This window comes from Gambusia affinis, linkage group LG08, assembly GCF_019740435.1.
Source record: "Gambusia affinis linkage group LG08, SWU_Gaff_1.0, whole genome shotgun sequence".
NCBI lineage: Eukaryota > Metazoa > Chordata > Actinopteri > Cyprinodontiformes > Poeciliidae > Gambusia > Gambusia affinis.
The window spans coordinates 24,861,150-25,142,380 of record NC_057875.1 but is presented as its reverse complement, the minus strand read 5'-3'; the positions used below and the strand labels follow the sequence as shown (position 1 = coordinate 25,142,380).

The 281,231-nt window shown below is 40.5% G+C and overlaps 12 protein-coding genes and 1 long non-coding RNA gene across 43 annotated transcripts; 8 read left to right on the top strand and 5 right to left on the bottom strand.

Moving 5' to 3' along the window:
• The first annotated feature begins 896 nt into the window (after positions 1–896).
• On the top strand, positions 897–25,097 carry mfge8b (milk fat globule EGF and factor V/VIII domain containing b). The gene is made up of 9 exons (XM_044124755.1): positions 897–1,097; positions 11,130–11,252; positions 11,412–11,543; positions 18,131–18,332; positions 19,268–19,415; positions 19,627–19,791; positions 22,456–22,623; positions 22,712–22,867; positions 24,177–25,097. The coding sequence occupies exons 1-9, from the start codon at positions 1,028–1,030 to the stop codon at positions 24,318–24,320; spliced, it is 1,308 nt and encodes a 435-aa protein (XP_043980690.1). The 5' UTR covers positions 897–1,027; the 3' UTR covers positions 24,321–25,097.
• A 10,988-nt stretch (positions 25,098–36,085) lies between these two features.
• hapln3 (hyaluronan and proteoglycan link protein 3) lies at positions 36,086–41,483 on the top strand. Of its 4 annotated transcripts, none has more exons than XM_044125523.1 (5): positions 36,086–36,214; positions 36,962–37,107; positions 38,755–39,144; positions 40,284–40,586; positions 40,662–41,483. In XM_044125523.1, the coding sequence occupies exons 2-5, from the start codon at positions 36,975–36,977 to the stop codon at positions 40,937–40,939; spliced, it is 1,104 nt and encodes a 367-aa protein (XP_043981458.1). In that variant the 5' UTR covers positions 36,086–36,214; positions 36,962–36,974; the 3' UTR covers positions 40,940–41,483. The 4 variants fall into 4 exon arrangements, with proteins under 4 accessions (XP_043981458.1, XP_043981459.1, XP_043981460.1 ...); XM_044125524.1 differs by having other exon boundaries at positions 36,967–37,107; positions 40,662–41,470; XM_044125525.1 differs by having other exon boundaries at positions 40,284–40,623; positions 40,707–41,470.
• Positions 41,484–43,059: 1,576 nt separating this feature from the next.
• acanb (aggrecan b) lies at positions 43,060–63,210 on the bottom strand. Of its 3 annotated transcripts, XM_044125522.1 has the most exons (19): positions 62,907–63,210; positions 57,321–57,399; positions 55,916–56,299; positions 55,536–55,710; positions 55,243–55,370; positions 54,857–55,150; positions 54,515–54,700; positions 52,900–53,074; positions 52,626–52,753; positions 51,398–51,691; positions 51,107–51,235; positions 50,898–50,996; positions 49,655–50,251; positions 49,172–49,606; positions 48,914–49,072; positions 47,777–47,859; positions 47,509–47,653; positions 46,418–46,600; positions 43,060–45,302 (listed from the first exon to the last, which is right to left on the bottom strand). In XM_044125522.1, exons 2-19 carry the CDS (start codon positions 57,391–57,393, stop codon positions 45,211–45,213), a joined length of 3,759 nt encoding a protein of 1,252 aa, XP_043981457.1. In that variant the 5' UTR covers positions 57,394–57,399; positions 62,907–63,210; the 3' UTR covers positions 43,060–45,210. The 3 variants fall into 3 exon arrangements, with proteins under 3 accessions (XP_043981457.1, XP_043981454.1, XP_043981456.1); XM_044125519.1 differs by having other exon boundaries at positions 49,172–50,251; XM_044125521.1 differs by lacking the exon at positions 62,907–63,210 and adding an exon at positions 59,630–59,754 and having other exon boundaries at positions 49,172–50,251.
• Positions 63,211–69,776: 6,566 nt separating this feature from the next.
• ppip5k1b (diphosphoinositol pentakisphosphate kinase 1b) lies at positions 69,777–123,035 on the top strand. Of its 17 annotated transcripts, none has more exons than XM_044125501.1 (32): positions 69,777–70,001; positions 77,354–77,741; positions 79,240–79,435; positions 80,033–80,123; positions 80,720–80,805; positions 81,750–81,904; positions 82,789–82,890; positions 84,184–84,345; positions 84,816–84,937; positions 85,757–85,858; positions 86,512–86,598; positions 86,959–87,034; positions 88,149–88,258; positions 88,588–88,611; positions 90,180–90,265; positions 90,655–90,780; positions 95,080–95,201; positions 95,962–96,144; positions 96,243–96,384; positions 97,596–97,819; positions 97,949–98,076; positions 98,862–98,976; positions 99,911–100,018; positions 100,106–100,222; positions 101,561–101,701; positions 101,790–101,898; positions 107,331–107,483; positions 109,666–109,728; positions 112,573–112,728; positions 115,725–115,862; positions 118,555–118,668; positions 119,613–123,035. In XM_044125501.1, exons 2-32 carry the CDS (start codon positions 77,565–77,567, stop codon positions 119,708–119,710), a joined length of 3,813 nt encoding a protein of 1,270 aa, XP_043981436.1. In that variant the 5' UTR covers positions 69,777–70,001; positions 77,354–77,564; the 3' UTR covers positions 119,711–123,035. The 17 variants fall into 17 exon arrangements, with proteins under 17 accessions (XP_043981436.1, XP_043981437.1, XP_043981440.1 ...); XM_044125502.1 differs by having other exon boundaries at positions 77,272–77,741; XM_044125504.1 differs by lacking the exon at positions 69,777–70,001 and adding an exon at positions 74,365–74,544.
• A 4,640-nt stretch (positions 123,036–127,675) lies between these two features.
• map1ab (microtubule-associated protein 1Ab) lies at positions 127,676–193,140 on the bottom strand. 4 transcript variants are annotated; one of them, XM_044125496.1, is made up of 7 exons: positions 192,844–193,140; positions 188,804–188,905; positions 147,891–147,973; positions 147,610–147,747; positions 134,733–146,061; positions 133,086–133,318; positions 127,676–132,134 (listed from the first exon to the last, which is right to left on the bottom strand). In XM_044125496.1, the coding sequence occupies exons 1-7, from the start codon at positions 193,100–193,102 to the stop codon at positions 131,979–131,981; spliced, it is 12,300 nt and encodes a 4,099-aa protein (XP_043981431.1). In that variant the 5' UTR covers positions 193,103–193,140; the 3' UTR covers positions 127,676–131,978. The 4 variants fall into 4 exon arrangements, with proteins under 4 accessions (XP_043981431.1, XP_043981432.1, XP_043981433.1 ...); XM_044125497.1 differs by lacking the exons at positions 188,804–188,905; positions 192,844–193,140 and adding exons at positions 159,340–159,499; positions 169,785–169,877; XM_044125498.1 differs by lacking the exons at positions 188,804–188,905; positions 192,844–193,140 and adding an exon at positions 169,785–170,060.
• On the bottom strand, positions 177,561–179,172 carry LOC122835977. Its single transcript, XR_006371380.1, has 3 exons — positions 178,974–179,172; positions 177,791–177,939; positions 177,561–177,665 (listed from the first exon to the last, which is right to left on the bottom strand). It is a non-coding gene; the product is annotated as an uncharacterized LOC122835977 (long non-coding RNA).
• Positions 193,141–197,138: 3,998 nt separating the features above from the next.
• scamp2 (secretory carrier membrane protein 2) lies at positions 197,139–212,283 on the bottom strand. Its single transcript, XM_044125495.1, has 9 exons — positions 212,049–212,283; positions 207,358–207,432; positions 206,654–206,725; positions 203,987–204,098; positions 203,068–203,196; positions 202,122–202,281; positions 201,516–201,617; positions 199,487–199,607; positions 197,139–198,474 (listed from the first exon to the last, which is right to left on the bottom strand). Exons 1-9 carry the CDS (start codon positions 212,103–212,105, stop codon positions 198,325–198,327), a joined length of 978 nt encoding a protein of 325 aa, XP_043981430.1. The 5' UTR covers positions 212,106–212,283; the 3' UTR covers positions 197,139–198,324.
• A 4,145-nt stretch (positions 212,284–216,428) lies between these two features.
• On the top strand, positions 216,429–225,098 carry mpi (mannose phosphate isomerase). 3 transcript variants are annotated; one of them, XR_006371379.1, is made up of 9 exons: positions 216,430–216,482; positions 217,637–217,764; positions 218,871–219,071; positions 219,395–219,536; positions 219,627–219,806; positions 220,376–220,549; positions 221,295–221,503; positions 222,298–222,604; positions 222,696–225,098. XR_006371379.1 is itself a non-coding variant. In XM_044125490.1 (8 exons), exons 1-8 carry the CDS (start codon positions 216,467–216,469, stop codon positions 222,514–222,516), a joined length of 1,269 nt encoding a protein of 422 aa, XP_043981425.1. In that variant the 5' UTR covers positions 216,429–216,466; the 3' UTR covers positions 222,517–225,098. The 3 variants fall into 3 exon arrangements, 2 of the variants coding, with proteins under 2 accessions (XP_043981425.1, XP_043981427.1); XM_044125490.1 differs by having other exon boundaries at positions 216,429–216,482; positions 222,298–225,098; XM_044125492.1 differs by lacking the exon at positions 216,430–216,482 and adding an exon at positions 216,717–216,738 and having other exon boundaries at positions 222,298–225,098.
• A 495-nt stretch (positions 225,099–225,593) lies between these two features.
• On the bottom strand, positions 225,594–228,298 carry LOC122835973. Of its 2 annotated transcripts, none has more exons than XM_044125493.1 (2): positions 228,076–228,298; positions 225,594–226,518 (listed from the first exon to the last, which is right to left on the bottom strand). In XM_044125493.1, the coding sequence occupies exons 1-2, from the start codon at positions 228,152–228,154 to the stop codon at positions 225,851–225,853; spliced, it is 747 nt and encodes a 248-aa protein (XP_043981428.1). In that variant the 5' UTR covers positions 228,155–228,298; the 3' UTR covers positions 225,594–225,850. The 2 variants fall into 2 exon arrangements, with proteins under 2 accessions (XP_043981428.1, XP_043981429.1); XM_044125494.1 differs by having other exon boundaries at positions 227,993–228,128.
• Positions 228,299–240,051: 11,753 nt separating this feature from the next.
• On the top strand, positions 240,052–246,921 carry LOC122835971 (zinc finger protein 271-like). Of its 3 annotated transcripts, XM_044125489.1 has the most exons (7): positions 240,613–240,662; positions 241,214–241,494; positions 241,608–241,677; positions 241,942–242,222; positions 242,336–242,405; positions 245,927–246,247; positions 246,332–246,921. In XM_044125489.1, exons 1-7 carry the CDS (start codon positions 240,645–240,647, stop codon positions 246,869–246,871), a joined length of 1,581 nt encoding a protein of 526 aa, XP_043981424.1. In that variant the 5' UTR covers positions 240,613–240,644; the 3' UTR covers positions 246,872–246,921. The 3 variants fall into 3 exon arrangements, with proteins under 3 accessions (XP_043981423.1, XP_043981424.1, XP_043981422.1); XM_044125488.1 differs by lacking the exon at positions 240,613–240,662 and adding an exon at positions 240,052–240,113 and having other exon boundaries at positions 245,927–246,921; XM_044125487.1 differs by having other exon boundaries at positions 240,630–240,662; positions 245,927–246,921.
• A 5,651-nt stretch (positions 246,922–252,572) lies between these two features.
• Positions 252,573–260,695, top strand: snx22 (sorting nexin 22). Its single transcript, XM_044125486.1, has 7 exons — positions 252,573–252,927; positions 255,667–255,750; positions 255,959–256,063; positions 256,697–256,791; positions 257,061–257,093; positions 259,389–259,456; positions 259,529–260,695. Exons 1-7 carry the CDS (start codon positions 252,841–252,843, stop codon positions 259,627–259,629), a joined length of 573 nt encoding a protein of 190 aa, XP_043981421.1. The 5' UTR covers positions 252,573–252,840; the 3' UTR covers positions 259,630–260,695.
• Positions 260,696–261,490: 795 nt separating this feature from the next.
• On the top strand, positions 261,491–269,464 carry adpgk (ADP-dependent glucokinase). Of its 2 annotated transcripts, none has more exons than XM_044125483.1 (8): positions 261,491–261,756; positions 263,336–263,571; positions 264,644–264,869; positions 264,952–265,014; positions 265,208–265,328; positions 266,317–266,513; positions 266,854–266,952; positions 267,051–269,464. In XM_044125483.1, the coding sequence occupies exons 2-8, from the start codon at positions 263,354–263,356 to the stop codon at positions 267,609–267,611; spliced, it is 1,485 nt and encodes a 494-aa protein (XP_043981418.1). In that variant the 5' UTR covers positions 261,491–261,756; positions 263,336–263,353; the 3' UTR covers positions 267,612–269,464. The 2 variants fall into 2 exon arrangements, with proteins under 2 accessions (XP_043981418.1, XP_043981417.1); XM_044125482.1 differs by having other exon boundaries at positions 261,506–261,756; positions 267,048–269,464.
• Positions 269,465–270,476: 1,012 nt separating this feature from the next.
• ppib (peptidylprolyl isomerase B (cyclophilin B)) lies at positions 270,477–273,515 on the top strand. The gene is made up of 5 exons (XM_044125485.1): positions 270,477–270,744; positions 272,240–272,353; positions 272,540–272,633; positions 272,768–272,952; positions 273,063–273,515. Exons 1-5 carry the CDS (start codon positions 270,610–270,612, stop codon positions 273,183–273,185), a joined length of 651 nt encoding a protein of 216 aa, XP_043981420.1. The 5' UTR covers positions 270,477–270,609; the 3' UTR covers positions 273,186–273,515.
• Positions 273,516–281,231: the final 7,716 nt, after the last annotated feature.

Below are 281,231 nucleotides of genomic sequence, written 5' to 3'. Positions count from 1 at the left end.
TAACATCATAGCGGTGTTTTTGTTTTGTTTTTTTATCAAAAAGCGAGTTTTGTTTTTTGTTTTAAATTGGTGCGTTTCCATAGAGAAAATTTATTTTCAACATGCCAAATATTGCAATGATATGGTTAATGGAAACTCAGTTAGTGTCTTGTTTGTTTCTTTTGGTCTTCTACATCTAAATTATATATGTTTTTGTTGTTGTTCATTCTTTGATGCAAGATGGTTCAAGTTTAGAGGGAAGCATCGTCCAATTTCAAGCCCCTCCACATAATAACGATGGGGTTCAAGGCAGCTAAGAACAAAACATAAGAGCTGCAGTTCAGACAAACTAACTGAAATTACAGAAAAGATTTAAAAAATATTCACTGTTCTCCAATGACCTCCACAGTTACCAGATCTCAATCCAATTGAGCACTTTTGACATGTGTTGCAAAGGGAGTTTCGCATCCTGGATGCGCAACCGAGTGAATATTAACATGACCACCCGGACTGAAATCCAGTTGATAGGTAAAAGATGGAGTCCAGAACAGTCAAAGTGTACCAAATAAAGTGGCCGTTGAGTCCATACTGAGATTAAATTACACACAGATGGATTCTATTTAATTTTGTAAAAATAAAACAGTTATAAAGCAAATGTCCTTCTCACTACACCTCAGTTATGGAGTACGTCGTGTTGTCCAGTCACATAAAATCCCAGTAAATACTCTGACATGGCAGTACTTACACTAATACAGCTCCTTCACCCTAAATGCCCTAGTTTCAAGGTTAATTCGGTTTTTATTGATTTCTGGTTTTCCAGACCCGAAGAAGTGGGTGGAGCTAAAATTAAATAACAGGCCGCTATTGGCTAGGAGCTGGTGCGCACGTGCTCCTTCTCTCCGCCTGTTGACTGGGAGTTTATAGCGCTCGAGCCACCGCAGCAGCAGCGTCCAAACCAAACCGCCGCGGAGCTCCAACTGAGCCGTTGTCCCGCAGACTGACAAACTGCAGCTTCTTATTTGTTTTTCGACCGACGGAAACAGCGGCCATGGAGGAGCAGGCGCGTTACTTCTTTTGGGCGCAACTTCTCGCAGCTTGCCTGGTGTTTGGAGTGAAAGGTAAGCGGCTGGCGCTGTCACAGTTTTCGTGTTTGTTTACAGTTCAAACGAGCTCATTAACGCCCAGGACGGCCGTGGTTCTGCTCGAGTGATGGACGCGGTTCTCTAAAGTTGTTCCAGGTGCCTGTCTTCTCGAATTAAGTTAACGAACTCACTATAAAACCCCAGGAGACCGTGTTTTACTTATTTCTTTGATAGTGGAGACTCAGTTTCAGGTCGCCAAATCATTAAATCAGTGGGGGGGAAATGAACTGAAAAATGAGCTGCAAAGGGACACTGATAAGTAGAAGGCGCAAATGTACAATACATGTGAGATATTCAACACATACCCGCAATTTGTCCACCATATTTTATGAAGGCTATAACTTACCATCGCGTATTTTGAGAATAGTTTTAATAACAACTAAATAATTCAGTAATTGAAACACTTTAGCAACATAGATTACAGAATAATAAAAGCCTTTTGGTACTTTTTTTTGCGCATTGACCCCTTTATTAAGTGGCAGTAGACACGCAGGCTGTCTATTATTCTTCTCCACTTTTAACCTCCTGCCTTTGGCATCTTGGTTTTGTTTGTATTTCCATGCTTTGAAAACATTTAGGCCAATGAACAAAAGGTAAAACGGTCTTTCCGTAGCCCCCTCTCCTCCATTTGTGCTCACCAACATACCAAAGAACAGGAAGTGCTTTCTTAGGATGATGGATTTTCCAAATGTCATGCTGTCAAAGCGAGGCATACACAACTTGGTTGTATATTTCTCACCAGATGTCAGCCTCTGGGTTTTCCTCGCTCAGCGACCCAAGCTCCTAGAGTCTCCTTGTTTGACATGAAGCGTGCTGTAAAAACCCCTTATCACCAAATCCCACATTTGATCAAGTTTTGTTGTGGAGTGAGCCTTTTATGGCTTGTTTTCTTGATCTCAACACTTTTTTTTTTTTTTTACTGAACTGTTGATTAGCTCTAAGTTGTCGTTTCAGAAGAAACCCCATTTAATTTCCTCAACTGACGACTCAGTGTTTTAGGTATGTGAGTTACCTGTTTGTTTTCTTTTCCTTTGAAACGATGGCATGAAAACCAGAGGACTCCAGAGGCACGGGATGTCTCTGCTGGACATGTTTTCTTTTCTTTCTCTGCGGTTCATGGGTGACAGTTATTGAAAAATAGGTGTGGTGATAAAAGATTAGTCATATTTCCTGGATTCTGTTGTTGGATCCTCCACTGCTAACAAAGTTGACATTTTAGCCCGGAGGATGACAGATGGGAGCGATGCGTCGCTATCTTGTCCTGTAAAATGCATACCAGGCAATTCTATAGAAGAAAGGGCTGATTGCATGGTTTAACGTGATTGGTTGTGTTCAGCAGGTTGTAGGTTGCTTGTCTGTTGCTTTAGCTGCTGAGTGGAGAGAAGTGGAAAGCTGTGTTCTGTGTCAGGGCTGAGACAGTTCTTTTTTCTTTTTTCTTTTCTCTCACAACTGAAGCACTTTTGTTGGCTAAGTGAACCAGGGCTAAAAATAGCCTAACATTGGACCAATGGGAAAGCTTCACCATGCGTTTGTAAATAATCTTTGCTTGTATGCAGGTATATATGAATCATTCTGTATTAAATTTTGTTCAAATTCACTTGAAGATCAATAAAGACATGTTTTAATTGGCAATATATCACCCAAGTAATGCTGACCTCAGTGTCTCAAGCAGTGGAAAGCACATAGGAGTTTAATTTCCTGCTAATATAATAATGTCTGTGCTTCACCGTTACTAAGAACATCGTGCATTGACTAGTATGTGGGTTTAATTTAGGGTTTATAAAGCATAACTCCTGAAATGAGGGGGTTGTTTTTTGCGGCACAAGTTGTTCCTTAAGCTGCCACTAGCTACACTGCTCATGATGCTGTGAATGTTGGTGTATCTGTATCTGGAGATGAATGAGATGTGGGTGTAAAAGTGAAAACCTCAATCCACATCTTATTCAAACGTTGGAGCAACAAACCCCGTAGACTTAGGAGCCTCTACGTACGCAGCATTTTGGGGAAATTACAGTGGGCAGTTTTTTTTTTTTTTTACAGAAGAGTTATGGATTCAACTTATAGGACTAACACAGCTTCTTATGAACTCTGTGATGCTGTCGGTGGAGGTAGCTGCACATTGTCCGAACAAAAAAAAAAAAAACAATCCATCATCATCCTATTTCCCGTCGTCGTTTTCGACAATAGTAACATTTTGTTGTTGATCATGCGACTCGTGACGTGGAGAAAAAAAAGCGTTTCAATAGGGCTGAACAAAACACCTCATCCCACTGCAAAAACTTAATAAAAAAAAAATTGTTTTTTTTTCTTCAAGGCCTCAGTGTTTCCATTAAGATTTATTTTTATAGTTTCATTTATATGTAGCTTGTGAGACCAATTAAAAAAAAAAAAAAAAAAGATGAAACAAAATCGTATTGTATGATTGTTAAATAATTGAGTTTTATTGTATGGAATAAGTATTTGATACTATGGGATAAAATTTATTTGGTTATTAGAGGCTTGATCTCATCTGACCTCCTGACCTTCTCCTGGCCTTTTCTTCTGCATCCTCCATTGGCTCATTGGAAAACTTTAAACGGACCTGGAGCTGGACTGGATTGAGCAGTGGGACTTGGGTCTCACTACAACATTCTAATCCATGACTGTGTAACGTGTTACTAATGGTACCCGGAGACTGTGGGGGAAAAACTGTGGAAAATAATATTCACAATTGACTTAATCAACTCAATTTTCAGCAATAACATCACAATTAAATGTCTTCCAGATCTTGTGCCGCCCTTGGTGCGTCTTGCGGTTGTGTGAATCAAATCTGAATATTCCAACAACAGTTCTGACTCATCCCATCTGCCTCTGATGGGATTTCCCTCCAGGCCTTTGCCTTTTTCAGCACTGCTCACGTTTTCCCCCCCCCATGTTTCTCGATACAAGATTTTCTTGTGTTTTCTTTCGCCCTTCATCTCATTTCAATATTGAACAGCTTCCTCGATCAATATTTTATCACAGTGTGGAATATCTTCTAATTTTGGACGCTGTATTAGTTTACGCCCCACTTTCCAATCTGCTGTGTTCAATATTTCACATGAAGCCATGTGTTTTTTTTTTTTTTTTTTTTTTTTTTTTTTCAGAGCCAGGCAGCACTTGAATCAGAGATCACAAATTGTTCATTCAAACTAGTTCAGTTTAGAAATAACAAGAAAGAGGAAATCAGCATTTTCTTTTATGGTTTGAAAAAAAAAAAAGAAAAAGCAAGGTAGTTTTTGAAATGTTTTCATTCCCGGATCTTATTCAGTTCCACCTCTTCAGAGGAAAGTGTGTTGTGGCGTTGCTGGTGCGTGACTCCGCTGTGTGTATTTATAGACTTTTAGAGCAGGAGCAGATGGCTGTGCTCTGGAGTTGCAATCACAGATTACAGAAAGCTCACCTGCAGCTGGAGTCCTGCTGATCTCAGAATATGTACAAAATAATAAATGAAAAGCTTAACTCTTCATTTTAGTTAATCCTCAGTAAATTCATTTCCTGCTGCTCTTCAGGTTTGACTCCCTTCCCCTGAAGCTCCCTGCTATTGTCTAGCTGGTTGTTGGACTAAACGAGCGCCAACACGCTCGTTTAGACAGGCACGTCAACGCGTCTTTAACGGCTTCCACTATGAGTTAGGGTTACGAAGGCAGGCGACACGACACTCGCTCCATGGCTTTCCGGAACACTGAGTCCTGCGCTGTCCTGTTGGTTTGTGTGGCCCAGCGTGACGGTGCAGAGAGCAGAGCGCGATGCTGCGTAATGCGAAGACTGACTTACCGGTACTACTGCGTATTATTCCCACTGTAGTAATAATGCAGCTTCCGTTCTTCACATGTTTTCCTTTCTTTTACTTTTGTTCTGTCTCCAGCTGACATATCAGATATCACCAGAGAAGCATCATGCGTTTCAGATACTCGGATTCAGTTCAAAAATACTTTATTAATCACATAGGAAAATCAAATAAAATACTCATATATTTTGTATATCACATGATGGGAATCAGAAGGCAGGTACTAGCTTTGATAGGCTCTTAACAAAAAAGTTTACAGGTACAGCTTGGTATGAATTTATTTTTTCTTTTGTTGAACCACTGATTATTTTTATTCTTAAAGGGGCATTATTATGTATGACAGAGTTTTTAGCTTTACTCCGTGTTATGTTGTTCCATTTTCTTAAAAATATCTGGAATAATGCTTTGATTCTTTTATGCATGTTTAAGAAATCCTTGAATCTCCCATGGCAACCATTCAGCTGTGCAAAACGCCTGGTTGGACCTAGCTCCGCCTTCGAGGCACAGCTCCTCCTCAAAGCTGCAGTTTCTAAGCTCCCGCCTCTCAGAGCAGTCTTCCCCTGTTACTAGTCCACTCAGCTCTTTCAGACTAGCCAGGAGCAATTAGCAAACACCTGGTGAAACTACCTGGGCTCATAACAGTTACTTGATTCTTCTATAAAGTTTTTATTTTAAATAAATTAGCCTATTTGCTTATTTTTCCCATAGAACCTAGCTAAAATGTATTTTAAAAAAGTGATATTTTCAAATTTCTTGTCAACTTTAAACATTTTTAACTCAAAAACATGACATAAATGACTGCCCTAGCATCCAACCACCAGGATTAGCAAGTTTTCTGGGGGAAACCTTGAAGCACAAATAACGGTCCTTCAGACTCAGTACAATTAAATAACCATAAAATCAGTGGACACAACAAAAAACTAAATGAGTCAAAGCTGGCAAAAGTTCTGACTTTTGACAGTTCCCAATTTAAAGGGACATTCAGTGTAAACATACTGAGCGGGATGAGGTCGTTGGGTCGCTGTGTTGAGTCACTCATAATAACATCCTCTGCAATCTCGCACAGAAAACATGCTCCGTGCCGGGCATCATTCAGAAAACATTTATCTTGATTACTGCAGCCAAGAATAACGCCCCCCGTAAAATAAACTGCCAGCATAATAGCCTGGCTGCTTTTCTCAAGCTTAGATCTGAATGTTTTTAAACCATTATGCTCAAATGCTCCTTTTGCAACTTAGCATCTGGTTTTGGGGAGTCGCATAACATCCCTACCCCGTGTTTGGTTTGTGTCTCTGGGGACTGTGTTGTCACTTGCAGCTAACTCTCTTTTTTTGTTCTGGTATTTTCTTGGGTTGAGGCTAACTGGAAACGGCTCAGACTATGACTCATAATATGGACAGAGAATAACACAATGCCCTCTGGAAATGGCTTTTCCTGCCAACTATAACTCCGCATACCTTCCTAATGGTGGTCAGGACTGAGCTGGCACAACACTGGGTACCTTCTTAACTATTTTGACAAATGTTTGTTTTTTTCTTTAGTATTAGGTCATGCCCATATTTAGCAGAAAAACGAATTACATGATGGCTTGTTTTTCTTATTGTGCAACTATGTTCCCTATGTGGAACTAAATCGGATATGTATCCGATTGCTTTCAAAGCTTCTGGATTCTGAAAGGTCGTGTTCCATGTTATACGACTTTTGTGTCATTGACACGAGACCTGCGTCATAATTCTGTGCCAGAAGAAACAAGACACAATAAATCCAGATATGAACAATTGCTGAAGCAGCTACAATTATTACAAAAGCAAATCATGAAAGGTTGGTTTTGACTACGCATCCAAACGGGCTTCTCTATAAAAATTGCAGTCAACTCTCCACAAAAAACCCTTTGCTATTTGTGGTGCTTACATTTTCTTGTGACAACGCTGTCATCTCCCATTAGTAACCAACTTAAAAATCGATCCGTAGACGGCAGCATGCATTATTACTTCCATAAACATTACAATCTATGGCGCCTACCTTCTTCTTCTGCGAATATGGGTTGTTTTGGGGTGACAAACCGTTCACACACAAGTCTGACTGCGCTCACATTTAATGAGTAGTATTGGAATTCAGCATAAAATTGGAATTTAACATCAAGACTTGCTGTGTGAACGTAGCCTAATTAGGCTAATTGATCCACAAATAGGACTTTTTTTGCATTGACAAAAATATAGAATATCTCTATTTACATGCATCTATGTATTTAATATATATTTTAAGCAACCAAGACTTAAACCTTTTGTGCATTTCATTTGTGGTAAATGAAGAAATCCCCTGAAATGTAAACTAGCCTCCACCTTAAACTGAATCACCTTTATTGTGAGACGAGCTTCTCGTTTCCCGTGAAAAGCCATCAACAACCCAGGCAACTGTGTAACACGACGGCTCATATTTTAAACTGAGAATCTTACTTCATCATTTGTGTGGCTTTATGCAGTTTTTTTTCTCTATTCCTCATTTTATTGGTGTGCGGCTTTTACAGATGGTCTCATCATTTTGGGAAAATTCAAAGATGCTTTTGGTGGTTTTGTTCTTGGCAGACAACTTTTTACTGTTTCATCATTAATTTAATTTCCTGTCTGGGAGCTGACTTTACCCCCTCAGTTTGTGCAGACCACAAACATTTACAGAGACTGTTAAATAAGCTGAGCAATCTGTCTGTTGTTTTTTTAATTATCTTTTTTAAATACAACAACCTGGATCAGATTGTTCCAGAAATCTGTTTCAGTTTCCTGAAGGGAGCTGGCATAGGAAGGGAGGTTTCATTCCTCTCCTAAGATAAACAAGCAGCGACTTTTCAGATAAAGATGAGTTGTTGGGCCAATGGTGGGAGAATCCCATGAGATGTGAACGTAGTGGACAGGCCTTGACATTGGATACGTCTCTCATATCTCGCATATCCACAGGAAGTGCTTGTCTTGGATAAACCCAGAGGGGATCTCTTCTCTCTCTTACTCCGTCAGCAGCGTAGAGCTGTACACCAGGCATCTCCACAATTCTTGCTAAAATATTACTTAGGTCGTGCGTATTGCTCGACATGGGTATAGACAGAAAAGTGTAACAAAACACATATACTTATTTGTAACATTTATTGTTTTTTTAATTGACCTTTCTTTGAAAATGTATTCATTCATCTGTACTAATAGATTTTGACTTACTGCCACTCTCACTGTTTAGAAGGAAGAGTTATTTAAATGAATTGGTATTTATTTTTTTGTTTCGATATCAATATCTCTACTGGTGCTGATATTTAAAAAAGTTCTAGATCAGGTATCGGTGACAATGCGCCCGAACCATAAGGTCAGATCTATTCAGCCTACTTCTATGCTTTTGTTGTCTGAGGGACATCAAATGTACTCTCTGTTCCATTTGAAAGAAAGTTTGTTGCAGTTTTCTTTTACATGTTTGACCAACATAGGCAACCTGTTTTAGTCAGTTTACATTGGCTGTTGTGCTCCTAGTTGCACTGACTGAACAAATTAAAGTTGTTACGTGTTTTTCCAAACTTGTGAAACTATTGGAGTATTTAAGTGCTGTACTGGTGCAGAGTTACCAAATAAACTTGTAATTCAGGCTGTTTGCAAAAAGAAATATTCAATTCAGTGCTGTTTTTCAGTATCGGAAGTGAAAATATTGGATTGTTGGTCCCCTACTGATAACTAGAATCAATTGGAATGTGTGCATGATTGAACTGAAATGACTTGCCTTGAGAGGAAAGGTGTTATGAATTGGTGCTGTACTGTATAAATGAAACTTAATTGTCTTCTTCTGAAAGCGAAAGCAGAGAGCTTCCTTCTAGAACGAACAGCTATGTGAAAACGTTTTGCAAAGTTGCATTTCAATAAACCACACGGTTTCTGTCCTGTCTATTATATATATTTTTTGCAAAACTCTGTGGCGGTGTATGAATGTGAACCAGAGATTCTTAAAGATGATCAGGCAAGTAGCCCAACCTTCTTTTCTTAAAAATAAAAAAAGCATTAATAATAGTGAAGCCATTTTTATATTTTCTTCCCAAATCTCCATTTCTTTGTCTGGACTGTTTTCTACTGAGCTTTAAATGTAAGCTGATGAGCTGCTGTATGACGGGGAGCAGAAGGTAAACGCAGGCCATGCTCAGAATCATCTTCTAAATGTTGATGACCACACAGCATGGGAAAAACTAATTCATAACAGATGTCAGACTTTTTTCCTTTTTTTTTGTCTTATTCTCATCCTGGCCAACTGACAGATGCCCGATAGCTTGAAACTTTTTTGAATTTCATTCGTAGTAAACGCCAGCAGGGCCATCTGTTTAACTGCTCAGGCTTGACAGAGTTATGCAACCGAACTGAGATCCCAACTGGGTCATCAAATCTACAATAGAATAACTAAAAGACCCATATAATTTGTGGTTGGCACGAATCCAGTCAAAGGCCAAACAATGAGCTGAAATTCTGTCATTTACACATTGAGAGCTATACATAAAGTAATGCCTATAAGCCTTCATGAAAATTAGTGTTAAAGGGGCAAAAATACAAAATTTTTTTTAGCTTTACATCATTTTATGATGTTGTTTCCTCATCAAAAAACATACTTGATGTATTTTCTATTTGATTCCTTCATGCATGTTTGAGAATTCCTTAAATTTCCATGGCAACCATTTTACTGTGTAGAACACCTGAGTGGACCTAGCCCCGCCTTCGAGGACGAAGCTCCTCCTTGGGAGGTTTGAATTTTCTGAGCCTCCGCCTCACAGAGCAAGCCCTCCCTGTGACTCCTTCACTCAGCTCCTTCAGACTAGCCAGCAGCAATTTGGAAACGCCTGGTGGAACTGAGCATCTGCTGAACTCATTATAGGAGCTACTTTCCAGGGCAATTTTGGTAAAAACATTGCTAAAAGGTTAATAGAGGAGCCATGTTGTGATGACTTCCTGAAGGTGGAGTTCCTGAAAGAGCAGGAGTTTTTAAAGAGACAGAGGCCCAATTTCAAGGTGTTAAATTATGAAGTCAAATTTCTTTTATGTCATATTAGATATATGCAGCGTTTTTAGAACTAAAGGCAACAGTTACTTGATTGTGCTATCAGTAGCACAATGTGCATGGAAAACACATAATACCGCCCCTTTAAAAAGAGAGAGCCACAGTGCTTGCTGTGCTGTAAATTCTTTATTTTTCTCATTGTTTGGTAAGATTGTAAAGACCAGAAATCTGAAATTGATTCAGTTTGTAATGTTTTCAAATGGAACCTCAGAGCCTTTTCTTTTCTATTTTTTCTCCACTCAGCTCTATGTGAGCTGATTTTCCTTATCAGAGAGAGCTGCCAGATTGTCAGCTTCATGTCATGCAGCAGCTGCCTGCTAGTGGAAGTATCCAGTGTTTGTTGTTTACAGGGTGGCGATGGCTTACTCAGCTGTTCACACTGTTGCACTCAACCTGTACCAGGCCGGTTGTCATTTAGCCCAACAATGCAGAAGCATGGAATACAACAGAACAGAAAGAGGGTGGATTTTTATGTTATTGTTTGCTCCTTAATGTGATCTCAAAACTTAAAATTAAATGCATATACAGTATATTTTAGTTTATGCCTAAGCTATAGAAATGCACTCTACATACAAGTCTGAAAGCTCCAATAAATATAATTTTCTGTAGATATCGCATTAGGAGTGGGCATTTATCGTATTGCTTATCATTTATTGTAAAAAAAAAAAAAAAAAGTCTTGTGATAAGAATGTGCTTTGTTTATGCTAAGTAAGAAATCTAAACTGACAGCATTATTGGAAAAGTTATTCTTACTATTTTCTCCACTTGTTTGTTACACGAGATCACCAATAAATATCCTATGCTGCTACCATTTGAGGTTTTGGTGACATAAAGGACTTTTCTTTTTTTATTAGTCCTGTAGAAGTCTGTTTCAAATAGGATTTTTTTTTCCCCTAGAGCATTATTTGTGGCGCTATGAATGCTGTGCCAGGCAGTCATGGCCGTACGTTTACCTTAAAAAAGAAGTCATAATTTTTTTATCATTTTTATTGCAATAGCACCGCAAAATATTCCAATAAAATTCTAAATCCATATCGCCCACCCCGATATAGTATATGGATATATGTAAAGTGTTATTATAGTTGTAACATAAGTTTTTTTTTTTTTTGGTGTCGCTCTCGCTCTGCTTGCAGGTGACCTCTGTGAAGTGAACGTTTGTAAACATGGGGGAACCTGTGTGACCGGCACAGGGACTCCGTTCATTTGCATCTGCCCCGACGGCTTTTCAGGTGAAACCTGCAATGAGACTGAGACAGGTACGTTGATTCCTCTCATTCACTCACCAGATGTTTGAGAGAATGCATCAAATAATGACATTATTTTATGCTATGAGGAGCTCCTAACACTTTTAAAGAGAGGTCGCATGATGACTTGCTTTGCTTTCACGTTCTTTTTGCTTTGTTCTCGTCCCAAAGGGCCTTGTAGCCCCAACCCCTGTCAGAACGACGGCGTCTGCGAGGCGACTGGCCAGAGCCGCCGCGGTGACGTCTTCACCGAGTACATCTGCAAATGTCAGCCCGGCTATGAAGGAGTCCACTGCCAAACCAGTAAGACTGTGCTCCATTTGAAATAGCTTTAGCATTAACGTAATGTTTATTCCGAAGTTTTTGGGTAATAAAAAGTAGACGTTTTGGTTGGCAACACAATTTTTGTGTTCCTGTTGTCTGATTTAAAAAAAAAATAAAAATGAAAAATTAAATTAGTCTTTCAGCAGTGTGCCACTGTACCTTTGTTAAATTGGTTGTGAACGTTTTGGATAATGGTGTAGAATTACAGTGGACCCCCCTGCTTATTCACAGTGCAGGATTCGCAGAGTTTTAAACTCTAAATTAAAATCGTCCAATTCACAGATTTATTTTTTGTTTTGTAGAGCTCATCTAAAGTATTTGACAGAAAAAGCAGCTTGGGAAGCTGAAATACATGAGCCTAATTCTACTTGATAAGTTATTGGTTGCTGTTCGGAAGCAGGCCATCAGTTTTCTTGCTGTTGTTGAAGGGTGTTACAGTGCCTTTAGTGAGTGGGAGAGGAACAGGAAGGCTGTGTAGTCAGTACTATTTCTCTGTTATTGGTCATATTTAGAGACACAAACAGCTGTTAAATACAGAAAATGCTGACTAGAAATTATTTTTCTGCCACTGCTCTGGCGCCCCATTTAGTACAGCGCCCACATTTTGGGACACTGGGAGGACTGTGGATGTTGGTAACAGCTATTTAGGGATAGTTGTATTCTCTAATCCCCATGAATATCAGAGGTCCACTGTACTATATTTTTTTTAAATGATTGTTTATTAATCCTTTTTTTAATGCAAACTGCACCATTTTGACAAATTTCAACTTTCCTATAAGCAAAGGCAGTCTTATTTTGGCTGAAAAGCAAGTTTAAAAATGTGAATATGATCTCTTCACAATTGTGACAGGTCCTGGTTTATTTGTTACTTTACACAGTAATTGTGCATTTCATTTTGTAGATTAAAGTTGGAGGTTTTCAATTCATAATGAACAAAAATAGAATGTAGAGATTCCTGCTCTGAACATCAGCTTCTGCACCAACTCCACTTCAAAAATCCAACATAGCTGTCCATACCTATTAAAACTTGCAGTAAATTTTGAGTTACTTGTACTTACAAACATTTGCTGCGCACGCAGACAGATGGCTGCCGTTTACTTGAAAAACATCAACCAAATGTGCACTAAGAATAAAATTTGTCAATCACTATATCAGACAAGCTCAAGTTTGTTCTGTTTGAACATCAATTTCTTTCCCTCCCAGGTGTCCAGGGAGCAAATTTAAACTCTACAAAAGGTAACTCTACAAATGCAGCTTGAGAAGCAATCGCCATGTTTGTGTTTGTGTGTGTGTGTGTGTGTGGGCGTGTGCGTGCGTGTGTGTGTGTCTACCTTGCTGTCTGTCTTTCCTTCTTCAGATCTAGATGTTCTTTTGTTTTCTTGGCTGCATGGAGAGGTGGTGGAATACCAAGAACACGCACATAAACACAGATGGGATAATCACCAAGTACAGCTTTAAGGAATTGTTCGCGAGCCAAGGCAAGGAGTTAAAATATGACGGTTATTTCTGCGTTGGATGCCCCACACGCGTCTTATCTTACCATTCTCGCCTCATACTGGCGCCTCAGCCAGTTAAGTCCCTTCCTGTTATCATCTATTTTAAACCAGAATCCTTAGAGCACAACTTGGATTACTCTCATTTAACTTTTTAAATACAACCCAACTATTTGTTTGCCCTTTTGCTCAACCGCAAAAGCCACAAATCACAGCTCATTAAAATCTGTTCATCCACAAGTCAAATTTATGGCTGGATTAACAGGCCTCTGCAGAGAAGTCATTTCCACTAACTGGTTGAAACCTTCCCCTTTGATAATGTGAAGACTTAATACGGCAGTGGTGAGTCAGGGGAAACTGTCATGTGGACAACGAGGTCGGGGAGGGCTCAGCATTTGTTGGTTGGGGTCACAGGTTGGCATCAGACTCTCAGGATATAATAGGTAGAAAAGTCACTGAGGCAAAAAACTTTAAACAAATATATATATATATATATTTAACCAGGGGTGCAAGGAGATGTCATACAAGATCTTGCAATATTAATACATTACAATATTTCTTGTTGAGGTAAAGGCTGTAATGTGAACTACAGTCGCATCATTTGTATGGCTCAATGTCGGGCTTCTAGTTGGAACTATAAATGCAACAGAGAGACAAGGCATGAAAACTGTCAAAGTGCTCCAAGTTGTTTAGATGTAAGAAGAGGCAAAAAGCATTGCTATGACAACCACTGGATGGATGTCTAATGGTACGTTAAGCTACATAACAATCACAACTCACCTTCAGTAGCAACTGGGAAATAAAGTACGGCAGGTTGTGCGTATGAAACAACTTAAGTCTGATGAGATGAAAACGAATCAGAAATGAATCATTGGTTTGTTGAATTTGTGACTGCAATCTATAAACATGCAGCATAAAAGCCTTTTTAAGCTTAAATTTGATCTTTGAGGTTTTCTCGAAAGACTCGTTCTCACCAAATAAGTGTTGTGTCTTGTGAGTTTTAAGTATTGCGACCCCGCCCACCATTTATAACAGAAAATAATTTTATTACTCGTACATCTGCTAAAATAACTGTTATTGTAGTTATAATAATATGTGGAACGCTTAAATATTTTTGCTATATGAAAGACACAAAGTGCTGTCAGGAGTTTAGTGGTTTTCAACTTCTTATTGTATCAAATTGTATCCTTTTCCCACAGTGCAAGAGATTAATTGCTCTTTAGTCGACCAATTCCAGAAAGAAGAACAGTTTGTTTCTGTGGGCTCTGTTCCTTCAGTTTGAACAATTTGTTCAGTTTCTTTAGCTATATTTTACAAGACACTTAAGAAGACAAAATTTGAGGGAAAAAAAAAAGAAATGTCAGGAATTCAAAATGGACTGGAATAGAGGGTGAGAAGTGACCGTGTTTGGTCTATTAGGATTTGGTGTCAACTGTGAAAAATATGTTCAAAACCATTTTAGATCAAATGTTTTTGGTTTTTTTCCCTTCATTTTTTTTCATCCCTTTTTAGAAACGGATCAAGGGAAAGCAAATCTGAGAGAAAAAGCTTAATCACGTGCGCGCTGCACATCCCACAAGAATAAACCACACACTGCTCATGATCTCATGTGCAGACTGTTTTATCATACACACACACACACACACACACGGTTCATCCCTCACGCAAACGCAGCCAACAGAAAGTGGCGGTCCACAATGAATGTCGGGAACGTCAGCTCTGCTGCTGTTGCCGGGCGAAAAAAGTGAACATGGAGGCGGAAAGGTGAATGAAGTCTGCTCTCTTTCCAGTTTCACACTCGCTACTCGGGTCTGACTGCGGCTTTTCTGACCGCCCTGGATGGCAGAGGGAAGGAAGTGCGTTCAAGAGCGTGTTGAGAGAGTGATGCCACTAGCGGCTCACTTCAAGCCAAAGCAGATGGATGGAAACAGTGAGGGAAGGATCCTTCTTCCTGTTTATCATCTTCTGAAGCCAAAGGTTTCAGAGCAACTTCGGGTGCATATTTTTACTTTTTGGAAATCGCCAGATAGCGTGTATGAGTGTACTAATCTCTCAGTAGATTTGGGGAGAGTTTTCACTCCTCCCAGGATGTGGTTGTGTGTGTGTGTGTGTGTGTCTGTGTGTGTTTGGGCAGACTGGGCTCCGTGGTCCCTGATGAATACATACAGGGTGTTGGCATGCGTTCTCGCCCCGTCATGGTCCGGATGGAGAGGGGATGAGAGTTTCCTGGTTTATTTTGTCTGAGTTAAATACCCTCTTAACATGGAGGACGCGAAACTACATCAGCTGGACTTTAATAAGTTGTTGCCCTTTAAGTAGCCAGCAACTAGAACTGCAATATTTCTTATTTTTACCTCAAAAAGGTTTCACTTTTACACCATTTCAAACAAACAAAAAAAAAAAAATGCATCCACATTTTTACAAATCACAAAATTATAAAAAAAATTATTGCTGAACAATAAATTGTCCCAGAAGTTATTGCGACAAACGATAATGTTGTTTTGTGACTGTTTTCAAGTAATATAATGGTAACGGCATAATAATGCAAGAACTCATTCTCAAAGATCAATGAACTTTTTAAATTCTAATTAACATTTAACACTGCAACTGGAAGACACTAAGTATTTGAAGTAAACATAACAGAAATGATGGATAACTTCAGCTTCTAATCATCAACCTCACAGAGCAGCCCTGCCTCTCTCAGCTCCTTCAGACTAGCCAGCAGCAATTGGCAAACACCTGATGGAACTGCAAATCTGCTGAGCTGTGGCAGCCACTTCTGTTAAAAATATTGTTAAAGGCTTAATGGAGGAGCCATGTTGTGATGACTTCCTGAAGGCAGCGTTTCTGAGAGAACAGGCGTCTTTAAAGAAACAAAGGAACAATTTCAAGAGATGAAATTACTAAGTTGAATTTCTTTTGTTATATCTGGTGTGTACAGCTTTTTTTATAGCAACTGAAAGTAACATAGTTTCATAATTGTGCTTAAAAATGGCACTATGTGCCTGGAAAATACATCATATGGCACTCGTTAAAAATTAGATACAGTGTTTTGTGTTGTTTTCTTGTTAGTCTTGCTCTTCACAAACACTATGCAGGATCAGGTTTCAAGCAAAGCCCTGAGAATACCACTGGTTTTTCACTTTATACAGAGAAAAAAAAAAAGTAGGGTAGTGGATTAAATTTAGGAGCTTATGAAATGAAGTTGTAGCTCAATCCTATTGGAGCCTAGAGGGACGCAGCTTCACCTGAGGCTCATGGGATATCTTTTTTTTGTTTGTTTTCCATTTTATTAAATCACATGCCATTTGATAGGTATTTCTCAAACCTATATAAAAAGAGAACCACAGACGTTTATGAGTTTTCAACCAAGCTTCTGTCTGCAGAAGAAGACGCAGCAAACCACTTCTCCAAGGTGTTTACCACGCGATCTGACTCTCTGCATCAGAACTGGTCTTTTATTACAAAACAGAGCAGGAATGGAATGTGGCGTGAGGATTATTCTGAATAGAGAAAGAAAGAAAAGAATACAGAAACTGACATTCTACACACAGGCCATTTAGAAAGTATCCCAAGATGAGAAGCAGCTGCAGCTTCAAGGTTTAGGGAAAAAACAAGTTTTGCCTTTCACACGGTTTAACAAATTCCTCCTCACTGGGATGTGAATACTAAACCTATGAATGAGAAGCAAACTGGTAACGACTTATGTGAGAATGATAACAAAACATAATTGTTCTAACACCATTCATAGTGGGCAACAAACATTTTGACAAATTTTTCACAATGTTTGCCTTGCAATCAAAACGATGGTGCACTGTTAGGTTTTTAAAATTCTTCAGTCACCACTTAGCATTTCTGCAGGTAGTTAATCAACCTCTACAAGTGGAGTCTTTCTGTCTGACGTTCTGAAATTTGACTTCAACAATCCAGTTCTTTTGTTTTGTGCATTGGTGGAAATTAATTTGATCAATAAAGTATTGCTGTAAACAAATATTCCCTCTGTGTCTTAGTTAAAGGAAGCTGGATTCTCCATATCTGAAAAACCAGTGTGCCTAATTATCCAGAGCGTGCGGCTGCACAGTTCAAAATTATTATATCCCTCCTATGATGGGTGAAAATAACTGTTTGGACACAGAGCTATTTATAGAGGCAGTGTGTGGGCAGTAAGATGAAACTGTGCGTGTGTTTTTGCTGGTTAGAAACATTACATCTGTCTCTCTGGTTGGCTTGTGCGTTTTACGCTACAATGACGGTAACCAATGGGGACTGAAGCTGGAAGATGTGTGTCGAAATCTTCTCTAAAGTCTAAAGTAAAAAAAAAAAGTGTTAAAAGTATTTGGAGCAGTTTGTCAAAGGCTGCATGGGTGAGAAATTATTTTTTTACTTGTCCTAATCTGAATATTATTTTGGGGGAAAAGAACTACTGGTGCTTACGGGCGCCACCAGGGGTCAATGGAAGGAATTGCAGGGGAAAAATTAGCACATTGTACATTGCACTAAGATTTTCCCTTAATACATTCTGTTTTTAGTTCTCCTTTATATAATCATCTGCTTAACCACATAATCTCTTGGTGCAGCTGGATTTTTCAGACTGCAACAGTTTTACAAGATTACACGAAGTCACTAGAGAAGAAATAATCTTGCTTCACTAACCCTCTTTTCTCTGCAGCTGTGGTCTTCCTGGTTTGGTTTCGGCTACTGTGCCTTCCCAAATTATTCGTGCACAGTGAGCGTTTTCACATTTAGCCATTTAACAGCCACAAACTTCAATAGATTCATTCTATTTTTGTTTGTTTGTACATCCTTTATAATGATGCTTTTTTTTAAAAAATTCTCGTCCCTTGATCTTGTATCCCTAAATGAAACCCAGTATAGATTCCGTGGACAAGATAATGAGTCGTGCATTCTACAAATCCGTGATTTGATACAAATTAGAGGGCACTGTAGGCTTTGCTGAAAGCATGACGTTGACTTCCTCTAACATTTCTAACGCTTGAGTTTTATACAAAACGCACCGAGGCTGGCCGTCCTACCCGACCGCCGTAAATGATGCAGTGATTCATCTCTCCGCAGACGTAAACGACTGTGTCGGCCAGCCGTGTGAGAACGGCGGCACCTGCCGGGACTTGGACGGAGACTTCAAATGCCACTGCCCCTCTCCATATGTGGGCAAACATTGCCAACTGCGTGAGTGTAACCGACTCGCACCGTCATCGTCTTACAGAATGGCGGCAGAAGTGCTCGGGCGAGTGATCGATGACTTAATGGAAGGAGTGTAATAGAGAAGTGAAGGACTCAACCGAATATGATTGAGTTGGGAAGATGGCCAAGTGCAGAGCTTCAGGATGATCGATATGTAGAATAGAAATGGCTTTCTCTAAATGAAAGATCAATACTTTTTATTCAGCTCCACTGCTGTGTGTCCTGAATGAGTTTTTGGTTCTTTAAAGAGCTGCAACTGTACAGCCATGCATTAAACCATCCTTGCATTAGTTTTCTTTTAGTGCAGCCCCCAGAGAAAATGCTTCAGATTATATGATTTGATTATTTTGTGGTTTAGGAGAAATTTGAATGTTTGAGTCAGGGCAGCAAAAGTAAAAGTTTTTTTTTTTTTTTTCATGACATTTCCAATTTTATTTTAATTATCTTTTCTTTTGTTTTCCTCAATTTTTCTAAAAAAGAAATTACAAATGACAAATCTTTTCAAATGTGGCTTTTATTTAAATCATCCCTACTGTGAGTTGTCTGAAAAAGCCTTTCTGTTTATGAGGATATGGTTGTCATATTAGCAGAATAAAATCACTGTCTTAACAGAAAATGTCTTAAAATTAAGAGAAAGTGGATTTAATAAGTGTAAAGATTTGATTAATTACTTCTGCGACAGAGACTTGGTTGTTTTAAAGTCCCGCTAGTGGTAATAATTTGATGCTGATGCGTTATAAGACTAAGTATTTCTGTAAAACTTTTATCAAAATGTAAATTCACAAAATGTTCCTCACAACTAATTATTTTTTTGTTTTGGAGTTCTCATAAAGTTACTGCTTCACTCTCCTAATATTACAGCTTTATTCTTGTAATACTATGACGTTAATCTGGTAACGACAACAAAAACCATTTGTAGCCTCGTCCTAACAATCAAAGTCCAGATAAACAGAATCTCTGGTCAAGCAAGATGGCTGACATCACTAAATCTAAATTTTTCAAAAATTGAATCAAAGAGTCCCAGATCACGGCCTCGTCGATCCGCTACACCATGCTGGGTCTGCAGCGCTGGGGCACGGAGCTGGCCCGCCTCCACAACAAGGGACTGGTCAACGCGTGGAGCGCTGCTCCTCATGACAAGAACCCCTGGATACAGGTCAGCACAGTCATGTATTTCAGTGTAACATAAGCAGCTTGGATCCATACTGACGAAAGACGAACTACAGGAGCGGGATCATTTCAACATTTCTATTTACGTCTTGTGGAAAGACGGTTTCTTGAATTCCATTTTGTCTTGCCTTTTCAAGCGCTAATTATCAACCTGACTCGACTTGTATGAAAATAAAAATCTTGTCATCTGTTGGTAGATCAACATGCAGAGGACGATGCGTTTCACGGGCATCGTGACGCAGGGTGCCAGTTGCATCGGCACAGCAGAATTCATCAAGGCCTTCAAAGTGGCTTCCAGTCTGGACGGCAGGACGTACACCATGTACAGGACCGAAGGACAGAGAAGGGACCAGGTGAGGATGTGAGGAAGGAGACATTAAGGAGGTTTCAAACTGATCAGATTAAAGGAAAGATTTTAGGATACAGGCAGTCTGATTTATTTACAACTTTTTTGCAATTTATAAATTGGAATCATCTTTGAATAAGAAAAGTTGAAAACGTATAAATGGTAATAAATGGTAATATACTTCCACAAACATTATTTTGTTTTATTGCATTTTTATGTCCTAAATTTAAAAATCCTTGCATTATTTTCTTTTTAAATCAGCCCACTTTGGATCAAAGTAATTTTGAATTTGAATTGGAAGGTTTTTACTAATAAAGATCTAAAAAGTGTTGCATGAATTTGTAATCAGACCCTTTTTTGTTTGATACCCCAAAATAAAATTCACCTGAACACTTTATTCTGACTGGGAGATGTTAGGGCCGCCATCTCATTTATCATGTATCTAAATCTACAGCCTTAAAATGTCTTAAATTCATGTATCTAAATCTACAGCCTTAAAATGTCTTAATCATTTTAAAACATGTAAGTTGGCCTTGTAAAACGTTAATAACACATCTAAAATTTAATCTCTATTTTATTCTCTGTAGATTTTCTCGCGTAACATTTCTGTCAAGCGAAAGTTTGACATCATAATTGCTCTCTGAATAAAGGCGGTTCAGGCTACTGCTAAGTAGCTGTTAATATACCTGTTCTAGCTAGCTAGCTTTTTTTGGGTTCCTCATAGGAAGGTGCAAATTTATTACCAGTTAGCTGGATAACGTTCGTCTTCACCACTGTACGATGCCAGACGCATTCTGTGCAAAAAGCTTAGTGTTACTGCTCCATAAAACATACAGGTTTCTTTGGTACATTTCTGTCGCATTATGACTTAAATTGTCATAATGGTCTGACAACAGTCTAAGAAACCCCAAAAGGAAATGGTTAACTTTCAGGCCTACTGTAAATTTAGAAAATAAATCTTTCAAACCTTCCTCAGGCTCATTTCTCTCAACATGGATGTTGCAATCCGCAGTGACGGGTATCCTGCCCTGTCAGGCTGTCTGTCTGCTGGGGGACACACACACACACACACAGTGTCCACGTTCTCGGGTCACTAACCATTGAAACTGTTCTTCAGTTGGCAAGAGATCTTTAGCGTCTACTCAACAGAAACTGAGCTTTCAATTTCTCCTGTGTCTAAAGATGAGCAACAAATGTGGAAAAAGTCTGAATATTTTCAACACAGACTATTGTGCTCTGTTTATTTTGGTTTTTTCAAGTCTTTCAAGTCAAATGTCTTTTCGCCACACGCTTCCTTTGAACTCACTGGGCTTTTGCACTGCTCCATGTTTTTATTTTCACAGTCGTCCTACTGGTCACATAATCGTCTCTTCCCTCTTACGCTTCCACCAGCATTAACTCACATAGTTCCATAACCGTAGCATTATTTGAGGGGTTTCTGTTTTTATTTTAAACAGTCATTTGAATGTCTGTCTTTCATTGTTAAAAATCATTTTGTTTCAAAGCAGTTTCACGTTTCCTTGATGTCATTTAGATTTACGCTTTAATTTGTTTAATACAATGAAGGACAAGTTGAACAGCTAAATAATTGTGAAACAGCCTAATTTCAGGGTTTGTACAGGTGCTTGAAAACGTTTGGAATTCATTTAGTTGTTTTCAAGGTTTGGAAAGTGCTTGATTTCTGTACAAAGTCTTTCAAAGTGCTTTATATTGAAACTGCGCAATTTTATAATAAATTTAGAAAGTGTTATTGTACCAGATACCCTCGTAAACCTGATTTAAAAATAGACACATTTTTTTCATCGCTGTCTGAAGTTACATCAGAATAAAATTTTCTTATTTTAGGTCAGTTATAATCACCAAAATTATTACTATTTGCTGAATGCAAGAACAATTTTTAGAGATTAGACGCATCTTTAAAAATGCATTTTGTTTAAGTTAAGTTTACCTCGTTCTTGGTGTAAAATGTAAAATACCATCAAGACATTATTAACAGTAATAAATATATAATAGTGAACTAAAACTGTCTATTTTTAAGTTCATTTGTGTTGTTTTGATTTCTGCAACGTAATGCTGGAAAAGCTTTAAAACTTAGCTTGAGAAGTTCTTGAGTTTGACTGAGGGAAATGGAAACAAACCCTGTTATTAGCTGTGTGACAAACCCGCAGTCATTAAAAATGTGCTCTAGAAAGCCTTGAGTTTCGTTCTACTTGGAGACGCATCAAGAAGTTGGTGACTGGAATCTCAAAAATCAGATTTTTTTTTTTTTTTTGTCTTTTCAGTGAACGCACCGCATCTTTTAAGAAGTGAATTGAACTGTTATGCTGGTTCAGTCAGTCCTTTATGAAACTACATATTTAACCAGTAGATGGCAGCAGAGATGAATAACTACACTTTTTCCACTGGAAACGGTTTGATCTTTAAGGCCCTAAGTGTTAAAATGGGGGAATTGAAAGGAGTTGAATCAATAAAACTCAGTTTTACAGCAGCTTCTCTCGCATAAGGATGGATGGAAAGAAATATTTTGGAACTCAAAAGATTTTGGTACAGGCAGATCAAACCTTGACAAATGTTACTAACTGTGCACTAAACTCTGATTGCCTCCTCACCTCTTCCTGATGGAGCTAGTGGGCTGTGAACTCAACGGTAAACACACACACACACACACACACACACACACACACCTGTGTCTCGCCTGGTGTTGGACCGCCAGATCACGGCTTCCAGCACCTTCCGCACCTGGGGCATGGACGCCTTCACCTGGCTGCCGCAGTACGCCCGGCTGGACAAGCAGGGCAAGACCAACGCCTGGATTCCCGCCACTAACAGCCGGTCTGAGTGGCTGCAGGTGGGAGGCGATGGAGACACATTTTGGGTTTGTTTGATCTGACATTCTGGTTTGTAAAGTAGTCTTTTGTGTGTGTGTGTGAGTTTAGGTGGACCTGTCGTCTCCCAAGAGGATAACAGGAATCGTCACTCAGGGAGCAAAAGACTTCGGCTCTATCCAGTTTGTTTCATCGTTCAAAATAGCCCACAGTAATGATGGAAGGTCCTGGACTGTCCTGCAGGACGAAACCACGCGCAAAGACAAGGTTGGTCCAACAGCATGGATTGAGCCCAACTTACATAAAAAAGTTAAAGAAAAAAAAAAAGTAGATGTGCTGATTGAAAATTAAGTGAACCTAAAATGCTTCTGCAAGAGTTATTTTTCTTTTTTTTTTTTCCATTACACGGAAAAAACTAATAAAACCGACTAATACAAATACGTTGCACAGAATATATTAGGAATATGATCGGGAGGGATGTTAAAAAGATGAGACAAAGAAATCGGGTCAAGTCAATATCACAGGAAAAGGTTGTACATTTTCATCTTTACTCTTACTTCAAACCCTTATTATACTTTCCTTAGGAAACAAACACTGCCGTATATATGAAAGAGTTTATTTTGTACTTTGCTGGTTGCTAGACCGTTTACAATTAGATGAGGCTGTCCAAGAAATAAAAAAAAAATTCCTGCTACATTGCTTTTTACCATTACTTTTTTGAAAATTCTGCATGGAAACATTTTAATACGATGTCTGTGGTTCAGTATCAGCCCATACCGATCCGATACAGAAAAACTGCGCTGAAGTGACTTAAAATGTTTCTTTTTCATCTAGACACAGACATAATTGCACTGAATTCAAAATGTATTTGATAACTCTGCACCAGTACAGCACATTTAAATACACTGATGGCTTCACAAGTTTGTTCAAACAAATAAAAACAACTTTAATTTGTTCAGTCAGTGCGATTAGGAGAAGCCGATGTAAATGAAATAACAAAGAAGCTGACAAAAGCAATTGGTTGACTACTTTTGGTCTAACCAGTATTTTTATTTATTTATTTTTTTACATGTATTGTTCAAGCATGTAAAAATTAAACTGCAACAAACCTCCTTTCATATGGTACAGAAAGTGCAATTAGAAATTCTAAATCTAAAGTATAATAAAGCAATAGATCACAAAATATGGAATTTGACTGAATAGATCTGCACGTATGGATTGGGCACATTGTCACCAACATGCAATGCAGAAATGTTTTCAACATGCAGATAGTAATATCAGATCAGTGCTTCAGTAAGTTTAGAGAGGAATAAACAACATTTCAGTCTCTAGAGGTGCAAAACTTTGAGGCGTCATCTAAAGGACCAGGAGGCTGAATCCAAATTATGTGGATGAAGTTGAACACTTTTCATCAGTCTGTCACATAAAAGAAATCCTCCTAAGATTCAATTGTTTGGTCGTGACGTGGCATTCTGCATATGCCAGCTGTAAACGTAGCTCTCCCAGTAAAATTCCAGTCCTGCTTCACAACTAAAACCACTTTAAAACTTTGCTGAAGCTGCTTTTGTCTGCCCAGATCTTTACTGGCAACAGCGACAACAACGTTCACAAGAAGAACATCTTCGAGCCGCCGTTCTACAGCCGCTACGTCCGCGTCCTGCCCTGGGAGTGGCACGAGCGCATCACCCTTCGGATGGAGCTGCTGGGCTGTGACGAGTAGCAAGGTCTCTGCTCTACGTTCACATCACACCTCCCCCACCCTGCCCCAATCCTCTGTTCTTTCCTCCTGAGCCGTACCTGCACTGCCTTGCTCTCAGCCCTAGGGGGCAGCAAACGATAGCGTAGCACTCCACCAAAAGCATGGCTGCTCCGAGGTGGGAGTCGTTACCCCCTAACCACTGTGAGCAGAATCTCGATTCAGCTAAACTTGCCTGTTCTTTTTTTTTTTTTTGGTTGTTTTTGTTTTTCCTGTTTTGAATCAAATCGCTTCAAGAAGCAGAGCAAGGTCCGCTCTTATCCCCCCATGTTTTATGAAATAAAAGTGTTAACTTCCTCCTCCTCCTCGTGTCGGAAGTCAGGGCGACTCAGTTAGTGCTGCTTGAACTCTGATCCTGGATCAGCTCTACCTGGAACAGCGAACCTCAGAGACCCACAGCTGGTGATGTACATAACCCAACCTTCAGTCCAACACTTACTGTCCCTTCAAATCCGTATGTAGATTATCTCTAGACAACTCTTTGAGGTGTACATATATGGTAGTTTTATCCTAAAAAAAAGTATTTTATCTAGAAACCTAAAAGTTTTATGAACATGTTTGCTGTGATTCTGTTAAGTAAACTAAATAGTGTTTATAAGAGTTTTATATTGGTGAAAAATCTAAAGTAAGACCAGTTTATGTTCCTTTTTCCTCCTTTGTTTTGTGAGGTTCGACATCCAGAGAGTAAACTCTGTATTTATTAATTCCTCAGGAAGCATAAATTTTTTATTTTTTTTTAAATCCAAAAGTCTGCTAAACATATGTCTGAAAGTATTTGTAAAATCAGGCTGCTTGACTCCTCCCACTGTAGTTTATTCTCAAGATGCCATATTTGTGAAACCTAAAGTGATGTTGACGCTCGTAACAGAAGAGGAATGTTGAGTCCTCGTCGCTGTTGGCTGTGATTGGTTACTCAAGCGTCACGGTCAGTTCCAGTGACGAAACGAACACCCACACTGATCAGCTATTGGAAACAAAGAGAGGATGATGACTGCAGGTCCATAAACTTAGTAAAATGCACGACAGCTTTCAATCAGAGCATCAGCCATGCTATTTCTGACCAATGTCTTTTTCTGTTGTTCCCAAGTCTGCTCTGCCTAAATACATAAGATATTTGGTGTATGTACAAATCAGGGCCACTAAGGAAAACAACAAGATATTAAAGTAAAACAAGATAAGTGTAAAATGACGCGGTAAGTTGTAGCACAAGACGTCCAAACATCACAGTCGTAATCATGAGTCGAAATATTCCAAGAAGCCATAACATCTCGAGAATAAAGTTGTAATACTGCGACTTTGTTACTTTAACTTTTTCCTTGCATGACGTCTTGTAATTTTACAACTTTGTTCCCATATTTTCATTTTTTTTCATTTTCTTGCCGGGTCCCTGACACTCTGTCCTGCTGATGCAGTTTTTAAAGCATCATCATTTTCTCCACTCCATTTCGGTCTCGTTGAACACCGTCAGATTCCCTTTTTTTTTTCCTTCATTTCAAGAGCTACTTAGTCATTTCTCATCAAAACAGTATCAAATTCAGAAACTAAAGACTGTGGGCGAGGAAAAAAAAACAACTGATGGATGTAATTTCAGGTTAAAGCCACTTCCCTCCACATGGACCCTAAATGCTACTTCTCCTCACTCTCTCCACCGTTTCCTGGTTGTTTCACTTTTTGTGGCACTTTGTTCGTGTTTCTTTTTGTACTATTGGCAACTAACGAAATAATCTTGTGTGTCGAGTGTTAAAATGTGGACCGTCAATCGTTTAGGAAGACTGAGAGAGGCCTTTACGTTTTATCATCATTCGGCTTGCCAGCGATGGATGTTAATGTTTGCTGCCTTGATTTACTGTTTATTTTGGGTCCAGCATTATTCCTTCTAGTTCAACTATAAAAGAAACCAAATTAGAGCCGATTGTTACGCTTTCGCCGGACCCGACGCGACCTGCCAAGTCATCAGCATCGGCGGCCCCTCCCGCCGCCGCTGCCGCCGCATCCAGACCCTTTCTCATCCCATGAATTATGAATTTTGGGCTCGTGCAATATTATACAGTGTTGGTTTTGATAACAATGAATATAAATTCAAGGCGTTTAAAAATGCATGAGGAGACGGCCGCGCCTCTGAGATGCTGATGTCAGACACTGTACAATATTTATTACAGCCACCCTGTTCGCGTCTGCATGCGTTTCTATCGACAACGGCGACATGATCTCTTTTCCTCTGTTTAGGACACCGTTTCTAGTTTTCTATGAACGATCAGTTAAAAAAAAAAAGAAGAAAAAAAAAAGGCATTCCTGTGTTTAAAAATTCAAAATTTATTTCTTGACTTTTGAGTGGATTTGATGTTTGTTTTTAATCCAATGTCTAAAAGAAAGAGACCTTTGTATATCCAAAGTTTAAATAAAGAATTTAAAAACACAATATTAATTGTGCGAGTTTCTTGAATGTTGCTGCTTCGATGTGCCTGCATTGAATATTTGGATCATATGTCTAATAATAATGTGTAACCTCTGAACCGCACAGTCGAAATGGATTCAGACGAGACTGTGAAGGTTGATTTCAGTCTGTTAAGACAAGAACAGAACAGAACTAGAAAATTCCTGAAGAAATTTAACTGGGGCCTGCCAAAGTGTGCCCGTCGGTTTGGACCCAGCGTTCTGATGCTAACAATTTGCATCAATGCTAAAGAAAGCTGCAATGTAATCAATAGCATGTGGAGAATCACAAGTAAGCTGGACATGCAACATTCAGTATGATAAAGCAAGTGCATTAGCTAAATGAGCAAATATGCTAATATAAGCATAAATACTTTCATGTGGGGTATCATTATATTACTGTCATTTACTTACTCCATTAAGTATACTAAACATGGCTAATAAGTCTGAAAATAGAAAATAGCTCTAATGAACTGCCTTGCTGCAAGGCAGTTCTTCGGATAAACAGATAATGCAGAATAGTGCACTGTCCAGAGGGGCATTTGAGGCTTTTATTTTGAAATTTGCAGTAAGCTTCATATTAAATGCCCACACTAATCCAATGTGTAAGAGTGCTTTGGATAAACCAGTCACATAAAGCCAAAAGAGCAATTACATGATGTAAAAATTCCCAAGGCTTTTATTTTGAAATTTTTGTTAAGCTTCATTTGAAAGGGTCAAAGTCATCCCATGTGTAACAGTCATTGGATTAAATCAGTCATCAAATTCAGAAAGCAATGACCTGATGTAAAATTTTCAAGGGCTTTTATTTTGAAATTTTCAGTAAGCTTCATTTCAAAGGGCTAGACTCATCCCATGTGTAACAGTGACAGGGTTAAATTAGTTATATACAGCCCATAGCAGCAAGTTTTTCTAAAGGCCATCTCAGTCCTCCTCTGTTTTAACTGAACTAGTAGTTCGAACTACAGTGATGCGATTTGAAGTCCTCAGCAGCTCTCCTGCTCTGGGTTCCGTTGCCATGGTAAATAATCCTCTCTGCCAGCTGTGAGTGAGACATCCAGAGACAATTCTCTGTTTGAGCCAGCCAGTTTGACTAAAAAAGCATGGAAAAAACTGTTTCCCGCTCGGGAACCGTAATACATATTCGAAAACCGTTTGAAGCATATGAGAGGGCTATTTGTCGCCTCACATAGTCCCGCCATTCATATCTCTACCTCACTCACAGTATTAACAGCGATGAGATAAAAAAGTGTGTGCCAAGGTCTGAAATTTATCAGAAATACATGGAAGTGAATCAGTGAGATCTGTCTGCTACCCTGGCGATGACTTTGCTCTGAAGCACCTGGAGAGAAACTGTAAGCGCTAGATAATTTTTGAAAACATTTGACCGGAGCAGGCACGCGTATCAATGTCATGACCAAGTTTGATACCAATCATGCAATATTTGTGAGCGTGAGGGCGAGTTAAAAATGATTTGGGGTCGAAATTTCACTCTGACTCTCACTCTAGCGGAGCTGACCTTCACACTCTGATTTTTCCAAAAATCAAAAACTTTGGGTCGCTTAGAAAGAAGTTGTGGACAAACCATAATACATATTGACGTGCTGTCTTCACTTTAAAAGAGGACGTATCTACAAAATGAAGTTTGAATGGCGTCTCTACATAAGGTTATGCGACACAGAAAATCCTCAAAATAGGGTATTTTCAGGATTTAGAGACTTGCACCTGGTGAGCTCGTTAGTGATTTTGGGGTCGTTTTTTGCTTTTTACGTCGCCATGGTAACTCCAAATCCCACCAAAAGTAATAGCTCCCTTCCGGAACGAGCCGCACGCTTTTGATACCACTTTTGTGGGTCTAGCTCACGAAATGCATTAACGGTAACGGAAGAATAAGTGTAACCGTCTGAACGACAGTCGAAACGGATTCAGACGAGACTGTGAAGGTTGATTTCAGTCTGTTAAGACAAGAACAGAACAGAAATACCATTTATCGTTCCACAGTGGAGAAATTCAGGTGGACCAGCAGCAAGTTAATCTGAAATGGAACCAAGGATGCAGCCGTCTGAACACAAAATCAAAGCATTTCCGAACAAATTATCCCCAGTTCTAGCTGATCTCTGCTTGTAAAATTGATGCAGATTTGTTAGAAATGTCCTCATAGTTGGAAACTGACTATAAAGCAGCAGTTTTTTTTTTCTCTCGTCTGAAACTCAACCCGATGAGTTTTTATCTTTTCCTTCACTTTTAATCGGAACTTTGAATCTTTGTCTTCTTTGTACAATGGATGGTTTTCATTCTTTCTTTTTTTTTGGGCTACATGCTCACTTTTGGTTCAATTCCTGATTGGTTTTTACAACCTTTGCATCTTTTTCTAAAGTGAACAAAGCAACATCTACGAAAACAGTTAACAAACTTTAAGATGGATCTTGCTGAAAGAAAATGTAGCAGAAATCTGTGAAATCAAGGCAACCCAAAGATGCAGACAACACAATCCATGATATGGTTTAAAGATCCTGGTAGAATCACCAGATGTGAGGTAAACATTTCCTGCTTCAGTTTTCAGTTTTCTGAGACAATACTTCAAAGATTAAAACATGGTTAAGGTAGAAGTTATTGGTAAATGGTCTTGAGTGACGCCCCAAAAACGAGGGTCAAAGTTAACCTCAGGGCTTTTAACTCTTGCTGGAATTCCTGAGTGAAAAGACGATGGACATAATGTAGCATATTTAAGTAAATATGGACGGAGTGAATTAAAAATCTTTATTTCCCAATCTAGAGTAAACTTGGAACCAAAAATACTCAGAAAATAAGAGATCGCCAAACCAAACAGAAAAAGACTCCCTCCTTCTCAGCGGAGTAACCATCATTAGGTTACTAATGATGTACACAAAGGAGCAGAAGAGTCCATCCTCCTTCTAAAAGGAATAAACAAACACAAAACACACTCCTTTCTGGTCCCAACTACCCTCCCCACCAAGGAGTAACCTACCAGAATAGGCGGGTGTTGTTTGGTCAGAAGTAGCACAGAATATCTCCACGCCTGACGAGCTCTGCAGTTCTAGTGAATATTAAATAGCTGAAGAGGAAATTGCTGCACCCACCTGCACAGCCTAGACACATCAGCAGGAGAGTGAGATGTCTGGATGCAGCGACCTCCATGTTGGTTGATTACATATTGGAAGTGGTGCTCCAGAACCCATTGTATTGTTGCTGTTGCTTCTTCCGATCATTGTTGGGTTGAAAGATGAACACTCGCCTTAGTCCAGCTTCCAGACAAATTTGGAACAGTTTTAATTTAGGCTACATTTAGGTACTGTCATGTTAGCCATTATGTGAACTGATTGACGATTAAAAAGTTAAAAAGTTCTTCACAGCCTGATGGGTACACTGCTGTAATTTGCAAGGATAGTTTTAAGCACATGATGAACCAGTGCCATTTTGATTTCATTAGATCACATGATTAAGTTTTTCTGAGTGTATTAATGTAAAATTCAAATGGGCGGCCATCTCCGCTTGGACTCTCTACCATAAAGTCCTGATTGGTGTAATGCATTATCAATGGTTGACTTTCTTGTATGTCCCATGGCATAGTGGGTAAAGCTGCAGATGCTATAGTTCTTGTCAAATCATCAAAGGTTATTTCCCTACCTGGTACCTTTGTCTTTATCTTCTCTCTACCCCATTTCCTGTATACCTGCTGTTGGAAAATGGAAAAAGGCCACGCCCCCAAACAACAATGGTTGACCTTCTGGATGGGTCTCAAATCTATCCAGATGTGATTGAGTTCAATGCCAAGTGGATGTGAATGTATACTCACTTGTTCTGTTTATAGTTCTCGAGATGGTTTCCTACATGTTGGTTCAGACCACACCAGCCCCGTTTTCTCTGCATTATTCAAACTCTGCCTAGAAAGTCAGGTTGGTTTGGGGAGGTGTGAACAAGTCATCAAACTCTGATGCAGACCAAAGAAAGCAAACTCTTGTCTGCCCACAAACGCAAGTCTCGGTTCAGTTGAAGTGAACTCTGGTGCCATTCGAATACACCAGAGTGCACCAGAGCTGAAAGTACACTATAGCCCTGGGCATTCTGGGTAAATACAACCAAAACAATCACGTCCAGCGCTAGTGGGAGAAATGTCTCGTGATCGTTTGCAAAAGAGAGATCCTACAACCACTAAGATCTGATGCTACTCCATTTGTGTTCACGTTTTCTGAAGGAGGAATTTGCGCTCAGCGTCTTCTTCGGAGGTCTTAGTGTTTTCTCCATTAGCTCTTGGTGAAGCACCGCCACAGGCGAATGGGGGAGCAGGTTTTTCTGTTAGTTTGGATTGTTTGACACAGTGCAGTGTGAAAGCGAACCGCACCAATTAGAAAAATGGGCGAAGTTGCAACAGAAAACGTAACAAATGTTGCAACTTTGATCCCGAGTCGAACCGAGCCTACTGGATTATCGGGTGTGAAAACATCCTAAAATGTGCAAAACATTTCCACGTATTCAAATTTGAGGGAACAATAAACTGAATCCACTTTGGAATAAGGTAGAACATAGAAATACCTTTCAAATAAGAAAAGTCAATATTTTTAGACTGCAGTAATTAATGGGACAATCTGCTTCTGCTGTTTTGCTCTTTCTTTTAATTTCCTGGATTGGGGCATCAGCTGGAAGTGGACAGGTATTCTTGTCTGTTTGGAACAGGAAGGATCTATTCCTGGATAAGAGCTGCTATTTTAGACCCGATGTAAACATCTCCTCCAGGAACGTCACCTTAAAACCTGTGCTATTTCTGCTCAGATGAACGTTTGAAGGCTGGTTTACTTGGTACGTGATGAGAGACGTTTTTGTTTTTTTGTTTTTTTTTGTCACAGTGGTGATCAAACCTGTACCTCCTAGTTTGGCATTTTTTGTGTTTTTAGTTGGTTCCAAAGGAACATTTGAGAGTTGGGGACAGAGGAGAAATTGCAGTGGTTAGCGACTATTATAGTTCATTTCACCTTCCGTCTTTTTAATCAGGCTGGAAACTGTCTCTCCTGGTTCCTGATGGCCTTTGATTGAAACCTTCCTCTCTAATCACTACAGTGACACCAAAACCGCACCATCTCTCACACTCTCTCTCCCTTTTTGTGATTAACAGTCCTTTTCTGAGAGAAGTCTCTGCTAATGACAGCGTGCCATTGCTCATACCGACACAATCAGCTCCTTGTCTCCTCGATCAAACACACACATGCAGACTCATTCTCTTTCGTGTTGTCTCTCAGGGCTCCAGGTCGCGGCTTGTCTAACCTCTCGGGGGCGCTGAATGCGACTTGGCTGTCGCTGAAATTACACCCCTCCGAAGCCTCAGCCGCCCGGCAATTCACATGGGCTGCTGGTATTTAGGGCCCCAGGCTAAGAGTCTTTTTATCTGGGGGTTTTTGGGGAAGAGGGCTGGGTCCTGTCTCTTCAAACACACAGAGACAGAATGGCTTTAGGGACACACAGGGAGGGGAGGGGGGCCGTCACAGCGGCTGAGCGTGGGGAGGCTGCAGTCAATAACAAACAGGGAGGGGTCTGGAAATGCAAGGAGTTTTTTGTTGGCCATTGACTGCGCCGCCTTAAATGATGTGAGATTTGATTTGAAAATAAAATAACTATGCAAATTGAATGCTCGAAGTGAACCTGAAGTCGGGAGCATTTAGTTCACACACTCCAAGCTGCTTTAGGAAATGTACTTTGCTTAAGATTCAGAAAAGGAAAATAATTTTTTTTTGCAACGTTTAAAGGGGCAGTGCTATGGAAAATTGAGATTTTTGAGCTTTACATCATGTTATAATGTTGTTTGTTAAACAGAAACATACCTGGAGTGTTACGTTGATTCTTTCATTCATGTTTGAGGAATCCTTGATTCTCCCATGGCAACCATTCAGCTGTGGAGAACGCTTGGTGGGACGTAGCCCCGCCTTCGAGGACGAGGCTCCTCCTCGGAGCTGCAGTTTTCAATCTTCTGAGCTTCTGCCTTACAGAGCATCCCTCTCCCACAACTCCTCCACTCAGCTCCTTCAGACTAGCCAGCAGCAATCAGCACACATGTAGTGGAACTGTTGAGCTCATTATAGGAGCTGCTTTTCAGTGCAACCCGGGTAAAGAACTTTTTTAAGGGCTCTATGGAGGAGTTCTGTTGTGATACCTTCCTGAAGACAGATGCCAATTTGAAGACAAAGTTCTTTTAAGTCGTATTTTATATGTAGTATTTTTTTTTTTCACATCTGATGTTAACATGGTAAATTGGTTATGCTATAAAATGGCGCTCTGTGAAAGCGTATAATACTGCCCCCTACAGGGCATTGTTGAAAGAAAGCCAAATTCCTGTTAACAGTTTGTCGAAAGCCATGTAACTGAATGAAGATTCTCTGGTTAATGCGTGCAGAACGCTATGATTGATTCCCAGTGGACATCAGTCTGAGCGCATCATCCCTAAAATGAAACACGGCAGTGGGAGTATCATGCTGTGTGGATGGGCCTAGTTAAAGTCCAGACTGAAGTTCAATGTGAAAATCTTAAATGATTTCTCTTTCACTTCACAATCATGCCATAGTTTTATGATGGACATGTAATGTGATGCTGTGTACATTGTCATCTAATGAGGTGATAACATGGCGGACCGGTAGTAAAACTAGTGACTGTTGGGTAAAGACAAATAAAGGAAAGTGATCAGATGGGATTCCTGCCATTAGCTGGTTGTGCTCTTTAAACCGTGGTTGTGATGCAACAGAACTGGGCATGCTCAGGGATCCTAAAACTCAGGTTCAGCTTCCTCTGAGCTTCCAGAGAATGTCAAGAATGCTTGTTTGTGGAGAGGATGAGTGTTTCTTTGCTGTGGGAGGCAATTCAGAGCATATGACCTTTCAACTACGAACATGTCAGCTCCTCGTTTTGGGCTGTAAATAAAACAATTTATGAATTACTAAATGGTTTGTGATAAGAATTGGTGTTTAAAAAAAATTTTCCCAGAACATTTTGAGTTTTAATTTCCTATAAAATCACAGAGCCGAGATGTTTTTCTTCAAAGTTTATGGTTTCTGACCAGATAAACGGCAGTTGTGAATGTGTATATAGCTGCAGAGCTTAGAGCGTCGTTTATTTTTTGTTTTCTTAAAAAAAATATCAGAATGTGGCTTGTAACTATTTCTCTCTGGCTATTTTTTCTCTTTTGATCAAGATCAAAAAGAGAGCATCATCTAAGGTGTTTGTCAGACCTTTTGTAGGGTGAGCCAAAGGTCAAGAAAGAGGTTAGCTGGGCAAACCAGACGACCATAAATTTGACACAAATGTGAACAGCAGCGTCCAACTGCATGATGAGAAAACGGGACAGGAAACGGTGTAAGTGCTCAAGTTTTCGTACAGATCTTACTGTACTTACCATTTGGACTTCTTGTATGTTTTGGAGAAAGACAAATAGGCTTTAAGGATCTTCTCAGTCTTTGCATTGTCTTTCATGTGAGATCTGGTAGACAGAGGAAGCAGTTCCAGGGCGACGTCTAGTCAGTTGTAGGGGCATCCAAGTGTCCCACTGCAGAAAGAGAAGTTTAGCCCCTCAGGTCAGTTCTGGGTTTGCCGTGGTGCCTGCTCGTTGTGGGATATGCTACGAAAACCTTCAAAGGACTATCGTCCAGGAGGAATCCCAATCAAAGGGCTGAACCACCTGAAGAGGCGCCATTTGATGCAGAGGAGCAGCTGCTCTTCTTTGAGGTTCTCCTGGATGATGGAGCTCCTCAGTTTATTAGGCTGAGTCCATCTTAGACTTTTGAGTCATGATCCATACTTTATGACCATACATAAGGCCAAGAATGTAGACGAGCTGGTAAATTAAGAGTCACGGCTATTGCTTCAAATGAGACTCCAATACATCTAAAAGTCTCCTATTCCTCCCTATCAGCACTTGAGAACAATGGCCAAAGAAATTTTAACTTTTCATTTTGAGGTAAAGATCGACCCTTAACCTCAAGGAGCAATTTACATTCTTCCAGTTGAGCTGGCTCCCATCCTGCCCACTTGACTCTCAACTCTGAACCGCTCCAGTACACATTTAAGGTTATGCCTTGAAGACACCAGGAGAAACTCATCATGTTCAAAAAATGGCCCTAATATTCCCAAACCAGTCACTGTTCCATATATCACCATGCCTTGAGATCTTGCTCATGAACACCCCGAACAGGATCTGGGATGATAGCTCATCAACCAACACAGGGTCCAGGAATGAGATGTTCAGCTGAAAATGTAGACACAACTCTTGCTTTGGTTACTCAAGGTGTGGAAAGCTCATACTTCTGTAGCAACCCCCACAAAATGCCTTAGGGAAGATTGTTGTAAGCCCGTTCCAAATCCACAAAAGACATTCAGGAGGATTAAAGAGGTCCTGAAAGTGCTTCTTTCACCTCTCGACAACATTGCCTGTCTTTGTCAGCAGACTAAACTGAACACACCTTTGTGTGGTCTCGCTTCACCTTTCCTGAGGTGTGGAATAGGTTTCTAGAATTCCCTTGCATCCAACCCAAAAATCCACCTTACAAATGAAAAGCAGCCATCAGGACATGAGGGAAACTCTGCAGGAGGAATGACTTCAGAAGGGGGGCCTCTGTCAGACTTTCCCAGTTCATCACATTTCCTTTTCCCTGGTCTCTCAGGATCTGGATGTCCAAGAAATGCCATGCCAGGTCCAATATCATAATTGGAAAATTTTATTCTCACCTTTGGATCAAAGTGGTTTTGTGTCAATTACTAAAGATCTTATGCTCATATGGTTCGGACATGTTTTTTTTTTTTATTTTTATGAACAGTGCAGGACCAAAATAAAACAGAAATGGCATTAATTCTTGTTGTAGCTGCCCCAGACCATCACACTTCTGCCACCATGTTTGAGTTGTCGGTATGATATTGTTTTTCTAAGAGTCTGTTAGTTTCATACCACATTTAGCTTGACAAACTTTTCAGAACACACAATTTTTGTCATATAAATTTAGTAATTTTGGAAACTTGGTCACTCTTTGCAAATACCAACCAATGAATTTTATCTTATTTGCGTGCACTTCTTGGACTTTGGGATATAAATAGCTTGAAATTTGACTTTTGCCGATGTTTGTTGATTTTACTAGCCTCTTTGTCAAAAACTGGATTTATGCTGTAAAACCTTTTTTTGAACAAGTCGCCCCTTCGGGTCGTCAGTGCAGTTTGTGTTCAAAGGTATGAGTTGGTGAACGTGCAGGGGCGCGTGAAAGGTAAGTAAGGTCACGCTTTAAACATCTCTCACCACTTCAAAGGGGATGCCTGGGCTCGTGACGTCAGCGCGCGCTCGTGCGGATGGCAGGACTGTCCGGGCAGCGGAGACGCAGCAGAAGATGAAGAGGACATGAACTGAGCAGAAGTCGTTCGGGACGGACAGCTTCTTATCTGTGAGTGACATTTCCACACCGACGGACTTCATTTTTATTTTATTTTATTTTATTTTTTTACGTTCTTCACCTATTTGGCACGTTTTGTACTTTAAACCAATGTTTAATGGGGTTTACTATTTGGTGGACTAGGGTAAAAGCCGAGGCTACTTTATAACGCAACATAATTGTTTTCAAAAAATACATTTTATGGGTGGTAATGACATGTTTATAGCAGTTCTAGCTACATTTGCGATGTATTTCTCGTCCAAGTGACCTGCGACAAGAAATGCGTCCAGCTTAAAAACACCTAATCTACCTGCTGCGTCTATAAAGCCTCGTTTATTGTCTAATTGAACTGGCTGTATCCTTTTTATTTATTTACTATTCCTGATTTTGTCATTTGTAAAACGGTAAGAATCTAAAATATATATTAGGTTTTATAAATACAAAATTTAAGTATAATTTTATACACCAATAAGGTTATGTGTTTGTTTGTTTCACTATACTCACATTACTCACTGCTGATAGAATAACAACAGGAGATAAATTATAAGCAAATGCATGTATTTTTTTCATGTTGGTTCATTGTTTTCAGTTTAACAAGCAGAACCTACCCCTTTAACCAAGCATTGATGCTAATTTTTATTTTACTTCTCATATTTATTTTATCTCTTTCTGTTGCATTAAATTAATGGGTATGCCATAAAATGATGTAAAAATGAGTTGAGTAAAGAGGAGTGTTATTTTCGCCCATCCTCCCCTCAGTGTAGACGGCGTCATGCTGCACCTTTCGCGCCCCCTACTGGCCGCCTGCTTGTACCTGCTGCTGCCCTGGGGCCAGGGCAGGACCTTCGGCTACAACAACGGGTTTCACTACCAGGACATCAGCAACGGGGATGGAAACGGGGAGAGTAGGTGCTTTTTGAGGCTCTTTGATTAAATGAAATAACAAGGCGTTGCACATTTTTGTCTGAGAGTCAGGTGAGCTACAGGCAACCTTTGATCAGATCATAAGACGGCAGGCTGGAAAGGACCTGGAGGTGGGAAGACAAAGTACTCTATAATTAATGGTGCTCAGGCAGTCATTCAGTGTAATCAAAACAATTTTCCAGTGAGTGATGTTGTTCTCCTGCATGTTAGTTATGTGTTTGGGATGTGGTTTTATCCACATTTCCCCCTAAATACCCCCTCAGTTTATGTTTCTGAAACTTTTCTAGAGACACAAAGCAATTATATTATGGCTTTATGAAGCACAAAAGAGTTGAGCACATCTTGAAAATGTCAGACCATTCTACCAATTTCTAAATCACTGGAAATATGTTTTAACTCTCTGTCAGTCTGTGTCAAAAGTATATGTCTGTCTGCACAGCAGGAAGTCAAAACCAAGAGAAACCTTATTGTCGTCGATTTGTCTCACAGACTAATGCAAAGAAGAAAAACAATTCAGTTAACAACTGCAAATTAAAAATGAATCAACTTTTTTGTTTACAAAATGAAAAAGGAAAACAAACAACTATTGTTCAATACATATTAGTTCTGCTAGATGCAAGAGTTATAACAGATTCAAATACACTAGTGGATGGTAATTTACTCCTTTTTAAAAGCTAACTAAACACCTCACCATTCTGTTCTTCTAACATGCTTATCAAAAGTAATCAACGTTTGGATATTTTATTCTTTTTATTGCTTTTCCAAATTGAATTAAGTAAAATTAAACAGAATTTTACATTTTTGACCTCCCCCCCCCCAAAAAAAAAAAATTAAATTAAAAATAAAACCTTTTATTTTCAAAGTGGAAACTGATTTCTACAGACAAACCAAAGCAAAGATTCAGTGAAAATATTGTGATTGCATAATTTTTAATAGTCTCCATAAAACTGTCAAAATGAGTGTAATGGAGCCTGAAGGCCTCATGCCTTTACACTTGAGAAATCCTTTAATCTCATGTGGCAACCATTCAGCTGTGTAAAATGCTTGGGTGGACCTAGCTCCGCCTTCGAGACACAGTTTCAGAGAACTGCAGTTCTACAGCTTCTGCCTCACAGCAGACGTACGCCAGGACTCCCCCAAGAAACTCCTTCAGACTAGCCAGCACGAATTAGCAAACCCCAGGTGGAGCTGTGCATCTGCTGAGCTCATTATAGGAGCTGCTCTCAATGACGCTGGTAAAAATGTTGCTGAATGGTTAATTGAGGAGCGATGATGTGATGACTTCCTGAAGGCGGAGTTTCATGAAGAGCAGAAAAGTTTCAAAGAGACAGAGGCCAAATTTCAAGGCTTTAAATTCCAAAGTAAATTTTGTTTTTAGTCATGTTTGATATGATTAGCATTTTTAAAAACAACTTAAGTTAGCTCAGTTACTTGATTATGCTATAAAGTTGTACTATGTGCCTAGAAAACACATAATAGGCTACTGCCTCTTTAATACTAACTAATTAAAAAGCAGCCAATGTAGTTTAAAGTTACTGGATTTTGAAAGCCGTCCATGTACATAAAAATGCTTCATAATGAGCTCTGAACACACCCTGGTGTTTTGATCCGCCCCCCCATCTTAACAGTTTATTTCAGTGGGATTCGCCTCCATGTGGAATCGCCCCAGCATTTGGTTTCGGCCACCGGGGGGAGCAGCGTCACCCTTCCCTGTCACTACCGCTATGAACCCGAACTGACCGCACCGCGCAGGACCCGGGTCAAATGGTCCTGGTTACCCGCCAACGCCATCACCACGAACGAGGCCTTCGCCCTGGAAACTGAAGTTATGGTCGCCATGGGCAACCGCCATCGCAGCTACGGCAGCTTCAAAGGCCGAGTGCGCCTGCGTCGCTCGGCTCCAGGGGACATGTCTCTCGTGATAAATGAGCTGCAGCTGAACGACACCGGGCGGTACCGCTGCGAAGTGATCGATGGCCTAGAGGATGAAAGCGTGACGGTGGAGCTGGAGCTGAGGGGTGAGACACACTTGAGTTTAATGTACTTTATTGAGGTAAACACAAAGCAGAGACTGTTTGTCTGTAATAGGCTAGCAGACAGAGCCACGGCTCATCTGTACGGCGCTCAATTGGGGCCGTAGTATCTTTAATTGGAACCGAAAAATAGTTTTTGAAACTTAAAGAAAAAGATTTGTAACTGCAAAACATGTTCAAAGCTCCTTTATTAGATTTTTTTTTTCAATTTCAGTGTTTGTTTTCAGTGTTAATGTTTTTTTTCAAGAAAGTGTAGATGAAGTAGATGAGTAACGTTAGATTTTTAATCATAATCTGATCATGTATGTAAATATGATTACTAATTATTAAGAGCAACTCTGTATCTGATATTCTTTCTGTTGGCTTATAATGAGCCAACACTGTATCTCTTCCCAGTTGGAAATCCCACTGTGTTACATGTTGTGTCTGTGACTCTAAACTAAAGAAATTTAAAGTGGCGTTTGCTTATGGGACGGAAAGCTTAAAATGGTGTTTGTAACAGCATTTGCAAACATTGCTTATGTGCGACGCCATGTTGAAATCCTGACATCTTAACTAGAACGCCATCACCTGGGGTCTGATGTCAAACAACTCCAAATTCCTACTTTTTAGGTAACTGGAACGCAGCATAATCTTCTGTTGGGGGATAAAAATTTTGTGGCAAAATTGTGATTACGATAAAAGTGATAATAAGAACTATTTACTTCTTATTTGGTAAAACTGTGATTGAATGGCACAGCATTTTAGGACACTAGTCACATAAAGAAGTGTGGTTTAAATCACTAATATGCGCACAATACTTGCATTTAATCATATTTTCACATTTATGGCAAAGTAACAATCCCAACAATACTGATGGCTTTGGAGTTTTTAAACATCATAATGTTGAATTTATCGTGACGATATATGAAAATGACCAGAATAAGAAATTTATCACGATAAACGATGCATGATAACCACCTGTTAATATAGTCTCTTTGAGGTCTATCAACCTGAGGAATTCAGGCAGTCTGCAGACTGCATCAGCAAATTCTAGATTTGATGATAAAAGGATTGTTTGTGAGATTCATTTAGGCTCTTTTTACCTGTGAGGATTTGAGTTGTAAACTGCTTTTCCTTCGTAGGCGTTGTGTTCCCCTATCACTCTCCGAAGGGACGCTACCATCTGAACTTCTTTGGTGCCCAGCAAGCGTGCCTGGACCAAGATGCAACTCTGGCTACGTTTGAGCAGCTCCTCTCGGCCTGGGAGGACGGGCTGGACTGGTGCAACGCCGGCTGGCTGGCCGACGGCACCGTGCAGTACCCCATCACCGCCCCACGGCACGGCTGCGGAGGTGAAAGTTCGGCTCCTGGACTCCGCAGCTACGGACCAAAACACCGCCTCTTCCACCGATTTGACGCTTTCTGCTTCTCGGCCTCCATGAAGGGTCGGTATGGAAACCCGCCGGGTTTCTGCAACTACAGATGATCCTCTTTGCTTATCACGCTTCTCTCTGCTCTAGGGATGGTTTATCACTTAAACTACCCAAGACGGCTGAATTTCACAGAAGCAGCCCGTGCTTGTGCCAGAGACGGGGGCCGGGTCGCCAAAGTGGGCCAGCTGTACGCCGCCTGGAAGCTGAAGGGACTGGACCGCTGCGACGCGGGCTGGTTGGCCGACGGGAGCGTGCGTTACCCCATCACAAACGCCAGGCCTAACTGTGGCCCGTCACAGCCAGGGGTGCGTAGCTTTGGGTTCCCGGCTCCACACATGAAATTTGCCGTGTACTGCTACCGATAGATGATTTACAACGAACCTACATCCAAATAGGCAAGTCGACAGTTCCTGTATCGCTTTACTTTTTAAAACAGACAATGTGACCTTTGAAAGATTTTTATTTCAATGACTGGTGAAACACCTCTGGGACAATTCAGAAAATCATCCGACCCCTCCCCCCCAAAAAACTAGAAATGTTTACATCTTCTTTGTGGAAAATTTCCACCTCAGCTTTCGGAGCAGCACTACAAATACTTGCTTTTATCATTCACATTAACACCAGTCAGTGGCAGCTGCTTGACAGGATGTTGTTACAGTTTTACCTTTGGTCCACAGATTTCCACACTGTGATTGTTGGGGACTATATGGGCGCTGTCTTTTAAAGAATTAATTTAGCACATGTCATTAATGAACGATGCTCTACGAATGACAAAACCCCTCTGTTCATGTAATATAGAAAATCACCTTGTAAAAGAAGAATCCGAGTTTTTGTCAAACGCATGCCCTGTTTTTGTATTGTCTATGCATTTGTGATATTTTCTATGAATAAAAACACTTCTGTAAATATGTACTTGCAAATATATTTAATCAAGATTCTACTAAACTCATTTATCCCCTTTGTTTTAGCTCTAGATCAGGGGTGGGCGGTCCTGGTCCTGGAGGGCCGGTGTCCTGCAACTCTTATATGCCTCCCTGGTCCAACACACCTGAATCCAACAGCTGAATCACCTCCTAAGTGCAGTCAAGTTCTCCAGAGTTCTGCTAATGACCTCATTATTTGACTCAGGTGTGTTGAAGTAGCGATATATCTAAAAGTTGCAGGACACCGGCCCTCGAGGCCTGGAGTTGCCCAACTCCATGCTAATCATATTGACTGTTTTTGCTTGAAAAATGAAAACAAGATGACAAAATTGTGGCACACATTTAATTTGATTGATGCTCCTAATTTCCAGCGCTCTCCGAGTTCCCCCTTCACAAAACTCACAGAACCAGGAACTAGGAATGGAACACAAAACAGGCCACAACTCACCGTCAAAGTACGGAAGAAGAATGAGGCCAATTAAAAAAAAAAAACAAAAACAAAAAAAACTGGTCCGACGTTTTCCTCAGGATTCTGTGTAGGTGTATCAGGGTGGAAAAAGGAACACTAAATTTATACCTACAAACTCATAATTTTTTAGATCAATCTCAGAAATTTTCTAGAAAAAAAAACTTGAAAATTTCTGACTTTTGGAAATGCTGTATATTCAAGTTTTTGCTAGATAACTTCCGAGATTCTCAAATTGAGATTTTTTTCTGGCAATTTGTTTCACTCAAATTTTCAAGTTTTTTTTCTACAAAATTTCTCAGAATTGTTTTGTTTTGTTTTTTTCTCTAGCAAATTTCAACTAGAAGCTCAGAAATGTCCTTGTTTTTCCTAGAACATTTTCTCCATTTTTTTCCCCTTCTTTCTGCAGTGGCTCAAACACACAATATTCTGACTTTAATTTCAGAATTCTGACTTTAATTTTCAAAGATTAAAAGTTACAATTGTGAGGGGGGGAAACAAGTCATTTTGTTAATCCAGTGGATTAGAATATCCAATCATCATCTGTATGAAAGAAAGACAAAACAGGAGCTCAGAGACGGGAGCGAGAGAAAACAGAAAGTAAAGAGGACACGGCGCTTCCAAAATAAAACAGGACGAGGAACGTTATACCTACCTGTACTGAACACACCTTTATATTTCAATCTACAGCATTTTCCTCAGTGACTAGAACGATGAATAAACAACCTAAATCGGTGTAAACATGCTGCTACGCATGACCTCACATCTCGGCACGCCTCTCCCCAAAGACGCAGCGCCGCGTCCACACAGAGTGGCTCTGTTCACGGGCGGCGCCGCCATGAAGGTAGTCACTGTGGCAGCCGATGAAGGAGCCATTTATTACCTGTTTTACTTATTTATTTTTTCGTGGTTAAGTTGCACAGGAAGGCAAAAGGAAACGACAAACAAACAAGTAAGAGTCCGGTTTGTGCTTCAGTCTAACCTGAAGTGTCGCAACTTCAAGGAAAACCGTTTCTAGGAAAAGACGAGAACCGCACGATCTGGTGAGGTTAAAACGTCACGGTGACTAATTAGAAATAAAACCACTGAGACAAAATAAGGCCAATGTTTTATTGGGTGATCTGGTCCAGGATTCAGAGTCTGGACCAGATCCCAGCAGTAGTTACCTATGTTTAGTTAGTTTGTTGAGGTGTTTCTTAACCAGCAACAGACAAAAACACTGATAACACTTTTATTTATTTATTTATTTATTTTTTACCTCCAGTATCTTGAGGCACCCTGATAAAACTGCACCACCCTCCAAACAGACTCTCGCCAACCCCGGTTACGTCCAAATAGACTCGTCTCTTTTATCGGTTCTCTTCTCTGATGGCTGACGCAAACGTTGACCTTAAATGCCTCAGCCTCACAAAAAAAATTGAAAAAATGCATCCTTAAAAATGAAGATACGACGATATCAGCAACACCCGCTCTCCAGCTACAGGCTTTAATGAAAACATGAAATCCTCCTCTCTCTCCGTACAGCTGGCTCTAACAACTCAACCGCCCTGCAAACCTCATCAATGTAATCAAAATTTAAACAAACAAACAAACAAAAAGTTAAAACTGCCTGCAACTGCGCAGGTTATGGACAGATCCTGCTGTTCAGAAAAAAAATAAAATAACATGGTGGATATTTACAGTGAGCAACTCGTCCCAGAGCAAATGCTGGTGTTCTCACCACAGGAACAAAGGCACCGGTTCGCAGCTGAGGAACCATAAATAAGGAGTGTGTGAAACATTTCCAAGAGACCCGACAGATGTTCACTGAGTAGTTCACATTTTTGTCATCACAAACCTCGATGTATCTCAAAGTAGTGATTAAAAAAGTGTCCAGGCTCCTTTAGAAGAATTCTCTATGTTTAAAAAAAAAAAAAAATCTATTAGGAATGCAAATCTGAAAAGTGTGGCGTGCATTTGTTTTCAGTCTGCTCGGAGCAGGCTATCCGTTCAGTGAGACGTGGCGGTGGCAGCATTATGGTGAGGGGATGCCTTTGTTAGCGACAGTGAGGCTTGGTGGGAAGACGGACGGAAAGCCTTTTATTTTGAAAAATAATAACAATTGTATCATAATCCTTCTTTTTTTTGTTGTTGTTGCTGTTGTGCACCACCTTGTGTTGTCGCAAATTATACATTGGAGTTTGTTGTTAAATTATAAAAATGCAGTTTTCCTGCCATTTCTAAAAAAGAAAAAGAAAAAAAAAACCCAGAATTTAATTTTTTTTTTTTTAAATACAGTTTTAAGGGTACAACCGAGTACTAGGGCTACGCTAACGAAACGCACAAAAACAATGTTTATTATGAAGATAAAGTAGTAGCATTACAAGAATAAAGTCAAAATGATACCAGCGTGAAATCATAATGTTTCAGGAAAAAATCGGAATATTAACAGAAACACTTTTACCAGAATTTTTAACAGAAGTCGTAATGTTCCGACTACTTTCATACCAAGACTTTATTCTTGTAATTTTTCTTTTTCTCTTGTTGTTCTGTGCGAGGCCCTAACACTCCGTCGGATAAGGTGCGCTGGATTCAAATGATTAGCACAGACATGGGTGGAAGATTCGAAAGTGCATTCGTGCCGATTATTTCAATCCAGGGTGGCTGCGTCTGAGTCGCGTTTTCACAGCGAGTTGGTCCGGCGGCACCGTGGACGTCGAGCTTACAGCTGTGGCGAGACCAAAAGAGGCTCCATTTTACTCCAGATGAAACGACGACACAGAAACCAAATCGCCTGCGACGCAACCGAAAGTCGACGTCCACCGCGTCGCCCCTAAATAAATCTAACACCTACAACCAAATCTAAGAGACGCAGATCTAGAAAAATATGGTAAAATATAATAAGAGTGTGAACTGAAAACACTTTCTACTCTCTTTGCATGTTACTCTTCAGCCTCTTGAAAGGAGTTTTTTTTCCCCCTACTTTGTGCCGACAGAAAGGGAAGTGATTCAGCTCCAGGATGCTGAGTCATAAACTGGAGAGAAATGAGCCTTCAGAGGTTGCAGGGTGACATTCAAAGACATCAGGGGTTTTTTTTTTGTTTGTTTGTTTGACTTTTTTTTTTTTTAAATCATCGTCTAAATGTGCTTTTAGTTGAGTGTATGTACAGGGGTAGGGCGTGCTATCTTTTTGGTCTGGCATTTGTATTAGTGTCCATGCTTCTTTAGAAGAAGGCTCTTTTGTGGCTCTCTGTCCTTTCAGTCCCGCTCAGAGCAGTTCCCTCTGCTCCTGTTGGCTGCTGACACCTTTACTTCTTCTCCTCAGGGACCTTTTGTGTAGCCTGTTACTGTTGGCTCCGGCTGGGGGAAGAAAAGGTACGCATACTGATGACATCACAAAAAAAAAAAAAAAGCAAGACAACACACAAAAAAGCAAACAAACAAAGAAAGAAAACAACAGCAACAAAAAACGAGGCACTAAAAAGACCTGAAGGCTGATTCTGCAGCGAGTGGCGGTTGTGGAGAGTGTAGCTCACAAGCTGCAGGATCAGAGGTGAATATTTCTGCACAGATTTCTAATGTATGTACAGTTTGCCTGCTGTTGGTTTGTTTCTGTCTGTTCAGATGCTCAGCCCAACACACTATCCTCAACGTTACCAGAAGGAAATCAAAATACAGGGGACTATTTTTCCATTATAATACATTGAAAGACAACAAATAGTATTCAAGTTGAATCATTAGGAACCTTTTAAAGGTATTTGAAAGGAAACCTGGACAATTTGTTTCAGCTAAAAATCGTCGATATTCCACTAATGTTGAAAAACCCCCACAATTTCGCAATTGCAGTGTTTCCATTAAAAAAGAAACGCAATTGAGATTACACACAAGTTTTTTTTTCCGCGTCGTAAGTCATTAAAAAAAAAACAACATGATCCTCTGACTACTTCCTCTCGTCGTCTTCTTTGTGGTTTGCGCCAGTGGCAACTTCCAGTTGTTGATCACGAGACTCGTGTGATTGGAAAAAAAGTGTTTCCACTGCAGATTGGCCCCCCCAAGGAAAAAAAAAGAAAAGAAGTGACACCTTACATAGCGGCAAAGCCTTGGCTGTTTTTGAAACTGGCGCTTTTCCATTAAGCAAATATATTTTCGAAATGTCAAACTTATATGGTGAATGGAAACGTAGCTATTGACTGTCGACAGGAAAAGCGTGCAGACAAAATCTCCCATAAGCCAGCGTCTGTCTGGCTCCTCCAGGTGGAGCTATATACTTTTAGAAGCGTTTGACTTTGTTCCTTTTTCAAATACAGCAGTGAACTTCCGTCTTGTGAACCCTGAACTTTAGTGAACTGGATGAGAGAAACCCAGGCATTATTTTCATTGAACAGTATACACGATTCTTATTTTGACTCACTTTAAAAAGCCCAAGTCACGCCGTCCCCCTTAAAGTTCAAACACAGCTTTCCTTTGAAACTCACCTTCTATGCACTGGACTTGTGGCTTTTCCCACTCTCCGTTTTCCATACAGTGTATGACAGGCAGATGGCGCTGTGTGAAGCCCGGGTCGCACTGGTAGCGGATTACAGATTCGACAGGATAGCGCCCTCTGCTGCTGCCCATCGGAGCGCCGTGTTTCACCTCCGGGGGTGCTCCACACGTCACTGATGTAAAATAGAAACAAGTTTGATATATTACTGTACAAATGCAACACATATGTGGTTAACGGCACTCCTGGTAAAGATTCGCAACAACAACAAAAAAGCCAGAAATATTTGATCCTTTAAATTTAATTTGAAGCATTTAGCAAACTTTGCTAGTTTATGGCTGGAAAAAAAAAAAAAAAAATTCCTCCATTTGAAAAATCAAACAAAAAAACAGTGGCCTGTTGGATACCGATTTTGCTGCACTATTCAAACAGTTTCTTTCTTTTTTCTTTTTTATTTGTCTACCTGTACAGATGGACAAGTTTAGTATTTTCCCGACAAACACACATCTGCCTTATTTGATTAAATTTCAAGCTTTCTTGTGTGTCCTACTTTAAATAGGAGTAAACTATACATTCCTATAATACATTGCTTAAATGTTTCAGCTACTTTTACCTTAAATTAAAATTTTTGGAGTGCAAGTAAGTGCACCAACAGGGATTTGGTGGAAATCTTTTAAAATCAGATTTTTTTTTGTGTGTGCTCAAAATAAAGATGTTTTATTTTTGTACAGTATGGGAGTATATTAGTGCAGTTTCATCCGCATTTACCAAAAGGCCATTTACCATTTAAGGGCCCCTTTACACTTAAAGGGGCCCTTAAATGTAACAACAAAATTTTCCTTAAAAAGATGGGATTTTTTTCAGAACTCTGTAAAAAAAAAAAATAATAATAATAAAAAGAAAGAAAATTGACAAACATTGTAAAAAACAACAACAAAAAAACAAAAAAAAAAAATAAAGGGAAGATAATCCTAATCACTAAAGGTTTAGCCATTGCCAAAAGGAAATGTATTAAATGTTTAATTAACTATTAATGCAATATGTTTGGATGTGGGTGGGTGATTTTGTGACCAGTCGGCGTACCGGGTGCCAGCTTGCAGGTGAAAGGAAGGTGGTAGTTGCAGGGCACGTCGTTCCACTCGCCGCCCTCGTGCCAGATCATCACCACGCAGTCTTCACCAGAACCAAAGTAGTTATCCGGCTGGTTGGGCCTCCAGTTCTCGAAAGACTGACCACAGCGTCAGATTAAGACCTGCGGTCGCTGCCGTTTCATCGGCGTTTCCAAAAGCTACGCTAACAAGCTAGCTAACGGTTTCACTGCGACTCAGCGCAGCGGTTCAGTCAAACTCACCATTGGACTGCCGTCTGTCCAGCGGAACTCATTCTGCACATCTTTGTCGTTAAGTCCAATCCACTGATAACTGTCGCCGTTGGCTGTGAATAAACAAGTTGGCAAAATTTAGGGCAATTAGACAGCTGTAAGTGGACAAGGTAGGGCTGGAGCTAACACCGATTAGTGATTATTTTGACGATTAGTCGGATAAAAAAAACTTTCAAAATTTTTTTTTTCCCATCTAAGCTTCTTTTTGCAATAGAAATACATTAAAGATGCAAATAAACAAATAACTCAATTCATTTTTTAAATTGGAAAACAAACATTTTCCAATGTTTAAAAATCCAATTTAAAAATGTATTGCCTGATAGACAATAGCAGCATTCCTTTAGTGTAGCAAATGATGCATCTGCAGCTAAAATTACATCGATCAACATGTGAAAAACTCAAATTGCACATTTTTATTAGTGCTGCCAATCGATTAAAAAAAATTAATCACAATAAACACTCTATCTCTGTGATTAATCAAGGTTGATCACCATGCTCAACTTTGTAAGCTTATACGCTGTAAAAAAATATACGTTGTCCTAAAAATGTTAAAGAAAATCGTTTCTCGTCTAAAAGCAAACATCTCAGTTTTCCAGTTTTTTTTTTGTTTGTTTTTTTACATTCAGGACAGTCTAAAAACAAGTCGTTGTGTTTCAAATATAATTTAGAAATGTTAACTACAAATTGGTTGTGCTTAGTTGGAAGGACATTTCATCATTGCAATAAGCGGGCTACTGGCTACACTGGTTTTATGCAAGCGTCCATCGTTGTGTTTTTTTTTTAAAAGCAAAATATGCCAGTGTGCATTCCAGTGACTCTCCTCGCTCATCTTTTCACTCACATTAGCGACTCTGCATTACAAAACCGCTCTGGTGAGAACGGGTAGCCCTCTGCAGGCAGGAGAGAGGCTTTTAGGTCAAAATAGGTAATGCAATTAAACTACTTTATGTAACATGAATACCTTAAACTTTATGCATTAATCACACTGGGAGTTCTAATTTTAACACTCACTGTTGCCTTTTTAGCTTCGTTCAGTCTTCTGAAACCAGATTGCTTCTCCGTCAGATATGACATGAAGGCTAACTTGGCTGTCAGACGGCTACTCACAGTTGACAAACTGCTGCTCCTGTGGCGAGCCGATGCTGACCAGGTGGCCGCTGAGCTCCTGACAGCGCTGCTCTGCCTCAGACCAAGTGAGTCTATCGTCAAAGTGTCTGTAACATCTGCCGCCAGACTCCATCCAGTCCTCAGGACAGCCCTTCATAGCTAAACGTGTTTTGGAAAAGAATTGTTTAGCGTAAACGGTTTACTCCTGCTGCTCAGTTTAGTGTGAGCATGTAGACTGTATTGGTCCTAAGTTCATACCTCCATCCACATCAGGACGCTCCACAACAGCCGGAGTAACTACGGACACTGACGGAGCCGTCGTTGGCCAGGCGTAGACTGCTTCTGGTGCGACTGAATGAACTGCAGACCCGGTGCTACTCTCCTCAGCTGTGTCCCTGGACCCGGATTGGTCAAGAGTCGGTACAAACTCTACGTAAACCGTCGTAGGAGTCGCTCCGCTTCCCGACGTTTGAGGTGAAGTGCCGCTGAGTTCAGGGTGGAGTCCTGACGCACTGCCTTCCCCGCTTATCTCCACCACACCGCGCCCCTCTTCAGTAATGTCTGTGATTACTTCAATCATGTCATCCTTGGTCAGGTAGACGACTTTGTCGTGCTTTGGAGATGGGTCTCCGGAGGCAGAGCCACTGCCTGAAATGCCAGATGGAAAACCACTGGGAAAACCACTGGGAAAACCACTGGGAAAACCACTGGGAAAACCACTGGAAACACCACAGAGAACACCACTGGGGTACCCCGATTCAGACGGCTGATATCCAGACACTTCTTGCTCCCCAGATTGCTGGGGTGTCAGGTCAATCCCACTGCTATCGACTAACAAAATGCCAGAAAACCCGCCCGAGCCGGAGGCAGACACATCGTCTGATCCAGAAACACTTGATCCCCCGCTGGTGTCGATCCCTCCCTGGCCAAGCTCTTGCATCGTTGTGCCATTCTTGAGGGTTTTTGACAAATCCACCAGCTCTTCATCCACCCAGGTTACCACTGTGTCATCACCACTGCCACTGATGTCCCCACTTCCACTTCTGTAGACTGATCCATCTATAACGGTGCCAGATCCGGATCCAGATTCGGATCCAGATCCAGATGCGCTCCCCATATCTCTAGATGTGATGAACACCGTACTGTCCTTCTTCAGTTCCTTGTGGCTTCCAGAGGTCGACTGCTCGCCGGAAAGCACATCGGGTGTTCCGCTGAACGTGACGCTTTGTCCTGATCCGGATGTGTCACCGCTGCTGGTGGAGGTAGAAGGTTCTCCAGAGGTTTCCCCACTGGGTGAGTGGTCAGCGGAACCAGAACCAGGAGGGAGAACGGTTGTCACTGTAAAACAGGATGGAGACACAAAAATGAGATTAGAAGACTTGATTCTTAGATTTCTATTCTTCGTCGATTCAATAAATCAATAACAGTAGATATATCGCGACAATCAGGATAATGCGTCACATTGAATATCCAATCATTTTCACTGAGCTCTGATCCAGAACCGCACAGCATTCTGGGAGATGTAGGGAGAGGAAAGGCTTTAGGCATCGATCTCTCAATGCCAGCTGAGCTAGCTGGGTGGCACCGACTAACTTGTTCACTCTTTGGTTGCCTAGCAACAACGTGCTGAGTAACTACCAGCAGCAGCAGTTTAAGGTTTTGCCACCGTGCCTCAAAGCTGCTTGAAAATAAAAATCAACAGCGTTGAGAAAGTGGGCAGAAAATGAGAACAATAACTCAAGAGGAAATTGCGAATAAAACAGGACACCAGTTTGGTTTCCTGTCAGCAGTTTGGCAATATTTCAGACGTTTAAAGCAAAAAAACTAATCAACAATTATCAATACCGACCGACGCAAAACATTTACGTCGTGATACGTTTTTCAGCCCTGACGTCTTTGTCTTTACTTTGAACGTAATTTCAGAAATATTCAAGCTTTTACCATAATGAGACGTTTATGGTTTTGTCATTCTGAGCCGCGTTACCTGTTGGAGCAACTTGTACAGAAGTAACAACAGTTTCTTTGACAACCTCAACGTCGGTCATATTCACCGCAGTTTCATTGTAGACAACTGCAGTTTTATCTAGAAGACAAAAAGACAATGCAAAGAGATGATATAAACATTTCCAACACAAATATCCGTGTTCAAAAAGCTCAGTTTCACTTTATTAAAATGCACCAAAAAGGCCTTGCCTTTCTCGCTTTTTGGCTCACTGGTATGAGCAATGTCAACCGGTCTGACGGTTGTAGTCTCGCTGACATCTTTAGGCTTTGTCGTCTGGGAGACAGTGATGGGAGTTTGGGAATCGACTGGAATTTGAGCTGAACATAAGAAGAAAAGGAGGAAAACAGACTTTATTCTTGAGATGAATTACAATTTTGAATCACACCTTTCTTCATCGGACTTCTATTTTCATCATATTTTCACCTTTTAAATAAAAAAATAAATAAAATACGTTTAAACCACACCCAGCCAAGTCCAACCTCTATAGCAGTAGGCGTCGTAGCGTGAATGCTCGTCGGGAAATCCCGTCTGGTTGGGGAAGGCGTAGATGGTGCGCACCCCGACCTCTCCGCCCCCACAGTAAGATTTGGGGGTTGTGACGGGGAAGCGGACGCTGCGGTCCATGAGCCAGCCTGGCCGGCATTTGTCGAGTCCTTGTCTCCAGGCGGCGTGCAGCTGCCCGGGCGTGGCCAGGGTGCTGTTGAGCTTCTGGCAGTGCTGCACGGCCTCGTCGTAGGAGAAGCTGTCGTAGTCGGTGGTGAAGAAGACCTCACCTGGCAGACAAAGGGACGCATGTAGGGATTTAGGAATGACTGGGTAGATCAGTTTATGGACAATTCATTCCTACTAATTTAAACATCAGTGGTGTGGACGGTTGGCTAGTGTGAGGTTTATTACAACCAGCCTTGTTGGGCAACTTACAAAACTGTGTAACATCCGTAACATCGGCTTTTAAATGTAGCAGAAAATGCTACAGTTGGACACACACGGTCAATGTAAAAAGAAACACAACGAAACAAAAACTAAAGATCTCAGAAGGGATCTGTAGCACCACCTAGCATCCATCTGTACAAGTCCCTGACTAGCATGTTGGATTTCTAACTTTTTATAACAAGTACTGCCTCAGTAAATTCAAACTATCGAGCGACGGAAAGACTAATTGCAGTACAACAGGACTGAGTGTTTCTGTGTTAAGTCTTAAAGCTATTTTTCATTGGCGCAGACTGTGCATAACACCTTATCTTAGAAGAAAACATTTCCAAGTTTTAGCTTTACATAAATAACCCACTGATGCCCCTGAAGTTAGGATTCTAAATGGCAAAGTCTGAGGTCTCACCAGCCTCAATATCAAAATCTTCCTGTATATGGCTGCCTTGTGTTAAAAAAATGCAATAAAAAATTTTTCTACGGAGCTACAAACGTGCAAAATCCAGAGAAATACAGTTTTAGCTTTCAATGCTAACATAACAGAGTAACTAAACCATGTGCAGTTCTGGAGAAATAGAGCACAGTGTATCTGCTAGGTTTTTCCTATTGAGAGGTTTCAAAGGAGTTAGTTTATTATCTCTACTTTAGCTTAAACTCCTTCATATTTACCTCACAGATAACTGATACCAAGATTTTGGCAGCATACCACTACTTGAACTTGTCTTAGAAGTATGGTATTAGAGCATTAATTTATACCAATATTTGATATTTGATTTTTACCTCTTAAGCCGTCCACGTAACAGAAGACATCGTAGCGCTCGCTGGCTGGTCTCAGGCCGTACGACCTCACTCCTGGGAGGTTTAGCAGGTTACCAGCACAGTTGCTTCTGGGTGACACAATCGGATACCTGGGCAAGAAAAGCAAAATAAATGCGAACGTTTTCATTGATTCGTTGATTAAGTTGAAGTTAGTCTAACGACGTCGGAGTCGTATGAAGGGGAAATGGGCTTTGTGGAGACTTTGTCAAGCTGACGTCCTGGTTGTCTTGCTCACCGCACAGACTGGTCGCGCAGCCAGCCGGCGTCACATTGGTGCAGGCCTTTCTCAAAGGCTGCGTACAGCTGCTGGGGGCTGGCGATGACCGCTCCGATGGTCCGGCAAGCCAGTTCGGCCTCCAAAAAGGTCAGAGTGTAACGACCAGTGATGGGTCGGTAGTGGAACACCACACCTAGGACAGAAGGAGGAATGAAGAAAATGGCGTCTGAGAGGACTGTTTTATCCATACGAACATTCAAGTCAGGTGAATTGATTTGTTACAAACCTCAGTAATCTAGCTTCAGGATGGAATATAGTTTACAAAAAAAATCTTTGAAATAACCAATAGCCAGTCGATTGAAAGATATAAATAAAAAAAATATCTTAAAATCAATTATGAAGGCAGTAGATTTGCAGCTAATGCAAAGAAGCCAGAAGCAGAGAAATGTGGTCTGGCTTGTGTGTGTCAGTTAAATGTTGAGCTGCAGCCTTTTGGACCAACTGCAGTTTTGACAATCTGTGTCACTCCGTTGCCAACATAAAGACAACCGCAATAGCCAAGGTGGGATGTAATGAACGCATATGGAGCTGAAAGCATGGAGGTTTTTTTATTTTTTTATTTCCAAGGTCACCAAATGACAGAAACTCTTTTGCCGCCATTTTTGACAAAAAAAAAATCCTAGTCTCTGGACAAAATTGATCTGTTCGTTAAAGCTTAAGCTGTTATCTAGAGTTACTCCCAGTAGAGGATGTTATGTCATTTCTAATTTCTAAAATTCTTGAAATGTAATTTATTTATACGATGATAAATAGTAAAATTGATCCAAACTACTCTGGTGCAATCAAAGTCAGTTGATCCTATAATTCCAGTTGATAGAAAAATAATTTAAGGTTGAGGCCACTGCGTTGTCTTTGACCATCCCAAGCAAGTGCTGCCAAAAATGTAAAGGAGCCACTCTCTTTTAACAGGAAAAAAATCTCCAACAGAACCAGGCTCAGTAGGACCAACCAGTTAGCGACTGAGACAGAGGAAAGACACAGAACCACTGGTTTTACGGTACTAGGCAAAAAGTTTAGAAAAATATTACTTGCAGCAACACTCTTAGTGGTTTCAGCTGGGAGAAATGTGGTCAGACCGAGAATTTCTACAGTTGCTAATGTCATTTTTAGTGTATTACTCCCCATTATCAAAACAGTTTTGATCTAATCTAATAACTTCTTATCATCAAGGACATTGACCAAAGCAGAGAAAGCTGCCATATTCCCAGTACTTCTATTACAAATTTAAGTATGACAGCAGTTGCGAATGGAAGCCAGGTGTCCTATTCTCAGAATCATAAATTATGCTTTTGGTTATATGGCCTACATACACTGTAGAACATTAGAAGCACAGAAGTCATTAGACTACAGCTGCTGATCTACATTGAGGATGTCCCTGTTCTCTCTTGGGACACTTCTCTCTCTTTGCGGTACTATGGCCTTCATTAGAGTCAACCCAATGAAGCTTTTCTATAAAACTTCCTTAGATCAGCATGTGCCCTGTTTTTGCACAGTTATGTTTCTTTCTTCTAGAAAATGTCTTAAAAAACAAAGATGTTCCAAACATTGTTTTCATTCATTATAGAAAGTTTACCTGTGGGACCCATGGTCACATCTTCACTGGACAGATGTGGCAATGGGGAGAGAGTTACTACTCCTCCAGACTTGCTTTCTTCAGTCCCTTGTGGAGGCGGTGGGGTCGGGAGGGGCACAGCGCTAGATGCAAACTGGATGACTGGGAAGGGTGTGGTCCTACCAGGCACTTCACCTTCATCGTCATCTGAGGAGTCAGGACAGTGAGATATTTACACTTTTAGAACAGAAGACCCACTACTCATTTGCATAGATATCAAACACTTCAGAAATGAGATATTATTTATATTTAAGCCTCTTGACTCCTTTGAAAATCCAGAGTTGCTCACAGAGAATCACCAACCTTGGAAGCAGACTGCATCGTAACGAGAGTCTGGGTAGGGGTATCCCGTTTGGTTGGGGAACAAGTAGACTGTTCTTACTCCAACAAGCCCCCCTCCACATTGAGGCCTGGGGATGTTGATTGGGTAGCGTACACTCCTGTCTGCCAGCCAGCCAGCATTACAGACATTCATGCCGTTCTTCCAGGCTAGGTATAGCTCTCCAGTGGTGGCCAGCCTCGCTCCCAGTTTGACACACTGGTCTTGTGCTTCATAGAAGCTAAATTTGTCAACGGACATGGAGTAGAAGACCTTGCCTGGTTGGAGAGAGAGTTGAGAAATAAGATGAAAATATGCCTTTGTTTTTAGATTGGAAAGGTCAAAGATTGCCCTTGTTTGTTAAGAATACCTGACATCTTCTCAGCAAAGCAGTACACATCATAAGTTTCATTGACATCTCTAACACCATAGGTCCTCACTCCAGGAAAGTTTTCCTTATCTCCAAAGCAAGGTTCCCGGGGCTCATGAATAGGATACCTGGAGAGAACAGAAATTTTGGTCACCCTGATGGTTTGAGATAACGTTCTAAATATTTTTTTAACTAATCATTAATGCACCGAATAGAGACAAATATGACTTTGTGGCCATTCTGAAAGCGGATTGTTGTACAAGTCTCTTAAACTCTGGTAATAGTTAGTGTACCTCACAGTTTGATCTGAAAGCCACCCAGCATCACACTGGTGGTATCCGTCATCGTAAGCGGCTTGGAGTTGTGCAGGAGTTGCGATGGTGGCACTGTTCTGTACACAGGCCTCTTTGGCTCTTTCAAATGTTAGGGTGTAGCGGGTGGAGATGGCACGATAGTGGAATACAATACCTGTAAAGAAATAGAGAGTCAATGTCATAATTTCTGGTAAACCCTCCCATGACAAGCGTTTTCTCCAACTAATTGTTTCACTCGTCCTCATCAACCACCAACCAAACACGGGTGCTGTTTCTAGAAGCATTGTGTCAAAGTATGTAGGGGTGATCGATGAAACTTTATGCTCTACTGAACAAAGTTGTATAAATCTGAAGCATACCTTGAACCTGGATGTCTACAACGTCAGAGCTGTCCTCAATACCATGGGTCACTTCGCAGCGATAGGTACCAGAGTCTTTGGACCTCAGTTCAGTTATCTCAATGGTAGCATCAGTAGGAACCAGCGGGTAGCCAACCAATGTCACCCTGTCCAGAAACTCTGTCTCCACATAGACCTTCCCCTCCGACGCTACCAGGATTGGGCTAACTTTCTCCTTGCTGATGTAGGTCCACTTGATTCTGTGAGGTAGCGGGGCGATGGTGGGCGCTCCTGGGTCATTCACAGTGCTTCCTCGGAAGTAGCATGGCACAGCTACCTTCCCTCCCAGCAGTGGACGGAGAGGCAACTCAACGGGGATGCTGACATGCAATGAGCCAACTATAGCTGCGGTAAAAAATAAATAGATGATGCATTTTGTGCAGTGATCAGGAGTGCAGTCAGATGTACTATAGAAAGTTTGTGTTAGGGAAGAATAGGGAGAAAAATGTCAATGATGCTAGTGGCCATGTGAAGTTATATTTCTTTAAATAGAAAGAGGCGATTTAAAAAAAAATCTTAGCAATTCAACACAGCCGTGTTTAGATATGAGTAAAAAGTTAACAGTTACAAAAACCATCTTGAGAGTTGGCTGCACAGCCTCAGTCTTAGAATATGTAAAACCTTTCCAAATAATTTTGATAGACTAATACATACTGCTACTTTATGTGCTAACCACTATTAAAGAGTAGCAGAAAGTTGACCACCAGAAATCAAGGAAATGAGAACTATAAAAAAATATTTTCACTAAGAAATTAAAATCGTCCAAAACAAGGAAATTTAAATACGACACAAAGTATTCATTCATTAATAATGTTAGTTTCATTTCCATTTGATAGTAATGCTCTCAAACCATTAGCAACGTTTGGAAAAAATATATACTTGGGCACACCCATACATGATACAGCTACTTTTGGAAAAGGACTGTGAGGCCATTTGTGGCTCACAGGACGACGATCAATGATTCACTAGTACGTTTTCTACAAGAGTCAGACTACGTTGCTCCTTTCATCGAAATTTTGCATGGTTATTTTATTATTGAACGTATAGATATTGAAGCAAACATTTTACAAAGCAATTACTTGTTCACGTTTAATTCAAAAAGAGATTATTGTTTGTGTCCTGCGAGTCTATTCAACTGATTTTGTGTGACAAAATCATACATGGCGAAACACCACCGAACTAGGTTGTGCTTCTATTTGTTAGAGAAACTGTTGTCTTTACAAAAATGCCAGCTAATTGTATCTTAATCGAATTTGAATTTTGGTTTGTATATTGGTGAAAAGGCTGATCTCACAAAGCACCTTTGAATCAAGACATTGATTCAATGACATGCAATATCTACAGGCAGAACATTGTGTTTCCTCACCATTAGGGTCTTTCAGTACCGTTGTTGCCAAGATTATGGGCAAAGACGCACACAGCAGGAGGAGGGTTGTCATTTTCACCTGACAAATACAAAAATACACAACAGTGATTATCTGCATGATTATCAAAATGGACAAAAAAAGAGATTCAACACGTATAAGGTGTTGGGTCTATTTTGGTTCCCAAGGAATCAACCAGAGACACAAGTTACTCTTTGCAGAAGAGGGGAGAGAAGCCAGACATGGAGAACAACTGTCAACTCCACCGGCTCTCACCTCTCAGCTGCTTTTTATTATCATAACAAGGAAAAGAGGGTTGTCTTTCTTCACATAGTCACACAGACAGTTTCGCCAGAGAACTCTGCCACAGGATGCTCTAGGATGCTCTTACAAGGCACAAAGCTGACTCGTGTAAGGCAGGCAGTTTGATAAAACCAGAAGAGTGAATGAGCGTTTCTACTCTCCAAGCGAACATTCAAAGGACAGTTAATAATGTACCATAAAAGAAAAGGGGCCAAAGAGAAAAACACAAAGGAATAATAATATGAAAACATTTAAATGAACTTGGATAATAGGTTTTTCAACATAAGGTTTCTGTATACTACCTGTTATTTTCTCCTCTAAGTTATTGTGGTAAATATTTATGTTAAATTAATGCGCAAACATTAAGGTTGGTTTTTTTCCCAGCTCCTGTGCTCATATGTTAAATTCCTTTTGATCCAGAATACCGTACAGTGTGTTTGGATATTGCTTCAGGCTAATTAGGCAAAATGGAAATAAAATGTCAAGTGGTGTTTGGTATGGAATGAATGTCCCGTTTTGTGTTTCTGGACAGAGGAAAATACATACACTGTATAAAAGGACACATAGCCTTTATTTCCTCAGGCTGACATGAAATCAGACTAAACTTTTCCTGCTTTGGGTCAGTTATAATAACCACAACTACTTCAACTTGCTGATAATCAAAATGACAAGAGAGATATTTTAATACTTTCTTCAAAGTCAGACGTCATACATTTTCTCACAAATTTGGTAGTATTGCTTTTTAAACTGAATGACTTTTGGGATAGAGAATGATCTCTGCTTTTTGCAGATGATGTGGTCCTATTAACTTCATCAGGTCGTGATCTGCAGCTCTCGCTGGAGCAGTTCACAGCCGAGTGTGAAGCGGCCGGGATGAGGATCAGTGCCTCCAAATCCGAGGCCATGGTCTGGAGCTGGAAAAGGTAGAGTGCCTTCTCCGGGTCAGGGGGGGATGTCCTGCCCCAAGTGGAGGAGTTCAAGTATCTCGGGATCTTTTTCACGAATGGGGGAAGAAGGAAGCGGGAGATTGACAGGCGGATTGGCGTCAAGCGGAGCGCTTTAACGCTCCATCGTGGTGAAGAGAGAGCTGAGTCAAAAAGCAAAGCTCTTGATTTACCGGTCGATCTACGTTCCCACCCTCATCTATGGTCATGAGCTTTGGGTCATGACCATAGATGAAAGAACGAGATCGCGGATACAAAACGGTTTTCTCCGTAGGGTGTCTGGGCTCTCCCTTAGAGAGAGAAGCTCAGTCATCCGGGAGGGACTCAGAGTAGAGCCGCTGCTCCTTCACGTCAAGAGGGGCCAGTTGAGGTGGCTCTGGGATCTGGTCAGGATGCCTCCTGGACGCCTCCCTGGTGAGGAGTTCTGGGCACGTCCCACCGGGAGGAGACCCCGGGGAAGACCCAGGACACACTGGAGGGACCATGTCTCTCTGCTGGCCTGGGAACGCCTTGGGATTCCCCCGGAGGAGCTGGTGGAAGTGGCTGGGGAGAGGGAAGTCTGGGCCTCCCTTCTGAAGCTGCGACCCCCGTGACCCGACCCCGGATAAGCGGAAGAAGATGGATGGATGGACGGATGGACGGACGGACTTTTGGGATCATCCTTCTAGAACCTTCTCACAATAGTTTGCTGGAATTTCGAGCGGTTCCTCCTGACAGAACTGGCCTATTTGAGTCATGTTTGTGACTCCCCTTGCTCTCACACACCCTTTAACTTTGCTTGTTAATTTCTACAGGAAATCAGAACTTCATGGTCCTGGAGCCACGATGCTCCCGCCCCTGTACTTCAAAGCTCACCTGATATTTTCAGGCTTGCAGCTATCCCACTTCTTCTTTCAAAGATGATGTAAAAGGTTATCATAGCCAAACACGTACATTTTTTGTTTTATCATACAGGAAGTGTCTTTTGAAGTTCCGGGCTCGTCCTTGAGTGCTTTTGCCAGCTGTAATCTGTATTTTGGAATGCTAAATTCTTTCTTTTCGGTCCATATCGGTAAAGGACTTACTTTCACTATGGATATGAGGCTTCCTGCCAACCAGCCTTTTCACAAGTTTTTTTCCAAGGTTGATTCCCACATTTCACACCAAAACATGGTCATCTCTGTAACACAGAACATGTCTCCTTACTGAAGAGTACAGTGGCTGGATACGTATGGTGATTGTTTCCTGGAGACTGCGAGCTACAATTGGAGGATTGAGGATGATTTATGTGGCTGTTCTGAAACTCTTGGGTCTAAGTGATTTTCGTTTTGCACTTTTGTTTATTTTCAAAAAATACAAGACAAACACAGAGCTGTGTAGTTATGGTACAAGCTAAATTGTGAATAGCTTGAAGAACTTTTTTTTTTTTAAATCAAATGCACTTCATTTGCTGAAAATTGTAAAACCAATAAAAAATGGTTTTTAGATTGATTTGTTTTTTCTTTTGTTTGCTGGCTAAGTAGCTAAATAAGCCAGCATGTTATAAAGAATTAGTGCATTAGCGTGTTACTCTACAAAGGCTATGCTAATGTCATCAATTGAAGGGATTGGGAAGTTTCTGATCTCTTGCTTTTGTGTACCTTTTCACTTAAAACTCAGCAGTCTGTTTAAAATTGACACTGGAAAAGACTCCTGGTCCTTTTGAGCGGCAATGCACTCTGAATTTGTCATTCTCTTCGTCAGCTTTTATTGGAGGTGTTACAAAAATCCGACAACCCGGCCGCCAGCTGACGCCTCAGTGAACCTCTGCATCACAGCCTTACGCCTGCAAGTGCCTGCTTAGCACACGGCTCATTTCTCACAACCTTCCACAGCTCTGACGCGCAGCACACTCAGACATATTAAAACCGCAGAAGGTCTCAACTGAACCATCATTATGCCCCATTCACAGAGACGGAGACGGCCTGCAGAAGGCTCCCCAGCTCATTCACAGGCTCAGAGAGACGTGTAAAAACCAATGAACCTGAAGCTAGCATTCAAATAGCTTAAATAATACTTATGCCTATTAACAGACTTTAAAATCAACAGAGTTCAATTTTGAAAGAATTTGAAATTCTTTACATCACCAATAAAAGCTACTGTAATGTCAATACTTTTAATGCCTAATAATTTTAGCAAATTCATGTGAGTAAAATGCAGCATACAATATATTATAATTTGCGTTTCCATTGACCACATAATTGGTAAATGGCAATTATTTGGAAAATAAATTTACTGAAGGGAAACATAAATTTTGAAAAAAATCTTCTGTTGTTTTGGTTTCTTTTTTGGTAAAAAGTTTTAACTCTATCATAAGGCAGGTTTTCTTTTTGGTGGCATCGAAACTGGAATTGTTTTATTGCAACACTGCAATAGAAACACTTTTTTCCGCATCCCATAAGTCACACGATCAACAGCCGGATATTGCCACTGTCGCAAACCACGAAGAAGAAGAAGACAGGAAGTGGTAAGAAGATGGCAGCCAGCGCATTTTATTGACGATTTCTCTGTGAACAGACTTATTCACGTGATTTGAATTGCGTTTCTTACATAATGGAATCACCGCAATTCCGAAACAGTGTGGTTTTTCGACATTAACAAAGCTGGGTCAACATGCCCTTCCCACATTTTGTAGCCAACTCAACAAAAACTTTCGCCTCTTTATCTTCGCAGCATGAGACTTACCAGATCTCATGTTGTGCTTGAACGCATCATTTTAACTGAGAGCACGGTGTGACAGGCTCCAGCATCTGGGAGTTACTCTCCCCAGCAGGTCAGGTCAAGCCAATCAGCTGCCGCGCCACACTGCGCCCATTCAGACGCGCGTAGTGGCTGCTGCTCCCCAGGTTTGCCACGGTGGTATGTTCTGTTCCCGACCGACCTGGAGGGCCGCATAAAGCCCCGGTCTGTTCCAGGAGGGAACTGTAGGTGGGGTTGGAAGGGGGCGGGGCCTCGGGATGGTGAGACCCTGCCAAGGTAAACACAAGGCGGGCAACCAGAGACCCACCCCACCCCTGTCCGCCCACTCTCCTCTCGCCCAGCAGCAGAACAGAGCTGACATTGATATGCGCGCGCACAAGGAAACACAGAGTGGCACTCATAGCTGGTCGAGGGGATGTGAAGGAACTCACGTCTGAAGCCTCTGGTTTTAAGAAACACGCCTGGAAGTGTGTGAGCACACGCAGGGGCTACCGACACGTACTGTACAAGCTGTGTTTGGGAGCACACACAGTCTGTTGTACAGTGAGACGGGCGGAAAGCAAACGCCTCGTGCTCACACCAACCCACGCACAGGTGTGTCATATAGTACAGGGCGGCGTCAGAGATCAAGGACGTGTTCCGGCGGCTCCCCGAACGTGTCGCACGTTTACCCGGGAGTGTCCATTTACAAACTGAAGAGTGTAATGTGAACAATACCGAGCAGTAAAGGCATTTTGGCTTCAACCAAGCCTCTGTCAGCTCAAGAGTTAAAATCTGGAAATTACAATTCACAGCGCGTGCGCGTCTAGTTTAACGTAACCATGGCGACGGGATGTCGCTCTCTGCCAGTTTTTTCCAGCATCGCCGAAAAATAAATTAGACAGTGATCAAATCTATGAGCTCCAGAATCAGTTGCTATGGATGACGACTAAAGACTCAATGTGGGAAAATGAAGACAGCGGAAAAGGCAACAAAACATCTTTAAGGAGGGATCGTCCGGTCTTTAAGATACACTTAAAAACTAATAATTTTGATTTTAATGGAAAAATCTCAGAAATATATTGACAACCTTCTCTGAACTCAATGGAAAAATATTCTAATAACATTTAATAAGTGTTGCTTTTTTTCATGTTTCCACTGATATTTTTGATGATTTACATTTGGAGCTCCAAGTTTTCCAGCTTTGGACACGTCATTGCCATCCCAACCATAATCTTTAGTTCCCTTAGATTCTCAGTCAGATTCAAGTCAAAACATTAACATCCCATCCAATCAGAAGCAACGTTGGTAAAATTCAAAGATTATTTCAAACCGACATTGACCAGGGTTATGACAAACTTTAAAAATGCTGAGAATGATGTGATGCTTGAAATAAGAACTCCTTACGAAAGTAGTGGCAAATTTAAACCAATGAAAGCTGCCTCTTCACAGAAACCCTGGAGGCACCGAAAAAAAATCCTGTTAAAACGGCAAGCTCTTCCAAACCCAACTCACCATTTGTATTCGATATTAAAAGTCAAACTTATGAGTGAAAACAACTCCTAAATAATCTCCCAAAGAGTCACGAAAGCATCTTCCAGAACCCCATCCACATATTCCAGTGTGTTGGACTGGAAAACTTACCGTATATTCTGCCGTGGCTCCCAGTGCCGGTGACTCCAGGGGCCTCTCACTCCTGCCTGTGTAGGAGGACAGAAAGAAGCTCTATGCAGCTACCACACATTTAGATGCTGGGAGGAGAGGGAGGGAGAGAGGCGAGGAGGAGGGGAACAGGGGGTAGTCCGCAGCCAGTTAGTGAGGTCATGCAAGCTGCCCCAAATTTCAGGGTGGGAGACAACAACAAAAAAAAAGAGCAGGGGAAGAAGAATTTTTAAATGCATGCATGCAGGAGAGGGTTCAGGCTCTGATGGGGGTGTCATCAGGTTGATAAGGTTCGAATATACACAGTTCCACACTATTTGACTTTAGATTCTGTAGCATCTGAATTGCAAATTAATTTTGTGGAGATTTTAATTGAGATCTGAATACAATCATTTTTCTTCATCACCCGGAGACGAAACGGAAACAGCTTTAACAGAGTTGCATATCTTAGAAAAAAAACATAAAGGAGCAGTATCATGTTTATATATATATATATATATATATATATATACAGTACAGACCAAACGTTTAGACACACAGTTGTGTCCAAACCTTTGGTCTGTACTGTATATGACTTACAAAAAAATTGACTTTGGAATTTAACGCCTTGAAATTGAGTCTCTATGTCTTTCAAAAGTCCTGCTATTTCTGAAACTCCACCTCCTGGAAGTCATCACAACAGCACTCAGTTAATCCTTTAACAGTGTTTTTCCACCAGGTGTTTGCTAATTTCTGCTGGCTAGTCTCAAGGAGCTGATTGATTCTCTGTGAGGCGGAAGCTCGGACACTTGGAAGCTGCAGCTCCGAGGAGGAGCTTCGTCCTTGAAGGCGGGGCTAGGTCCACCCAGACGTTCTACACAGGATCGTAAAGAATTTCTCAAGCATGAGAAAGAATCAAGGTAACACTCCAGGTATGTTGTCGATGAGGGCATAACTTTATAACACGATGTACAGCTCAAAAAAGTAGATTTTGCATAATGCCGTTCCTTCAACATGGCTGCAGGAGAACACATCCTTTGTACAGACAAACGTTTTGCAGTGTACGCCAAATGCAATTGGAAACATTCTAAATTAATACCGTCTAAATACGGCAGGGAAAATGAAAGACACTGCGAACATGGGGGCGTGATTGTGTTCCGTTGAACAAAAAGCGAAAAGAGTCACCGGGTTTATTTGCTCTAGCATCCTTTTAGGCGGCCCGTTGCTGCACAGTGCGCGCTGTGTCTGCCCGCTGCTGTCTGTGTGCATTCAGCGTAAACTCAAACAGCCTAATGTTGGCCTGAGGTTGTGGAAAGGTGTGTCTCCCACTCGTCTCCCACCCAGGCTCTATTCAAAGGTGTAAATGCTGGCAGTGTGCGCCGACACACGGACACACGCCCAGTCGTCCGCGTTTTCAAAGGAGACAAGATTTAAACAGCTGATTTTGCTGCAATTTTCGGCTTGTTTGGAGGGCCGGGTGTTTTGCCTCCGCCGCTCGCAGATGAAACGGGAACATGAAGTTTACTCGCCATCATTCATGTCAGTCAGCCGTAGCATTCAGATGTTGTTTCAGGAAGGTAGACATCCCAGAAAATCAGATTACGGTTAAATGTAACTTTATTGAACAGAATTTTGTGCCTTGAATTAATCTGAACTACTTTTCATATATTTACTCCAAGCAATGAGCCACCGTAGACGAGTTTGTTTGTTTTTTTCCTCTGATTTTCATGACGACAAGGTGAAACATCAATACAATCAACAAATAACAGGCAATTTTCGTGTGTGTGTGTGTGTGGGGGCTTGAGCCCCTGCCCCTTTTGCCCCTAGTGTCCTTTATGAGTTTTTTTCTTTTTTCAAAGAATTTTTTTTTTCCAATTTTGAATTTTTTTTTTAAATCTGTATGTCGGAAGACCTGTTTGTGCCCCTCAGCAATAATTTTTAGCTAAATATAATAAGTTAGCAAAATAAACTAGTCTGGCTGCCCTCAGTCTAATAAGTTTCTCTGCCTCCATGTTGTTCAGACACCGGGTCCATGGTGGAGAGGAGAGGGCGGATATGCGCCCTCTAACTATCAAATTATGGGCAAGTATTTTTTCATACACTGGTTTGTGAATAAAGGGTTAAAATACCCATTTTTAATTTAGGTTAACCAATTCTGATTATTTTTTTTCTTCAAAATCGTTGAATTTTCTTAATTTCCCATTCAAATGCTGGGAAGTGAATCCAGTGAGGCAGCAGCGAGTTGATCCTCACCTGGGATTGATCAACCTCTCACTAACTGCACTGGCTGCCACTCTATAAGGGCATGTTCCTGTCTGTACGTCGCCAATAAAATGGTTAAAAAACATTTAATATATGAACTGATTTTTCATAATTTAGCTTATGTATACAATGTAAAGTGTTTTTTGTCACCAACTGTGTGTGTAACGTGTTTCGTGTGCTGAGTAGCGATCAACAGAGACAGGTAACAGAATCGAGGTGAAGCAGGCAGTTCTCTTACCTCATGGCAGGGGGCGCTCATGATCCCAGACATTGTGACTCCACAACTGCAGAGTAAGAGACAGTAACAGCGAGCTAGCCAGGGAGCTAGCCAGGGAGCTAGCCAGGGAGCTAGCCAGGGAGCTAGCCAGGGAGCTAGCCAGGGAGCTAGCCATGGAGCTAGCCAGGGAGCTAGCCATGGAGCTAGCCAGGGAGCTAGCCATGGAGCTAGCCAGGGAGCTAGCCATGGAGCTAGCCAGGGAGCTAGCCATGGAGCTAGCCAGGGAGCTAGCCATGGAGCTAGCCAGGGAGCTAGCCATGGAGCTAGCCAGGGAGCTAGCCATGGAGCTAGCCAGGGAGCTATATTTATAGTTTTCTCCTCTTACCACATCAATCACTTAAAAAATCAAATTTTACATAATTCAGACCCAATAAAATACAAAAATCTTCCTTTTCTGTTATTATTCAAGATATCTATTAAAATTTGTTTGAGGAACTGACGCATTTAAATGAACGTGGAACTGAATAAATCCCAGATGTAATTAAACTAAGAATCTGTGGCCAACTGGTTTATTTTTAGATTTCTCTTGACTTCCATAGTTATTATTAAGACCCAAAAACACAAGGAGTGAGTTAACTTTAGTTGTCGAGTCACGCTTTACTAAAAGTGTTCAGTTAATTTCTCTGCCGTCCAACCCCGGCTGGTTGGGTCTTGCTCCGGCCCATTTGCCGTCTCCAGTTAGCACAGACCTTATCTGTTGTAAGGACGTGCTGAAGTGTCCAGGTATCCTGTGAAAGGGCTCTCTGAGTGGATGGGGCCGGCCGGCCGGCACAGAGTTGCCTGTGTTCCTCGGCTCAAATGATCCAAACACGAGAAGCCGCACGCTGGAAACAAGCTGGAAAACTGCTGACACGGGTTTTGAAAAAGGATCATCTGTGAGCAGACTGAGGCTTTTTCTCGGGGGGTGACAAATTTCAAGCATACGCAAAATGCTGAGGCATCGATTTTTCTTTTTCTAAATATTTGAGGCGATGGATTTTCTGTGTTCCTACAGGGGCGTACGCACACGTCTCTGAACCCTCTTCGTCACACCCGCACACACCCGCACACACGCATGCACACACATTGTGTGTAGAAGCATGTGGTTGCAACAGAAACTCTGCCGTTGCTGGACACGTGAGAAATTTTGCTCCAGGGTTTTGTTCAGAAGTCACATGTTAAAAGTATTCAAACACCTTTAACCTTTATTGCACTGTTACAAACACAACAACATGACCACCACAAAGTAAGAGGAAAGCGATCCGGATTGTCCACATCTTTTACCGATACACGTTTTCTACATATTTGTATTCAGCTCTCTGGAGTCAAGAATAAAAATAGCAGTGATTGGATGATGCTGCCACCACCATGCTTCGCTATGCGGGGGTGGTGTGTTCAGGGTTATTGACACTGTTAGTTTTCTTTTTTCTTTTTTGCATATAAGCCAAAAAGTTTATTCTAACATGACTAGATCGTCTTCTTCAACATGTTTGCTGTGTTGCGTGGCTAAACAGAAAACATGGGTTTTTACTGGGGGGTTTTTGCCGGTATTTCTTAACAATTTGTGGCAGAATTTTTACAGTTAATACCAGAAGTTTACATACAACAAATAAAAAGGCATAGACATGTTTTTTTTGTTGTTGGTGGTTTTTGTTTTTCTGACTGTATGAAGTGAAATCAGTTAAAACTTTTGTTGTTTTAGGCCAGTTAGAATCACCAAAAATAATTTCCATTTGCTGAACACCACAGTACTGAAAGACCGCAGTCGTATACAATCAATTAGAATATAAGTCTCGATTAATGGGGGTTTCATTTAAAGCAACTGCCTCTATGTCTATATTTCTATCCACTACAAGCAAGGATAAGTGTGTGTGTGTGTGTGTGTGTGTGTGTTAGGGAGAGAGAGAGAGTGTGTTGACACAGCCTCTTGCAGCCTATCAGGTAGCAGAGCAACATATTTCACAACCTCTGCCTAACTGTGAATGGCTGCTTTATAGCTGTCAAGTCTCGCAAACTAAATTTGCACACTTGTACTAATTTACGAGCCGCACGGCCCGTAAAGACCGGCGACAGATATGGATGAGATGTCAGAGCAAGCCCTGTTCTCGGTTTTCTCCTCTGGCTCCCGGCTTTTGATCTAAAAATAAACGTCGAGCCCAAATAAACGTTATTGTAAACAGATCCCACGGGCCTGTCAAATCAATTCATTTAATGGCATGTCTCAAAAATGTTAAAGTTTGAATAACTTGTGAACGATCATGTCAAAAGGTTTATGTAAATTGGAACTCAGTTAAAGAAAATACTTTATTGATTCCAAAGGAAAAATTAAATGTTGCTATAATTTATACTATTTAAGGTTGAGTGCAGAGTCATGTGAATATTTCTGCAGAAATATAAAATAAATACAATCATGTCGGTTCCCAGTACCAGTGTGAAGAGCCTTTGTTTTCATCCAGGGCATGCAGTTCAACTACCACATAGAACGACTGTCCAGGACTGCTTGTTTGGGTTGATGCCTGTTGCCAAGGAGACTGTGAATATCCTGACCCTTAGTGGAAAACTAGTCCATTCGTTTGCTTTTCTTGAGGCAAAATTATTCACGGATGTCCAATACTGAACCAGAAGCAGTGGCAAAAATTCTGACGGAATAAAAGAAAAAAAAAAGAGAGACAATTTCTTTTAGCTTTTTTTTTTTTTTTTTAGCTAGGGCTAACTTAAGTTAGCTACACCGCTAGGTAGCACTGTTGCTGTAAGACGGATGCAGTGGACAATGTTAGCTGACTTTTCACCTATTAATTTGGATCTTAAAGTATATTGTGAGTTTATTTCAGGAAACAGAAATTCATAAATGGATGGAAATAAAAAAGAGATCATTTCTTTTAGCTTTTTTTTTTTAGCTAGGGCTAACTCAGCTTAGCTAGCCGTTAGATAGCACTGCTGTCCGGAAGATTGGATGCAGTGAGCACCTTTACCTGAGTTTCCCCCCATTATCATATAATACGACGTTTGTTAGAATTTTACAAGGTTCTGATGCTAAACATTTTAACTGGCTAACATTCACCCATCTGTTTCAACTCCCTTGAGGAGTAAATGTAAAAAGAGCTTTATTAGATGCTGGGAGAGAGAGAGAGAGAAAGAGGGAACGTTGGTTGCTGGTTTTTAGTGAACACTGCCTCCTTCTGTTGCAGCGCACACACGCTTCTCTGTTCCCTGTTGCATTATGGGTACTCGAGTGTATTTTATTGGGATTTAATACGACGGACCAACAAAGAGAATTGGACAATTGCTTAGCAAAAGTTTCCTTTTCTAAAAAGCTAAAAAGGAATTGTTTTAATCGAGGCACATTGCGGCCCGGTGAAGGTCCGGACACAAATTCAGTTGAGAAACTGCAACAAAACAAGAAAATAGATCTTGAAAGCATTCGAGAATTGACACAAGGATGTTGAATGCAAATGTTGACCATGTTTTTTGGATTTTTTAAATTTTATTTGTTGAAAACTATTTTTTTCTCTCTTTGGTGTAACAAATAATAGAACGTCACAAAGTAATACTTGTATTATTTTGTATTGGTCTATTACACAAGATCCTAACACAATTTCTCAGTTTTTAACTAAATACTTCTTATGTGTCTACTAAGATTTAAGTTTCTTTAAATCTACATTTGTCAAGACATGCCACACAGTCTACGAAAGGTGTAATACGGCCAGTGTAGATTAATAAAAAAGGGGGAGTAAATTTGAGCCAAAAAATCAGTAACTTTGAGAATAATCCCGGAAATTTTCTAGAAAGAACAAGGAAATGTCTGTGCTGTAAAAGTTGAAAATTTACCAGAAAAACCTCTGAAATGTTTAGATTGACCCCAGAAATTTTCTAGAAATAACAAGAAAATTTCTGAGCTCCAAAAGTTGAAAGTTTGTGACAAAAACTTACAAATTTTGAGAATTTTCTCAGAATCTTTCCAGAAAAAACATAAACATTTCTGAGCTCTGAAAGTCAAAAATTTGCAAGAAAACCCCCCCCCCGAAATGTCGAGATTAATCTCATAAAAAAATCTTGAAAAAACTTGGAAAGTTCTGAGACAAATCTGAACATTTCTGGGGGTTTTCCAGCAAATTTCCTACTTTTGAAAATCAGACATTTCCGTTTTGTTGTTTTTCTTTCACGGAAATTTTCTCCACTTTGTTTCTATCGTCATACTCAGTTAAACATGCTTGATTAATTCAAACTTGTTGACAGTATGTAACTATTTCACCATGGCGGATACAGTATTTTTGAAGCGCGGTGCTTGTAATGCAGCCAAATGACCGCTAGATGGCGGTCACGGCGCTGATTTAATGAAAACGTTCTCTTGGCAGAGGGGGGAGAAAAGGAAGGGGAAGGAAGCAGCTCAGAGCGGCAACAGCCGAGCAACGACGGCGGTGACCGGACATGAACTTTAGCGAGCAGCCTGCAACTTTACTCAGTTTAGAGAGACGACGGAAGCAGCAGCAGCAGCAGCAGCCGCCGCTTCACTTCGCCTCTACTCGGTCAGGGGAAACAAGGAAGTGAGGAGCAGGCAGACTCCCAGTTGTTTTCCTCCGGTGAGTCTCTGTTACTTAAAGGCTTTGTGTGCTCTCCTCATGGTTAAAGGCTTCAGGCTCTGAAAGGGAAACTGTGCTTTATTTACTGTGCAGTGTGCAGGACGGAAGAGACAAAGGCAGACCACCCTGTTAGTGTTTCTTAACCATAGCGTATCTACCTGGAGCAGGCCCCGTTCGGATTTATCAAGTTATTATTATTATATTTATTTAACCCATTCATTGCCTTTTGAAACCCTCTGAGTAGTGGCTTGAAACAAGTAGCCGGACACCTGTAATGTTGAGCTCTGACATTGATTTCAAAGACAGTGAACAGATGGACACATCGATGCTGAGTTGGTTGTTTCTAACAACACGTCACGTGGACAGAGCAAAACGAACCGTTCAAGTTTTAATACATCTGGAAGTTTTTTTTTGTTTGTTTTGTTTTTAAAAAAAGATTATTTCATTATGTGTAAATAATTTTCCGACATCTGTGTTGCCCTTAATTTAAAAATGATTGCTAGCAGAGGCATTCAGGACGTTTTCAGCCATGTGTGAAAGTTGTCTCTCAGTATATGAAACTTTGTATCCAGAGGCGGTTCTTGCCTGATTCGGTGAGCCTCTTTCTGTCAGTCCAATCCCAGAATTTCAAGACGGTGTCTATGTAACACTTTTTAGTGTTTTGGAAGAAGTACAAAGCTTTCATAAATAATAAAAAAGTGGGTTTATTTATTTATTTTCAGTGTATGAAAATCCAGTTGAGGTCTTTTCAGGCTCATAGGGATGGTCACACTCCTTAAATAAAATACCCATTTAATTTAGCGCCACATAACAAACTGAGGATGACATCCTGCATTTATTAACCTTCACAAACAGTTTTTGTTATGTTTAATTTTGTCTTAAGATCCCCCCTGGAATGAAAGTCGCATCACGCACATCAGCAACCAGCTGTATTTTTGAATTTACAATTTTATATATATATGTTTATATTATATATAAAAAAATTTTTTATTGCTTTGAGATGCACCAATCACAACTTTGAGGTTAATTTCCCCATACTGAACTTTTTTTTTTTTTTTTTTTATGCTTTAACCCTTTGGTATAGACTTCAGTATTAATATTGGGAGCAGAGGCAGCATAGTAGAGCAGTCATTGGAAAACATTTCTGAATGATGGGGGGGGAAGGTTACAAAATTTAAACTTTTGTCTGTCGTTGTAGCATCTTGTATTTGCAAACAGCAGTTTTGTGTGTGTATCCTGCAGAATATTTTTACAAAAGTCTAGCAACATTTTCAAATTCAGCTGGTTAAGCATAAGTTTGAGCAGTTTTGCTGTAAACGCATTCAGACTTCTTGTTATCTCCTGAAAGTCCTGCTCTCTCTCCCTTGCTTGCAGGGACCAAATAGTATTAAAACAGTATTTCTCTATTTTTTGGCGTCTAATGTCTTGTCAGTTGTTAGCATGCCATTGTCGTAAAACTGTCACCTTTGTACCTTCTGTGTATTTATCTTTTCTTCTTTTTAGATTAGTTTGTCCTCTACTCTGTGTTACATAATCTTCATATTAAATGCTTGGAATGGATAAACACTGCAAGGTTTTTAGTTGTCAGCTTAAAAGGTTTTATAGACACTCCTGAGATTTTTATCTTGTATATACTGATGACGGTGAAAATAAAGAAATAAATAAATTACTCTGTTTCTGCCCACCTAATTTCTTAACAGCTCAATTCATATATAGGAGAAGGCGTCTGTTTTGCTGATGTCTGCATCCCGATAACTATGTTGTTATCTGTTCTGTACTGATATTTTCATGGAGTTTGCACCACTTGATTTTATGTTCCACTGCATCTAATTATTACCTGCTCTTCTAATAAATGAGTTAACAGCTCTTGACGAGAATAAGAAACATTTGCTGTTTTTCTTTGATATCGACAACCTTTGTTTTCCCCACCCAAATAATTTTATAATTACGCTTGTGCTTCTCTGCTCAAGACGTGACCTCAGTTACATCCAGGCGTACACAACTGTTTATGGTCCCCGGCTGATGGGGATGGGAGCTAATGGCCGGCTCCTCCCTGTCGGAACCGCCACATTAGCGAGTTATGGCAGACAGTCTCAAAGATTAGAAGCTTTTTATTTATTTATTTATTTATTCAAAAATTTTTTTTGTGTGTGTGTGACCGGTGTCGTGTCGTGTCGTGACGGAGACACCGAAGCGTCCACGGACCAACAAGTGGCAGCTGATGTTGCTCATCGGCTCCTGCTAATTTATTCATGAGTGATTAAAAAGGGTTTCGTTTTTCACAGGGACCAATCTGCCTGGCAGAGGAAAGCTGTAATAAAAGGGATTTCTCTCTTGCAGCTTCTTTTTTTTGGTCATCTCCTTAGGAAGAACTAAGTTGTTTTATGACTTGTGTCGAGCTAACCGGTGTCAGGACGTTAGCATCTCCGTTAATTTGCGAACGCGGCTCGGGTTGGTGCATATAAGCAGTTATTTTGTTGTGTGGATGTGAACTAAGATACGTTAATGCATACACACAGCGTTTACAATATTCCCACTGTTTAATATTTTAGCTTCAAAGCCATGAAGTGTGTTCCGTTTGCTTTCGGAAAGCGATATAACACCGAGGGCGCAGTGTGACGCTGTTCTCAGCTGTGTTCACACTGAACATCTGAAGAAAATGCACAACAGAGGATCCAGACTTTCTCCACCAGTACTGTTTGCACATGTAGTTAACTGCTGGGAATGCTTTGCTGGATATCTCCTCGTGTCGTGGGAGATGATTCGAAGAAAGTGAGCGGCACGACGGACTGCCATGCATGAAAGATGCAGACATTACCTTGCAGTCCTGACAGAACCCGCTCGCCCGAAAGGCTCTGGCTGCTCACACAGCAGTTCACTGTGTTTTAACGTCAGAAAAAAAAAGCATGAGTTATGACACCATTTAATTTCCCTTTGAGATGAATGAAGTATTGAATTGAACCGAATTGTGAGCATCTGCTGCCATTGGCTGTCCAACTGGTGAAAGTCTACATTGGCATGAAACATACAAGTTCTTAACATTTGGAATATACCAGCCAACAATTACTACACTCCAAACAAGCCTTTTCAATCTCAATATCCCACATGTGGTTTCACAACAATTAATATACTGTTGTATTGACTTCTGTTTCCATACTTGGACTACTTCTGTCTCAGTAATTGATGACTAGGAGGTCTGAAGGAACAGACATGTGGTTTTATATGTATACACAACAGAAAACAAATTTTTTTGTCTGGTTTGTGCAGACTCAAGACCTGGTGTGTTAGTGACTTTAGTGTGGTGTTTACTGTTTCAGAAGGAGGAATTTCTAGAGGCCGACAATCCGGTTGAGCCCCCCAAAAAAAAACAAAAAAAAATACTCTGCTCTCTGCACTCACTTCTGTGGGTCAAATATTAACGCTCAGATTTTTCTCTTGAATATTTGCAAAGCTTGTGTAGGAACTCAAATGTGTGATGTTTGCGGTAGTAGCTTTGCCTTCACCGTACCGTTGTCCTATGGACCTACAGCTGAAGGCCGGCCAGAAATGGTGCAGTACTGGTCCTGCGACAAGGAAAACTGAAAAAATAGCATACTAAATGGACACATGCCACCACACTGCTGAGTGGAAACAAGGCAATACAGAATCAGACGTTTAGGTTCTCTCATGAATTCCCCTCAAAACGTCTCTGGGTGAGTTACTTTAGGAGTTCTGCTGGGTCTGCTGTGCTAGTTCTTAGGAATGTGTGATTGTAGTTCCCTTCCAGGTATTTTGATCCTACAAATTAGGTTTCTAGATGAATCATCCAGCACTGTTTTGTCAGTATGTCATGCACTGAAGTAAAAAAATCAGTCCTTCCATATTACATTTAGTCCTCCTGCAACAGAACTAGCTGTTATACTTCAGTGTGTGTAAAGTACACCCAAGTGTTTTGGTAGGTGATGAGCCACAAGCAAATGAAAGCTGAGACACTTCCTGCCTTGTTCACTATTCTAATGATGAGAATAGCTTGGTGCAGGTGGTGTAAACGGTTTTTCATTGGATGGTTCTGCCGGCTTTTCCAGCGTGTACCATTGGGTCTGCTTGGTTTAGTTAAGTCCGACTCAGCATTCACATCAAGCTTAGGGTTATGTCATTTATGAGTTTATCTCTGTCGGTGTTCAGTGACCCCAGTCCTGCAAGAAGCATCTGTGCTTTAGTGTGGCCTGTCATCGCCTGAGAGGTTAGCGCTGATGAGTTATGTTTTGGGGGCGCGCGCCGGTGGGACCCATCCCAATCCAAGATTGGGCTCCACCTCCTAGTTCCTGTCCTGCAGAGGACACGGTTATTTCTGGGCATCAAGGTTAGGCCGCAGTGGCATGAGGGACCCAGACGAGGTATGTCCGGGCAGAAAGTTCAGAACACGGGAGGGGACTGAGTTGACTCTTCAGCTGCCAGAATCTTTAACCGGTCCTGTGCAGTAATCTCCATGTACTGTATGCGAGTGGAAAGGAATTTGTTTACCAAGTTCCTCTGCTTTTGCCGGTCTGCACTGGAGTGGATGGTAGGTGTTGAGAAATTATTCTTATTTAACTTTATCACCTTGGCTTCAGCTCAGTCACAAGCGAACAGGTAAGCAATTAAAATTTCATTGATCTGAATTGGATTGTGCTGTAGGTAAGAGGTTCCCACGCTCACTCTTAATGCCCCGGGAATCTTTCCTGATTGTTTACAGTTACACACTCCTCACTATGGATCTTTCCAAAGGCAACTTGAACTGAAACCTTGCATCAAAATGTCTTGGACACGTGTGTGCGTGTGTGTGTGTGTGTGTGTAATATAATTTGGCAGCTAAGCATTTCAGTTTCTTTTTTAAGTTGTTCTATTGGATCAGTTCCCATCTGTGTGTGTGAATGTATGTTTATGGGTCTTGCGTGTCTGGTTCTTGCACCTAGGGCTTTGTAATCATTTTCCATTTTCTTTCCTATTGGAGATAATAGGTGTAGCTTGCTAAATATTATTGCAGTATTTTGTTTCAAGCCAGAGTTCTGCTCATGTTATCAAACACTCAGATAATGAGCAGACATTGTTACAAAACATCAAACTAAAATGGGTTCAGATTGGGAGTATTATTGGGATGTGTTCAATGGTTCTTAATAGCATATGTTAAAATACTTTTTTTCTTTCATGACATAAATGAGATGAATAGAACAATAAGTCCAATTTTTATGTGGAGACAATGGCACAATGAAGACGGTCGTTACAAAGACTGAATGTTTCTCTAAAGTTGTTGAAAAGACAAAAGAAAAACTGGTTAGAAAGCCAACAGCAATGATTGATGATGTGCAGGAATTTCCAGCTATTACTTATTGTCTTCAATTTCTTGTATTCCCAGAATGTGCTAAGCGAAGGACTCTGTTAGGAAGTCAGGATCCCCGGCTCCTTGGAGGAGGATGTGTTATGGTCTGATGTAGCCAAACATCAGACCATGCTCCACAAACTCCCTAAAGTTTGTGGAGCAGTGCTAGAAGAACACCATAGCAACAGTGAAATAAAGCAGCAGTAGCATCTAGTTAAAAATCTAGATATAATTCTGAAAGGAAACTTGTGTGACGTCCGGTGAAGAGTTATGGGACGTTGAGGCTGCAGGCAAACTGTGACGTTTAATTTACGGACTTCCTGGTGACTCAGTTTAGGAAGGGAAAATAGGCTGGGAACATAAATTAACAAACATAACAGTCTTAAAAGTAGTGGCTTCTCAGATGGACACTGGAGTTATGTGTTGCAATATAATATACACACACGACTTAACCAGAGGACATGATGACTCTGATGGAATCTTCTTGTTATGGCAACACCAAACAGCAGAACGAAGCTTTTAGAAACCGAATGTGTGGACTCAGACGGAGTAAAAGATCTTCTGTCATACTGAATAGTGATGAAATGTGATTGAGACTGAGAAACCTGATTTGAATTTACTTTTGTCTCAAAACTCAGTTCATAAATAATACATGATTAGCTCCTGCACTAATAGCTGAGGTTGTGAGAGGGACAGTGAACAATTAAAATAGTTATTTTTTTGCAACCCCTCTACTTGTGCTACTACATTCTAGCTTGTGTAAAACTTTTGATAAACCATTTGTGTCTGTAAACATAATTTAACAATTTTTTTTCTGTTGTGGATTTAAAAAAAAGAAACAAACAGACTTACTTTGTTTACAAGACTCTAAAAACAAATCGAATCTGCATCATATCACATCAACTCCTAACATTGCAAAGAGTGTGAAAGACCTTCCAACTATGGGAAAGAAATTAGCTGGTAAAATGTCAAATTCTTCATGCTTTAGATGTACCAGGTTTAGCACAGCTGATTCAGATGGCTGAATTACCTCCTCTGCATTTCTATGAAGTTCTGCAGAGGCGTCATAGTAACCCATTCATTTGGAAAAAGATGTGATGAACAAAGGGCAACATTATAATAGACAGGAGACAGTCCCTTGAAAACTGACATTTGACATCAACTATTGCCTCAATTCCAGGTGTGGTTCGGTACGCGACTTTGTTTCCATTGTAAAATTGGGAAGAAAAGATGGTTCTGGGTAGGACACATTCTAAGCAAACCACCAACCAACATCGCCGGACAAGCAAAAGAGAGGCTGTTCAAGAAAGACCTGATGATGGGGCACACGGCTTTTGCTGTAGCACAGAGGAAAATCGAGCCGTCTGTTGTAGGTCCTTAGCACAATGGTATGGTACGGATAGGTCACACAACACAGTTGATTCATTGGGGGGCAGAAAAAGCTAGATGATTGCAACAAGTACAAGACATATTAGTGTGTCCCCTTTGTCATTGCATTAGCATGATGCAACATTTAGCATTTAGGTTTAACCCCTGGCTGCCTAGTCAAAGTCCAACTGGCGGTGGAAACACCGTCGTAAAGACGTCAAATCATAGCATAGTGTACCCCACTTCATCGTGCCATACCGCTCCTTAGAAGAGAAGAGTTTGTATGCCATAAGTACTTGAAGGTAATTTGGCTGTTAAGACAATTGAGTTTCATTCTAGTCAGAATTTTGATCAATTGGAGTAAACCTTTTGCAGACACCAGTAGTTTTCTGACCTTATTTTTGGTGAAACTGGGTTTCTTTTGTTCTGCTGATCTTACGCCATTGGTATTCATTTCCCAAATAAAACGTGGATCATTGTGTAAGCTATTTGCTTGGCTCAACTGTGTTGACCTAGTTTCTTAGCAGGGTTTTCTTTTTTTTTTTTCATCTTTTTCTCCTCCAGCACAAGATTATTTGGTGAGCAAATGTTGACACAGGGGGCAAGGTGTTTCTAGGCTGAAATACCCTTCCATCTACCTCCACAGCTCTCGCTTTACACTCGATCTACCTCGGCCTGTGTTGTGTTGAGTCCACCATCGTCAGCGAACTCAGAAGAGGCCAGCGGATCCCTTTTTGCTTCGTCAGTAGATCTCTTCAGTATCAGTCAACCAGCCGCCGTCGACGCTAGCATCGTTAGCTGAACCCCTTGGTGAGGGAGGATCCTCCTGAAGGAGTCATGTTTCGCCCGGGTTTGTGATGTCCGAGCCCTGCAACGGACCCGGACCAGTCGAAGAACGGGGGCGGATTCGTCGAGACGTGCCCCGCTTTGTGATTGGCTGTGAAGAGGATGAGCAAGACATGGGCCAAATGGAGGCTGGCATGAAGAACGAGATGCTTCGTCAGGACGACATGGAGGTGTATGGAAATGAATCGGTAAGTGAATGACATCATGCTGCTGCCTGGTAACAACCAAAGGGGTTTTGAAAAAGAGCCAGTCATATCCTGGCAAAAGGAATCAATCAAGTTTATTCTTATAGCACATTTCAGCAGCAGGATGCTTTAAATAATACAAACACAAAATTACTAAGTTATAAAGAAAACCCTATACAGTCAACCACTGCACAAACATTACATTTTGATGAGTTCCATCACCAAAATCATACGTATTAAATAAAGCAATGAAGTCTTTAAAAATCAACAGAAGAGAGTAACATTCAAACGGGGGGGAATAGATAAAGAATTGGGACAAGACCTGGCTTGGGAACAGAGCAGTAGATGGATAATTGTAAGCCAGAAGGGCTGTTTGTGGTAATTTTACACGGTTACACTTAAACGCCAAGTTTTCTTTCAGCATAATGACTTTCTGACCCGGAGTAGCTGAATCCCGTCAACAACAAACAGCACTAATAAAAAGGTCGGATCAGTTACGATTACAATGGTGACATTTTCAGCCCTACTGGAAGAACAACGGCTTAGTTAATGATCTGATAACCTAAGCTCCATCTTCCAGGAGCTGTGAGATAGAGGAGTTTGTTCATCTAAGAGAAAGTCGCAAAATGGATCATAATATCCTCGATAGTTTGGCTTCAGAAAAAGTTCACATCTGGTGACGCACTCCGCTTAGGTGTTTGCCATAGCGGCTCCACACACCGCCAGACCTTTCAACATAATTAACGGACTGTTTTGTACAATATGAAGCAGTGACAGGTGCCATCTTGTCAAGTCTCTCTAGTACCATCTGGCTCCTCTTAAGAAATTAAGAAAATTCAGCAATTTTGAAGAAAAAATAATCAGAATTGGTTAAGTTAAATAAAAAAATAGGTACTTTATAGTGCAAGCTAGAGTGAAAATAGCAACATAAATTATTTTATCATTCTATTTTTCCATTTTGCCTCCCCTGACTGCACGCCACTGATGCATATAAACCATGTTAAAGGTCTCATGTATAACAGTAGCTGACATGTGGTGGTCATGTTGGATATAGCAGCCGTTTAAAATGAACTATCTGCCATTATCTTAAAAAAAAAAAAATATCTGAAATATCAAATTTGCCTAAAACCATCCGACCAAATGACCTTTTCTGTTTCCTTTCATTATGAGGTCAATTAATAAACCTCTGCAAACTCTTAGATTAAATAAAAGCAACATAATCCACAAAAATCGTTTCTCACTTTTCTTTAATTAATTGTAAGATAGCTGCATGCATGGTTTTGACGATTTGATTTATGAAAAGCTACATTTGTTAACGAACATAAAATTGATTTTACAATTTCACAAACAGTGGATTTAAAAAAAAAATAAAAATAGATGTTTATTACTGTCATACATGGTATCTTAAAGTTGTTATTCAGTTGAAATAAAAGTCCGACCACCATGAATGTTGTCGGACTTTATTTCATTACCCGTCGCCTACTCTTGTCCTTTCCACCAGCCGTCAGAGCGGCAGATCCTTGTGGGAATATGTGCCATGATGAAGAAGTCCAAATCGAAGCCCATGACTGAGATCCTGGAGAGGCTCTGTAAATTTGACTACATCGACGTCGTCATCTTCCCTGAGGAGGTGATCCTGGAGGAGCCTGTGGAGAAATGGCCGCTCTGCGACTGCCTCATCTCCTTCCACTCCAAAGGTAAACTCTGCATTTCCGTTACAGTCAGCTGAGTGAAAACGTTGGTGTTTGAATAACTATCTGCAGCTTTTGTGCTTCCTCTGGCTTTATTCTAAACATCTCCCTGACACTAAATCCGGCTTCCAGTTTTTATTTCCATACTTTTTATGGCGATCTCTGCGTTTTGATACATAAGTTTATCTCTAGAGGTTCAAGTCTGCATAATTCCCAGCCGACGGTAACAATCTGTAACTCATGTTGCAGTCAGTTTGTCACATGCAATGTCTAATTTTAAAAACGTTGGGGGAGACGATCGTCTGTAGATGCAGTTTTTCCAGGAAAGAGAGAAGACGATGTTTATCCAAAACCTCTTGAGGACTCGTATGACCAGAACCACAGAAACACAGTGCGATTGTCTCTATGAATCAATCGCTGCTGGTTCTGAAAATAGGCTGATTTATGCAACAACAACAAAAACAAAGCAGTTTGAGTCAAGCTGCTCTCTAGAAAAAAGAAAAAAAAATGCTTTTTTTTTTTGTTCATTTTTTCTCTTCCAGTAAATCCTTGTTACGTCAATTCAAGCTGATCTAAAATGTGACGCGTTCTTTTGGTTCCCAGGTTTTCCTCTTGACAAAGCTGTGGAATATGCTAAGCTCAGGAATCCAATGCTCATCAATGATCTCAACATGCAGTATTTCATTCAAGACAGGTGAGAGAGGCTCAATAACGAGAAAAAATAAACTTTCAATACACGTGTGATGGGACTTTGATTATAGGCAGGAATATAGAGGTTTTTTTTTTTTTTCAAAAACAAAAGGGAAAAACAAGACAAACTTCTTAAATTATACCACAAAAATCTATCAAACCAGTTGTGTTAAAATTCATATGATTTGCAAAACTTGTTTTAACCCTTGACTTAATGCCTCTTTTTGAATGTTTTAATGTTTAAAGTTGTAATGTCAGTAAAGCTTAACAAGAAGTTATTTCCTCTGACAGTTAAATTTGAAGATTAAATTTTATTTTTTTTTTTCTAATTTTCAGTTTTTGGTCAAATAAAAAAAGGAAGAAGTTTTTTTTGTTGTTTTTTTTTTTTAATCTTTTGTTGTCCAGTTCTGGATTATAGTTTGGAAATCTTTTCCCAGTCTTAGTAATGAGCTGTTCTTGAGAAAATGGCATAATTGTTGCTTTTAAAGGCTTTCCCTTTATTCTCTTTAACTTTCTGCTCGTGGTAACACATAGGATCCGTGTGAATGTTGCACAAATTCACCGTGTTGTGATTGTCTGTGGTATTATTACTGATATCAGGAGGGAAGTGTATCGGATCCTTCAGGAAGAGGGCATCGACCTGCCTCGCTACGGCGTGTTAAACAGAGACCCTGACAATCCTGAAGGTGAGAACATCGTCGTCTTTTAAAAAATAATAGTAATAACCTTTTGGTGAAATGATCTAGATTGTTTATGCAGATTAGCAGGAAAGATTCTAAATGCACGTTTTTCTATTTGGAAATAAGTGAGTTTGTGCCAGAAAATCTGCAACAAGATCTTCTTGAAAGAGGGGGTATTATGTAAAATCAGCTTTTTTTTTTAAGTTTAACTTGTATGTTCTAATGTTATTCCCTCATCAAAACCATACCTGGAGTTTTGCCTCGACTCTTTCATCCTCTTTTGAGAAATCTTTTAATCTCCATGGCAACCACTCAGGTGTGCAAATTGCCTGGGTGGACGTAGCTCCGCCTTCGAGGATGAAGCTCCTCCTCTGAGCTTCAGTTTCCAAGTTTCCACTTCACAGAACAGCTCTCTCCTTCAACTGCCGCACTCTGCTCCTTCAGACTAGCCAGCAGCAATTAGCAAACACCTGGTTGAACTTGAGCTCATCATAGGAGCTTCTTCTCAGTGAAACGCTGGTAAAAACGATGTTAAAGGGTTTATAGAGGAGCCGTGTTGTGATGACTTCTTATAGGCGGAGTTTCAGAAAGAGCGGAAGTTTCTTAAAGAGACAGAAGCCCAATTTTATACAAAGTCAAATTTCTTTAAAGTCACTGACAGTGGTTTTATAACAACTGAAGGGAACATAGTTTCTTGATTGTTCTATAAAATGGCACTATACATATTGCTGCCCCCTTTAATTAAAGTGGATATTTTTAGATTTGCTTGTTTGCTAAGGGTTCATCATGTAACAGTCAGTTTGTAACTAAATATAGAAAAATCAGTTGTGTTTCTAACAAATCCACATCTTCTCATGTTGCTATTTGCTGTTTTGACTGTTTCTTCATGCGTTCGCTGGTAAAGACTTCTTGTTGAGCCGCCTGTTAACGAGACCGCTCGCTTTGTGCAGAGTGCAACCTGGTGGAGGGGGAGGACCATGTGGAGGTGAACGGGGAGGTGTTCCCTAAGCCCTTTGTGGAGAAGCCTGTGTGTGCGGAGGACCACAACGTCTACATCTACTACCCGACGTCTGCTGGGGGAGGCAGCCAGAGGCTCTTCAGAAAGGTAGCTGCTGTCAGCCTTATCCATTCATCTGATTCTCGGTTTTAAGATTTCAGTTTTGGAAAATGTGGATTGCTTTTTGTCCCTCACCAATGCACTTCTGGGGTTTTCAGAGCGACTTTAACCCACACAAGAACTGCCATCTTGTTTTGCAGCTGCTATGTATTTCAACTTTGATTTCGGGTCGACTGACAGAAGAGATTGTAGAAGTAAAAGTCGGTTTAAAACATATTTGCCATTTGTAAAGGTTTTTCTTGGGGAGAAAAAATTAGGGGGAAAAAATAATTAAATTAAAGTCAAAAATCAAATTTGGTATAAAAAATGTTGATTTGATAAATTTTTTTCCCCCCAACATTATCTTTATTGGTTTTTCAACAATGTTTCCAACAATATACAAGACATAAGTGTGCTCTGACATCAAAGGAAATGTCCAGGGTAGTTAAATTAATGTCTAACATTAAACTTGTCTTTCCTTGCATGCCAGGTTGTTATGGGATGTTTTAGAGCAGCACTTAATACTTACAGAATATATGAGAAAAGAAAAACAATACCTCTAACCCCAAACTCCCCTGAGAAGAAACAACAATTACAACAATAATGGTTTCTCTATTCTCCAGGAATTATCCCAAATTATTTTAGTATTGTTGATTTTATTTTTAAACCAGCAATAATGAGTATTAATATGCATCCCACAAGACTTCTCTACAGAAGCTGGAATCGATGCTCCATAACAGGCCGTTGATGTTGGTTGTGTTTTCTTTCAATTAGCTTCTTTGGTTAGGAAGTTATCAACCAATGTGTTGTTGATCCAAGCAACTTCTGTAAAACACCATTTGATGTATTCTATTTTTGTATAGCTTGTGTTTATCGCTATATTTTTGTTTTAGATTGGAAGTCGCAGCAGTGTCTACTCCCCAGAAAGCAACGTGCGAAAAACTGGATCGTACATCTATGAGGAGTTCATGCCGACTGATGGCACCGATGTGAAGGTACTGTGTGGAAGCGAACCCGCCTTTTGATTTTGATGTGAAGGGCAGAGTGGGTTTGTATGGAGCTAAATGAGGTCTATAAATCTTACTAAAGAAAATATTTTGAATCTGAAAATGAATTATTCTCAACTCAAAAAAAAAATTCAACTGAAAAAAAAAAATCAAATAAAACTTTTTTTGAATCCTGAAAAAAGATATTTGAAAATAAAAAAACAACTTTAAGACTACAAAAAGAAAAAAAAGATTCAAAACAAGGAAACTATTTCCAAATTCAAAATTAATTTTAAAATTTCAGATTTTTTTTTTTCAGTTTCAAACTTTGGGCCATGCTAGGTGTGGGGGCGGGACTTCAGATGACCATCCATCCATCCATCCATCATTTTCCACTTATCCGGGGTCGGGTCGTGGGGGTAGCAGCTTCAGAAGGGAGGCCCAGGCTTCCCTCTCCCCAGCCACTTCCTCCAGCTCCTCCAGAGGAATCCCAAGGCGTTCCCAGGCCAGCAGAGAGACATAGTCCCTCCAGCGTGTCCTGGGTCTTCCTCCTCCCGGTGGGACGTGCCCGGAACATCTCACCAGGGAGACGTCCAGGAGGCATCCTGACCAGATGCCCGAGCCACCTCAACTGGCCCCTCTTGACGTGAAGGAGCAGCGGCTCTACTCTGAGTCTCTTCTGGATGACTGAGCTTCTCACTCTATTCGGGCTGAGCCCTATGGGTAAAAGCCCGGCCACCAGGCGCTCGCCATTGTGCCCCCCCTCCAGGCCTGGCTCCAGAGTGGGGCCCCGGTGACCTGCAACCGGGCGAGGGAACAACAAGCCCAAAGTTGTTTCTCATCATAGGGGTCTTCAGGCTGCGCTTTGTCGGGTTCCTCCCCTAGGACCTGTCTGCTTTGGGTGACCCTACCAGGGGCATGAAGCCCCAGACAGCAGAGCTCCCAGGATCATTGGGGCCCTCAAACCCCTCCACCACGATAAGGTGGCAGCCCAAGGAGAGCGCTGTCTTCAGATGACATCAAGACTTAAAGCACCACACAGCAGCTGGACGAAACATTCCCCTGTTGCATTCAGGAACTGTGGGAACTTAGAAATATCTTTATAACATCACCAGTATTCTATGCTATAATAATATGAAATGCTTCATAACACAAGTGAGGCAGCTCAAAAAAAATCTTTGGTGCCCATTTAGCTCCATACTCAATAGGCTTGTAAGTACATATGTTTTAAAATTGTTGGGTGGGGGAGTTTTAGACATTTTAAGTCATTTTGTACCCGCATGCTTCACCCGATGGTGTCAGGTTTACACAGTGGGCCCAGATTATGCCCACGCTGAGGCCAGGAAGTCTCCGGCCCTGGACGGTAAGGTGGAGCGAGACAGCGAGGGCAAGGAGATCCGCTACCCCGTCATGCTGACCGCCATGGAGAAACTGGTGGCTCGCAAGGTCTGCCTCGCCTTCAAGGTACCTGGAAGTTATTTAAATTTTTTTATTTATATATATTTATTTATTTTTAAAACTTAACTCAGAACTTCCTGTAAACTTATTTCTGAGCAGCAACGAATCTGAATCTGTAGGTGAAACCCTGGAATGTTCCAGGAAGCTATTGAACTGATTTGTTGAACTTTGAAGCAAATTTGCTTTGTACACATTGTGTAAGAATATGCTTTAATTTTTATTAAGAGATTTCAAGCACGTCTCACATTTACATAAAAGCCGTACCAGAAGCTGTTTATTCCAGATCCTTTGGATTCTCTAGTTTCTTTTCCTCCTTATTTCTGGTTTAAACTCCGAGTGCTGCTGATTATAAAGTTGTTGTTGTTTCACTGTGCCTTTTTGTTCAACATGCCAGTCAGTTATAATATAGACATGTATACAAAATACAAAGTTAATGTATAGATGTGTGTTTGTTTGTTGTTTTTTTTTTTTCAAAGCAAACCGTGTGTGGATTCGATCTGCTGCGAGCCAACGGCCATTCCTACGTCTGTGACGTGAACGGCTTCAGCTTTGTGAAAAACTCCATGAAGTACTATGACGACTGCGCCAAAGTCCTGGGGTAGGTGGCGCTGCGCTCAATAATGACTCTTGGTAAGATGAGATCAAATAAAATAATCCCTTATTAGCCTCACCAGTGGGATATTTAAGTAATAATGACAGAAAGTGAACAGAACAAAATGAGTAAGAGAAATGAAAAACAGAATAGAAAAAAACAAAACGTGTGGTGAGGTTCATAGCCGGTGAGGCACTGAGTTAATCATAATCAGATTTACAAATGAAGGTGAGGCTCATCCATGATGAGCCTCACCTTCCTCCCCTGACCACAAACGCCAGACAAGCTAAACTAGAAACGTAAATATGAGAATGTCAATATAAATGCAAAATACGCATATGTATATATAAAGTGCAGTTGGCGAGAGGTTGATCAATCCCAGGTGAGGCTCAGCTGGCTGCTGCCTCACCTGCTTCGCTTCAGAGCATTTGAATGGGAAAATGCAAAACGTCAGCGATTTTGAAGGAAGAATAATCAAAATTGGTTAAGCTAAATAAAAAATAAATACTTTACAATACAAACCACAGGGTGAGAATAGCAATATAAATTATTTATCATTTTATTTTTCCATTATGACAGGCCTCCCCTGACCGCACATCACTGATACAAACATCCACAGACATGCGTATGTAATTGTAATCGCACACAAAATAGTGTAAATAATAGTCTTTAGAATTCCTTATTCTTGTTTTTTTTTTTATTCATTTATTGCTATTGCAGTTGCATCTAAGTGTGTCTCAGTAAGATATTAAGCAATTAGCTTCAACCTTATTCAAACTTATTCATGAGTTACATGAATAAGTCAGACTCTGACCTCTTCACCAGGAACATGGTGATGAGAGAGTTAGCCCCGCAGCTGCACATCCCCTGGTCCATCCCCATGGAGGCTGAAGACATCCCCATCGTCCCGACAACCTCAGGGACCATGTATGTATGATGTAACACTGGGAAGACGTTCCAGCTGCCTTCCACAATCATTTATATAATTTAATTTGATCAAAACATTGTAAATCTCTCTTTTAAACTGTCAACATTGAATTACATCGGCATTTTATCTTATTTTGTTGCAGGGTATCAGATTAAAGTGGGGGAATACAAATGGCTGCCACAATGTCCAGCTTTTAAACTCTTTTTAGACCATTTTGTTCTTTGTGTTGCTCTGCTGCATAAAATCTGAACTGAAATTAGTTGCAAAATGACAAAAAAATAAAAAAAACTTCAAGAGGTGTGAATACATGACAGTTTGCTTGTGGGTTTGTAGAGCTGGATGTGTTTTTTATATTTATATGAAATACATATTGTTTTGAATTTTTTTAAAATTGCTACAGATTCACATAACAATCTTTTTATACCGATGAAGTAACTGGGATAAAAAGCATTTCACAATAATTGCTGAGAAATTCTGATCCTCTGACCTTTCCTGACCTTATTAACTGACAAATAACTAATCTGGCATATATATATATATATATATATATATATATATATATATATATATATATATATATATATATATATATATATATAATTATTTTTACATTAATTCTTGTCCTTCTCCATCTTAATATTTCTTTTAAAAGGATGGAGCTGCGCTGCGTCATCGCCATCATTCGTCATGGAGATCGGACCCCAAAGCAGAAGATGAAAATGGAAGTCCGTCATCCTCTGTAAGTCGCTTTCTTTCCATCTTAACGTCTTAAGGCGTTTTCTCCTATCTAATAGCTGGCCTCTATAATTAGTTTGTTGATGAATGTCTTTGTGAGACTTTGCTCTGTTATTACGGTAATCACACACAATACTGCACGAGTTGACACCCAGATATGGACTCAAGGACGAAGCTGACAAGCTTGATAAGCAACTTGGATATCGTCTCTTTTCTCCAGTTTCTGTGGAATCTTTCAATTCCTGCCTTGAACTTGCATTTTAAGTGTTTTATTAAATTGAAATCTGTCCAGAATGCAGATTCATGCAGGGCACGTTCCTGTGTTCATAAATACAAAACATTTATTTGTGTTTTGCCTAAACAGCTTCTTTGAGTTGTTTAAGAAGTATGGAGGATACAAGACGGGCAAGCTAAAGTTAAAAAAGCCAAAACAGCTGCAGGTGAGTAATTCTGTTTTTGTTTTGTATTGACACGTTACACATCAACCATTTTTAAGTGCAAACGTTTTTTTGACAGTGTGTGTTCCCTTCTTCTCATATGCTGCTACGTTTCCAGTCAAAACTTTACCTACACTCATCACAAAATCCTTTAATAATTTATTTTAATATTTTTCCAGGATGGATGAATTCAACTTGAACATAATTTATTCTGTAAATCTTTTCCCCCCACAGGGTCGGGATTATAAATGTGTAGTAAAAATTCTCACTGAAATTGGCCGTCCAAACGTTTCTATAATAATTCTGACTTGGTTTGACCCTTTTCATGGCAAAAGTTTACCAGTTTATAGTGCAGACTATTAAAAAATTAAGAAACTTCGACTAGGACATCTGAATTCTATCCCAGGTTAATCAGTTTCAATGAAATTGATAGCTTGTGATTGGTGGCAAAATTTTTTCAGTCTCTTTTTTTAATTTTTTTTTTAATATTCCATTTGTTCAAAGTGCCGTTGAGAGTTTCTGCATGCATTTTGAGCCTGTAAAAATCCAACGTAAATGCAAATATTTGCATGTAGTTGTTTTTAAAAGCTATCGAAGTCACATGTTGTGTAATCATTCCACTCTGGAGAAAGAACGATTGAAATACATGAACGAAACCCCAAAATGGTATTTTAGTTGGGTAAAAGTTTGCTTTTGTGTGTTTTCACGAAACATATTCGGTAAAAATGATGAATTTATGTTCGGTGATAGTTTCTGCTTGCCAGATTTTAGACTGAAGAATTGAAGGTTTTACTAAAGTATCCGGGTTTTCAAATGCACACATTCTTCCTGAGTTTGAATGACTTTCTGAATTTTAGTTTTCTTCACCAACATAATATGCAAAAAATGTAATGGGGGTGTCATTCTTTAAAAAATAAATAACTAAATATCTAAACATATAATAGAAATATATAATAGAGTTTTGATTGAAATGTGGATTGAATACAATCGACATTTTTCAAAGACCCTCATGCTATCCAACCGTAGTCGGGTCCAGCGCAGAGGGAATGTTTTGCTCATGGGCAGGAAAATCGGGCGATCCGTTGTCGGTCACGGATAAAAGTCGCTGTGATTCCAGGAAGTGCTGGACATCGCCCGCCTGCTGCTGGTCGAACTCGGTCAGCACAACGACTGCGAGATCGAGGAGAAGAAATCCAAACTGGAGCAGCTCAAGACAGTGTTGGAAATGTGAGTGTGACACGGGCTGGCAGCTAAACACACACACACACACACACACACACACACACACACACACCGACCGTCCGTCATCGCTCTGCGGTTTTTCCGGGGACAGCTTTCATTAGCGGGCTCCTCGACCTCTTCGGATCGCCTTTCAGCACCTCAGCAGGGCCCATTCATCTTTTTCATGCTCGCTACCAAACACTTGTTTACCATGAAATCCTCATCCTCTCATCTTGACTTTAACTGTCTGTTTTTTTTTTTTCCTCCTTCTTCTTCTCCTCCCCCCTTCCTTTATCTCTCTGGTCCTCCCATTCGTCCTTCTCTTTCTCCACAAGGGAATCCAGCTTGAATGTGAATCAGTACGGACCCTCTCCCTTCTTCACTTTAAAGGATGCGGTTTTAGTCAACATAGTGTACAAACTATTGGGAGCATTTCAAAAGTTTCTCCACCAGAACAAAAGCTGGAATTTTTCAGATTCCTCTCATTAAAATACATTTTTAAGTTTATACATTTGTGAATAGAGAACAGTGTTAAGATAAAATATATCAAGCATTCCTAATGTTTTGTACACTTTTTCTCTAAACTTAATTTATTTTAGGCTTTAATAATTGACTCATACACAGTCAAATGATGATTTCACTGTGTTCCTGTGTGTGTAGATCAGTGTGTTTTACCCCTTAATGTGCATGCTGTCCTCACCACACATCAGCTGGACTCCAAGTCTCCTAATGTCTTCTTACTCCTGCCTTCGTTCTGCTGTTGGTGCTCCATTGCTGGTCTTCTTGTGGGCTCAACATGTGCTGTTAAATTTGGAGTTGAATGCTCAACTGTAGGCCGGTAGCATAAAGTGAATACGTTCATAATAACTTCTAAGATGTATAAAAACCAGGAGTGAAGCGATTAATCTCATTAATTGTGATTAATCGATTAAAAACAATCGACTAATTTAGTAATTGATTAATTGTTAACTGGAGAGTAGGTTATTTGCTGAAAGGGCAACACACTCGGAGCGCTAATTAAGCCAAAACTGTACAAAAAATATACACAGAGTTTGCATTTAAGGACGGGAATCGAACCCTCGACGGCCGCGTCAAGGACTCAAGGCCTCCAAACGTGGGTCGCGCTATCCCCTACGCCACCACTGCACGCCCCGATCAAGCCTTTTCTAACAGTCCTCAGTCCAGAATAAGCAATAAAAGTATGTTTGATTTGTGCTGATATCGTATTGGGTAAATATCAGAATTGGCCAATACTTAACAATACGATATCTGTATCGTATCGGAAATGAAAAAGTAGCACTTGGGACTCCCCATTTAAAAACATCCGCATTTTGCCACCGACACATACCTGCTCTTTTTCTCTTTTTTGTGCTCCTCAAGCAAGAGCACAAATCAAATTAGATTTCGTTTTAACAAAGGCCCCTTACTTACATTGCAGTGCACATCTAAGTCGGCTTATCTATATCATCCTTGTAATCTACACCCTTTTTCTCCCCTGCCTCAGCTTCCAGAATGAAATTGCTTTCTGAGACCTCTGTCGGCAAATACCAAGCAGCCGCTAGTCAACAGAATGTGCCACATCCTTAGTAAGAGCTCAACTTGATGTTTCTCACCAAGGCCGTGTCTGGAGTTCAGCTGGAACTACTTGGCTACAAATGTTTAACTCTGAAGGACCCAATGAGTAACAGAGTTCTCATCATACCAGCTGCTAATACTGGCATTAGCCTCGTGTATTACCCGTGTCAGACCCGAAGGCTTTTTATCGTTTTCAGCTTGTGTTGTAAGAAACTGGGAATGGAGCCTAGATGTGTGTTTTAGTGTTGCACATTTAAACAAAGCTCGTAAAACCGAGACGCATTCTGACCTTTCTCCAACTTTTTACTTTCTTTAATTAGTTTTTATTGTCTGTTTTTAACGTTTGTTTCAGGTACGGCCATTTCTCTGGAATCAACAGGAAGGTCCAGCTGACCTACCTTCGAAACGGCCAGCCCAAAGCCTCCAGCGAAGAAGAAGGTAGAAGTAACCAAACACGTAGATCTTGCTTCAAGCTTGACACTTAGGTCAGCGTCCATCATGGCTGGACAGCCAGTGGAGTCAAACTGGAAGCTGTGATTAAAAACCAGCACCTTTAGACAGTGTAACCAGATGTAACCGGATCGAAATGAGAGCTAATGTGTAGTCATAATTTCTCAACAGTCTCATGTGGGAGACATCTTGATCCTCCAGAGCCAGACATAACAATATTTTCTGTCATTCTGTCTGCATCTCTCCCGGCTTGTTGAAATGGGACGTACTCAGGATTGACACAACTTTAACTACAAGATACAACAGAAATTCTTTGCTAAACAACAATCAGTATTGGAGGTGAAGGATTTTTTTTCTGTTTTTTCTGCTCCTTCCAGACTGTAAGAAGGACGGCCCGTCCCTGCTGCTGGTGCTGAAGTGGGGCGGGGAGCTGACGCCCGCTGGCCGGGTTCAGGCCGAGGAGCTGGGCAGGGCCTTCCGCTGCATGTACCCTGGAGGTCAAGGTAGCAAACACACACACACACACAATTCACACACTGTGTGCACTCAGAAAGGGTCAAAGGTTGCCATCAAATGCTTCTTTAACTTGTGTCCACTGATCATGTTTCTCAAAATAACACAAGTAGCTGTTAAGTTATTTTATTTGTTTATTATGTCAGATCACTTGCAGATTGTTTTTGTGTGGAACTAAGTGCACAATGCGATGTTCCGTAGGGACACTTTAAAACGTGACGCCAAAACAAAGCAGATTACCTCGTGTCACTGCACAATCTGTTACTCACTGTTAGGGTTGGGCGTTTATTGCATCGCTTATCATTTATCACAGTAAAGTTCTGATCATGTTAAGAACTTTTGATTTATTGTTGTTGTCACAATAAATGTCAATTAATATCCAAAACCTCCCAAAACAATCCACACTGTCAGGATTGTTAGTTTTACTATTTTGTCCACTGTCTGTATCAACAAATATCAATAAATTTGAAAATATGGGTGCAGTTTAGTGATACAAATCACACTTCTTTATGTGACAGCGGACCTGAATTGCTGTGTCATGCTGTCACAGTCATGCAGTTACCGAAAAATAAGCAGGAGTATATAGTTTTTATTGTCACTTTTAGTATCATAACATCATGATAAAATTTAGGTCCAAATCATCCGGCCCTACTGAAAAGAACTGAAAGAAATACTTCTGGATCTTTCATGATACGTACATCAACACTCGTAACATATTTATATGAATTAAAATGCTTCTTGTTATAAGAGGACCTATTTTCCTAGGCAATGTTGGGATTCTCTTAGTGAATAATGTCACAGTTGAGTTCAAAGATTATATTTGCAACCGAGAGCTTGATCTCCATGGGGTTTTAGCCTGGTAAAATGAAGGAAAGTAGGAGAAAAATTGACTGTAAGGTATTTACGCCCTCAATGCGCCCTCTGGTGGACTGATCAGGAACAAAACAAATACCTTCGTTTTTATAGCAACCACGTCTTTTATGAGACTAAAGATATTATCAAGCTGTACAAGACTACAGTTCATGTTTATTGGAAACACAAATGTATTACAACATTCTTCTTCATGCTTGATTTGGTTGAATTTTAAACGTCTTTTCAAAAAATATCAGTCTACCCAGTTCCGATTAAAGCCTTTCTCTTGAAGTCATTTACTAGTCATATGATTACAATGACAAAAAAGTAAAAACAGAAATAAAAATACCCTTCCAGACGTATTTATTTTAGCGCATAAATACGTGCGGGTCGTGCTTCTAGGACAGGTTGTGGAGTCGCATATTTAATTTCCCTTTAGGGTCAATAAAGTATTTTTGAATTGAATTGAATCTGCATGGCCCTCATACTTTGTCTTATTCTTACGTTATTTTTGTTGAGGTAAAGATCATATTTGTTTGATGTAGCCAAGTTTATTCGCCTAAGTTTCATTTTTAAAATGATTTCTCCACGTTTCCTAGCAACCATAGAAACACATTGCATTTAACAGCAATACATCTATCTCACTTGTAAAGCATTACATCGATTTCCATGTAACCCCGACCTGTTTTTGTGGATATACATGTCTACTCACTTGTGACGAACTGGTTTTTCAAACTGGTTGTGGGCGTGTAGCAGCACCTGTGTGTCGCGGTAAAGAAAAGAAGTGTTGGGTTTTGGAGGGTTTTCCTTTGCATGGAGGTTTTTCTCTTGATCCATCGTAGGAGTCTTTAACTGACCTTCCCTTCCTAATGCTTTATTATCAGTGCATGTGGAACTACCAGTTCTGCTCAAACAACCTGAAACAGAACTAAAAGTAGAAGCACAGACTGCCCGTGTTGCTTCCTGGTTTTTATTCCTCTGAAAAGGTCACACACTTCATCCCAGCCACTGTTGTCATTCCTCTTTCATTCACCACAACTTTTTGTCAATTAACTCTACTCTTCTCTTCTTGCCTGTTGTTGCTATGTGTACACTACTAGCCCGTATTCGCCGGTCCCCTGGCTGCGAGTCCCCTGTTGACTTTGGTAAGATGAGGGGTTTCCTGGCTGTCACCGCTCCACCACTCACTCCCATTAAAGCTGCAGCATGTAACTTTTATTTTTTTAAAAAGAAAAAAGGTTTTATACATGGTTTTTAAAACTGTCACCATGTTGTAGCAGTATGATATGAGACGGATAATCCGTGAAAAGATTAAGCTAAGAAATCCACCACTCCTGGTAAAAAACAAACAAACAATAAACAACCAATCAGAGACAGGGGGAGGGTCTTAGTGCTGTTAATCATCCTGCATTGTTAATGGCAGAAAAGCAACTCGCCGTTAAACCATCGGTGGCTATGCTAACTAGCCTTAGCATTCACCATGTGCTCTGCTGAAACGGAGAAGCTGTAGATGGCACGGAGAAATGGGGCGGTTGTGAGCAGCATGCGCACAGAGGGTGATTGACAGCGCTAAGACCCTCCTCCTCTGATTGGTTGTTTCTGTTTAGTACTGGGAGAAGGCAGAGGAGTTTTTTCATACAGATCCTTTGTTTCATGCTGTACTGTCACAACATGGAGACGGTTTCAACACATGTAAAAAAATAAAAATAAAAGTTGCATACTGAAGCTTTAAGCGCGTCGGTCCATCCGTCTCTCTAACATGATCTGATTCTTTCTCACCTCATTGTGATTTTTGGATAATCTCACTTGGCAACTTGACAATTCCTTTTTGTTTTTTCCACTGAGATTGCTGTGGATTGTGTGTATCATTGTTAACGTGCTACTGAAACCTCCCAACACACTTTCATTTTTTATTTTTATTTTTTTGAGGCCTAGTTTATATTCTGCACTGTGGCTAAGGAGAGGACAGGTCGCCAACATGCTTTAAATTCAAATACAGCATGAAAACACAATGTTTCCAGGGAATCTCTTTATGCTACTGGGCTCTACTGAACTGGAAAATGCATGAAACATTTTTTTTCTGTAGCATTCGTTTGCACTGTGCAGAGGCGCAGTGCCTTACAGAAGCACTCACCACCCCTTGAAGTTTTCCACATTCTTGCTGTTACAGCTCCTAACCTGTCTGCATTTTACGGGGACATGAAGTGGTATGTAAAGAAAAAGGAAAATGATACATGGCTTTTCCAGATAATCAGTAGTCTAACCAGCTTTTGTAAAATCTCACTGTTGAAACGGCTTGCTTTTAATCACGTCTTTACCGCCTCTTTGCCTTCTGAAACCTTCCTTGTTACGTTAAACAACAGACTCTATGGAAGAGGATTAGGGCCACTGAAAAAAATCCTTTTGACTTTGATCTCTTTGACCTTGACATCCTTGACTTTGATCTGGGAATTCTAACTTTGATCTCTGAATCTTCACTTTGGTGTCATTGACCTCAATCTCAGATTTCTTTGATCTGGTAATTGTTTACTTTGATCTTGAGATTCTGACCTTGATATCTTTGACTCCGTCTGATTTTGACTTTGATCTCGGAGTTTGAACTCCTTGTGATGTGCCCGTTGCACGCAGCAACATTGTGACGTTGAGATATTTGTGCGAAATTGTGAATGTAAAATGGTTACCGTTTTTTTTATTTGACCAGATCATCTCCTTTCCCCAGACGGTGAAATGGAAATTCTGTTGTCCTTCTTTCAGCAGTGGCTTTCTTCTTACTGTTCTTCCATAAAGACCAGATTTGTGAAACACTCTACTAGCTGTCTTGTCGCAGCCAGCGGTGCGTTTTAGGAGGTGGATTTTAATATTTAATTTTATTATCAGAGTATCATTTTCCTTCCTTTTCAGAAATGCACTCCTTGCTTTCGTCTACCACATAAATCGCCACAAATCCTTAAGCATTTGCAGCTGTAAAGTGACAGAATGTGGAAAAGTTTTGAGATGACTGCACTTTTTTGTCAAGGCACTCTTAATAAAGTGACTTACCTTAAGCATGAAAAGTTGTGTTTTCCGAAGAATGTGAAATGTCTGATCCGCCAAGCGGGCGAGTGCGTCCGATCGGAAGGTTTACTCAGCTTTTGTTCACTTTCAATCCACTTTATGCGGAGCTCAAACGTCACGATTCAAGTCGACATTTACAGGCGGTTGAAGACGCTCTGCCTGCTCAGGTTCTGTATGCTTCTGATTATCGGGGGAATCTTCTGTATTTTACGGTGAAATCAACACATCATCGTTTTCTGTTTGTCTGCAGACGTCTCCGCTGATTGAGCCTTCCCTTTTAAAAAAGACACACACAAAAAAAAGAGAACAGTCTCACTGTAAGTTTTGCTGCTTTAAACCAGCCGGGGTAACGAGCGTGGTCCACTTTGTGCACAATATTCCAGGTGACTTTGCGGGGTTTCCTGGCTGCGGCTTGCTGCGTCTGCACAGCACTTACCGCCACGACCTGAAGATTTATGCCTCTGACGAAGGCAGGGTTCAGATGACTGCTGCTGCGTTCGCCAAGGTAACTCTGTGGGCTCGACCGACAGACGAAACTTTGCTGATGAAGCTTAGTTGGGAACATGCAGAGCTGGTGGAAGGGTTGCATAGCTGTGAATGTGATGTTGGGCTTTAAACGATGCACAGAGAAATGTTGTTTTCACAGTAGTTTATGATTTAAAACCAAGAATTAAGAACACAGCTCTTGATTGATTTTCATTTGTTCAATCTACGCGATGCAAATAATTCGATTCATTTTTACAAAAAGACAAACATTTTATTGCCTGAAATGCGATAGCAGCATTCTTCTAGTGAACGCTTGATCATCTGCAGCTAGAAATGCTTTTAACATCAAAATGCGAAAAGCTCAGGTAATATTTATTATACACATTAACAATTCAATAGCAAAAGGTAAGAATTATTATTTTTTTTTTAAGAGTTTGAACAAAGTGAAGTTAAAATTATGCCACTTGGAGATTTTTTGGGTTGAGCATATTTACAAAGTTTTTCTTTTTTTTGCATAATGTGAATATTTTTGCACAGTTTTGTCTGAATTACTGCTCTGAGTCGGCTGTTTTATACAGCGCTTTGACGTTTTTCCTTTTCTTTTTTTAAAGTTTGTGCATCAGTCAACGATTAATCGATTACCAAATTAGTTGCCAATCATTTCAATAACTGATTCATCACGATTAATCGTCTCTGGCTTTTAAGCACAGTCCATATTTTTCCAGTAGTTTTCGTCTCGCATGCCGACTTTGTTTCCATCTGTCGGTCATTGTGTCCAGGGCCTGCTGGCTCTGGAGGGCGAGTTGACGCCCATCCTGGTTCAGATGGTGAAGAGCGCCAACATGAACGGACTCCTGGACAGCGACAGCGACTCTCTGACTGACTGCCAGCAGAAGGTGAAGGCCAGACTGCATGAGATCATGCAGAAGGACCAAGAGTTCATTCAAGACGACTTTCAGAAGGTAACTCAAAGCGTATCAACAGGTTTGTTTGTTTTTTTCAAAACGTTGCCTCGTCTCTGCCAACAGATGAGTCTTTCTGTGTTTCCTTTGTGGTCCAGTTGGCCCCGACCGGCAGTCCATCCCTGGTGAACTCAATGAAGGTCATAGAGAATCCGGTCAAAACCTGCGACAAGGTTTACGCGCTCATTCAGAGCCTCAACTCGCAGATTCGAAAGAGACTGGAAGACCCCAAATCCGCAGGTAGACCGACTCTACTTACTCGAGACTTTCTGTTATGGCCAAAGTTTAAATCCCATGCAGACCTCAACCGCCTCTAATCGCAGAACGCATCAAGGCGATTGAGGCTGCTGCCAACTGCCTGCTAAGACAACCTTGCTAACTAGCTAGCTAGCCTTTTTGCATCTTTCATGGGTAAGTGTAAATGTGTCACCAGTTGATTGGACGACGTTCCTGTTTTCCACTGGCTCATTTCTGCTGCCAGCTGGAAAAAAGGAAGGCTTGTTTCTTTGGTCTTGATTTGAATCCAAGCTGGCATTAAAAGGTCTTAAATTTGACTTGCTGAAACCTGCAGGAACCGTCTCCACATCTTAACTCAACATTTCCAGTTCCAGCATGTTCTGTGGCTGACAGGATTTGCCAGCTCAGTAGCTACTTTACCTGTAAAAGTCAAAACCTAAAAGATGGCTGCTTTAAAGGCTTCCTCCAGGGTCTTAGAAGGCAGAACAAAAAACCTGAAAAGATAAATAAAAATTTAAATTTTTAGTGTTAAAAGCTCCTAAATGAGTTCTTATTTGTCGTATTAGGTTAGAACACCTTAAATCTGTATATATCTTGAGTCTTTCTCCAATGTTTTTATTTATTCATTTAATTTAGATGAAATTCATTCAGTACGTTTGTAGATTTGAATCAGGAATTCATCTTTCATTCGTTAACTTGTGACATACATCGCATTAAAACCAGTATTGTTACATATTGGTTGTTGTTTCCAATAATAATCTTATTTACGTTATTATTGTCAGCTTTCTTGATCTTTCATTTAAATATTCAAATATTCTAAAGGTCTAAAAATTTGCCACTGAAGCTTTCGGAAGCTGTTGGGTTTTTTTGTTTGGGTTTTAGTTTCACTTCCTGTTTTTCTAAATAAACTTCACACGTCTCGATTTGTTGTTGAAAGTACAGCTCCGTCCCTCCATCCACTGCTTGTACAGGTCATCGGTCAGGAAAAAGGGTAGCTAGCATCTCTGCAGACCCCGCACATTGTGGACACAAACTCTTTAGACTTTTACCTCCAGGTTCTGGGTAACACTGATTTATATGTACATATATTTTTTACTTCTTTTAGTTTAAACAACATAAATATAACGCTCGGAGTGGACGCGTAAAACACATTCCAACATTCCCTTCATATTTTTCCGCACCAGTCATGGTGGTCGTCCCGCGTTTCTCTCCAGATTTGCAGCTGTACCACAGCGAGACGCTGGAGCTGATGCTGCAGCGCTGGTCGAAGCTGGAGCGGGACTTCCGCATGAAGAACGGCCGCTACGACATCAGCAAGATCCCGGACATCTACGACTGCATCAAGTACGACTCGCAGCACAACGCCTCCGTCGGCCTGGAGGACACGCTGGAGCTCTTCAGACTGTCCCGCGCTCTGGCCGACATAGTCATCCCACAGGTTAGATCGCTGTCGTTCTCCGCCGCCTGGCACGGTTTGGTTCTTGCTCCATCCCCGTTTCGATTTGACAAAAGAGTCCCTGTGGATCAGAATGCAGAGGAAGAACGTTTTGGATTCTTGTGGTTCCAGGAGTACGGCATCAATAAAGCGGAGAAGCTGGACATCGCCCAGGCGTACTGCGTCCCTCTGATGAAGAAGATCTACCTGGACCTGCAGAGGACCCACGAGGACGAGGCCGTCAACAAGCTGCACCCTCTGTGAGGACGCGCCCAAAAAACACACGTCACATTCACAATGTGGTTACCGTGCTGCCAAACTTTGTCTTGGTTCTTTAACCTTGCAAAGATCAATAGCTTAGTTTCTACTGTATCTTAGACTTGCTTGCTTTTTCGATCTAAGTGGAGTTGAGTAGATAAAAACAATCTTTAATGCATTTTTTTCCACCGATCCAGCCAAATAAATGTGAATTAAACTCAGAAGTTACATATCCCATCAATTCCCCCCTCCCTCAAGTTCACAGTGAAAAAAAATCACTTAAAGTTTTGTCTTGACTAGAAAACCTTTTAAACTAGTTAGAAGAACAAACTGGAATAACTGGATACTCCAGCTCATCCTAATGTGATTGAATTGAAATAACTTTTAAACATTTTTAAATATATTTTTATAAATACATATATTTTTGTAAAGTGGGTTGAGATACATTTTTTTGTGAACCGCCACTATATGAACAAACTTAAACTCAGGCTGAAATGATGAATCGAATTCATCATGATGAACCGATTGTTTAAATAATTGGCAAGTGATTTACTAATCGATTGATCAATAACTGGAGTATACAGACTCAAAAAAAGGCCTTTTACTGGAGGGGGGACCATATTCTGAGCAGTAATTAAGCCAAAACTGTACAAAATACCAAATTCCTCTGGAAACTGCCACACTACTGTAAAATAAGTGAGAAAAGCGTCAAAGTTAATGTAATGTACTGTCGATCACTTGCTCTGTGTGACCCGATCAGCTCTCATACCCGTCCCTGTCTGTCCAGGTATTCCCGCGGAGTGATGTCTCCTGGTCGCCACGTTCGCACACGACTCTACTTTACGAGCGAGAGCCACGTCCACTCCCTGCTCAGCATGTTTCGCTACGGAGGACTGCTAGATGTGTGTATAGCCCTCACTTACTTATCCTTCTCGAGTCATTTCGCCTCGGGCTTGCTTTTGAAAATATTGTTGGAGACTCGCCAGAGACCATCTGTAGTTATTGGAATGAATTATTTTTGTGGTACATTGCTTTACGCAGCACAAACTTCCAGGAAACTGCAAGGATGGCGAAACATTTAGTTCCTTTAAATCAAGGCTTAAAATCCCATTAGGTTAGTAGTAAATGGAACATTATCAACGTGTTTAATGTGTATTTGTTTGATGACTTTTGACGAAATTTTATGTTCATTTCTTGTTTGGTGATTGGTTGCTATGTTGTGGTTTTATGGTATAAAGCACTTTGAGCTGCCTTGTTGCTGAAATGTGCTTTACAAATAAATACACTCATGCATGCTGGGCTAAATGAGATTCAGCCAAGTGTCTGAGCGTTGCTAACTGGATGGAGCTAGCGCTGTCGCACCTAGCATGCATCGTCTGCCCTGAATGCTTAGCAGTGTGTAAACGTCCATGTGATAACGTTTTATTTACATTTATAAAACTTAATATCCTAAAGAATTTTTCTTTTTCATTTGAGATAAATGTTTTTCACATAAAGTCCAATGTTAGAACCAATCATGGATTCCTTTCAGAAAAAAAGCACAAGAGCAAAACCAGCCAGGCTTTTTCTTTGAGTTATCATTTTCTGATTTTGAAATTGTGTCGAAGTTTTAATTTTACTGTTACAAAAAAAAAAAAAAAAAAAAGGCTGGGGTTTTTTGTGTGTCATGTTTTCTTCCGCTACACACAACCCTGCACTACTCTGTCGATCCATCTGACAAAAACCCAGCAATAAACACGAGGCTCGTTTTTGCCATGTGACGAAACATGAGTCGTATAAAGGGTTGTGTGAACGCTTCTGCAAGGCATTGTGCGTGTGTTTGTGTGTGTTGGTAAGGAGGTGAAGGACCAGCAGTGGAAGCAGGCGATGGACTACCTGAGCGCCGTGACCGAACTCAACTACATGACGCAGATCGTCATCATGCTGTACGAAGACAACAACAAGGTCGGTCTGCAGGCCGCTTCTCGTCTTCCAGCGCAGATCTTCCCGGCTGCTTAACGGGAAGGCCGTCTCTTTCATGTCGGCGAGAAGGACCCGTCCTCGGAGGAACGTTTCCACGTGGAGCTCCACTTCAGCCCGGGGGTCAAAGGGTGTGAAGATGAGGAGAACGTGCCGCTGGGCTTTGGTTTCCGACCCGCCTCATCAGAGGTCTGTGAATATGTGATAGAAGTTATTTATTTATATATATATATCTATATATATATATGTATTTTTTATTTTTTTTTTTTTCCCATGGCGTAGCACCTTTCCCAAAAATGTGAGAGATGGGAGATGACTGAACTACTTTAACTGGGCCCATTTCTAAAAATCGAATGTAAAACCTTCTAAATATTTTCACACGTTACAGAGGAGCTCCAGAAATCATAAAATACTACCTGAAATGAAAAAAGTAAACATGTTACATATTTTTAGGCTTCACCACATATTCTCAGGCTACAAAACTTGAAGTTTTTTCTTAAATCGTAATGTCTGGTTTTGTCATCTCTGCCAGTATTTTTGATTTGCTGGTGATGAGTTCTTCTTCTTCTCATCTGACAAATACTCCGATTAAATGAAAAGCAGCTGTCTGTGATTGGCTTTAAGTTGTTTGCTCACTAGAAATGTGCTTTATGTGTGAAATGTGCCTCAGATGTTGCATGTTTTTTGGCCCTCTTGGCCTTCCGTACATTAGAGGAGAGCCACAGTCGAGAGCATGCATAGAGCGAGCAGAACAAGAGGTTAGGAGCCAGAATATGTATTTTGTGAGTTTTGAAACGCACAGCACAAATTGTTGTGTGTTTACGTCGGTCTCACTGCACACTCGGATTCAGTTTTTGAGCAAAACCGAAGTGAGGGTCTTTACAGATCCACATATGGGTAAGATGCCCTTATTTTTTTTCCCTTCTAGTTTTATATTTTCAAGAACTTTTATTTTCTGATTCAAACTAGTTGATTAACCTGTTTCGTTGTTCCTTGACGTCAGATGACAGATTTTCCACGTTTTGCTAAACTATTTGCGTTTCCGTTACAAATTGTGCGCTAGTCTTTGTCGATATTCCACTAACGTCAGAAAAACTATTTCGCAATTGCACCATTTCCACCAAATAAGAAACGTAATTAAAATTGCATGAATAAGTTTGTTCGCACAATAAATTAAAAAACATGCCACGCCCTCGTCCTCTTACCACTTCCTGCCGTCTCCTCTGTCTCTTCCACCAGTAGTAACATCCTTTTGTTGATCACGTGACCCATGCGAAAAAAGTTTTTTCATTGCAGTTTTGGGAAACTCACAAAGTTTTGATACGGCGAAAAAAAAAAAAAAAGAAAAAATTTTACAAAACAGATTTTTTTCTTATTTCTAAAAAATCTCTCCAATAAGCAAATTTATTTTTATAATTCCAATGGCATGGAAACACAGCCTATGAGTCCACTGCAGGTTCAATGATAATTTTACAAAATGATCCATAATGGGTGAAAACTTGACTTGTCCATTTTTGGACCAATCAGAATGAGGACAAAAAGCCCAATCAGGGAAGCCTGGAGGATCTTTCCCAGGATCAGACGGACGACGCTCTTCCAGTCACAGAGCTCATCAACCTGCAGAGACGCTCTCCGATGATCCGCAACCGCAAGACGGGCTCCATGGAGGTAGAGCAGAGTCGGCCCCTCGGCAGCACCCACAATGCATTGCTGAGTATTGTTGTTGTTATTGATGCGCGGCCTGGATTTTGACCAGGTCCTCTCTGAGACGTCGCCCAACCATTCCTCCAAAGGCTGCACATCCCATCGGCTCTTCCAGTCGTGTTCCCGCCAGTCTCCTGAGATCAAACCAGCCGGAGGCCTAGGTCAGCTTCTAACTCTTAAGTGTTTGTATTCTTTCTTCGTGTGTGTGTGTTTGTGTGTGTGTGTTTGTCATCAGGTCACCTTGCCATCGTATCGCATCTATTTTAAGCTGTCACCACCAATGTTGCTCTTCATTTTTTTTTGTGCCTTTTCCCCTTCTTCACCCATTTCAGTCCCTTCCTCATCTCTCTCTTCTTTCCATCGCCTCCCCCTCCTGTTTCTCACGGCTGCATAGCTTTCCAGTTCAGCTTAGCGGCAGCGCAAACCGGATCAGACTCCAAACTATTCAGGCGAGAGGTCAGCTGGGAGTTGAGGCGCTCGCAGCCAACATCAGGATTTCTTTGTCACAGGACGCTCACAGACGTTCCGCCATATTCTTAATTGTTTTTCCCGCCTTTCAGGGTTTGATTTTTTTCATTAAATGACAAACGGGATCGTCTGCAGCACAGCCCAACACACAGTGCCAGGTGTTTGGTCCCGGGAGACTTTAATGAATTATTGTAAGACGTTTACAGCTAAACAGAACAATTAATAAAAAAATTAGTGTGAAGGATAAATAATGAGAAAGTTGGAATAACCTGGCCTCTTAAATTAGTGTAAACTAAAACTTTGGTTGTTTTGATTCTGCTTCAGCATTCAGTCTAGTAGGAGTCGTGGTTTCAGCAAAATAGTGCAAATCTGGAAAGGTTTGACAACAGAACTGTTAAGATTCACTATAATTGATGGTCACTGTGGACCTGAAAGGACTAAATGTTAATTAATCACAAGAAAAACATGTCAGTCAAGATGAAACACAGATATAAACACATTCCTCTACATTTTACCAAATAGTTTCCCATTCTTTTCCTCCTACAAATATAAACTGGTATTGATGCAATTTGAGTTTGACAACAGTATATATATTTTTAATCTTTTTCTCTGTCTGTCACAACTTCAAAGAACACTTCAAGGGCTTTTTTCCCCCCTGAGCTCAGCGTTGCCAGGGGAATTTAACGTCCAATAAGCCTCAAAAAATGGCGACACTCTCAGGCACGAGTCTGCAGCCTAATGGGAGCCGCGTGGAGAAAACCATGAAAGCAGGAATGTGACATCAGAGGGACAGAAAGGCTTTCTGTGAAGTGTTCTTCATTTGCTCGCTATCAGCCTCCCTACTTACTACTCAGTGTCACCTGGACCACTCCAGTTGTCTTTTAATTAAATTCAACCTAGCTCTTCTGAGTAAACAGAAGTTTCTATTAAGTCTCACTGATTGTTTACATCTTTTTTTTTTGTTTTGTTCAGTTGAGGTTGAAGGTATGTCATGCCAATATGTTATAAGGAGACAAACGACCACCAGTCTGAAAGCTTCACAGTAACTCCTTGTGAATGCTCTGATGCACCAAGGTGACTGAGGACAGAACCACCTGCTTTGTTTCCTCCGTTGTGTCTGAACAAAATGTTAGCACATTAACGCGCCGCAGAAACAATCCCGCTGCCATCTGGGGCGCGTGACGGCAAATGTTCATAGCGCTTCAGAGCTAAATTTAGCAGGAGCTCTATTGACTATTTTGATTACATACACCGACTTTCAAAAGTATTCACACCCCAACGAGGGCTGGGCCACAAATAAAATTGATTTTATCTGTTAATAAAAGTTTTGGTGTTTGAAGATTTACGTTTTTGGAAAATCGGGATTTTTCTCTCTCTTTTTTTTTTTTTTTTTTTCCACCGATGAACTCCTTGGGTTTTCACAGTTCAGGGCGGCCATCTTGTTTGGCCAGTGTGTTTCACAGCTGCAGTTCATTTGGTCTTTGAATTCAGGTCAATAATAGAACAGTCCGGATATGATATCCATCTCTTTTTAATTAGAAGAATTAAGTCAAATTACAAGAATACAATCATGGCAATACTAGAATAAAGCCAAATGACGAGAAAGTCAAAATGATGCGAGAATATGTTAATATTAATATTAAGAGAAGGAAGTAGTAATTTTATGAGACAAAACAAAATACATAAAACGTTTTTCATTGTTAAAACAACTTTTTATACATAAATGTAAATTTAAGACATTCTTCTAGTAAAATTTCATCTAATATTATGACCATATTCTTGTAACAACCAAAAATTCTCATAACCTGATACTCCATTGAAATAAACCCTCTTTTTGGATTTGTTTTTTGTAATGTTTTTAAATGACTTTTTAAGGAAAGAAAGCATTTTTTTTTTTATCTGTTGTGAAAGAAAATTGTAGACTTTACTTTTAAGCCATATTGTGCCCCAACACCAGACCAGAGCGGATTTAGTTTAGATTGTATGGAGCTCATACTGGTGCATAGTTGTGAATTGGAAAGAAAATAATATTTTATAGTTATTCATTTGATCATAACATGGAAGTCCAGCAACTGTTGTCCTTTGCTTTTTGATTCTTCTACCAGATTTTTATTTAGGGGAATCAGAAAAAAGGGGGACAGACGCATGTTTCTGTTTGTCGATTGCATAGCAGCAGATGAGGTCATCACAGCTCCTCACAGTATAAAATCCCAATAACAACGGCATGTGGAGAAGGTCATGGGGTATGAATACTTTTGATACGTCACTGCGTGGGAAAATTTTATTCAGATTTTTTAAAATATTTATTTTATTTATTTAGTTGTTTGTCTTGGAGAGCGGTGGGTGTTTTCTACAGCTGGCATCTCCCCCATCACAGTTATTTATTGGTTTTTCTGTTTCAGATAAAATATTCTTGAGTCTGGATAAAGATTAACAAATGAGAGGATTGTTTTTTTGTTGTTTTGTTTTTTTTAATAGTTCCTCGCTGCATAACTCCGTTACATTTCCTATTGCTGGTAACTCGTCTCTCTCACTGCCACACCCGGCATGTTAAATCAAAGTGGTGCTGAATTCGATGCTGAAACAACAACAAAAGGTTTGACTCTTGGATTAATTCTGTTTTAAAACATTTCCAGGGTTGAGTTGACAACAATTTGTCACTGACCACACATTCTCATGTGTGATGTGGTTCATTTAGTGCTTTGCAAAAGTATTCACTGTCAGGTTGAAGCACCTAGAACATCAAAAATACAGACACAAGGAAAGGCGAGAGGGAGTTCGATTCTTTTTACAAAGATGTGCTTCCAGTTACAATCTCTTACCGCTCTGAAAACACAACCCTCTCTTTTTATTGAAAAATAAAGACATCCCTATTACATTCATCTCTAACGGGTAAAAAGGGAGGAAACAAAACATATGCAGCTGCAACGTGATTCACAGTTTCATGAGATAAACTAGAACATTTACTACGAACAGTATAACTATAAGGCTGATCAGCACCACTACGCTATAAACTATCTGATTACAGACATGAAGAATAAGATGTCCTTCTGCTGAGCAGCCGTCTGATTAGAACAAGCTGGCGCCGGCTGTCTCTGCATCCTTCAGCAAAACCTTCATGTCGACTGCTCCCTGCAGTGAGGCCTCCTTCAACACACTCGGAGATATAAAGCAGTTCAGAATATACAATGCTTAAGCAAATGTCTGATAAATATATACAATTTCTCCAACACACTGTCAAACCTTTTCACATTTAAATGCAGTTTTTGGGGGATTTGACGTCGTCGTTGTAGTAGTTGTCACTGAGGGAAAAAAAAACCCCAAGAGTCAAAGCACGACCTGGCCTTTCTGCATGCAGTTTGCTCGTTCTTCCCATACATGCATGAGCGTGTGCGCCGGGTGTTCCTGCTTCGTTAGCGGTTACGCTGAGCTGCCCGTAGGAATGAGTGTTTGTGCTTGTTTGTTCTCTGTTTTCCTGTGACAGACTGGCGACCCGTCCACGGCCGCTCACCCTCCCGCACGGATAAGTGCTGTAGACAGTCAGTGGATGGAAAATGGTGCATTGTTCACCAAGCTTTTCAGTATTGAAAGTCCAAGAGAAAATGTGGCGCATGTTTGTATTGAGCTTTCCAAAATCTTTTTCTGCTGTCACCGTGGTATGCGAGTGAAAGGAGTCATCCATATTACAAATGAAAACCGAAAATTAAACACGGGTGACCTCAGATTTCACTGGCTACTCGGATGATTTTAACAGAGTTGACTCCTTGGGATGTGACCAAAACGACTCCCATGGCATTGTTGGAGAAATGTCTGGATGACATACAAGGAGAGGAGTTTCCCTCTGCTTGATCACAGGAGGATTTTGGAGCAGAGTATGTCAGGGATGCAGCAAATATGTGGAAGAAGTTGATGAGATCAAAGTGAAACGTTTTGGTAAAACACTGCACCTAAACCATGAAAACATCGTCCCAATGGTCTAACATGGTCGTGGCAGTACGATGATGTGGGAAAGATGGGTCAAGCTAAACAGAGTGCAGTCAAAGCTAATCCAAGGTATTGAACAAGAGCTCAGTACAAACACCTGGACACCACACTTTAAAAATGTTTCATTTTAAACTGAAAAGAAAAACTTAACATAACTTTGTGTGATAAAATCACATTAAGGTTTGTGTTTGTAGCTTTAGGCGCTGTGAAGAGTTTTGCAGAAAACCGTCTGACCCGAGTGAAGTTGCCCCCCCCACCTTCTTCAAACCAGACTAAAATGGTCTCAAACATTTGTGCAGCGAAAATTTTTGCTTGTCCTGCTTTGTCTTTGAAGATACAAATAAAACTTTAAAGGCCGATTTGATTTTGTAAAAGTGTGTGCGGCTGGGGCTAGGTCACCTTTTGACCTTTAAACTTTTGTTAAAGGTCAGAAGGTCTTCTGAGTTGAAGAAGGTGGGGGGCAACTTCACTCAGGTAACCGTCTTCATTGCAGGGCTGGACAATGAGCAACATCAGTAGATAATACTTCTGATTTAATGTTCAGGGTTCAGTGTTGCTACCTTCTCAAAATAATGGTCAGTCAGAAGATGGTTTAGGCAAAAGGGTCACTTTTGGCAAGAAGTGGATTAGTCCGTTATTTTAGGAAGGTGACGATAGAGTATCTCCAATCCAGAGAACCGCATGGCATTCTAGGAGATACAGGCAGAGGAAAGGCTTTAGCCGCTAATCCTCTAAGCCAGATTGGTGGCGTGAACTACCTCGCTCACTCTGTGGTTACCTAGCAACAACCTACTGAGTAAGTTTCAGCCTCATAACTTAAAAATAAACTGGTGTGGAGTGAAAACTGTGGATAAAACGGGAAAAGTCACGCCGCCAGTTTGGCACTATGTCAGATTTTTAATACAAAAACTATCGACATGAGCTGATATGAAAGGGTTAACGGTCTTCAGCCATATTGTCCAGCCCTAATTCAATGTAAACACATTTAATAAAAACAAGAAGCCTAACGCTTTGTTTGGAACAATACCTGCATGGTGTGTAAATAAAACGACTCACCGGTCATACTTCCACTCCCACCCTCCACCCATCACCCCCCCCCCCCCCCCACCCTCTCACCCCCTCCTGACTCGTCCTCACACAGGCTCACTCTGCTCTGGCCTCTTCAGTGCCTCAGCCCTCGGGGTGTCCTCTAGCGCCCCCAACTTGCGGGATTACGTCCGCACCCATCACCACCACCACCACCGAAAACCGCCTCTGTCCCCTGGCAGTCTGCCGTGCAAGATTGGCATGTTCGGTACGTTCACAGCGGTGTCTGCTCTCCTCCGTGGGGGTCGGGTGTCCACATCGCCGCCCTTCTTTAAAAACACCTTTTTTATTATTATTATCATTCTATTTTATTTTTTTTCCCCTTCTGCTGGTCTCGTCTTGGAACTATTGGCAGCTCTTTCCTGTTCTGTTATTTTCCTCCTTTTCCACAAAATCCAATTTCAAAACATCCCGCCTCTCCTCTAAAGGTTTTGGCGACACTGATCTGATCGCAGAGTGACTGGCTGTGTGGTAAATGTTTTGCATCCAGGCGCATGTTGGGTGTGTTCAACGCTTTTGGCACTAACCGTCACCATCACCCCTCTGCCTGCTTGTGGATTAAATAGGTTTGATTTTTTTGCATGCCGTGGCGCTGTCTCCTCATTTGTGGAATTTAATAATCTGTCCTAAAGTAGCTTTGGTGGCTGAAAGCCCAAATCCTGGCTGTTATTTTCCTCCCCCCTTCACTCACATTTTGTGGTAATCCTCACTACATGAGCCAGTAATCCTGCTGGAAATAATCCAATCTGATTTTAAAAATTTTCCTCACGCTGCTGTTGGTAAAAAGCAGCAACTCTCTTTGCACTCACCAAGATTTCTTAACAATCACCTACATTTGCGCCGCACAGCATAATCACACCATAAATGGTAAGTTAGTTATTTCAATTTAATCCCATTTAACTTAATGGGATTAAATTGTGCACAGTGGGAATTTTTCCAGGGTTTGTGATGCAAAAAAAAAACCTTCACCAACAGTAAGGGTGAGTATATGAACCAATAAACGTTTCATTCAATCAGTCATATTTATTATCCCCAGGCAGTCGTTTTGCAGCTCGGTAGGAGAAAAAAACCAAACAAACCCATGTGATCAAACTCATTTGAAAATGTTCATTTTAAATGTTTAAATGGCTGGAGTCGGCTAAACCAGAAAAGTCTACGCTCTATTTGTTCATCTTCCTAAAAGCTCCAGTTGTTATGACATCTTTCTGTTGCACATAAGGAAACTATTATTAATTACCCATTTATAAAAAAAACATTTTTACATGTTGTAGAATTAAAACACCAAACCCAACTCCTGAAAATCTTTCCAAGGGGAGCTAAAGAGCACTTAGCTTTGATTCTCATCAAGTTCTAGGAAGTTACAGGTAATCTGGGTTTTACGCCGACAGACCTTTGAAATTTCTTACATTTAAATCTAAAGAGAAACTTGTAAGTAACTAAAATACATACATGTACACTGGTCCTAGAGGAGGATCTTGGGGAACCTGATGTTTATAAAAGAGTCTGACCTGAAAACCAAAGTGCTGAACCTTTGACCCCACCGTGTTCCAGACGTAAAGTCGGCGTGTTCTGGTATCGAATGCAGAAGAACAGCAGAGGGTTCTGAACCAGTAGTACCAGGCCAGCACTGTGGCTTAATGTAACCGAAGAGTTAATTCAATTCAGACCGTCAGTAAAATGGGAAGTGACAATTCTGGCTGAGGCGATTCTGCAATTGTCTTTAAAATTAGACTTTATGGTTGCATATAAATTCTCATAGGTTCTTTTTCAACAATGGAGAAAGCAGATCAGTCCCTCAGTTACTCTCTCTTAATTTATCTAAAACTATATACCATATATCAATATGTCAATACTTTGGGTTTATTTACCTGCAGTTGGAATAAAATGCAGCATAAATACAGGTAGACAAAAAAAAGTTATTTTCCTCTGTAAAACACCAGAATGTTTCAATATGGACTGAAAAACATGATGTAGTTCAGAGTGTATTGAGAGATTTTTTAACATGTTTTCACTTCCTGGTGCTTCATACCCAGCAGGTTGAGACACCTGCAACAAATTGACACTTTTGTCTTTGCTCTGAGTGGATTGTGTCTATTGAGAGATCATTACAAGTTATGCATCTTTTCCGTTGAGCTAAAAGATCAATGAGATCAAATTTTAAACCTCCTTTTTTTTTTTTTTTTTTACTTCTCACCCTTCTTTTCATTTTCCTCAGAGTTGTTGGCAGAACGTGTGTGAATCAGAAAGCCAACGCTGCCCTATTTCTGTGTTTCCTCCCCTCTTTTTTTTTATTTTTAAAAATTTCATTTCTTTGAAGAGCACGCAGGCCGACTGACTGACACAGATACCAGCACCTCCAGTAATCCCAGTTACCTCTCTTATCTCCTCAGAACTGCTCTCTATGCCGGCAGTAAAGAGGTTTTCTGTGTCGTTTGCCAGGCATCCGACCAATGGTATGTCCGCTTTTCTTCAAGTATACTTCGACAATCCTCTAGTTCATCTTGCATGACCCTTTTGTGGGGGGGCTGGAAACCACCTTTGGGGATATGGAGATTTGACTGCGTCAATGACATCAAATGAACGTTTTTATTTATTTTCCATCAGCGTTTCTGTGTTTCCGCACAGCCTCGGTGTTTGATGAGCCTTGTTGTTTTCAGCCTGCACTGCTAACACCACCTGCTCTGCAAGGTTAATTTACCTTCCTGATTCTGCCGTTTCCTCACAAATTGTTCTTTTTCTGGAATATATCTTCTTCCTCGGATATATTTCCACGTGTAGAAGAAATGTGTGCACCTCATAACTTGTACTCACTCAAACCTTTTTGTTCCTTTTTGAGTCATTTGTACTTTTCAAAGGCTGTGGTCTTTTGTTTCTCCATGTATTGATGTGGGTTATGGTGTGAAAGTGAGGACATAATGGAGATGTTGTGGAGAATCCCCGTCACATCTTTGGAGGACTTCAGCTGATTTAGCGCAGTTCTGAATAGGGCGTGTATATCGGGATCAAAGGTGTGTATTCTTCTGTATTCGGACAGGGGAATCTTATTTTTAACATGACATCACTTTCTCATTTTGTGTTTTTTTTTAATTTTATTTTATTTTTTAACATATTTCAGAGTCAGCAGACTATCTAAAAACTATTATTTTTTTGTTTATTGTCCCCAATTGTCCACATAGTTAATCAGAAAGTAGGTCCTGCCCTCAGTTTCATCTTCAGTATAAAATGTCTTGTGTTTTGAGGTGAATGAAGCTTCTGCACAGTGTTACAAAAGACTATGAGAAGTTATTACAGTCACTATTGTGATATTTTAGTAGTCAATTCTTTACACACGGTTGACAGGCTGACTCATGAACAAATGAACCCCCAGCGGTACAAGAGAAGCGGCTTCGTCGTCCATCGCTGTTGTTGCGCATGTCGCTTGTGTCGCACCAGAAACACGCAAACACAAAGGTTCCAACTCAAGACTTCTGTACGTAAAATAACGAATGTGATCAATTGTGTTAACATTTTGGATCATATTAAATTTTGTGTCATTCCATCCATCCATCCATTTTCTTTACACCCTTCTTCCCTAAATGGGGTCAGGAGGGTTGCTGGTTCCTCTCCAGCTGCGTCCCGGGCGAGAGGCGGGGTTCACCCTGGACAGGTCACCAGTCTGTCGCAGGGCAACACAAAGACATACAAGACAAACAACCATTCACACACACACTCACACCTAGGGAGAATTTAGAGAGACCAATTAACCTGACAGTCATGTTTTTGGACTGTGGGAGGAAGCCGGAGAACCCAGAGAGAACCCACCATGCACAGGGAGAACATGCAAACTCCATGCAGAAAGATCCCCGGCCGGGAATCGAACCCAGGACCTTCTTGCTGCAAGGCAACAGCTCTACCAACTGCGCCACTGTGCAGCCCTTTTGTGTCATTCATTTATCTAATTAATTAATTTCCCAACTACACTAAATATGAGTTAGGCTATTGGTTTGTGGGCGTCTGCTGGGATTTTACACATTCTGGCATCTTGACAATTGCTTTATGCCTCTTTAGTGTTAAATGTTAAATTTTTTATTTTTTGGGGGGGTTTTGTTGGCTCTAGTGGCCTTTATTATAAAGTAGTTTGACAGGAAACAAGGCAGTCAGAGAGGGGGAAGACATGCGGTGAATGTCGCCAGGCCGGGAATCGAACCTGCGACCACCGCCACGAGGACTAAGGTCTCAATGCGTGGGTTCTTGTTTGTGGTTTTCCCCCACCCCCAATCGACAACTTCTTACCACTCTCCCTGAAAAGCCAGAGTTGGGATGTTAATGACTAATAGTTATCCTAATTTTCTGACCCTGAGCTTTGGACGTCTGCAGCTCCTCCAGAGTTACCACGGGCCTCTGCTTCTCTGATTATCGCCCTGCTTGTCAGTCTACAGATGTGGCCTTGTCTCGATAGGTTTACAGTTTTGTCCTAAACCTGCAATTGGATCTGCTGGATATTATTTAAGGGCATCAGAGTAAATGGGGTTGGGAATAAATTACTGCTATGGAAGATATGATAGCAGATCGGATTTTTTGAGCTGTTCTGATTGCGGCAGAAAGAGCCGTATATAGGTCGCATTTGCCTGCCTTGAACTGGCTGATTCAAGTCCAGACTGCAACTCGATGGTAACGTTTGTGGTGGTAAACAATAGATCTTCAGGGAAAATCCCTCTAGAACTGGGGTGGGCAATCCCAGTCCTTGAGGGTCTGTGCCTCCCTGGTCCAACACACTAAAATAAAGTACCTGACTCACCTGCAGTCAGATTCTCCCGGCTCCTGTCAATGACCTCATTGTTTGACTCAGGTGTGTTGAAGTAGAGACACATTGAAAAGTTGCAGGAGACTGGCCCCTGAGGCCTGTAGTTGACCTCCCCTGCTCTAGAGGAATGTTGAAAACTTGGTGGTGATTGTTTCCTAGAAGTGCTGTGTGCCAAGAGGTCGGCTCCTGGCTGACGGGGCCAGACTGGTTTGGGTAGCTTCCTTCTCTTTACAACAGAAAACATCATTGGGAAATGGCTTTTTGTTTTTGCTGTTATCTTGGTCTGAAATTAGTTGTTTAACCTGAAAAATGGGAGCGTGACAACAAAACCAAAACAGAATCAGGACGTTTCTGTCAGTCGACACACTGAAGACCTTTGAGAAAACAGAAGTGGTGTCTCAGGTCTTCCTGTCTAAAGACGCCGTGGTTTCAGCTCCTCTCCTCCTGTTCCTCCTGCTGCTCCGCTGTGCTGTCATCTTCCTCCTCTCTCTGTCCTCTGCCTCTCCTCCCTCAGAGCCCTCAGATGAACTCGCTGAGCTGGCGCTGCAAGGGTTTGACCCTGTCGCCCTGGACAGATCCTTCTCCTATCACCTCCACCACTGCCCCTACCACCTGCGCCTCCTCAGGACCCAGCTGATCTGCGGCTTGGAGTTCTCCGACTGTCTCCACGGTCAGACCCTGTAGCCCACGCGCTTTCCCCCCTCTCCCCCTCCACGCCAGTCTTGCACCTTCGGGCCGCTACAGGCGAAAGATGGCTGCCGTCGACGCCTTCTGAGCTTTGCATCAGCTGTAGCCTCCTGCGTTGGCTGTCATGGCTTGGTTTCCTGCCTGTTGTTGTCTGTCTGGTTTTTCTAGCGGTAGGTCTGTTTCATGTCTCCCGTGTTAAAATCGCTTGCATGCTGACCGAGGAAGGCAGCATCGTCTTCCTCTCCGCATTTAGCTGACAAAATTTCGAATAATTTACAGAGCAGAAAATCAAATTAAAAAGTAGGGCTGAAACGATTAATTGCGATTAATCGGTGATTGAAATAATCAACTAATTTAGTAATCGATTAATCGTTAACTGAAAAAAAAGGCCAATTGAAAGAATAAAGCACTCAGACATGTGTAGGTAAAAACTGTAAGAAAAATATCTACATTTTTGCATTTGAGATGAAAACAACCTTCTTTGTCTGTCAGTATATTCTTTGCAGAACTTGTCAGGTGACGTAGTTTTACCAGGTTAAAATCCTGTAAGATATCTTAAGCGTCCTTTCCTATCCAGTTATTTGGTTAATCCAAAGTATAATCAACAGATCAGCCTTACACAGCATTAAGTCCAGTGGAGGAGATTGAGCTTTTAGATTCTTCCTTTGCTACAAATGACCAAGCGTTCACCAAAGGAATGCTATGTTCTTGCATTTTAGGCAATAAACTGTTTGTATTTTAAAAAAGAATATAACATTTTTGCATATTTTGATGTATTTCTAATATTGTATGAGAAAAGCTTAAGTGGTGCAAAATATCTGCAGAATGTGCCACATTTGTTATACGATTAATTGATTAATTGACAGAAAAAATACATTAATAAAATAGTTGTTAGTCACAGCTGTGATGAATTTGATTAAAAAGGGAATGGAAATAAAAGTATCGATTCACATTTGTACAGAAAAGTAGTAGAAATGTAATTCAAGGGATCTAAATGTAGGGGTGGAGAGAGCGTGTCGCTTGATCTCATTATTTCTTTTGTGAAAATAAACAATGGAGGACACCTCCGCTGCAGTGGGTTAAAGATTAAACATTTGCACGAACGATGGGAATTTCATTAAAAGACGGGCTTTAGTTGAACATTAAATCATAATGAAACCGTAGATACATTTGTCACCTTCAGCTGAGCTTAGAGCGACTTCTTTAGTTTCTACCAGCACAGAAAAAAGTGGAAGTGAATAAAGAGTAATGTAAGTGATGTACCGGGGAAATGGTTTTGCTTTTTCCATTGGAAGTGTTTAAAGCCTTGTTGACCTTTTATGTAGTTATCAGAGATGGAAATGAAAGTAAAGCCCTCTGTTCATTTATCAGAATCGATAAAATGAATGGGTACGAGGAAGGCCGATGCTCATTGCATTCTGATTCTCGGATGACACCGCCGCTCTCCCAGGAGGCTTCACGGCCAGGTGGCCCATGTTGGAGTGGATCGTCAGCTTCTGTCCTCTTCTGCTCTTTATCTGGTGCTCCTGTGTGAATCTTTTTTTGCAGCTGGTCTTATTGTATTGAGTCAGTGGAAAGAAAATGATCCTTTTGTTTTGGTCGGAGGCCAGACAATCCGGGTCAGCTGGCCCGAATGGAGATCAGAACCAAAATGACTTAATATGCAAGATGTGAGACTGAAACATATTTATGATTTATTTTTTATTGCCATGATTCATGGAAATGCTTAAAAAATTAAGAGTGAATTTGAAGAACCTGGGTGCTTTTGTTTTTGGAAATCAAATGGGGCCTTTGAGAAGTGATGCTTTTTTTTTTTGTTTGCATTTCGCTGAAAGGTTTCTAGTTGAGGCGGGAATCCCCCAGAGCATCGGTTAATTTAACCAGCTTTACTGATCCTCAACCAGTTTCAGAGATGAAAGCGCTCCGTCGTAGTGCCTGGATGCTGCGTTGGGTCACAACAGGGTCACATTTCATTCTTTTTTCTCTTCCTGTTTTCTTGATTTGGTATTTCGTACTTGTGATGTTGGTTCTGCTGATTTTTAAAGGTGGGTGGCTGTCATGACAGTTAATTTTTCTATTTAGTTTCAGTCTAGTCCTTACCAACGTTTGGTTTGGTTTTATTTTACAGTTGGCTTGCATTCACCTGATGCATTGTTTTTTAAAAATAGTTCAACTTTCCTCTGGATGATTACTACTTCCTCACTTCTCAATTCCTTTAAATACTAAATAAATCCAACTTTTTAAGTAAATTTTAAACTCTGACATTTCCCATTTCTCTACCTTCAAGTTCAAAAGCTCTGTTGTTCATAACCGTGACTACAACTTTAAGGTTAAAATAAATAAATAAATCATATAGTCACCTTAAAAAAATAATAGTTTTGGGGTTTTTTTTGTCAAAAATTATGTTTTGCAATAAGAATCACCACCTCTTAATCGCCAAAAGACGATTATTTACACCATTATTTTAGGAAGGTGACAGTGTTACTTTTGCCATATTTTCACTCGGGACTGAAACTCTTGTCCTCTGAGCTGTTTGCTCCAAACCTTTCATAGCACCTTCAAACTCAGCGTCATATACTGTAGTCATTGTGTTGCCATGGTTCCGGAGTACGCAACTCGTTCCTGCGTACCCACGACACAGCGTTCCCCTTAACTTTCACCGATTAACCGGTGAGAAAACTCACGGGTGTTTTTGTAACGTGGCTCTGATTAACCGAGACTCCTTGACAATCCTGTTGCCGTGTTGCCACATCTAACCGACCCTAAAAGGCCGTCTCGTCTCGTCTCGTCTCCTCCCGTCTCGACTCGCTGTAGCTCGGTTTTTCTGTTTTGGTTTTGGCATGGAGTGATCTAGCAGCTGCCTGAGGAAGAACCAATAAGCTCCGAGTTGGTTATTTTCCCCTCTCCTCTGCCTGCACCCAGTGAACTGGTACAGTGAAGCGTCTCTCTCTCTCTTTCTCTCTCCTGTTTAAACCGCAGGGTTCGAAGGCTGCTCTATGGTGCCCTCTATCTACCCGCTGGAGACACTGCACAACTCTCTCTCCCTGAAGCAGGTGGAGGAGTTCCTCAGCAAGGTGTGCGAGAGCAGCGGGGAGGCCCAGGCCAAAACCATGAAAGGTGGGTCTTAAGGACGCTCAACACTCCCTGATGTTGATGTTTGGAGACAGTTCAGCTCTGATACAACTTTATAATAAGTCTGACGTTAGAAAAGGCGTCAAAAACATGCGATTGAGCTGCTGCTGTTGTCTAGAGTTGTAGATGATGATGATGATTGTTTATGCCAGGTAACTTTATTTTCTTATCGAAATGATTTAATAAAGTTTAGTTTGTTTGATGAGGAAAATAAGTAAAAAGAGCTTTTTTTGAGCCAATGTAAACCTTGTTAGCAATAAATCAATTAATCATGATAAAATAAAATTCCCCCGATAATTTCCATTCTGAGGTTTAATATTTTTTGAAGAAATAATTTGTTTAGAGACTCTGTAATCCATTGTATTTATTTATTCATGGTTTTGATTGTGTGTTTTGATTTTAATTGATTTTATTTCCTGTTTTTTGTTGGGATTTTTGGGGGGATACTTGAACTATTCCACCTCCAGTGTAAAGTCTTCTTTACAGAATTACAGTTTATTAGTCTTTGAGTTGGTAAACGTGCATTATTGTGCCATTTTCAACATATTACTTAAAAATTCTCTCAAAACAACTTTATCATTTAGCCCAATAGTTACTGGAATAAGTTATCGTCCAGTAAAGTGTTTTACTGTGACAGGTCTGTTCCTGTAGGACAGGGGTGTCAAACTCCAGTCCTCAAGGGCCGCTGTCCTGCAACTTTTAGATGTGCCTCTGCTGCTCCACCTGAATAGAATAATTAGGTGATTAACAAGGCTATGGAGAACTGATCTACTCAGTAGAGCTGATTTTTTTGTTTTGTTTTTTTAGTAATGCTTTCTGTCATAATGACAAAAACACACAATTGCATCATGAACTGATTTGTTTTTACAATAATATATATTTGATAATGTATGTTGAAATCATCATTTTATGGACAAAAAGTGGGTGGGGTGATTGCTCTTGGGGAGCCCTGGTGGCCGCGATCGGTACCGCACGCTTCGCCGGTAATTTGAGCTGTGCAGAGCGCATCCAAACGTCCAAACCTCCGGTAGAAGATAAACAAGCAAAACAATGTCTCAATCAAAGACTTATCCTTCAGGGAGGAAGAACAGAAAAAAAGCCAAGATAAAGATTTGTTTAAATGTGTCTTGGTAATGTAATGTTTATAAAAAAAAGATTTGTAAAGCTGCTCATAGAAAATTAGCTTGATGGCGACCTGGGACGGTCCAGTTAAACAGCCAAACATTTGTGCTCAGGTCTTTGTGCGAAACTGAGTTTCAACTTGAAATGAGTTGATTCTCATCTCTGTATATTTCTGAGGTCGTTTGGCTTCAAAACGCCGTGTTTGATAACGTTTGATAAGATTAATTAAAACTTCTCAATGTTTGATATTGTCTAGCAAAATGTTTTTACGTCAGGCTACATGGCTGCTCCATTAATATATCAATGAGCTGCTCTAAGCTGTAGTTGGTGATATGATGTTTGCTGCTCCTAAAACAAACTGTATTTTTACATCAACTTATAAGGCATGTGAAACTTCTGTTAAAATCATTTCTAGGCTCAGAATCAACCCGGTACCGGTCCACATTCTCGAGGGAGAAAGACTCACCTGGTGTAAATTACATTTTTAGCTAGTGGAGTAACGCTTAAGAGAAATTAATCATAGAATGTCATGAATATGTGTGTATGGCTGCACCGATGGCAGTTTTCTGGCCAGTTATCGATCTTTAAAAAGCCTGACCTGCTGATTTTGGTTTTGGCCCATGCCAATTTTTTTTTGTCTGAAATGTTGCTAAATGTAGCAAGAAAGTCACTGAGTTGGCAACAGTGGGGGGAATATTGTTAACTGTAGATGTTCAGACATGACCTGGTTGGTCTGTCAGTCAAACCTCTCACTGCAGAGCAGAAGAGGACAGAGACTGATTTTTAAACATTTGCTGACGAAAATAAGATCAGTGGATAAGATGGGCTTCACATGTAAGTATCAGCAGATCACGATCCCCCAAAATTAACCCAGAAATCAACTGGCTGATAAATGTCTCCTAGATATACATGCAGAGGGTATAATGCAAACAGCACCATCAGAGATGCAGTAAGTTTATAGCAGGTGTGTGAATGATCTAATCGTCTAACTGTTGATTCCAGAAATCCCCATTGTCAGCAGAAATAAAGGGCCCCAAAACCAAATTTTGCGTATGGCCCCTCGGAGGCTTGGGCCGGCCCTGTTAATTATCCACGTTGATGTCGTTCAGATGCAACATGCATTAATGTTGGGGTTGTTTTTTTTCGACGAGCCCCAATGACCGCTAACTTTTAAGTGTTTTAAAGTTAAAAACACTTTCACCTTTAACCTCCTTGGTTCCTTCCACCTTTTCTGTCCCTCTCTGGTTTTACTTCACTCCCGAAAGCAGCGCAGCACACAGTCCATATTTTGTTGGTTTTTCAAAATAAAGCAAATTTACAAAGCTTCATGATATTTAAATTCATTTCAAACTCGTGATTTGCAAAGTATTTTTGCGTTTGTTTTTTTTCAGCCCCAGTTTTCTCCCCAGTAAACAGCTTGACTTGACATCGAGTCTCATTCAGTTCACATCTCTCCAGTCTGATCCAGATCCGTTTGCCGTAAACCAGTCAGATTTGAGTTCACGTCCAGGGAAAAGCAGAGCTTTTGAGCCTGACGTTTCTGTTTCTTCTGCAGCACTTTCTGGTTTGTTTGACTCTCAAAGTCAGACGTCTCTCTACAGCCCTCAGCAGCCTCTGTCCTCCTCCGGATCAGAGGCGTCTCTCCGTCCGCCGGGCCAGCCTCTGTGGCGTAAGTCTAACAACGTGTTGGTTTTTATAATGTCACACAAGAGGTCGACTCCTTTCGGATCCCTGAGGATGGATATCTGCACGGTGGCGCTTTTAGAGAAGCTCCAATCTAAGTTAAATGCATAACACAAAGTAGGACATAATCATAAAGTGCAAGGAAATTTGATTTTTTGTTTGGTTAAAAAACATAAAGTCAACAAATCAAATGTCACCAGCTCCTTTAAGATGTCTCCTAAATGTTAAAGACCAGCGGCTCAAAAAGTGGGCTAGCACGGCACTAGGCCTGTGGGCGCCGTGCTAAAAGGGGCGCCAAAATAAAGGCAGAGAAATAATTGGCATTTCTGTGTCTTTTTCTAGTTACCAGCTGTTTGTGTGTACAAACAGCAAACATGAATATTTGAGCCACAAACTCTCCTCTTTGAAGCTAAATCGTTGCAATAGGAACGTTGTTGCTGACCAGAACTTTGTAGAAACACCAGAACCGTTTCAACAACCCAGTTCATCCCTCTGAGCTGTGACTCGTTTCATTGTTTTTCTTCTCCTCATGATGCCGCCGCCTGCTTCCTGTTGGTTTTTGATTCCACACTGTTGATTTTTGAAGTACTTGTTGATAGACTTTCCTGCTTTACTCACTTCTTCTCCTAACAGCCTCTGTTTATATCTTTCAGAAAAGTCTTTTTATTTTTTCCTTTTGTTCCCGGGCCTAAATAATGACTGTGTAACTTAAAATTTTTTTTTTTTAACATTTGACATTAGAGCTAAATCATTTTAGAATCTGGTGAAGGTCATTTCTAAAACTTGATGGTGTGTTTATCGGTTGGTCGGTGTATAAAATCATCATATCAGATAAGATACTTGTTTTAAAAAAATACATATGCATATTTCTGTACATTTTGTGGCTTTCATCTTCCTGTTATTTATTTATTTTTTTGTCTTCCTGAGCAGACGGCAGCATCCCATCCAGCGCCGTGTCCAGCGCGGGCCCCTCGTCCCCGACCACAGACACCTCCGGCCTCGGCCTCAACTTCAGCTTCAGCGAGTAGCTCCGCCTCTCCGAGCGACCAGAAAACCACGGCGCCGCTGAGGAGGCCGTGCGAAGGACGTGTCAGAGTTTGCTTCCTCTTTACGTTTTAAACCGGAGCCGTTGGGCTCTGAACCAACGACACATTTCCACTGAGGAACACTCTGAGCGCGTCACACCAGCTTTCACACACACACACACACACACGCACACCTGTGCCTTTCATACGTTTTTCAGTGCCGTCGCATCAAGTGCCTGCTTACTTTTTTTTTCTTTTTTCCATTTCAAATTTACCAAATACGTTGAGCTAAAAAGCTTTAAACATTTTTTTTTATTTTTTATTCTGTGCCGTCATTAACATTTACCCCAGAAACCGACTGTCAAAGGAACCTCCTGCTGTGTGGATCAGTGACGTGCGGTGAGGTTCAAAGCTGGTGAGACACTGACTTAATCGTAATCAGATTTACAAATATAGACCCCCTGCATGTTATTGTTTACATAAGGAACTTTCGCGCATGCGGACAACGCTGGAGGGCAAAAACACTATTATTTAACACGTCATCCAGAGCCGCGCTATTTCGTGCTGTGTGCCACAGCAAAGGCAAAAACCATTAAAGTACAACTCAAAACCACGTCTTTCTCGCTTTCTGCATAGGCCAGGCTATGCACATACTTGTTGCCATAGAAACTCACAATAACGCCCCTACCAAAAGCACTGAAATATTCCCCACACAAAGAGCAGAACATTCAGTCTGTTGCAGTAGTATGGTTTTAGGCATAATGTTTATTTTGCGATTGTTAATAAGTGATTGATGTGGTAAGAGGAGAAAACTATAAATATAATCACAACACTTGACTTTGCTGTATGGCTAGCAGTAAAGTGGAGTGACTTTGTCTGGGATCGTGAGCGCCCCCTGCCATGAGGCAAGAGAACTGCCTGCCTCACCTCGACTGTTCTCTGACGTTTCTGATCGATCCTCAGCTCTCGAAACAGGTTACACAAACACAGCTGGTGACAAAAAACACTTTACATTATATACATGAGCTAAATTATGAAAAATCAGCTCATTTATTTAGTGTTTTTTAACCATTTTATTGGCGACGTACAGACAGGAGGAACATGCTCTCATATGGCAGCCAGTGCAGTTAGTGAGAGGTTGATCAGCTGCTGCTGCCTCACTGGATTCGCTTCCCAGCATTTGAATGGGAAAATGCAAGAATTCAGTGATTTTGAAGAAAAAATAATCAGAATGGGTTAAGTGAAATGAAAAATAGGTACTTTATGATACAAACCACAGGGTGAAAATCTAAATTATTTTATCATTATATTTTTCCATGATGACAGGTGAGGCTCTGCCTCAGTTCCCTCTCCTGGCCTCACGTCACTGATGTGGATTTCCCCAGACTGGCATCGGACACATTTGATCAGTTTATGCCAACAACACAGTCACATCAGAATCTTTACACTTTTTTCCTCCCCGTTTCTGTTTGCTACTAGAGTTTTAGACCTCTGTCCTTCCAATCATGGTTTCACTTTAATTCATTTGTTCTTTTTGACAAAGGTGCAAATTACGATATTTCAGACTGAAAGCCAATCAGAGGTTACCCTGTGAACTCATGAAGTCAGATCACAATGATGAATTGTATTTGTGTGATTAGTAGTTTCTTCATATTGACCAAAACAACGTAGGTTTTGATTTTTTTAAGGTTTTGTTGTCGTTTTGTTACAGGTTTCCTCTGTAATATTCACACCACTCTGATTGATCCATTATTCACTCATGTATATCTGCTGTTCATTAGAAGCAAACATATTGTAAATGTGCCTTTTTTTTCTTTTTTCTTTAACCAAATCATGTCAGGTAATCAGAAAACAATGCAGTGTTGGAATTGAAGAAACCACTAGTTTAGGGTTAATCTGACAGCAGAATTAGGAATGCTTTCTGTTCTGCACAGCTATTAAACTATAATGAGGTCTCGTGGTCTTCGCTTACTTTCTCTGGCGTCTCATTAGTCATAAACGGACTGGAGTTTTCTCCTGCTTTATGAAGTAGCGTAGCGCTTAGCTGGCTAAAGAAAGATGGCTGCTCTTTCTTCACGATAACAATCAATTTAGTTGTTTTGGAAATGAAGATATTCCCAGACTAGAGGAAGAACCACCCATCCCCGTTATGTTACGCGGTAACTCTGTTTAGCAGTTAGCAAAGCTAGCAGTAGCATCTCTGATAACCAGCTAATATAAGTTTTTTACTGTTCTGCCATGGAGCAGAATATTTAACTGGTCTACGGTAGAACAGTTAAATGTATTATATGTTGTACAATCACTAGAACTATAAAAGAGGTGTGCCTAACAGAAGGGCCATGTCCAATGAACTGGGTAAGTCCAGCTCATTCAATGCTGCGTCATAGCAGCAGCTATGCTAGCTAGCAGCAGGTCAGCCATTTTCTCTTTTTCTTTCTCCAAAGAGTTTTTGTGGCGCTAGTGGCTCGTATTTTTGCGACAGTAGACAGACAAGAAGGAGGGCGAGGAGAGGGGGGAAGACATGCGGAAAAGGTCGTCGGGACCGGGAGTAGACCCGCGAGTCGAACCGTCGCGGACTGAGGGCTCCAAATGTGGGGCGTGTTAACCCCCTGCGCCACCACAGCACGCCCCGGGTCAGCCATTTTCTAATCAGCCTACTACGTTTCCCCACTGGTTGAACACATACAGGTCAGTTGGAAACTGTGATTTTCTGTTTATTAAAGGAAAATATGTCAGACCTGCACACGGAGGAGGGGGAACATGTGGCCTGAAGTTACAGAAGCTATAATATAGCAATAATAATATAATAGCTTTGCTCCAAAACTATCAGATCCAAAGTTGAATTTAAGCTGAATTTAAAGCATCTGAATTTTTTTGGTGCCTTGAAAACAAAGAACAGCATCTGTTTTACTCTGACCAAAGTCTCCTAACTTTACACTTTGATCTCTTTTTTTTTTTGCGAGCTTTGCTTCAGCCTGTTAAAGCTTAGACAGAACCTCACGCAGCAGAAAATCTTCTCTATCTCAGCTGAAACTGAAATGTTTCCCAAAACTTTGAAAAATCTGCTGTAGCATCAGATTCTGATTTTTTTATGATTTTGTTTGTTTTGTTTTTTTTGTTTTTATTTAATGAGGTCTGTTAGATTTGCTTGTTTTACAGCTGATTTGTTTACTCTATTGTTTTAATGTCTGCCAAAGAAATTGTGTGTTTGATTTGCTTCAGAGAAGCAGAGTGGAGCTGTAAAAGTTGGTAAAGCTGTCCAGGTCAGGTTGGTGATGCCGGACAGATGAAAAGTGTTGATAATAAAATAAAAATGATGTCAAATTGAGCCTGCTGTTTGTGTCCATAGAGCAGCCGACCAAATGTTAACGGCCCTGTTACACTCTGGACTTTCCACGTTGTGACCGATGGGCCAGAGTCCAGACACAACAACCTGTTATTGCTCTTCCACAAACAGTTGCAGCTCCTTTTCTCCATCCGTTGTCCCCCATTTCTGCAATTTTTTTTGTTTCAGTTTTACGTCAATCCTCCCCTCCTGTTTTTGCTTCACCTCAGATTATTTTCCTCCTTTTCTCTCCATCATCTATCCCTCGTTTCGGTTCACCCTCTCTGCCATCAACCGTTTCTGGCTTCAATACTTCTCCTATTTTCACTCCCACTTGTCTCCCTTTTTTTTATCCTTTACTGACTATATCCACTGCTCTCATTCCACCTGATAACCACAGTCTCCTCTCCTCTCTCTGACATATCGACAAAAATGAAAGCTCATCACCTCCAACTATAAACCCCTCAAACGTCTTCCAGCTAACCCTACCATACACCACAATATTGGAATCCTGATATCTTGCGTCTGAAAACTGGGCTGTCACGAATGAAGACCAGGTGACTTTTAAAGATCATGTTGCCTCCGTCTCTCGTTTGTGCCGCTTCGCATCGTTAAACACAAGAAAAGAATCAACATTCCCAGGCAGCTGAGGTCATGTTCTACCACCTAGAATATGGATATTTTGCAACTTTGTTCTTGTAAAAGTACGAGAATAACGTCATACGAGAATAAAGTCACTTAAGAGGAGACTTTTGAATTCTATTGTATTATTTAGACTTTATTCTCAAAATTGACTTTATTGTTGTATTAAAAAAAAAATTTTTTTCTTTACATTTCCAAGCGTGACTCTAATATTCCACAGTGACATTTCCTGGATGACGAAATGAGTTGTCAGCTGCTAATCCACCTCATTTGCGTTTGCCCTTCCTTTTTAAATCTCTGACTGGGCTTTATGAACCTGAATATCTTCCTTCTATGTAGCTTATTGTTACTTCTGATATTAACCGCTAACGTCGTCTCTATTGGCAAAGTACCTTTAAATGAAAGTGTCCAACAAATATCTAAACATTTTTCTCATTTCCACTTGTTATTTCCCGTCTAATCTCAGTTTCTCTACTTGTGTTACGTCTTTGTTTCTATTCTTGCTCAAATTCAACCTTTGTTGATTCTGCTGCCGTCTTGTCCTCTCAACTTTTTCTCATCCTCTGCTTTTGATTTCAGCCCTTGGTTGTTTATTTTTTTCTCCTCCCAACCTCCATACCAACAGAACAGAGTGGACCTCCTACATCTTTCTTACCTCACCCCATTTACCTCCTCCTCTCTAAATCTCCTTTAACAACAGTGATGACTCATGCTGTCCCCTGTTGCTCCTGTGCGTTGCCATGGGGACACCCCCACATCTAATTGACTCCTCCTGAGGGACTGAATGGACAGACAGAGACGGCCGACTCACCGGAAGTAAAAAAAAAAAAAATCCCTGATGTCATTCTGTCTGGGAAACACAAACACGGCAGTGAGCTCATTCGGCTCCGACGTTTAGCGCCGCAGATCCTTCAATTTACTCCCTTAACGATGCGACTGCTGTTTTCCAGCAGGTCGTCCTGAGAAGCCTAATCAAAGAGCGGTCGCTTCCCACCAGGTTTGAAGAGCACTTTGTCAAAGCAGAATGGATTCTAAGAGGCTTATCAAAAGCTGATTTCATTGGAGAAACGCTGCCAGGACAGGTGCAGGGTGAACAAACTCTGAGGAAATGAAACACACTGAAAAGCCTTGAGCTTTTGTAAATACCTTATCCATAGGATAGTGACTAAATATATATATGTATATATATATATATATGTATTTTCTAAAGCCTTGAAAAATTATTTGTATGTCTTGAATTTTTTTGACCTTATGTGGAAACTTAAATCCACATAATGACACTGAAAAATCGCCACAGTAGAGCACGGCGGTGGAAGCAGCAAGACGTGAGAAAGTGAGGTAATCCTGCAATCCTGGAAGAGAACCTGTTGGAGACTGGGACACATAATTAGAGTAAGTCATATTGTTGGAAAGGCCGAAGAAAAGTGGGAAAAGTTTAAAATCAGTGGTGTGGGTCTCCATCCAGACTAGCTGAGCTTGAGTTGTTGAAACTCTGCATCATTACCTGTTTCCATTACAAACCTGCACAAAACTGATATTCTGCTAATGTTAAAAAAACAACAACCCCAAAGCAAAACAATTTCACTATTGTGATGTTTCCATTTATCGAGAACATTAATTAAAATCACACCTAAATAAGTTATATTAACAAAAAAAACCATGGTGCGCCATCATCCTCCTACCACTTCCTGTTTTCTTCGTCTTTTCTGCCTCTATCAACATCCTGTTGTTGATCATGTGACTTGTGTGATGCTTTAAAAAAAAAAAGTGCTCACCGCAGTTCGCAGTCTAGACTAGTTTCGTCCGGAAAAACCACCTCATTCTGGCGAAAACCTTATCATTAATTTCTTTAAATTGCCGTGTTTTTATTAAGCAGATTTATTTTGAAAATGTCAAATTGCGCAATGATATGATCAATGTGAACGCCGTTCCGAAACGCATTAAAGTTTCTGTTTGTAACCTGATAAAAAAAAGATCAAGAGGCAGAAATTATTTTCAGATTCATGTATTTTTTTAAAATCTTAGCCTGTAGATGTCACTGATGGGTGGCCATCAAAAAAATGCTACATAATCCTTTAACTGTTGGCATCAACTAAAGACTTCAAACCCTAAATTGAGAAATTTCTCCATTTCTATATCTGAGCCAGTTCAGTCTCCTCTCACAGCCTCTCTCTCTGTTATTATAAAGTTAAAATGTTCTTCGGTCACTAAACTATTACAGGGTTACAGACAATGATGGAAAGGTAAAATTACTCTTCAGCCTGTTGAATTTCATTAAAAGCTCCCTCTCAACTTTTATCTCCATCTTTTGTTTCATTGGAGCATAAATAAAAGACCTTTTTTTTATTTAAGAGGCAATTATGTCTTAAACTCTTGACTTTCATTCTGTGGTGAATTAACTGAAGAGGAGGAAGAATTAAATGGGAGCCGCTGCTCGTCATCCTGAGTTATTTCCCCTGGACAGTTTGACATCGAGTCATGCAGTCCTGGCACCAATCAGGGTTTCCTCATAGTACTTCATCTAAATGTACGGGAGAGGAAAAGAGAATGGAAAAGTTTTTCATTACAGGCTTCACACACAAAAGAAGCACTTAAGACATTCAAATTGGAGGCTTTAGTAAAATCGTGGCTTGACTGAGAGCTCCGTAGAATAAGCAAACATTTGCATCCATAGCCGTGTTTCCTGATCTGCTTTGTCTCATCCCGTAGATGATTGGATGAAAATTACAGATGGTGTTTCTACCGCTCCACAACAGGCACAGAACCCCTACATATGACTAGGGAACAGGACTGGATTCAATTCTCAAAAACGTTTATCTTGCATGGTGTCGTAACCAGATGATCAATGTGCCTTCAGAGTCGTCGATGATGGTGAGGCTGTGAAGAATCTCAGTGAATCTGAAGTTTCATAACATCCTAACAGCTGTTATGAGACACTGCTAGGATGGACAGTAAAGATGATATTCTGCAGTGCCATGTCCTGGATGATACTATCGGTTGCTAATCCTCATCATTTGCTTTAGCCACTCATCTTTAAATTTCTGTCTAGCTAAATGGTTAGAAACCCGGGCAACGAGATGTTGGGACTCAAGTTTATGATGCTGAAAAAGAATATTTTTGTAATCGAGTACTCTATAGAATATTTTAATGAGTAATCGGATCTCTCTCTCTCTCCTTCGTTCTTCACTATTCCTAGCCTTTGCTCCAAAACCGTCATGACAACAGAAAAGCTGTTGTAGTCCAACCATCGCAACACACAATTCGATAGCTTGTTTGCCCCCAAACCCTGACGAAACGGCGAACAATTCAACGTCATCCTGCCAGCACTTTACAACAACTCATTGGTGGAAGTGAGAGCGCTGCCCATCACTAATAACGATCCAGGCGGAACACGATGCGCTACATAATAAAACACAATTTAACGAAGCTTCGAGAAAATTTAATAATCGAGGTACTTGAATCATTCGAGGAATCGTTGTAGCCCTAGATATGATTCTTTCCCACTGTGACGGACGGAAGAGACGGTTTGAACCTCCTCTCCTCTCTCTCTCTCTGCTCCGCATCCACAGAGCCTCATTTCAGCTCCTCTCCGTTGCTTTGTGGTTGTACTTCAGTTATTATGTGAGCTTTTGAGATGCTAATCAGCTGCTCCCAGTTGTAAAAACAATACCTTGTGGCCGTGGTTACGCATGGCACAGCCAGGAACGCAGCAGTGGATGGAAAAACCCATTTGGCGGACCAAAATAGAACAATGATGACCTTCTCTGGAATTTGTTTATCCAGATTTTTCCAATGGTGCAAACGGCGGGATCCTGTTCCAGTGCGAAGAGGGCGGGCCTCAAGGAAAGAGTCGACCAAGTCAATGTCAGAGGAGCTACAGAAGATGAGTGGGCTCTTCTTTTTTTCCGCCTTGAAATTACTTTTAAAAACTCAGTTCCTGTTGATGACCTCTCCTTAGACGTATGAAAAGGGCGCTCTAACAGAACAGATAGAGACACGGATTAGATTTCAATGTAGTTTAATTGATGATCACCAGGCTGTTTCCCTTTTACAATGGAGCTGCAGTAGTTCTAGTTTTACCAGTCAGATTTAAAGAGACAGAGAGATATTTGATATTGCACATAGGAAGAAAAAAAAAACAGAATCAAGATTAACACAATGCAAAAAAAAAAAAAAAAAAAAAAAACCCAGAGAGAGAATCAAACAGAACTACCAATACAGCGTCTTCTTAACAACATATTATAGGGCAAACAATAAAAGCACAGCCCAAGATTATATTACTGTAGTTCATGTCAGTACCAGTTAAGACAATAAGCATTTTTTTCTCAAATATACCTCTTTAAAATAGCGTTGTTTTTTTAATTATTATTATTATTATTATTATTATTATTACTATCTTCATGTTAAACAGTTACATTCAGGATTATAACTAAATAAATCACATGCAGAGAGATTAGATGGACAGATGACACCAGATGCTGATTCTGAAATCTTCTAACGCAGCCATGGACGTGACACGGAACCGAAAGATGCACTTTGTTCGTCCTTTCTGTAGATTGACGGTATTTTTTTTTTGTGTGTGTGTTTTTTCAGGAGTTTGTATGAGCTTGTTTGTCACTGAAGTTGGTTTCATAAGACAGGGCAGTTTAGTTTTCTGTCAGGTCTGTTCGTCCGGAGCGATCTGTAAAGATCTGGGTTCAGTAGGTTAATAGAACGTGTGGCTCTTCTGTTTCCGTCTGTATGGGTTCTGGAGTCTGCATGTGTTTCAAGTCATATTCAGGAAAAAGTTGCAGCTGCAGTTATCATTTATCTGTTATTTATTTAGTGTAATTCACATGTTTGTAGTGGGGGAAAAAATATAAGCTTAAAGGTTTTGTTGTTCCTGAAACAGGAAAAAAAAAAATCTATTAATCTACCTTTAATTTTTATCTAAACTGGTGGAGAAAAACCACCTTTTTTTTTCCTCGTTTTTGTTTTTAATCCAGCAGCATTCATGTGGTCGTACCAACTCTACATTCAGAAAAGGAAAACAGATCTCCTGTACAGAGCATTTTAGGTGAAGGTGAACAGTTCATTTCACAGCATTCTCTTACAGCCTGGAGAACCCCAAGGCCAAGTATTTGGAATCTGCCAACTTAAAAAACAATATCTTCACAACAAATCATTGCAACAACTCAAACCATCCATATTACCTAATGCACGCATTGAAAAAAAAAAAAAAAGCAGCTTTCTTTCCCTAACTAACCACATTTTCAAAATAAGCAGTGAAATCGACCTTTTCTCAGAAACATTAAGGTATTGTTTTTGACCCTTCACTACACCCCCCAGTAAACCATCTGCTTCAAAAATAGGACAGTTTATTTGTGCGTTCCCAGCTTTTTTTTTTTTTTTTTTCCCCTGACTGGCATCAAAATGACAAATTCATCAACAGTGGGATAAAATAAGCTGTCTTCTTCCTGAAGCATCACAAGTACAGACAAAGATTACAATGAATAGACATGAGATTATGCATCAGCCATCTTTGATTTAAGACTAAAGGACAGCAGGTGGAGCACACAGGTTTGGAAGATGAGGTATACAGCGCTGTTTATGAGCCAGTTTTACAGCAAAGGAAATTGGCACTGGTATCCCGCTAGCATGAGGTAGCAACGATGCGTTGCCTTCTGTGGAGTTGTTTCAAAATGTGCAAGCCAAGAATAGTTTCTTGTTCATAAAATGTAAAAGCTGTGACAACAACAAGGTTGCTTAAATAGTAGCTCCTGATGGCAGCAGAGGTTTTTGATCAGGGTGACGTGGCTGTCCACCCAGGGTAACATGGCTTGGGGATGCCTAAAGCACGCAACAAAAAAACAAAAATGAGTTTTCCTCTGCTTATTTGCTTCTCCAGTCAGAGTGGGGGACTCCATAGTGTTCCAAAATATGTATGCAATGCCAGAAAGTATGAGCAACTTTCTGGTATTGGTCGGTGACAGGTCTTTAAGTTGAAAGGTTAATTCATTGTTTTTAAAAGACTTGTTACCATATTTGAACATAGTCATTCAACACACTTTGACTGATCAAATCTATTGAAGAACATAATTTGCGGTTCATGAAACTTTTTAATTCTACTTGTGAGGACAGTTATCCTTTCACTGCTTTTTTTGGCGTCAGGATTCCCTTTGATTGAGACAAATCTTGAAAACATGGTGAAGAAAAATTCAACTTGCGACACCCAAGGCTATCATCACCAATGATTTTACTTCCTGAAGGGTTGCAAAATGAAATACTGGGTTTGCAGAATTGTTTTATATGGAGTTTGGGGGCTTGTCCGGGGTGACATTAGTGCCAGAAACGTCACTGCTTCCTGTTCAAAGCTCAGGATTGAATCAATCTTTGACAAATAGCAGACAAAAGGACAAAAATCTAAACGATGGAAGGCAAAAATATTGGCTGAAATGTAATTCTTATTTAAGCAAAAAATTAAATTAAAGTGCCTCTTTAACTCTCCAAACAACTTGCATATCCGTTAAAATTATACTATTCTAAAACATCTGGTTGTGAACCAGCAGAGAAATCTGCAGTGCTCTAACAGAAATGTAATCACCTATAAAGAAGAAAAATCATTTAGTCTAATTAAAAATGTCCGGCCTATGTTCACGCACACAGTCCTACACCTAACCCATTCCTGCATTTCAACAGTGTCCGGTACAGCCACAGAAAAATCATTCATGCTCAGGCTTTATAACATTTCCTGGGAATTACAACACGCAGTTATTTTCTATAGAGATTTTGCTCCGTGTCGTTACGGTTGGGGGGAGGGAACATCTCGTTCTTGCATATTTTTTGACTCTACAAATGAATTATCTCCTGTGACAACAATCTGCACCTCAACGGCAAACAACGTTCAACATTTAAACTCTCCTCTCGCGCTTCAGAAAAGTGCGTTTGTATTTGGTCTGACGTTCCTCTCCACGACGACGTGGATCCAGCCTGGGTTGGGAAATTCAGCTCTTTTGTTTTAGAAAAGTGTGTGCAGTCAACTCCGTATGATATTCTCCAAATACGGCGTGAATGTGCGTTGAATAATTTTTTATTTGAAAGTTGTGTCGGTTTGACTCGCCCTTGTTTGTGGCTCTGCTTCAAAATGGCTGACGCGTCCCTAAAATATCCCCGCTCTCTGAAAGCCCCACCTAAAGGCACGTAGAGTAAGAGCAGCCTCCCACAGCACCCTTCACACGTTTGTTTTTCTCGTAAAATAAAGCCAATCACACAAATATTGCAGTTTCCAGCGCCATATTGTTCCCAGTCATGGGGCCGCGCAGAAGAGCTTTGCTACATTTGCCACAGGCCACTGCCTGTTTCCCCCCCACATCCCTTTGCCGTTGTGTTGACAGAAATGACTTAATGTGACTGAACATAAGGAGACGACAACAATGTTTCACCTTCTTCTCACTTCGTTTGAAATTTACTGCGCTGATAAACAATAACTCTAAACGCGTACCGGAGAAATACGGCAAACAGAGACAACCGTCTAGATTTAACGAAGCGTCACGTGAATCATGTCGAAGCGCTCCTCTGCCTGGCGCCTACACAGATTTCACTTGAGCACAGACAGCCGAAGACTGAAGTAACCTATCAACACCCGAGGGCTGACTAAAGAGAGAATTAACCCTATGCAGCTCGCTGAAACCATCAGAGCTACGAATGCAAGCATCATGCAGCGGCTAATCTGTGAAAGCCAAGAAAAAAAAAAGTTTCAAAAAGAGCCGACAGAGGGCAGAACCTCCTACAACTTCAACCACAGAGGACGGGTAGGAGCAGTTTTAGTCACAAAACATCTATTTGTGTCGTTAAGATCATACAAATGCTACTGAGCTGAGAGCTGCATTGGAGAAGGATGTGTTGTGTTGTGTAGAGACGAGAGCTTCGAATGATGTGTTCATGGTAACGGTGGCTGTGCAGTCTGTTAGCGGGTCACTGTTTAAGCAAATCATGTTGGAAAATTCTGCGTTTATTTAGATCTCAAAGGTGGTTTTTTGGGGGGGGAACAGATTTCCAATCGGTGCTCGTCAGTGGTTGGGTTTTTAAATGCTCTTGAATGGGATTGAAGCTCCAAAACCGTGTCAAGGTCAGCGAAGAAACTCACAAGCGTTATTTTGCGTGCTAACCCCAACTATTACAAATCGCAGGCCTGGGAGTTTTCAGCGACTGATTGTCACGATGAGAAACTTTTGAAGAGCGCTGCTTGCTCTCGCTCAAAATCCGGACGATGAGAGGGGACGGCGGCGGGATGAGACGAGGAGTGGGCCGAGGGAAGGATGAAGCTCAGAACTCGATCTTGCAGGCGGGGAACGACTCGTCCTGCATGACGACGGTGCTGCTGGAGGCTAGAACCATGATGTTTAGGTCCTGCTGTCTCTCGTGGGTCTGCTGGTACCAGTCCCGGGTAACCTCTGTGTCATGAGTCGGTATGACTGTCACCTGTCAGCACAATTGGGTTGTTTAATGAGAGACACAGGGGGGAACGTTCTGCACTTTGCAAAGTATCTGGACGTTTTAGTCAATATTGCAACCAATAATTTCAATGAATTTAAATTTCCTTGAGTCCAAAACTCAAAATGCAGCAGCAGATTTCAATATCTATCGATTAGAAATGCACTGATCCATATTTTTCACTTTCAATACCGATACACATATCTGGGGTTTAGTATCGGCCCATGGTGATCCGATACAGAAAAACTCTGCTGAATTCAATTACATTTTTTGTTTTTTAACAAAGACATAAATGCACTCAATTACTAATTTAATTGCTAATTCTGCACCAGAGGATCACCCTGAAATACACCCACAGCTTCACAAGCTTGCTTGTAAAAACCACTTTAATTTGTTCAGTCAGTGCAATTAGGAATATAACAGATAATGCAAAAATAAATGGAGAAAATGAAACTGAACAAAAACAATAGGTTTGGTCAGACATGTTAAAAATAAACTGCCACCAAACGTCTTTCAAATGGCTCAAAGTGCAATTAAGAATTGTAAACATAATGTAAAATAAATAGTAAAGCATGATGTACAAAGTGTAGAATTAGACTAAAAAGATCTACCCTAATGGATCAGGCACAGTGTCACCGATACTCGATCTAGTATATTTTATCAATATCAGGACCGATACAGATATTAATATCGGATCAGTGCGTCTCTACTGCAGACTGAACGTCTCTGAGATTGGCTCAATAAGCATTTAGCAAAAAAAAAAAAAGGTTGTCGTTTCACTTTCAAGTTCAAATCCAAATCATGCTCTACTCTGTTGGTTTATCACATAAGACACTTTGAGATTTGAGGCTATTACATGACGAGATGCGAAAGAGTTTAACTGTTGTAAACACTGCAGTTTCCATGTGTGCTTGTCGAGCACGTGAAGGTTTCAGGTACCTGTAAATTGGAGCCCCACTGAGCTTTCCCCTCCAGCAGAGCATCCAGAACTCCACGGCTGGGCTCTCCGCTTCCCGGGTCATTCCCGCTCACCACGTAGTAAGCAGCCCGCACTCTCTTGAAGAACTCCTGGTCCACGTTCTTGGCACTGCAGTGGTTAGGCACATAGGCCAGGTCTATATAGACGGGCGGTCCCGGGGGAACAGCTGTACTAGTTTTCTGGGAGCTGTTTCCTGGATACGAGGGAAGACACATAGTGGCAGAACGAAGGAGAGCAGCTCATTTATCAACTGAACTAATTACTTCCAATTTGCACATAAACCTCAGGAAAATACATCATATAAGCTACATTTATACCAAGCCAATTAGACTTTCTGAGTCACTGCAGCCAAATAGACAACTTCCAACCTTTTGAGAAGTTTAAACATTTTACATTCAACTAACAAGGTTCTCTCCGACAGGAAATGAGACGGCAATCTCACAAAAGATCATTAAACATAAAAGTAGCATACATTTTTAAGGGAAAAAAATATCAAAAAGTAGCCTTTTAAAATGGCATGTCAAGCATTATTTATTCACTTCTTAATGTCGATGAAAAAAATCATTATTGGGATTACAGCGTCAGCTTATGATTGCTGACCAGCTTTACACAGCTTTGGTGATGAGCTCCAGGATTAGAAGACCTCCATACCAACACCCTAATCTTTAACTCACTGCATACATTCTCTGTTGGTTTCAATTCAGGACTGTGGCTGGGCCACTCAGAAACACTAATGTCACTTCCAGTCAGAAGATATCGGTGAAATCTAAATCTGTTGGAGGTATGAATAAGTTTGAGGTTCATATGTGTTGAAAGAATTCTGTTATTCTATTTTGTGTGTGCTGTATGCTTTCTAAATGTGTTTATAAACAATAAGAGTACTCTTTACTTTGAGTAACTATTTATTCATGATAGTGATAATGTATTGTAAAATAAAAAATTTTCTTTCTTTTGAGTGCTAAATGAAAATGTCTAAATCAAACATTGAAGTTAATCTGACTCATTCAGACTGAAAATGAGACCGGCATATCTAAAAAGATTGTAAAAAATGTAAAAGAATCCGTTTTGAAACATGAACTACTTTAGTTGCTTATACATATTTTAATATAAAATGGCATGTCAAAAGTATATACCCTTTGCCGTTGCAGAAGAAAATCACAGTATTATGAGGTTCTTATAGTGTAAGCTTGAAAGTCTTCTGTTGGTGAAGATTTACTAAATTGGATGTTGTTGAAGTGTTTTACCAAAGACTTCTTCAAGAGCCCTTTTATACTTCACAGGGTTGGCGTAGCAGCAATCTGTGCTTACTGATGCCAAAAGCATGCTGGAATATTTTAATGAAAAAAAAAAAGCCAATATATTTTTGCCTTTAATGGCGTGACAATCGGCACTTCACAATGTAGAGAGTTTTGGGGAAAGGTCTTGAGTCCTAATTCAGTACTTTGAAATCACAAATCTGATTTATTCATCAACAGACATGAACACAAAACAGTATTCAACTCTGCCTATTTGTGTGTTCACTATATCTAATTAGATTTAAGTTAGTCTGGGATCTGCATATTTTTCATGGTGATGCTATGTTGAATGAAATGTGGACTTTAACATACCTGAACTGCTCTTGATGCCGTTGACCAACCCTTTCCCGGGGTTCAGGAGCTCACTCCTTGAGCCTTGCGTCTCAGACATTTTGATCAGTCTAGAGCTTCTGTCTGTGTCCTTTCTCCTGAGGGAGGCAGGACGAGGTGAGCTGGAGTCCTTGGTCTTCACCGGAGTAGAAGACCTCTTCCTGGCATCACCTTTACGAGCAGGAGAGGCTGACTTTGGTTTGCCCTTTCTGAGGCCTTTCTTCTTCAGAAGTTTCTCTGTGCCGCTGTGGTCATTGAGAAGAGCCTCTGGGTCGACCATGCAGACATCTGGATGGGGCGGGTGGGGCAGGGGGTCTTTTATAGGGGCTGGGAGGGGATCGTGGGTTTTCTGAGACGAGCGAGGTGAAGATCCATGGTGGCTGCTCCCAACTCCAGAGGCTGATTTGTCCACTGGCAGATGCTCTGCATCTTCGTCAGAGTCCAGATTTCCCTCAGCAGTTATAGATGGACACTCCTCTGTTTCTGGAGGGACATCAGAGTCTGACTGTGAAGGTAATGACTCACTGACTGATGTTGGAGGTGTCTCTTCCCCGGCTAATGTGACAGCCAAACCACAGGACATTGCTCCCGTCACCTGGTGTGTCCCCTGTCCAGCTTCACCATGGTGACCCTGAGCGTGATGGCGCCTGTGCTTGTGCGACCTCCTTTTCACTGAGTGTTGCTCGTGCTCGTCCTCGTCTCCTTCCTGAGAGCGGTCGCTCTGTCCGTCCTCTTCACCCTCGTCGCTGGAGAGGTGGTGAAGAGTGGGGTTGATGAAGGATGGAGAAAGCTCACCCTTGCGGTGTTTATACTCGCAGGACGAGTAGGCCTCAGGGTAGTCAGAAGAAGTTGCTCCAGTGTTCAGGTCAAAGGGACGAGCAGCCTGGATGTCTGCTTTGCTAGGTGCTTCTGTGTGGTAAGACTCTGCTGAGGTGGACATTGACGTAGTATGAGAAGTGGCCCCCCATTCCTTAGTTTCTTCATCTGCTACTTCGTCACCATCATCGTAGTCTGGTGGAGGGGTACCTGGATAGTCCTCAGGCCTCTGCAAAAGCTCCCAGTCTGATAAGCTACTCTTTCTCCTTACTTCTAACCTCACTGATGGCTTCTCTAAGAAGCATTTGTCCTCCCATTTTTCTGCCTCTACTTGTTTCCCAGTTTCTATTTTTTCGCTCACCTTAGGGTCAGCTGTTTCTTTCTTATCTTCTATACTTCCATCTTTACAAGTTTTTTCATCCAGTTTCTTCTCTTCTGTCTTCTGTTTGGTGCCTATGTCCTTAATTGTTTCTGTCTTTTCATCTTTTCCACTTATTTCTTTTTCCTCTATATGGACATCTTCCTTCATGTGTTCAGAAGCTCCTTTAGTCATCTTGTCCTTTAAGTCTGTTGTGGCACATGAGGTTTGAGTGGCTCCAATGTCACTTGATGGAGTTATTGAGGCTGCATGTTGAGTTGATTCTGTTGTCACGGCAGGTATAGACACTGTACTGGTAGAGGTGATGGTGACGGTCCTTTCTTCTGTGAACTGAACTGTACTCTCTGCTGAATACGTTTCAGCAGTCTTTGAAGAGAAAGCCTCCTTTGGGTCAGACACTTGGATTTTTTGACATTCAATGCGGCATGGCAGGGTGCTGTCCTCCATTTCAAGTGTTTCAGGCTCCTTCTTCTTGGACCCCTGGTCAGAGGAATCAGCCCTTTGGAGAGGAGAGACATCAAAGTGAGTTTCTGATGTAGATGTACTGTCGGGGACAGCTACTGGTTTTATGTTAGGTTGAGAAGTTGCCGGGATGGAGGTTGATATCTCAGTACTCTGCTTTATATCAGCCTTTTGCTCTTGATCCTCAGGCTTCTTGGGAGTGGCAGATGAGTCCACAGATGATGGCTTGGACATTTCTCCTGCAGGCTTTGTCATCACCTCCAGGTATTCGTCCCTCTGGAAACTTCCGAAACACGAGCCTGTGGACGCCGCTTTAAATGGAAGTTCCTCCTTGGCCAAAGGTACCTCAGAAGTTGGTTGAGGTAAAGTTGCAACTTTCCCCCCCAAGTCCTGGCTGAAAAGAGCCAATGTTGAGGCAGAAGACGAGTAGCTGTATGATGTAGAGGAATGTGTTGAAGAAGACTTTGTTTGGGTGGTGTAGGAGATATCTGAGGAAGTAGTTTCATGTTCTGTCACGATGTCTGTGCACTGAAGATTTCGACTTTGGCTGAAATATCTAACGTCACTTGACTCGGACTGTCTAGAGGCATCTGGGAGGCCAGAGGTTTCTTTCTTTTCCACATTCAGCCCACCTTGACTGTCCTCAGAAAAACCTCCAGATTTGCTCAACCCACTATCAGAAAGTGGAGGACTAGATGTAGGTTTGGACATTTCCTCAGAATGATCAGATGTCAAAGAGCAGCTTATCAGTGTTCTCGTAGATGTTGCTTCTGTCGTTTCTTCAAACTGAGACTCTGGTGGATGTAAAATGTTGGCGTCATCTTCCTTTAGCACTTCAGATGAAACGTGATCTACAGGTGGCGACCTTGTTGTCTGTTCAGATGAATAATCAACTTTGTCTTTGTGTTCTATTTTTGTTTCATCAGAATGTTTTTGAGTATCTTCTGCTGTGATACCGCCTTCATCCATTTTAGGTGTTCTGTCTAAATTTTGAGTCTTTGTCTCAGGTTTTGAAGCTGTTGTGTCTCCAATTGTGCTCTCCTGTTTGTCACCTCCATCTGTTTTGCCCGTGTCTTTGACTTGGAAAGCTGAGCCATCATCAGGAGTTGTTTTACAGGCTGACGGCTCTTTGAAGAAACCTGATTCAGACAACTGGGACATTTTATTTGAGTCCTCTGTCTCCTCAAACTTAGTGCTGTCATCAGAACCGCGTCGGCACATTTCTTTTTCTGACTGCTCCCTTGCTCCCTTTTCCATATCTATATCACTTGACATGTCTTCTTCTTCCTCCTCTTCGTCTTCCTCTTCATCATCATCAACACTGAAATCCTCTCCCTCTACCAGCAGCCTTTTGTCCATGAGGATCTCTTTTCCCTCTGGAAAATGTAAAGACTTACAAGGAACAGAGCTGCTAATTTTACTGAAATCAGATGCCAGGACATTGTCGTCTATATCAAGTCCCACACATGTGGCTGTAGCGCCGCTCCTTGAATCAGCTGGAGGATCTTGGCTCACTGAAGATGACGCGCGTTGAGGTAAAATGTCTTTTTCTGCAGGTGAATGCCGACCAGACGGAGAGCCATCTTTCTCCTTCGGACGATCAGAACTTTCCTCTTTATATTTGAATGACTCAGCATACTTTTCTCTCTGTTCTTCTGTCTTCTCCTTCTCTGTGACTTCTCCAAATGTTCCACCGGTCGCCCCTAGGTCAGAGTGACCCCTTAGAGCTGAAACTGTTTCTTCTCTTAATGAGGTGGCTGCAGGCTGAATGTCAGCAATGTCACCCACTTGTGTTGGTTGTATCTGAGAAGTTGAAGCTCCTCTTTCCATCATTTCTTCTTTCTCTTTCTCTGATTTTTCAGGTTTGTCTTCTTTGAGAGTAAATGAGTATGACTCGGCGGCTTGGGATGTTTTGTTGTCTTTCATGTTTGTGGAGTAATAGCTCTTGTCGACACAAGGTGAATCTGCTCTTTCTTCTCTCTGACTTTCTTCCTCTTGGCCTTTCTCCCTGTCTTCGTCTCTAGGGGAGGCACTTCGGCTGTGGTGGCTGCTCTTCTCGCTCTCTGTGAGGGACACCGGGCTATAGTCAACTCTGCTGAAGGACAGCGGTTCTTCTTTGTACTGATCGTCTAATAGAAACATGGCTCCTCCACTTTCCGTCTGGCTCGCTCTTCGGTTATCATCAATGCAGATATCGGAAGTGGTATCAAAGCCTAGAGAAATCTCAGTATCTTCTCTTCTCACTGGATCTTGATGTTTAGGGATGGGCTTTTCATCTGGATCATACTTAGATGCACCAAAAGTTTCTGCCTCATCTCCGAGGCTTTCAGTTATAATCTCTGTTTTTAAGCTCATTTTTTCACTTGAATCTGCTTTTGCACTTCTAGTGGTGTCTCTAGCATCTTCAGATTCTTTATCAATCATGAAATATGAACAGGGTTGTGACAGTCCTGGAGACACCACCTCCCTTTCTCCTTCCATCTCCCTTTCTGCTTCTTTTGCTTGTTTCTCATCTGGCCTGGTCTTTTCCGGTATGTGTTTCTCTTGTTGGAGTCTTTCCTCCACACTGGACTGGCTTTCTGTGCTCGACAGTGTGCTGCTCCTTGGTTGGCTGTCGGTACTGGACACTGTTGACAACACGGGCTTTGTCTCAGTGGCTTGTGATGCCGGTTCTGCTTTGACAGCTGCACTACTGCAAACTGCTTCCTCCTCCTTTGATGTAGCAATATCAAGAGTCGACTCTGGCTTGGCAAGTGGAGCGGCTGTGGTTTCTGTTTTCACAACATCTTTGTCAACTTCAGGTGAAAGTCTGCTTTCTTCTTTTCCAGACTCTTTGATGTCCTCATCCAGGGACGGTTCCTGCATAGTGAGAATGGGTATGATCACTGCAGGAAGCTGAGATGCAGGAGGCTTAGTTTGGTCACTTGTTTGGGGAGTCTGCGTTGGAGTCACACTCACAGAGGAAATATCATGGTCAGATTTTTTTGACTCTACTGACAAAGGTCGGGAACCTGCTCCTCCCATGCAGATGTCCTCCTCTTCTTCATCCTCTCTGTCTTCATCTGATGACTGAACCGCAAATGCAGGTTTGTAATCTGACTTGGGGGTCAACATTTGTTCCCCTGATATTTCCTGTGAAGGCTGTTTGATGCCTTTGTCCTGGTCTTTCTCCTGCACTTCCTCTTTCTCCCATTTTTCCTCTTTAGTTTGATCTGCTTCAATGTAATCGGGCTTTGCTTTCTCTGTGACATCATCTACTTGTATGCACACAGCATCCTTTTCTTGAACTATCTCCACATCTTCAGCTGGTTTTGTCTTTTCTTCTTTAACGTCCTCAGGCTCATAAGTGTAGTCCTTCTCTTGCTCTTTCTCCATTTTCTGTTCTTTGCTCAGTTCGGCAACATGCGTATCGTCTTTTTCTCTCTCCATCCTCTCTTTTGAACTAATAACCTTCAATTCTTTCTCTTGTTCTTGTGGCTCTCCCTGGATTTCTCGGAAAGACACACCAATGTCATCTTTCAACACAAATCTCTGTTGTGTTCCTTCTGAGAAAGTTTCCTTCCCTGGATGGATTCCAGACAGTTCATCAGAACCTTCTTCAAGTGCATTTTCATCATCTTTTTTATCATCCACCTTGGATTCTGACAGAATGGAATACTTATCTTTCTCCTCTGTGGTGCTAGTTGTTGGAATGTGCGTCTCCTTGATGACCTGACTCTCCTGCTTCATTTCACCTTTTTCTTCTTTAAGAGCTTCAACCTTAGATGACTCCTTGTCTTTTGTGTCAGAGAGTGGTTCAGTGGTGTCCTTCATTTGTTCTGGCATGAGTTTTTGGTCAGTAACGTCCTCCTGGGGTTGTTTCACAGAAACATCTCCTTTATCCTCCACCTTTCCATCCTTAGAAATTTCAGCAGCTTCCTTTTCTTTCTCCTTTTTATCAATAACACATTCAATAACATCAGCCTTTTCATCCTCTTCCTTAACCTTAACTATTTCAACATGAGGTCCTTCTATGATTGTCTTCTTTGTCTTCTCTGTGTCAAGTTTCAAATCTGATGCATCATCCTTGGTTTCAACCTTCTTCTGCTCCTCCGTGGGAGGAGAAACACCTGCCGTTATTTTAGTTTCCTGCTCTTTGCTGGGTTTCATGTCAGAAATTGAGTCCTTAGCTGTATCTTTCTCCTCCTTGGAATGCAGGACATCTACACCATGATCGTGAACTGTCGCTTGTTCTTCTTTGGACAGTTTGATAGGGATTGCCTCCTCTTTCGCTGCCATTGTCTCTTTTGCTCCCTCTGCTGTTCTTTCAACTCCACAAAGATCTTTACTGACGTCTTTGTCTTGTTCATCTCGTATCGTGGGAGTAGCCTCATTACCAACGTCCTTTGGGGTTGCTACATCTTTGATTGTTTTGACATGCTCACTTATTATTGCATCATCTTCTACTATTGGAGGTGCTTTGACAGCAGAAGTGACATTTTCATGTGCTTTCTGCTGCTGCTCTTCTCCTGTGATTGGTATTTCAGGTGGAAGCCTCTCTTTTGCTTCTTTGCTTGTTGTAGTGGAGGATTCAGTATCTTTACCTATGATTTCAGGCACTTTGTCCATTTTAGTAACTTTGACTGCATCTAGAGCAGTGTCTTTACTTTCTTTGTGCTCTCTTTTTTCTTCAATTGTTGGCTTACCAACAGGAGTTTCCTTACTTAGTACCTTTTCCTCAGACGTACTGGACTGAACAGCCAAAGGATCTTCTATCTTCATGGCCTGCTTATTGTCTTCTTCTACTGTAGGTTTAAATAGGGATGCATCATCTTTGAGTGGAATTAGATCCCTATTTTCTTCCTGGCAAGGCTTAGTGCATGGAATATTTTCCTTCTTTGAGATTTTCTCTTCCTGTTCAGTTGCTGACCTGTCTGCAGTGATCTCTTGACTCACTATTATGTCTTTCTCTACTTTGGTGTGGCTGAATGTCAAGATTGCATCTGTACTAATTTCTTGTTCATCATCTTCTTTCCTGGTAAAAGGGGCTTTGTGTGGATCACTAATTTCTTCATCTTTTTTCGTCTCTTCTTCTCCTTGATCTGTAAGGGGCTTAGTGGGTGACACATCTTGTTTTCCCACTTCTTTTTCCTCCTCCTGCTCTTCTTGTAGTTTGATGTCTGAGTCTTTCTCCTTTTTCTCCTCTTCTTTGGAAGACTCAGAAAATAGCACATCATCTGTCTTTCCCTCCCCCTGGCTCTCTTCCTTAACATCACTGATATCTGATGGCTGAACCTTTTCAACATCTTTTTCATGGGTCATATGAAAAGTATCCATCTCTTTCTTCTCATTATCTTTTAAAATCTCTCCATCAAAAATATCACCCTTTTCCACCTCTATTCCTTTTAAGTCACCACCAGTTTTGAGGTCAGGTTTGTGCTGTTGTATTCCATCTTTCTCTGTCTGTTCATCTTTGACTTGTTTGCCCTCAGAAGGCACAGCTTCTTTCTGTACTTGCTCATTGGTTTTGGTATTATCATTTTCTTCTGTCTCTTTGTGATCATATTTAATAGCTTCATCAATAGCTCCAGTACCCTTTGCTCCTTCTTCAGTAGGTGTAGTGTCATAAATATCCTCCTTTATTTTCTCTGCCTTCTCATCCACGACGGACGTCACGGTTGAAACTGATTCCTGAATGACAGATTTCTGGCTTTCTTCTTCCCTGGGTTCTTTGCAACCTGGGACCTCATCCGTATCTTTTTCATGCCCAACACTGGTGACTTTAATAGCACATTTATCATCATCATCATTGTCATCATCTTTTTTATCGTGATCTAAGGAACTACTCTTCTCTGGGAATTTACTTGACCCAGGCACTTTAGGTTCCTTCTCTCCGGTACGGCTGAAAGGATCCTCTTTGTCAGATGATGGGAGGGAATCCTCTTTGGCCCCAACAGGTAGTTCAGTTTCCGTTAAAGACGATACATCTGCAGACATTAATTCTGCATGTTTTTCTTCTTCCTTTGGCACTGACGTAATATCTTTTTCTGTCTCTTTCATCACTACAGCCTCTTTAATGTCCCTTTCAAATGATTCATCCTCAGATCTTCCAGACATTTCTTCAAACAGGCCTACTTTCTGTCTGTCAACTTCTTTCTGCTTTTCACTTTCCTGGTCATCCTTCATTTTGGTTTGGCTGTCCTTTGTGATGACTTCTTCAGAAAGTGCCTCCTCCTTAAGCAACTCCGAATGCAGGAAAACCTCTGTCTTGGTTTCTACTGGAGACTGATGAATTGGAGAATGAGCAGCACTCGAGGGTCCGGACTGTGGAGGAGAAGCCATTTTCACAGTGATGTCATCCGGACTGAAGCAGCGCTCTTCGCTCTCTGAGGTTACTGAGTCAGATCCAAAGGGTCTTGTAGGCACAACAGAGGAAATGTCTTTAGGAGCTACCGCATCGATGTTTTCCTCCTCCACTGGTAGATGGTCTGGTTTGATGTCATGGTGAGTCTTTTCTGGAGATCTACTGCCAGGAAGCTCCTCGTCTGTTTTTTTGCTCTGCAGTATTTGAGATGCAGCATAACCCTCTTGAAGTTTTTCAAGAGAAATGTCAACATTAGGGGTTTGGTCTTCTTCCTCTTCATCTTCTTCCTCCTCCTCCTCCTCTTCTGTCTTGTCAGGAGCTTCAGTTACCATCTTCTCCTCTGCAATAGGGAGCTGTAAATCATTAGACGGAGACTTGGACAGTTTGTCCTCTTCTAAGGAAGGTGGTGACAGACTTCCTGCAGAGGGTGGCTGCTCTTTGCCCTGGCATGTGGTTACGGCTGTTGAAGAAGAACCCGGGGTTTTGAGCGGCTCCTCAGCAGGGGGTGCAGCAACAGATGCCACTGATTGATCGTCCGCAATAGACGTAGGAAAGGAGGATATTTTGTCATATTCTGTGATGGATGTTGCGGAGGACACGTGCTCCTCCTCTGCCAGGGGAGCAGTGATGATGTTGGTGAAAACAGACACTTGCTCCTGCACACCTGGAATGAAACCTTTCTCTACCATGGCAGCTGCCTGCATCTCTCGCATGCCATGAATGTCTACAAAGGAACCCGTCTGATCAGGTACAGAGATGTCGTAGACACCGACGTCATACTGGAGATGTGGGATTCTCTCCTCCGCCTCTTCGTGGATCTCCTCATCAGAGATGGTCTGCTCTGTCTCGGAGTATCCAGGGATCATCTCGTCCTGAATGTAGAAGACAGGTTCAGCTGCAGCGGCTCCTTCCATGGTCACCGCGGAGGAAATCTCACCTGTTTTGTTTTCGGCTTCATCTTCATGCTTGACTTTGATCTCTTCATCTGCTATCACGTCTAAGTCCTCTACTTCTTCCAGTTCAGGTTTCTCCAGCCCCTCCTCCTCTTCCTCTACTTCCTCCTCCACCTCTGCTTCTTTTTCCTCCTCTTTTCTGGATGGAGTTGTTTGGAATTCCTGTGCTGTCAAAGCTTTGTTGGACAAACGTTCTGATTTCTCCATTTCTTCTGTCTCATGTTTCCTGTCAAGTTCATCGTCCTTTGCCTCCATCCACTTTGATTCATCTTCATCCACACCTATTCCCATGTCCTCCTCCTCTTCTTCCTCCAGGGCTTTCTTTTCTGCAGCGGGGGACTCGTCCTCCTCTTCCTCCTCCTCCTGAGATGCAGCTCCCTCATCCTCAAATATTTGAGCTTCTTCTAGTTCTTTCTCTTGAGCTGACTCTTTGTCTTTCCCTTCAGCTTTTGCTTCTGCATCTGGAGCTGACGTTGCCTTTTCAGGGGACTTTGGTTTCTGTGGGATTTCTGAAACGGCATCTGGCGCTTCGGCCTTCTCTTGGATTGGACTTTCTGCCGTTGGCCCTATGGAAACCTTATCACTCACAGGTAGCTCTGCTGATACAACTTTTCCTTCATCTTTTTTCAGTTCTTCAAAATACTTACTGAGGTCTTCGGGTGTGGATACAGCCGTTGTACCCCCAACAGCAGCTTTTTTCTCAGTGGGTTCGGGTTTAGCAACCACGGGCTTCACTTTGTCTGCTTTGGGCTCAGAAGGTTCAGCCTTTGTGGTTTTGTTTTTTATTGTCTTGGTTTTACTTGACGCTTTCGCTTTATGTAAAGTCTTTCTGACTTCGGGTGTGAGAGGTTTCAGGTCCGGTTTGGTGATTTTTCTCAGCTCAAGTTTGGATGCATCCTTCTTCTTGTCCTCTTTGGACTTGGCCTCTTTCTTGTCATCTTTTTTGGCAGAATCATCTTTCTTTATTTTCTTGCTCTCTTTCTTCTCCTTGTCTTTCTTCTCATCCATCTTTGACGCCCTTTCCTTCGAATGCTTTTTCACAGTTTTCTCTTTCAGTTTTTTCTTTTCGGGCACTTCTGTTTTAGATTTTATCGTTTTGGCTGGCTTCTTTTCCTCTTTTTTCTCTACAATTTTTTCCTTTACAGAGTCACTTTTTGCTTCTGTTGTGTTTGACACATCATCCTGTCCATCCGCTTCTTTCTTTGAGGTCTTTGCTGTGGTCTTAGGGGAGGATTTGAGACTTTCTTTGCTATCCGTTCTTTGTTTTAACTTTGTTTGCTTAATAGCCGATGGAGGAGCTCCTGAAGCAATGTCCTTTTGCGTGGCTACAGGATACCTCAGGTAATCAAGATGTTTTAGTTTTTCCAGCCCTTCTAAGATCTTGTTTTGTGGTGCATTCCCAGGGAACAGCACTCTGATGATCTTTTCTGTAGGGCTGGCAGGTAGCCACACAACTAAGGCTGTAACTGATGTCAGGTAGGGCACAGATATTTCTCCTTCCTTCCCACTGGGCAGCACAATGCCAGTTTTGGCCTTGCTATTTCCAGCCCACTTCTGCATTAAAAATTGCATCTCTTTGCTATCTTTTACTGGGTTAAGAATATACATATCTAACCTCCCAACTCCCATCTTATGAAAAAGTGTAATGGGCTCGATGGTGTTGCTGACCACTCGATACAGGGGCTCTGGCTTGATTCCTAGTTTACTAAGGTACTGCAGAGTAAGCGAGGCCTCTTCGATGCTGCGTTTCACTTTGAGATTAGACTCTGGTAAACGGAGCTTCTCTGGCACGTTGAAGAAGACTACACCAAGCTCTGGAGAAATCAGGTTTTTCATCCAGTCGCTGTAGTTTGTGGAGCCTTGTGACTGCTCCTCCTCCTGTTCTGCGATCTTCCTCTGCAGAAGCCCATTGATACCCGGGAGGTTGTCGGCGCCGATGTGAGTGAGCAGAATCGAGTCGATGCGGTCCAGGTGACGGACCAGTTTCCAGAAGCAGGATTTCCTCTCGGAGCCTCCGTCCACTAGGATGTTGAAGCCGTTCACGGCAAAGAGCGCCGAGTCTCCCCGTCCTCCGGGAAAGATGTAGCAACATGGCTTCGACAGTTTCAGGAAGCCTCCGGAGGTGGGGGGCTCCAGTAGGTCGAAAGGCGAGGGGACGTCTACGGTTTCAGAGACGTACTCTGTGAACTCTGTGACACCCTCCATCTTGGGGAGAACAAGCTCTGGGTTTAGCTTGTACTCCAGGAACTCCCGCAGGGTCTGCTGCTGTCCCACGGAGCTCCAGCCCACCTCCCCACGGCAGGACACAGTGAGTGTTGCCTGCTGCTTGGGGGCTGTTGTTCCCAGCAATTCACTGACCTGCAGAAAAGACACCAGAGCATATTGTTGTCAGTGTTGGCATACTTTAACTCGGAAAATTACTAATGGACTGCTGCATCCTAAATGCACAAAGGAGCGTTACCCCAGGTCCTTCCTCCCAGCAGCTGTCGGACTCTATAACCATCACTTCTCCCAACAAACTCAAAAAGTATTTACACATGCTGCCGTATTCACAATCACCTACTCTGTTTTTACCTATTTTCTAAATAACATTTTCACTGTTATTGCACAGCTGTTTTTCTGCACTGATATACTATACTCTAAATTGTCTGTCTTTTTAAATATTAATTACAAGTGCACATTATGTATTTTTTTAAAAAGTGATCCAACGCACTTGCACATTGCTTGACTTGTGAGTCTGATATGTCTACTCCTAATAAATGCACAGTTTTCCTGTTACATTCTTACACAGGGTCTGTGAGTACCGGTCTTCAAATCTGTACACAAATTCCTTATTTAAAAGATTTACGTCTGGACTTGGAGTCATTCTTTTTATTACATGTGCATTCTATAACTTAAACCATTTCAATGTTATGTCATCCCAAACAGTGTGGTGTTGCCACCACCTTGCTGCGTGAGGATGGCGAGTTCAGGGTAATGGGCGGTAAATTTATTCTGCTATAATACGACAATGTGAATGCTTTTGCATATGACTAAATATCTTTCAGTCTGCCAAAGTTGAGACCTTTTATTTGTGTTCTAACAGAGTTTGTTTTTTTTCCATCCTGGGACACCTGTCCTGGTCATATTTTACAAACCAAATATTTAATTCAAGGTAGATTGCGTTCATTCAGCTGATAGTTGGTGTAGGATATAAGGTCTCACCATCCAGACAGAATAATAAGTTTGGCTTCTGTTGAGTTCACTTGCTCCTTTTCTCCATTCAGCCAGTGTCCCTCAGAAGGAGTCAATTAAATGTGGTGGTGTCACCATGGCAATGCAGAGGAGCAACACGGGGAGGTTTTCTTCCAGGGTTGCTCTGTTTTTAGCTTCGTGCATTATCCGATCAGTTCTCTGGAGATGACTTGCCCCCATCAATAAGAACTTCCCCATAGCATTATGCTGCCACTGCTGTATTTCAATGTTGAGGGCATGTGAAATACAGTAGTGGCAAGGTCGTCAATACAAAGGAGGGCTAATCTCTTGACTGTATTGGATTAACTGATTATTGATTGAAAAACAAAAGATGTATTTTTGGGCAGAATGTATTTACAAAGTTCTTTGTCTATTTGTATATATTTTTTGCACAGCTTTGACTTAATTACTGCTCTGAATATGTTCTTTCAGCTACTGGCCTTTAAAAAAAAGAAGACTAAATACGATTAATTGATCACTAAATTAGTTGAGGATTATTTCAATAATGGTTTCGGCACGATTAATCGTTTCAGCCCTGTTACCATGGACTTGCCATTACTTGAATTTCTAAAAGTTGTACAACTACTTCCATTGCATAAAATCTCCCAAAAACACGTTGTGGGTTGCAGCTGCAGTCATACAAATGGTGCAAACGCTGCGACAGAGACTCACTGCAGGATCAGCAAAGATCTGTGAAAAGGTCTGATGGGTGAAAACTCCGGTCTGGAGAAGAAGGCCACCGTGATCCGAGCTCTGGCCGCTCAAGACCAGCAGCTTGTGTCCTGCAGAATCTGTCACCAGAGACTGGATCTGGGGCGAAGAGAAAGAAATGGAGAGAAAGCGACACGATAACCGTGTCAGGATTAATGAGATCTAGCAGAAGCATCAAGAAAATTAGGAGTGCTTGTTTTTTTTTCTAAAACTGCTTTGTCGTCAGGAAGAGTCCACCTCACCTCTGATACAACGGTGTCGACCGACGGGTTCACAAGCACCACGATCTCTAGGACATCCCTTTTATGGTGCAGAGTCCGCTCTCCTGTAAGATGAGAAGCAAAACATGGCATTATTGTTTCAGGGTGATAGACCGGAAGCAGCACAGGCCTGATGGCGAACAATCTGACTGGCAGGTTGCCAGACCTTAACCTGTGTGGTGTGCAGACTTTCTGTTGGAGCACATCCATCCACAAGTGTGAGGAAGATTTACTATACTGGCATCTCCACCTTATGTGGGGCAATCCCTATAAAGAGGCAATCAACCCACTTGTGCCTCAGTGCTAGAAAAGAAGCAGGAAAGAGGTCACTGGTTGGTTACCCCAAACCAGAAAGACATTTACACACTTTGCATCCAGTTAAACTGCATGTAATTAGAGATGCAAATCCTTCAGTGTTTAGCGATTCGAATCAGAAATGATTTCCAATTCAGAAACCAATTTTTCTGTTCAAACCGTCTTATGTGACTCACAAGAGGAAAAGACAGTGGAAACAAATAGAGCAGTTATTTAAAACAATTCCATAATGTTCCACATACTGTATCAAATTCAGTTTAAGGAAAAATAGGTTTGTGCATCAAATTCTGTGACTTAAATTACCAGCATTAAGCTAATCTAGCTGCCTGGCTTTTTCTTAACCCTCCTGCTGTCTTAGCGTGACGCTGGGGAGAACTGGGGAGAAGCACAGCAAAGCTCACGGTAGGACAGCGGGTGAAGCGGGGGGAGTGTCCAGTCAGACAGTCAGTTTCCGAAACAACACACACAAAAAAACTTCTAAAGGTGCGGTTCAGTGAACCGCACACAGGGTAAAAAGCTGGCAGGATCCAATGGAACTGTCTTTTACGACCACAGGATGGTTAAATAAAAAAGTACGAAAAGAGTTGAGATGAAGTAACCTGTATGACTCTCGTAAGCTTCAGCACAATCTAGATAATAAAGAAGGTCTAATATTAAGCAGAGCTCATTGACGACATTCAGCATTTTCCTTGAGCTGGCAGCTCTATTCTCAGCACCGATATTGAAAGCATGTTGTATATTATTTCATCAGATCAGCCATTTCCAAAGAGCTATAGCTAATGATGACAGCCTGAGAAAATAAAAAGTCAAGAGTCTTTTTTAAAAAATTAGGACTAACAGCAGTTTAGGGCTCACTGAACCTTTTCAGAAGTAATTTCATCCATTAAAGAAATGATTTCGCTCTCAATCGGTTACCGACTGTGACTGAGTGTCTCAATAAGTTGCAGATTAGGAAATGATTATAACTTTGTGTTTGTTTGTCATACAAAATCCCAATTAAGTACAGCTTAAAACCATCATGTCTGACAAAAAAAAGAAAAGATTTTTAATCTGCTAGCCTGTGAATAGCGAGGTTAATGAGAGCTGATCTAATCGCAGTGATGGTCAAAGAGTGAACAGAAGAAGCTGGACCTGCAGATACTGATACTTCAGCAGAAATGGCGCCACAGATTTCTCTGGTTTCACAGTGTGTGTGCTTTTAGAGCAGGGCTTCTCAAACAGCATTAGACTCAGCCCAGGGACTCCCTTAGGAAAAAAAACAACAAAAAAAACAAGAATGTGTCTATTCTTACTTTTTTTTTTTTACTATTCAATAATTATAAAAAATTTTTTAAATATAATGCTCCATTTTATTTTCCTGTTTTAGTATCCGGTGAGTACTTAGGTTTCCTTGAGCAGAGTCCTCCACAGCAGGGCTGCTGGACGGTTCCTTCTCTTTTTCTTGTCTGAAACTTGTCCATTTCGCACATGCTAGCTGTGCTTCTTATGCTAGCTAGAGCAGCTTGATAAATTTGACTGATAGCCAATCAGAAAGACGAGCTTGGTAAATAAATTATATTTTATAATAATAATGATTGGAAAACAGAGTATTTTATAATTAAAAGATATAATTAAAAATGTATGACAAAAAAATACTACTAGTCAGTATTTTTATTTGAGCATTTTTCTTTGTCTTCTTCTCTCCAACATTCTGAGCCGCCCCTATCGCCCCCTGCTGGCTCCCACTTTGAAAAACACTAATTTAGACGACAAAGACTAGAAACCCTGAAGAAAAAGTTAATCTCTACCCGTCCCCCAGCTATGTGAGGATCAATTCATTTTACCGAGTGACAGAATGGCCCTCTTACTCCCTGATGTGCTTTTCTCAGGTGAGCTGAGGGAGAAGAGACCGCATTAGCTCCTGCTGATGGCTGCCTGCTGGGCGGCTGCTCGCTGACTGGTACAAGAGGATACGGCAGTAACAATGGCGCTCTGTCTGAAACGCTGCTGCTTCCACCAACCATGGCCACCGGAGGGGACTGACTGCACTGACGGCTTCGGATCTCTCACATCAGGTTCATATTCACCTCCACTTGAAATGAATGCGCATTTTCTGTGCCGCTGAAAATGCTGCACAGAATTCAAAAAGATCTGGTAATGTTGAGTTCTTAGTAACCGGTCTGACAGAGGGGCAAAACAGCTGCGTTTTGAACTGGAATGATAAAAATAAATAAATAAAATATTGTTTTTTAAGTTAAGTTAAATAATAACGCTTCAATATTTTTTAAAACTTTTTTTCTTTAGGAAGTTTTTTGAAACAATTCTACTGCTGAAAATGTTTTAATCACATTAAAACATTTTCAGCAGTAGAATTGACCATCAGCAGGTGCGGACCATGTCTAAGTCTGTATTTATTTTTTATATAATCTAAAATCCAGAAATGTAACAGTTTAATTTATCTGTAGTGACTTTATTTATACATATATATAATGTATTATGTTCAGTGGGGTATATGTCGTTACTGTGCTGTAACAAGTGCCCCGCTCACATCGCGGCCAGGCCCAGAGGAAGGAGGTTGTTCGTCAGACGGAGCTGGGTGTTTGTGCTCATTTTGGCTCTTCCTCTGCTGACCCGTTTGATATAAATACCCATGTCTGAACTCCCAAAACGAGAACGCTTGGTTTAAAAAAAAAAAAAACGCTGGCTGAAGGAGGCCCGGCCGCTGCGCTGTTCCAGATAACATGCTCCAAAACGAGAGCAGCGGGGCGCATGGTTCAAGGAATTTTAAGACCTCGGGTTAAAGAAATTCATCCAGATGCTAAATCTAGAGTCACCAGAGTACTACCATGTAGGGCAGAGTTGAGATGTTCATCGGGGTTTGACTGAGACAAAAAAAAAACCGGATGATCTAGCAAATTCCTGATTAAAATGCAAAAGTTTAATAACAGGAAGGCTGCTTTTAAATGTGAAACAACGGAGGTTAACGATGCATCTGGTTTTGCTAAAGTGACACCAATGTCAGCACAAGGTCAAAACCTGTGTGCCGGCTGCTTTAATGTTAGCGTTGGAGTTGCACAATCAGGAATATTGGAAAGGTTATATGTTACAGCTAAAATAATGACTCGCTCAATTTGCTGATAAATGTGTTTTGCAGAGGTCAGGAGCAAAAGATGTATTCAAATGATCTCTGCTGCCTGGCAGTAAATGCATTTTTAGGATGCAACGACTTTCCGGTTGCAAGAGGAAGCCTGGCGGAAAGTAACACGTACTTTAAAATATATAGCAGGTGTAACTGAGATTTCACTCATCTAACAAAAATAAATGTTAACTATAAAGTTTAGTGAGAATAAAAACAGATGAGAATATACAAGATTAATCATGCAATGCCAAAATTTAAGACCTATTTTAAACTTTTAAGGCCAAGTTACTTAAAAAATAAAAAAAAATTAATACATTTTAAGGACTTGATTTTAGATACATCAATTTAAGACCTTTTAAGGAGGCACAGTCACCCTGTAAATATTACCTCTAGCAATAAAATCATTTTTTTCCAAGTATAAAATGGAAGGTAAGAAATGAATGGAAAAACTATGGCTGCTATTTTTACCCAATCGACATTCATGTTGTGAAACAGGGATCTTCACCGGGAACAAAATCAAATATCCCAAATATCTTCTGGGTGTGCTCCTGCTTTAGCGGTTTATGTTCCCCAAGGTTAAATCGCATAAAAGTGAAGTTAACTTAACCAATCTGTGAGTCAATGGAGGTGAACTGATGGCCTTTTACACCCGTCAGACCAATAGAGGTTGTCTTGGGGCTGACATGAAAAACTTATTATCCTGTTCCTAAACTCATTTGCCTAATGTGAGCTCATTCCTCTGCTAGGACGGCTGATATTGTGCGCGCATAGAGATAAAACAGGGTGAAGTGGCTCGGAAAATTAAAGGCGCTAATACAGACGTGAACGTCTCCATTTTCTTTTCGGCGGCCCGTTCCTAGAGGACGGCGAGTCGAATCTAAAAGTCCGCCTGGTTGTTTTTTTTTGTTGTGTTTTCTTAAATCTAGAAGCGCTGAATGAGTCACAATCCATGACGAGCATGAGGAGCACTCACAGAAAAGTAATTAGTGTTACATAAATGTTTTCTAGATGTTTCTCGTATACATATATCACCTTCACACGTCTCACATCCCCGGTCTGCTGCAGCTGCTCAGCTGAAACCATAAACACAACCGGAGAGCCAGTCCGCCGTGACTGGCTCCCGTGTGATTATTGTCTATTTATCTCCTGCGCGAGTAACAAAAGCGGCCAGATTCTTGGGGCTGCGGCTGATTCACGACAGCAGCAGGAAGCCTACGCTCCAGACGCTAATCCTGGTCCTGTGATTTAAAACACTAAGCTGCTAAGCCGGCTAAAGCTCTGCTATGTCAGTAACAGCTAGCTGTCGGCCTCTCCAGGAAAATAAAAGATAATAGCATACTGAGACCCTGCTGAGTCGGTGTGCTCGTCGGTAGTGTCAACAAGTTACTTAGTTCATTTGAGTAATGGTTGGTTGGGGGTGACTCCTGGAGATCACCGTCTGATTAATTAATTTCTTCAAAATGATGTAAAAATCACAAAAGTCAAACAAAAATTAAAAAGAAATGTGCAATGTTTTCACTTTTCCACTCTGGTTTACATGCGTTTCTGATTTCAGCTTATTACTCTTTCCCACCAAAGTGAGTTAGGTATGGGGTGGGTTGCCATGACCCACCTGAATGCACCAGCTTCTGGAAGCTAACCCCCTTTGCAAATAAACACCGTCTCTTTAAGAAGCTCCTGCTCTTCCTGAAACTCCTTTTTCAGGAAGTCATCAAAACACCTTTAGCAACATTTTTACCAGAGTTTCACTGAGAAGTAGCTCCTACAATGAGATCAGCAGATGCTCAGTTCCACCATTGTTTGCTAATTGCTGCTGGCTAGTCTGAAGGAGCTGAGTGGGGGGAGTTGCTGTTTATTCTGCAGCTGCAATCTATTTTTATTCGTTGCTACTGTGTTTCATCTGATGATCATTTGGTAGACTTTCTGTTGGGTTCTCTTCAAACATTAAGACTTTAATAGTTTCCTTTGCTTCTAGTTGCTATAGTGACATGTGGAGGATTTGATGGCCGTCATGATAAATTGCTCTACTTGCATGTGGATGTATATAGTTGGGTTTTAACAATATACTCGGCAGCCATAATGATAGTTTTTTTTTTGTAACTTACCAGAATGGGAAGACGCACACAAAAGTCACAATTAATACAAGACACGCCAGAAATCTATTCAACTTCTGACTAAATCCTTTAAAAAAAAGATTTAAATTTTAAAACAATGAGCAGATTTGGACAACTGTTCCTTTACCTTCAATCACGAAGCCGGGCTCTGCCAAAGCCCTGCGTCGTTATCTCTATGTAAGCCACTGCCTCATAAATCAGGACAGGAGTCTCAGCCTGAACACTGTCAAGCACTTTGCTAACTTTTACTGTCATTGGTGGAGAAATTTCCACCTGGTTGAACAAAAGACTCATTATCATTCCCAGAACAGAAAGAAAAGAGGCGAGGAAAAGACAAGAGAGCAAGACCCGCCGTCGAATGATTGGTTTGCTATTTCAGGAAGTTCATCTTTATAGGAAGATGGGGGGGGAAATCAGCAGTTTTCCTGTTTCAGAATGACTGAACATCCCCACGTTTCTCTGAGTCCTAATCGCGTTTAAGAGCTAAATGTTTGTCCCTCACTGTCTTGCTGCTGACGCCAAACATCCACACACAGCCACAGCTTCACGCTCACGTCTTTATATTCATCAAAGCTCAGCCATTCTCCAAATCACTGATGTTATTACACCAGAATGATGTCATTGTTTTTGCAGTAATTCTTTATTATTTTTTTTTAAGTTCTTCAGAATAAAGGAAGGTAAAGCTTACGCTTGCCTTTCAAAATAAATCTTAAATAGGCGTTTACATATAAAAGCCTTAAAATATTGTAGTTTAGATTATTCACATGCAAATTTAAAGTAAAAGTCTTGCCTGTTGAACTAAAGCGCAATTAATAAAACTAAACCAGTGACAGAAAATTATGTTGGCCCTTAAAAATAAAGCCTACAAATACTAAGATTTAAAATCTGCCTTAATATATGATAAATAAAAATGCAATAATAAAAAAAAAATATTATTCCATTTCTAGTTTCTGCATTAATAATCAGCAAAGATTAGATTTTTGTAAATGTTTTACATTTTTGTATATGTAATGTAAATACATGTAGGCTATATGCATTTACTTGTATTTAAATACATATACATACACATATATATATATATATATATATATATATATATATATATATATATATATATATATATATATATATATATATATATATGTATGTATAAACATTCATATATACATATATGTATGTTTTGTGTTCATATTTTAAAAAAAAACAAGCTAAAATAGTTATGAAAGATGGTTGTCAGCCTTTCAGGTTAAATTTTATGAGTTAGTCATCAAAATAAAAGCCTATTTATTTTAAAATTCATTATATTACTGCAATTTTATCTTTGTTATGTGGACCGGCACCAAGTGTGATGCATGCTTTTCAAAATAAAAGTATCATTTTATGGTTTGTTCCATATTCCTGATGGGCTAAACACGTAAAGCGATGCCAGGCCCGACAACTCATGTTTTATTTATTATATACCCACCAAGTTAAAGAAACCATGACTTCATGAATTCCTCTGGTTGAATTTTAAGCTTTGAAGAAACAGTAAATATTTTGAGCCACAGCAAGAGAAAACACACAGACTGACCACCGTGAAAGAGAGGAGAAGCATGGAGGTGCAGAAAGGGAGCTGGCAAGAAGAGGAGAGGTGGGTAGAATGGGAATATTGGCAAAGTGTCATGGTCTCTTAGACTCTGGGCCGCCGCATGCCAAGAATGACGTCACCACCAGTTCCTCACAATATCTGTCCTCACACAGTCTGAAGGCCCAAAGAACGACTACGGAGGCAGAAATGACACAACTTAACTTCTACTGTCAAACAAAACCAGAATGCATCAAATCTGATTTACCTCTTGGAGTCCAGCCTGTCCAACATGGACGCCTTGATGGTACATCTGTAAAAGGTGCAGCATCTTTTCAGGATCATTTTGTTTCACCAGGGATAAGAGTGTCAGTTTTTGCTTTTAGCTCTCATTACTCCAAAATTAATAATGCGTGAAAATCAAGGTTACTATTAATTTCCTACCTAATCAAGGCTACACATCAAAAATATTCTACTTTGGAGGGTTTTTAAAATAAATTACATATTGTCAGTTTTTCGCCTTGTTTTTTTTAAAATGTTTGTTTGTTTGTTTTTTGACGAAAATGGTGTAAGAACATAAATATTTAGAAAATATGCAAAGCTTAAAATTTCTGGATAGGTCTGAAGCTGATGAATAGATTTAATGTGAAAACACTGAAAAAAAAAAGTTAATATTAAATATTTATAACAGTCTGAAAAGATGCACCATTTTGGAACATGAAGGTGTTAAGTGTTTACAGTCCGTTTTAAGAATCCCCAAAGGAGTAAACGTAAAAGAAAAAAATATTTATTATCAAGGCCTCATGAAGTTTACATTTCTAACATTTCTCTTAACGAGGCAGCATTGTATATTGTTATTGTCTCATCTGGAGCAACTGGAGCGTTGCCTTGATTCTTTCATGCATGTTTGAGAAATCCTTTAATCTCCATGGCGACCATTCAGCTGTGCAAAACGCCTGGTTGGACCTAGCCCCGCCTTCGAGGACAAATCATGGAGAAACTTCAGCTCCTTCTTGGAGTTGAAGTCTCCAAGCTTCTGCCTCACAGAGCATCCCTCCTGCTTTCGGCTCCTTCAGACTAGCCAGAAGCAATTAGCAAACACCTGGTGCAACTGAGCACCTGCTGGGCTCATTATAGGAGCTCCTTCTCAGTGAAGCGCTGGTAAGAACGTTATTAAAGGTCAACAATAGGTGGAGGTGAAGGTGGAGTATCACAAAAAAAATAACTTTCTTAAGGTGACAGAGCCCCAATTTCAAGGCGCTGAATTACAATGTCAAACTTCTTTTAAGTAATATTTGATATATACAGCATTTTTACAAGAGCTGAAGTTAATATAGTTATTTGATTGTACTTTAAAATAGGACTATCTGCCTGAAAAACATGTAATCCTGCCCCTTTAATATTCTTTTCAGGGGAGCAAATTGCAAACAGCATTTTTTTCCCATATTTGGACCGTCTGCTGCAAAGTTGTTTTAGCCACGATGCAATACACAAGCAGGCACGCCGGTGAAAAGGACAGTTCTCATTTTCATGAGGCAGAATTGTTGTAAACTGGCTGTCAAAAACACGTCGACCAACAGAAGGACCTCATTCATCACCGCGACAGACACAAGACAGGGTCTAAAGGCCGAACGCATCCAGGCGAAGGAGAGGACGGGTCTGAACAATACCTGTCTGACCCCGCAACACACACACACACACACACACACGCAAGGACAGCATATTCTATCCTTCAGTTTTGAGAGACCTAAAAACAGTGGAGGGATGCTTTAAGAGAGAGAGAATAAGTGGAAATGTTGAGAAGCTGCCCTCTAAAATTCGTAGGCTTATAAACCGGCAGGATGTTTTTTTTCTCCTTCAGTTCTAGTCAGCTGCGGCTCCTGTGAGAGACGTATTGGCCTTCGGTGATTTATTTCCAGCTTTAGGTGCCGTTCGGGGTGCAACTTTATGTTCCTGGCTTGGTTTGCTTGGTAATAACTTATTCTAAAAGCAGGCAGAGGGGCTGATCAACTCTGACACAAAGCAGAGCCGTAGCTCACACTCTGACCGGCCGAACATGCTGCAACGAAGCCCGCTGGAGCCAAAGGCCAAATGCTTCTAGATACACAAATGTGTCATAAATAATAAAAAGAACAGGTTTCAAGCAGAGGGCTGCTCAGTGGTGCAGTTGGTAGAGCTGTTGCCTTGCAGCAAGAAGGTCCTGGGTTCGATTCCCGGCCGGGGTCTTTCTGCATGGAGTTTGCATGTTCTCCCTGTGCATGGTGGGTTCTCTCTGGGTTCTCCGGCTTCCTCCCACAGTCCAAAAACATGACTGTCAGGTTAATTGGTTTCTCTAAATGTGAATGGTTGTGTGTCCTGTCTGTTTTCTGTGTTGCCCTGCGACAGACTGGCGACCTGTCCAGGGTGAAACCCGCCTCTCGCCCGGAACGTTAGCTGGGGATGGGAACCAGCAACCCTCCTGACCCCGTTAGGAAAAAAAGGGTGATTAGAAAATGGATGGATGGAAGTTTCAAGCAGACTTTTGCATTGTTTTTAATTGCAATTAAGCAATTCTAAAATGCATTTTTATTTCTCGAAGGACCCTTTGGAGATATGAAGGCACTACTTTGCATAGAGAGTAACTTATCTTCTACTGTAAAAACAGAATGGAAGAGAATCTTATTGATAGAAAAATACTTTTCTAATGGAAATATGTTGAATGATTGTGTAGTAGCTAACTGGGAACAGAAAAGAAGATGGAGTCAGCGCTGTTATTTTTTCTTTTAGACAGAATATGTGGGTGTCACACTGGAAGCTTGTCTCCAAGGGAAAGAGTAACCTGAGACGTACGGACAGCCATTTCTGTAGTTTGTCAGCTCAGAAAACGCTTTCTTTTCCAGTAGTTCAGACTTTTTAAAACATTCTCTGTCAATGCCAAACATCTGCTGATGTAGGGTTATTATGTTATTGAAGTTAATCTGTAACTTCTTTAACTTTCTTTCTCCTTCAAACGACAACATGTGTATCCAAAGGACTAAAACAGAACATCCAAAACGGAAATGATAGCCTAATTACAGCTGAAAAATCCCACGTGGAATTCCTCAAGGGCGTGTTCTCAGTCCATTTCTAGTTCTAATCGCTGTGCTTCCCCTAGCTCAATTTACAGAGAATGACATCTCTTACTGTATAACCAGATGGACTAAACTTCATATCTCCATCACGTGTTGACAGTGCTGAAGAGTAGATTTCTGCAGTACTGCATATTTTGGAATCGAAGCGGGACCCAATAAATACAGGATCTGTATTGCCTTTACCGAAACTGATACGTCTTGGTATGTCATCAAACTTTTGACCATTAGAAATTTTGTGTGTCTCTTTTTTGTCTCCTTTGAATTACTTTGCTTAAACCTACAAAGTCTCTCTGTCTGCGGATTTACATTAGTTTCTCAGTTTACCCCTGAAAATCAGCCATGCAAACAAAGGCATTCAGTTTAAACGAGAATTTTGATTATAAATCACTTCCAGCTTTCCAGACCAGCTGCACTGCTTACGGTGCACAACAAGCAGCGCAGGCCGCACTACGGCCGTTTACTGATTACCAATGTCACCGACGCTTATGGCCGCATGGATTTTCTTAAAGCAGCGTGAATGTGAACGGTGAATGTGAAGTGAAAAAAAAACAACAACAACAAAAAAACTAAATAAATTGGTTCGGATCGGCCCATCCCTTTGAGGACTGGGTGTGTCAGGGACACTGGATACACCGACATCCCTGTCAGCATACGGCTGGGGGCTTTGGGAATAACTCCTGATGAAGAGATCAATATTAGTTGCCGCTCTGCACCATCTGAAGGGAGCAGCGGCAGACATCGAGGCATCGCCTCCCCCCTCGCCTCGGCTCAATATGGCCGCACTCAGCACAAACTGGCTGTGCGACTGCTCTCTCTGTGGGCTCAGTGTTTTCCTCTTTTGCCTGTCAGACGGGCTTTCTGCACATTTCTCTCCGAATCAGATTTATAGTTTGTCATTTATTCTTGTCACTGTTTTGTGTGTAAAAATGACTTGGATGACCTTTGAGAGAAGGGGTAGACTTTTTCTTCAAACTACTCATTGTGCCATGCGATTTGTTAGTTTCAAGCCAGTAAATGAAAAGAATAAACAAAAGTTTTACTTGGGTTTTGCATTTCCCAGTGTCTCAAATTTTGGGGGGACTACGTGGAAACGTTTCGCTGTCCTCGCCCCCCACAACGTGCCAGCTGTGCACCTTGCAGCTTTGGGGAAAACAAATAGCTTCCCCAACCGTCTCCGAATGTGGACTCACAGAAGGCGCAGAGGGCACACCTGGGCATTTCGCTAAAATGAAACCGTCTCTCCACTGTCGGGAAGACGGAGAGGGAACATCTGCGGAGACGGAGGGCTCGTCATGCAGAACGGAGCGGAGATAGAAACCGCACAGGCTGCAACAGAGCTGCTTCACCACCTCACGGCTGGGTCTTTCCCTCTGAAAAACACAGAGTGATCTCAGATTTAGAGCAGGTGGGGTGAGGAATAGTTAACGAAGCAGCCCTGCTCCACACAAATTCAAACACTGTGGATTTTACTTTATTTATTTTTTCTTCATATGCGTATGTTTTCTCCCTCTCTGTGTCTGGAGAAAGGCAGCAGAACAAACAGGGAGGCGCAGAAACACTGCAAAGACAGCTCACTGCTGCATTCTCCGAGCCAGAACCGCCCCTCTCCTCTCTCCATTGTTGTCGACCAATCCCAGGACTGTTGGCTCCGGCAGCCGCTCTCTCTGTGCCCTTCCTGCGTACCGCTGGGCTTTCAGACAAACAACAAAGATACTAGTAGACGTAGTTTTGATGTTAAGGCAGAAATACTCAGCTGTAATGGTCTGTTTCTTGCTTTGGCAAAGTTGAGATTCTCGTTGATTTAACTATGACAGCTTTTACGTTATCTTGGAACAGCAAAGCGTTGTTTATGGTAACTAATTTGTATGTTAGTATAATTTCACACCTTCGTAGTTCGGTAGACTGAGGACCAAAGTTGCGACATTAGTTATGTTTCCAGCTGCTGCGGTTCTCTGTCAAATAGTTTCCCCAAAAGGTGCACTGTCACCTTTTGACAAACCTGTTCCCCTCCTCGCCTGTGGTGGCACTGCACCAAGAACCTCTGAAGGAATCCACACATTAACATCTGAAGAAGACATGAGTGCAAATTCCTCCTTCACAAAATGTAAACAAAAATGTTCTCCCACTAACGTTCGCCTCGAACCTTTGCTTTGGTTGTATTCACCCAGAATGCTTCCTACTTTTGGAGCAGTCTCTGGTCTGCTTGGCGTTCACATATGCATTCAAACTGCATCAGATTTCACTTCAACCAAATCCATACCTTGGTTTGTGTTCGGTGAGATAAAAAAAAAAAAATAATTATTTAGTTATTAAACCTTTGAGTGATAAATGCATGCTTCCATTAGCCCTGGACGTGCTGACGGCTGACCTGAATATTGGGTCTGGTCCTATCTGGTACTATACTTTAGGTTTAAAGGGAAGGAATCACTGTAGCAATGTCAGCAGCTCAGAACACAGAAATACTCCACCAGAGCCCACAGTCCAAATAAAGGGGAAATGGCTGAGATTAGTGTTTTTCCCCACAGGCTGCATCAGAAGCAGTCTAGCTTCACAGCACAAAGAAAATATATAAGGGATTTGTAGATACAATGCTACTCAAAGAACATAATCAACCAAACAGGGTCTGTTTTTTATGTCCATCTTAAATATTAAGACAACTGTTCAAATAGTTGTAGTATTTTTTTTTCCCTGCGTGGATCAGTTTACTCTCTCTGTGACTAATTTCGATCAAAGCACAACAATGACTGTGAGAGGCAGACAAAGAGTTGCCAGTCATGATAGTAACACTGCTCACACACGACTTTACCTTTTAGCTAAGAGATTTCGCAACAACACAAATATCTTTCTCACGTCATTTAACACCTTGGACGCTAACGTATAGATGATTTAGGAGTAGACTGACATGCTACCCCAAGGAAAAATGAATTGAAATGATGGCATTCTAAAAACAACATAAAATGTCTAAAAATGTGAAAACACCTACATAAAGACATCTACTTATTTTTAAATTGGGTCAAACAGACGTTAGCATTGATTGAACCGGCTAGCCAAGCCTAATTTTTTGTATCTGTATGATTGTACTCTACAGTTTTAGCTTAAGCTAAACCCCATCCATCCCCCAAAAAATCACATTTTTTACATTCTTTCCTGGGCTAAGTATATACAAAAACCAGTTTGAAAGATTCGTTCCAAAATATTTTCCTCGAACTTTTGCAAGTTAAACGCTTTTGAAGCGTCGCAGCTAGACATGGCTAAATCATTAAGCTAATGTGCTAAGACTTGCTGCGTACGCCAGCCCTCTCTGCAACTTTAAAACTACAAACTACGTTGTACATGGAGAGTACATCCAGAGAGAGGAGTCTTCCAACCATTTTTAGTAGCAAATGTTACACCAAAAGCTTTATTCAGAGATATTTCTACAAACAGAAAAAGCTGAAGGATGCAAAAAAAAACAACCAACCTGCTGGAGACAAAGCTGAATCCTACAACGGTCGCAATGAAACATCTTAGAGACAAAAACTCTGCAGCTTCAGACGTATTTGAAAAGGCAAGTAAAGCTCCTGTGTCCTGGAAGTAGTAAACACGTTGTACAGCAAGAGCACATTTTATCCATTTAATTATTAGCATCATAGGAGTAGCCCTATGATAGAGTTACTCTGACTATTGTAAAAAAAAAAAAAAAAAGTTATTTTACACAACAAAACTTCTGTTTTCCTATCAATTGTACATAGTTTCAATAAGGATATTAGAACTTCTACCAAGTGTGGTCTCCTGTTTTGCTAAATAGGAAAGCCTTGCTTTTTCTAAATGTGTGCTGTATTGCCTACTTCTAACAGCTTTTGCCCCTAATTATTACTGCTAAAATAGTGTCACTCTATAATTTTTTTGTAATCTTCCATTCTTCATGAGAAAGAACCACAACCTTCAAAAAGTAAACAACCAGCCAGCTAATGGGAACATAAAATATGACATAGGGATGGACAATTACTGTATCATTTATCCTCACCATGAAAAGTAAAATAGTGTGATAACAACTATTTATACTGTAATAAGTAATAATGTTTGCGAACACCCAAAGTGAAAGAAAGATTTGGATTGTTTTGACTTTTGTCCACTGTAGTTTCCATGAGAACAGCAATAAAAACTCTCTTTACTTTTCAAGATGCCACTGAATTCAATAATTGCGTAATATTTAGTTGTACAGTGTCATTACATAATTTAACTTTTGTTCCAAAGTAGCTGTTTTGATAATGGATAAGAGTTGTTTTTACCTTTTGAGATCACAGAAGTCTACTTTGGTCTATCAAACAAGCTAATCGCTATTAGCTGTTAGCTTTAGCCTCTTGGTCCACTCAGTTTGAAATTAAACTGTAAGAAGATGCCAAGAGGTCTTTCTGTTGCGTGCAAGATGTTCACTATACATAACTCTTTTTTTGTTGTTGTTTCTGAACCTCATTTACAAAACTCTAAACTATTTCTTATGGTAGAAACAATGAGTTTTGTAGCAGGTAAACATCTTGGAGACATTGAGCAGACAACTCGGTGAGGTCTGTTTCTTAAAAGGTTTTTTGTTCTCCTGGTCCTTCTTACAATGTAACCTGCTCCCAGTGTTTGGGAACTCAGTTTGGTTGAGGTGATTCTCTTATCTGCACTGAGCAGGTAGGGAACTCGGCGTCTGGTGGCAACATGGAAGCCACCATCAAAGTCACAACCTTCCCGCTAGATGTCTGCCTTCAACAAGTCGGCCCTACTCCGGGGTCTGTGGAGAGCAGATAATGGCCTCTGGACTCCTCGGTTTAACTGACAGGTTTAAGGGAGGAGAGAGTCTTATTATGCCTGTATGTGAAGAGCTGTGGAGTAATTATATTTGTGCAGTGAGCAGAGGCAGTAGTACTCCTCGCAGTAAACAAGCTGATTATAGAACTTTGTTACCTAATAAAGCAGTAACTTTTTTCTTTCTTTCTACGGCAAATCAGTGTAACGTCTGGAGCGTTAAAGTTGCCGGTTCAAGCAGATTCCAAGTGCTGCATTTACATAAACTGGCTGGTTTACAGATTGGCAAGCCGTCTAATGGCCCCATTCAAGTGTTTACCCCATGACATAAGTCGGCTAAGACTTTAATGAGACGACCTAATGAAGAATGAGAACAGTCGAGGAGGTCTGAAAACTCCAGCTATGCCAAGTGGTCCTAGGAGAGTCGTGAGGGTGGCAACGTCTTTATAATGGTCAGCGGCTTCACCAGCTGGATAGTAAAAAGTGTGTGTGCCGGAAACCTTGTGCTTGTCATTAACACCTCAGACGCATGTAAAGCTAACCTGTCACAACGTCGTGTTCTCTTTTACAGCCCGTAACTCCTGTAGTTTCAACAAAACGTTTCTGCTGCAGTTCAGTTAATTGTGGGGAGCATGAGGCAACAACAGGTTGCAGAAAATGTTGAAGTGGGTCTGCCGGGCCAATCTGTGGCGCTGCAACACTGCCAGAGAACAACAAAAGAAGCACCAAACGGCACAGGGTTTGGTGCTTGCGAGAGCGATGCACATGCAGAATAGAGAGAACAAGAACTCGGCGTCTTCAAATTTACACACTCTGGTCTGCCAAGATGCCAAAACGACTAAAAACCTTTGCAGGTACACCTACAACTGTCTCTGTGTGGACGAGGTCTTGAATTATCAACTGGAAAAAGGAAAAGCAGATAATTATTGTTTCTTCCTTAAACCACTTTTGATCGTGACTGACCAATCCACTTTGGCTACCCTAGTGGTTTTATAGAAATTAAGTTGATTGATTGATGCAGATCAGGAATGACCCACAGCAGCTGCAGATGTCCTGAGACAATTGTCCAGCTACCACAATGTGGCTCTAGTCAAACTCAGTCATATTCATATGCTTGCCTTTGTTTCCTGCAAGTAAAACATCAACTTTCAGGAAAGTTGCGGAAGCTTTAATCGTGTTCGCTTGCATAGAAAGTCGTGTTCATTTTGGGGAGGTGTGGACGCGTAATCGAACTCAGATGCGGACCAAAAAGTGCCGGTTTGGTTGAAGTGGACTCTGGCGCGGTTCGAATGCACATGCGACCGCATGCTGACCGGAAACGGCTCCAAAAGCAGGAAGTAGACTACAGCACACGGCATTCTGGGAAAATACAACCAAAACAACACATAGTCTAGCGCTAGCAAGAGAAAGGACTAAAGGTCTTTTGCCAAAGACAAAAAAGAAATTCTACAACCATTAAAATCTGACGCCAGCGCATCTTTGTTTACATCAGTGTCGTCTTTAGAAGTTTTCCGGTTGTTTCTTCTGGGTTTTTTGGTGCAGGGCCACGACAGGAGAGGGAACGGGTTTTTCAGAGAATTTGGTTTGTTAGACACGGTGCTGAGTGAAAGAGAACCGCACCAACTGACAATGTAACAAATGTCACACAGGTGGAAAACACCCTAAAAGGTGCCATGACAACAAGACAATCGGTGTAATTCACTTCACTTGTCAGTAGTCGTGATATAATACCGGATTGGGGTACATTGCCTGGATGACGATTAAAGACTACAATAACACACATGGCTCTATATGACATAAAATGGCACAATAAGTACATGATTTATTATGCCCAGCGAGGAACATCTATCTTATTTTGACAAACTATAATTTAATCCAAAAAAACAGAGTTTGTTTCAGTGTTCGTTGGTCAATGAGCTGAATCTGTTGCAGTGCAGGAGAGCCGTGTTATGGTAATCAACCCTGAGTGACTAAGCTGCCAGCTAAACTAAAACATGGATAAGAGAAGCCTGCAAACTGTTTCAGCATCTGCAGCAGGGAAGGAAGGGCTTTCAGTTAATACTGTCTTTGCAAAACGTTTCAAGACTTTTACGTCATTTGAGAACTCATTTGTAGAGATTTTTTTTGTATTTTATAGAGAGCTAAGTGTTACTCAGTTGAGTAAAAAGTGAGGTTACATAGAGCGACGTGAGAACAGGCCACACTTTTTGTAACTCATCACTTTTCTCAATACTTTCTATACTGAATACTAAAAACGCTGCCACATGTATGACTTGGGCATAGTGAGGCTTTTTCCATCCAATTGCAACAGAGTCATCAACTAGCTTGATTTAATAATAATAAAAAGCTTTATTATTGGACTTAAGAGTTATAGCTCAAGAGTTACATTCTTTCCTATTTCAAAATAAATGTCAGTGATAAATGGAATAGGGTGTCAAGCTTAAAGCAGACACCTTCATGCTAAATTCACCAGATACTTACATGTAGATAGGGCCAGATACCATAAACACATTCTCCTTTGGTTTAATGTCTTTTTCATAAAATGGCAGAGAAAGTTCTGGAAAGAGTTTGCAGCAGAGATTAGCCGGCCCATTCCCTTCCATGTTTCTGTCTTTGGACCGCCAATACAGTGAAAACGAGAGGATGAAACGAAACAAAACATTTACGTTCTACTGTCCTGGTAATGGCTATAAAGGAGTGCTGTCCGTCACCGTTATTACGGTATTGTTTTTATCTGTTGTTGTTTTTAAAAAGTAGTCAATAAATTTCACAGTCAGTATGATTACATCTGTAATATGAAGTATGTCACTTTAGCAGCAGCAGAAATTAGGATAATTGATGCTTTCCTGTTTTGAAAACAAAAAGTTAATCTCACAAATTTGTGGACAGTCTTTGTGCCTATTCACAGTTCAGTAACTGATTGGCTGAACCCCAAGAGAGAAAATGAGGACGACTGTAGATGTTAGTTTCTGTGGTGGTGCCAATACCATTTCCACTGTGTGTATTAATGTAGGTTAAGGTATGCTTGTTGTGTGAACTGTTAAGAATTATGAGCATTCTTAGAGAAGCTCTCAAGTATTTGCAGATGGTTTAAGCTATTTACAGGCGGTTTTGTTTCCTAACCCCCCTGAATAACAGCGGCTCACTATGATAATACCATGCAAAGGTTTTGGGGTTTTTTCTTCACATTTATCATACTGAGAGAATCTCATTTTGGCTTTTCAGGATAAAGATTCCTGAGACAGAAAAAAATAAATAAATCAGCATTTTGAATTCGTACCAAACCTCCTCTAATCCTTGACTAGGTAAAATTAGACCTCTATGTTGGAAGAAAATTTTTTTTCTGGTCTATTTTTAGCCAGAATGTAAAACAATAGACAGATTTTCTCCAAGGAAAACACCACGTCCAGAACTCATTCACAGTTTTACATGAGATTAAAAATAATCCTGCACACAAACAGACGCTCATTTAGATCCCTAACAAACACAGAGTCTGGGTCGAAGCACCTCTTGCTGAGTCACTGGAACCGTTCGGTACCAGCAGACCCTGCAAAGGAAACCGGAGCAGCTTCATTACACGACGGTAGCTCAAACACACAGAAGGAGGAACACTGACTAATCTGGAAAAACAGCAGCTTTGCTTGGCATCAATCGTCCTCTTGCAAACATTCCCTATACTCACACACACACACACACACACACACACATACACATATCACAGACGAGGATGGTGCAACAGCAGCATCCTCCTCAGCATGAATGAATCATCAGAAGAACAGTGATCTGTTTTGGAGTGCATACGACGGCTGCTTGCTCGTTTTAACCAAATTACATACCTCCCACCCTCACACTCCCACACACACCGTCTCTGTCGTCTCGCGCTGCACCCGGGTCCGGATTTGCACAGTCATTCGTCCTGCCCCGGATAAAAACAAGCGCGGGGAGAGCGACGCTGTCGTTCTGTTGCCAGCGTGCTGCATGGAAACCATGGCAATGGTAGAGAGAAAAACATCAGCTAGGGGAGGGGCAGCAGGAGGAGGAAGTCAATGAGTTCATCTGCATCACCTGGATGGGAGTCATCTCCAGAGCCACTCCAATGCCTTACGGGGACCTGGGCTGTGCTTTGATATGCGGGGCCCCATTTTCGGTAAATTTCAACAACCATTAGGAACCAGAAAATGCCAGTTTTCACTGCCAGTCAGCAATAACTGAAAGAAAGCTAACCTTTCCTAACACTAACTAGGCTGTTTGGAGATACTTTCCGTCGTGCTTCTTAAGATTACACTGATTCCAACCCACAACAGTATGTCCGTTAGGCAGATGACTGTAGGTTGCTTCGGTGATTATCAATTTTTTGATTCTTGAAGATCAATTTTTCACTGCTTGGATTTCCAGAGTTCATAATGGCTCAATTACATTACAAACGTGTGCAAATCTTTAGCTGTATTCTGCTAATGCTGAAAAAACACAATTTCACAATTGCGACGTTTCCATTAAATAAGAAATTAAATCAAAATCACAAGTAAATAAGCTTGTTAATGTGATAAGTCATTAAAAATCATGGCAGCGATGGATGTAAACAATTAAATGAGCTACAGTCATAATTCAGCAATAGAGCTAGCGCTCACCATCTATCACCCGCCAGAAGAGACAACAGCGTTTTATGCAGGCAGTGACAAGCCCCGCCTACCTGGCAGCGACTACGTATGCGGTGTTTTGGGGAAATCGTAGTCTGCAATTTTAGAGAAGAACTATGGATTCAACACGTTCGAACGACAACTTCTCATGAACTATGTGATGCTGTGAGGCCTCTGATGGAACCAGCTGCACATTCCCCGAAAAAAGAAAGAAAAAAAAATCATCATCCTCCTACGACTTCCTGTCGTCTTCTTTGTCGTTTTTGGCAGTAGTATTGTCCGGTTGTAGATCACATGACTTTTGTGATGCAGAAGAAGAAAAATTGTTCTTTTGCAAAATACATCTATTTGGATACGGCCAAAAAAAAAAACCACTGCATACTAAAGATAAAAAATTTTATCAAAAAAAAACGTGAATTGGCGGGTTTCCTTAAGCAAGTTTATTTTCATAATTTTGCCCAGTTTTATGGTCAATGGAAATATGGCCAGTAATGTCAGCATGTCTGATACCGTCTTGTTTGACGAGGATATTTAACAGCTTCTCTTTATTTGTAGTTTGAATTCAGGTCAACTCTATGGCGGGATGTTTGGGTAAAGCTCAGATTTTATCGTTTTATTAAGAAAAAAAAGTCACATTACCAGAATAAAGTTGTAATATCAACTTTAAAGTTGTACTTTTAGTAGAATTTGTATGAGAAAAATAAAAAGATTAATATGAGGAATATTGAGCATCTTTGGTATGAGTTTTACACAAAGTATTTCATGTTTTAACACATCAGCATCAACTGATCAGATCCAGAATGTCCTGGTAACTTTATTGAAGCTTTTTTCTCAATAAAACAACTTTTTTCTTCTAACTTTAAGATTTTTTTTTCTATTGCATCTTTATTCTACTAACATTGAGACTCTTTTATCTCGATTTAACAAATAATTCTCGCCCTAATACGCCGTCATACAACTCAGAAGATTGAAATAAAAGCCCCTTTTTGAAATAATTTCTGTCGTGTGGAAATTGTTTTTTTTGAGAATGAAAGCAAAGAAAATAAAGAAAAATTCCATTAAAATCAAATCTGGTATGAAAAAAATCTGAAACTTTTAGCCACATCACCCGGCCCTTTAGGTTCTTACCTGAGCAGGTAGCCTGGCTAATTGACTAATATGGTCAATGTTACTAATATGATAAAATAATATGAGACTGTTATGCTGGTGTTGATATTCATCACTGTAAACACTTCAAACTGCAGCTAAATGAATTTTACTCTACAAATGAATCATCTAAATAACTGTGATAACCAATAGATTTAACCAGCAGGAACGATATACTGTCCCAATAATCATTGCGATAAACGATAATATTGTTGTTTTCAGACAATTGTCCAGCAATTTAATACTTTTTCTATAAAGCTTTTTTTTGTTTGTTTGTTTTTTTTAAAGAAGGGGCTCAATCTTCAAAAATCTTACTCCTAGCTTCAAAGTTCTGACATGTGTTTGAGAAGTCCTTCACTCCGGGAGAGCTCCCCCTGCTGGCCTGGAGGAACAAAGAACGCTGCTCGGTTTGCTTGTGCTTTGGGCCGACTCTCGTTATCTCTAGTCTGTTTACAGTTTATCTAGTTTAGCTCACAGCTGAATGGATTTATGTCATGGAATCAAACAAAACAAGGTCAAAAAAGCACTCAAATCAAACTCCATTGTTTTTAAATGGCTATATTAAAGAAATCTGTTGTGCTTTACTAAAAGCTTCCGTCATTTGCTATGGAATAGGGGGTATCCAGTATTTTCATAGGGGAAAAATAGGTTAATTACTGTGCTTCTCCATCACCTGCAATAAGTGGATGAAGACACGACCTGACTAAATCCTTCTCGCTGGCTGAACCTTACTTGCCCGTCCTTCTGTCAGGCTAGATTTAAGAGAGCTGATTGTTTAACGACTTTGTGCTGTCTCATGCCCCAATTTCCTCTATCCCACATAAGAGAGAGGAAGAAAAAAAAAGAAGAAAAAGAACCTCCACTGCGCATAAAAGTAAAAGAACCTGCTTCCCGGATGCTGGAGAATGTTGCGCAACACAAACAAGCGAAAAGAAACCCGACTGATACGCAGTGCCGGGAGGACAGACGTCATGTCTGTGTGCAGAAAATGGGAGAGAAAGCTGAGCGAGAACAAAAAGAAAATTTGCAAAAATACACGCAGCTGTCATCCCACACGAGAAGCTGTCACAATAAAGGCAGGACAGTTTCTTCTACGTACCGTTGTAGATGACGATGAGCCACTTTCAGCAGAGAGTTGTGTGTGTAGAAGCCGGACAGAAATGTCGCCGTTACGTGTGATTGTCAGAGTGTGTGTGTGTGTTGGAGACAGAGAGAGGGAGAGAGAGAGAGAGAAAGAGGGTGTGTGTGTGTGTCAGGGTAGAGACAGGAGGACAGAGGAGGAGATTTGGCAACATTTGGAGAAGAACGCAGCGTAGCGGTGGAGCGCAGCGCGCCGAGATGCGGCAACATCCGTCTGCAGGCAGCCGAGCAGCGGCGTGCGGAGCGACCAGGGAGGGGCGCACCGAACACACACACACACACACACGCAAACACACACCAGCCCACACGCAAACACACACACTGCACCAGGAGTAACTCATTCACTGCTGGGCTGTAAACACGAGACTCACAGATTGGCGGCGTTTATGCGAGACGACGTTACTCCGTGTGCATCTGTCCTCACTTCCATGTTAATATTAAAATATTAGCGGCAATGAGCGTTGACTGTAGCAGAACGCAGTGCAGCAAATTGCTCGGTGAGTACGTAAACTTGAATCTGGAGTGAAAGAGGACTGTGTGGCGTCAAATGAATATTAACACTGGATAATTAATAATTAATGCCTGGACTTCAGGGTAGTATTTTCTTATAATTCACTAAACACACTTTAGCAGGAAGGGGGTACAAAATGTATTTTAGTATTTTAGTGGATGTTTAAAGTCAAACGGGACCAAACATGTAAGTTTCTGTTCCCACATTTCTGGGAGAAAAGTCCACTTGCCGATGCTGTGACTCAGCAGCTGGCTAATGTATTTAAATAAATTCACTGTCTATGATAACAAGGTTAGACAGAACTAAAGGAGAAAGTATAAAATCATTCAGAGTATTATGATTCCCACAATTATGATTTTAAAGAGGCAGAATTATGTAAAATAGATTTTTTTAAGCTTTACATCTTGCTATAATGTAATTCCCCATCAAAAAAACCTAGAGTGTCACCTTGATGTTTTCATGCACGCTTGAGAAATCCTTTAATCTCCATGGCAACCATTTAGCTGTCCAAAATGTCTGGTTGGACCTAATTCTACCTTAATGATGCAGCTCCTCCTCTGAGCTGCAGTTTCTAAGCTTCTGCCTCACAGAGCAGCCCTCCCCCATCACTACAACCACTCAGCTCCTTCAGACTAGCCAGCAGCAATTAGCAAACAGCTGGTAAAAACGTTGTTAAAGGGTTAATAGAGGAGCCATGTTGTGATGACTTCCTGAAGGCGGAGTTTCAGAAGGAGCCCAATTTCCCAATTTCAAGGCGTGAAATTACAAGGTCAAATTTAGTTTAAGTCACATTTGATCCAATTTGGCTGTTAGTACCAATAGTGCATGTCTGTCAGCAACTAACGGTGATATTTGGTTATTATTAGGTGACGTAGTTGCAAAGGGTCAAGAATAGACCCTTTGCCTAATAGTCATTAATCGTAAGGGGGAAATTACTCTTTCTCACAATGTTGGTGGACTTTGATAGGACTTTTCCCTTTAGCAAAGAAATTTGTTGAAAAGTGATTTCAGTATTTACTCTTAGTCGTTTTTCATTGTCTGAAAGTGTAACAAAAACATTTGTGGGAATGTGGAAAACACAGCATAAGGTACTCATTTAGCACCTTTTATTTATCTGTCACATTTATTTCACTATGATTATTTTTGCACAATCATAGTTTAAGGATGAGTAAGTATTTACCCCAAAGCCCCAAGAACAAGGTAGTGCAGACACGTGGCTGATGATAAGACCGCTCTATTAAGACATGTTTTACACACGAAGGCACATGTGTCAAATCCAAGGCCCACTGTGGCTATTTGTTTGGCCTTCTAGAGACTGAAAGTTGTAGTCGTCAAATCAAAAGAGATGCTCTTACAACATGCAGTCACCAGATGCAGACTTTCTACCATGCAGTGACAGCAGCCGGCCACCAGAGGGTAGTGTCGTCACATTGACGTTCATCTAAAGGACGTTTTCTTAGCAAGACCGAAGATTCTTCTTACAAGACTGCTGTCTGGAGACTGCAGGTATTTTCAAATATTTATTTGGGGAAAGTTCCATGTTTATACGGCACAGCCGAGACACCTCGAGTCAGCTGTAGTTGTGATGCCAGGCCACTATAAGGTGCTGTGATTTTATCATCGTCAAAATGCACGCACGCTTTGGTGCAAAAGGGGTGGAGAGATGGAAGGGCGTGTTACCGAAAAGCTACACTCCCAGACCGAGTTTTCAAAAGGTGTGGGCGTCAGAAACCACGATCACCGATGACGCATAAAAGAGAGGCTGGATCGCAACGAAAATATTACAGCTTCGCTCAAAACCGGTGTTCTGTCAGATAGCCATACATGTCAGAATAGCATACATATGGTAAGAGCGCATGCGCACGCATGCGCATTCTGCAGGAGGTCCGCCATACTGAGAGGAGTCGTCAGCTTGTCATACGCGAGAAGAGACACAATAAAAAGTAACTAAATAAATTAAATTTAATGCTGCTGCAGCTGCAGTAAACTACAAAACACGTCCTAAAACACGCCCTGTTTAAATTCACGTCCCCCACTTCCTTAATATTTTTGGGTTGGATAACATGTCTGCTAACTTGGATAGCATGTCGTGTATGAAAACGCAATTTTTACCCACACTGAAACTGGGGCAAAACCAGTGTTTCACTTTTGAAAAAAATCCTTATCTACGTCATGATTCTATGTTGCTGATTAAATAAAATCATATGGTAATGACAACGTATACATGTCTGAGCTAAGCGTATGACTATCTGACAACGTATCTGACAACGTATGCTGAAACGTATGCAAACGTATGCTGATCTGACAGATATAGTTTGTCAGTTTGTCATACGCGTATGACGATCTGACAATGTATGGCTATCTGACAGAACACCGGCTCCGTGTAAACCGTAACGACGTTTAGAAACAATTAAGTTATACTAAAATGTCCAAGAAAAGAAAAATAGAAGCTGAAGAAGATTGAATAAGTGCTTCGCGGCCGAATACCTGTTCGTGCTTCTGGAAGACAAAAACAGAGTCTTCTGTTTCAGGAAAGTATCAGCTTACACTGGGTTACCGTTAGCCTCCAGGAAAAAAACGTTGGAAGAAGAGTTAAATAAGAGCCTGCACTCCCAGCAGATTTTATTATTTAGTCGTAAGAAGTACTCTTCAAAAGCAGAGACAGCTATTTATTAATATTGTAAGAGCTTGTTAATGGGTAGTTTCATCAATACATTCGACCACTACCGGTCCTTTGAGGACATTCATGATCTTGATGTGGGTTGAAATTAAAGCAACCACCGGATTGATGAAGATGAAGACGGTTCGCATCAGATGACCAGTGTTACATGAGGTTGTATTTAAGGCAGGTCAAGGAGAAGATGTGCTCATCGGAGCTCTAGTCTCACCTAAAAAATCTTCATCATCACCCTGTTGGGAAAACGTCCTCCCACAACACTGTTAATTACATATTTACAAGCCAAATTACTATCATGTTGTGTGACAACGTACAGCAGCCCACCGAACCTCTCCTAAACCTCTCTCAGCTAGTTCACATCCCACTAAGGTGATTTATGTGTTTAAATATTTAGTAATTTTACCTCTTCCTGCCACATAACTTTGATAAACGACGACCAGTTATCTTATACTAAAGTGTATTTTCTTTAGTTAATGTCCTGCATCTAATTTATAATTGAATGCTGTTTTGACAGCTTTATATGTGTGTGTGTGTGTGTGTGTGTGTGTGTGTGTGTGTGTGTGTGTGTGTGTGTGTGTGTGTGTGTGAAAACAGAGTCATGTGTGTACGGCGGCACCACCTGCTGCACTGTTGTATCCGGTGATGCTGTGAGCTCAAACACAAACACGCTTCGTCTATTTTTCTGCTCCCTTTTGCAACCTGAATGAATCCTGTCAGCTGATCAGAGTCCATTCAGTGGACGCTGACGCCCCGAGGCTTCGCCTACTAACCTTAAACTACCAATCAGGAGAAGCTGTGAAAGGTCTCGTTCATATGCGGAGACAGCTAAAAGGTTATGGACAGCAGGACGAAGGCGGTCGTTGTTCTCTGTAAATAACAAATTTATAGAACATAAATAATAATTTTAAAAAAATCATACAGGTATTTTTCTTCCTGATTAACTTTGACAAATCAGAAAGAGGTGGGCTATCTCGTGCACATTTACCTGATGCTTAATAATTCATAACTTCACTTAGATTAACGAGCAAAAGTGCCGTTTTAAAATATCTTCATGTGGTTTGGCCTGATGTCACATCCTGTTTGTCTCCAAAGGGAAGTATTTCCCTTTCTTCTTTCCCTGTGAAGTAGCTTAGCTCGAAACCGTCCCCGGGGCGATTGTTACGAGTGAAAAAATAACTAATTATGGAAACGGAGAATCGAAATCTGTTGCCAAGCACCATATGCAGATCTGAATTGGTTTTTGTCAAACTTTTTCATGTGCCATCCCTTTATTTTCTCCACCCAGCAGGTTCGGTTCGTTCCCTCCATATTTTCCTCCTTACATCTCAGAATGCAGCGATGACAAACTCTGGGATCAATATCAACGCTTTGCATAATTGAACTCCTGCCTTCATTATGTATGAACCACAGTGGAGGGAAGCATCCATCACTTTTCCTTTCTTTCCTCTGCTCTCGTCCTCTAGGTGAAGTGAAGCTCATGTGGTGTTCGAGCAACAGAGGGAAATCAGGTCATGAATATCAGAGGGTTGCTAGTTGAGGATCCTTTAAAAAAAGAGGAGATGTGTTCCTAATACGGCAGATACACGTATCGCGATACTCGTGATCGATACCTATAGAAAATCCAGTAGAATTTTGATCATTTCGCCAAACTCCGATCCAGAACCGCACGGCATTGTGGGAGATGTAGGCTTAGAAAATAGATCTTAGATTGATACACTTTGATTCCACCATGTGGAAATGTATGTGTCACAGCACAAAAGAAAACACAACTGCAATAAACAACAATCAATCAAATCATAATAGAAAACAATATAAAATGACTAAAGGCTACTCAGCATGCAGGGGTGGACATTTATTGTATTGTTTACATTTGTCATAATGTAATATATTGTCACAATAAATTCCAATTAATGACAAAACCCATAAAACTGTCTGCATTGTCAGGATTTTACTGTTTTTACTATTTTTCTCCCCTGTTCAATAAAACTGTACCAATGAATACAAATGAATTTGAAAATATGGATACTACTCGGCTGGAATTTACTGACACAAATCACATTTCTTTATGTGACTGGTGAACTAATGAAGCTTATCACAAGTTGAATGTTTTTCTAGAGCAGAACTTGGGTTTGTGGGGCTGCGATTGCTGTGGCAGACAGTTTCCTAAAAGAAAAGTAATCAGTATTTCTTATTGTCAATTTTGCTGTTATCGCAATAGTACCACAAAATATCCTGATAAAACTTTAGCTCCATTTGAACCACCAATAACTTCATGTGTAAAAGTGATTCTTTAAAAAGGATCTGTGATGTTGTGCCTAGAAAAATAATGTATAAGAAATAACTTAAGAAACTGTGATGCTGTACAATGCCAAGATGAGCGAAAACAAAGGCAGTCGTGGTAGGGAGTGGTACAGATATTTTAATGATTTATCAGTGCTACTTTACCGGTTATACAGTCTGAATAGCCTGTGAAATCTTTCCTTCCTACACCGTGGGTGTATCAGTCTGCTGCTGAAGGAGCTGCTTAAGGCCTCCATAGTCTCATAAAGGGGTGAGAGGCGTTATTATAATTGCGTTCAGCTTAGCTAATGTTCTCCTCTCACCACCTTCTCAATGCAGTCCAGAGTCCAGAACTAAAGGCTTCTGGCTCTTCAACCTCTCACAGTTAACTAAAGAGGTTGGTGGTATCAACAAACTCATCTACTCTTTGGTTAGCTAGCAACAACTTGCGAAGTAGCAGTTTCCTGCCCTTTTTTCTCTGAAAAGGTCAATTTAGCTAAAACCAGAAAACAAAACATACAAGGAACTTTTACCCAGTATTGTTGGACAACCAAAGAAAGATCACATAAAGATACATCTAAAGCCAGTGTGTAGTACAGGAACAACAGCACTACGCTTTCAATGGATCAGAAACTGCTCAAAAAACACATAAAACGATTTACCTGAAATGCCCCAATAGAAAGGTTTCCCTTCTCCAATGAGCTGTCCTGGGTTAGAATTAAAAAGTACAAAGTGTCAAAAAGCGTAAATGCATTTTGTAACAGGAGGCTAACAAAATGTTTTAGTCCACATGGGAAGAGCGGAACCATCTGAAAGAGATTACTGGGGAGTAGCACATGATGACAGTGCAGTTTAGGCACAGATGGATTAGCGCCAGTACGCACGCAGAGTGGCCAAGACCATACAGCAGTTCCATACGGCTTCCACCCAGAACAGGTCGACCAAAGTGGCCGAGTGCCCGTATTCATGGTCATGTCTCTTCAAAATACGCATATGAGTGCTGCCAGCATTGCTGAAGAGGTTGACTGCTTATGGTTTAAGCAGACAGTCTCAGACTGTCTGGTTTATGCTTAAACCATACCCCTCACACTGGACCAATTTGGTCTCCATGGCTTCCATCCCAGAATGAAGTCTCTTCTAAAGATGATGCACAAGAAAGCCCGCAAACGGTTTAGTGAAAGAAAACAGACTAAGGCTAAAGATTACTGGAAACATGTCTTATGGTTGAATGAGAACAAGAGAAACATATTTGGTTCAGATGGTGTGAAGTAAGTGTAGCAGCGATCAGGTGAATTGTACAAAGAGTGTCTTGCCTACTGTCAAGCCTGGTGGTGGCAGCGTCATGGTTTGGGGACAAACTGTGGGGAGCTACAGTTTGCTGTATAGTAAGAACTCTTGTTCTATAACAGGTTCGGTTCACGTGTCTCCAAACACCATTGTTTGTTGAGAGCCACCACCCATTTCCATTCCTCTTGGGAACCGTGCATACGTGATCAACAGGGGGCATTGCACAACATGGGAGAAGAGCATAGTAGCAAGATGGAGGACACCTTGTGCCTCTGCGGTCTTTGTTTGCTGCAAGTATTTATTGTTTCTTTGTCCCCAGTTTGACAAGCCCATGGGGTGATACAACAGATTATGCGACTGCTCGCACTGAAGAGCCAGTTGTGCCCGAATGACATCAGATTTGGTGTTCAGGAGCCTGGTTCTGGTGGAAATGCAACACGTTTGACAACTGGAAAGGGTTTCACTCCAGGATGGTGGAAAAGCCCTGTGAGGGAGTCCAACATGATGACCAACCCAAACGCACCTCTAAGACGACCACCACCTTGCTAAAGAAGCTGAAGGTTAAGGTGTTGGAGGCCAATCATGTCCTCTGACCTAAACCCTTTTGAGCAACTGCTGGATTTTCAAACAGAAAATGAAGGAGCACAATGTCTCTAACATCCACCAGCTCTATTACGTCGTTATGGAGGAGTTAAAGAGGATCCCAGTGGCAGCCTATGAAGCCCTGGTGAAGAGCCCAAGAGAGTTAGGGCAGTCCTGGACAATAATGGCGTCCACACAAAATATTGTTTTTGTAGCCAGCAGATTAGATTAGATTAGATTTTCATGGCTGCAAGTGGAGTTACTTTGAGGGGACAACAAATTTATGCCCTTGTACAAGTTGCACACTGACTACTTTACATTGTAGCAAAGTTTATCAAAGACCATAAGTAGACGACAGAGCATTTTAATCATAAAACAAACAGACCTGCAGAATAGCAAAGGTGTGAAATGACCATGCATTTCTCTTCAGACCAGATTTCACCATGACCGTGGAAAGCAGCGGTATTCATGAGGTCCATTCAGTTGGTATCAAGCCTCAAAGTCTGCAATCAAGTGGAAATGATTTTGAAAGAACAAGTCAGTTATAATCGCCCACAACGAAACCCTCTCCTGAATCGAACATGAAATTTTTATGTTCCGCTAACCGAGGGAAAGCAACAGCACTCACAAGCTCCTTGCCCCGCTCAATGCCGCGGGGCGCAGAGGGAACGTTTGCTAGAGAGCACAGGACAAGACGATGTGCAAGGAGGCAGAAGAAGCAGCATTTCCTCACATGTTCCACTAACAGCCGGGGAAATGGAAACCAAAAGCTTCTCACTGGTGGAGTGTGTGAACATAAACACAGAATGTCAACACAAAAGCAGTGTGGTTATGAGAGAGGTGTCTGGGGTTGTAGATGTGTTGGGTGGATGATAAACCACAGTCAAATCAAATGATTTAGCACAAAGCGAGAAGTAGTGTTCAGAGAAACATATCCTTTGCACTGTTTATCTTACAGACCAGATCAATGTGGATTTCTAAGACAACAGATGGTCAATCGTGACGCCTAATAGTGCTAATAGGTCGGTGCCTGATTGATTTCTTTAATATGGATGGTATTGGGAACTCTGGCAATCAGAGAAATTGATTTTTGGATGCATTAGTTGTATTTATTTCAAGAACATTTGTCGTCTGAAAAACAAAAAGAAATTACTATTCAGTTGTCATGGAAATAGTCTACAGTGAAGGACATTCAAAACAACTTCTGCCATGCCCAGGTCTTCGTGTTCTTATCTCACCCTGAGATAAGAACACAAAACCCCCAAAGACGTCTCTAGAAAGCTTAAGATCTCATCATGGGACCTGAAGCAATTCCTCCTCTACACAAGACTTCCTTTGGGCCCCACAGGCATGCCAGGAGACCAAGGCAGTCCAAATATTTGCCCAGGACAAAATGTACTTTTGTTCTTATATTTTTGTACTTGAAGATGTTCTGTTTTTCATCCCTTTTCAAATAATCTCTTATTTTCTCTCTTTCTCTTTTAAAGTTTGTCAAAGTGCATCTTTAAGTGTGAGAGTGCTTAAAAAACCCTGCCTAGAAAACAAATACTCAGACCAGATCCGAATGTACAAAACAAAGTGAAAATTTGTGGGTTTTTTTTGTAAAGCCTGGATTAATGAACTGCCTTATTTGTTCAGTATTATTAGTTAACTAAGGATTTTTTCCTGTTACTTTGTATGATTATCACAGCAGTCTCAGTGTTTTAATTGTCAATGAAGCATTGAAAGCATTGATCGATTCTGTTGGCATTCCAATTTCTTTTCAAGTAACCGAAAATGGAAGACGTTATAGTACAAAATATATAGGCTACCTAACAGTGAATTAGCTGATGTTTTGTCTGACAGGACGACTTCAGGGGTTTCAGGAGGAATTTAGCAGTAATGAAGATCCAGGGCTGTAGTCTGCCATTGGACGAAAGCCCTTTAACGTTCCCAGTCATAACGTCTGTGCCGGCCTGTGCTCAATCACTTTGCTCTAAGCGGTCCAGATGAGCCGTTCGGTGATGAAGATCCCTCCTTCCCTGCTTCCAATATGGAAGACGGAGACACCATTTGTCACAGGAAGTAATATTTCAGCAGCAGAAGGTGATTCGCAGTGAGAATAAAAAAGAACAATGGTGTCATTAAAGTGAGATAGATAAATGTTGGTGGACCTGCAGCAACTGGCGGTTCTCAAATTTCGAGGTTTGTCCATCAGTAGGTGACTTAATTGAGACTTTATGTGTGTGTGTAGGTTACAGTGTTTTACAGTATAATATTTAACAAGTGGCTTTGTGCTTGTACTGGTTCCATTAGCAGACTGTTTTACTTATAACAAGACATTTTTCCCATATTATAAGTGAAATAGTCTGCCAATGGTAACAGTACTTTTTCATCAATATTAAGAAATTATTTACTTAAAACAAGCGCCTATATCTTGCTGAAAAGCTACTTTTAGGTTAGTTTTGTCTTATTTCCAAACAAACTTAAAAGTTAAAAGACTGAAACACATGCACTTTGTGTTTTCATAGTGCATGAAGCATAGAGCTGGTAAATTATGTTCAACACAACTCATATATTCACACATCCTATTTATATTACATGTAACAGACACAGAAATACTAATCAGAGTCCAATCAGACAATAAACATTAAAAAAACATTTTTTGCATTAACAAGTAGTTGAGTGGAGCCCCAGTATTTACAAACCACAGTTAGCCGCAAATAGCTAAAATACTCAAAACTCCCCTCTAAAAACGTGTATGGATACCTATTTTAATAGTTCAAAAACAAAATACACCTTAATATGCATTAATACACAGAGTGAAAACTGTCTTAGAGTTGCAGCATATACTAACACAGTTCTTCATTGGCGCAGACAGAGGGTCTGCATATAGCAGCATGTGTTATCATTGGACCATTGTTTGTGACATAGGAGTAGCAGTTGTATATGTTTGTTCTTTTTTATTAAATTACTTTTATCAATTCTGCACCCAGTATCTCTGCTGCAGAATTTGTCAACATGTCCAATAAGTTGCACAAGCCTGGCAATAGATGGAGATCAAACTACAGGCAAAGTGAACGTTACAGCAGGGAATGAACACTTCAACCGAGGTGACGTGGAAATAAAATCGCTCTCAAAAATCCACCATTCACTTGGAAATGTTCGTATAATCCAAACATTGTTTTCTCCGCTTGTTAATTTTGAGATCCGTGTGAGAGAATCACCAGTGGACGAACTTTTAAATCGTCTTTTGAAATGATAAAGCTGAGGTTGAGTCAGAACCAGTACGTATAAGAGTTTGAATGAGCAAGAAGGCAGTTTGATTAGATATGAAGTCGGTAAGATATCTGACACAAATTTTAAAGTTAAGTATCTTAAGAGCTTGGCTGAAGATGTGGAGCTAAAGCTTTGGGATGAGCGTTTCTAAAGTAGACGCTCTCTTTAAAAACTGGAAACAAAAGACGGCTCAGAGGAATCTGGAAATCCATCTCCTGCACCTTTCCTGATTTGCTAATATTTCTGTGATGATGTAAAAATACAGTGCTTTTAAAGAGTCTTCTTTGATAAAAATCCCTTATTTCATGGGAAATATTTTTTTTAATTAATTGTCATTAGTTTATAGAGTTTCGTTTTCAATTTAGGCTATAGGGATTGCTTTGCAAAATCGACAGAGTAAAACATGTACGGGGCTGAATACTTTTCACATGTACTGTATTTCATCTTCCTCATTGACGTATTTCTGCCCTTTGAGGAAAGGGTTCCCCCCCAACCCCCACCATTTTTTTATGTAAAACGATGCATTTAGAGCAGAAATTGCAGCTGCATGAATACTAGATGAGGCTGCTCTGGCTGCAGTGGAGGAGGAGATAAATCACGGCACCGCTGACTGAGCGCTTGTGGAAAAAGAAGAGGGTGTGCCCAGAACCCTGCTGACGTACCGACACCTGATTTTATGTTGATGTTTGGGAGAGGAGCGCCTTAAAAACAAGCGGTTGGATTTCTAGAATAGCCAAGGAGAAAGCTTCATCAAGAGAAAGGTGCAAATTCTAATTTCAGTCAAAACCAGACATTAACATGCACCAAGTAATTTCCAAAACTATTGTTATTATTATCCTACGCAGATAGAAGTCCTGTCAGTAACTCTAGTTAAGCTGAAACAAGAAGTTTGGTCGGATTTAACTTCACATGGTGAGAAAAAAAAAGTGTCTGTGTCTTTGGTGTATGTGAATATCTTGTTTCGAATATGTTGTTCGTTGAAAGAATACACTTTTTATTGATTATTTTCTACTTTAATCTCTAAATTATCGTTGGCCTGTGCTGTAAGAAAGTTCAGAGAAAATCTCTTGATCAGCGTTTTTATACGCCAACAAATCTGCTGAAACTGCAGTTGTGTCAAATGTGACGTAGTCTGAGAGTTCTATGAAAGTTTGGGTTTTTTCTAACATATTTGTACAAATTAATATTTAATTTTAAAAAAAATTACCAAAGCTGAAAACACGCAATAAAACATTGCAAATAAAACAAACAAACAACGAACTGCCGGTAACTCGGGGTCCCACATCCTTGTAAATCCGGCCCTGCATACTGGAGCGTTATTTACCTAAAGCCACAAATCTTTAAGCATAATTGAGATGAAAACAAGACACACAAACTAGTGAAAAGGTATCAGAATATTATGTAGATACCGTAAGAGGAGCCTTTCACAGGCTGACAGCCTCTTCCTACTAATCATGACAACATTATAAACATGTCCGCCTGCTGTCGTACCAGTGGCGGCCATCTCATCCTCCGCAGCAGGAGAAAGCCCCCCCAAGCTGGTTTGATTCATAAATCCTGTGAGAAGTCTCTGATTGGATGGAAAAGTCATTTTTGAATTATAAAAAATGGAGGATATTGATATAAATGATCCGATTTCAATCATCTCTCCAGTTATATACCATGAACGCTGCCCATCCTCCAACAACAACTTTAACTTCACCTTGATTAAATCTAATTTAGGCCTCTTTAACCTTTCATCTCTCACATCACTAGGGCCTCCTGGGACTCGTCCCACTCCAGGGTCGCCACGGCAACAGCCATAACCACTACATCCCCTTGACACGGGGAGCAAATTGGGTCCACCAGTGATTGTGAATCTTTAAACAAACCCCCATGGGGCCTCACTCTCTCTCTCTCTCCGTCAGCGGGCGCCATGGAAACAACACTCCGCCACGTTCCTGTTCATAAACGCCACTGAGGTCGGGCTGCGGGTAACCAATGTTTATCTTTGAAGCGATGAATTATTTGTTTATTCGGCTAAAAAGCAGCGCTCACATAATCGCCATAAATCTGTGAAGCCACAACGATCTGCTAGGTTCCTTTAAGCGTCGCTGACGGCCAAAAATCAATCGGAGGAATTGAAAAGGTTTGTTTACTAAACGAACGCAGGCGGCGTAGATCAACCCGGAGCTCCTTAAAAACACGACTGCTTCCAGTTGGCTGCAATGTATCTTAGCTGAATATTTATGTGAAGCCAAGGGGAAACAAAACATGGTTTCCATTTTGTTTCCCCAAATAAACAGTTGAAGAGTATGGCCTACTTCCTAATTAAGCCCCTTTTACACTGCTACCCCCACAAAAAAACTAAAATCCTGTGGAACCAATCAGAAGTCATCTACTCGTCTGCCTGAACATGTTTTAATGGCGGACAGTCTAAGCTGAAAGGCTGGAAAGTGAAATGGTCAATAAATCTGACCTTCACGGCAGAGTAACACTTAACGTCACGTTTGGATTTAACATAAGTTATTTTATAGTTTATTTCTTTTATGGAATACTTGTAAAATGTTTGACAGGAAAAACGTGGAAATTGTCTCGCGTACAAATAAACTTTACTTGCTTTGTGGCACGAGCTGCGACGAAACGGTCCAGATTCATGCGTTAGAATGGCCCAGTCAAAGTCCAGACCTACACACAACTGAGAATCCGTGGCAAGACCTTAAGGTTGGTGTTCAGAGAAGCTTTTCGTGCTTCTCTGGAAGCTCCACATTTTGTTATGATAAAAATAGAATCTGTCATTATCATTATTGATCCAACGAAGCTTGAGCTGTTTTGCTCAAATTGTGAAAAAAGCAAAAACTTGTTAAAAAAGAAGGATATCGTTTTCCCACCATTTTATATTTATTCACTTTAACATAAATACCAACAAAATCCATCGGAGCTCATCGCTGTGAAGAGACAAAATGCAAAAAGACTCAAAGGGGCACAAATTATTTTTAAAACTACTTCTGAATATGACTATAACTACTAAAAAGAAAGCCTGTCTCAATAGTCAACAAACCAATAAACTGGACCCTATATACAAAACATGATTCATATTTTTTGAAAGACAATTTTGTTGCAGAAACTTCACAATCCATTTTATTATGGTTTCAGTTGTGTGTGGTTTTTATTTCCTGTTTTGATTGATTGTGCTCGGTTGTGTTAAACTTTGGACATTTAAAATGTAAAATGTTTAGTGTTCCGGTTCATAATTGCATTATCACCCCATCGTCATCGCATTACTTCAGAATAATCTCGAAACACCAATATTATCGCTTATCGCAATCGTTTCTGGGACGATTTATCATCATACTGATATGCCTTCTAGAAAGATTGTACTTATGTAACATGGCAGTCTGTCAGGAATGCTCAGTTTTTACAAAACCGCCATCGCTCTGGACACCTCTTATTAGAGATCGGATCATATGGTCTTTCATGACTAAGCCATCTCACTGAGATTAACCTGTGTGTGCACGTAGGCTCCAAACGTAACGATTGCTCTGAGTTTATTCCCACATATTCTCTCCCTCCTCCCGCCCTCGCCTCGCCCCGGCAGGGAAGGACGTGATGCTACTTCACTTCAAAGGCTGTGGGACCTTTGGGACGCTCAGAGCTCCCTTCTTACCACAAACCAACAGGAATATTCACCAATCTGCTCAGGAACAACTCTAAGGAATCGCTGCACTGAAATACTAACATAACAGCATGTGGTGAAATATTAAAGCTGCAGTATGTAACGTTCATAAAAAAAAATATTTGTATGTTGTTTTAGGTGTTTGTTGAAATTGTCACCATGCCGTGACGGTAATCTGTGGAAAAATCCCAGTGCTATCTAGAAAGAGACAATCAGAGAACCAGGAGGTAAAAGCGGCCTTAGCGCTGTCAATCAACCTTGTGTATGTGCTGCTCACACACTCTGCTGTCCTGTCTGCTACGCTGCAGCTGCTTCACCACAACAAAGCCTAACGCTAGTTAGCATAGACGAGCATTACTGACAGCACTAACACCCTCCCCCTGGCTCTGATTGGTTGAATTTGACCAATCACATTACTGTCATTTCTTCCGACAGTAATAGAAGCTCTAAAAAATGGTGATGGGGATCTTCCTTTTTTTTTTAGGTTATCTGTCTTATATTATACTGTCACAACACGGTGACACTTCTAACAAACATGGCTGAAACATATTTTGGTAACTTACATACTGCAGCTTTAACAGCAGTTTTTATTCAAGCCGATCATATTTAGATTTTGCGCTCGCTCTGACAGGAAGTGATGTGGATCTGCCCTGCAAGGCCTTTTCAAAGGATTAGCAGCTGGTGAACAATACAGATATATTAATATGCGCATAGAAAACAGGTCTCTGAACAAACGAACCAGTAAAATCAGGAGCAAACTCGGAAACATGAGCACATTTTACTTCTCTTTCATTCACCTGTTTTCAGGCAACACACTAACACACAGAAGTACAGTAGTTCTGTCTTAAAAACGGTATCTGAGCTAAATCCAAACCCACACACCTGTGAGATTAGTGTGGGCGTGTTAACCAGAGTAAATCGCTGACACTAATCCACGGCCCGTCTCACGCGCTCCTGTGTGGGCGGCCTGAGCGCTGTTTTTGAGCCTAAAGAGAGCCAAGAAAATATGAAGTCATTTCTGCATTACACGGTTTCTACACTAGGGGGAGGGCAATTCTCACTGTGTGGCTCGCGCCACCGATCAGCAGCGTCGTCACTCTGACTGAATGTGGCCATTAAAAGAGAAGTGATCACAGCGGAAAACTCCGGGAGGAGTTTCAAACCCGAGATCGATCAACTCTGCCAGCGCACTTCTTTGGCTGTATTTGTTTCTGCTGCTTTGCAGTAATAACTCCATGAGGACTCACCACGGAGACGCTAAAGAAGTTAGAGGAATAAATAATAAGAGTGTGCCGGTCGAGTTTCTGGTTTAAGATTACATGCGCAACCTTTTAATGTCAATACATGCCGGCCACACTGTTGAAATATGAACTGATGTTTGGTTTTATAGTGTCCAAAGTTTTTGCAATGAGGGCCAAAAGGCTTGTGGGTCACGAAAAGCTATCTTTAATTACAAATACAAAAATAAACTAACTAAATTTGTCGCATGTCTTCCCCCTTTCCTGTCAGCCTGTCATATAAGGGACACTAGAGCCATAAAAAGACCCCCTGGAGGGGAAAAAAAATGCAGTAAGTGGATTTAGGTGGAAAAAAACTTTTGCAAACCCGTTACCTGATTAAAAAAAATAAATTAAAAATCAAGTTTTCAAATCTTCAGAATGTGAGCATGTGCAAGCTGTACTTCTTAAGTTTACACAACTCCACTAACTCGATCATGTTGAACTGGTTCTACTAGTACACATAACTCTACTGTCAAACCAAATTAGTTTTTTTTAACTTCTGTTTTTTATTATTATTCCTGTATGTAACCAGGTACAAAAAAAAAAGACTCACTGAGATCCAGATCTTGTTTTCAGGAGGAACCTGGGCAGAAATCAGCAACAAACAACAACCTGGTTACACAAAACTAAAGCTAATTAATTACCAAACAGTTTAAAAACAGTTTGGTAATTTCTAGCACATTTCTACTGTTTCTACTGCAAAGCAGCAGAAACAAATACAGCCAATGACTGATAAAATCACGATGGAACTTATGTTAACTTAATAAATCTGATGAAGCTGTGGAGTCCACATTTTCACCTTAAAACTACTTTATGTGATAAATAAAAAAGTTGCTGGCGATAGCACAATGCATTGTGGGATAGATGCATACCCCTTCACATTACTTCAAATTAAATTTGTCCATTTTTAGGATCTCTATTTACTTAAATGAAGTGGTTAGTATAATTATGTAAAAAAAAAAAAAAAAAAGCAGTTGAATCCAATTAGTTCAATAAAAGTCACCCAAAAATTCACTGGACTATATATAAACATTAACAATGAATTACTGTGTCTTGTATAGTTTTCACACAGTACAGTCTTACTGTTGTGTTTGTTGCTTACAGATTTAAAAGTGTTAAACTCATGTCGTCTACTCAGGACAAGAGCTCTTTCAAAAACAAAAACACTTTTTTTTTTTTTTTTGCCTGAAGATGATTAAAACCTTTTAGGAAATAAATCCTGGGTGCGGCGAATCACCATTCGTGTTGCCATAGCGACATTCTTCTGGACTCCTCACCACGTCTGTCAGGAGGAGGCCCACGGTGGCTGGATTTTAATATCCCTGCAGAGAAATTTTGGGGCCCCCGGTGCCAGTTTTTCTGACGTTGTAATCCCCCTCAGATGGATACCCTGCGACACGAATGAAACGCCACAACTGTCCGAAATAATTACCTTCTAAAGCGATTGTTAAAGGGGTGAAATAACAGCCAGTCCTGAGTCTGTTGTCAAACCTCTGAGTGTGTGTGTGTGCGTGTGCATGTATGTGTGTGTGTGTGTGTGTGTGAAAGATCCCATGAACCCCTTATCTGACAGATGATTCAGCATTTTTAGTATTTTCATAGTGCTCTCTGAGCTTATTCTGTCCTGTAGACACAGAGAACACACCCAGAGACACTGCAGCGCTCCTTCTGCTGTCTACTTGATATGACACATGAACACAGTCAGAATACTATCAAATATGGTGGAAATGGATCAAAATGTGATATTTCCTTTCATTTTTCATCATATTTGTTGACTTTTTCTACTAATAATTGTGGGGGGGGGTTACAAGAAAGTAGCCGCATCTCCATTACAAATGTGCACAATTTATGTCAATATTCCGCTAATGTGGAAAATAACACTATTTATGATAAGTAATGATAAGTCGTAAACAAAACATGACGCGCCATCACCCTCCTACCCCTTCCTGTTTTCTTTGTCGTTTCCACCAGGAGTAACATCTGGATGCTGGTGGGAAATCGCAGCTTTCTTTCCGAAATACGCTAATGTCGATACAGACGACAAACCACCTCATCCTAGCGCAAAATTATTTTTAGCGAAAAGTGAGCTTTATTTATTTTCATTTTCGTAATTCCAATGTGTGCAAATACATGGTGAATGGAAACGAAGATAGAAGGCTGAACTAGTTCACTAAAACCTTTCCTGCTCGGATATGTTGGCCAGGCAGGTGCGCCGTCACCTTTTCATTTACCTCATATGGTGCTAATAAATCTAGAAACCCAGGTGAAGACACTCTTATATCCCTTTCTCTATCGCTGCCTCCAGGTTTAAAGATAATGAAGTCTAATTACAGCCAGCGCTTCAGCTGATAATTTCCTGCCGCGTAAATTTCTCACCCAGAAATAATGTGAGGTGAAAAAAAAGATCGACATTCCTACAGTCCAACAACTGGCAATCAGTCACCAATCAGAAATTGGCACATAATACCCATTTGCACAGGTCAACCAAAGGTTTTAATGCCATTTGAACTGTTTTTTCATCCCCACTTTGCTAATGCATTTTATTGGGATTTAATACAAGGTAGTGCACAAGTATGAAGAAAAAAAAATTACTTAAAAGTAAAATCTGAAAAGTGGAGAATGTGTTTACATTCAGCCCACTTTATGTAATTTAATTTTAGTTTAGTAAGTATTCAAACGTTTGCTGGTAGACCAGCATAAATGGCATCCAGGGGCGAAAAGAAGCGTTGCCATGACGACGTGCTAAAAGGGGAGTGTCGGTATGGGTGGGAGGTTCTTAAAGAGACAGAGGTCAAATTTCTTTTAAGTCGTTTTAGATATGTACTTAACATAAACGCAAAGCAACATTTGACATATTACAGACAATCAACTAAGTACTTATAATCTCTTAGTGATCAATATTGTTTCCTGTTTAGATAGAAATTATATTATTAAAATATCACCAACTTTAAAAGTCTTCCCAAAACCCACAGGACCAAGGGCTCCAAACGTGGGGCACCACAACACGACCCATACTCTTTTTTTTCTTAAACACAGACATCCATTCATTCATCCATTTTCTAACACCCTTGTCCCTAATGGGGTCAGGAGGTCAAAAATATATATTCAACTTCAGTCACAAATAACACAATTTTCTATTTCCATTTTTACTTGTAAAACTTCAGTACAGACCATGAAAACCAAACGTAATTTTCGCGCCTGTGGTTTCCCGCATAAAATCCCCACAAAACACATTGACATATGTGGTTGCCACGGAAACATGTGGAAAAGTTCAAAAGGCAAAACAACTTTTGCTGAGTACCTAGTCTTCTTGCCGAATGCCATTATTAAAGTTGTCTGATTTCATTTCTTGCTGCTTTCTGAAGCCACCAGAAAGGGCAGCACTAAGTGGTTTCCAGCAAGTCATCACCAGTTCCCCAGCTTACAGGGGGGAGCACATCCAACTGACCTCTGACCTTGGAGGAAAAATGGGCCGAGTGGCGAGTTATAAACAGCTGCAGCTGCTGGTCAAGGTCGCAGCACTTCAGATTGACGTCCCAGGATCGAATTCCTGCAGGGAAGGAGAAGAAAAGAGCTTTTAAGGTCAAACGAAGTACACTGAAGGGCAGATGTGAGAATAATAATAATAATAATAATAATAATAATAATAATAATAATAATAATAATAATAATAAAAACATCTCTGGGATTTTTAAAAAATTAGCCTGAACGAAACCTATCAAAGAAGCCGTCTTTGGTTGGTTGGTTGTTTCACATATTTCCCCTTCCTCCTGCTTTCTGCCTTCAACAGACTTTAACGCTACGAATTTTAATGTTAATAGTTTCCTACAGTAATTAAAGGCCTGAGCAAATTACATTTCTCACCCTGTGACGCCATGCTAAGAAAACAACAAAAATTCAAAATAAATCCCAAGAATAAAGTCACGATATTGCGAGTTAATTCTTGTGTGTTTATTCTTGTATTATTTCAAATTCATTCTGGTACGACTTCTTTCTCGTAATAGTATGACTTTATTATTGTATTTTTTGTTTCTTAGTATGGCCTTAATACTCTGCAGCATAGAACAACTTTATTCACATCTTATCATGACTTTATTCTTAGAATTTTATTACTTTATTCTCATAATTCTACTACTTTATCGTAATTTTATTTATTTTTGTTAGCATAGCCCGAACACTGCAGTATTGAACGACTTCATTCTCACAGTCACTGCAACTTTATTCTCTTATTTCAGTTTTATTCTTCTATTATTTTCACTTTATTCTCATAATATTCTGACTTTACTCTTGTAATATTTCAACTTCACTCTTGTAACTTTACACCTTTCTTCTCATGATACCACCACTTTATTTCCGTATCAGTTCAACTTTATTGTCATACGACTTTATTCTCGTGTTATTTTATCTTTATTCTTGTACGATTTTTCTCCTTACAATATTATGACTTTATTCTCGTAATTGTATTTTTTCGGGGTGTTTTCCGCCTACTAAGAGTACATATTTGATTACAAATATCAGCCTATCAGCAGCAACGACATGAGAAATCAGACGCGGCTCAGCAACACACAGCCACCAATCAGACTGCTCTGTTTCTAATCAATCCACGACGACGCGTTCTTCAGAAGTTCACCGAGACGGACGCATTTCATCCAGATCCCCAACAACGGCAAAAAAGAAAACATGTAAATATGACCTATTTCAGGATAGAAACGTTGCACTTTGATGTAAAAATAAATAAATAAGTATGTAAAATCTTTCGTCTGTGGGTAGCAGTGTGTTTTAAAACGCCAGCAGCCAAAGTTGAACGAGGTGTGAAAAGTCAGTTTCATGTCGCCATGTATGCTTTCATCTTCCTAACTTTAAAGCCGCCGAACTCCTTCTACATCCAGAGCTGATCCGTGGAGACGCTCTGCGTGCAAAATGGAGGAAATTCACATTTTCTGATCTGATCTGGTCAAAATCAGGAGGAATACTTCTAAGGCTTGTAGGGTTTAGTAGAAAATGGAAACATCGTTTATTGTTTATTGTGCTTTCTGGTTTTCAATGAGTGTTATTGCAGCAGCCGCTTAGGATGGTATTGAAAATTCGGGTTACTCCAGAGTGCGGCACGAATTCAAAATGACTTTACTTCAATAGCAGTCAGTCATGCAACGAATCTGAACAGGCCTCTGACTGGAGATGCAAATCTTTTCCAATTTTTAGCGTCACGATTCGATCCAGACACAATTTTCTGTCCAGAAGCCAAGTTTTCTGTTCAAAACAGCCTTGAGATTGTGTTTAAATCATGCAACTGACAAGAGGAAAAGCCAATGTTGTACAGAAAACCTTAGCTTCAGGAGGCTTGAGGATCCCCGGAAATCAAACTAAATATGTGCAGACTATTACGTATGCAGTGTGTACGTAAAAGCAGCTCACACACACAAACACATTGAGTCATTCTGACAACACCAGGTGGGGTGAAACTATCCGTGCTTTAACAAGCTGAGTGGGTGTGAGCCTGCCACACACGAGCTGATCCGTCAGCTCCCGGGGGTCCAAACAGCAACGTGGAGGTCAGGGGGGATGGAGGGAGTCGGTGTGGCGTTCCGCCGCCATCTTACACCCTAACCTGGACCAAGCAGCCTTTGACAACGGTTCTGCAGGAAATTGCTGACAGGCGTTTTTTCTGGAAATGCAGGCGTTTAAAAATCCATGCAGTTAACTTATAGCAGGTGTCAGGCTGCGTGAGGAGGAGTAGTGCTGACAAAGGTCTGTGACGGAGAGGCCTGTCTTCCTTTAACCCTGTGAAGACGACTTTACAAGAAGAAGATTCTAGTTCAAACATTGTGGGATATCCAGAGTAGGGCTAAAACGATTAGTCGACTTAATCGCGATGAATCGATTATCGAAATAATAGTCGTTCTCAAAAAAAATAACGTTTTAGCTTCACCCAATTCAAATTTAACCGTGGAGACGACATTACAAGAGGAAAAATTGCATTTCAAAAATTCTGCAGTCTCCAGAGTAGGGCAGAAACGATTGACGTAATCGTCAATTAGCCAAAAACTGACTTTTTACTGGAAAAATCGACATATTCAGAGCAGTAATTAAGCCAAAACTGCACAAAACATTGAGAAATTTTGTGTTTAATATAAAAACACTGTTGTTTGTAAAAATGTTTTCTCCAAAACTCCTCAAGTGGCAGTTTTAGCTTCACTAAATTCACTATAGGAATGACATGTTATTGTATTTTAGTAAGTATACAATACTTTATATTTACAAATGTGTGTATTTTCACTTTTGAAAAGGAATTTGTGAACATGGGCTGGAAAGTGAGCCCATGTTCATATTTGTCCGTTGCGGGCGGCTGCCGTCCAGCTGACACTCTTCTGCCACAACTGATAAAAAGGTTTTGGACATCAAGGTTTGACCGTGGACTTATCGATCTCGCCAACGGCTACGGTCTCAAAATGGATTGAAAATGGCCGTCGAGATGTCGTTGTTGACGTTTATCCCCAGGTCAGCCGATATGTACCGTTCCCGTCCATAAACCAGAGACAGGAGGAGGAAGGTCTTAACTCTGTCAATCAAGCTCGTGTACTCGCTGCTCGACAATGGCAGATAAACAATATTACAGAAAAACCATGGTCATGCTAACTAGCGTGGACATTCACAACAGCATCTGCTAGCTGCAGCCACACTGAGGGTGACTGACAACGCTAAGACCCGCCTCCTAACTGTGATTGGTTGTTTCTAGCACTGGGAGAGGATGAAGGAGCTCAATTTTATTTATTTAATTTTATTTTTTTTCAAAGACTGTCTCATCCCATATTGTAACAACATAGTGACAGTTTCAACAAATATGTAAAGAAAAAAAAAGTTACAGACCACAGTTTGAATAATTCGAGCTGTGGTCTTAGAATAACTCAGTGAGTTATTCTAGCTAGCAGCTCTTCCTAGCCTCAAAAAAGAGCTGAAATGGACAGAACACAGATCATTTTTGTGCCTCATTGTGACGTACTCAACATAAATAAATACAAAATCACCCCTCTTTTGTCCACTTTCTACAAACTTTGGAAATGCTGAACACTACACACTCTTAGAAGGAGTGTTGTTTTTCTTGTCTGTGGACACTGGTTAGAGGAAGAAGTACACATTTTGGTCATATCTTTACCAATAATAATAATGCGGTCAAGTCACGCTTTGTCACCAGCAGTACAGCTAATCCTACAAGGAAATAACAAGCTTATTTTGTAGCTCGTAGCTTGAGTGATACCGTCACATTCGGTGAAAATGATTGTTTTAGTCCCATGGTGCAATGCTGCAGCAACTGCCGTCCTGTTCAATGCGTCAAAGCGTTTCTCTCCCGCTGATGTTTCCCAGCTCCAAACCTTTCCTCTCGACTTTTAATCCCTTAAAGCGCAGCAGTGAATGCGAGCTGCCGAAAAAAAAGGGGGAAAAAAGAAAGAAAGTGACTTTAGAGCTCCGTTCGGGTCCAGCAGTACTCACCCCGCTCTATCTGCGCTCTGGCGGCGTCCAGCTGCTGCTCCGTGCCGATCTGCCCGATCACTATCAGCATGTAGTAGCCGCTCTGGTTGAACGGCAGCCCGCGTCGCTGCCTGCCTCCTCTACGGCGGTGCTGTAGCCTCTCCTCGGACCCCGGAGCGCCCGAGTCCTCGTCCTCCTCCACCACCGGGAGCGCACCTCGCGCGGGCATCTCCATGGCAACAGCCCCTGGAGCCGACGCCGGGGCCGACTCCATCGCCATGACAACTGTCGTGTATGCGTGTGTGTGTGTGTGTGTGTGTGTGAGAAGGGAGGCGCGTGGAAGGGCTGGAAGGAGGGGTGAGGAGGGCGGCGTGGACAGATGCAGAGAGGTGAGGGAGCGGGGGGGCGGGCACAGAAAATTACAAATCAGCATTATTTCTAAACAAGTTTTTAAAATAATGTGTTTTTTAATATATATGTACTTTATACTTTCATACTCGTTTACTATTTATTTATTTATATTTGTTGTTAGGATTCTTGAACTGGGACCTAGAAGTTCAAATTTTGTGCCATAAACTTGAAAATGTGAGATGGTATGACAATTTGTAAAAATTGGGAGCAATCCACTTATAGGTGAATTGTAGGTCTGACTTGCTAAAATGCTGCAAAGAGTGCCTTGAAAGTGAGAATGTGTGGAGGGATTGTTCTCAGATCAGGTTACAAACTGCACTTAGCTTGTCCTGATAAGGTTTTCAACAATTTCAAAACTTTGTTCAATGGTGTCTAATACGACCTCTCTTAAATTCCACAATCGCAAGTTTAAAGGGGCAGTATTATGTGTTTTCCAGGCACATGGTGCCATTTTATAGCATAATGAAGTAACTGTCAACTCTATAAAAATGTAAAAATAAATTTTTTACTTCCTAATTTAATGCCTTGAAATTGGGCCTCCATCTCTTTCCGAAATGGTGCGTTCACACCAAATGCGTTACGCACGTCAAAAACGCGTCTCACGCTTCAAGTTTGATGGTGTGCACTTTTGATGCGTTCACACCAAACACATTTTGAGCGTCAGGTGCATCTGGTTTATATTCAATGTCTATGTGGAGGGTACGTTTCAAACGTCTAACGCGGCACAATTCGAACGCACCAAAGGTCTATGTGGAATGTTGGATGCGTTCAAAGCATCAAGCGCCCCGAAGGGTTCAAATTGCACCACACTAGATGCTTGAAACACGCCGCAAAGTCCCTCGACGCGCCTCCACGTAGACACTGATGCTCCTGTCGCTCGAAACGCGTTTGGTGTGAACTCACTGAAACGCCACCTTCAGAAAGTCATCACAGCATGGCTCCTCTATTAACTCTTTGACAACATTTTTACCAGCGTTACACTGAGAAGCTGGTATAGTGAGCACAGCAGGTGCACCAGGTGTTTGCTAATAGCTGCTGGCTAGTTTGAAGGAGCTGAGAGGGGGAGTCACAGTGGAGGGCTGCTCTGTCCCTTTAAACAGGAGATGGAGGAGGGGAGCAGAGGGAAGGACCAACACACATGCTGCACAAAGTGAAATCCCACAGTGGGAGCATTTTTAATAAACTGTGACATTCTAGATGAAATGCTTCGACTGCTTTAAGTAGGATTTATTATTAAACCAGGATCAGACTGCCAGGCATTTAAAGAAGCCCTCAGTCTTCATTTAGGATTCAGACGACGAATGAATGTAGCCGCTGCTGTGCGATGAATGCGCAGGGCTTAATGAGGAGGAGAAAGTTGGGGGAAAGAAAACACTCTGTCCTGACTTTCTATGTCTTTTCACGCACACTGAGGGACACACTGACAAAGGAAGAAATAGACGATGCATGGGTCTTAAAATAGCTTCTTGGCTCTCAGGAAATGAGCCCTCTTCAGCTTCTCTCCTGGCTGATTTGACCTTGGAAAAGTTCGGCTTCCCTGAATAAACTGCCAGCGCCACACAGAGTTGCTCCTGATCCTCAGGAGTTTCTCTATTCAGTCAGAGTTTTTCTAGCAGAACAGGGGCGACAAGGGAATGTGGAGGACTTATGTTTGATTAATATATAAATATATATGTGTGTATGTAAACTGTTAATATGCGGAATAGATGGTCTATAAATTAGGTATGATTCATCAACTTAGATGTTCAGCTCGGCTGCTTTTGCCAGAGCTCCATGGAAAGGCAAAAATAAACAGTCAAATCCTGCTGTAGCAGTATGAAGATACCTTGTATGGATTGTTTTTCCCTTTGCCTCAGTCCTTTCTTTCTGTCAGTGAGTCAGCACTTTGCGCTGTGGGAGCGGCATTGCACAGCAGTGCTGCCATCTAATGGTAGCGGTGTGTATGAACGCTCTGCCCCAGAGGAGCTCTTGGATCAGTGGTGCCCGAAGTGGGTCCTTGAGGGCTGGCATGTTTTAATTCTCTCCCTGGTTTAACGCACCAATGATGTCTCATCAGAGGCCTAAGAAGAACTTTGACTTGCTGGAAAGGTTGTCACTACAGCACATCTGTGGTTAGCGCTGATTCACCGCAGCATACAGCGCCCTCTGGTGGCCAATTAAGGCCTTTGTACAAAAAAGGGACAAAAGTTCCGCCACGAAAAGCTCTCAAATTCTTAGGTTGATCTAATAGATTCATAAGAACATTTATTTTTCTGAAATACTTCATTTTGTCTAAAATATATATATATATATATTCTGAGATTTTTGAAGCAAGTTTTAAACTTCTAAAACTTTGAAAATTTATGTAAAAAAAAAAAAAACAAAAAAAAAACCAATACATTTCTAGGTTTTGAGAAAGTAAGACATTTTCTTGTCAAAATACATTTTGACATCTGAAATTTGTCTTTTCTTGCCAAAATTCCTTAAGTTTAGAGAAACCTTTTTTTTGGTCAAAATTTGTTTCAGTACCTGAAAATGTCTGAGATACTGAGATTTTCATCTTCTGAAAAATAGAAATTTAATTTTTATATAGCAGGGTTGCAAGCTGCAATTAATCAATAATTATCTATCAATAGGGGGAAAAATGCTGAGCAGTCTGAGTGATGGTTGTGTCTGACATGCAAGAAAAAAATGGGAGTGTACAGGCTGGAATGACAGAGAGCTGAGGTGGCAGCGTCGGCTTGAATTGATATTCCTCCACAGACTCGCAGCAGACACAGAGGTCGCAAAGCTCTGGCAATGAACAAAAAGTGTCGGAAATATTCTAAACAGCCCAGAGTTACAGCAACACGATTAAACATGACGCTCTGATAAGGTTCTTGGCTTGTCAGTTTGGATGGATGGCCATTATGGTAACATATCCACTTAGTGTGAAATGTTTCAGACAATCAAGGCTTGGGATATTATCTTATAACCCAACTCTGCTTTAAAGAGTGGGGATAATACAACGTCATATTTGGTGTTATTATTGGTAATAATAAAAAATGGAATTAATCTCAGAAATTTTCAAGACAAAAAAAAAATCTGAGTTTGAAAAGTCAAAGAGATTTGCTCGGAAATACTGAAATTTATTTTAGATTAATCACAGAAATTGATTTTCAGCTAAGAAAAAGTTTGACCTTTGAATCTTAGAAATTTCCAACTTCTTTGTAGAATATTGCTGAGATTATTCTGAAAATGTTTGGTGAAAATGTACTTTTTTTTTTTTACTATGTGTCATGGCCCCAATATGTTGTTGGATTATATTTCCAGGCACGAAGAGCCGTTTTGTAGCACAATCAAACTTCTTTGTATCGAAATAAAATAAATTTGACTTCACATCTGAATTGGCTGCTTCTTTAAACAGCTTCTCCTCTTTGACCACAGCAATGCTCCTCCATGAGTTAACAACCGAGCTTAAGAGCGAAGTACGATGAGCTAATTGCTGCTAATGCTAGCATGGAGGCGCGTGGAGCCTTATAACTAAATATTAATTGCCACTGGAGGTTCAAAGGTTCCTAAAACATGTATGAATTAGTAAAGGTACGTTCTTGAGGTAATGACATTATTTTAAAAGGCACATTGTACAGCTCAAGCATATATTTCACTATTTGACGTACAACATTAGCTATAGCATTAAGCTAATTCGCATCTACAGTTCCTGACAGGTTAAAAAAAAATTGATAACATGATATATAAAGTTCAAAAAAGTTGATAAACTTGTTTCAAATTTTAAAGGCGGGGTATTATATAACTCCCGACTATTTACTCGTACTTTCCTGGTCTTCATAGAAATTTTTCAGTTACAATGTTATGTGAAAAAAAAAATGTAAAAAAAGTTGAAGAGGCATGAATATTTTTGGAAAGTAATTCGAATAAAACCTCAATTTTAAATGAGAGCAAAGCATTTTTATTAGAGACAATATTTACTATTGAAATACAAAAGGGACCGATTCATCCATGCCGAACAAAATGACAAAAAAAATCAAATCTTGTATCAGCCACTTATTTAGTGGAAGAAAAAACAATTAGAAATCTGCAAATATTTAGAAAAAAAAATACTTACAAAAGTTACATCTCAATTGAGGTTTTTAAACATTACATTAAATAACACACACACACACATGCTTCTTAATATAGGAAATGTGAGAAATGTACAGCGGAGAGGCCATAATTTACATGTCTGCAAGTTCTAACAAGCAAAACAGACGCACAAGAATGATCTACAATGAAGTCAAGGAACCGTGATTGCTACGAATTATTGGAAAGCTTTGATTGCTAAGAAAATATGTATTTTCTCATTTAAAAATAGAAAAATCCACTCACAGCAGAGTTAATGTCATAAAACAAAGGAACACAGCCTGGATCAGACTGTCTGCTTCTAAATGACTGAATCAGAATGGACCGTATGAGCTGCTGTCAGTGCAACTGGGAATATCTCATATTTTTCCATAATCCAGCCAAAGTTGCTTCAAAAATGGTGAAATGAAGTCTTAAAAATTAATAAACATAATCAGAGAAATCAATCAAAAGTAAAAAAAAAAAATTGCATTAGAGTCTGAAATTACGTCAGAGCTCTAGCAATTCTGCTTTCTGTTGCCAAGTTACCTTCATGTAAAACCCCCACAGAGTTTGCTGACTGATTCAAAAGCAACATTTACAGTAATGTCCACGTTGAAGCAAATACAACAAAACACTTATTTTCCATAATTCTGCAGATTCTGAGACAAAACACAAGTCAGATCAATGACAAAACAAAACACTTAATCTCAGTTATATTCACCCTGCTCCCACACGGAACCGGCCTCTCTCACACACGCACACACACATAAGAGCATTGTCAGAAAAGGCGTTGAAACAACATATACAAAGCAGATGCATGCTGAAATGGACTTCGTTAATCTTCCTGTGTGTCTTCCTCCCTAGTTTTCATTTGATGAGTGACTTTCCCCTCAGCTGCTCTTCTCGCCCTCACACACACACACACACACCCACATACACAGCTGGACTTCGTCACTCGGCTTCAGAAACCAGAAGCTACGGTGAGCGTTGATTTGAGGCTCAATCGGCCTTTTAGTTGTTTCCCTGGAAGGTTCCGCGGGCGGCAGCGGACGCCGCTCCGGAGGCTGCCGTCTGGAAGCCCTTGCTGGTGACCACGCCCTGGGAGAACTCCTGCTGGGCCTTCTGGAAACTGGCCCCGGTGCGGCGGTACAGGCTGTGGACCTGAGGACGAGAGAGGGACGGCTTAACTGGAGGTACGACATTAATTATGTAACTCCACAACAGAGAACCTGCATCGAATCATCTCCTCAGACTCCCCATTTATCGTATCGTTTTTCCTTTATCGTGATAAATGCCTTGCCACAATAAGATGTTTGATTTATCGTTTTAATGAAAACAATTTTTTTTTTTAAATATCAGTAAATTTGAAATATATGATTAACTACAGTCTCTATGTGCAGTTTTACTGGCGTCTTGAAGTTTCAAATAAGAACAGAATTTGTGTGGAGCGATGAAGGCTGTGGACTGCAGTCCCAACCATACAGATACCTAAAAAAATTAAATAGTTGTTTTAGTCATCGCTTATCGCGTTAGCACTGGACAATATTACGATAAAATTCTAAGTCGGTATCGCCCGTCTCCACCTCCAACCTGCGGCGCGAGGCAGCGGGGAGTGTTTGTGTTGGAGGACGGAGATTTCAGCTATTGACAAAAACTAATGTCTCCATAGAAATATTTAATATTTTCACAACTTTTCCATGATGTTGTTTGTTCACCAGTGTTTGTCAGAGTAAATCGTAATCAATCTATTAAAAAAAAAAAAAAAAAAAAGTTTTCTGGCATTTTGTTCAGATTTGTTAAATTTCTCCATATTGCCAAAAGTGACATTAAATCTGCGCCGGTCCAAAAATGTTATAAAAACATGCGGTTATCGTATGGTGGCCTAGTTCTATTCACCTGACTGTAAGTTGTTAAACAACGGAAAGAAATTAAACAAAAAACAGCAAATGCGACACAAATGTGATTGGGTTTTTTTTTTTTTTTTTACCAATATCCAACTTTTTCATGGCAAAAAATCCGATTTGAGCCAAATCCATCATGCGGTACTAAATCGGTCACGTGTGCAAAGCGTTTGCAGTCTGAACGGTCACCACGTAATAGTTGGATAGTTGGAATGTTCGAAGAAAATATGGCTGAAATGGTAAAGCATGTTTAAAACAAACCGAGCTCTTACCATCTTCAGCAGGACGACGGACATCACGGCCCCGATCGTGAAGAGGCAGGCCACGATGATCATGATGCCTCCCACCGCCTTTTTCCCGTTGCCGATCTCAGTGAAGGCAGAAATCCAACCGCTGGATCAACCAAACAAACAACGGCTGTTAGGTCTTAACTTTTAGCACAGAAACACCAACAAGCAACAAACGTGTTATCTTAGGTTGTATATATATATTTTTTATTTTTTTAAAGGTGCAATTACCTTACAGAAAATCCTGCAAAAAGGTAAAACAACCACCAATTTAATCAGATGTTGAGACATTAGAGGTGGAGAAACAGTGAAAGGTGAAATTAAAATGTTGGTGGTTTTCTAGAGTTAATTTCAAGTAAAAAAAACCTTGAAAATGCATCCAATTAGTCAACCTGCTGTGCACACTGCAGGCTATAGTGACAGAAATACAATCTACATGTGAAAATTAAACACTAGGACGTTTGACAGATATCATTAAAACAGACAAAGATGTAGGGACGCGATTTTGCTAAGTTATGAATTTGTTAAATAATATTTTATATTCGTTTCCTTTCTGTAATGTTGGTAATTTGCCAAAATAAAGTGAAGCAAACTGAACTGATTTACAGTGAAAACAAGAGAAAAGGTCAGAAAAAAACAAAACTTTCATATCCAGGTTGAAAAAGAGAAGGAAGAATCAATTTGGTCCAGAGCGTAGAATCCAACTATGTCCCAGGTTTTTACGCCACAATATAAATCCAACAGAAACTCCCAAAAACAGAGAAAACACACAAAGAAGCAGCAGAAACTTACAGGGTTACCAGGAGACACAGAGACTGCAGAAAGAAAAGAGTCTGTCAGAAAACATAAAACAACAAGGTGAGGAAGAGGAGGAAGAAGACAACGAGGAGGGACAAATGAGTGAACTTGAGTTAGTCAGAAAACCATTAAAACATGTTTAATGCAGCAATTAAACCGTATTTGATTTTATACATTTCAGTTATATGACTGTGTGAATATGTGTATCAAAAGCAGAACTATTACTCTTGTCTTCCGGACATTTGGTGAAATCTTATATTGCTAAGAAAAAACACACAGAAACAGTAAAGTTGATGATAAATTTATTTTTTAAGAGCTTCATAAACGTGGCAGATGTTGGAATAAACAAATGAGAAAATCTCAACAGCTGCGGTGTTCGGTCAGAATATCATCTGTGTTTGTTTCTGATTATTTTGGTAATTGATTGTTGCATCAATTATTTTATCGATTAATCAGTTAACCTGATTTTTAAAATTCTGCAATTTTTTTATTAAAGTCTTTTTTTTTGTACAAAATTAAAAAATACATAGAGATGTAAATAAATAATTAAATTCCTTGTTTAGATGAAGAAAATAAATATTTTATTGCCTAAAACAGAAATAACAGCATTCCTTTAGGGAACGATTAATCGTTTGTAGGAAAGGAAGCCCCTGAAGCTAAAGCACTCTTAACTTCAACATGTGAGACGCTCGGCCCTTCCTGCTTCTCTCAATGTCAATAAAACGTAGAGTTAACAGGTTTTTCATAACTGACAGCAAAATGTGCTCAATAGAAGATTTTATTAACGGAATTTGAACCGGGTGAAACTAAAATTACCGAGAGGAGTTCTGGGTAGAGAGTGTTGACAGACGAAAGAGTTTTTTTTATCTTGAATGCAAAATTTAGACATTTTTTGGGACAGTTTTGGCTTCATTACTGCTCTGAGTTTGTTGTTCTTAAGTCTTTTTACTCCAGTTAACGATTAATCGATTAATAAATTAGTTGACGATTAATTCACGATTAACCAATTAATCACAACTAATTATTTTAGCACCGATTTATTTCAGTGACCTGTACAAAAACATTCACCTAATTTCAAAAAACTTTTTCATGAAAGTTGCGTTTGCAAAGCTAAATTAGTAATTTAATTTAGCCTGAACATGACTCTCAGGCAGCAGCCATGAAAATGTTTCATCAATTTCATCTGACCATAATTGTGGTTTTCGCGGTTTCTCACCTGTTTCCCCAGTAGGGGATGCCCACAGCCTGGATGATGACGATGGCCACATGGCAGAAAAACACAAAGAAGAAGAAGAAGAAGTTGAAGGAGCTGTCGTTCCTAAACAACGAGAAGACAGAAAATAAACCAGTTATCTTAAATCTTAGTGCTTTGCGTTCAGAAGGCAATTTGAGACACATTATTTTACTTGTTACATGAGCGAAATACAGGAAAAGGATCCCAAAAATATTACACTATAAAAACTCAAATGTTTGCCAGAGCAAAAAATTCTGCAAGGGAAAAGAAATAAACTACACATAAAAGATGAAATAATCCTGCTACGACAAAAAATTTGTGATTTATGAACTTCATTTAAGATAGAGGAATATAATACTAACAGGCTTTAAGTTACATGAATTGAAGAACATTTTGAGATCTTCATTTTAAGATACACGAATTTAATACTTTTCAAGGATGCGCCGGCATCTGCGACAGAGAGATTGTGGTTCGATAGTCTGTGACCTCCTGGCGAGAGAGTCTGAAGACTTCTGGCATTCTTCTGCGTTGCCGATTGTTGATATTACGGATAACCTCGGGGTCTCGCGTACCAGTGGTTGAGCTTACCTGAAGGCCTTGTAGACCGGCCGGTACCAGCAGATGAAGGAGCAGGGCGTGAAGAGAACGAGCCAGAGAATGGAGAGGCCGAAGTCGACGCCATGTTTCGTGTCATCGATGAAGTAAGCCAGACACGCCAGCAGGTTGAGGAACAGAGTCACGCAGTTGACTGAAGGAAACAACAGGCAGCAAGGTGAGCAAACAATGAACACGTACAACATTCAATGTGTTTAGTTAACCGTGGGCGTCAACACACCAGGACAGGTTTCTACAATGAGGGACTCCACAAACATAAGGGACTTTATGTGTTCATTTCAATTCATTAATTGCATTGATTTTAACACATTAAACATTTTTACACAATTAAATGATTTTATTTATTTATTTATTTTTTTACACCAGTCCTTCGTAATTCGTTTCTAATGGGCCTGTAAATCTGACGCACACGCGACATCCGCCAACAACAGTGATGGACGACAAAGTCGCTTCTCTTGGCTCGCTGGACGTTCATTTATCCTTCAAAAAAATGATCCGATTGGATGCTGGGAAAGACTATTGTTGAGTGTAACTTGTACTAAAAGGAGTTAGCTTATTAGCCTAGAATAGCCTCTCAATGTGGCAGCAGCACACGGCCCCCAATGCTAATGTCAGCGTCCACAGTGCACATTTCCAGAGAAGCATTTTTTAAAATTAGTTCCATGAGTTTAAGACTTTGAAGCTGAATGAGTATAATAACACTTTGCACCAATCTGATGGTTGGATAACCTAAATAATAGGTTAGAAACACTAAATATCTTTGCTGTTGAGCTCACGCGTCTATTCAGTCAATAATTTAGCATCAAAAAGGGGTTTGGAATTGAAAACGTTGCTTCTTTTTGTCAATTTCTTTGATTAAAGTGGGTTTCATTTATTACAGACCCTAAAACTATTATTAAAAATAACGTAAAACACTTACACATCCAGAGGTAGTACATCATTTTGCAGACTCTCTGGTACTCAGCGGGGATTTCCTCTGAGAAGTCCTGATAGAAACAAGGTTTGATGGGGAAGAACTTGGGAAGTGGAGGCCAGTTGTTCTCTTTACCTGTCGACACAGAATAAAGTCAATTAGCCTTTGTATCAAATACTCTTTGTACTTTTACTGGAGCAAAAATATGTTGCTACTGTCACTAGAGGACAATTTTTATGCTCCTCTACCCATCCCCGCTTCTGACAGCCTTTTTTTTTTTTTTTTTTTTTAAAACACATTTAAACATTTCACATGCATGTAGGACATATTTTAAACACTAGAGGGTGCAAACCTTAAGATTGGCTAACCTAAAAAACTTTGTACAGAAAAACTAATATAATACAGGTCAGCATTAAGACAACAGACATGGAATAGTGGTGACTAGGACAGGGTGATAGGGCTGAGAAAGAAAAAAGAAAAAGGAGAACATTTTAGGCAAAAAAAACAACAACAAAAAAACAACAACTTTGAGATTTACTTTTATTTCCAAAAATCAAATGTTTTTGACATTTGGAAACTAAAACTTGCAAGACTTTTCCAGAAATTATTTTTTTCCTACTTTTTTGCAGAAAATTTCTCCTGTTTCTTTTTTCTTTTTAAATCTACGAGGACCCAAATACGCCGTCGTCTTGAAACGGGTGGATTATTTATTCCGTTCCTTGTGTCTAAGTGGGAACTTCAGGCGAGTACATGGCTCAGATACAACGGCTCAGAGAGCAGCTTTTCATATCCTGAGCTCAGGTGTGAAAGTTATCTCAAGCATCCTCTCTGCAGCAGAATGCAGACGCTGCACAACGCCTTCCTGTCTCGGTAAACTGCGCCGCTTGCGATGCTGCTGCAGTGGGGAGGCTGTGTCTGTACGGACCTGTGGGGGCCCGGTTCTGCAGCTCCTGCTCCCTGCGGTCCAGTTCGGCTGCTTTCCTCTCCAGCTCCTCCTGCTGCCTCAGCAGGTTGGCCTGAGCTGCGGCGGCGGACGCCTGGAGGAAATGGAGAAGGAAGGAAGGAAAGAAAGAAAGAAAGAAAGAAAGAAAGAAAGAAAGAAAAGCAGAAAGAAAGAGAGAGAGAAAGAAAAAAACCAGAGGGGCTTAAAATCTTGACTCTACAAACACGACAAGAGGCAAAAAGGAAAGTGGATTTTGGGGACAATTGAGGATTTTTGCAGCTTGTGTGTGAAATTTCACATGCATCTGGTGCAAACAGGAGGTTTTACAAGCAACAATGTGAAACGGACGATCGACTCGTCATTCAGACCTGTGTAATGATTCAGAACCGACTTAGTCAGAGGGAAGAACTGAGAACTGAAACTAAAGACAACTAAAGACAGCACATCTCGGTAGGCGGCAGAGGTAACAGAATATTTTCTGTATTTGACTGTTTTTTGTTTGTTTTGTTTTTGTGAACGACGGGAAAATTTATATTTAACACCTTGACTGGTGCAGATGAGCAGACATTACAGACAACTAAAACCAATCAATATTAAAAAAATAAAAAAATCCTTTCTGAAAAATCACCTCATGGACTCTGAACTAAATGTGTCTTTCTGACCCGGAGCTGACAGCGTGTTGAAGAGTTATGGACCGGATGCTTTGGAGCGTCTGGTTCAGAGGCGCATTCCAAACCTCTGGGTGAAATGGGGCCTTTAATCCCAGTCTCCATTACACACCGGAGAAAACTAAAGAGAATGCAATGTTGTCTTAATACATTTACAGTCTAAACAGAGGAGCCAACATTTTATCTTGAGGAAATAAATAAAAGTGCAGAAGTAAATTAGGCCGTAATATATGCAGTGCGCTGCACAACCAATGGACTAAACTTAACTCACCCCGAGGTTTTAACAAATGGAGCTGGTAGACGTTACCCTCCCGCGCCCAGAAGGAGAGCGGCGCCCAGAAGGAGAGCGGCGCCCAGAAGGAGAGCGGCGCCCAGAAGGAGAGCGGCGCCCAGAAGGAGAGCGGCGCCCAGAAGGAGAGCGGCGCCCAGAAGCGCGACAGACGTAACATCTGTCTGATTCGGAGAAGCAAAAACACGCAAAAAATAAAATAAAATAAAAAAAATCCTGGTAAAAGGGCAACGCCTGGACAGCGCACAGGGTGAAAACTCGCAGAGTTCACTTGATCCAACTGACTGATGAACCAGCGCTGGTTTCTCTGCAGATGCGACCAGGAGGAATTTGTGAGGCCGTGCTTTCAGACTGCAGCGCGTGAAGTGTTTGTAATCCAAGTGGAGTCGTTTAATTTCATTTATTATAAGTTATTGGGTCCACAGTCAGTGGTTTGTGTCACTACGGAGAAAAAGTTAGATGCATTTATCTGCTTTATCTGGATTCACGGTTCAACAAGGTGAATATTAACAAAACCACAAAGCAAACATAAATAGCTTATGTTAATATGATTAGAATTTCACAGGTAAAAATAGTACATGAAAATTCATTTTAATGCCGTCCCTCAAGATGACAGAGAACAAAAAAGTCTAGCGACACCTCTGGTACCAAATCAGTATCTATATCAGATTGATAATAGTGTGGTAAGACTGGTACTTTACTTTCAGATTCCCTTTTTTATTTAATTTTATCTTTGTGTTGTAGCTAAAAAATAAGATTGTTTTGATTTTTTCTCAAATTACAATTTCATTCTTACTTGTTCATTTAAGGAAAAAACAGAAATCAGTTTTGTTTTATTATTTGTCATTACATTGGAAGTGCTGTTTTGTTTAAATCATTTTTCACCAGCAACATTCCAGTGAATGGTTTTTTTTTTATTGTTAGTTTGTTTGTTTTAAAAACTAAAAACAGAAATAAAATTTTGGTTCTTTAAAAATGACCATATATCTTCGATAGCAGATTTATTTATCTTTTTTTTAAATCATTTAAAATGGCTCTTTTGTTTGTAATGGTTGCAAACTTTTACAAACTAAAGTAAAAGTTTGTAAAATTTTACAAACATTTGCTAATATTTAGAAACCAAAGAAAGGGTTTGCAAAGGTTTACAAACCTTTAATTGGGTTTACAAACTTTAGTAAAGGTTACAAACCTCTACTTTGTACACCAAAGAAAAGGTTTATAAAGAGTTACTGTGTCTACCAGAGTAATATTATCCTAACGCACACCCTTTACTTTGTTTGTAAAGGTTTTTTTAAATCATTACAAACCTTTACAATGGGTTTACAAGCCTTTATAAACACTTTTTGTAAATACTTTGAATACTTTGGTTTACAAACTGTTTGTAAACTTTGGTTTACAAACTTTTGGTAAACTTTGGTTTACAAACCTTTACCTTGGTAAACTAAGGTTTACTTGGATTGCAACCTGCAACCCTGACAATCTGCGATAATGTGAGACATTGTTGACATCATCTCACCATCTCTATTCACTTTATTTTCTCCAGTGTTTGCTTTGGAGTGGCTTTGTTTTGTGATAAAGCTGAAGCAGCTGCACAAAACAATTAGAGTGTTAATAAACTGTGGACGACACGTGAACAGGAACAGGACAGAGGGAAGTCGGCCAGCTCTGACTAACGCGACAACGTGTGCCCACCTGTGGACTGGGTTCTGTGGACGGCTGCAACACGGCCGGCTGGTAGGGGGAGGTCTGAGCGCCGGCAAAGTCCTGACAAAAGAAAAAAATAAATCAGATGAAAAAATATAGACAGCTGATGCAAAGAGGAAATATTAAAGCTAAGGGATGGGATGGAAAAAAGTTCAAAAGTGAAGGCAAATATAAGGAAGAACCAGAGAAGAGGAGGAAGAAAAGAGAAGTTCATTTTACTGAATGATGAGGAAACGCAAAGTCAAGCAAATTCAAAAATAAGACACAGAACGGCAAAAAACAATCTGAACAAAAACGCACAGAAATGTGAAACGGATCAGCGACTTATATTTTTTCGAGTTCCAGAAGGCTGGAGAGTATTTTCAGGAATTATGAAATTTAAATCTTACAACATCTCAGGTAGAAATTACTTCAGTGTACACATTTTTAAGAGGAACTTCATATTGCATTCTATTCCCATTAATTCTACAGTCGTAAAGACGCATTTCCTTACAGCATATTATGAACAGAATGTGGAAAATTCAACTCCGTCTGCTCCGTGACTCTATTTAGATACGGAACAATCGAAGTGGAGGAGGAGGAGCGATAATCGCATTGTTACCACATTTTTACTTAACTTTCAGGGGACATTTTTAAAAAAACAAAACAACAAAACTTAAAACTAAACAAAACAGGAAAACAGGATGTCTTACATTGGACGGGGGGAAGGGGTTATACTGGTCGACCGGTTCAATGCTGGAGTTTGTCACCTGAGTGACTGAAGGATCCTGGGGGAAAAAAGAAGAAAAAAACACAAAGAGACGTCACTACGCATCAATAACAAATACACAAAACTGATCACTCTGCTGTGCAATCAACAAATAGATCTGACTAGAGCAGGCCTGACTGGAACACGGTGAAACCAAACTGAAAGTATGATGCCAAAAAGATGAAAAAAAAACCAACAACACACTTTTATATCTTATTTAGAGGGGGGAAAAAACAACAAAAAAACACCAAATGGCAGATTGATTTCTATTTGTGACCATCAGAGCTTCTTGCTATTGTATCCTGAACCTGCGGAAGCTCAGGTCAATCATTAGCTTTGGCAGAAGTATCGGTAATCATTAAATGGCTTTTGTTTCAGGGTTGGCCAAACGCAAAACAAAAGGACAGAAAGGCCCTTTGTTTGAGTTGGAGAAAACTTTAATCGTTTAAGTTTGAATTCTGTGCCATTTCTGGGACAAACACAAAAACTTCACATATATAAAAAAACAAACTCATGGTTTTTGTTAATAATTTTTGTTACATTTTTTAAGAAATGTTTTGTTTCTCATTTGTTTTTGCACTGAATTCCCCCCGCCCCCATAATTCAAACTTGAGACTAAAGTGACGTTTGAGTCGCATTGCAAGATAAGAGATCAAATATTTTCTTATTTAAAAAAAAAAAAAGAACTGAATTGTTTGTACTAGCATTTTACTACCAGCTTAAGCACAATTTTTTCATTCGACTACTAGATTAATCGTCAAAATAAATCAATAAATTAAAACAATAGCTTACTATTGTTACTATGCAGTGGTAGTTTATTGATATTTTGCTTATGTGTATGTATTAAATCCACAAATGTTGTCCTATTATAAAAATAACATCATTTGTCAGCTCTCCAAATAATTATTTGACTTTCTGTTTTAAATGACAAAAATCATTTGATGGAACTCTGGTATCTCTTTTACTCCAGATGGCATCCTGTGATAATCTCGTAGCCCATTATGGCTCCAAAATTATTCATGAGAAGAATCTTTCTGCTGTGACCCCGTGACCTCTGGTATTCTGGAGGAGTCGGGGAGTTTAAATGTTCTCAACACTCCCAGTTCCTCGCGCCCATAAAACTCACACTGTGACATGTTGATGATGGAGCCATTAGTCTGAGTGTGTATGATCAGCCTGGCGGGGCACCAGGCTTCACTTGCACCCCCGCCAGGCTGGGGTTTGTTTGTTTAGACACCAGTAACGGTGACCTGTTAATGGATGTCTTTGGTGAAACAGTAACAGTTTGGTCAGTATGTGAACACACAGACAGACTGAGGCGAGGTGTCTCTTTTATTCACCGGATCTACGCAACAGCCTTCTGGTTTTACCGCTCTACACGCCAACAACTTTAGCGAATAATGCGACAACTTACAGATAAAGCATGGAAAAAAAGTTAACACTTTAAATTATCTTTTTTTTATTAGTTGGTGGTCAGGCATTGTTGTTAATGTCTTCCAATAACATTAAAATCAAAGCTGGTCTTATTTTAAAATTTCCAGTCGACTTTAAATATTTTTCAATTCAAAGACAAGGTGGGCAGCTGGATGGCTGTGCTAGCGCCCCCTAGGGCCTGGCTTAGGAGGTTTTCTTGGTGTTAAATAAAAAAAAAAATATATATATAAAAATCACATTTCACGAAGAAAACGTGTCAAAATAACTGCTGGAATCCAGTCATGTTGCAACGGCAGCGTCACACTTTATGACGTCCATAAAGCGGAGGCTGGCTGTGATGTCAGCGGTGACCTGTGTTTGTGGATGGGTGGAGAAGCGGCTGAATAAATAGCGGCCGGCACAGGTAACAGAATTACTGAGCTGGCACATACAAGCTGTTTTATGCTCTTATATCGTCTTCCATTAACATATCCTACTGTAGTGCTGAACTGGGAACAGCCACACCCTGATTATGAGCATTATCAAAACCATTCCTGCTTCCTGGTGCGGGGATGTTTGGATGTCAGCCCGTCCCGTTCAAGGAGAGGTTTATGTATTTTAGCATCCAGAAAGTTGCAGTCTTTGCAGTTTGTGGGTTTTTTTTGTCGTTGTTGTTTTTACATGCCTCACATTAGTCCTCATTTAAAGAGGATTGGCTACCGTTTTCATCTGAGCCCTATAATCACACAAGAGCATGCCCAGTTTTTTTTTCTTTCTTCCTTTCTTTTCTACTTCAACACTATTTAACACGGTTAACACTGTTGATAACGGCTCTAAAATGCAGCATTTACATTATATTAGTTATTGACTAGTTTTTGGTAATCATTTAAACTCCTTGGTCCAAAAACGACAAGCTCACTCTAAAAACAAAAAGAAGCCAAACAATGTTCTGTTGTTTTTTTTGTTTTTTTTTCATTTTGCCACACTCCCCATCTGCATGACGTTCCAAACACATGGAGGGAGAGACGAACTGCTCCCGTTCCCGACGGGAATGTTTACAGGTGTGTCAGCTGCAGCGAGCCGTGAGCTCACGCTTGGAGTCACATGGCCAGTGAGTGACGTGTCGGCTTGTCTTGTGATTTAGTCATTTTTCACACATTTCTGAGGAGGAAAATTAATGTAGAAGATAACAGAAACTGAACTTAACCATCCCCCACCCTGAAAAAAAGAAAGAAAGAAAGAAAGAAATGTGCGATGTGTTTAATGACGGATTTTATGGTAGCTTTTTCAAGAAGGTTGTGCTTTTTTTCTTTTGCTTTATTTTTTTGTAGTGACAGGTTGTTTTTTAACATAGTTAATATTTAAAGTGTAAATTACATTTTCTTCTCGAGATGGCTTACAAATAAAATCATGTTGAGTTGTCAAAGTGCAAAAGAAGAGTTCAGTATTTGTCACGTTACCGTTTAGCGCAGTGGCATCCAAACGTTTTGCCATTAGGGCCAAAATTGTTACCTTTATTTTTTCTGAACCTATTACTAATTAATATACTACACAGACAATATTTTTAATAAAACAAATCGTTTGAAGTTTGCAGAAAGGGAATCTGTATCTATCTCACAGAGTTGCTGCATTCAAACTTTCGAAAACTTTTTATTTGGGGGCGGGGGGGTTTATCGTCTTGGTTTTTTCTGTGATCATGGACCAACTGGCCAAACAAAATCATCCAGAGGCCTGAAAATGGTCCGTGGGCCACACTTGGAACATCTCTGGTTTAGCGTCACACATGTTTTTATCTTGCAGGCTCGGCTTTCGAGAGGCGTCGTGACACAGAAAATTGAATGAATATCGGGATTTGTCAAAATTCAGCCGAGTTGCAGTGAGTGACTGGTCAGAAAAGAAGGAAATACCAATCACCGTAGATTTGCGGAAAAGTTGCGATGACTGGTGAAAATTGTGCATGCTGTTCATTGATGTGTTTAAAGGCCAACAATATGGGAAGTTTTCAGTTTTTCACATAGGTAAAAAAAAAATGCATATTCTCCCCCATTTCAACTGCTGCTGACCAATCGCAGCTGGTCTACCAAGACCCTGGATGATTAATTTGGACATCTATCTATCTATCTATATACATATATATATACCGGTATATACACACACACACACCAACCGATAACCCAAATAAAATCTTACCACAGACTGAGAAGAAGCTGGTTGTTAAACGTAGTCAGTGAAATCTGAAAAATGTGTGTTATTTTACATAACAGCACCATGTATCATGGCTAAATGTCAATGGAGTCCAATGCATACAAAGCAACCAAGAAACCTTTTTTAATTGGTCTTACAATCTATACAGAATGTAGAATATGCATTAGAACGTGGAACACATGTAGCATAAATTGGGGAGGTCACGATGTCACCACCAAGCCTCACTTCCTGGTTAATCATTTATGTTGCTAGCGATCGAAACAATGCAATATTCAATCACCAGTTCCCTTAAAGACTTCTTTACATGGCATAAGCAATGGAAAAAAAAACCTTTACACTGTTTTTAAAAAGTTACATTAATAATAAATGCTGTTATTGGACTAGTTTCCAGTGATAAGTACACTTCCATACACAAAAAAAACTCTTGCTTTGGTTAACATTGGTGGGTTTATTGATCTACTTCTGATCAACGGATAATAATACAATTCACTACGTCTGGAGAGTTTGTCAACCTGTTTAATTCTACACAAATATACCAACATTTAAACATATTTTGAGTAGTGAATTAACCTGCATGTTACATCCTGTTTGCTAGAAACTCGCTACATGGAGAAAATGACCATTGTAAGTTTGACTGATAAACAAATTTCAAAATGAAAAAAAAAAATATATATATATAATTTGTGTTAAAGCTACAAATATTTCTAGAATTTGACTTGAAACTAAATAGTAATAGCGGCAATGAATTTTAAAATAGCCTGACACACATTCTTCGTTGGCTACAGTTTAACTTCCTGAAAATCAACTCTGAGGGTAAACCGCCTTCTCCGGCGACGTACCGCGCTGATTGGCTAAGCAACTGTCAATCCTCCGGGGTTGGCCAATGGCTTTCTAGAAGCGAGGAAATACGTCCCTCCTCCCCCCACCCAGCTACAGTAGCGTTTCCTGGCGTGCTGGCAGCCTTGTAACGAAAGAGCTCACTTCATCTAGCAACAAGTAATTAAACCGCTCACTTACATTGAATGGGTTAATGTTGCTGGGTTCCGCGAAGGGGTTGGTGTCAAACTCCGACATTTTGGAAGAACGACGAGGCGTTTATCCTCTGGGAAAAAGTCAACAACACACTCTTCTCTGTCGCTTCAGAATCTGCCCGTCCTGCCCACTTCCTCGAATGAACTTGAAAGCGCAGGCGCACTGAGATTTCGACATAATGACGTGTCCCGCGTCATGTGTTCTTCTTCTTCTTATTTTCTATTATGGCGGATCACAAGCAACTTTAAGGTGCATACCGCCACCTACTGTACATGAGTGTGTAGCAGCGTTACTTCACATCTATTAGATTCTATTTTTTAATTTTGTATTCTTAAGATAGATGAACAATGCTTTCCTTAATTTATGAATATCTGTTATGTTTCCTTCATTTCCTAATATACCTTTAAGATTCCATTAATGCCCTATACTTCTAACTATTCTCTTTAATTCTTCCCTTTCGAGTTCATATGACTTACAGTTCATCAGTATGTGTTCTACATTTTCTTTTTCTCCACATCTCTCACATTTATCACTATTTTTCCTCCCTATTAAATAAAGCATGTCATTTAAGTAGGTTTGACCTATTCTTAATCTACTAATTATTATTTCTTCTCTTCTGTTTCTTTCATTAATGCTTCGAATTCGAACTGACTTTTGCACTTCATATAATCTTCTTCCTTTCTTATCTTCATTCCATATTTTTTGCCATTCCTCCATTTCTTTACTTTTAATAAGTGATTCCCCTCCCCCTTTCCCAAAAGGAATTGAAATTGTTATTTCCCCCTCTAAAGCCCTTTTAGCTAATTTATCTGCCTTTTCATTGCCTTTCACTCCTTCATGTGCTGGCACCCAACAAAACCAAACATCAATGCCACCCCTATATAATCTAAATAAAATATGATGAATTTCTAATACCAAATCTTTTCTATTATTTCCTTCTCCCTTAATACTTTCTACTACTGCTTTAGAATCTGTGTACACCACCACCCTGTCTGGTCGAATCTCCTCCACCCATTGCAAGCTTAATATAACTGCCACCATTTCTGCTGTAAGAACCGACAATTGATCTGATATTCTTTTATAAATACATTTTCTAAACTCTGAAATATATGTTCCTATTCCCACATATGCTTTTAAATTCTTAGAACCATCTGTATAAATTTTAAGATAATTATTGTATGTAGTTCTTAAATAAATATCAGTCTTTATCCCTATTTCATTTAAATTCCAATCATTTTTCATTGTATTAATTTGCAAATCTACATTAACCTCTGGTTTTAACCATGGAGGAATAACTCTAATTGGGTTAAACTGGGCTATTTCCTTGTCTTCTAATCCATACTTTTTAATCCATTTCCTAACCATCCATCCAAATCCATTACTTTGGAACTTCACATATTCCCAACAATTTTGTAGAATAGTTAAATTCACATGATCATCTATATTACTTTTAATTTTCATCCAATATGCTAAAGCTAGTTTCATTCTCCTCATTTCCAGTGGAGTTTCCCCATTTTCAATTAAAAGAGCATTAACAGGTGTTGTTTTTACTGCTCCTGTACATATACGTAAAGCCCTACACTGTAATCTTTCTATTTTTTGTAATGATGTTTTAGCTGCTGCTCCATATATAATGCTGCCATAATCTATTATTGCTCTCATGAGAGCCCTGTATATGTTTAATAATGACCGTCTATCTGCACCCCAATTATTTCCAGCCACAGCCTTTAACAGATTAATAACTTTTTTACACTTGGTTTCTAAGTTATCTATATGTGTTTTCCATGAGTTGTCCAACCATAAACCTAGATATTTATACTCTGTTACTCTTTCTAAAGTCTGTCCATATAATGTTATTGTTTCTATATTAATATTTCTCTTCTTTGTGAAAACCATATAACAACATTTATTTGCTGATAATTTGAAACTCCATTCATAAGACCATTTTTCTACTTTACTAATTGCTTTTTTAAGATTTTATACCACATGTTTAATATTTTTCCCTTTCATCTATATGGCCCCATCGTCTGCATATAGTGCAGATTTTATACATTTATCAGTATCATAGAAAATATCATTGATCATAATATTAAATAAAATTGGACTAATTACACTACCTTGAGGTATTCCATTTTCAACATTATATTCATTTGAATAATCATTCCCAATTTTTACTCTTATTTTTCTATCTAGCAGAAAATTTGCTATCCAATTATACATTCTCCCACCTATTCCCATCTGTTTCATTTTTATAAGTAATCCTTCTTTCCATAGTGAGTCATATGCTTTTTCTATGTCAAAAAATACTATGATCATTATTTCCTTCATTTTTAAAGCTTTCTCTATGTCATTACTGACTCTAGTTAGAGCATCCATTGTTTATCTTCCTGTTCTGAATCCACATTGATATCCATTAATTAGATTATTCTTCTCAAGAAAGTATCCTAATCTATTAACCATTATTTTCTCCATCCATTTACTTAAATGAGAAGTAAGAGCAATTGGTCTGTAATTATTTGGACAGGTAGGATCTTTACCTGGCTTATTAAATGGTAAAATTATTGCCCTTTTCCAACTATTTGGTATTGATCCTTCTTTCCATATTTTATTAAATAATTCTAATATTAATTTCAGTGTTACTTCCGGAATCTGTCGAAACATAGCGTAGCATAATTGGTCCTCCCCTGAAGCTGAATATCCTGTCCCTTTCAATACTGTTTTTATTTCTTTCATGGTTATATTCATATCTAATGTTGACATATATTTTTGACATTTTTCTAGTGAGTTTTTATGATTTCCAAGTTTTTGAATCATCTGCCTTCTATGAGTATCTGTCAAGTGATCACCACTATGAACTGCCGCAAATGTCTCTCCCAATAACTCTGCCTTATCTTTATTTAAAACCAATACCTCCTGTCCTCTGACTAAGGATGGAATATTAACATTGTTCTTTTTCCCCGTCATTTTTCTAAACATTGACCACACATTCTGTAAATTTATTTCTGAACCTATTCCGCGTCATGTGTCATACGTGCGCCTCCTTAAAAACTGCATGTAAAAATGTATTGTATGATAAAGAAGAATAAGTTTAGTTCTTTATTGTTATAAATATTTGTTCAATTTGTTCTTAAGAAATAAATATTCTTTATTTCTTAAGAAATAAAGAATATTTGTTTATCTTTCGAGTGTGCACCAGTGACTAGTATTACGGTAGACTTACAATTTTGGCCACCATGTGTCACTAAAACTATTTCGCCGTTCCTTCGCACTTTATATATATATTGTATGATTCCAATCCTTTTATTACCTGGGCCAAAATGCTAAGTTAAACAACTTTAATTAGTTTTGTTTTTATTATGACTGAGTGTCATCTGACTCTATAATCAAGCGTGTCTGTTTTTTTTTATTAAGTCATTGTGAAAAGGGAGCAATTACTATATTTATTATGCTGTCTAAACATATGATCTTTGTCAGATTAAAAATATAATCTAAGTCTCACCACAAAATGACATGCTATAGATTCCAATATGGCTTTATTTATTGAACAAAAAAATTGAAAAGTAAGCCCAGAGAAACTTTAGATACATGCAAAATATTGTACGAAGAGAAGCCACTATGTTTTTATTTCTATTACAATCCTTGACATACTGTACTGTACATCCATAAATAGGTCTGAACAGAATTTTGGAACAACTTAAATATGACCAAAATTAATCTTGAAGAAATGTTTTAATCTGTGCGTAAACAATATAATTATTCGTTAGAAACATTGTATTGTGAATGTCTTATTGATTAGTGCGATTTCTGCCTTGAAGTCTTCCTTTTCTCTATCGGTGTAGAAAGTTTTCATAGCAACGATCAGTTGGGGTCACCTGCAATGACAGGAATTCATTATGAACTTAATCAAGAAGGACGTAACTTTTATATATTTATAATTGTTGTCTCTTCAAAAAAAAAAAATAAATAAATAAATAAATAAATAAATAAATAAAAAAGAGACAACGTTGAATTCAATGTTGAAAGTACCTAAAATTAGTAGACCAGCAGCTCAGACGCTTTAAACAACTTGAATTTTCCCCAACCTTGTTAAAAATATTTTTCCCCCTAATATTTTATTTGGCAACATATACTATGTAAGTGCGTGTCAACATGACCGACTCTAATAAGAAAAATGTATTTAATTATATTAAATGCAGGGAGAATGTATAAGTTGTCATTTTAACAAATAAGAACCAAATAAAGTGTAATAACGCCAAGAATAAATAAATAAATAAATAAATAAATAAATAAATAAATAAATAAATAAATAAATAAATAAATAAATAAATAAATAAATAAATAAGCCACGGAGGCGGTCATTGAGAGGTGACGTCAGCAACGTGCTGCCTCTTGACGTCGCAGCCATGGAGGAAGTAAGAGGTGAGGTGGATTGTCCTCATTCAAATCAAATCTGCTTCAAATCATCGCTTTTATATATTTATGTTGAGGTGGCTGGTTCTATTTTAAACCACGCAATGCTTACGGCGGGTTGTGTTATTTAACGTGCATCATTTTTGTTAAGTCGGCGTTTTGTGTTTTGTCGTAAGCAGGCAGACATACTCCTGTGTGAAACCGACTCTGGTAGCACTTAAACAAAAAACAATAATAGATGTCACGGCTCCGTATTGTGAAGCAGGTATGTTGGGGACATTTAGCTGAAAGAAGCGACGCGGTGTACATTTGAGACGTGCTCGCGCTTGGCAAAGACCCCATTTATTACTGCTCGGTGTTTTATCGACTTACGTACCCCCGTTAAATCAATTCTCTTGATCAACTGAACGAGAACATCAACTTAGGAATTCCGTCGATATTTGCAATTAGAAACGTTTCCTTCTTGTTGCCAATTAATTGTCAAAAAATAATTTCGGTATTTGTTTCTTGTTTTCTTGGTACAATTTAGCTTAAGTGTAACACCTTAGTTAGAGAGGCTAAAAACTAAAGAAAGACGAGCTGAAAATGATGAAACTTAGTTTTTTTTTATGTCCTCTCCTGTAAAGAATGGTAATGTAGAAATGAAATAATTTTAGAGACCTAAAGTACAAAGAAAGCTCAAAAATATTTGTTTAAATCTATGATTAAAATTAGTAGAAAACTTGTTAAAAGAAATTTAAAATAAACACCAGAAGCAATTTGGATTTGCACTAACTGAGGAAAACATCTACATCACTACAAGTATTACTGAACATTGCGGTAGCTAAAACAATACATATTTCCTTCCTTTTTTGTTTCATCAGTGTTATTACACAAAATAACACAGCACTGCACAGCTACTGCATTTAATTATATTTTCACTGCTAGAGTTAGCGCTTCGATCATTAAAACTTGTACATCAGACTTGAGTATTGAGGGCTATGAAAGTGCACCCAGGATGTCAAATATATTATTGCCATGCAGCATTTGTATAAGCCAATAACATAATTGAAAAAGCTAACGAAAGTGTGTTCTTTAGCTGCTAGATGTGATGGCTTTTTAGTCTCAGAAAGAACCAATAAATATTGGACTTTACAGTAAAATAGACGATGTTCTCTCCTCAGTGTTCCCGCTGACCTGTGCGGTTCAAAACTATGCATGGGGAAAGATTGGGCTGGACAGTGAGGTGGCCAAACTGGTGGTTGGCGGAGACCCCCTGGCAGTCATAGAGGGGGACAAACCCTATGCAGAGGTAAGAAGGGCTTAATGGAAAAAGGACATCTTTTCATGTAGATGGAATAATAAAAAATCAGAAAAACAGATTTTAATTAACTGTCTTGCTGGCGAATAAACAGGCTTTCATTTCAATGTGAGGAATATCACTTGCAATTTGGCACCTACACTTAGAAAATGTGTTGTTGTTCCCTGAGTGTCGGTAGAACAGCTGCTTTTCCTTGTGCCATTCAGGGGTCTTTATTTAGCTCCTGCTGCTCTGCAGGGCGTGTTGACAAGGTCATTAGCTCATGTGGTGACATTTCCTCCTCCTACAGGCCACACTGTTCCTGTCTGGGTTAGTTTTCATCTCTACAGTTAAAATTTTATCATGATGTTTTGTAGCACTGTTGTGATAACGATAAAAGTGACGATAAGAACGGTTTATTGCTTCTTTTTTTTTTAGGTAACTGTATGGGACTGAGTGCATGATACAGCAGTCACAGGCCCACAAACACAAATACTGATCTTGGGAAACACATCATGTGAGATACGCTTCTTTAGGAGACCACTCACATAAAAAGTGTGACATGTGTCACTAATATGCACACAGTAACTGCATTTAATTATATTTTCAAATTTATTGGTATTTTTTTATGTTTTTTTGTTTTGTTTTTTTAAACAGTGGAGAAAATAGAATAGTAAAACTAACAATGCTGACAATTTTGCATGACAACTACGAGTCAAAATCGTATTATGATAAGAAATTTATCAGGAAATTTCCAAACGATAAGGTAAATGCCCACCCCTTTGCTGAATTATAATTGACAGTCTGTCTTTGTTCCTACCAGGCTCATCTTGCTGGCTATCAATCATTTTAGATCGCAACATTTAGCATTTTGAAATTCACTTTAATTTACAGGAGTTTTCTTTCTGGAATTTGCTGCTTATGCTAAATAAAAATCACTTTTAAATCTGAAATGCATTCCCAAAGACTGTCCCTCCCTCTCTGGGGTGTCCAGAACATTTCCAGGGGTGGCCATGGCCCCCATGTGCCCACCCCTTAGGGACGCCACTGCAAATTGTATGAATCTCTGTTTTTTAGCATTCCCTTTCAACCTTATAGTTTACTAATGTCCACTCCAGCTGTGGATGGGTGCCCACCCCAAAGGTGATGCTCAGATCAAGGACAACAGGATCGCCCAGACCACCTTGGGCCAGTGGATAGCCCACTACCCCGCCTGCCTGGGCTCCAAGGTGAAAGACACCTTCCAGGGTCAGCTGCCGTTCCTCTTCAAAGTCCTGTCGGTCAATACGGCTTTGTCCATACAGGCCCACCCCAACAAGGTGAGTGCGCAGGCAGGCACACATCCAGTTTTCAGGCTGAACTCGGTTACATTTAGCGTGGATCGCTTTATCTCAGTCCAAACTGTGGCTTGCTGGAACGGGCTTTTGTGTCAGGCCAACTTCTGTATGTAAACAGACCTGATAAAATTCAGACCAGAAGGATTTCAGGAGTTCAGCAAACACACAGCATTTGAGGTGTGATCAGCATTTCATAAGAGATTAGGAAAGAAACTTTAAAACTAAGTTTTAAAGACAAAATGTAGTTAAATGTATGATAAAATTTCTTACTTGTCAATAATTGTTCGTTTTTTTTGCTAACTTAGGAGCTAGCTGCCACCCTACATGCTCAGTTTCCAGAGCACTATCCAGACAACAACCACAAACCAGAAATGGCAATCGCTCTCACGCGCTTCCAGGGTCTTTGTGGCTTCAGACCAGTGGACGAGATCCTGGGCTTCCTTCAAGGTAAGTCCCTTAAAAAAACAACAACAAAACTGGACGTAAACGTTCCACTTACGGTGAATCCGTACCGCTTTGTGTGTGCTTATCCTTCAGCTGTCCCAGAGTTCCATGCTCTCGTTGGCCGGGATGCAGCAGAAGAGCTGCGGAGCAGCATCGGTGATGATGTCCGGACCGGACGGGCCTTGAAGAAGTGCTTCACAAAGATGATGAGCTGTGAGAAGAAGGTGTTTGTGGACGAGCTGAACGAGCTGGTTAAAAGAGTCACGCAGGAAGGTGAGGACGCCAATCAGCGGAATACCAAACTAAACGAACCCTTCAAGCTCTTTTAAAATGTTTTAGGATGTAGGATGTCTGGTAGATTTAGATTTTTGGTTGTATAGAAAGTGCCAAACTGCAATTGAAACACTTTTTTGGCATCACACGAGTCACATGAACAGCGACCGGATGTTACTACTGCCAGAAACGACAAAGACGACGACAGGAAGTAGGAGGATAATGTTTTATTGCCTCAACAAAATTAATGTGTTTTAATTGTGATTTTAAAAATGGAAACACCACAATTGCGAAATTGCGTTTCTCTCAACAGTAGCGAAATATCAACAGTTTTGCACCCACTTCTAATGGAAACACAGCCAGTGTGAACCAAGCAAAGATGGATTTATCCAAGCAAAATCATTTCACACAGGTTGACGATGACTCGAGAAATGCAGGCTAACCTGTTTTCACCGCTTGGGGTCACCATGTAGTTCTTCATGGTACCCAAATCTCCACCAAACAGTGCTATTAACTGCATTTAGAAAAAGCAACCCTTATCCTCCTGAAACATGGCTGTTTATCCATAGGTGCAGCAGGGAAGGACACATCAAGCAGCAACGGCGACCTGTTGCTCCGCCTCCATTCCCAATACCCAGGAGACATCGGCTGCTTCTCCATCTACTTCCTGAACTGTGTGGTCCTGGAGCCCGGCCAGGCCATGTTCCTGGGGGCCAATGAGCCTCACGCGTACATCTACGGAGGTCAGAAGGAGCTTTCCATTTCCACATATGTGCCGTTTATCAGTGTGTTTTCTTACCTCTTTTACCTTTGCTCATTTCATCATGGGGATTTTATGCGGATCAATAACCCGTAATGCTGAAGTGAAAGGAAAGCGATGGGTGGATTTCCAAAATGTTGTGCGAATGAAAATCTGAAAAGCGAGACTGTGTGCTTGTATTTATCCTCTCAAAGGCCATACTTTGCAGACTTTGTTTCACAGCTGAGCGCTCTCTGTGCTAGCAGACGATCCGTCCTACCTTGCACAGACAGTCAGAATAATGGATCATGGAACTGAATAGCGCTGTTCGCCACATAAATAAACACATCAGTGAAATTCACAAAATTGTTGAGGAAAATTGGAGAGGAATTGTTGAGGAAAACGACAAAGAAGAGGACAGGAAGTAGGAGGACGATGGCGCGGCATAATGATTCATTGCGTCAACAAATTTAAGGGTTTTAGTTGTGATTCTTATATAATAGAAACACACCCGGGTAAAAGTTCGCCAGGGGTTTGTGACAAGACTGGGTGGACGACATGAGGCAGAGAACAAAGTGGCACGATTCTCGGGAACGGATTTTGTCAGTTCGGCTCGATCATGCAGAGCCGGTCAGTGTTTGTCCAGTGAAATGCCAGGCTATGTAGGAGTCGATGTTGCATTTGAAGGGAAGTTGACTGTCTGCCACTCTGCCAACCCGATCTGTTTTTCTGGTTCTCCATCCTTCCAGATTGCATCGAGTGCATGGCCTGCTCAGACAACACCGTCAGAGCCGGACTGACGCGTAAATACATCGACGTAAACACGCTGTGCGACATGTTGAACTACAAGCCGGCGTCTGCCTCCTCCAAAATCTTCCCGTGTGTCTCGGACCCCGCAGACCCCTGTGTGACACTGTATGACCCCCCGGTGCCAGACTTCACGGTCATGAAGATACAGGTAGGAAGTTTTTCCTTTTTAATCCTGTTGTGTTGTGACTGACATGAGAGTGGTGAGTGAGCATGTTCTGAGGCGCTAATCTGCTAATAACAGAGGTGATTTTTCACTTAGCACAATAGCATTTTGAAAACATTTAGCCCAGCTAGGTTCCTCCAAGTTATTTCTCTGATCAGTTTACTTGGCTGTTTTACAAACTTTCCGTTGAATAAAGTTTGACGTCCATATTGAGGTTTTTGTTATTGTAGTAGTTAGACGTTTATATTCTTCTTTTTCATAATTATTCTCTCATTTTGAAGTAGGTGACGACTGTTTACGCAGCATTTCATCTTCCTCTTCTCACATTCTTCTTTTAATTTAATACACCACATTTCCAACCTTCTGGCATTTTAAGATGCTACAACCGCAAATTTCACTGCGATTTATTTGATGGTTATGAGAAACACAACAGAACAAACTGGCAGCTAATTGCAAGGAGAAAGGGGAGGTTTGCAACATTTATTCAGGTCTTGAAAAAAATTTGCAATTGGATTTGGATTTATATAATTAAAACCAAAATTGTTTCCTAGCTTCACAATTTACATAGAGATATTTTGCTTTCTCTGCTTTTTATCCAATGTCTGGCTATTTTTTTTTTTTGAAGAAACTTATTAGCACTTGGTGTGCATTGGTTTGTGTATTGTGGAGTTTAATTTGTGAACTTAATACAGTGTGGCTGATGGGATTCCCCTCCTTTGTACAGAATCACCCAAACACAGTAACTACCCTCTAATCGGGGCGTCTCTACCGGTCTGTAGGTGCCAGCCTCGGTGAAAGACTACAGCGTCGCCTCGGTTGACAGCGCCAGCATCTTGCTGGTCATCGAAGGCGACGCCACTGCGACCTCCGCCGCTGCTTTCTCCGACGTCACCATGACGCGGGGAAGCGTCCTGTTCGTCTCGGCCAACGAGAGCGTGTCTCTGCACGTCACGTCGCAGTCAGGGATGACCCTGTTCCGAGCCTGCAGCCTCCTGTAGCTCCTTCCGAGCACCGATTGCCGCCACCGTCTCTTAGGAAGTTCTTCGTTCTCGAATCGGGCCTCGGATTTCTGGTGTTCACCACTTGGTAGGTGGTATTAAAAACTTAAAAGAGGGTTTTCTCTGGTCCAGTTTTTCTAACTGAGTCTGTTGCTCCTTTTTTTTTTTTTTACTGTAAGCACCCAGCAGATGAGGATTCTGACGGTGTTTCTTACAAATCCAGGATCATCCTGCAGGGTTATAATCAGCTTTAACTGGTAGTGTCGACGCAGCTTACAAATAAAGAAACTGGGCACAACCCAAGTTCTGTATCTCTGCTGGACATTTAAGTGTTTAAACAGAACTCTTGTACCGTTTTAAAGATTTCTAATAAATTAGCCACCGGAACGTTTTTAAACGTTTCCAAAACTTCATTTAGTTCCCGTTTATAAAATCTTTTGTTTTTTTTCTTGACATTAAAGGCAGTCAGGTAACATCTGCTCCTTGATGTGCTCAGATTAAAAAACAAACAAACAAACAACTACTCTCATTTCAAATGTGTTTGAGCATCATTTCCTCCTACGAAGGTTTAATTAAATAAAAATCCTGAAACAGCCAGAAAACAACAGTTTTATCATCAGGTATTGCTGCATTACAAAACGCTTACACCACCTACTGGTCCTGTGAGGTACTACAATCACTGAGCAGCTAGTTGTCTTCCCGTGGATCACTGATGGTTTCCAGAAAGTCTCTCCTTTTTACCTGATCTATAAACATTGTAATGACAGTGTAGACGGGTAGCACAATGCGATTCCTGTGCATGCTGAATCGAGAGCCGCCGCCCATCTGACTGGCCGGTTTTCTGCCGTTATGCAGGCTGACCCGCCGGGTGTGATGCTTTTGATCACCAACATTGCATGCATACGTTTTTTGGAAATGTGCTGATATCTGAACAGTGACTGAATATAAAAAGAAGAGCTACAGGGTTGGACAGGTCGTTGGCCACACGCTGTCTCCATGTGTGTTTTGAATTTTAGCGTCTTGTTTGGTTTGACTAAATATGCAGTTGTCTGTGCTCGTACAACGAAACGCTGCATGCCTGCCGGGGGGGGTTGCCGAGTTTGCCAGTCTTTAAGTAACTTAAAACTCCACTCTAGGGGTTTTCCAAGTCATCCAAGTCTAAATAAGTTTAGTTTTCTATAAGTTTGGGACCCAGAATGTCCTACATTTTACCATCTAGAAGAGTCATATCTCATTATCCTTGAGATGACAAAATGTATAGCTATTTTTTGGGAACAATTTCTAACCAATTTTATATTAAAGTATTCATCATCTGCCTAGCTTACAATGAGCTTTTTTTTGTGTTAGCATAAGCTGCATTGCTATCAAGGTCTTTTTATTTTCCATGTGCATTTTGAAGACAATAAGGTTGACTGAAGCAGCAAAACTCAAGAAAACGTCCTACATTTTGTAAAAATATATCTTCTTTTTTTTCCTTTGACGCTCACTTGATGTGGGTTTTTTTGATTTTTGGAACAAGAATTAAAAAGGCAGATGGACACACATTTGTCTAAATCTTATATTTTCTTACAGTCGCGCGTAACGTCAGGATCTGAAAAAATAACGCTTGACGTGCCCAGATAGATTTGCGGGTGAAAACGGGCCTAATTGGCATTTCCATTTTTGTCGAGATCTAAAAATTTTGCATCAGAATTGGATAGAAACATGGCTGTAGTCTAAATCACTTTAAGAAAACCCCTGATTTTATTTGAATTTCTCCTTAACAAAATTCAATAATCTCAGTATTTTTTTTGTTTTTTTTTAGCTGATGCGGTGAGAATTTTCCCTTGCCGGTCAATCCATTACGGTTATAATCCCCAGGTGTCAGGGCAGCAACACCGAAGGACTTGATGTTGATAAAACCACAATAATTACCCATTTACCTGCAGTATTTATTTTGTTATCTCAAGAATAAGATGCGATAATTCGAAGACGGCCTCAACTTGTCTCCACCTTTCATGCAAAGCTCAGTCTGAAAACTGCTTCACTTTGGAGGAAAAGTTGTTGAGTTTATGGAAGTCGGATCCTGTGGGGGAAAATTTGGAAATTCAGATTACTTGAAGGGAAAACCCAAAACGAGTATTTCAACATGAATGCCGTCATCCTGAACTACCTCCCAAAAAAAACAAACCCGAATCATTAAAGCTGCTTCTACATGCAGGTTTTTTTGTGAAACACGTCTCTAAATAGCTGCTCTCACGTCTCCGCTCTTTGTTACTGAAATAAGAGAAGGATGGGAATACCTCATGTCAGTGTTTCTCCTAAAAAAACTTTTACTGTCTCATGTTCTGTAATTCTGACGACATAATCGTCTCATCAACATTTCTTGTGTATTTTTGAAGTTGCCTCTGTTACGCCTCTCTGTTTTCAGCAGTGTAGATGGAGGGCTGTGCAGTGTTTCTGTCGGAGCAGCTGTGTGGGGGGGGAAAATGTCTTGGATTCCAGTTAGCGTTCAGAAGTTTTGTTGACTGTTGTACGGGAATGCAGAAAATATGAATGTGAAGTGGTTTAATAAAAGTCTTGATATGCTACTGAAAAACTCATCTGGGCTCTACTGTATATTTTACTTTTACCTCCACTAATAAAATGTCTTTCATAGTTTTGTCACATTAAAACCACAAACATTGAGTGTTGAATATCTGAAGGGGAAGGAAAGCGGTTAATGGTTTTCAATTTTTTATTTTACAAATGCATTCAAAACAGTTGAACTTGCTGTAAACGGGACTTCTCGACAGTTTTCTTGAAACAATGACGTTCTCGCTACTTTTCTCGTATACCAAGACTTAAATTCACCGGCTAGAAAACCATAATTAGGAGTGTGGAGGAGACCATTTTTTTCTGCGGACCATTTTTTTACCCCCCTTTCTAGCCATGCTCCAGCATTAGCATTTTCCTGTAAGGATGCCATATCAAGTCATCGTCATCACAATACTGTCTAATATTGTGCAGCCCTAATATGGATCGAACTCATCACCTTCTAAAATTAAAAAGCTGTGCCTGTTGAAAGGTTTGAATGCATCAAAAATCCACGCTATCGCTTGAAATCCTCTCCTGTACTTCAGGTTTATTTTATTCAAGTTTAAGAAAAACGTCTCGTCACAAATAAAACAGTAAAACATCATTAAAGCTGATTGTGCACGTGCTGTTGACTGACCGTCAAAGTGTGACCTATTTAGCTGTCAGATTTCAAAGAAAAACAACCGGATGTGAGGGAATCTGTTCAACAAATATACTATACATAAAAACTGCCCCACTTTCAGTTAGCGTTTCATATCACCTATGTTTTGTCTAAGTTTTATATGTTTTTATGTTGACGTGTGTCGGCTTCTCCGTTATGTCGTTTCTTTCCTTCCCCGTTTGTCTGAAATTCCCCTGCAGAGGGCGACGTCCTTTTTGTCCTTTTGTTCCACGGTACAGTTGGTTTGCTGTCCATGGTATCCAAAGTGAACATATGCCTGCGGACAACTTCTGTTGTCGGCTGAAGGAAGCCATAGAGAGTCTTTAACGCTCTCACGTCCTCCAAAGCATCATGGGCCTTGTAGTTTATCCCCAGCAGCTCCCTGACAAGGTTCTCCTGGCCAAAGCTCTGCACGCCCCGGTCCCTCAGCAGCTCCCGAGCCAGAGGAAGGGTGTCCACGCAACCCGAAACTGAACCCTCGAACTGCGCTCTCAGGTCCAGCTCGTCGAGAGCCCGAGCCAGCAGGGGGCAGTCGAACTTTCGGATGTTATGGCCAACGACGAGGGGTCGACCAAGCATTTGAAGGAAAGCGATGAAGGAGACCACGACCTCTCTGAGGGAGTTGGTGAAGACGAGGCGACGATCGAGGTAGAGTCTCTGTCCGCGGACCTTAAAGCCCGTGACTCTGGCCGCTCCTCGCTCAATGCGACAGCGGGGGACGACGTACAGGTTGAGCGAGTGGCCGCCGCTTACTGCAGCCAGTTGGATGATCTCGCAGTGTTGACCTGGACATTGGAAAGCATGCAGAGGTCAGGGCGTGGCATCGTTTGCTCTGGATTAGAAAGCTGCGATTCCATTGACCAGAAAATTGCGGCAATTAAAATTATGCAAATTCATTTGCTTAATGGAAACATGGCAATGTCGAAGAGACTCACGTTTTTGCGATAGAATGAGGTTTTTTTTTGGCCCTTTGAAAACAATAATGTTATATTGAAACTTTTCGCATCACACGAGTCACATGATCAACAATCGGATGTTAGGACTGGCGAAAACGACAGAACCATGGCTGATGGAAGTAGGAGGAGGATGATGATGTGTTTTGTGCTCTTACTGTGACACAGTTCATACAAAGCCATGCGTAGTTCAAACATGTTAAATCCATAGATCTTCTGGGAAAATCGCAGGCTACAATTTTCCCAGAACGGCAGATACAAACACCATCGCCTGAAGGAGACACCAACGTCTCCGCTTATGGCCGATAGATGATGAGCGCCAGAACCACGGCTGAATTCTGGGTATATTTCATGTAATCATCTCCGTCCATTGCTGCCCCAATTTCTTTATTACTTATCGCAACAAGGTTAGGGGACTGAGGAAACCCTTCACCGTTGAAGGACGGAAGTGCTTTGGCCGTCTTGGCCTTTGGCGACCTGTACACCACAAAAATGAATGGATTAAAATTAATCCATTAAAATTAAATTAATTTAGATTAGGCACCCCCTTTGTTCTTGTCCCCCTTACTTCCAACTAATTTGTGCTCGTTGCTTTTGTCTTTTTCTTTGCCATTTCCATAACATTTCGACATTTGCTTCGGCTTCTTAAGACTTTTGTGTTTTTCTGTTAAAATTTTGTTTAAGAGTTAAAACACAAACCTTCAGAGATGTAAGAATCTATTAGAAAGGAAGTTGGGCTTTTTAGGCCTCCAAGACATGTCAGTTATTTCAAGCTACAAGGGAGCTTGTTTTCATGTTTTGTAAAACACTGTTTTACAAATATTTTACATATATATTTGCTAAAAAGCAAAACTTATTTTTACACTGCCTTTATAAAATATTATTTTAATGGTCTTTATTTGAGCAAAGCTAAATGAAGACGAAGTTAAGTTCCTTGCTTTTAACTTTAGATAAAGCAGTAAAGTTGTAAAAAAATCAGACGTCTGCTTCAATGTTCAGACAAATTCTTCGCAACACATCCAGGTCCGTCTTGAAAATGAGATTAAGATCTCAACGGGGTTTACCTGGTTTTAATAAAGGAAATTAATAATAATAATAATAATAATAATAATAATAATAATAATAATAATAATAATAATAATAATAATAACATCCAAAAGGATTTACCCTGCAGGGTAAACCTATTGGGTGTCAATTTTCCCGGAGAAATGTCACTTTTTACAGAAATGTTCTCATCTTTCTTGTCATTTTTAAACGATTAAAGAAGAACCAGGAAGTCTGAGCTTAGTATCTCAGTAACACTTACTTTGTGTGTCGCTACCGCTTCGGGTTGTGTGCATACAACTTAACCTTTACCATTTAATCCATCATTATAATAAGTTATCGTACCCAGGCCTGTAGTCTCCAGGTCGAAGAAAACCAGCGGATGTTGCTTGAGGTTTTCTTCTTCGTCTGTTTCTGGTTGCATCACGCGGCGACCAAAGTAAAGAGATTCATTCCTAAATATAAACCTGACCGCTGAAAACGGTTGAATTAAAGCCTTACTGTAGTCGGGAAACGCAGTTCTAACAGCGCTAGGCTACATTTCCCCGTCCATGTTTTTTTTTTTTTTTTTTTTTTTTTTTAAATTTCGCACACGGAAACGGAAAGATTTTCAAAATAAAGCCCTTGTTATTAAACTTCCGGCAGATTACAAATAAAAATCATTTTTAAGTTTGTGTCAGAGTATTTTTGTAGTAATATACTTTGTATTTTTTACTACAAAAACAATAATATGAATGAACATGACAATGATTTTTTTTAAAAAAAGTTTAAACATCTTCAGCATACATCAATGTGACATATCCTGAATAATATGAGAGAAATATAAATTTACAAGAAATTTTTGATAACCCGAACACAATTTAACCCATGCTTTGATGCTTATTTCAAGCAAAATATGAATAGTAGAAAAAGAATTTCAAAACTTTTTCAGAACATTTCATCCTGTGCAGTATAAATGAACATAAGAAACCTTTCTGTTTACATATAGTATGTACACCATTAGACGCATGAGTTGTCACTCTTTTAGGTAAAATATGAATAGACTAAAGAAAATCAGTTCAAAGACTAGCATCTTGTGTAAAATAAATACAAATATAATGAACACAAGCTATTTAATAGTCGAAAGGTCATATTTTTCTCTTCATAATAGTGATATTTGATACCACTGATTTTCTTCCTGATTCAATACTTAGTAAAATTAAAGCTGGAATCGGCAATACCAATATTTTGTGCAAACAATTTGTCTGCAGTAGCGCAAAAAGTGGGTGTGCACTGTATGCAACACCCACTTTTTGGGTGCACCCTCTAGAGGATGCTCTAGAGGGAGCACAGCAAAGCAAACAATAGTATGTTCTGTTGCCTGGCAGCCTTGCAGACAGAACATAGAGAATAAATCAAAATGGCAGCCCATCCTAATTCACAGCCGCTCACTTCCGGTCACTGCGGAAGAGCGCCCGCCATCCTAGAAGGCGGGCGCTCTTCTCTTTTGTGACACTCCAGCCAAGTCTTTTGTTCCGTAAGTCAGTATTTACAGATTTGCTTGGTTACTAAACATAAAATTACTGAGAATCCAACAAAATGCACAAATTAGTCCTCATGGTACCAGGAATAATTTGGTACCATGAGGTCCAAATTATGGTCCTCGTGGTACCATACTTTGGTACCATGGTATCTGAACTTGAGATAGTTGAGGCTACTTCATAGTGATTTCAAAAATATCACTAGGCCATAGTGATATTTTTGAAAGGATTACAATTTATAATTTACCGTAAAATCTTTTTTAGCGTTGTCTGACGTGTTTCCACGCCAGAACCAATCAGAATTAAACAACATTTACGTTGTATAATTGAATGTATTAAAGTGTCTGTTTTAGTTTTCCAGGTTGCACATGCAGTGTTTGTTTTTTTTTTTCATTCGAAATATATTTTGTCCAAAGATGTGTTTAAACTTTAACCATTCAGATAGGAAGTTCGTTGCAACCCTAAAAAGAAACGCGACTCTTTTCCCTTCCATTGTTAATTTTTCTCCCGGAAACATTGTAGCCACTTGTGTTTATAGCAGGTGTCTATCAGAAATTCATAGAGCTTGTGCGCAGTGTGCTATTGCTGCCACTACAGGAAACTGTTTGCACAAATTATTCGTAAATCCTTCAGTCACGGCACATTTTCTAAATTATGTGCCGTATCTGTGTGGAATTAATTAAATGGATAATAAAACAGGCATATTTTTAGACGAAAAGTAAAAAAAAAAAAAAAAAAAAGAAGTAATATATGACAATAATGTTGCTGATCATTTTAAAACATACAGCATTACCCATGTATTTTTAACATTTGATGTGACTGATATCCAGTTTAATCTGTAGACCCATTTCGTTATCTAGACCGGACACGAGACGGATGGTTAATCCTCTTCAGCATGATGAGAAGCTTGAGATGAAAATGAAAATTACATAACAAAAAGAGGAATTTTAACTGACATGTGTGCACTTTTGAGATCTGCTGCATGGGTATAATCTCTAACATACTGGTATCTAAAATAAAAACTTAAGTTTTGTTCAAGTTTTTTTTTTTTAAAGTACAATGCTGCCACCTAGAGGAAACAACTGGAAAATGAGCCGATCAAACAGACGGTCGACACAGAAAACCTCAAATCCAAAATAAAAGTTTGTATAATGTCAGTATTTAATCAAAAAAGAAAATCCCAAAATCCATGATACATATCCGTGATGCAAGACCCTACATATTTTTTTTTACACTTTGGTGCATAAGAGATATACGAAGCATATAAAATATTTTAATTTTCTTTTACAAGACAACCAGAAGACACATTTCTATGTAAAATCGCTGAATGATTTCTATGATTTGGTGCAAATAAGAGGTTTCAGGAATGTACAGAATGTTAAATTTTAATGGTTTGTACAAATAAACAACAAAGTACTCAGCTACAGGACTAAATAAATTACACAGGTCTAATTCTTTTCTATCCTCTGATTACAAAAAAATAATTTAATCGTCATGCCATTTCATTGTGTATAAATATTTCCATTGATTTAGAGGTGCATGAGGACATGAAAGAAACCACATTTATCCTCACTCAGAACGTTTTTGTTTCTGTATCGGTTCGTTAGACTTTTTCATTTAGTAGAAGTACATTTCATTTACTTCAAAAGTACTTTCCAAGACCTTGAACTTATCAGGTCTCCACACCTTATACAGCTCCTGCAGCATCTTGGCATCCTCCTCGGCATTATGAGCGTCGTAGGACTTTCTCAGAAAGTTCCTGACTAAAGCCACCTGTGAATAGCTCCTAATGTGCGGGAAGAGTCTCTTGCTAAGCAAGAAGGTGTCCAGGAAGCCGGACACCAGCTGCTGGAACTGAAGGTACAGGTCATATTTCTTCATCACTCTGGTGAGCACAGGTGCATCGAAACGCATCACACTGTGGGCCGCCAGCACAACTGGGTGTCGGAAGGAGCGCAGGAAGTCGATGAAGGAGGTCAGAAGGTCATCGATTGGGACGGTTTCCACGGGAGACCCGCGGAGAAACAGGCGACCGGACTGCACTCTGAAGCCTGTGACCTGTCTGGCGCTGTCGGTCAGGTGTTGCTGAGGGACAGTGTATTTGTTGAAGACCCTCTCCTCACAGACAGCGGCCAGTTGGATGATGTCACACCGTGAAGTATCTGAAGAAACACAAAAATAAAGTAGGTTAAAGCAGAAACGTACAGACCTCGTTATTCCTAAATAAAATAGCAATGTTTTTTCAGCTGAGTCCACAGTGTGTGGGGAAAACTTTGACATCTGAATAAAGAGCAACACACTGTTTATAGTTGCTAGGTAAAAAATTCTACTTCACATTTCACTAGCTGACTTGGTCGTTCTCATAGAAGCACTAAAAACATGGATAGTATGGAGGACCAACCCTGCCAGAAATCAGATTATATATAACTTCATAAATAAACTTCTGGCCCAAAAAAATAGTTGATTGAATTAATGAATAATATACTAATAAATGCTACTGGATTTATTCAAATGTTGATGAATAAATCACACAAATTTATATTTCAATATTTATCTGTTCATGTTATGACATTTCTATTGTTTTTTGTTATTTTGACAGATGTGTATTTATTGATGTATTATTTTCTGATCCTTTTTACTCCATTCCTCACAAATATATGTTTAAAGAAAAAACTTTTTTTAAATACATCTACGGATTGATTATTTTTTTATCATTATTTTTTTTAGAGCCGTTTTCTTCCCTAAGGTAACTGTAAAGACAGAGGGGGGGATGGGACAGACAGAAAGCCACCTTTGGAGGCTTTTCTCCTATTGGCCGAGGCTTAGACTCTAGAAATAGGTAGCCTTTATTATGCCTGCATGGTTTTGAGAAGAACACCTTAGCAACATGCTAACTTCTGTCACATTATTGTTGTGAAATTTAGGATCGTTCTGGTATTTGTTGTAGATAGCAAAGTAAACTGGTATTATTTACTTTATCATGTTGACTACTTAATAGAATATTCCAGTTTGCTGGAGATCTAAGTTTGAGGACTCATGATAATGTGCTTCTCTACAAAATAAAATGCTTCAGACATGGGCAGTCAAGGAACATTGAAAGAAAAAACAAAACTCATGTGCAACAGGTACTTTCTGACTGTATTTGGTATGGACAAGAATAGTATCTTGTACGCATCTGATAGTATCCCGCACAAAATACTTTTCGCACCAGAAAGTTTTTTTTTTCCTGGAATGTCCTTTCAGGGGCTCCGTAGTTCATCACCATTGTTCACATCCCGCCAGGTGCTAACGGCAACGAAGGAGCTGTATGACACCATTAGATCACTGCAGATGAAACACCCGAAGGCGTTTGACGTGGTTGCAGGGGACTTGAACCACGTCAAACTGATGGACTCTGCCCAGTTTTTAGCAGCATGTCACCTTTCCCACACGGATCAGACAACACTGAGGACTGTGTGAACACCAACATTCACGGTGCGTATTGAGCTCTTCCTCGCCCCCATCTTTGCCTCTCCGACCACATCTCCATCCTGCTTGCACCAGTATATCGTCCACCGATGAGACGGATAAGGCCAATAAAGAAGACAGTCACTGTGTGGCCCAGAGATGCTCAAGGATTGTTTTCAGTGCACAGACTGGCAGGTCTTCAGAGAGGCAGCTACCTATGAGGGAGAGAGATGGACCTGGAGGAATACACTTCATCTCCAAGTGTGCTGATGATGTCACCACCACCAGGACAGTAACCCGTCACCCGAACCAGAAGCCCTGGCTGAATGCCGAGGTGAGAGCTCTGCTGAAAGCACAGCGTCAGGACAGGACAGGGGAAGCATCAGCTCTCCGAGAAGCAAGGAAAGAACTGGCTGCAGGCATTGTGAGGGGGAAAGTCGCATACACCCAGACAATTCAAGGTCACTTCACCACCAATGACCCCCAGCGCAAGTGGAAGGGCATCAAGTGCATCGCTAACTACAACATCAGGGCTACACAATGTCAAAGGGATCCCTCACTGCCAGATGCACTTTATAAGTTCTACACCTACTTTGAGGAACCCAACACCTGCCTCAGCACCAGACTAATACCACCAACCTGGTGACAGGCGTCTCTCTGTAACCACAACAGATGTGAAGAAGTCCCTGCAGGAAATCAACCCCCGTAAGGCTGCAAGCACCGACAACATCCCAGGCCAGCTACTGAGGGACTGTGCTCATCAGCTGTCTGAGGTGTTGGCGGACATCTTTAACGCCTCATCTTTAAAGATGTCCGCCAACCATCAGTGAGTGATGCAACACTCGCTGATAGTGTGTGAACAGCATTGATTTTTATTGCACCGTGGTTCTCATGAGAAATCTGAAGATGTAAAAATAAATATTGACTCTGGACTCCTTTTGGTTTTTTTTCAAATTTTATATTTAGTTTCATTTTAACTTGAACAATGAGAAGCGCAAATCTCTGGAGATTATCCACGGGTGTCTGTCGAACCAAACCGAACACCAGTGGTCCCCGACGCGTTCAGACAGGACGCCGCAGAAGAGTCGTGGTCTGGTGCTACGCGACTGCCGTACTGATTCAGGTCATGTGACGAGGACCATGAGTGACGAAGGCAACGGGGAAGTGGCAAAGAAGAACTCTGAGGAATGCCAAACAAATGCACCAAAACAAAGAGGTGACCTTTTGCACTGCATATTTGACATTTTGTTGCCCTGCGGTACTCAGGGTAGTGACAGAATCAGGGTGAGCGATAGTGTTACATTTCTCTTTTGGGCCAAATCAGGATCATAAATGCTGTTAAGGGCCCGGTGGTGCCGGGATGTATGGATAAAACCTTTTCACAAACTGTGAAAATATCAATTAGTTCCTAAAATTAAATAACAATGAACATCTTTTCAGTTCCTCCAGGATTTTGTGATTCTTCTTAGGATTTTTTTGCAATAAAAATCAAAGTGTTTGATGTACTAATTCGGAAATATTTGCGCTTTTTTATGACTTTAAAGCGACTTTATTAGTCGATTTATAGATTATGGACTACAGTCTGACATAAATTAAGGCTGAAGCAGCCATTTAGTACAAGCAAGAAAGTTTTGGACAATTTTGACAAATATCTGCCATAATCACCCAATTATTAGTGTAAAAAATTGGGGGATTTGTTGATTTTGCGTAAATTTCTGTGATAATGTTCAAGAAACTGGAGGGATTGATTGATATAATTTGGCAGTAAATGGATAAAGTCTGGATTGATTTGATTGATAAGATAATATTTAAGCACACAGTGTTTAGTCTAGAATCTAGAGGGCCACATAAAAAGCTGCGGCGGGCCAGACTTGGCCCACGGGTCTTGACTTTGACACACGTGCACTCGATGACAGATTTGTCTGCTGAGAGAGGTTGTTGTGGTTTCCTCAGGGTTCCTTAATCAGCTGGGAATATTCTGGAAAGGTGACATCCAAAAGTTTCACGTCCTGCCAAAATGTCGGGATGGTTTTGACACACAGCGACATTTTCCTCTGCCAACGCACGCAAAGGCAAAAATCTGCTTCTGGTTTCAGCCTTGGTGCTGCTTAAGGGCTAAACTTCTCCCTCAGTTTGACATTATATCAAAAATAAAATAAACACGAACAGTAAATCTGGTGACTCCAACCGAATTAGCTTGATTTACGACTAGTCTGTTTGTGGTGGAATATTCTAGATAAGCAGCCATTTTAGGACGCCCTTTAGACTCTGTATGTAAAGCTGGTCACTTTGTTTATGATTAGCATACGTTGTTCACTTCCTGGCCTGCATGTGCAGAGTGAGTCACCACAAAGTGGCATAAAGGTGAGTCACTGTATGAGGACAAAGTCTCTCTATCCTGTGTTGAACAGAATATGTCTAAAGGAGGTTTTGGTTTGAGAAATCTGACTCCCAGGTTCACGAGCCTCCAAGAAGAAGTGATTAGTCTTTGTCTAATGTGGATTATTTTCTCATTACTCCATACCTTTACGTGCCAAACAGAGAGGTTAAATTGCATCTTTGATGATGTTGAGGTTACTCTATTGTAGAGACATGCTGCCGCTCCACCCTGGTCCGACTAATAAACCAAACTTCATTTCTCCGTTCCTCTCTCCAGTGGAGACCGAGGTCCGAGTGGGAGGGGAAACAGAAACCTGGATGTTCCCTGATCTTCACCTTATCAGAGATTCCACCTGACTGGCACGGCTCGCGCCGGACTCGTAAAGCGATTGGCATTTTTAACACAGCCTCACTGGAACGCATCAAGGAGGCCTCGGCCTCTTCCCACCGGAGCCAGGAGCAAACATTTCTGCTTTGCCTTCAAGGAAAAGTGCTTTTTAGTGGTATGCGAGCTAGACATTCAGGAGAAATCAATGGAACACAATCTCTCACATAAGTGAATGTCAAAGGAATGAGCAAGGAAAGGATTTTAAAAAGTCACATCTTGAAACCAGAGAAATGATCTGTAATACCAGAATGGAAATTAAAAGAATTTTATTTTTATTTTTTTATAATAATAAATTAAAAACTGGAACTAAACTTGAATAGTGTATTCAGACATTTTTGTCTAATCTATGTATGAAAATAATAATAAAAAACAATCAATATGTGGAACATATAGGGTGGGGACCCAATGACACAGGTGAGTATAGGTATTTTAAACTCTTACCTAATCCAGTGGCCTCCAGGTCAATGAAAACGATGATTTTGTCAGCCATCTAGAATAAAATCAATTAAACCGTCATTTAAAGAAACAGCTACATTAAAAAGAAGTTGACAAAACATTTAAATCAGTGAACTTTACCAGATGGACCTGCAGTAACTACAACATGAGTAAATAAATCTCACCTTACAGGTGTGTCTGGTTCTTCGTCAGCTGAGTAGTTGGAGTAGTGAAGCCGGCCGGAGCGAGGAGCTTCGTTTATAGCAGCTCATTTGGAAACAAATCCGAGCTCCACTTTCATTTTAGTTGAAGAGAAACAACTCAAGTGTGTGTCGTTTCTTCCTCCCCGCCTTCGTCATGCAGAAGTCCATTAGTCACCGATTCTGACTCGGTTCCGCCGGTCTGCTTACCTGTCACAACAGGTCGTAGATGCGGAACAACAAAACGCAGCTGACTTTGTGTGAAACGGGAAGTTTCGATGCTCTTCGCTCACTTTCAATTCGGCTGGAAGCGAGACCGGAAAGTGAGTCCTTGTTTGGAGCACACGCGACGCAGATTAGGTTGATTAAACAACGGAAACTATAATAATGAAAAAATATTAAACTATAAATAAATTTTATGTTTCTATATCGGAGGTCTTTTTTGTGTGGTTAATTTTATTGTAATTATTAACCCGTTAGCTACTGTATATTGCTAACAGGTTCTAGTTAGTTGAATTTAAAAGTTCAGATGAAGGTTTTTTGGTTTGATCTGTTATTTCCAGGTCGCGTCCGGCAGAGGGCGCCAAAGATGATAAGTTTAAATGGGTTGTATTGTGAATAGCTCATTTTAGCTGCGTCAGAGAAAAGATTTACTTTGACATGCTTTATGCCAGGGCTGGGCACTCCTGGTCCTGGTGGGCCGGTGTCCTGCAACTCTTAGACGTCTCCCTGGTCCAACACACCTGAATCCAACAGCTGAATCACCTCCCAAGTGCAGTCAGGTTCTCCAGAGTCCTGCTAATGACCTCATTATTTGACTCAGGTGTGTTGAAGTAGAGACAGAGAAACAGACATAATTATAATGTACAAAGACTTTTGAAAGTTTGTAGTTGAATTGGTTTCGAAGAGTCCTGGAGAAACAGGACAAACATGAAAGACACATCTCCCAGTTTGGTTTAATCAAGGACAAAAGCACATATTTGCCTTACTCTTTGGTAGACCAATATGAATGTTATTGTGAGCTATAATGAATTGACAAGCTTAGTCCAATTATCCCACTGATATTTAATTAATGCAAGTACTTTTATGAGTTTGTTAAAACACAAGTGGACTCTTAGATTTGAAAATTTACACTTGTATGGTTGGAAGCTGCCTTCCCAGAGGGAGTTGGGTTTACTGTACCTGAGCTCATATTCTGCTTCTGTCAAGACTATGGGTTTTGGGTTGGGATTTACTCTTTTGTGGGTTTTTCTGTTCAGTCATGTTCTAGTTCACTTTAGTTCGGCCCTGCATGGTCATTCTAGCTTCATTATTTGATGTTTGATATTTGATGTGTCCACATCTACTTCTATTCTTCCTTAGTGTCTGTAGTCAAGTTTATTTCTTTGTCTATCATTTCACCATCAGTGTAGAGAAAAACAAGACTACCCACGTATTTATGCAGGGCCATGAGTCTGGTGCCCATCTCCAGCAGTCACCAAGTAAGTGGTTCTGTAGTCAGGTTTATTTCTTTGTCTATCATTTCACCATCAGTGTAGAGAAAAACAAGACTACCCACGTATTTATGCAGGGCCATGAGTCTGGTGCCCATCTCCAGCAGTCACCAAGTAAGAGGTGGTATACACTCTAGAGAGGGTTCTTGGTCACACACGCTCAACTCAAAACCCAGCTCACTTCCAATGATTTGTATGAACCATTTCAGTCTGGCTTCTGTTCGCAGCACAAAAACACCTCCTAGAAGACACCAGTGATCTCCTCCTGGTCTTAGACCTCACCACAGCCTTCATCGTCATCAACCACGCCGTTCTTCTCTCTCTGCTCGAATACTCAACATCGCAACGTCGCCCACTGCCCTTTCCTGGCTACAGTCCTATCTGACAAACAGGCAAACAATTCATCATCATCAATAACTAAACCTCCACTGCTCTTGTATCACAAGGCGTTCCCCAGGGTTCAGAGTTTGGCCTACTCTTCTTCATCCTGTACATTCTCTCCCTCAGTTACTTCATCTGTATTTGCCACAATCTCCAAGTCCTCTGTGATGCAGACAACGTCCAACTCCACCAAATCCATCACAGTTGCAACTCACTCAACCTTGACCAGCTGCCTCATTTGATATAAAACTACACATACACTCAAACGTCCATCAACTCAACTGTGACAAATCAAACATCCTCATCATCAACCCAAAATCCCTAAGCAAAACCATCAACTTCAGTCTAACCATTGACAATACCTCCACTTTCATTCACAACCTTGGAGTCATCTTCGACAGCAACATCGCCATTGAACATCAATACAACCATAACACAGGAACTCACTTCTTTCATTTAAAAAACATATTTTTAGACTCTGCCCATCGCTCCCCTTCTCGGTTGCTGAAATTCCCATCCATTCATTCATCACCTCCAGTCTTGACTACTGCAACAGCATTTTTAGGGCTCTTCGTCCAAAGTCGTCAACAAGTTGCAGCTCATATAAAACTCCCACTCCTGTGACTGCATCATCCGAGGTCTGCAGGTGCTCCGCTGGCTCCAATGCATCCATTTCAAAGTCCAACTGTGTCCAACATTATTGTTTTTTTAGTCCAGCCCGAATACAAGACTACAAGAACAAAAGAAGTAGCACTTTGTTTCCCAAACATTTGAATAACTAACCTCTTCCGGTGATGTTATTGCGTTGCTAACACAAGTCTCTTCTCCAAACGGAGGTTTCTCCAATTCAGTTCTGTGTGACAAACACACACAGCATTTATAACATGTAAAGTAGATGTGATTTGAAGTTATTTGCATAGCAGTGACAACAGTTTTAGATGCAGTTGAGACCAGATTTTTACTATCACTGCATAAGAGACAAACTTATTTCTCCCTGTCTGACTTTAAAACGGTCATAACGTCCTGCTTTAGGAACGGGAGAACCAAAATTATTTACATTTCCCAGATGCCAAAGAATGAGCGGGAACATTTCTTGGAGATTTTTCCTTTACCTTCTTAAAATTTCAAAGACAACAATGCATTAAAACAGATTGTATTTTAACAGTAATCAAGATAAAGCACGAGAATCATGAAACAAGAGGTTTTTTTTTTTTCTTCTTGTGCACAATTGCACATTTAAATTTTACACAATTGTTTTTAATCAGAATCAGAATTCAACACAATTAAATTTAAGAATAATTGCACAATAGCAAATTTAAATGCTACATAATGTTATACACATCATCAACTTTCTAAATACTGGTAAGTGATCTAAGTCATACATTAAAAAGTGAGTTATTATACGTCAATTTGAATTATTACAAGTATACGTGATGAACAAATTAAGCCATTGCTTTTGTCAAAACATTTACATTTGACAAATCCTCTTATGATTTCCATGGCAACAATGTTTTAAAAAAGTCTACAGTTCCATAAACATTCAACTCTCAATTTAAAAAAAAAAAAAAAAAGAAGAAAACTTTCAATATGGTTTCCATGGGGATTGGTTGCTTTGATGATTTAGTTCTTACAGTGATGAGTTTTATCAGATGTAACATGTAACTTGTTTTACATTCTGTGCTGTAAAAGTCACTTTCAGTCAAGTCAGTGAGAATAACTGAGCTGCTATCGGTCAGTTCACGCTCAGATACGTCTGATACGTCCTGAGTCCGGGTTTGTTTCTGTTATGGTTCAGTGAGTGGTCAGAACCTGTCTGAACCTCTTCTCACCGTTTTAAATTAGCAAAAAAAAAAACACAATTGGTTCTTTACAAGACTGTTAAAAATCGTTTGAGGTTTAACTTTGGAGTCTCTCTGTTGCACAGAAGAATAAAGATGTAAATGCAGCTCTAGGTCTAATATCATGGCAGAATTGTGTTTTTTTTCTTTTTAAAAAAAAAATAAATCTAATAGGGAGCTGAATGCTTATGAAATTGTTAACATTTGAACGTGGTTGCCATGGAAATCATAACAGCATCTGTCAAATGTAAATATTTTGAAAAGGATAACGTTTATGTCTGCAGAGGTTGCTCAACAAACCAGTAAGTTTATTTACCACATATAGTTGTAATAATTCATATTACTGTTTAACAACTCACTTTTCAATAGTGTCAGCTTCCTAAAATAATGATCTATAGGTATATATAATTATTTAAAGTTTTAATTTGCTCTTGTGCACAAGAGAAAAATCCCTCTTTCATGATTCTCTTGATCTTGATTACTGTTTTAAAATTGTAAAGATTCACAAAGATTCTGCTTTAACGTGTTGTTATTTTAGTTTATGCAAACTTGCAATTTTACGAAAGTCATGGAAAAAATCTGTTGCTCATACTTTAGCCTTCAAGGAATATGGAAATTTTTGGTACTTCTAACTGGCTTAAAGGAGGAAGTTAAAGGTTAAAAATAAAAAAATTAAAAAAGCCAGACAGAGAAATGTTTCTCATAAAGTGAATGTCAATATTTGGTTTCAACTGCATCCGAAATGGTTGTCACTGCTATGCAAATAACTTCAAATCACATCTACTCCACATTATAAATGGTGTGCGTTTGTGTTGACTGGTGTTGGCAACGCAATGGCGTCACTGGAAGAGGTTAGTCATTAAAATATGATTGCTGTCTTTTTGTGTTTGTAGTCTTGTATTCATCCTTTGCAACCAGGTCAGTTAATCACTGGAGGCGTCGTGGAGAATAGTTTTCCCAAGTTGCTTAACAGTTTTGGCGTCTACTTGTCTGTGAACATAACACATTTGATTGGGGCTTGTAGATTGTGGTATTTACAAAAGTTTGAAATGGCTATAAACTGACCCATACCTCCTTCCTCCTGATGTGCTGATCAAATTGCTGATCAAAAGTCAAGATGCTAACTATTTTGTTTTTTATACGTTAGGCTGTCTGATGGTGGAGCATTCTCTCCATGCTTAGACTCGTACCTTCACCATAGATAAAAATTTGATTGCATCTTTCTAATTATACTTATAAAGTATATTAATGTTTGTCTTCTTACTTTGTGAAAAGTGTTTTGCTGTAAATCTGCAACTACAATGAGAGCTGACAGTCCTTGTGACTGATGGCTGCTATCCAATGAGGATGAAGGATGAAGAAATACTGTCTATTTCTCCGTCTTTCTGATTTACTTCCTTAGGACCAAACCAGTATGAACCCAGGAGGCGAACATGATGATAAAACCTCTGATGGTCCCAGTGATGGGCAGCAGAATCAGCAAACACAGAGGCGACAGAAACAATACAGCTGTGACATGTGTCTGAAACATTTCATGATGATGTCAACTCTGAGAGCTCATCAACGTATTCATGCTGGAAAAAAGCGTTATAGGAATGACCAGTATGTGAAGAGATTCAAAACTTCTGCAGGACCGAAGCGTCATGTGTATATCCACACTGGAGAAAAGCTTGCCCTATCAATGTATGTAAATATCTGTCTACAACTACCTCTGAAACTGTTGTCACTGCTGTGCAAATAACATAAAGTCACATCTACTTTATATGTTAGAAATAGTGTATGTTTGTTTGATGCAGATCTAAAGTGGAGAAACCACAGCTGGAAGAGAATACTGGTGTTGACGAAGCAACGACGCCATTGGAAGAGGTTAGGTATAGAGTGCCCAGCTCTCTCTGTGAGACACAATTGTACAGTGGTTTCAATTATAAATTTTCCAAGGGAAGACTTGACTCATGCTTTAACATAAAAAACATGTAAAGGGACAGACAAGAATTAAATAAATGGTCTAAACATCATTTATTATAGCTTACAACAACATACAGACTTGTCTAATGAAGAGACCTTAATTTTCTTTAATCTTTGTACAAAGTCTTTGTACAAAAATTAAATCCTTCTGATTTACTTCCTTAGAACCAAACCAGTATGAACCCAGGAGGCGAACATGATGATAAAACCTCTGATGGTACCAGTGATGGGCAGCAGAATCAGCAAATACAGAGGCGACAGAAACAATACAGCTGTGACATGTGTCTGAAACATTTCAGTAAAATGTCAACTCTGAGAGCTCATCAACGTATTCATGCTGGAAAAAAGCGTTATAGGAATGACCAGTATGTGAAGAGATTCAAAACTTCTGCTGGACCGAAGCGTCATGGGTATATCCACACTGGAGAAAAGCTTGCCCTATCAATGTACGTAAATATCTGTCTACAACTACCTCTGAAACTGTTGTCACTGCTGTGCAAATAACATAAAGTCACATCTACTTTATATGTTAGAAATAGTGTATGTTTGTTTGATGCAGATCTAAAGTGGAGAAACCACAGCTGGAAGAGAATACTGGTGTTGACGAAGCAACGACTCCACTGGAAGAGGTTAGTTATTAAAAAATGTGGGAAACTGAGCCGATCCTCGGTTGCAGAAACTGGCTCTTGGGAGGTCGAAGCTTCCTCACCTCTCTGGTGGGGAAGGAGCCAGAGCTAGTGTGTGAGGTTGAGGGGTTCCAGCTAGAAATAGTTGGTCTCACCTCGACGCATGGCTCTGGTTCTGGAACCAGTCTCCTTGAGAGGGGCTGGACATACTTCCACTTTGGAGTTGCCCGCGGTGAGAGTCGTCGGGCAGGAGTGGGCATACTTGTTGCTCCCTATCTCAGCGCCTATATGTTGGGGTTTGCCCTGGTGAACAAGAGGGCAGCCTCCCTCCGCCTACATGTAGGGGGATGGGTCCTGACTGTCGTTTGTGCTTACAGGCCAAACCACAGTTCAGATTACCCACCCTTTTTGGAGTCCCTAGAGGGGGTACTGGAAAGTGCCACTCCTGGGGACTCCCTTGTTCTGCTGGGCGACTTCAACGCTAACGTGGGCAATGACAGTGAGGCCTGGAGGGGCGTGGTTGGGAGGAACGGCCTCCCTGTTCTGAACTCGAGTGGTGTTTTGTTGTTGGATGTCTGTGCTCTTCACGGATTGTCCATAACGAACACCATGTTCAAGTATAAGGGTGTCCATATGTGCACTTGGCACAAGGACACCTTAGGCCGCAGTTTGATGATCGACTTTGTCATTGTTTAATCTGCGACCGTATGTCTTAGATACTCGGGTGAAGAGAGGTGTGGAGCTGTCCACTGACCACTACCTGGTGGTGAGTTGGCTCCGCTAGAGGGGGAGGAAGCCGGTCAGACCTGGCAGGCCCAAACGTATTGTGAGGGTCTGCTGGGAACATCTGGCGGAATCCCCTGTGAGACTTTAACTCTCATCGCCGGCAGAACTTCGAACACGTTCCGGGGGAAGTGGGGGACATGGAGTCTGAGTGGACCATGTTTCGTGCCTTCATTGTCGAGGCGGCCTATCAGAGCTGTGGCCATAAGGTTGTCAGTGCCTGTCGCGGTGGCAAACCTCGAGCCTGTTGGTGGATACCTTCGGTGAGGGAAACCGTCAGGCTGAATAAGGAGTCCTATCGGGTCTTTTTGGCCTGTGGGACTCTGGAAACAGCTGATGGGTACCAGCGGGCGAAGCGGCATGCGGCTCGGGTGGTTGCTGAGGCAAAAACTTGGATGCGGGAGGAGTTTGAAGAGGCCATGGAGAAAGACTTCCGTACAGCTTCAAGGCGATTCTGGTTCACCATCCGGCATCTCAGGAGGGGGAAGCAGCACAGCACCAACACTGTTTATAGTGGGGAAGGTGTGCTGCTGACCTTGACTTGGGACATTGTGGGCCGGTGGGCAGGATACTTCGAAGACCTCCTCAATCCCACCAACATGCCTTCTATTGAGGAAGCTGAGCCTGGGGACTCTGGGTTGGGCTCTTCAATGGGGTGGATGAGATTTGCCCGGAGTTCCTTAAGGCTCTGGATGTTGTAGGGTTGTGTTGGCTGACGCCACTCTGCAATATCGCATGGATATTGGGGGCAGTTCCCCTGGATTGGCAGACTGGGGTGGTGGTCCCCCTGTTCAAAAAGGGGGACCGGAGGGTGTGCTCCAATCACAGGAGGGTCACACCATTAAGCCTCCCTGGCAAGGTCTCTTCAGTGGTCCTGGAGAGGAAGATCCATTGGATAGTCAAACCTCGGATTTAGGAAGAGAAGTGTGGTTTTCGTCCTGGCCGTGGAACACTGGGCCAGCTCTATACCCTCGGCAGGATCCTGGAGGGTACATGGGAGTTTGCCCAACCGGTCTACATGTGTTTTGTGGACTTGGAGAAGGAGTTTGACCATGTCCCTTGGGGAGTCCGGTGGGGGGCTCTCCGGGACTATGGGGTACTGGGCTCCTTGATACGGGCTGTCAGGTCCCTGTATGACCAGTGTCAGAGTCTGGTCCGCATTGTGGGCAATAAGTCAGGCTCGTTTCTGGTTGGACTCCACCAGGGCTTCCTTTTGTCACCTATTCTGTTCATTACTTTCATGGACAGAATTTCTAGGCGCAGCCAAGGTGTTGAGGGGATCCATTTTGGTGGCCTTACAATCGCATCTCTGCTTTTTGTGGATGATGTGGTCCTATTGGCCTCATCAGGTCGTGATCTGCAGCTCTCGATGGAGCGGTTCGTAGCCAAGTGTGAAGCAGCCGGGATGAGGATCAGTGTCTCCAAATCCGAGGCCATGGTCTTGAGCCGGAAAAGGGTAGAGTGCCGTCTCCGGGTTGGAAGGGATCTCTTGCTCCAAGTGGAGGAGTTCAAGTAGCTCAGGATCTTGTTCACGAATGGGGGAAAAAGGGAGCGGAAAATCGACAAACAGACTGCTGCAGCATCTGCCGTCAAACGGGCGCTGTACCAGTCCGTTATGGTGAAGTGAGAGCAGAGTCAAAAAGTGTAGCTCTCAATTTACAGGTCGATCTACGTTCCCACTCTCATCTATGGTCATGTGCTTTAGGTCATGATGGAAAGAAAGAGATTGCGGATACCGAAATGGGTTTTCTCCGTCGGTGTCTGGGCTCTCCCTTAGCGATAGGATGAGAAGCTCAGTCATCTCAGAGTAGAGCCGCTGCTCCTTCATGTCGAGAGGGGCCAGTTGAGGTGGCTCGGGCATCTGGTCAGGATGCCTCCCGGACGCCTCCCTGGTGAGGTGTTCCGGGCACAGCCCACCAGGAGGAGGCCCTGGGGAAGACTTAGGACACGCTGCAGGGACTATGTCTCTTGGGTGGCCTGGGAATGCCTTGGGATTCCCCCGGAGGAGCTGGAACAAGTGGCTGGGGAGAGGGAAGTCTGGGCCTCCCTTCTGAAGCTGCAGAAGTGACCCAACCCTGGATAAGCAGAAGAAAATGGATGGATGGATGGAAGGAAGGAAGGAAGGAAGGAAACTGAGTACAGCTCAGTTTTCCTGTCCTGAGGTATTTCTTCAATGAGTTTGCATGTTCTCTCTGTTTATCCCTGAGTTTCTCCTTGGATACTGACTTCAGTTCAGGACCATTACATCTATGTTAACTAGACTCTCTGAATTCCTCTTAGGTATGAGAGATATAATTACAGACAGCTGGGCTGTTTTCTTGAAGATGTTTCATTTCTCGTTCAAAAAGCTTTTTCAGTTCAGAAGTATCAGGCTTATAAGTTTTAATGAGAAACCATCAGATTGATTATAAAGAATGAAGATGTAGGTAATTGATCGAAATGATCCCACTACCTGTGGGAAGAGTAAATGAGGTTAGGTATAAAGTGCCCAGCTCTGTCTGTGAGATACAATTGTACAGTGGTTTCAATTATAAATTTTCCAAGGTAAGACTTTAACATAAAAAAACACGTAAAGGGACAGACAAGAATTAAATAAATGGTCTAAACTTAATTTATTATATCTTACAACAACATACAGACTTGTCTAATGAAGAGACCTTAATTTTCTTTAATCTTTGTACAACGTCTTTGTACTCTACAGTTACTGTCCATTTCTCCATCCTTCTGATTTACTTGCTTAGGACCAAACAAGTATGAACCCAGGAGGCGAACATGATGATAAAACCTCTGATGGTACCAGTGATGGGCAGCAGGATCAGCAAACACAGAGGCGACAAAAACAATACAGCTGTGACACATGTCTGAAACATTTCAGGAAGATCTCGACACTGAGAGCTCATCAACGTATTCACCCTGGAGAAAAGCCTTATCTTTGTACCCATTGTGAGAAGAGATTCAGACGTGCTAAAAGACTGAAGATTCATCGGCGTATCCACACAGGAGAAAAGCCTTATCTTTGTTCCCAGTGTGAGAAGAGATACAGATGTGCTAAAAGATTAAAGGTTCATCAGCGTATCCACACAGGAGAAAAGCCTTATCTCTGTACCCATTGTGAGAAGAGATACAGATATTCTTCCAAACTGAAGGTTCATCAGCGTATCCACACAGGAGAAAAGCCTTATCTCTGTACCCATTGTGAGAAGAGATACAGATATTCTTCCAAACTGAAGGTTCATCAGCGTATCCACACAGGAGAAAAGCCTTATCTCTGTACCCATTGTGAGAAGAGATACAGATATTCTTCTAAACTGAAGGTTCATCAGCGTATCCACACAGGAGAAAAGCCTTATCTCTGTACCCATTGTGAGAAGAGATACAGATATTCTTCCAAACTGAAGGTTCATCAGCGTATCCATACAGGAGAAAAGCCTTATCTCTGTGCCCATTGTGAGAAGAGATACAGATATTCTTCCAAACTGAAGGTTCATCAGCGTATCCATACAGGAGAAAAGCCTTATCTCTGTACCCATTGTGAGAAGAGATTCAGATGTGCTAAAACATTGAAGGTTCATCAGCGAATCCACACTGGTGAAAAGCCTTATCTTTGTGGCCAATGTGAGAAAAGATTCAGAAATTCTGCAAAACTGAAGCTTCATCACTGTGTCCATGTGGGAAAGAATACCTAACCCACACGAGAATATTTGTCACAATAATATTAACAAGCATTCAAAATCAATAGCTATGTTGTCTCATTTTTTGCAGCAAAAAACACACAGCTATTATACAAAGTCATCCTGTAAGCATCTCAGTCAATAGCGTAGAAGCTAACAAGCTGTTCACAAAACCTCTGCTAAATTTCTAGATACATTAAAGCACTAAGTAGAAAATCTTACCAAGTTGGAGCACAAATCCGAATTAATGTGTGTGTGTGCGTGTGTGTGTGTGTGTGTGTGTGTGCGTGTGCGGGTGGGATAGCTATCTTCCCTTCAAGATTCAAAAGATGGCAAGTGGGGAAGACAGTGGCAATACATGAAGGTGAAAAGATTCATTGAGAATTTTAGGGACACTGGAACTGTGCTCTGTCCTGAAGAGTTGTTTGCATAAAACTATTAAAAACATGGAAAATTACAGAGTTCACACTCCAATAAATTAGGCTGACAAGAAGCTGTGATCTTAGTGAAATATGTATTTTTATATACAAGGAAAGTGATAGTGCTCTGTGTGATCATTAAGAGGTAGTGTTGTGAAATTCTTCTTAATCTGAATTTACATGGCAAAATTTATAGGAAGACAAAATTGTGTGATGCTACCAGAAAAATGTGTGGTCACAGTTTATAAAATGCCCATGCACCTAAGATTTCAAACACTTAACATTTCAATTTTAGTCCCTAGAAAACAGAAAACAGGGAGTGAAACAGTCTGGGAGGTGGTGGCTTCCTAAGATCAACTGCTCAGATCAATCAATCAAGTTTATTTGTACAACACATTTTAGCAACAGGGCAGTTCAACGCATTTTACACAATGAAAACACAGAAATACAGTCATGTCATACAATCAATTCAGTGATTTATAAACTAACAATATTTTAAAGACTGAGGGGATGTGCTTTATCTTCCTGGTCTAAGTGAAAATGCAAACACCTGGATTGGATCAAAAAAGTGTTGCAGTTGCATCAAAATTTGGAACCAAAAAATGCTGCAACTGTAAAAGAGAAAAAGAAAAAAAAAAGAAAAGAAGCAGAAGCAAAACTGGGGAAATGCTGCAAACGGCAAAACAATAAACAAACGTAAAAACAGCTGACATTAAATGCTGCAAACTTTTTCTACAAAACATAAGTCCTCCAAACCACTAGGAGGAGTCTGGAGTAGGTAATCGTGCCTATGTAAATATGCTGCTTTTCACAAATATTGCAAAAAGACTGATTGTTTGAAAATGACATAGCACATTTTCTTCTGGACATCCCATTAAATCATAACATCCCGTCTTGATTGTAGACTGACTATGATCTTTTCTCAGAGACTGGTCCTATAAGATTTGTGGTCCTCTCCCCCTAGTGGGGCTGAGCACTTCCTTCTTCCTTCAACGTTTTACACTTTTACTGTTTCTACTGTTTGCCGTGTTCCCCTCCCTTGTTCCTATTTCCTGTGGTTCCAGCATTCTTGTTTGCATTTGTTTGGTTGATTGGTGGTTTTTTTGCTTCTAGGTTCTGTGACTGCAGTCTTATTTTGTTTGCAGCATTTTTCAGTTTCACTTCTTTTTTGTGTTTGTGCGTTTTGGAGTTCGCACCATTCATATGTTTGCAGGGCATTTTGACGTTTGCTGAGTGTTTACACATGTTGGCCACTGTAAAAAAAAAAAAAAAAAAAAAAAAGGAATAATAGCACCATCCTATGGACAAAAAGCTTACTGCACCTGGTATTCCCAGATGCTCTCAGTGTGAGAATCGCAGACTGGCTCCCCCCTGAATTTGTTACACGCTTGATTTAATAAGATTTTTATTCGTCTTTGACTTTACAATATATTTTGATGGAAAATTATGGATCTTTTTCTATTAGCTTCCAGGTAATGTGACCAAAAAACTCCCAATTTCTGAACATTTTAACTCATTTCCTTCTTTGTGTTAACATTTCATTGAAAAATAATTTATCAGTTATTTCCAGTAGCTTTCAATGTGGATAAATTATTAATGAGACAAGTCCATTTTTTATTAAATCAAGTGATTTTCAAAGGGGCTTAAATAAACACACAATGTCTTGATATTATCGAATAGAGCATTCGATATCACTCAGATGTATTTCCTTTTCCTGGAGGAAACCTTCATGTGCAGTTTCAAAGGAGACTCCAGATATATTTTCTAATTCAAATATGCTTCCACACTTTCCATATTGGATTCACTATTTCAGTTGAAGGCATTAGAAGAAATCACATACTTATGAGAAAATCCCAATAGTGGGGTCAAGTGGAAATAGTAGTGGCTTTAAACTTTCTGCCCAGCAGAGGGAACTCCTAACTCTTTTTACATTTGATCAAATTTGAATCATCATCAAATGTGACAGTCCAGCCACGTACGTCAGTTCAAGTCTAAAAAAGTCTGCCCTGTTTTCCTCGACATGAAATATTCAGCAGCACATGAGTATGTTTAATTTAACCTTAAATTAAATATTAATTTAATTATATTTAATTTAACCTTAAATTAAATATACTCATGTACCACATGTCTTTCCTTCTACTTTGCTGTAAAGAGCTGCTTCTAAAAACGCTCTGCTCTGTATGTGGATGAACCCCAGGAATGCCTCGGATAACGCTCCCTAATCTGGGCGACAGCGCTCTCTTTCATTCACACTCTAGTTTTGGACAAATTGCGTCACGGCTGCAAGACCAGCTGGTGTGTCTGTCCAGTTTGGGAAGTTTTGCTGACCTACTTTCAAATTCGAGAACAAATTAAAATGCCTCCAAGCATGTTTGAACGTGTTGATGAGCAACTTCCATAACTTTCCATCCACAGAATATTCAGTTAGTCTATCAATTGAATAATTATTTTAGTAATTGTCTAATTGTCACCGACTTAAATAATAATATTCACGCCACCATCCAGTTGTTGTCTTTGGTTGATGAGTTTACAGTCGAGTTTGGTATATGACTAAAAACGATAGGACGGAAGAGGAAAATGATATCAAAATAACAAATGTTGATTAAAAAACACAGCACAAACTCTTTTTCTGTTATTAGTAGAATGAATAGTGTAAGGTTGAGGACAACAGACTGAACTTGCAGAGCAGAAATAGATTTAAACCGTTTCCTTGGAGTGACCTTAAACCGGAAAAATCTGAAAAACTCTAGAAAGGAAGACAAAGAAAGGGATCAGGCAGGAAAACAGACAAAAACAGTGAGGAGGAAAAAACCCACCAGCAGCCAAAAAGGAGGACGTGAAAGACGGTTTGAACTATATAAAATGGCCAATATTGATCTAGGCGTTTTATAGATGCTGCAGCTCCACAGTCTCCGTTGCGATTTGTTGAAGGCATCAAGCTAGTCAACTTTACCTGAGTTCTGTCAAAGGTTTTACCAAATAATTCAAAAGGAAAACCCACAAAAAGCCCAAAAGTCAGACGTTTGATGATGCATCATACTTAAATAATAAGTATTAATATCTGTATAGACGACACTGACCCATCAGCATGTGGATTGTACCTCTATCTTAGGCACAATGAGGAAGACATTTGTTAAAGTGGTAATGAAATATGTGCTGACACAGCAGGCAAATGGAAAGAAAAAAAGAAAAACTCTAATGCCTTCACCCAGCGGTGATATTGTCGCCCTGTAAGGTCACACATCCTCCCGTCATTAAGTCGTCTCCTCTGCCTGCTCCATTTGCCAAACTGTATGAGCAACAGCCGGGATGGGAAGATCTAAATCCCGTGATGAGGGTCACAGGCGGAGCACGTGATTCCCGTGGAGATAAACCAATGAAAAATGAGCCAAGAGCAGCAGCGCATTGTTGGGAAGTTTGGTAGGAGAACAATATTTTAGGAATCCAACGTGAACTTTTTTTTTTTCTTCGCTGTGTGGTTATGCGTCCAGGGCTTGGATCCCTTTTTTTTTTTTTTTTTTTTTGCTGCCCGTTGTTTTCGGTTTTATTTGTGTTTGAGTCGCAGCAGGAAGTGAAGCTGGATTTGAAAGTTGCAAGGCACTTTCTGGCAGTTGCATGAAACCCGGTTGCCTTTGCTTTTTAGAAGAAGCTTGAGCAGAGAATACAGTGAGAGACTGAAACAAGGGACAACAGAATAGAGCAATATGTTTTTCCAAAAAAAAAATAAGGCAAATTAGTTTGATGCCTTTTGTTTGAGCTTTCTGATTTTTTTTGTTGCTATAAAATAAAGCTGTAAACACCAAATCAGGTAATGAGGCGAACCGATTCACCGTACGCCTGACTATTGTTTTCACTTCCACCTCTCTGTCGGTTTTTTTTAAAAGAAACGATTCCACCAGTTTCACAGTGATGCAAAACCTTTCTGCTAAGAAATACACGTCAAAGAAAATCTAAACCAACCCATTTAGGCCCCGTCCACACAGAAACGTTTTGTTTTTCTAAAACGGGTCGTCGGTTTCAAAAACACCCGTGTCCCGAAAAGGTTTGCATCCACTCCAAGAACGGCCCAAAACACTATTTTTATTTATTTTTTTATTATTACTATTTTTATTTTTTACTCCTCCAGGCCTATAAGTGGCGCTAAACACAGAGCGTGGGACATTCGCACGAGGCTAGCGGTAAACGCAGCAGAAGAATGGCGAAAGACAAATCGCTTGTTTTGTAGAACTCCTTGCAGCTGAAGCAGAACATTAAATCTGCCTTTGCGTGGGACACGTTTGGACTTATAGAGGTCGGGTTAGAGGTTGGGCTAAAATGTCAGAGTTCTCACAAAATGGGCGACTTCCTTATCCGCACGCATAAGTGAGAGCAAAATCTTAATTATTGAACCGTTTAAAAGAAAAACAAAACTTTCTTGGATCCCCTAAAACAGTTTCCGTGTGGGTTTTTTTTTTTTTTGGGGAGGGGGGGGGGGGGCAGAAACTGTTAAAATCGTTCCCTTCACTTTTATCAGTGGTGTCCAAAGTTTTGGTCAAGTTGAAAGTTCTCAATGGGCCACAACATTTTCACTAACTTGTTTAAAATTAAAATAGCAACAACAACAAAAAAAGTTTATCATTATTATTTTTCCCAGGTTTACCTGCAACTCAGCATGATATTTTAATGAAACATGCAAAGTAATCTGATTTGGCCAGAGTAAGAGATTTTTTTTTTAATAACAAGAACTAGTGGTGGAATAAACACACAATATTACCAGACGAAAGTTGTTTGAATGACAGCAAAGCTCGTAAAGTCCTCAAACTGACGATAATTTGATGTTGATGTCTTAAAAGATTATGTCCTATTTGCAAAACCGATGCCAAAGTATAACCACAAGACTCCCAACCTCATTTTCATTACTATTATTTTTCATGTTAGAGTCATCACAAAGTTACTACTTTATTCTGTTAGTATGACAACCTTATTCTGGTAATACTACGCCTTTTTTCTTGTATTTTTAAATCAGTCTTCTCATATTAAAGCCACATTATGTTTGATTTACGTTCGTACAACTGTATTCTCGTAATATAATGACTATTCTAGTAATGTTATTTATTGTTTGTGGGTGTTAGCCTAGCCCAAATACTCCGTTGTAGATTTCCGTGCATCATCCGTACCTGACTCGGCAAAATAAAATTATCCCATCCCTGAATTGGTGTCAAGGGCCGCATAAAATCATTCAGAGGGGAGCAAATGGCCGCACTTTGGACTTCCATAGAACTTACTGGGAATGAAACTTTAAAAAAAAAAAAACAGCATACAAGCTTATGGGAAGCACTGCAACAGCTTCCCATTTCACTGCTCTCACAACCAAAGCTGTGTGCCTTCAAAAGCCCGGACTGCACCTTTAATGTCCTGTCGGGGTTTGTCCAATTAGTGAGTAGGTGGAGCACACAGGAGCAAACCTACCGGAACAGAGACTCTTTCCTCCACCTAACCTGAGCTGACGCGCGCTGGCTGCTGGTTCTTCGCCTGAAGTTTTTCCAGCCACGGAAAAAGTCGAACGGAGACGGAAAGTCGAAGCGGATGGTGCTGGAGGAACTTTCCCACATGATTGAGGTGTCGATACCGTCGCTGGAGAGGGAGGTGGACGAGTCCGGCAAGTCTAAGAAGGTGAGCGCGGTCCAAATGACCGAAATTCAGCTTTAAGCGTTTTTCAAACTTCTTGGGAAAGTTTGGAAACGCTCACAGACAAACGCGCTTCCTCGGCGTGTAGTTTCGTACTAATTATTATTCTGTGCCGAAGAACGAAGCCGCATGGGGGCCAGGTGAGTCTTACCTGTAAGAATAGTTGATTCAATCCACAAACCTTTCGTCTCGCGCGAGTCAAAATAGTCAAGTCCAAAGGACTCACGTGCTACATGAATATATTTTCAGAAAGATTTTGGTGTGATTTAAAAATAAAAATAATTACTATTTATTTAAAGCAGCTCAACAACAGACTAAGCAAATATTTAAAACTAATCAAATAGATATTTTTTGTGGAAACAGTAAATAATAGAATAGAATAGTTTGTCTCAAAAGATCAGATATATTCTTTTGGGCTCATTTGGGAAAAAATCCTTTTAATTTCACCAGTTTAAGATGATTTGTGACAGTTTGTCTTTAAAAATGTTTTTTGTTTTTAGCTTAGTTTTATTAAATTAATGGAAGCAGATTTAGATGCATTGAAAAAAGTTGTTGAGCAAAAATCAGCGTCTAGATGTTGTCCTATTTACTGTAATATTAAAGAAACTCTAAAACGCTTTGAGACCTATGGCTCTTGTTGCTGCTAACAATGTAAATTGTGAAACCATTTTTATTTGTAGTTGATAATTTTTATTAATTGATAATAAAAAGCCTCAGTTTGCACCATCTTCAAAAAATGTCTTACGTTTTATGCTTCTAAGCATATTTCTGTATATTTTCCTGTTTATATTTTACAAGCCTGAATGTTTCTGTGGGTTCCAAACCAACAAGTGTGGGATCTTGAGGGAGAAACTAACAGACGTATTCATACTGTAAATCCTAAAACACAACAATACTTGTAATTACTCCCTTTTGATAACTCTCAATTGTTTATCAATGAATGGGTTTTCAATGCTTTGGAGGCTTGGGGTTGAAAGGTTTGGGGAACCAGTGGTATAATCCGCTTACAAAAATTATTGTTCATGCTGCCCTGAAATATAATGCAGCCTATTTGGCATGAATGTTTTTTTTTTTAATCCCTGCTTTGACATTCAGCACCAGTTAAACCAGTTAGGAACCTGAATCACGGTCCCACTGTCTCATCAGAGACCTAAAGGACTAAATGTTGTATCACGATATTCTGTGGTATTATGGCAATATCCATTATAGTGATATTTGCTACTTTTTGCTACTTTTGAAATATTTGCTGCTTTTTTAGGCTGTGATTTCAAACATGTATAAGCACAAATATTGCTCTTGACGAACACACACATTTGTAATATGCTTCTTTAGGACACCTTTAACATAAAGAGGTGAGATTAGTATCGCTAAACTGTAGACAGTAACAGCATTTAATCAGAATTCTAAATGTATTGGTATTTTTCGATACTCTCATTGAATAAACAGTGAAGAAAATAGTCCCAACAAAACTGACAGTTCTGGGGGGTTAAATGTCATTAATCAGGACGTATCGAGACAACAGTAAAAAGTATCGTTTATCGTGATAACCGACATAATAAATAGCAATAAACATTAGGGTTATGCAAAGGGTAAATTCATGAAATGTTACCTGAACGTTGAATTTAACAGAAACTGCTGATTCATTTCCGACACGTATCTAAACTCAGAATTTCACAACTTGCAGAGAAAATTAGCATACTCCGATTATTGTTTTTTTTTTTTTCAACCCAATGTGACACATTCAATTTCACACTACAGAACTGTATTACAGAGAAACACTTATGCAACAGAAACATTCCAACTAAAACCTGGGTTGTGAAGGAAATGCTTGTTTCTCACTCCCGGCTGACTGCTATGGACAGGAACCAAACTCTTTGCTGCTCTTGTTAAACCAGCAGGCCTGTGAAAACAGAGCAATCATGCAGCGCAGTTAGAAACCGCAGCAACTAGAAGTCTGCTCTACAAAGGTCTTATTTTGTGCTGAAACTGAAGCAAAACCTGAGTAGATAAAAAAAAAAAGAATGGCTAAAAGGAACATATGTGCTTTCTAGCACACTGAAGGCTACTGTAATCACTGTGCCACATTCAGAGCTGCATGGCAGAAAAGCTAACGGAGGCACCAGAGTGAGGAATTTGGCTCACTGTCACAGTCAGACGGCCTGTGGTGCACAACATGAGCGACTCGCCCTGCTTTTATCTTTTTATATTTATGGAAACAAAAGCAAAGTTCAACATTATTGAATTCTTTTCTCTCTCTCTCTTGGAAGCACTCTTTGATTTTTTTATTTATTCATTTTTTGCGTATCTGCTGTTCGGTTCTGACGTCTCGTAAAGTCTAACAGGTCTGTTCAAATATTTGCAAATTACATTCTGATTTATTTAAAGTATTGTTACTTATTGCATCAGAAAGAGAAGCATGTGCAGCAACTATCCTGGGGGGAAAAGGTCCGAAGCTCTTTACCGCCTCCTGCTGGAGAGGCGAGTTGGTTGTTTTTGCACTGACACAATCTGCTAAAAAAACATCGGTGCCCGACGTAAGTCCTGGAAAGACATGCATCTTGCATGTTTTTGTTCTCTCCATGGTGGAACTTAGCATGAGCAAATCATTTATTTCCTCATGCTAATTTTCTTCTTTTTCTTTCTTTTAATCTACAAGAGTTACACTTTTGTGAAGAAGTTAGATGTTTGATTATTTTTTCTATATTTTCCTTTCTTTTTTTGCAGCTTTTCAGAGTTGAAGTCTTGTTTAATGAAAGGAAACATTATGTGCTCAGAAGAAACAGTGAATTCCAGACGCTCCACAGGAAGGTATGTGTCAATATCACACTTCCTTTTGTCCTGCTTTCTTAAATCGTTTGGAGGGTTTCATTTTGTTTTTGTCTGTGTTCAGTATCTTTCGATGTTTAAAGTTGGGCTGAAGAGCCGTAAAATAATCTGAAACACATTTTGGGCTTCTGAAACCATAAAATAAAATGTTTTTTGTGTGTGTGCGCATGTGTTATTGTGATGCCGGTAGCTTAAGAAGATCATCCAGACTCCGGATTTTCCGAGCAAAAGGAACCCCCATCTGAGGACCAAACCTCTGGAGCAGAGGCGCCAGGAGCTGGAAGATTACATCCAGGTAAGAAGGAGAGACTTCATTCATATAGTAAGAATAATAAAGTACTGATTATGTGGACCCCGTCTCTTGTTTCTACGATGGCATATGTATGTCAGAAAAAAAAGGTACATTTCTGCCAAAAACAAAACTCAGACATTTTGAGATTCATCTCAGAAATTTTCTTGGGGGGGGGGGGGGGGAAACACATGGAAAGTTTTGAAATGGAAAAGTCAAAAATATGCTTGAAAAATCTCAAATTCTGAGCTCCATCTCAGAAATTTTCTACAAAAAATTTTTTGAAAATTTAATTGTTTTAAAAGTTTTGCAGGAAACAAAATCTAATTTTGAGCCCACGCTCAGAGATTTGATAGAAAAAAAAAAAACATGGAAATTTCTGATTTTCAAAAGTTGAAGATTTGTTAGAAAAAGCTCCGAATTTTTCAGCTCAATCTCAGAAAATGTCTACAATTACTTGGAAATCTCGTGAGTCTGAAAAGTTGAAAATTGTCGACTTTTCAAACTTAAAACATTAGAACGTTTCTGAGGTTAACCTCAAAACTTCAAAGTTTCTGTGGCAGAAATGTCCTGCTCTCTTTGTCTCGTCTGTCTACGTCGGCCCTGACTCGCCGTCGTCTGTGTTTCTCTCTGCTTCAGGAAGTTATCTATCAAAACGAAGACGTGCCTCAGGTGCTGCTGGACTTCCTCCACGTGAAGCACTTCCACACGGGGAACAAGATCAGCAGCGTCGAGTGAGTCCGGCAGCCTGCTCTCCTCCGGGAGCCGGCCGGCGATGCTGCATGCGCTGCTATATTTGTTGCCTCTATTTTCAGAATGGGGGCAATGCGGCATCATGACAAAACTTGAGAAACGTTCCTCACGGCAGCACTCCCCCTCCCGGAGCAGCAGCGACGGCTCAGATCGAGTCGTAGCTGTTTGTGGGAAACGGCGTCTGTTTAAAAGTAAAATGAAACCGTTCCTTGTGAATGTAATTTCTAATATGTTTATGTTCTATTTTTAGGTCACTGGATGAACTGGACAGTCAGGAATACAAGTAAGTGTTTACATTAGGAACAATCAGAAAAAAGGGAGGAAAACCTAAGTGACAATCACTTCGAGTAGTTTGTTAATCATTTAACACACACAACATTTAAACATGGTCACTCAAGTAGCTTCAATCAGCTGAGATGTTTCTGACCTGAATAGAGAGGCAAAAGCTCCAAAATGCAAAAACGAGACCCATGAACCATTAATATCAGATTGTATCACAGCCTTTTGAGTCTATGATGTGTAAAACTCAAGCTTTGTGAAATTTCAAAAGTGTTTTTATTCATTCTTACTAGATTTGTCACTGTAACAAATTTTACTGGACGATAAATTGTCCCAGAAGTTATTGGGATAAACAATAACATCGTTGCTTTGAGACGGTTTTAATGGTAAAAAAAGAACATATCCTCAAAGATCAATAAACTTAAAATTTTAACAAACATTTAACACTGGATCTAGGAGACATTTTCAATTTCCAAAATAAATAAACAACAAACAAAATGAATTAGGAAGTCTGTGTAAACAAAATTGTCGTTTAAAAAAAAAAAAAAATCAAGTTGAGACCAAAACACAAGACTGAAGACTTTAGTGATCCGGTTTTTGGTAGAAAGAGAAACAGAAAAGGACAAAGTGATAAATTCTGCAAATGGAAATTATTGATACCGTTTTAATTCTTCATGCAGTTAACTGATTTATTGTCCCAGGCGTAACTCTGACTAGATTTGCCACATTTACGGGAAGAGAAAGAGGCACCGCTGCTCCCTGGCTAAAATAAAATCTGTACTTTTCAGCCGTGATGCCAATATTGATTTTTTAAATAACATGCTGGTTCCAGGAGAGTAACAGTCAGTGTCAGTCATTTATTGACAATTATTGTTTGCTGGTGAGAGGTTAGTTGATGTAATAAAACTGTTGTACTGAAACAACCGTTTTGGATAACGGACTCTGTGACGGGAATCATTAAAAGAAACTTTTTCCATCAGTAAATACAGCAAAATGTAATAAAACGCTACGTTTGTATCTGGAAACTTAACTTAAGTGAGTGTTGGAGGCGCTGAGGCGGCCGCCGACCTGCATCCTGTCTGCTCTGAACGCAAACGGAGGCAGAAGATGTTCACCTCGTGTCCGTGGCGACGGCAGACCAGGAATGTCCTGAAAGCGTTTGCGGTTCAGAGCGCAGATGGAATGCGGTTCCGGGCCCGTCGTCGTGGCTACCCCCGCTTCCCAGTCCCTTGATGACACAGCGCGGCTCCTAAGTGTATCACTTAGGAGCCGCTCCGCTGGTCTGATGCTTTCTGCACCAAACTGCGTCTCGTGAGGCGGTTCGCTGCCGCACCAAACCTCAGAGTGCGTCCGGAAGCGTAGTTAGATTTTTAACTCGCTGAGCATGGGCAACATGGCTTAAAAGTAAAATTTGATTTTCTATTTTCATCCTTTAGTAGTAGTTGTTGTTTTTTTTTTTGCTTGCTTTCTGTTCTAAAGTTACAGATTGTATTTTTATTTCAATCATCCCAATGCTGAGTTGGACGACGTAGCTATGAGAATTTTTGTGTAATTGCGAGAAATGTAGCAATTTCTCAACGCAATTTTACCACAAGAAATCGTCTTAAAACGACGAGGAAAAAAGTTGTTTAAAGGAGTAAAAAAATCTCACTTCTCTGGATTTGACCTGACCTCAGTTTGTGTAGCTCCTTCTTCGAAACAACACAATCGTTTCAAAATCCTGATCCTGATAGTTTAATGCTAACGTATTAAAAGATTAAGATTATCAATTAAGTGTTGAGTATTACCTGTAAAGTTTATACCAAAGTCTAATGTCACAAGATGCTTCACATTCCACATTTAATTTTTTTGTAGTTGTTCTCACAAAATTACAACTCAGCTAATATTATGAGTTTATTTTTGTATTATTTCGACTGTATTGTTGTACTATTAGGACTTTATCTTCATAATTAAAAAAACAAAAACAAACAAATGTATCTTGACCCTTTTGTTTTGTTGCAGAGTTGGCCTGAATTCAAAGTTTAAATAAATAGAAGCTGTAAAACACTCTTGTGAGACAAGATGGCCGCCCCGGGTTCGCTGACATCTCTCTGAACTATGGAAACCCAAACAGTGCATTGTTTAGATATATTTTTTTAAAACTTTCTTTCAAAAAATAAATCTTCAAAGACAAAAGAATACAATGAATAAATAAAACTGATTTTCTCTCCGAGCCCTACTACTGCCTTCAGTTTCAAGATGGCAGATGAAGGTCACTGTTTGAACCGATTACTTACGTTTCCGCCTTTCGTTTCCACAGTTACCAGTTACCACAGCAACGGGTTCTGGGCTTCTTCCAGGATCCTTATCTGCCCGGCAGCTCCTCAGGTAGCCTTGAAACGACTTGTCAGAGCGACGGTCTGTGTTCAGATGAAGCAAACCCTGCCCTTTGTCTCGCAGGCCTCCCGGACATCGTGGTGGACGGAGTTCTGCAGGGCTTCTACCCCCGGGACGTCCGGGTCAGCTTCAGCGCCTCTACTGTCCCTGACCACCACGCCTGACGGGCAACACGGTCCAAAGACCCAAAACGGGCAGAAATATGGCTACATTTCAACGAATTACAGTATCGTCCAGCGGTTCATTTGACTCAGGAGAGGAAATTTATGAGACATTTCAAACTCATTTTGGTCACTGTGACTTGAATCAAATTCAGTTTCTCTGAAAACATGAATAATATGCACACAAAAGCTTAAATCAACTTGGGTCTTCTTCCAGACACTGATCTTGATTTTTGAAAATGAGAGGGTTTTTTTTTTTTTTTTTATTTTTAGAAGATATTTGTTTCTATTGTTGGATTGACTAATGTATGGCAAAATGCAACAACTCTTCACACAACCTGCATCACAGAATCACAACAAAGCAACAAATGAGCTGGGTTCTGTCAATATTCCATTTCACCTTTTTTTATTTTCCTTCCGCTGAACTTACACAGCACTCTTCTTAATAAAGGATTTTAACGACTGTCTGCTGGACAACTGTTGAGCTGAGAGTCTTTACCGTGATCGTGAGGCCATGATGTAAACATAATGTCAGTTTTTTTTTTTGTTTTTTTTTTTACAAGTTTCATGTCATATCCACATTATATTGAAATAGAAAATTGTGTGTTTTCATTCGGTGTAAGCTTTAATCACCAAACAGGCTTAAATAAGGTTACCCAGGCAACAACACTGCAGCAGTTTCTGAGCTAAATTACTGAAATGCAGAAAATTTTTCAATGGACTTTTATTTTAACAAGATCCAGCTGTGAAATGGAAATGCCATTTGTATCCATTGAGGCAAATTTCAGAATCGAGGATTCAAGGCAGCTTCGTGTTTTCACTTGAACTTTGCTGTCCCGTTATTTTAAAGATGTTTTGGTTTACAGTTGTCTCAATCAGGCATTTGACCCAGCAAAGCTGGTATGTGGGGCAACAAAACCAAAAGCAAACGTCATGCTGTTTTTAACAGCCTTTAGATGCAATGTGGTAACTGTTTTTAAAATCAAATGTTTATCTTTTTTACTTTTTTATTATTTGCATTATTTTTATTTTACATTTAAGTTTGAATAAATCATTCAAAAGGTCCCAATTTATGTTCTCCTCTCCCATGCCCTCCCTGCTTTTAAACGTTTAATTTTCACCTCTTCCTTCTGGTGGAAGACGAGTGCCAGCATGTAGGCTAGACTGGAGGCGCTTGCTCAGCTGAAGGAAGAATAAGAGAAATATTTTCCTTTGCTATGATGATTCATGACTGGCTGACTCTTCTGCTTTTTGTGAATAGTAATTTGACCGAGGGGATATTACAATGTAAAACACAAACCTTTTTTTATATGTATAAGACACAAACCTTTTTTTTACATTTTCTAAAATAAAAAATGTGGATAGGGTTTTATGTGGCATTGTTTTTTGTTTGTTTTTCTTTTTACATTATGACATGTTGAGAAGGTTTGGACTATTTCAGTCAGCTGAGTTAGAGCTGAGACGCAAATACAAGCCTGTTTTTTCTGTCCTACATAGTATAATAGGTCAAAAATGTCCATTAAGAGCCCCTCGTTTGAAATGTTTACCGTGTTTTCTCTGGTTTGGGGCAAACCTTAACTTGGCATTAACTGTATTTCTCGCTGGAGTTCAAATCAGTATTGAACTCTGTTGTGTTCAAATCCAATCACTGGCACTCGGTTACATATTGTATAAAATATATGTAGCTATAACATAAAGAAAAAGCTAGCAGAGGCTTTGTGTTTTTATATGTATAGAGAGTGAGAAATCTGACGTATAGTCATTCCGAGCACATACTTCCTGTATGACTTTAAGCATGAAAGCTGAGCAGGTTTTTTTTTTTTTAAATATACTTCGCTTTAAGGTTCCTGCTATTTCTGACACTACGGGAACGCATCATTTACCCTGGAAAGGCTCTTGGCGCATGCGCATGTCGCTGATTCGAAGCGGCTGCTGGTTGGAGAGCTTGGCTGTATCTGAGCCGCTCCTGTCACTCCCAGCTAAAGCTTCTTCAATGAACTGTGCCGACTTTAGTTTCTCCTTCTTAGCTCACTACCAGTCACGGAATTAAACTGACTGAATGTTCTTCCTGTGATTCAACCAGGAAACTGGATCTTCTTCCTGGCTAACAAACCTGCACATTACTGCCTGGTATGTCCCGCTACCGTAACTAACTAACCAACAGCGCTACTCTCTCCTGCAATAACGAAAGTTATAAGTTAGATAGTTTGCCAAAGTGTTTAGATGCCATGGTTTTGTCTTAATTGCTTTAGCCGGGTCGAAGCTGCTCGCTGGTGTCGGATTTGCTAACTGAGTTCAAAGATCCAGCTAGCGTGTCCACGTTAGCAGTAACTTTACCGCTTCTCGCGTGCTCGGTATGCTGGTTCTTAATGTTCTGGACTGCGATGCTGTTCAAAACACTACCGGTGTCAGCTTTCAACTCATAAAAAACATGATTACTCGCTGGAAATGGACTACAGTTTGAACTTCCTCTAATCGGAGTGTTGCGCTAATAATCCCCTGGAGAAAAAAAAGTCAGGTTCATGTCAGTGGGTGGGTTTAAAGCAGCTTCTTATTTAGCTGCTTAGTCTGATTGTGTTGGATTGAATTACTCCATTGTGTGGTGATGTGTCAGATTGGATCCCTGGAATTATTTGAACTTTCATTTCATGCCATCAAAAGTATCGACCTTACTGATATTTAGATCAATACGCAAAGCCGTCTCACATTTGGGGTTTTCAGAAAGAGTTGTTGCTTTGAGCTGATGGTAAAATAACAAGCTACTAATACATATTTTAAATGCCGATTCCAGCACCTTCTTGAATTATTTATGGTGCTTGACCTTTTTCAAAATTTGTCTTGTTACCTCCACTGAAATCAATGGATTTTTAGGGAAATGTATGCGATGTAGTGCATAAAGTAAAGATAAAATTACGCTATCTTCAAATATGTTCCCAAATTAAAAAAAAACAACATATTCTTACATCAACCTCCTTTACACAATACTCTGTAATCAAAACTGATTTGACCAGATGTCCTCAGAAATTATCATTAACTTTGTAGTCCTCTGCGGTTTATTATAGACAGGAATATTACAATGATATATTTTGCTGGAAGTTGTCCCAGAAGTTATTACGATAAATGATAATATTGTTGCTTTGAGACCATTTTCAAGTACTACAAGGGTAACCGCATAATAATGCCAGGACACGTTCACAAAGATCAATGAACTTTAAATTCTAATGAATATTTAGCTCTAGAACTGGAAGACATTTTACATACCCAAAATAAAAAGGAATAGAAACAACAAATAAAATGAATTATGAAGTCTCTGTAAACTTAATTGTTCTCCAAAAACTGGCTGGTTGAGACCGAAACACCAGACTGAAGAATTTAGTCATCCGGTTTTTGGTGGAAAAAAACCCCAAAACGATAATTTATCATGCAATTAATCGATTTATTGCAAAATTCCTTAGTATAGTAAACATCAATGAGCAAACGGCATTAATCAGAGAAACAGCCAACTCTGGGGAGATGTACAGCTCCGGCGGGAGACTGTCGACATTTATTAGTCATGTATTCCACATATTTATCCAGACCTGGAGTCAGGAAGAAACCAGCTGCTCATATCTGACTCAATCTGATTTACCCAAAGCAGGAAATCGGTGTCATTTATAATCTTAAAACGCCACAATCCGACATGAAATTGACAGTCTTCCGGTTGCCACAGGAGTGTGCGGGAAGCACCATGTGGAGGAAGGCTTCGGCAGCGCTCCTGCTGGCTTTGGCCGTCGGCTACTTCTACGGCGGCAGGCCGGAGCTGCCGGAGCAGATCCTCCAGTACATCGGCCTGCCCAACCTCCAGACGCCGTCGCCGAGCAACGCGGGCCTGGAGCGGGCCATCTCCGCCGCCTGGGACGCTCTGATCGCTTTGCCTAGCAGGCAGTGGAGCAAAGTGGCAGTAGGGTGAGTGACGCTGATCTGTGGAGCCGGTCAGTCTGAATGGTTTTTCTTTAAGCTTACGTTTCTCAAGCCCTTCTGCTGCACGCGGCGCGTGTGCAGAGAGGGCAGAATGCGTTATCATGAGTCAGCTTCTGCTCCGATGGCTCCGTGAAAACAGCAGGTGCACAAGTGAGGGGTTACACCGCCGGTAGTGGAGAGTAAAGGTCAAATTGTCGCCCCCTAGCGCTGGGCGATAAATCGATTTTTATCGGTTTGTCAAATGTTTGGGTTTTAAAGATTACATTTTTGTAAAAATTTGGATTTTTTGTTTGTTTGTTTGTTTGTTTTTCTACCCATGCATTCTTTGATATTCCATAATTCAGATCGATGTTGGTAAACTAGAAACCAAAACAGAAAATGTTTCTATTTTCTTAGCCTTGTTGCTTGTTAGTTTTATTGTTCCAATTCAGCACATCAATAAAATCTGCTTATTAAACTCTATGGAGATTTAAGTCTTAGTTAAACGTTTGTACATATATTCGTATATGTACAAACGTTTTTTAAAATTATTATTATTATGGCCGTTTCCGTGGGAATATCAGGAATTTTGTCTGATTTCATCAGGGGAGCTGACGACTCTAACTTTAATATTCGGTGTTATTGGTTTAAAAAAATAAAAACCTGTGCTTCAGGTGGCAGAAGGTGATTGGCTGAGCCTGAAGCACACATCAGTTTTGATGACCTTTTATCTAAAGTGTGTGTTGCTAAAGGTAGTGTATGATATATTTGAGCTATCAGTATGTGTTCACCTGTAATAAAGACCAGAGTTTATTACAGGAACAGCCTGGTTCTGTTCCTGAATAAAATATTTGACAACAAGCATCACATGACCCCAGGATATGCCGTTTTTCTTTTATTTATTGTTGCAAGATTAAAACGTAAACTTCTTGCCTTATCAGCTGCATTAATCGGATGTGTTTAGCAGTTTTGCATTTTCTTCTGGTATTTAACATAAATTTTCTTCCTGTTATCCTTGACCACTGAGTCCCGTCGTCCGACCTGAGCGACCCGTTTCCGTTTCGGTCCTCTTGTTCAGGGTGAACGCCTGCGTCGACGTGGTCGTCAGCGGCGTGGGGCTGCTGCAGGCTCTGGCTGTGGATCCCGGTGCCGGCCGGGATCACGGAGTCCTGCACTCGAAGGACGACCTGAGGGAAGCCTTCGTCCACTACATGGAGCGCGGTGCAGCGGCAGAGCGCTTCTTCAGCGACAAGGAAGTGTTTCAGAGAATCGCTCGCGCAGCAGCAGAGTACCCCGGCGCGAAGGTGAGGCCATTCCTCTCATCTCCCTTCTTTTGTTTACTCCTTTTTTCCCGTTTCAGAAATGTAACTTTGGTCTGTTTTTCAGCTGTATGTTGGAGGAAATGCTGCCCTCATCGGTCAGAAATTCGCCACCTACCCGGATTTGATGGTACGCAAGCATAAACAAGTCTAGATAGACTCTGTGTTGCATTTTACTTAAATTTTTATTCCATTCGTTAGTCACTGATGGAGCAAAATTATGACAAAACAAAAAAAGTTTTAGCTATCTTCTTATCAAGTTATCTTCTGTAATCCAGAGTTCTGAACATTGAAAACCCCTAATGGTTTATTATATACTTCAGGTTTTGTTGTGTGGGCCGGTCGGCCCTAAACTCCACGAGATGCTGGATGAGCAGATCGTCGTTCCTCCAGAGTCTCTTCAGGAGACGGATGAGTTTCACCTCATCCTGGAGTACAAAGCAGGTAAAGAGCAGCTGCAGCTCTGTGCCACGCAAACATTCCCGATACTTTTGAATGCGCAAAAAGTGCGTTTAGTTTTACATGTTGTAATGTATTTTATTGGAATTTTATGTAGTAGACCAGGGTTGTCAAACTCCAGTCTGCCAGGGTCCGTGTCCTGCAGTTTCTAGATGTGCCACAGGTACAAAACACTGGAGTGAAATGGCTTAATTACCTCCTTCTTGTGTAGATCAGTCCTCCAGAGTCCTGCTCATGACCTAATTATTCTATTCAGGTGTGGTGCAGCAGAGGCACATCTAAAAGTTTCAGAGCAGGACTGGAGTTTGACACCTGACGAACACACTAACAGCATAACCGCAAAGTGGAGGAAAAAACTGGAAATTTTAGAAGAAATTTCAAAGAGTGTGTATTAATCGGACCCAAATCGGGTTCTGATCCAGAGTTAGCTTCTGCAGGCTTCAAGTTTGAGTTTCAAAACCTAAGCAGCTTAAAAGAACAGATAATTGTGTCTCTCTTTGTTGCATGTCATAAAAATGTCCAGAATTAGCTAAAATGTTAAGGTTAGCTAAAATGCTGTCAGTAGCAGATTAACCATCTGTAGCTTGTTGACTGTCATTGACTCTCTCCAGTTAGTAAGCAAACAAGTGTATAACATAAATTTAGCAAAAATGCTAAAGCTAGCAAAAACTGATGTCGATAGCATTGTGCTATCACTAGCATGTTCGACTGACAATGACTTACTCCATTCAGTATGTTAAGTTCTCATTTGTATCAAAATTATATAAAATACTGAATTTAGCTAAAATGCTAAAGTTAGCCAAAGTGCTGTCAGTAGCATGTCGACTATCATTGACTTACTCCATTCAGTATGCAAACATTATCGTAGAAGCTAAAATTAACAACAATGCTAAGGTTAGCCCAAATGCTATCAGTAGTGTGTGAGCTGTGAGTAGCAGGGTGACTAATGTTTAACCTTGCCTTCTACCTCCAGGTGAACAGTGGGGCTCCACTAGGGCGCCACAAGCGAACCGCTTCATCTTCTCTCACGACGTGTCCAACGGGGAGATGAGCTCCCTGGAGACCTTCGTGGCGAGCCTGGAGGAGTTCCAGCCGGAGCTGGTCGTCCTGTCAGGGTTCCACATGATGGAGGGCCAGGGCAGGGAGCTGTGGGGGGAGCGACTGAAAGAGGTCAGCGGCTCAAAAGAGCTCAGCGTGGTTTCCAGGGTTTGCCCCAGAAAACCTGCTATGCCCGGTGGGAGGGGAGCTAGAGCAGTCCAGCAGCGGCACGTTGTGTTTTGCGTTTCTAAAATGTTAAAAGTTTCAAAAACGCAGCGAATGCACAATTGGAGCACATCCCTCTCTCCCTTTTTAATCCGTCAACTTTGAAAAGAACGGTATTAGAAAAAAAAGTATTATAAGCCTGGAAGCCCGCCAGGCTAATAATACATTGGGGGAAAATCCTGGTGATTTCTAATGAAAACTTTCTGGATCTATTTCTGGATTTCTCCTTTCTGGTTTTCTTTCCCAGGCTGTGGCAGCTTTAGCTGATATCCCAAAGGGCATTCCCATCCACCTGGAGCTGGCTAGCATGACCGACAAAGACTTCATGAGCCGGCTCATGCAGGAGGTACATGTGAGCGAAGGATTCCGTGCGTGAGAACAGATGCTCGATGGCTCCCTGAGGAACGTCATGCGTTTAATTACAGTGTCTCTTCCTGTTAGCAGGTCTTGCCCATCGTCAGCTCCATCGGCCTGAACGAGCAGGAGCTGCTCTTCCTGTCGCAGGCCGGGGACGGCCCGCACGCCGCTCTGCCCGCGTGGAAGGGCGTCCCCGACGTGGGGCGGGTGGGCGACATCCTCTCCTGGGTCCTGGAGCGGCACGGCCGCACCGATCCGTCATCGGAGTCCGACCTCACCCGCATCCACTTCCACACTCTGGCCTATCACATTTTAGCCACAGTGGACGGCTACTGGGGGAACCAGGCGGCGGCGGTGATGGCGGGAGCCCGGGTGGCCAGCAGCCAGGCCTGCGGCCTGCGGACCGTGGACGTCAGCAAGGTGGAGCTCAAGGCGCCGCTGGAGTTCCTCACCTCTCACTCCGAGCCGCGGGAGCGGCTGTCGCTAAAGCCGGAGGAGCCCGTCGCTGTGTGGCGGCAAGGGAACATCACCTTCCACCTGACGCCTGTGCTGGTCTGCAAGAGGCCCCTCCGGACAGTGGGGCTGGGCGACGCCATCTCTGCGGAGGGACTAGTTTACTCCGAATTAACGAGGCAGCATCCGTTTTAGAGGCTCGACCATGCTAATGCTAACTGGAGGAGCTAAACACAACCGGGAAACTCTCTCAGCTCTGAGCCGGATTAGTGTCCCGATTCAGGTTCCTTTTGCCCCAAAGATCTGTTCTGTTTAATTGTTCAGTGTCAAATCCTGCCTGATGATGATGATGATGATGATGATGATGATGATGATGATGATGATGATGTCCCCCAACCTCCTTAAAGAGGCAGGCAGAACTGGATCTCGATGAGCCGCCACGCAGCCGGACTCGACGCACTGTGCAGCCCTCCAAGCCATCTCCCCAAACTCCAAAGAGTTTAACCGTCACAGTTATGTTTTCTTTAACCTGCATATCTTTGAGTATGCTGTGCCTTCAACATTATTAGATCCTTTATTCATATTTTATAAGGAAACGGTATGAAACTTTAGATTAGCGTTGCCCCTTTGTCAGAGGTACTGTGTAAACTTGAAACTTTGTGGTGGAAATCCTTTTGGGTGCTTTCACATCCCAACGCTTACTTGAACGTTTGTCTTATTCTGGTCATCAACCATTTCTGAGTGCTTGACTTAAACCAATCTGACCGACTAGATTGTTTTTCTTATGGTGAGATTATAACGGGGTTCCTTTACGGTCTGGAGAAATTTTGAAAATGTATAAAATTTGCTCATTTTCCAGGTGTAGACAATAAGGGAACATTTTCTCTTCCATGCTTTATTCCTTGTTCTCTTACAGCTAAAGTATGCAACTTTTATAATAAAAAAACAAACATATACATATTAGATATTTGTTAGAACTGTCACCATGTGGTGACACTGTAATATGAGATGGAAAATCTGTGGAAAAAATTGATCTCCTGCCTGAGCTTTTATTGTGATCTGTAGAAATGTACGACTCCTGTTCAAATACAACCAATCAGAGACAGGAGGAGGGTCTTAGTGCTGTTAATCAAGCCTATGTATTTGCTGAATATTCACTAAGTGGTGTAGAATAACTTACGGTTGCAGAAAAACCACTTATCTGCTGTCATAGCAGGCTGCTAACCAATCCTAACCAGCATGAGCGTTCATAACAGGCTAGCTGCAGCATAGCAGGGAGCGTGTGGCACTGAGCACAAGGAGGGTGATTGACATCGCTAAGACCCGCCTCCTGGCTCTGATTGGTTGTTTCTGATAAGCACTGGAAGGAGGCAAAGGAGATCGATAGTTTAAACAAATGTGTGTGGATATATATATATATATTAAAGTTGCATACTGCAGCTTTAACTAGATAACAAAGAAAAAAAATAATCAAAAACCGAAAAGATAGGCATCAAAAATATTTTTTTTTAAATTAGTGTTAACTTTAAGATTCTACAGTCTAGATCTTGTGGATTTTGAAACATTTCAAAGTAGTGAAATAACCCTTTACTTCTTTATCACCATGCTCAGCGTTGTGTCATGCTTTTATTTATCATCCAGATTACAGCATCCAACTAGCTAAATGTTCAGAATCCGATGCAATTTGTGGGCAAATCCTAAGAATCATGTGGAGTTTTGAACTGGAAAAAGGGTAGGAATCTTGTTTTTTCTGTTTTTATTGTTTGACCAAAACACTCTCTCTACAGCAAAAAGATCTCAGCTTTATAGCTCGATAGCAGTCTTTCTTCTTCTTCTTCTTCTTCTTCTTCTTTTTTTAAAAGTTTTTACTAAGTTAAAAAGTACACTAGTATAGCCAGAAAACGGCTGTTTTAATTGTGCTTCTGAAGCGGGTTCTTCTTCCTTGGCCTAAATATCAGTCTAGATGCAAATGCCAACTAATTAGTGTGAAGGTTCTCATATGGATATCGGATATTAAGACGGCCTGCATTAACAAATCACGACTGCGATCAGATTCTTTGTGGTGTCCTTTTCGTTCAGTGTGTTCCCTCTTTTTGATGACACAGTTGTTTAACATGATTTATGAAAAAAAGAAAATGCTATTCTTACTCAAGAAGACTGATGTTAGGCATACGCAACACTCCATTTGTTTACCTCAGACTGCCTCCGAAGGCATGCAATAATCATAGTCTTAATGAAAACCTGTCATGAAAACGTTCACGCAGCGTTTTAGTTCGGAAAAGGGGATTCTTTGCACTAGTAAAGATAGGTGGAGGGAGAGCCTGTGGAGGTGAATGTAACCCTAACCTCCCTTTTTTATTATTATTGGTTGCATTTTTGCAAGCACAATCTGTTCCTCCGAACTTATTTTGTTTTCAGTGTCCTGTTTCATTCCCTAGTAGGTTGTCATTAAAATGTGGATGGAGGGAAATGGGTGGTTTGGGTTCCTTTTTATTTAATTTTTTTAAGAGCTTGATCTAGGTTTGTTTTTTATTATTATTATTTTTAAACAAAATTTTAAAATTATCAAAATCTATTGTAATGTATGGAGTTGTGTTTTAAATAAACTAGTGTTTTATTTCTTCACATTTTGTTAATACTACAGCCACTTACCTCCATATTTTAAAATTGACTTTGAGTGAAAGACCAATAAAAAGTAGTAGTGAAATGAAAAAAAAATGTACACAGTTTGGCACACGTTTATATTTAACCTTTACTCTGATATCCCTAAATAATTTAATTCATTGAAGTGATTTCAGAGGTCAACTAATTAGTAAAGCTTTCAACGCTACATAATTGATTATTATTTGGATCTGTAAATGAAAAATGACCCTGCTGCCCATTCATATATAATTCTAATAAAATAGAATATAAGTCTTAAGGGACTTTTGTTTGCATGGGTTGCTTCGTCCACGTTTCTTCAGCTCACAAAACGTTATTACGCGTCTGCATCCAATTGGCTGAAACGTCCTAAGACGTGAACCAATCACAGCTTCCCACCACGCTGAAATCCCGCCCCTGCGTCCATGAAGCTGAGCCTCCTGGTTCCCGTAGGTCGCAGACCCTCCCCACCCTGAAGCTCGCGCTTCGTCCCTCCCACGGAGTTTATATAAAGCTAGCTCAACCAACTGTGTCTCCTGGCTAAGTCTTGTTGATGGTGAGGTTCTGTGAAAGAAGGATGAAATTCTTCGTAGCTGTCACCGTCATTGTGGGATCACTGCTGTTTCTCGGCTTCCCTAATGGCTCTTCGGCTGACGAGAAGAAGAAAGGCCCCAAAGTAACTGCAAAGGTATGGGTTAGCTGCAGGCTAGCTTCATAAAGGGGGGTGAAAGAAAAAAAAAATCAGGGCTCTTCCTCGTTGCTAACCCGTTGCATGGAAAGCCACGTCACGCAGACGCTAGCTGCTGGCCAGCTAGTACGGGGTTAGCTCACGACTAATACTTGTGGGAAAAGAAGCTAACTTTGTTGCTGAGGCTAAGGGAAATAAAGTCTATGCGCATCCTGTCAGATCCGAGTCGCAGGAAAAGAACCGGACACGAATTTGGCTCCGCCATGGCTCAGCTGTTGACCCTGGCCTTGTTGTGTCTGCAGCAGATTGTCCACGTCTGCAGATTCAAGACAGCAGAGTGGTCGTCTTTAGCTGTGAAGCAAAGTTTAGAAGGCGAGGTTTCAGTCTGATGTTACATGTGTCCCTGTAACCGTAAGATACTGTTTTTTGGGGTTTTGTTTTTACTATTCTTGTGTTGCGTTAACGTAAAAAAGAATGCATAAATTCTTTTTTTTTTTTTTTTATAAATCGTGCTAAGTTCTGATGCCTGAAATAAAGAGCCTATTGATGCCTTTAAGGGGGGAAGGGGTGTGTGTCAAGATTCATATTTTCTTTGGAAGCAATGAAGTAGGAGGGGGGACTAATTATCTGGCTTTGTGACGAAGTCAGCCACAAATCCAGCTGAAACTTTTATAGAACAAATTTCTGGTGTACTGATGTACATTTCCTCACAACTGGTGAGTTTTTATTTTTGCACAAAAGTTTGAGATTGCCTGGACCGTTTCAACACCTGGCTCTTGACTATTGGCCAAAAAGTACAAGATTTTTGTTTCATCCGACTAGAGCGAATTCCTCCCCACCCAACGCCTCGTTTCCACTGAGCGTACTTCCTTTGTGTTTTCCATTGTAAAAATGGCTGATGCATCCGATCCGTACCCCACCATTCCTGGACTCCCTTCAGTTATATGAATATAGGACAATGGTACGGTTAGGGTGGTGCTTTAGCGTCATACAACAGTCCATTGATTGGGGGACAGAAAATCGACACAGTTTGCAACAAGCACGAAAAACAGTAATGCGTTACGTTTATTGTCCCACTAGTGTGACACAACGTTTGGGTGGAAACGCCGGACGATAAAACAGCTTACCATGTCGTACCGGTCAATGGAAACGAGGCGCGTGTGCCTTGTGCCAAGCTACAAGTGGGCTTTCTAGCAATACCCTTTTTGCATCGCCACTCTTCACATGAATGTCAGTTTAAGTTCACAACTTGCAGTCGTCATGTAAACAGACTCTTCCACCTGACTTTTGATCTGCCACAACATCTTAATATTGTGTTAAGTGACCTAGTATGGAAGACTTTGACATCAGTAGTTGACTGAAAAGAATCTCTCTGAGCACTTCCAAACTTTTTAGAGAACCTTTGCTCTATCGTATCCCGGCCCACCAATGTAGCCTCAGAGTTGGTGTGTCGTGACGTATTCGTCTAAACATAAGGTTGGGTCTCTCTCTCTAGGTTTACTTTGACATCAGAATCGGAGATGAAGACGTGGGAACGGTTGTCATCGGCGTCTTTGGCAAAACTGTTCCCAAAACCGTCGACAACTTTGTCGCTCTGGCAACAGGAGAGGTGAGCAATATGGAGACTTGTTATTGTTTGCTGCCTACTTTTGTGAAGTTGTCAGGATTTGTATTCTAAAGACTGAAAAACCATCAGATTCGTTGACTTGGTCCAGCTTTTCAGCCGTACTTGAAGCTGGTGGAGATTCAGACGTTTGGAGTGTTGCTTACGTTGCCGTTTGCTTCGGTTAAACAGAAAGGATTCGGTTACAAGGGCAGTAAGTTCCACAGAGTCATCAAACAGTTCATGATCCAGGGCGGAGACTTCACCAGAGGAGACGGCACTGGAGGTAAACGCCAAACAATGTCATTTATGCGTCAAAATGATGAGATGGGTCAGGTGTCAAGACCCAAGAAAGTACAATTTAAAACTGCAGCGCAAGTCTATGAATGGGACAAAACTCCTTTTCTTTTCTGAATGAAGGCAAGAGCATCTATGGAGACCGTTTCCCTGACGAGAACTTCAAGCTGAAGCACTACGGCCCCGGCTGGCTCAGCATGGCCAATGCCGGCAAAGACACAAACGGCTCCCAGTTCTTCATCACCACAGTCCAGACGCCGTGGTTGGACGGCAAACACGTAGTCTTCGGGAAAGTTTTGGAAGGCATGGTGGGTATCAGAAGGAAATCTTCACTCTGCCTAATCTTGGGTTTCTGTTTTTTGTTTTGTTTTTTTTACTAATGAATCCATTTCTTTGAAACCTTCTTTTCCTCTGCTAGGATGTCGTCACAAAAATTGAGAACACAAAGACAGACGGTCGCGATAAACCTCTGAAAGACGTCACCATCCACAACTGCGGCAAGATCGAGGTGGAGAAGCCATTTGCAGTCGCCAAGGAGTAGAGCGCAACTCGTTAAAACGGGCGGGTTGGGGTTGGGAGGCCAGGGGTGCATAAATGGACCGGGGTCTTGATGTCGGGCCACTTTCTTTTTAATTTTTTATTTTTTTGTCAGTAAGAATCACGCTGTCTGGAGGGAAGAAGAGCACATTCTGCGTAGGTTTGGCTGCCATCTTAATGCACCAGAACAACGTTAATGCAGTCATGAATCTGGGTCCACTTTACCAACAAGCATTCCAAGGTGCACTTAACTGATTATTGTTGGGCTATTTTGTAAAAAAAAACAACAATTAAGTGAAAATGATGGGAAATAAAGGTTCCATGTTTTCTTAAATCACTGTAAGCTTTATGTTTGAATACAAATACCTTCTATTAGTTTATAAAGTCACCCTGTACACTGTAGGTACTGTTAGCTGCCACAATGTTAGTGTATATCTTGTGGGGCGACTGGCTGTGTGGATAGAGTGTGTGATCAGAAGGTTGTAGGTTCGATTCCAACTTCCTCCTGCCATTTGTCGAGGCAAGGCACTTGACTCTAAATGTGTATTTGAGTTGAGTGGTCAAAATAATTGGAGAAGGGCTATATAAGTTTGGTACATTTACCATTTATTGGCACTAGGGGGTGCTGTTTACCTCATTTCTGTAATACTGAGCATTTCAACAGATGTATAACTGGTTGACTTGGTAAATGCCAAATAAGCAGGAGAGAAACGCAAGAAGAATGATTAATGTGCTGTTAAAGTTTATATTGACTTATATTTGAACAATTCTACAGTCATAAACATACTATAATTAATATAACCAATTAAAGGAAAAGGTGACTATATTTCAGCTTTAAAATGGATTATTTTGCCTTTGGTCAGCAAACCCAATTTTGATCAGTCATATTTCCAAAGTAAATATTTATGAACACTGGAAAACCAGTACATGTACTTCAGTCCATCAAATGACTAATTACTCTCTTGACTTAATTTCATGTTGAAATTCACAGTTTTACATTTGACTTCCAAAGACAGATTCCAAGAAGGAGACAGCAAGTGTGGAGCTGATGTTTGTATGCCAAAGTTTTGTAAATATTGTGTTTTTTTAGACCATTTTTAAGCAATATATTGATAATGGCATAATAATAAAAATGCCAGTGTGCCCTCTGGAAGACCGATGAACCTTATTTTTGTAAGAAAAACCCTACACTGCAACTGGAATAAATTTTTAAAACACTACAATCAAAACAATAAATAAAAACCACACAAAACCGTAAATAAAACAGATTTTGACATCTCTTAACAAATGTGTCCTTCAAAAAAATATTAATCAGAATGGAAATGACGGAGTTAATTTTTCTCAAGGTTTTCCCTTGTTAAATACTTTAGTTTGAGTGTATTTTGATTAAATGTTACAGAAACAATTCATTCGGAATTGAGCCTCGTGCCATTGCGTTCTTTTATGTAAAGAACGTTCAGCAGTTACAGTTCTCAGACGGATCAGCAGAGGGCGCCCCTTCACCAGAAGTAAGCTGCCGTCACACAACGCAGTTGCATGTTTGTGGTTTCCCGTAATTTCACTACAATTAAAAAAAAACCAAACAAAACGGGTTCTGTGTCACTTTTGCCTCGCATTGGGTAAGTCTTGGTGAAAATCCGGTTTGGTTAAATTCCTTTTGATGCCATGCCACCAACACGGTGTTGCTTAGACTACCAGGAGAGTGTGTTTATTCATTCATTCAGAAGAAAGTTAACATTAGATGCTCTTTCCTGTGATTGTCTGAATCTTCCTGATCCTTCTTTAAGCCTGTTACAGTAAACTCTATTGTCACATCGGTGCATAAAAATAGCAATTACTGTCAACAATTCACCCCTTTGATACAGAAAGACAACTCAGTGTAGCCGATCTCGCTACACAACCAAGATATCCCACTTCAAAATCGGACACGAGACTCACGAGGTGAAGACATGGAGTAGAAATGGTCCAAAAATAACCACTGTGTTCCTGAAACAGGCACAGCAGAGGCAGCACTTTCCAAACTGATACACGCATCACTGCCTTCAAAAATCTTCTCTGTATTTTACTGTGTTCATGAGACTGTTGCCCTGCTTTCCACCGCAATCTGTTAAAATATTGAACTCATTGTGCACTTATTATTGCATTGATTCCTTGATATATTTTGTTGTTGTTGTTGTATATTTTAGCGAACACAAACACCTGAGACAACAAACCAACAAGAGAGTTGGCCCCCCCAAAGGTCTCATCAAAAATGTCTTAGTTGTTGTTAAAGTTTAGTGTTATTTCACACAGATGGCATCTGGAGATGTGTAAAATTTGAAAACGTCTATGATTTCAGTAAATTGTTTAGACAGAAAATACGTATTTGTACACTTGCCATCATATGTTGAAGACCTTTGACATTCAGATCAGCTGTAAGCTTAAATGTTACTGGAAACATAATCATGACTGAGGTTGTTTTGCACATGAGTGCTTTTTGAAAACATTCAAGCAGTATATTGATGGCAGGGTTGGTTTTTAGTAGAAGAAACACAATCCGTTTTCTTATTGGCTGTATAATGGGAAGTCTACCTCTGATTGGCTGATTAGCGTCTCATGGTATCTCCTTCCACAGGTTTTCTTTTATGGACGTTCTGGAGCTGAAAGTCATTGAACCCTTTTTTTAAATTAAAGTGACGATCTTGTTCAATGTTAGATCTTTAACCAGTTTTAACTAAAATATTTTTGAACATCATCAGCTTCCCTTATATTTGTAGCGTTGAATTAATGCTACAAATATTAATTGCTACAAATGTTGTCCTCGTACTTTCTATTTTTATGTTTTCTATTTCGTAAATAATCAACAACAGCAGTAAGCAGATTTTAGTTTCATTAATAAATGATACAAATTAAACATTTATCTTGAGAAATATACAGACATAGCCCTTTGCTTCTTTTTAATGTGGCATCAACCACTCAATGGAAATTAAATTAAAATAATTAAAAAAAGATTCCTTCAGACCGGTTTTCAAATTATGATCCAGATAATTTAACATGGCTAAATGATACAACATCACAGATCCCAGAGAAACGCTGTCTCAGTTAGTTGTACGCCATCCCAGAGGAAATACAAGGCACAAATATGAAATGTTGTTATAGACACCTGCCCTGGTTCAAGTGTTGCAGAAAAGCACACAGATTTAATAGTAGCCAGTGCAGCTTTCCAGATGGCACCTTTTGCAGAGCCACTCATCCATATTTTAGAGACAGACCAGAAAGCGTTCTCTGCACACTTCACAGGACGCTGGTACTGAACAAGTCCCGACTCCTCCCCCAAGCAGAACCTGTGGAGGATTTAGAGACAACAAACAAACCAGATATTCACCATGCAGCTCCAGATGTAGAGAAGAGCTTCATATTTAAAGGCTCATGAAAAAGAAAAGCATCGTTTAACGCTGAATAAAATCTGCATCGTCCCGTTTAGATGTGATCTACAGGAAATAGTTAACGTTTTTGTGAACGTTTTCTTTTTATTTTAAAAAAAAGCATTTAGCATTATAGTTCAGGGACAAACCAGCTGATGAGCAGATTTCTGCTACATTACACCGATAACATCGTCTTCACTGACTGAAACTAGATGAATAGATGTGAACAGCCGTGTTTCGCTGTTCAGATAAACACCCAGACTCAGATTTCCCAAAGCTGGAAAAGTCCATCTTTAATTTCAGAGGCGGCTTAGAATGAGGTTGTCTAATTATAGAGGAGCAAGCAATGATTGGTGGATGATTTAGAGAGATCATCCTTACATCACCCCGTCATGTTTTGATTTAATTAGAGAATCCAAGGAATTTAGATTTGAATCACTCGGCCTCATCTGCCCCGTAAGCCACAATGTCAACAGAGCCACTGAAACCAGACACACCTACCTCTGGGTTTTGTGATTGACCAGGGGTGGTTCTAAACGGGGGCCAACAGGGGCCATTACCGGATCTCCTTGGTTTTAAAACAAAGAATGTTAAAAAAATAAAAAAATAAAATACATGGGTACGTTTTCTTCAACATCTCGGGATGTTGACGTTTACATAAAATGCTATCAAAATATCCTTTATTTCCTCTTATGTGTTTTTTTATCACTCATGTAAGGCTGAAATGAATGGCATGAATCGTGATTCATCAATTATTGAAATAATTGGCAATCTATTAATTGTTAACTGACATATACAGATTTAAAAAAAAGGCAATTTGGTAAAAAAAAATTAAAAGAAAGTAATTAAGCCAAACTGTACAAAAATATATACATTTTGCATTTAAAATAAAAACACCTGCATTTCAGCCAAAGCTTCACAAGTTGGGTAGTTTTAATTTCACTTGGCTCAGATTTCAGGCTATAAAATATTTATTTTCTAAATTAAAGTTGCATCTTTTAATGTATTTCTAATATTGTGTAAAAATACTTAACTTTTTACAAGACAAACCTGTAGAGTGTGCAATTTTATAAGATGATTAATCGATTAGTCACTAGAATAATAGATTACTCAATTATCTAATATTCGTTTTTTGCAGCCCACACTCCTATCACAGAATGAAAATCAAACATTACATTGAATAAAACATTCAAAGCCTTCCTTTCTTGTATCTCTGATGATTATGGCTTCTCGTCTTCCTCTCACCTTCAACGTCACAAAACATGAAAAAGGTTAGAGGCTACCTTTGCATTGTACCGTCCTGTGTTTTGTTTTGACGTACGTTTCCTTGAATAAGTGGCTGGCAGCGGTTCACCCAAAAACAAAACCCCTTTCGGTCCAGTTGCAGACGGCTGTCTCTGTTTTGCCCAGATCCAGTGAGGCGGCCAGTGACTCACCAGGAGCAGAAATATGGAAAGAATTCCCTGGAGTTGGCACAACCGTGCTTTCGGTTAAACCCTCTGTTGTTCGGTTTGCCCTCATTTGTGGTGACTGGGGATTTGTCCGGTGAAACCGTGTTATTCTTCACCTTTACTGGCCTTGCTGGGCGAGCCGTGGCCGGCCGGACATATCTGGCATAGTTACTGGAACCGGCTTTGTCAGAGAGATTAAAGGAACACAGGAGGGAATCACAACAAGAAATGCGGACTCATTCTGGGACACAGGAATCATCCACAAGCATCTCTTTTTTTTTTGTCATTGAGCAATGCTTTACTCTCTCGCCCCCCCGGCCGAGAGAGTAAAGCACAAGTGATGAAAACACAACCACAGAGTTGTGTTTTCATCACTTGTGGGGACTTCACATTGACTTCCATTAATTTAATAATACAGCCTAACCCTCACCCATAATCCTAACCCTAAACCAAAACATCACAGAATTAAACCACTAACCCAAAAACAACAATTTCCCTCATGGGGACCAAGAAAATGTCCCCACAAGGAAAAATGGTCCCCATTTACCCCACATTGCAGACAGTAATAAGTTCCCATAAGGTTATAAAAACTGGTACACACAGTCATGATCAATACGTAGCATGAGATTCTCAGCAAAACGAGGCCGTTCAATATGACTACATACGAGCAAACAATCCAATTTATTGACTCAAATATGTCACTTTCTTCTGCTATCAGCTCATGAATAAAGTCTGCACACGTTTGGGAGAGCAAATGAAACCCAACAACTGTAATTCTGGACCACGAGCCCAACAAATAGACCAGTTAGAGTCTTATTGAATTGGGACTAAAGGAAGGAATATCTGATTAGGTTTCACTCTGATAATTTGATTAAGTTGGACACATTGACCTGCATTTGCAAAGCTCAGGACAAAAACAGAACATAGACTTAAGTTCCAGGTTCGTTGTCTAGAGTTTCTTTGAGTGTAAGACTTATGAAGAGGTGCAGGTGTGTGTCTGTGTCTGGTGAGTTTTTGGTTAATATAATGTTTGTTCTTCATTTATTGGGTTGAGAATCCAAACATTTTACCCAAGTGTGACCAGCGATACTTCACAATAAAACGACTCAAGTAAAAGTAAAAAGTTCAGCGTAGTAAAAATACTCCTAGATGTAAATTTTTTCCCCAAAGACGTTACTCGAGTAAATGTAGCTGAGTAAATGTAACGGGCTGGAGATGTAAACGCTCCCCTGAACACACTGGATCATAAACAACGTATTGAACCGTACCGATCTGGGCCGTACCAAAACGAAGCTATCGGGACTTTAGTCTGAATAATTCTTCAAAACCACTACAAACTAAATATTGCAAACATATTTTATATTATGCAGTCATATTCTGGACTGCATAATATGACTTTTTCTCTTCTATTTAGTTTAATTTTTTTTTTTTTTGGGGGGGGGGGGGGGGATTTTGGCACAAAAAAAAAGATTTCCTTTTCATTGTAACTGTCTATACATAACGTAAAACGCAGAAGTTTCCTTGAGTGTTGTACTGCAAACAGGTGGAAGAAAAAAATCAGCAATCAATCGAAAAACTTCAAAAGAACTTCAGAAATCTTCTAATCAAGATTTCAGGCGACCGAAGGACAGTCTGGCTCCTCGGAAGCAAAGCCTGCAGAAATATTTGGTCGTTTAAAGCTTCTACAATAGTTTTTTGGTGCTAGCGCCGTGGCAAAAGTATTCAAACTCACGGCCTTTCACGTATGTCTTGTGTAAGACAATGGAGCCTGGCCTGAATTAGCACGCACTCTCAGTGGTCTTCCTGTCCGGAGTTGTGAGCAAGCAGCAACTCTGGAGGAAGGGCAGGAGATCGTGGGAACCCGCATGTCAACACAGCTCGGGCCACGTCCTGAAGAAAGTTCCTCCCGCTCGGAGAACAACAAACCTCTCCGAAACAGAATCAGAGGGGGTAGGGCGGGAAAGCAGAGAGGAAACTGGTGAACAATGCAGGAATGGACGTGACATGGCTTCTCTGCTGTAAACTGGGTGGGAACCCAACGTTGGTTGTACTACTTTCAAAAACTCATTGAGAAAAAAAGGCCCTCTATTCCCACCGTGACATTTCCCACGCTGCGGCCTGTATTGTATATTTAGACTTGTCTTGTTGATCGGTTTCCTCTCTGACTCGTACATGTTTGTATTTCCTTATCTTTGTGGACGTGACTTGGGGCTGTTGTTGTTTTGAACTTGAACTTGACTTTTATTCGGACCTCTCATGCAGCCAAAATTGACAGTGTATTAAACAGTGTCTTGCGAAAGCATTTGTCTCTGTTGACGGTTACATTTTTTTTTTCTTTTCTCTTGTCACAGGTACAAGTTTCGGCGTATTTGATTCAGACTTGAATCCCAATACGACAAAGTTGGGATTCAACTTTATTAGGATGTGTTTCCATCGGTTTTGATTTCTCCTTGAAAAATAGTTTGGACACATCTGAGAACGTCAAAGTTCAAGTCCTGCCATGGATTCCCAATTGCATTTAGGTTTGGATTTTGACTCCTCGACACACGAAGAGCTGCGTCGTTGCCCTCCTTTAGCCAAGTGATTGGCGAAATTTGTGGATGTGAAATCTTGAGATGTGTACATGTAGGCAAGAGACGTGTCAGAAAAAAGTCGAAAAATGTTCAACTTCCAATCACAATCGTGTTCCATGTTTCAGGTTCACTGTGAACTGCTGTCGTTTGTCGCTCCCTGTGTGTCGAGACACATGGAGTCTTAGTCTGGCTGCTGCGTGTCGTTAGTGGCGTTTCCTTTAACCGTAGAATTGCGCAAATTGAAATTAAGAAAATAAATTTACTCAGAGGACATGCGGCAATTTTGAAAAAAAACCCAACCCCAAAACAAACTCACATTTGTCAATAAAAATGTTTTGTGCTAGGATGCGATGGTCTTTCAAAAGTATCAAAATAGATATTTTTTGCAAAACTGCGTCAGATGAGTCACGTGATTAACAGTCGGATATTAAATAGCGGGAAAACAACAAAGAAGACCACAGGAAGTGGTAGGAGGATTATGGTTTGTTTTTTGTTGGTTTTTTTCTGGACAATGTGCAGCTGGCTAGTGGCGCAGTTGGTAGAGCTGTTGCCTTGCAGCAAGAAGGTCCTGGGTTCGATTCCCGGCCCGTCCAAAAACATGACTGTCAGGTTAATTGGTTTC

Excerpts from the sequence above, each read along its gene's own strand:
- hapln3 (XM_044125523.1), top strand. The coding sequence starts at position 36,975 with ATGCTGCACCTTTCGCGCCCCCTACTGGCCGCCTGCTTGTACCTGCTG. Across the intron at positions 39,145-40,283 it reads GGTGGAGCTGGAGCTGAGGG|GCGTTGTGTTCCCCTATCAC; the intron begins GTGAGACACACT and ends TTTCCTTCGTAG. Across the intron at positions 40,587-40,661 it reads CTTCTCGGCCTCCATGAAGG|GGATGGTTTATCACTTAAAC; the intron begins GTCGGTATGGAA and ends TCTCTGCTCTAG.
- ppip5k1b (XM_044125501.1), top strand. The coding sequence starts at position 77,565 with ATGTCCGAGCCCTGCAACGGACCCGGACCAGTCGAAGAACGGGGGCGG. Across the intron at positions 95,202-95,961 it reads CTGCTGCTGCGTTCGCCAAG|GGCCTGCTGGCTCTGGAGGG; the intron begins GTAACTCTGTGG and ends CATTGTGTCCAG. Across the intron at positions 107,484-109,665 it reads GTGCAAGATTGGCATGTTCG|AACTGCTCTCTATGCCGGCA; the intron begins GTACGTTCACAG and ends TTATCTCCTCAG.
- map1ab (XM_044125496.1), bottom strand. The coding sequence starts at position 193,102 with ATGGCGATGGAGTCGGCCCCGGCGTCGGCTCCAGGGGCTGTTGCCATG. Across the intron at positions 146,062-147,609 it reads AGATCTTTGCTGATCCTGCA|GTCAGTGAATTGCTGGGAAC; the intron begins GTGAGTCTCTGT and ends TCTTTTCTGCAG. Across the intron at positions 133,319-134,732 it reads CGGCATCAAGAGCAGTTCAG|GAAACAGCTCCCAGAAAACT; the intron begins GTATGTTAAAGT and ends CCTCGTATCCAG.
- LOC122835973 (XM_044125493.1), bottom strand. The coding sequence starts at position 228,154 with ATGCAACCAGAAACAGACGAAGAAGAAAACCTCAAGCAACATCCGCTG. Across the intron at positions 226,519-228,075 it reads CCTGGAGACTACAGGCCTGG|GTCAACACTGCGAGATCATC; the intron begins GTACGATAACTT and ends TCCAATGTCCAG.
- acanb (XM_044125519.1), bottom strand. The coding sequence starts at position 57,393 with ATGACAACCCTCCTCCTGCTGTGTGCGTCTTTGCCCATAATCTTGGCA. Across the intron at positions 55,151-55,242 it reads CTTTGCTGAGAAGATGTCAG|GCAAGGTCTTCTACTCCATG; the intron begins GTATTCTTAACA and ends CTCTCCAACCAG. Across the intron at positions 51,236-51,397 it reads CGACGCCTACTGCTATAGAG|CTCAAATTCCAGTCGATTCC; the intron begins GTTGGACTTGGC and ends TCTTATGTTCAG.
- mfge8b (XM_044124755.1), top strand. The coding sequence starts at position 1,028 with ATGGAGGAGCAGGCGCGTTACTTCTTTTGGGCGCAACTTCTCGCAGCT. Across the intron at positions 22,624-22,711 it reads GCCGGTCTGAGTGGCTGCAG|GTGGACCTGTCGTCTCCCAA; the intron begins GTGGGAGGCGAT and ends GTGTGAGTTTAG. Across the intron at positions 22,868-24,176 it reads AAACCACGCGCAAAGACAAG|ATCTTTACTGGCAACAGCGA; the intron begins GTTGGTCCAACA and ends TTGTCTGCCCAG.
- mpi (XM_044125490.1), top strand. Across the intron at positions 219,072-219,394 it reads TACAGGCCCACCCCAACAAG|GAGCTAGCTGCCACCCTACA; the intron begins GTGAGTGCGCAG and ends TTGCTAACTTAG. Across the intron at positions 219,537-219,626 it reads GATCCTGGGCTTCCTTCAAG|CTGTCCCAGAGTTCCATGCT; the intron begins GTAAGTCCCTTA and ends CTTATCCTTCAG.
- ppib (XM_044125485.1), top strand. The coding sequence starts at position 270,610 with ATGGTGAGGTTCTGTGAAAGAAGGATGAAATTCTTCGTAGCTGTCACC. Across the intron at positions 270,745-272,239 it reads GCCCCAAAGTAACTGCAAAG|GTTTACTTTGACATCAGAAT; the intron begins GTATGGGTTAGC and ends CTCTCTCTCTAG. Across the intron at positions 272,354-272,539 it reads TCGCTCTGGCAACAGGAGAG|AAAGGATTCGGTTACAAGGG; the intron begins GTGAGCAATATG and ends TCGGTTAAACAG.
- snx22 (XM_044125486.1), top strand. The coding sequence starts at position 252,841 with ATGGTGCTGGAGGAACTTTCCCACATGATTGAGGTGTCGATACCGTCG. Across the intron at positions 255,751-255,958 it reads TCCAGACGCTCCACAGGAAG|CTTAAGAAGATCATCCAGAC; the intron begins GTATGTGTCAAT and ends TGATGCCGGTAG. Across the intron at positions 256,792-257,060 it reads AACAAGATCAGCAGCGTCGA|GTCACTGGATGAACTGGACA; the intron begins GTGAGTCCGGCA and ends TTCTATTTTTAG.
- scamp2 (XM_044125495.1), bottom strand. The coding sequence starts at position 212,105 with ATGTCGGAGTTTGACACCAACCCCTTCGCGGAACCCAGCAACATTAAC. Across the intron at positions 202,282-203,067 it reads GATGTACTACCTCTGGATGT|TCAACTGCGTGACTCTGTTC; the intron begins GTAAGTGTTTTA and ends TGTTTCCTTCAG. Across the intron at positions 198,475-199,486 it reads CCGTCGTCCTGCTGAAGATG|GTCCACAGCCTGTACCGCCG; the intron begins GTAAGAGCTCGG and ends TCTCGTCCTCAG.
- adpgk (XM_044125482.1), top strand. The coding sequence starts at position 263,354 with ATGTGGAGGAAGGCTTCGGCAGCGCTCCTGCTGGCTTTGGCCGTCGGC. Across the intron at positions 263,572-264,643 it reads TGGAGCAAAGTGGCAGTAGG|GGTGAACGCCTGCGTCGACG; the intron begins GTGAGTGACGCT and ends CCTCTTGTTCAG. Across the intron at positions 264,870-264,951 it reads CAGAGTACCCCGGCGCGAAG|CTGTATGTTGGAGGAAATGC; the intron begins GTGAGGCCATTC and ends TCTGTTTTTCAG.
- LOC122835971 (XM_044125487.1), top strand. Across the intron at positions 241,678-241,941 it reads CAACGACGCCATTGGAAGAG|AACCAAACCAGTATGAACCC; the intron begins GTTAGGTATAGA and ends TTACTTCCTTAG. Across the intron at positions 242,223-242,335 it reads GAAAAGCTTGCCCTATCAAT|ATCTAAAGTGGAGAAACCAC; the intron begins GTACGTAAATAT and ends TGTTTGATGCAG.